This window comes from Eubalaena glacialis, chromosome 1 (assembly GCF_028564815.1).
Source record: "Eubalaena glacialis isolate mEubGla1 chromosome 1, mEubGla1.1.hap2.+ XY, whole genome shotgun sequence".
Classification (NCBI taxonomy): domain Eukaryota; kingdom Metazoa; phylum Chordata; class Mammalia; order Artiodactyla; family Balaenidae; genus Eubalaena; species Eubalaena glacialis.
The window spans coordinates 206,019,203-206,245,141 of NC_083716.1; the positions used below are offsets into that span (position 1 = coordinate 206,019,203).

General features: G+C 41.0%; 4 protein-coding genes across 26 annotated transcripts; 3 read left to right on the top strand and 1 right to left on the bottom strand.

Annotated features, from left to right (window-relative positions):
- The first annotated feature begins 18,281 nt into the window (after window positions 1–18,281).
- CFLAR (CASP8 and FADD like apoptosis regulator) lies at window positions 18,282–88,833 on the top strand. 9 transcript variants are annotated; one of them, XM_061186370.1, is made up of 11 exons: window positions 18,282–18,571; window positions 18,771–18,833; window positions 41,704–42,115; window positions 44,239–44,344; window positions 45,914–46,049; window positions 46,916–47,001; window positions 49,952–50,009; window positions 52,708–52,757; window positions 53,433–53,514; window positions 68,213–68,723; window positions 70,747–71,971. In XM_061186370.1, the coding sequence occupies exons 3-11, from the start codon at window positions 41,754–41,756 to the stop codon at window positions 70,883–70,885; spliced, it is 1,530 nt and encodes a 509-aa protein (XP_061042353.1). In that variant the 5' UTR covers window positions 18,282–18,571; window positions 18,771–18,833; window positions 41,704–41,753; the 3' UTR covers window positions 70,886–71,971. The 9 variants fall into 9 exon arrangements, with proteins under 9 accessions (XP_061042353.1, XP_061042361.1, XP_061042395.1 ...); XM_061186412.1 differs by lacking the exon at window positions 18,282–18,571 and adding an exon at window positions 88,709–88,833 and having other exon boundaries at window positions 18,586–18,833; window positions 70,747–70,827; XM_061186417.1 differs by lacking the exon at window positions 18,282–18,571 and adding an exon at window positions 76,636–81,062 and having other exon boundaries at window positions 18,586–18,833; window positions 70,747–70,827.
- CASP10 (caspase 10) lies at window positions 88,780–116,749 on the top strand. 10 transcript variants are annotated; one of them, XM_061186280.1, is made up of 10 exons: window positions 88,780–88,861; window positions 90,150–90,503; window positions 91,852–91,945; window positions 97,194–97,329; window positions 100,974–101,083; window positions 106,985–107,024; window positions 108,808–108,884; window positions 109,714–109,822; window positions 110,680–111,172; window positions 113,419–116,749. In XM_061186280.1, exons 2-10 carry the CDS (start codon window positions 90,157–90,159, stop codon window positions 113,570–113,572), a joined length of 1,560 nt encoding a protein of 519 aa, XP_061042263.1. In that variant the 5' UTR covers window positions 88,780–88,861; window positions 90,150–90,156; the 3' UTR covers window positions 113,573–116,749. The 10 variants fall into 10 exon arrangements, with proteins under 10 accessions (XP_061042263.1, XP_061042270.1, XP_061042288.1 ...); XM_061186287.1 differs by having other exon boundaries at window positions 106,988–107,024; XM_061186305.1 differs by lacking the exon at window positions 113,419–116,749 and having other exon boundaries at window positions 110,955–111,063.
- Window positions 116,750–153,660: 36,911 nt separating this feature from the next.
- Window positions 153,661–184,010, top strand: CASP8 (caspase 8). Of its 6 annotated transcripts, XM_061203898.1 has the most exons (10): window positions 153,661–153,789; window positions 156,033–156,096; window positions 164,243–164,580; window positions 167,804–167,909; window positions 168,772–168,910; window positions 169,023–169,067; window positions 177,662–177,747; window positions 179,361–179,502; window positions 181,597–182,098; window positions 183,242–184,010. In XM_061203898.1, exons 3-10 carry the CDS (start codon window positions 164,276–164,278, stop codon window positions 183,375–183,377), a joined length of 1,461 nt encoding a protein of 486 aa, XP_061059881.1. In that variant the 5' UTR covers window positions 153,661–153,789; window positions 156,033–156,096; window positions 164,243–164,275; the 3' UTR covers window positions 183,378–184,010. The 6 variants fall into 6 exon arrangements, with proteins under 6 accessions (XP_061059881.1, XP_061059905.1, XP_061059889.1 ...); XM_061203922.1 differs by lacking the exon at window positions 169,023–169,067; XM_061203906.1 differs by lacking the exon at window positions 156,033–156,096.
- A 1,831-nt stretch (window positions 184,011–185,841) lies between these two features.
- FLACC1 (flagellum associated containing coiled-coil domains 1) lies at window positions 185,842–209,283 on the bottom strand. Its single transcript, XM_061203954.1, has 14 exons — window positions 209,171–209,283; window positions 208,599–208,673; window positions 205,904–205,952; window positions 204,241–204,374; window positions 202,970–203,063; window positions 201,218–201,279; window positions 199,294–199,391; window positions 198,201–198,253; window positions 196,643–196,742; window positions 194,959–195,062; window positions 192,736–192,798; window positions 189,946–190,035; window positions 189,719–189,828; window positions 185,842–185,968 (listed from the first exon to the last, which is right to left on the bottom strand). The coding sequence occupies exons 1-14, from the start codon at window positions 209,281–209,283 to the stop codon at window positions 185,842–185,844; spliced, it is 1,272 nt and encodes a 423-aa protein (XP_061059937.1).
- Between the last annotated feature and the right edge of the window lie 16,656 nt (window positions 209,284–225,939).

Consider the following 225,939-nt stretch of genomic DNA (forward strand, 5'->3'; position numbering starts at 1 on the left):
GTATATGTATATATTACAAAATGATTGCCAGAATAAGTTTAGTTAACATCCATCATCTCACATAGTTACACTTTTTTTTCCTTGCGATGAGAACTTTTAAGACCTATTCCCTTAAAATTTCCTGGAAATTTTTCACAGGAAAACTGGTAGGAATGGTGGGTGGCCTATCTGGTATAGCTCCTGAGGACTGGGGTAGAGGGCATTGACCAAGTCAGGTCTGAAGAGAGTGCTGAAAGCCAGAGGCAGAAAATCCTGTCCAAATGGATTGTGCAATTACAAAGAATGTGTGCATAAATTAAAATTCAAGGGGATTGTCAAGCCAGGCAGGCAAAGAAAATAAATGGGACAATTCTGGACAGTAAATGACAGGCCATCTGAATGAAAGCTGGTGACAGCTGGTATTGCCTGAGGCTGGATCTCACATTTTAGGGCTGATCTGATTCATTTAAAGAGCCTGGGATGGAGCAGACACTAAACTTCATATTCTGGTGAAGTTCCAGCAATACTGTGTCTGTAGTTCAGTCAGTTCCAGTCCAAAGGAAAGTTATGGGACAGATTGATCGCTCAGTCATTTCATATCACTGGTTTAAAGCAAGTTATCATGTTATTTGGTATCATTTTATCCATCTTTCTTGTACTTGGGTTTCATTGAGTTTCTTTGATCTATGGGTTATAGTTTTTATCTAATTTGAAGTTTTCAGTCATTTTTTCTTCAAGTATTTTTTTCTGTCTCCCACACCCTTTTTTCAGAGACTCCAGTTACATGTATGTTAGGTTGCTTAAAGTTATATTACAGCTTCCCTGACACTGTTTTTTTTTTTATCTGTGTGTTTCATTTTGGATAGTTTCTGTTGTTATGCCTTCAGATTCACTAATCTTTTCTTCTTGAGTATTTCATCTGCTGCTAACTTCATGCAATATATTTTTCACCTCAGACATTGTAGTTTGCATCTAGGACTTTAATGTGGGTCTTTTAATCTTTCATATATTGACTTAACATGCTCAGTTTTTCCTCTGTCTTCTTGAACATATGGAATAGTATCTGTTTTAATATCCCTGTCTACTACTTCTATGATCTGTGGCATTTCTGAGTCTAATTCTAGTAATTGATTGTTGTCTTCATTATAGATTGTATTTTCCTGGTTCCTTGCATTTTTGTAATTTTCTGATTAAGTGCCAGACATTGTGAACTTTACCTTGTTGGGGCTGGATATTTTTGTATTCCTATAAATATTTTTGAGCTTTGTTCTAGAAATACAGTTAAATTATTTATAAACAATTAAATCTTTTTGAGGCTTGCTCTTCAGCTTTGTTATGTGGGACTAGAGTTGCCTTTAGTCTAGGGCTAATTTTCCTCCACTACTCAGAACCATGAATTATAAGATTTTCCATTCTGTCTGGTATGAACTTGAACTATTCTTGTCCTTGTATGAGCTTTGAGAATTGTTTCCTTTGCTCCTTTCAGGTAGTTATTCCCCAGACTTGGATGGTTTCCTTCCTTGTATGCACTGATTAGTATTCAGCTGAAAACTTGAGGGAGACTCTCTGAAATTCCCTAGAGCAGTCTCTCTGTGCAAGTCTCTCACCTCTGAGACTTTGCCCTGTGAACTCTAGCCACTGTGGCTCCCTGGACTCTGTCTCGTCAATTTAAAGAGACTACCAGGCTCTGCTTGAGTTCTCTCTCCCTGTGTCATGACCTGGAAACTCTTTCTAGGCAGCATGCTAGGGTAATCATAGGGCTCACCTCTCTGGAGGATCACTGTCCTGCACTGCTTGATGTCCAATGTCTGAAAATTATTGTTTTTTACATTTTGTCCATCTGTTTTTTTAGTTGTCTCAGGCAGGAGGGTACTCCAGGCCTTGTTACTACATTTTGCCAGATAACTTATAAAGTCAACAGAACCACCAGTGGTTGCGTGGACTGCATCTGAGCTCCTCCACATCCTGAGATTTACATGGCATTACATTTGCAAAGAATACAGCAGACCTAGAAACTTTATCCATTCATTCAGCAAATATTTAAACACTGATAGAGATGGCTAGCTGTCCACTACAGTCTGCCCCCTTTCTATATTACAGAATTGTCCTTGGGAAGTGGCTGCCAGGCCAAGGACTATGGTTTTCCAGACACCACCCCCCCCCCACCCCCCACACACACCTTGCTTTCTCAGTGGTCATATGTCTAGTTTTCACCAATGAAATGTGAGTGGAAATGAGGTGTGTCATTTTTAGGGCAAGGATTTTAAGAAGCAGATATGTTTCTTCACACTCTTTCCCCTTCTGCTGACTGAATGCTGAGGATAACAAGTACCCTTGGAATGGTGAGGCCAAAACATGAAAGGAGTCTCAGTCCCTGAAATCACTGCATGGAGGGAAGCTGCCTGCCGGAAACACCTGTATTGATCAGCTAGGTGATGACAAAATAAACTTCCATTGTGTTAAGCTACTGCTATTTTGGGGTTACTTTGTTAAAGCAGTGAGTGTTATCCTACTAATACAGGGACCTACTGTGCACCAAGCAGTGTGTTAAATGCTGGATGTTCAATGAGAAACAAAAATGTAATGATCCCTAGCTCATGGATCTTAAAGGTTAGTCAAGAAAGATAAACAAGGAAAGAAACATATATATAGTCACACCCTGCAAAGCACCTCCCTAGTTCATGTCTTCCTAGTAGAATACATCTTGCTTTTAATACCCAAACTTCAAAGAACATATTTTCCTTTTTACAGTGTTTTTGACTAACATTTGTATAGGAAATGTTTATACTTGTATCCTCCCCAAAGTCAGTACAACATTTTAAAACAAAATGATGTGTGTGAAAAATCTTGTATTGCATTTTGAATACAATTGGTAGGATATCAGAATCACAAATAGATATTTTTCCAATTTTTTATTTTCAAACATTTCAAATATGTAAATCAGAAAGGTTTAAAGAATACACATGTATCTTTCACCTAGAGTCACCAATTGATAACATTTAGCCACTTTGTTTCATTTTTCTTGAGACACACACACACACACACACACACACACACACACTGCTAAACCATTTGAAAGTAACTTGCAGTCACCGTGATACTTTACCTCTAAATATTTCAGTATTTATCTCCTGTGAACAAGGACATTCTCCTACATAATAAAATTACCACTATTACACCCAAGAAATTTAAAATAAATACACGGTATTATCTAATACACAGTCTATGCTAAAATCTCCCCTTTGCCTGTAGCTGATTTTAATTAACTTATTATCCTTTTATCTCCTACTCCTATAACTCCTACTCCCCAGTAGGTATAGGTCCTCTCTGGAACTAAACCAATCCCAACTTGATCTATAGATTCAGTGGATTCCCAACCAAAATACCAGAAAATTATTTTATGAATATCAGCAAACTGATTCTAAATTTCATGTGGAGAGGCAAAAGACCCAGAATACTCACCATAATATTGCAGAAGAACAAAGCTGGGGGACTGATGCTACCTGACTTCAAGACTTACTCTAAAGCTCCAGTAATGAAGACAGTGTGGTATTGGCAAAAGTGTAGACAAATAGATCAATGGGACGGAATAGAGATCCCAGAAATAGACCCCCATAAATATAGTCAACTAATCTTTGACAAAGGGACAAAGATAATACAATGGAGCAAAAAATAGTCTCTTTAGCAGGTGCTGCTGGAAGAATTGGACATACACATGCCAAAAATTAATACAGACACAGACCTTACACCTTTCTCAAAAATTAACTCAAAGGATCACAGACTTAAATATAAAATGTAAAACCATAAAACTCCTGGAAGATAACATCAGAGAAAACCTAAGTGACCTTGGATTTGGCAGTCACTTTTTAGATACAACACTAAAGGCACATCTATGAAAGAAATAATTGATAAGCTGGACTTCATTAACATTTAAAGACTTCTGCTCTATAAAAGACAATATTAAGAGAATAAGAAGAGAAGTCACAGACTGGGAGAAAATATTTGCAAAAGACACATATGATAAAGAACTATTATTCAAAATATAAAAAGAAATCTTAAAACCTAACAACAAGGAAACAATCTGATTTTAAAAAGGGCCAAAGATCTTTTTAAAAAAAATACTTTATTTATTTTGGCCACGCGGTTTGCAAGATATTAATTCCCCAGCCAGGGATTGGGCTTGGGCCACAGCAGTGAAAACGTGAAAGCACCAAGTCCTAACCACCAGACCGCCAGAGAATTCCCATAAAAAGGGCCAAAGATCTTAGCAGACATCTCACCAAAGAAAACATACAGATGGCAAATAAGCATATGAAAAGATGCTCCAATATATACAATGGAATAATAAAAAAGAATGAGATAATACAATTTGCAGCAACATGGATGGACCTAGAGATTACCATACTAAGTGAAGTAAGTCAGAAAGAGAATGACAAATATCATATGATATCACTAATATGTGGAATCTAAAATGTGATACAAATGAACTTATTTACAAAACAAAAACAGATTCACCGACATAGAAAACAAACTTATGGTTACCAAGCGGGGAAAGGGGTGGGGGAGGATAAATTAGGAGTTTGGGATTAGCAGATACAAACTACTGTATATAAAATAGATAAACAGGGACTTCCTTGGTGGCGCAGTGGTTAAGAATCCACCTGCCAATGCAGGGGACACGGGTTCCATCCCTGGTCCAGGAGGATCCCACATGCCGAGGAGCAACTAAGTCCGGGCACCACAACTACTGAGCCTGTGCTCCAGAGCCCGCGAGCCACAACTACTGAGCCCACGTGCCACAACTATGGAAGCCCGAGCGCCTAGAGCCAGTGCTCTGCAACAAGAGAAGCCACCGCAATGAGAAGCCCACACACCGCAACGAAGAGTAGCCCCTGCTCGCTGCACTAGAGAAAGCCCACGTGCAGCAATGAAGACCCAACACAGCCAAAAATAAAATAAATAAATAGATAAATTTATAAAAAAATAAAATAAAATAGATAAACAACAAGGTCCTACTATATAGCACAGGGAACTATATTCAATATCCTGTGATAAACCATAATGGAAAAGACTTTTTAAAAAAGGAAAAAAAAGAAAACCTGCTCCACATCATATGTTGGGGAAAATGCAAATTAAAACAATAATACGATACCACTACACACCTATTAGAATGGCCAAAATCTGGGACATTGACAACACCAAATGCTGGTAAGGATGTGGAGCAACAGGAATTCTCATACATTGCTGGTGAGAATGCAAAATGGTACTGATACTTTGAAAGACAGTTTAGGGGTTTCTTAAAAAATTCAACATACTCTTGCCATACCATCCAGCAATTGTGCCCCTTGGTAGTTACCCAAAGAAGTTGAAAACAATGTCCATGCAAAAACCTGCATATAGATGTTTATAGCAGCTTTCATAATTGCCAAAACTTGGAAGCAGCCAAGATGTCCTTCAGTAGGTGAATGGATAAACTGTGGTACAACCAGATAATGGAATATTATTCAGTGCTAAAAAGAAATGATCTATTAAGTCATGAAAAGACATGGAAGAACCTTAGATGTAAATTACTAAGTGAAAGAAGCCAATCTGAAAAGGCTACATACTATATGATTCTAACTGTGTGACATCCTAGAAAAGACAATGGAGACAATAAAAAGATCAGTGGTAGTGGTATCTCTGCATGAGGTGGGAGTAGGTGGTACTTGCATTCCCAACATGGCCATCTCTTTGGTTAAGAGCAGGCAATAGACCTCTCCTACAGCCTGGGCTCGAGAGTTAGACTCCCTGCTTGTGAACCCCAGCTCTGCCAATTATTACCTGTATGACTTTAAACTCTGGTTACCTAATTATTTAGCCTCTCTAAGCCTAAGTTTCCCCGTTAGTAAAGTGGACACAATGGTCCCTACCAGAGAATTACATGAGTTGATGTACATAAAAAGCATGTTAATAGGTCTAGGATAAAATAATAGCTACCACTTACTGCATGCCTACTTTCTTTTTTTTTTAAATAAATTTATTTATTTGTTTTTATTTTTGGCTGAGTTGGGTCTTCGTTGCTGTGCGCGGGCTTTCTCTAGTTGTGACGAGCAGGTGCTACTCTTCGTTGCGGTGCGCGGGCTTCTCATTGCAGTGGCTTCTCTTGTTGCAGAGCACGGGCTCTAGGTGTACGAGCTTCAGTAGTCGTGGCTCGCGGGCTCTAGAGCACAGGCTCAGTAGCTGTGGCGCCCAGGCTTAGTTGCTCCGTGGCACGTGGGATCCTCCCGGGACAGGGCTCGAACCCGTGTCGGCTGCATTGGCAGGCGGATTCTTAACCATTGCGCTACCAGGGAAGCCCCTGCATGCCTACTTTCAAACGATGGCTCTCCTTGTCAATGTCTCCTTGCAGGCCCCAGGAGAGCATATATGCGTGACAGATTCTCCTCTGGAGTCTGTGCCCTGAGCTACACTTCAGTTTAGGTATTGAAACAGTATGTATTCTTTGGTGTCTGACTTCTTGCACTTAGCCCAATGTTTTAACATTTTATTATAAAATGTTCAGTCATCAAGAAGGGAAAACCAGGGTGCCCGAGCATTTATTTTGTGTTGGGAAAGGGGTCCTTGCTGTGGAGCAACAGCATGGAAATAGCTCATCACAAGTAAGGAACAGCAGCAGGATGACACAGAAATGATACATCTGTACCGAGGCTTGGCCTCCATCTGTGTTAGCATCTTCCTCCAAGCCTGGGACATTGCTGAACCAGCTGGTGGCCTTTGGGCTCTGATGATTTTTCTCTCCTCTGACCTTGATTGTCTCTCTCTGTCACATTCTGTACTCAACACATTTCTTTAGTGCTTCACAAAGGCAGATGACAGATAGAACTCCAACAGACCATGGAGGAAATCAGATGTACATGGAAACTAGAAAAACACAGTAGAGGGATGCATGATCATTAAAACAAAAGATAATTAAATCCTGGTTGACAAAAAGAAGAGAGTCAAAGACAGAACCAATATTTAAGGGGCAAACAAAGGAAAGGAAGTCTGTAAAGAGACTGAGAAGGAAAGATCAGAGAAGTGGGAGATAAATCTGGAGAGAGTTGGATCCTAGAAGCAAAGGAAGTAAGGGTTTCAATAAGAGGGACATGTCAAGAGTATCCAACTAAGATGAAGTATGCCTATTGGATTACCTCATCAATCTTCTCTCACTCCACTCTAGAAGCTCTCGCAACCAGGCCTTACCTCTGCAGGCAGGAGATTAGATGAGTCATCTCTGCTAAATCTGACCAACTGAAAAGGAAAACTTTGAAAATACTGACAATGGGGGTTCCCCAAGGACATAGCTCAGCCATATCATCCACTGAGATGCTCAGAATGGATTAGACCCACTTAGGAGCTCAGTGCTTCCAATTCATTTTTGTCTGTTTTATTTATTTAACAACATTTGTCTTTTTTTAAAGATTTATTTATTATTTATTTATTTTTGGCTCTGTCGGGTCTTAGTTGTGGTGCATGGGCTTCTCTCTAGTTGTGGCTTATGGGTTTTCTCTTCTCTAGTTGTGGTGCGCAGGCTCCAGGGCGCATGGACTCTGTAGTCTGCGCATGCAGGCTCTCTAGTTGAGGCGGGTGGGCTTAGTTGCCCCACGGCATGTGGGATCTTAGTTCCCTGACCAGGGATCAAACCCGCATCCCCGGCATTCTAAGGCGGATTCTTTACCACTGGACCACCAGGGAAGTCCTTGTCTTTTTGTTTTAAAATCAACTTTATCAGGATTCCGTGGTGGTCCAGTGGTTAGGACTCTGTGCTTTCCCTGCTGAGGGCCCAGGTTTGCTCCTTGCTCGGGGAACTAAGATCCCCGCAAGCTGTACCATGCGGCAAAAAAAAAAAAAAATCAAATTTATCAATGTGTAATTTATATAAATAAATACATTTTAAGTGTACAGTTTTTTGACAAATATATATTTTCCATGTAACTATCGTACAATCAATCTACAGAATATTTCCATTACTCCAAAATTTCCTCATGACTTTGTACAATCAACACTTCTCCCAGGCAACCACTGATGAACTTTCTGTCACTATAGATTTGTTTTGTCTGTTCTAAAATTTTTTTTTACAAATAAACCATACAGTGTGTACTTTTTGTGTACCTGGATTCTTTCACTCACACAGTGTTTTCTTCACAAGCTTTTTGTTATAAATTGGTCAATCACAAAGCAAAGCTGTGAGAATTTTACAGTGACATATGTCTACAGTTACATATATATACCACTAGATTATACCATTACATTCTACAACACTTGCTTTAACACATCCATTTTTCCATTTGTCTGTCAATCCATCTTATTTTTGATGTATTTTAAAGACATCAGCACAATTCCCTTAAATACTTTAGCATGTATGTTGGGCATAATTATCCATGTTGTTGCATGGATCAGTTGTTTCTTCCTTTTTACTGCTGACTACTATTCCATTATATGAATATATTTAACATGGTTTATCCATTTGCCTGTTGTTTTTTAAAAATATTTATTTATTTATTTGGTTGCGCCCGGTCTTAGTTGTGCAGGCAGGCTCCTTAGTTGTGGCATGCAAACTCTTAGTTGCAGCATGCATGTGGGATCTAATACCCTGACCAGGGATTGAACCCAGGTTCCCTGCATTGGGAGTGAGGAGTCTTAATCACTGCGCCACCAGGGAAGTCCTTATCCATTTGCCTGTTGATGAATATTTAAGTTATTCCCAGTTTGGGGTTATTATTAGCAAAGCTGCTATAAACATTCATATGCAAGTCTTTGTATAGATATATGCTTTTATTTCTCTTGAGTAAGGACTTAAAAGTGCTTTTGCTTGGTTATATGCTAAGTGTACTTTATAGCAAATAGCCAAACTGGTTTCCAAGTTGTATTATGTTACATTTCTGCCAGCAATGTATTAAGAGTTGTTATTTCACGTTCTCACTGATTCTTTGTATTGTCAGCTGTTTCAATTTTAGCCATTCCTGTAGGCTTTTAATTTTTATTTCCCTGATAACTAATGATATTGAATAGCTTTTCATGTACTTATCTTTTGCCCATTTATTTTATTTTATTATTTTTAAATATTTATTTATTTATTTATTGGCTGCGCCAGGTCTTAGTTGCAGCACGCAGGATCTTCGTTCAGCATGTTTAGTTGTGGCATGTGGGCTTCTTAGTTGCGGCATGCATGTGGGGTCTAGTTCCCCGACCAGGGATTGAACCTGGGCCCCCTGCATTGGGAGCGTGGAGTCTTACCCACTGGACCACCAGAGAAGTCCCCTCTTTTGCCCATTTTAAAAATGGGTCATTTGTTTTATTATTCAGAGTAAGAATTCTTCATATATTCAAGCTTTATGTCCTTTGAGAGATATATATTGAAAATATATTCCCCTAGTCTATGGTTTGCCTTTTCATTTTCTTAATGAGGGTCTTTTTTTTTATGGACAGGAATTTTATTTTTTATTTTTAAATTTTTATTTCTTTTTATTTTTTGGCTGCACTGAGCAGCATGTGGGATCTTAGTTTCCCAACAAGGGATGGAACCCACAACCTCTGCAGTGGAAGCGCAGAGTCGTAAACACTGGACTACCAAGGACGTCCTATTTTTATCTTTTTAGTGAGGGTCTTTTGAAGAACAGAGTTTTGATGGATACCAATTTGTAAATGTTTTCTTTTATGATTTGTGCTTTTTTATGTCCTGTCTAACAAACCTCTGCCTACCCCAAAATTTCAAAGATTTTCTTCTAAGAATTTTGTAGTATACAGCAATGAAAATCAATTAACTATACAGACATACAACACAATAAATCTCAATGAACATAATATTGAGCATAAAAAGGAAGGCACAAAAGAATACAGTTTATTTTCATTCATATAGAGTGCAAAAATAACCAAAACTAAGCTATACTGTTTAGAGATGCATATGTAAGTGGTAAAACTTATAAAGTCAAGAAAATCATTATCTCCAAAGTTGGGATAGTGGTTACCTCTAGGGGGAGGAAGTGGGTTATGATCAGGCACGGACACACAGGGGACCTCTGAGATGTTTCTGTTTTGTGCCTTGGGTGGTGGTTACATGGATGTTTGATTTATAATTCTTTATTAATGTGTGTATTTATGTTTCATACACTTTTTTGAATTCTTTTACATTTCACAGTTTTTAAAAATTCAAGGAGCCCTAACTTCATTATAATTCTTAACTCTGGGATTAAAAAAAGAAAAGAAAACCTCAATAGAAGGGTTAGAAAATACAAGTGTCCCAAAAAGTAGAGGTAAAAGACAAAGAAAAAAGGAGAAAATAGAACAAAAAATACAGAGCAAGTTAAGGAGGGACAAAGAAAGAAAGAAAGAAGGAAGGAAGGAAGGAAGGAAGGAAAGAAAGAAAGAAAGAAAGAAAGAAAGAAAGAAAGAAAGAAAGAAAGAAAGAAAGAGGAAAAGAAACAGAGAAGAAAGAGGGAAAGGGAAAAGAAACAGAGAAAAATGGGTAGGACAAATCACCAGCTAAATGCTTAAAGTCTTCTAGAACTGAAGGATGTATTTCCAGATTGAAGACTCTGAGTGCCCAGCACAGTGAATGCAAATTGTGGATGTACAGCATATACTGTGAAATTTCAGAATACTAAGAACAGTGAGAAGATGCTACACACTTCTTATATTAGTCAGGGTTCTCCAGAGAAATAGAACCAATAGGGTATAAAGAAATTTAAAGAAAGAGGTTTATTATGAGGGATTGGCTCATTGGTTATGGAATCTTCGTCCCACGATCTGCAAGCTAGAGGCCCAGGAAAGCCGGTGGTGTAAGTCCCAGTCCGAGTCTGAAGGCCCAAGAACTGGGAACACCAATGTTTGAGGGCAGGAGAAGATGGACATCCCAGCTAAGGAAGAGATAGAATTCATGCTTCCTCTGCCTTTTTGTTCTATTCAGGTCCTCAAAAGATTGGATGGTGCCCACCACTCTTCTTTCCTGAATCTACCAATTCAAATGCTTATCTCTTTCAGAAACATTCTCACAGACACACCCAGAAATAATGTTTTGCCAGCTATCTGGGCTTCCCTTAGCCCAGTGAAATTGACACACAAATTAAGGATCACACTTCCAGAGAGGGGAGTGGGGGAAAAGTTCACATATAAAAATAGGAATGAAAATGTCTTTGGATGATTCAATAGCAAAACTGATAGAAGACAATGGGAGAAATGCTTTTCTCATTCTGAAAAAAACTTATTCCCAATCTAGAATGTCTATGCCCAGAATGAAGATAATAAAGACATTTACAGACTGTAAATTCTCACCCATTTTCAGGAAACTACGGTGGGATGCTGCTGAAGCATAATGAGGGAACAAACCAAGAAAGAGAAAGACATGGAGTCCATGATACAGAAGATACACATAAAAAGGAGATAAAAGGAATTTCCAGGCTGATGGTTAAGGGAGATCCCAGGATGACAGCTGGGTACTCTTTGTAGAGGAAAACCAGCACAGACTGGAGCATGTCCAACAGCTTTGGAAGTCACTTCTCCAGGAACCTGACATTAATTATATACCTTATGTGTCAATAAATTGAAGCAAGCTTTGGATAAGTGACAAAGAGTCTAGGTTTGAATTACTTAGAAAACCAAACAAAACAAGACAATTATTAACTCCAGGGAAAACTAAAAGTAATGCAGGGAAGGAAAAGTAATCATAGGTTCTCACATGACTTTGCTGTGACTATCATTTGTATGATTATAATAGCGTAAGTACTAAAATTGATCTAATCAAAATCAGAATATAACTGATTTTAGGAACATGGTGATATTAGAAAGGTTGGAGGGAACATCGAGTGGAGTTTATGGAAAAAGAGAGCTATAGTCTCATCTTGTATAATACGAAGTCAATAGGAAATACCCAAACCTAAAAAAATCGAGAAGTAACAATGTAAGCATGTTATTTAGAAACACAAATAAAATAATCATCTAAAAGAAGTGAAAGGTTGCCTCTGGAGAAGGGCTAACTAGATGCAGGAAAAGCACTTTATTAAATTCAGCATTCATTCATGGTTAAAAAAATAAATTATGTTCCTTCTTTCCTTCCCCTCTTCCTTCCTGATAATCCAGCTTTAAAGCCCCACTATGTGGGGCAGAGCAGAATAGTCATCCAAGCAGAGTGGCTGTCTGATGTGCAGTATTAGAGCCCAAACAAGCTGTGGGGGTATCTATGGGGGGATAGAGGGGAGGCAGGGGTGGTTATCTCAAATGTATTTTAGCCATTTATACTTCCTCTTCTGGGAATTGTCTATTTATATATCTTTTCCACAGCCTCCATAATAAGCATTTCTCTTTTTAATTGTAAGAGTTTATATAAACTATACACACACACACACACACACACACACACACACAATTAGCAGGATTTTTCAAGGTTCATCCATATTATGCCATGTATCAGTACTTTATTCTTTTTCATGACTGAATAATATTCCATTGTATGAATATAACACATTTTGTTTAAATATTCATTAGTTGATGGACATTTGGGTTGTTCTTGGCTATAATACTACTATAAGCATTTGTGTATAAGTATTTGCATGGACATATGTTCATTTCTTTTGAGTTTATACCTAGAAGTAGAATTGTTGGTGCATATAGTAACTCTATGTTTAATCATTTGTGGAACTGCCTGGCTGTTTTCCAAAGTGATTGCTCCATTTCACATTCCCACTAGCAATATATGAGGGTTCCAATTTCTCCACATCCTTACCAATACTTGTTATTATCTGACTTTTTGATTCTAGCCATCCTAGTGAGTATTAAATGGTATCTCATTGTGGGTTTGACTTGCATTTCCTTGATGACTAATGATGTTGAACATCTTTTCATGTGCTTATTGGCTATTTGTATATTTTCCTTGGAGAAATATCTATTCAGATCCTTTGCCCATTTAAAAATTCTTTTATTTCTCTCTTTATTATTGAGTTGTAAGAGTTCTTTATATATTCTGGATATAAGTCCCTTATTGATACAGAGTTTGCAGATATTTTCTCCCATTCTGTAGGTTGTATTTTCATTTCCTTGATTGTGTTATTTGAAGCACAAAAGGTTTTGATTTTGAGGAAGTCAAATTTATCTATTTTTTTCCTTGCTGCTGAGGCTTTGGGGGGTCATATTTAAGAATCCTTTGCCAAATCCAATATCATTAAGTTTTACTCCTATATTTTCTTCTAAGAATGTTATAGTTTTAGCTCTTACATTTAGGTCTTTGATTCATCTCAAATTGATTTTTATATATGGTATGAAGTAGTGGTCCAACTTTATCCTTTGGCATGTGGAAATCCATTTGTCCCAGCACCATTTGTTGAAAAGACTATTATCCCCATTGGATAATCTCAGTACTCTTGCCTAAAATCAGTTGACCATACATATATGGGTTTATTTCTGGGCTCTTAATTCTGTTTCATTGATCTATATATCTATGCTTGTGCCAGTACCACACTACTTTATACTTCTTATGTTAAACTTATTCCTAAGTTTAGATGCCCTTTCTAAAGTTGTGGAGTCCCCTTCTATCCCTAGTTTGTTGAGTGTTTTTATCATGAAACCATGCTGGAATTTGTCAGATGCTTTTTCTGTGTCTATTGCAATGGTCATGTGAATTCTATTTTTTATTCTATTGATATAATGTATTACATTAATTGATTTTCAGACGTTAAACCAATCTTGCAGTCCTGGGATAAATCCCACTTGGTTATGGTGGATAATTATTTTTACATGTTGCTGGATTCAGTTTGCTAGTATTTTGTTGAGGGCTTTTGCATCCACATGCACAAGATATTGGTCTGCACTTTCCTTTGCCTGCGAGGTCTTTGTCTGGTTTTGGTATCATAGTAATAATGGCCTCATGAGTTGGGGAGTGTTCCTTTCTTGTTATGGGCTGAATTGTGTCCTACCCCTCTACCCCTACCCCCAGTTCATATGTTAAAGTCCTAACTCCTAGTACCTCACAATGTTACTGTAGTCATAGATAAGGTCTTTAAAGAGGCAAAGTTAAAATGAGGCTATTAGGGTCGGCCCTAATCCAATATGACTGGTGTCCTTATAAGAAGAGAACACATAGAAGGACACTAAGGATGTGTGCATACAGAGGAAAGACCATGTGAGGACACAGCAAGAAGACTGCTATCTAAAGTCCAAGGTAGGGGCCTCAGAAGAAACCAAACTTACTGATGTCTTGACTTCGAACTTCTAGCCTCCAGAACAGTGAGAAATAAATTTCTGTTGTTTAAGTCACCTAGTCTGTGGTATTTTGTTATGGCAACCCTAGCAAACTAACACACTCCTCTTCTGTTTTTTGAGAGTTTGTGAAGAATATTCTTCCTTAAAAGTTTGGTAGAATTTACAAATGAAGCTGTCTGGGCCTGGGCTTTTCTTTGTGGGTAGATTTATAAATTTCTTCACTTTGTATATGTCTACTCAAATTGTCTATTTCTTCTTGAGTCAGTTTTGATAGTTCGTGTCTTTCTAGGGATTTGTCCATCTAGGTTATCTAATTTGTTGTAGTACAATTATTCATAGTGTTCCTTTATAGTCCTTTTTATTTCTGTAGGGTCAGTAGTAATGTACCCGCTTTCTTTTTCTTCTTTTTTGAAAAATATAATTTATCTTTTATTTTTTGAATTATATTTTATTTATTTATTTTTTTATACAGCAGGTTCTTATTAGTTATCTATTTTATACATATTAGTGTATATATGTCAGTCCCAATCTCCCAATTCATTCATTCTCTCTCTTTCATTTCTGATTCTAGTAATTTTGAGTCTTCTTTTTCTCTTGGTCAATGTAGCAAAAGGTTTGCAATTTTGTTCACCTTTTCAAAAAATCAGCTTTTGGTTTAATTGATTTTCTCTATTGTTTTTCTATTCTATATTTTATTAATTTCCACTTTAATCCTTTTTAAAAAATTTATTTATTTTATTTATTTATTTTTGACTGCATTGGGTCTTCGGTTGCTGTGAGCAGGCTTTCTCTAGTTGCAGTGAGTGGGGGCTACTCTTCGTGCCGTGTGCCGGCTTCTCATCCTGGTGGCTTCTCTCGTTGCAGAGCACGGGCTCCAGGTGCGGGGGCTCAGTATTTGTGGCTCGCGGGCTCTAGAGCGCAGGCTCAAGTTGTGGCGCACAGGCTTAGTTGCTCCGCGGCATGTGGGATCTTCCCGGACCAGGGCTCGAACCCATGTCCCCTGCATTGGCAGGCGGATTCTTAACCACTGCGCCACCAGGGAAGCCCCTTCCACTTTAATCTTTATTATTTTCTTCCTTCTGGCTGCTTTAGGTTTAGTTTGCTCTCCTTTACCAGTACACATATATTAATTTCTATATGTTATAGGCACAACAATCCATTATATTATTTTATACAATTGCTTTTAAAATCAGTTAAGAGTAGGAAAAATGTTCATTTATACTGTCTCATAATTATATAATTGCCTTTTCTTTTTTTTTTATTAATTTTTATTGGAGTATGGTTGCTTTACAATGTTGTGTTAGCCTACACTGCACAACAAAATGAATCAGCCATACACATACAAGATATCCCCTCCCTTTTGGACTTCGCTCCCATTTAGGTTACCATAGTGCATTAGGTACAGTTCCCTGTGCTATACAGTATGTTCCCATCAGTTGTCTATTTTATATATAGTACCAATAATGTATATGTGTCAATCCCAGTCTATAACTGCCTTTTCTGATGGTTTTTTTTTTTTTGGTATGAATTTGAATTACTGTCTGGGGTTATTTGCTTTCAACCTGAGGAACTTCCTTTAGTATTTCTTGTAAGGCAGGTCTGCTAGCACAAATTCACTCAGTTTTTGTTTATTTGGGAAAATTTCACCTTATTTCACCAACTTATTTTCATAAGATTGTTTCTTGGATGGAGCACTTTGAATATGTTATCTCATTGCCTTCTGGTTTCTCTTGTTTTTCCTGAGAAGTCAGTTATTAATCTTACTGGAATTTATTTGTAAGTAATGAGTCATTTTTCTTTTGCTGCTTTCAAGATTTCTTCCTTATCTTTGACTTTCAGCATTTTTGCTCTATTGTGTCTGTAGATCTCTTGGAATCCTATTTGGAATATTTGGAATTTGTTGAACTTCCTGGATATGTAAGTTATAGTTTTTCAATAAATTTGGAAAGTTTTTAGCCATTATTTCTTTGGATTTTTTTCTGCTCCTTCTTCACTTTCCTCTCCTTCTAGCGCTCCTATTATGCACATGTTCGTGTGCTTACTGATGTCCCACATTTCTCTGAGGCTTTTTACGTTTTTCTCTGTTCTTTGGCTTGCATAATCCCTATCCATCTACCTTCAAGACAGCTTATTCTTTCTTCTGCCAATTCAAGTCTCCTGTTAAGCCCCTAATGAAGTTATTTCAGTTATTGTACTTTTCAACTCCAGAGTTTCTATTTAGTTCATTTTTATGATTTCTGAGTCACATCCCTGTTCTAGGGGCTGAATATCTATTGATATTTTCTATTTGGTATGACATTGTCATCATACTCTAACCATGTTTTTCTTTAGTTCTGTGAACACGTTTATAATAGCTATAATACTTTGAATTTTTTTTTTCTGATAAATCCAACATCCTGTTGCTCTTAAAGCAGTTTCTGTTGCCTGCTATTTTTCCAATGTATGGGTCATACTTTCCTGTTTGCTTGCATGCCTCATAATTTTTTGTTGGAAACTGGACATTTTAGATAATGTATTGTAGCAACTCTGGGTACTTGTTTCCTCCCCGCTCCCCACCCTCTCCACCCTCCCCACCCTCCCCAACCTCCTTATTGTTATTTGCTTGTACATATATTGTTCTACAAATAAATCCAATCAAAATCTGGCCCCTTTGAAGCAAAAGTTTATGAGGTCAGTGTTTAATATTTGTCTTACCCCGGGAGGGCTTCTCTCAGCTGTCTTTGTCTTTGATTCTTTCCTGCAAACTAGCCAGTTTACAATTTAGCTCATATCTTGAATCTCCTCCCAATTGCCTATCACCACAACCTCCAGGTTTTTGAGAGCACCCCTTGGCTTGTATTTCTCCACATTCTGTTGCAAATGAAGTCAGTTTCTATGGGAAGAGATTAAGAGCTATCTGTTTTATGGACCCATCCATAAAACATCGGGGGGCACAATCACTAAGTCTGGGCTTTGGAGCAGGAGGTGGAACAATGGCAAGCCTCTCTCAGACTCACATCCCTGTTCTAGAGGCTGAATTCTAGGTGAGGATGCGGTAGCAGCCCGAGGTTCTCTTGGCTTTTTTCTTTTGGCTTGAACCACTACTACAGCAGCTGAGGTAAGGGTGATTAGGACCCCAGTATTCTCAGCGCTCCAGCCCAAGGTAGAGCCTCTGTTGCATGAGTGGGGCTGGATGGAAGAAAGAATCCTCCATCTCTCAACCACATTTATACAGGACTTAGGCTCAGTATCAGGTAGCCAGGGGTAGGCAGGGTGAGAATTGTTGATATCTGCCCCTCCCACTGGGAGCCTGGGAAGAGGAGGCCCAGTGCTCCCGGTTTAAAGACAGAGTGGGGACTCTGCCTTGCAGTTGGGAGGGCAAAGAGAGGAAGAGGGCTTGGTTAAAATACCACAGATTCTCGCCTTTCTTAACAATTTTTCCTAGATTTTCTTGAATAGATATTTATTTGCTCTTTTAGGAATATTTCCAAGGTTTTAAATGGTTGTTTTTGCTTGTCTTAAAACAATTTTCATCAGTTTCATTAGGGAGTGGGTCAGCAGAGCTCCTCATGCTGTCATGCGGTGGTGAATTTTTCTTGGTATTATTTTTGCAACTTTCCTGTAAGTTTAAATATATTTAAGAAAAGTTTAGAAACTTTAAAAAAATCACAAGAAAGTAGTTACGAGGAATACAGCATAAAGCGCTTTTACATATGCTCTTTGTTATTTTTCCAAGACATTAGTAACAAACGCTAGAAGTGCTGTTAAGGAGCAGGACCCCATGGGGGCCTTCCCGTGGAACAGGCCTCCCTCCCCATTTCCTCTGCTTTAGCTACTCTCTGAATTACCTCGATAATAGTATTTGACGCACATTTCCTGAGTTGTTTTGCAGATGTAAAACCCCCCCTCTTCAACAAACGTAAGATGTTAACTATTTGACGACCATGAGCACAGAGCCCCAGGCCTCCTGAAGCCTAAGGACTGATCATGTTCACCGCTGTGACACCACCGCCTACCTCACCATCAGCCAATCAGAGCATTGTGCACGAGCTGATCACGTATCCTGCGACACCTCCACCCTCTACTTGGCTTTTAAAAGTGCTTTGCCGAAACCCTTTGGGGAGCTCCAGGCTTTTTAGGGCACGGGCCACCTCCTCTTCTTGCATGGCCTTGCAAAACACCTTTCTCTGCTCCAAACTCCAAGGTTTCCGTTTGTTTGGCCTCACTGTGCTCTTGGACACAAGCACTTGTGTTCACAGTTTGTTCTGTCCATAGTGACAAGTAGTCAGCGTACTTAGGCAACCACCCAGAGTTCACAGCAAGCCCAGTCAGAACGGGTGTAAACAGGAAACAGCAGGCAGGCGGGTTGTTGAACTGCACGGCAGTGTTTCAACTCAAAGGGCTGGTGAGTGGGGGGGGGGGGGGGGTCTCTGGGTCTAACACAGTGAATGTCAGACCATCAACCTTTTAGAGGGTTAAAGCTTTTGTACGATGCGAGAGAAGTCCAGGGTGTGCAAGGCGAGCGCATGCGGGACGGGGCAGGAAAGCCACATCCGCTTTCAGGCTTTCGGTTTCTTTGCCTCCATCTTGCCTGCGATTTTCAGGTATCAGAGGAGTGAAGTCTTGACGGGTCGCAGCCAAAGGACAGCCTAGCCGCGGGCAGGACGGTACGTGCCCGCGCGGGACCCCGCAGCTCCCCACCCTCCCCAGCTCCCCGCCGGACGCCAGGCCCCGCATCTTCTCGCGTTCCCGGACTCGCGCTTCCTCGCACTCGGCCTGGGCGGGGGGTGCCTGGCAGGGGCCAGGGGAGGGGTGGGCCTTCTGGCAGGTGACTCAGTCCCGCCGATCTCTTATCTCCGATTTGCCCCGCGGGCACCAGGCGGGCCGGAGCGCCCCCGCCCCCGATTCTCTGGAGGGGCGCTTGAGTCTTCCGGGATTCCGGTGCGGTCGGAGCGGCGTATCGCCCAGTGACTCTCGCCCCAAACTGAAGCACCAGAAAACGGGCCGTGAGCTTTGTGGCAGGTCCCCGGTGTCCTGCCTAAGGACACCGGGGACCTGCCTAAGAACATCCTGAGGGTTGCTCAATTCTGGGGTTGACCTGCTCAAAAGATCTGGCAGTCTTCCTTTGGCAAAGTTAATGAGGACTAGGACTTTTTGTGCAGTAGTGTGTGTCTTGGCGGAAGCAACAGGAGAGGCAAGAATTTTTACTCTCTCTGGTGAAATAGGTCAGGGTTGCTATTTCTCTTAGCAGTGAGATGCGTATTTTGGCAAACTGGAGCAATAGCTTGCCTTGGGAAGGTTCGGAATGACTGATAAAAGAGTTTTTGGAAAGCCTTGAAATAAACTTGTCCCCCCCCCCCCGCCCCCCTTTTTCCCTTAAGGGTCTGGGGAATGTCTGGTCAGGGCATATTCTTTTTAAATATTAACAGTGGAATGCAATAGAACAAAGACCATTGAAATTCAGAACAAATTTTTGGTTCCAGTAACAGGAAGTAAGTTCAAGGACGCTAAAGCTCTCGAATATTTTCATTTGTTGACATTTGAAATTTATTTACGAAACGAGAGGTAGTGCCAATAGGGAATCTAAAAACTAACACCAGACCGGTCTCTGGCAGGCTTGACCTGCTTCAGATAAGAGATTTCAGATAAGAGAAACTGAATTTTTGGTAATTTCCCTCCGGTGGTTCCCCTAAATAATCTTTAAAAAGTTTCATGGGGAGAGTCTAAAAATTTGGGCCAACTCCAAAATTTAAAAAAAAAAAAAAGAGAGAGAGAGAGAGAGGCTCGGGTTTGGAAGGGACTTTTGAATGTGTCTGCCATACAGAAGTTGCATTTTTAATATTAATACTTATTTTACTTACAGCTTCTGGGTTGGACGTCCTGATTAAAATGGCTTTTCCTAACGACTTCTTGTTTTACATTTGTTTGTAACTGACATTTACACTTCATTTAACAGTATTACTACCTGGCACCCGCTCTCGAAGGTGAATCCACCTGCAGGCCCGCAGGGGCTGGGTGCCCCTTGCCCCCTGCCCGCTGGGAATCTTGAGCGACTGGAGTGTCGGGAGGGTAGTCGGCGGCAGTTTTTTTTGAGCGGTGGCCGAGGGCCGATTGGCAGCTGAAACGGAAGCAGGTTTGATCCCTGGGGGCAGGCGGGTCCCAGCCCGGCTCTCAGTGGGGTGGCGGAGCGCAGCGGCCACGCCCACTGGTTCTTGACCTGACTCAAGTAATTCCCCGCAATGCCAGGTGGGCTCTTTGACCACACAAGGGAGAGTTTACTTTCTAGAGGGACACCCATGTGTTCCTGTGGAGTTTTTAAGGCGTAGGGGCGGAGGGTTCTGGAGCAGGAAGTTTTGTTTGGGCTGTGCGTTCCTGGCGGGCTGCTGGGAGGAAGCGCACAGAGGCTTTATGCCTAACTTGGAAGCCACCTCTTGGCGCCTGAGATGCTCTCCTCCAGTTCCTGGTCCTGTCTGGAGTACAAGTAAGTCCCCTACATACAAACCGGAGCACGTTGGTAAGTCCAGCGTTAGCCTAGGTACCCAACTAACACAATTGGCTATATAGTACTGTACTGTAATAGGTTTATAATACTTTTCACATAAATAATACATACAAAACAAACACAAAAAATAAAACATTTTTAATCTTACAGTACAGTACCTCGAAAAGTTCAGTAGTACAGTACAACAGCTGGCACAGGGGCTTGCATCGAGTGAACTTCCTGGGCTTGAAATAAAGATACTGTACTACTGTACTCTATACAGTACTGTACCATAAAGTATACAAAAGTATAACCACTTATCGAAGTGCACGCATGTATGCCAGACACCTGAACTAACTTACGTGATTGGACACGCCAACGCACGTTCGCACCTTTGAAAGTTTGCAACTTGAAGGTTCGTATGTAGGGGACTTACTGGAAATATTTCCAACTTTGGTTTTCCGGAGCGTCAGGTCTGTCGTGTCCGGCAAGGGTGGGCGAGGTTCCCGGCGGAAGTCATCGGGAAGAGCAGGCGGCTGCCCGGGGGTGAATTGACGGAGAACCCTTTCTCCCGACCTGCGCCCCCTGCTGGCGTCGCCCTCAGCTCTGGGGGCGTCGGGGCACTGTCCCCTGATCCCGGCAAAAAAGGCTTGAGTCTCCCGCTTTCAGCCCTTCCTTGAGCCTCCTTGGGACTCACCCACAGCACTCCAAGTCGCCAGGAGTGTCTTTTGCTTTTTACAATCTCAGGAATGAATTCTTTTTGGTTATTTCTTCCTTACAGGACTCCAAAGGCTAATTAAACTCGTGTTTATGGACTGAAATGTCTCCTTTCCTTTAATTCAGTATAATTCAGTATAAATATATATTGTACTCTTCAAGGCCAGGCAGAGTTCTGGGTGCTGGGAACATAGAGATGGATCTGAACTTGTTTTCTTTTCCCCACAGAGAAAAAAATCACGGAGTGGTTGGGGAGACCCAGCAAGATTACCTCCAAAGTTAACTTGGATTCAAGGCAGCCTAGAAAAGGGTCTAGAATCAACAGTCTAGAATGGGAGGAGGCCGGTTGGGCCAGGTTGGGGAAGTGATAACAGGTTACAGAGTAAATCAGTTATGTAAGAAACACTATGATTGAAATGACCTATTTCTCCTTTATATTTGGCTACTGCCACCTCCTCGAGAAAGACTTCACAACCATCCATAGAGGAAGTAAGGATTCCCTTCCTCTGTACTTTCGTATACTCAGGGACTATCTTTGCACTTACCATAGGATTGCATTTAACACTCTGTATTGTAATATTTTTTCTCATAAAATTTTCAGTCAAATTGTATTATAATTATCTGGGTTAAAATACATGCAAAGTAAATAGAGAAAGTCTGCAGGGGTCCATTCCCTAAGATAACCAAAAGTTGCAGTTTATTGTCTTTTCCAGACATTTATGCACTTAAATACAGTCTAAGTATTTTTTTAAAATATGTAGTTTGCTCTCTTTTATTTTTCTTATTTTGTATGATGCTATCAGTAATCATGGGGATGTCAGAGGACTGTCCTACTTGAGGAAAAACTAGTTTAAATTTTAGGCACTTTTGAGTCCATACTACACACAGAGGACTGGTCTGGAGGTTTGGCAAAATGAAAACTCTCACCCATAAATCTTAGAGTTTTAGAACTTGTGATAAGTGCAAAGGATAAATTTTTAGCCACATGTACTGGGGAGATGTACCTTTTGCTAAAAGGCCAGGGGATGTCTGGTGAGCTTGGCTGGAGACATTGTATTCTGTCTGTTCACGATGAGGTCCTGTCTGCTCCCAGGAGCATGGTGACGCATGGTGCGTCACCCAGCTCTTAAACAACACCATTGTTACCCCCATAGAATTGCAAAAGCTTCCTTTCACGAGCCCTGTCTCCTGGATCTACCAACCAGTTTCCAAGTATGGTTCTTACTCCACCACCAGCTCCATATTCATTGTAGATTATGAAAGGATGAGTAGGCATTACACAAGTACAGGCCTGCTGGAGCTCTGTAATGATGACCAGTCTGTTCAAGGCCTAGGAGGGTGAGCTTGGTGATCGTGGTCAGCACCCACTACACGCCTAATGCAGATGAGTGGGAGCTTATCATATATGATAGTACTCAAGAAGAAAGTAAAAACAGTGCTATGAAGCAGGAGGAGATGACCTGATTTAGGAATCAAGACAACTTTAGGAAGAGATGCCTTGAAAGATGGGATAGAATTTCAATAGGCAGAGACTGAAAAGAGGGAAGGGGCTTTCCAACTGGAGGCAAGTGCTTGAGCAAAGATGTTGGGACAGAAAAGCACTGTCCAGGGAACACTGAGATAAGTGTCTTGAATTAGATTATGGGTTGGGCAGAGGAGGGGAGGTACTCTGAGGTGCTTGGGCTCTGTATGAGAAGTTTGCCCTAGTGAAAATAACTTTGATTCAGGAGGAGTGGGCCACTGCATGAAATGGATTTCTCTAGTGACTCTGCTCGTGTTTCTGTATCCAACTAGATGATTCATGATCTCCTTTCAATCTTGATCTTTTCCCTTTCTGGGGTTCTTCCTTCATTTTCTGCAGCCCGTATGCAGCTGTTACGAACCAGGGAAGTTATTTGAGGTAATGTTATGTTGAAATTTGTGGGAGTTTCCCTGAGAGTCATGGGGCTGAGCCTCATCAAAGAACTTTATAAAATATACCTTCTAATTTTATGCCATTTTATAATTGGGATCATCTATAGTTTGTGGGCAATTTGCTATAATTGAAATGCAGTGCTTGGGAAGCCAAATTTTTTTTTTTTTTTTTTCCCACACACACTGTATTTTATTTTTACAAGAGATAAATAGACTGACACCAAGCATTGTACATGGATGACCACAACAGAAGCAACAATGATTGCAATTACCAAACATGAAACACACTCATACTATGTCATAATATTGACATTCAGTCCAGTAATCCTCCACTGTAACAGCTCCTTTACTTTGCAGTGAAAATTGATTTGTATATTCTTTGCCTCTGAGTCCTTGTGGGATTTTTTCTTTTTTTTTAAATTCAAACAGAAAGTCACAAAAATTATACTCATCCTCATCAGTTCACTCAGTCCCACGTAATTAATTTTTTTTTTCATCTTGATCTTTTGTTAGCACTTTTATGAGCTCATCAGTTTTTCATTAGAGTTCTGAAAATGCTTATTCATTCAGTTCAGCAGTACAGTCAAGTACCAGAAACCTGTACTTGTCCGAGTCTTTTCCATGAATTTCCTGAAGATGAAACCCTTTTATAGGAACACATTTACAAAAGCATCAGAGTACACCCAGAACTGTCTGTAAATGACAAAAGACTTAAAAATGACCACGGTTAAAGATTTGATGAAAGTTCATAATAATGCAGTTGACAAGAAAATTAGTTATTTCTGAGATATACATTTTAAAGTAATAACTAGGATTATGACTTATAACATTATACCAGAACATATAAGATTTTTAGAAATTTCATGTGATGTCTGAAACATTTATATTAACATATTTCCATACAAATAACCCAATGAAAGTTTAGTATTAGTTGTTTTGTTTGTTTGTTTATACTGCAGGTTCTTATTAGTCATCAATTTTATACACATCAGTGTATACATGTCAATCCCAATCGCCCAATTCAGCACACCACCATCCCCACCCCACTGCTGTTTTTCCCCCTTGGTGTCCATATGTCTGTTCTCTACATCTGTGTCTCAACTTCTGCCCTGCAAACCGGCTCATCTGTACCATTTTTCTAGGTTCCACATACATGCGTTAATATACGATATTTGTTTTTCTCTTTCTGACTTACTTCACTCTGTATGACAGTCTCTAGATCCATCCACGTCTCAACAAATGACTCAATTTCGTTCCTTTTTATGGCTGAGTAATATTCCATTGTATATATGTACCACATCTTCTTTATCCATTCGTCTGTTGATGGGCATTTAGGTTGCTTCCATGACCTGGCTATTGTAAATAGTGCTGCAATGAACATTCGGGTGCATGTGTCTTTTTGAATTACGGTTTTCTCTGGGTATATGCCCAGTAGTGGGATTGCTGGGTCATATGGTAATTCTATTTTTAGTTTTTTAAGGAACCTCCATATTGTTCTCCATAGTGGCTGTATCAATTTACATTCCCAGCAACAGTGCAAGAGGGTTCCCTTTTCTCCACACCCTCTCCAGCATTTGTTGTTTGTAGATTTTCTGATGATGCCCATTCTAACTGGTGTGAGGTGATACCTCATTGTAGTTTTGATTTGCATTTCTCTAATAATTAGTGATGTTGAGCATCTTTTCATGTGCTTCGTGGCCATCTGTATGTCTTCTTTGGAGAAATGTCTATTTAGGTCTTCTGCCCATTTTTGGATTGGGGTGTTTGTTTCTTTAATATTGAGCTGAATGAGCTGTTTATATATTTTGGAGATTAATCCTTTGTCTGTTGATTCGTTTGCAAATATTTTCCCCCATTCTGAGGGTTGTCTTTTCATATTGTTTATGGTTTCCTTTGCTGTGCAAAAGCTTTGAAGTTTCATTAGGTCCCATTTGTTTATTTTTGTCTTTATTTCCATTACTCTAGGAGGTGGATCAAAAAAGATCTTGCTGTGATTTATGTCAAAGAGTGTTCTTCCTATGTTTTCCTCTAAGAGTTTTATAGTGTCCAGTCTTACATTTAGGTCTCTAATCCATTTTGAGTTTATTTTTGTGTATGGTGTTAGGGAGTGTTCTAATTTCATTCTTTTACATGTAGCTGTCCAGTTTTCCCAGCACCACTTATTGAAGAGACTGTCTTTTCTCCATTGTATATCTTTGCCTCCTTTGTCATAGATTAGTTGACCATAGGTGCGTGGGTTTATCTCTGGGCTTTCTATCCTGTTCCATTGATGTATATTTCTGTTTTTGTGCCAGTACCATATTGTCTTGATTACTGTAGCTTTGTAGTATAGTCTGAAGTCAGGGAGTCTGATTCCTCCAGCTCCGTTTTTTTCCCTCAAGACTGCTTTGGCTATTTGGGGTCTTTTGTGTCTCCATACAAATTTTAAGATGATTTGTTCTAGCTCTGTAAAAAATGCCATTGGTAATTTGATAGGGATTGCATTGAATCTGTAGATTGCTTTGGGTGGTATAGTCATTTTCACAATGTTGATTCTTCCAGTCCAAGAACATGGTATATCTCTCCATCTGTTGGTATCATCTTTAATTTCTTTCATCAGTGTCTTATAGTTTTCTGCATACAGGTCTTTTGTCTCCCTAGGTAGGTTTATTCCTAGGTATTTTATTCTTTTTGTTGCAATGGTAAATGGGAGTGTTTCCATAATTTCTCTTTCAGATTTTTCATCATTAGTGTATAGGAATGCAAGAGATTTCTGTGCATTAATTTTGTATCCTGCAACTTTACCATATTCATTAAGTAGCTCTAGCAGTTTTCTGGTGGCAGTTTTAGGATTCTCTATGTATAGTATCATGTCATCTGCAAACAGTGACAGCTTTACTTCTTCTTTTCCAATTTGTATTCCTTTTATTTCTTTTTCTTCTCTGATTGCCATGGCTAGGACTTCCAGAACTATGTTGAATAATAGTGGTGAGAGTGGACATCCTTGTCTCGTTCCTGATCTTAGAGGAAATGCTTTCAGTTTTTCACCGTTGAGAATGATGTTTGCTGTGGGTTTGTCATATATGGCCTTTATTATGTTGAGGTAGGTTCCCTCTATGCCCACTTTCTGGAGAGTTTTTATCATAAATGGGTGTTGAATTTTGTCAAAAGCTTTTTCTGCATCTATTGAGATGATCATATGGTTTTTATTCTTCAATTTGTTAATATGGTGTATCACATTGATTGATTTGCGTATATTGAAGAATCCTTGCATCCCTGGGATAAATCCCACTTGATCGTGGTGTATGATCCTTTTAATGTGTTGTTGGATTCTGTTTGCTAGTATTTTGTTGAGGATTTTTGCATCTATATTCATCAGTGATATTGGTCTGTAATTTTCTTTTTTTGTAGTGTCTTTGTCTGGTTTTGGTATCAGGGTGATGGTGGCCTCATAGAATGAGTTTGGGAGTGTTCCTTCCTCTGCAATTTTTTGGAAGAGTTTGAGAAGGATAGGTGTTAGCTCTTCTCTAAATGTTTGATAGAATTCACCTGTGAAGCCATCTGGTCCTGGACTTTTGTTTGTTGGAAGATTTTTAATCACAGTTTCAATTTCATTACTTGTGATTGGTCTGTTCATATTTTCTGCTTCTTCCTGGTTCAGTCTTGGAAGGTTATACCTTTCTAAGAATTTGTCCATTTCTTCCAGGTTGTCCATTTTATTGGCATAAAGTTGCTTGTAGTAGTCTCTTAGGATGCTTTGTATTTCTGCGGTGTCTGTTGTAACTTCTCCTTTTTCATTTCTGATTTTATTGATTTGAGTCCTCTCCCTCTTTTTCTTGATGAGTCTGGCTAATGGCTTATCAATTTTGTTTATCTTCTCAAAGAACCAGCTTTTAGTTTTATTGATCTTTGCTATTGTTTTCTTTGTTTCTATTTCATTTATTTCCGCTCTGATCTTTATGATTTCTTTCCTTCTGCTAACTTTGGGTTTTGTTTGTTCTTCTTTTTCTAGTTTCTTTAGGTGTAAGGTTAGATTGTTTACTTGAGATTTTTCTTGTTTCTTTAGGTAGGCTTGTATAGCTATAAACTTCCCTCTTAGAACTGCTTTTGCTGCATCCCATAGGTTTTGGGTTGTCGTGTTTTCATTGTCATTTGTCTCTAGGTATTTTTTGATTTCCTCTTTGATTTCTTCAGTGATCTCTTGGTTATTTAGTAACGTATTGTTTAGCCTCCATGTGTTTGTGTTTTTTACGTTTTTTCCCCTGTAATTCATTTCTAATCTCATAGCGTTGTGGTCAGAAAAGATGCTTGATATGATTTCAATTTTCTTAAATTTACTGAGGCTTGATTTGTGACCCAAGATGTGATCTATCCTGGAGAATGTTCCGTGTGCACTTGAGAAGAACGTGTAATCTGCTGTTTTTGGATGGAATGTCCTATAAATATCAATTAAATCTATCTGGTCTATTGTGTCATTTAAAGCTTCTGTTTCCTTATTTATTTTCATTTTGGATGATCTGTCCATTGGTGTAAGTGAGGTGTTAAAGTCCCCCACTATTATTGTGTTACTGTCAATTTCCTCTTTTATAGCTGTTAGCAGTTGCCTTATGTAATTAGGTGCTCCTATGTTGGGTGCATATATATTTATAATTGTTATATCTTCTTCTTGGATTGATCCCTTGATCATTATGTAGTGTCCTTCCTTGTCTCTTGTAACATTCTTTATTTTAAAGTCTATTTTATCTGATATGAGTATAGCTACTCCAGCTTTCTTTTGATTTCCATTTGCATGGAATATCTTTTTCCATCCCCTCACGTTCAGTCTGTATGTGTCCCTAGGTCTAAAGTGGGTCTCTTGTAGACAGCATATATATGGGTCTTGTTTTTGTATCCATTCAGCAAGCCTGTGTCTTTTGGCTGGAGCATTTAATCCATTCACGTTTAAGGTAATTATCGATATGTATGTTCCTATGACCATTTTCTTAATTGTTTTGGGTTTGTTTTTGTAGGTCCTTTTCTTCTCTTGTGTTTCCCACTTAGAGAAGTTCCTTTAACATTTGTTGTAGAGCTGGTTTGGTGGTACTGAATTCTCTTAGCTTTTGCTTGTCTGTAAAGCTTTTGATTTCGCCATCAAATCTAAAGGAGATCCTTGCCGGGTAGAGTAATCTTGGTTGTAGGTTCTTCCCTTTCATCACTTTAAGTATATCATGCCACTCCCTTCTGGCTTGTAGAGTTTCTGCTGAGAAATCAGCTGTTAACCTTATGGGAGTTCCCTTGTATGTTATTTGTCGTTTTTCCCTTTCTGCTTTCAATAATTTTTCTTTGTCTTTAATTTTTGCCACTTTGATTACTATGTATCTCGGCGTGTTTCTCCTTGGGTTTATCCTGTATGGGACTCTCTGCGCTTCCTGGACTTGGGTGGCTATTTCCTTTCCCATGTTAGGGAAGTTTTCAACTATAATCTCTTCAAATATTTTCTCTGGTCCTTTCTCTCTCTCTTCTCCTTCTGGGACCCCTATAATGCGAATGTTGTTGCGTTTAATGTTGTCCCAGAGGTCTCTTAGGCTGTCTTCATTTCTTTTCATTCTTTTTTCTTTAGTCTGTTCCGCAGCAGTGAATTCCACCATTCTGTCTTCCAGGTCACTTATCCGTTCTTCTGCCTCAGTTATTCTACTATTGATTCCTTCTAGTGTAGTTTTCATTTCAGTTATTGTATTGGTCATCTCTGTTTGTTTGTTCTTTAATTCTTCTAGGTCTTTGTTAATCATTTCTTGCATCTTCTCGAACTTTGCCTCCATTCTTATTCCGAGGTCCTGGATCATCCTCACTATCATTATCCTGAATTCTTTTTCTGGAAGGTTGCCTATCTCCACTTCATTTAGTTGTTTTTCTGGGGTTTTTTCTTGTTCCTTCATCTGGTATATAGCCCTCTGCCTTTTCATCTTGTCTATCTTTCTGTAAATGTGGTTTCTGTTCCACAGGCTGCAGGGCTGTAGTTTTTCTTGCTTCTGCTGTCTGCCCTCTGGTGGTTGAGGCTATCTAAGAGGCTTGATGGGAGGCTCTGGAGGTGGGTAGAGCTGACTGTTGCTGTGGCGGTCAGAGCTCCGTAAAACTTTAATCCACTTGACTGTTGATGGGTGGGGCTGGGTTCCCTCCCTGTTGGTTGTTTTGCCTGAGGCAACCCAACACTGGAGCCTACCTGGGCTCTTTGGTGGGGCTAATGGCAGACTCTGGGAGGGCTCACGCCAAGGAGTACTTCCCAGAACCTCCGCTGCCAGTGTCCTTGTCCCCACGGTGAAACAGAGCCAGCCCCCGCCTCTGCAGGAGACCCCCCAACACCAGCAGTTATGTCTGGTTCAGTCTCCCCCAGGGTCACTGCTCCTTCCCCTGGGTCCCGATGCACACACTATTTTGTGTACGCCCTCCAAGAGTGGGGTCTCTGTTTCCCCCAGTCCTGTCGAAGTCCTGCAATCAATTCCCACTAGGCTTCAAAGTCTGATTCTCTATGAATTCCTCCTCCCGTTGCCGGACCCCCAGGTTGGGAAGCCTGACGTGGGGCTCAGAACCTTCACTCCAGTGGGTGGACTTCTGTGGTATAAGTGCTCGCCTGTCTGTGAGTCACCCACCCAGCAGTTATGGGATTTGATTTTACTCTGATTGCGCCCCTCCTACCGTCTCACTGTGGCTTCTCCTCTGTCCTTGGACATGGGGTATCCTCCTTGGTGAAGTCCAGTGTCTTCCCGTCGATGATTGTCCAGCAGCCAGTTGTGATTCTGGTGCTCTCGCAAGAGGGAGTGAGATCACGTCCTTCTACTCCGCCATCTTGGTTAATCTATCCAGGGCAATCCTCTTCTACTGGAAGCTGCTGGCTGTGCGTCTGGGCTTCATCATCGCCTTCGAGGTAGGCTCAGCCATCTGTGCGTCGGACAGACCCGGGTCCAAGTTCACGCTGTGCGGCTGACTCCTAGAGTTGTTGTGAGGATTAACTGAATGAATACCCGGAAACCCCCCAATAATTTTTTAATGCACACTTTTAGCTGTTGATACATTATGTATCAGTAGCTAAAAGTGTGCATTAAAATTATTAAATATTAAATTTAAAAAACAGAAAAATATTAAATTTAAAACTACGCATTAAATAATCTCAAATTGGAATGTGTTTATGCTTCAGCCTCAGTCCATGGTCTTCTAGACTGTTTCTGCAGCATTGCAGAAATCAGAACCCACGTGATGATCTATAACTAAATACCTCATTTTAAATATTGGGGGAAAAGGGCACAAAGTGGCACTTTGTGCGCTATCTTAGGGTTAAAATGCCTACAGATGTAGTAAAGATGGGTTCACTATATTAGCTGCTCGAATTGCTACACACAGAGCCCACACCCAGAGGTTCCATGCACGGATGGAGGAGGAGGAAGGTGGGTCCTGTTATGTTCAGGGATGCACTGAACTCCTATGAGGTGGTCACATTCTTTTTGCCCAGGATCATGTAACCCCTTCTCATTTATCTTTTTAGAAACTTCTGGGTGACTCCCTCAGGGCCTTCAACTTCATATCTCAGTGGGGATTTCCGGACACCTGAACGTTCCAGGTTTGCATGCTGCTTTCTGCAGCTGGCAAGGCAGGCTTCTCCCCACTGTGGCTCAGTTTTGTAACGTCGCTGGGAAATTATATTTGCTTGCAGGCTGTGGCTCAGTGAACATGACCTTGCTTTCAGGCATGCCATGACCAGAGCAGTACAAAGAATGGAATATTAAGCATGTCTGTCCTTGGATAGGTTTAAGTATGATGGGAACCAGTCATGCTGGCAGCTATCTGCTGGGAACGTTATGTGCTTTCAATACCAGATGGTTGGAGGCAAAGTTGACATTCTGTGAGAAAGGCTGAAAAGCCTGATTTAACCACATTTTACTGTCACCTATTGGAGCTATGCTGGGTACCACGGAGCTAGGTACACAATATGGTGGTGGAACAAAGGAGCTACTAACCAAGTCTAGATGAGTTCTTCCCAGGAAAGCTTTACACTTAGGAGACACTTCAGCCGGCCCTGCAAACCGAGTAGGGTTTTGCCAGGCAGGTAAGTGGAAGCGAGTAATCCAGGCAAGTGTGCAGAGGCACGGGAAAGAACTCCTTGTTGAGGTTTGTTTGAATCCGAAAGTGCAAGGTGTGTGTTAATGAGAGATCAATGCAGATGCTAGACCAGGAGGGGCCTTGAATACAAAGAAAATCGGAACCTGCAATGGGAGATGAGGAATCATTGAAAGGTCTGAATTTAGGAAAGTGATTTGGTTCAAGCAAGAACTTCAGGAAGTTCATTCTGATAAGATCTGTTTGGAGAGGGTGAGGCCATAGACAGAGGGAACAGAAAGGCCAGGGTGAGAGATGGATGCTAGGGCACACCCTCATTTAAGAAGCAGGTGCAGGGGCTTCCCTGGTGGTGCAGTGGTTAAGAATCTGCCTGCCAATACAGGGGACATGGGTTTGAGCCCTGGTCCGGGAAGATCCCACATGCCGTGGAGCAACTAAGCCTGTGAGCCACAACTACTGAGCCTGCGCTCTAGAGCCCGCGAGCCACAACTACTGAGCCCGCGTGCCACAACTACTGAAGCCTGCACGCCTAGAGCCTGTGCTCTGCAACAAGAGAAGCCACAGCAATGAGAAGCCCGCACACTGCAACAAAGAGTAGCCCCCACTCGCCGCAACTAGGAAAGCCCGCGCACAGCATCAAAGACCCAACGCAGCCAAAAATAAATAAATACATAAATTTATTTTAAAAGAAGCAGGTGCAGAAAGGGTGCTGAGGAGTCAGGGAAGGTTAGAGGGGGACCGTGTAGAATATAGTGATGTGAGATCAGCTAAGGGAGAAGAGTTTCAAGGAACAGGTCGGAATGCTTGGGTAAAAGAAGACTTCCATGTGACCTTGGATGTGGCCACTAGGAGGTCACCAAGGCCTCTAGAAGAACAATGTCAGGTGAGGACACTAGGGTGAGAAGAGTGAGGCACTCACCTCAGGCACAACATTTAAGGGGGTGCGAAAATCAAGATAAATAATATTTTAATGCAAGATTTTGAAAAAATTGACATGAATGCAAAAGACCCATGATGAACAAAATATCAAAATTTTAAATAAAGACAGTATCCGCATTACTGATTCTTCCTATGCCTCATGTTCCAATATGGCACTGAGTGTCATTGTGTAAAGGATGTGGGGCAGGGAGGATGCAGGTGGAGCCATATTGAGGAGTGAACTGAGAAGTTGAAGGAGCTGAAGTACACATTACAGTCTGCCTTTCTGAAATCCTAGCTTCACATGAAAGAAAGAGAGTGAAAGGCTGGTTGGTCTAGGGGATCTCAGGCTGTAGGGGTTTTTTGTTTTCTTTATTTTTAAGATGGAAGAGACTGAACATGTTTACAAGCTGAGGGGAGGAGTCCCTGAAGGTGGAGAGAGGTTGACGAAAGGGTAAGCGCAGGGGCTTATGGAGACAGGAGGGCACAGGGGAAGTGGATGGCCCTGGAGGACGAGGGACAGCAGCGGAAGGTAGCGGGCTGCCGGAGCTCACTCTTGATGAGTGGCAAGGTCATCGATGAAAAGTGGCCCCAGTGCGTGGTGTTAGGATGGAAGAAAGCTGTGAGAGGGTGTTGAAAGGAGCTGACCGCAGTCCTGGAATAGCACGCCTGGAATAGCCTGCCTGGAATAGCATGGCGAGCAGCAGGAAGGGGCCAGCTGAGGTTGAAGACTACAGGCGTGTGGGGTGATCTTTCCCCTCCATTCAGCACGACTTCTCCTCTAGGTGTATGAGTGGTGGAGGCTCACCATCTGAGGATGAGATGTTGAGGTGATCATCCCAGTTTGCCCGGGACTGAGGAGTTTCCTGGAACATGGGACTTTCAGTGCTCAAACTGGAAAGTTCTGGCACACCAAGGTGTTGCAGAGCTGGCAGTCAGGCGGCAAAAGGGCAAAAAAGAATTGAGGTGCTGGCCAGAAGAGGGTTTGCAGCACATGCTCTAGGTCCCATCTGGGGAGCAAAGGAAGTGAGGCCGTTACCTGGTAGCGACTTAACAAAACTCCATTTATTCGTTCATTCAAATACTCATTGAGTGCTTACTAGGAGTCAGGCACTGGGGTCTGTGCAGAGGATCTAACCACAAAGAAGATAAAAATATTCTCATGGAATATCCTTCTCTGGTGGCTAAGGTCAGTTGGTGCCCAGGACCCACTCCCACCTCCATCTAGAGGGTAGAAAACTACAAACTGCCTTTCCCAGACTCCTTTACAACCAGGATGTGAATTAAGGTGCATTTGGGCAAGATTTGTAAACAAGTGGGGTAGAGGCCAATAGCTGGCTGCTTTTGTTTATTTCTCTGCTGGCAAGCGTGGTGGTGGTGACGTGGGGATTTGGGCAGCAGCATTATGAAGTCCAGTCACCAGCTTTGGAGGAGTGGAGGCAGATGGGGTGGCAGTTGGCCCTCTGATCTCGGGGTCACTGCCCGAGGTGTTCTTGAGCTCTGTGCTACCGGTGATGGCCTCCTGCTTCCTTGCTGCCTTGGCTGAGGCAAGGTCTTTCTGGGAGCCCTAGGAGTCTTTCTCAGAAGCTCACTCAAGGGCCCATTTCTCCAGCCCTTACAGCAGTTTTGTAAGCACCTATTTCAATGTATTTCTACTCAAAATAACAAGTGGTTTCTGCTTCTAGCACCTGACACCCTTTCCATTAGCCAGTGGAAATGAACCCTGGTGACTTACATCTGCTTTGTTTGGTGTTTTCAGTGATCACTGGCAACTACTAGAGAAATGAAACTGGAACTGCTCTGGCTCTGAAGGTGGGGGACAGTTTGTACCATTGTGGAAATTCTGTGTGGGTGTGGAAAAGGAGAGACAGTCATTAAATTACAATTTGCCAGTGAGAGGGTACAAGAACAGGGGAATTCCTTAAACGTTCTAAACACACATAGCTGCCAGTTTCCCCCAGTTAGGGAAGACAGTGGGAGTGAAAAGACACTAACAGAAATAGTGGTCAGTCTGGAGGACTGGGTGTTTGAAAGCAGGAAAGAGAAAGAATTGGGCTTGGACAGCTCCTTTGTCCCTGAGTGAGGTGAAGCCGTTGACTTCATAGGAGGTGTGTGGCGCTGAACTAGGAAGTTCAGGCAGAATGGGGCTGGTGAGTGGTGGGCACTATCCTTTCACCAGACTCTAAAGAACTTATTCTACCTGCCATCCCCCTCCCCACTCCTTCTACCCTATCTTTTGAACCATGTTAAATAAAATCTGACTTGTTCTTTTTGATGATAACTTTGGGATGCCTCTAGGCTTTCTTGTTCTAAGGATTGTCTATATATACAACAAAAAAACTCTAAAAGCATTTTGAATGCTGTGAGATAGTTTCTGTATGGCATACTCTGGTTGTTTTTTTATGTAGTGCTTGTTAACTGGACTGTAAATGCTGAGTGCAGAAGAGAGAGAGAGAAATGCCTTTTTCAGTTCAAAAACTTACAGGGTTTCCTTTTGGCTAATTATCGTTTTCTAATTTTATTGTACTGTGGTCAGAAAATGTGGTCAGAGATATATTTATTTTACTATCTATATACCTGTTGCCGAGTTTATGAAGTAAAATGTTACAGATTCAGTCATTTCCCCTCTGTATTTTTATCTAGTCACATTCTGTTAATCCCTTTTAATATTTTCCGTATACACACACACACACACACACACACACACACACACACACACACACATATCCCTAAACAATATATGGTGTTATTATTAACATTTAGGACCTTAATGTAAATTAATTATATGGTATGCATGCTTTAGCAACTTTTTGCCTTAGCAAAAATATTTGTTTTGTTGTTTTGTTTTTTGTTTGTTTGTGAGATTCGTTCATGGTTTTTCATTTTCAGGGCTGTATAGTATTTCATCAAAGGACTGTGATATTTTATTCAATCTCTTCTTGGTAGACTTTTAAGTGGTTTCCATTATTTTGCTATACCATTCACTGCTGCTTGGAACATTATGTACATGTCTTGGTATATCTGTCTAAGAGTTTTAAAAGGATATTCACTTAGGAATGAAATTTTCATGTCATGGAGTAATGAGTGCTTTCATCTTTACCAGGTATTGCCAAATTGTTCTTCAAAGTGGCTATATCAGTTTATAATTCCTCCAGCAATGTAAAAGGTTTCATATTTCACTGTATTTTCTCTGACATTTGGTAACAGATACTAGCATTTGGCCAATGTGAAATAATATCTCACTGTAGTTTAAATTTGCATTTCTCTGAATACTGTTTTGGTTTGAATATCTTTTCATATGGTTTATGGCTGTTTGGAGTTTTCTTTTTTTCTGGGAACTACCTATTGCCTATTCTTCCCTTGAGTTGCTTGTCTTACGCTTATTGATTTGCAGAAATGCTTTCTACATTGTGGATACTAGTTCTTTGTTAATTAAGTATGATGCGTTTGTCTTCTGAGTCTGCTCTTTATCTTTTTTTCATTTTGAAAAGGATGTATGCTTTTTATGTCTTACAAAATCATTTTTGTAATTGTAGGTTATAATAATATTCTTGGAGAATCTCTTCTAGAAATTTTATGTCCAGGACTTTAGTACATGTGGAACTGACTTGTAAATGGTGTGAGGAAAGGATCCCAGTTTATCCTCTCTATATGTATGGATAACCAGTTGTCTCAGCACTATTTCTGGACATTAACGTCCTTTCCCTGTTGATTTACAGGACCACCCTAGACATCTGTGTGTGGATTAATTTCTGAGCTCTCATCTGTGTATTGGTTGTTTTATTATCTATTCCTTGTCATATTACTATACATTTGTATTAAATCTTGATATCTGCTAAGGCAACTTCCTCCAACTGGTTGTTCTTAAAGCTTATACTGGTTATTCTTGGCCTTTCTCCTTCATATCAGTTCAAAATTAGCTTGCCACAGTCCATGGCAAAAGTTTTTGGATTTGGATATTTGATTGGGCTTAAATTTATAAATTCATTTGAGAATTGATATCTTGATGATACTGAGTCTTCTGTCCATGATTATTGTACATTTCTTCAATTATCTGTCTTAACTGAAGTCTTCGGTAAAGTTTTATAATTTATTATTTAATGTCTCGTGTATCTTTTGTCAGATTTATTCTGTATACCTTACAGGTTTTGTTGCTGTTGTAAATAGTATCTTTTTTTCTTTGAAATACACATTTTCTTCCTGTTTTTTGCTAATGTACAGAGATGTAATTGACTTTTATTTATTAATCATATATCTCAAAACCTTAACCTCTTATGAATTCTAACATTTTGTCTGTTGGTATACTTGGGTTTCCTATCCAAGTAGAAAATCTTATTGCATGTGAAGAATGATAGTTGTTTCTTTGGTTCCGATGCTTATACTCTAACTAACCTTTTTATCTTATTTTAGTGCTAAGCTCTGTCCTCTAGTACAATGTTGAATAGAAGGGATGATCATACATATACTTGTTTTGAGCCTCAGTTTTAAAGGAATGCTTCTAACATGTCACCATTAAGTATAATATTTGCAGTGGACTTTTCTCTTTTTCTCATAATTACTATTGAACTATTTATAAATTGCTGCCTCATAAGTCCCTTGCTTTTAATCCATAGAGCATCGTTTTTAGAGAACTCATGTCTTTATCATATTGAATCTCCCTATTCATGAGCAAGGTAAAGCTCTCCATTTATCTAGATCTTTATTAATGTCTTTCCAATAATATTTTATAGTTTTTTTTCCTGTTAATGTCTTGCATATCTTTTTGTTAGAATCATTCCTACATGTTTTCTGTTTTAATGCTATTGTATATGGCAAATCTTAAAGAACCAACACTGTGGTTTTGAGCTGTTTTTTCTTTTTGCCCTCCTACAAGTTTACTTACTTTCTTAAATGCTCAACTATATATTTGAGCAAATGCTTTTTATGTTTTATTTAGCATTTCCGTGTGTATTATAGCCATTTTTCTTTTTCAGATTATCTAGTGCAGGGTTTCTCAATTTTGGCACTATTGCCATTTAGGGTTGGATAATTCTTTGTTGAGGGGAATATGCATTGTGTAATGTTCAGCAGCATACCTAGCTTCTGTTCTCTAGATGCCAGTAGCACCACCTGGTTATGATGACCAAAAATATCTCAAATTTAACCAAAAATTGTCAAATGTCCCCTGAGGGGCAAAATTGCCCCTGATTAAGAACCATTGATTTGGCCTTTCACATTTCAGAAATTGCCCTTATCTTCTTGAAATTTTTTTTTTCTTTTTTTAAATAAGTTTATTTATTTTTGGCTGCATTGGGTCTTCATTGCTGCATGTGGGCTTTTCTCTAGTTGCGTCGAGGGGGGCTACTTTTTGTTGCGGTGCGCGGGCTTCTCATTGTGGTGGCTTCTCTTGTTGTGGAGCACAGGCTCTAGGTGTGTGGTCTTCAGTAATTGTGGCACGGGGCTCCCCTTTGCGGGCTCTAGAGCACAGGCTCAGTAGTTGTGACGCACAGGCCTAGTTGTTCCGCGGCATGTAGAATCTTCCCGGACCAGGGTTCGAACCCATGTCCCCGGCATTGGCGGGCGGATTCTTAACCACTGCGCCACCAGGGAAGTCCTGAAAATTTTTTTTTTTTTAATTTATTTTTTTTGGCTGCATTGGGTCTTTGTTGCTGTGCGTGGGCTTTCTCTAGCTGCGGCAAGCGGGGGCTACTCTTCGTTGTGGTGCACGGGCTTCTCATTGCGGTGATTTCTCTTGTTGGGAGCATGGGCTCTAGGTGCGTGGGCTTCAGTAGTTGTGGCACACGGGCTCAGTAGTTGTGGCTCGCAGGCTCTAGAGCGCAGTCTCAGTTGTTGTGGTGCATGGGCTCAGTTGCTCTGCAGCATGTGGGATCTTCCCGGACCAGGGATTGAACCCGCGTCCCCTGTATTGGCAGGCAGATTCTTAACCACTGTGCCACCAGGGAAGTCCCTTGAAACTTTTAAGATGTTTATTTTAAACTCTTTCAGATGTAGGTTCCTAGGATGTGAGTTTTGTTTTGTCTACTGTCGTGGTGATTTTTATGTTTATGCATGGTGATTTTTAATCATGAGCTCACCTCCAGCAGAATGGATGTTTCATATCCCCTGGGTTGGGAAGTTGACCTTATAGGGTGGTTTGGAGTTTGCCTCTCAAGACCTTACGGGCTTGACTTCTAGTAAAAATATTGCAAGGCTTTTATAAAGGATGTAACTTATATTACTGGAACCATAACAGATAATAAAATAAAGCTATAAACAAAATTATGAATAAAATGTATGTAACGAAGACATATACTTACATGATGGTTATATGTAAATTATATATTTTAAATCTTTTTGTATTGTTTTTGCAATATTTATTGTTTGCTATTTATGGTGTCTGAAATGTTAAAAAGCACCCCCCAAAAAATTTGTATTCCAAAAAAAAAAAAAAGACCCCTATGGGCTTCCTAGTCTGAGAATAATTTTTATGTTAATTTCTTGGTTTGGGCTTAAAAGAAACCCCAACAAAGTAGTCATTTTTTGGACTGTAACCCTACTTCTTCCTTTCATGCTCCCCTCTCTCAAGTGCCTATCACCTCTAGTCCCAATTAACTGTCTCCAACACCACCCCAACATATAAGCACTGGAATTTTGCTGCATCTGGTTGGCCTGGGTCAGCACAGGATCTGTAGTTTTCCTTTTGATATTTTCTTTGACTATGCCAGATGCTACCACCGAGTAATTTGGATTTTACTGCCAAACTATACCTCTGTTAGTACAGAGGGAAGACAGCATGCCTGTTCTCTTGCTGATTGATTGTGTGTGACTGGCAGAAAGCAGCCTTGGGTGTAATGGCTGGAGGAAATGAACTGAGCAGATAATATTTTTAAAATATTATCTAATTTTGTTAACTCTTGATGGCATGATTATATCACTGATAATTATGAATTACAAAAGTTTGTTACTGTTTTTAAAAAGAGGGAATTGAACATTTCATTTCTAGTAGCTCTGGTTCTTTTTCAGGTATGTTTGGTGAATGTAGATAACATCTCATTTCTTCCTGTGTTTACTTATTTTATACTTTCTAGTGTGTATAAATATTTTACAGGTTAATTTATAATAACAGCAACTAACGAAATTGTGACTTTTAGTGAATAGAAAAATAACTTGACCTTCTTTTATGGAAACTAGTGGTTAGGTTAAAGTCCTGTTAGCCTGTGAGTGGAGTACAGATTTAGGCTCTGCAGAACACATAAAATTAGTATTGAGCTTTCCGATTAAAAAAATAATAATAAAGTAGTCTGAGTACCAGTTCTTCTACTTTCAGTAAACAATCATTTATTAAATTTCATTTCTCCAGTTATTTAGAATGGCCGTGTTTAAGTGAGGCTTGGTTGAATGAGCATGGGATTGGCATAGACACGCCAATACTTTTTAACAAGTCTACATTAACTAAAATGTCTGTTTTTATTAAGAACTCACCCATTTAGACTACTGGGGGGAAGGCCAGTGTGAAAGGTATGAATGAATGGATTTATTTTAAAGTCAGATATTTTAAATTTTTAAAAACCAAAATTTAAAATAAATGTAATTTTGTTAACTTCAGACACTAAAGTACTCACTAATATTTTCATTGATGGGGAACTCTGGAACTCTAGGGAAATTATGCTTCCTCTAAGAATCTTTCAATTTTTCTTATATTTTTAAAAATTAATTAATTAATTTATTTATTTATTGGCTGCGTTGGGTCTTTGTTGCTGTGCACAGGCTTTCTCTAGCTGCGGCGAGCGGGGGCTACTCTTCGTTGCGGTGCGCGGGCTTCTCATTGCGGTGGGCTCTCTTGTTGCAGAGCGCGGGCTCTAGGCGTGCGGGCTTCAGCAGTTGTGGCTCTCTGGCTCTAGAGCACAGGCTCAGTAGTTGTGGCGCATGGTCTTAGTTGCTCCGCGGCATGTGGGATCTTCCCAGACCAGGGCTCGAACCCGTGTCTCCTGCATTGGCAGGCGGATTCTTAGCCACTGCACCACCAGGGAAGCCCAATTTTTCTTATTTTTGACAGCAAGAGCTGTTTAACATCCCCTATATCCCTTTCTGCTTTGACTGCCAGGAAGCTCGGGACAAATTCAAGGTCTACTAAAATCTGTTTAGGTCTTTCTGGCCTGCATATTTGCATTGTATTCTTTATCCCTCCACCTCATTTTGACTTTCTAACCTAATTTTTTTCCCCCTTGTTCTCATATAAAATTTTTTTCTACTTACATGTTTTTATTGTAAGATGCCTCATCTTTTGTGAACTGAAATTGTATATAAATAAATAAAATAGATCCAGTGTTCCTTTGAGTAAATCCTGCTAGATAAATACATAAATATGCTTGTACACAAATTTGTAGCAACAGTTAGCAACTTACAGTTAGGTTGTTTTCCAGTTATCTTTTGCTAAGATTAGCTTTTAAACTGAAATGCTGTCTGATAGAAACAGATAGGGTACTCTCCTAGAACATAAGAGCTTATTTAACATAAAATATAGCTATGAAACTTTAGAGTAGACAGTGACCCCCATTTGCAACTTAAATTTTGAAAGAAAATAGGTTGAGTTCCAATGCAAGAAGTTAAGAATACACCCATGGCATGAACTCCCCACCATTCCCACCCAATTCCCAGATCTTTCTGCAGATCTGCTCAACCTCCTTCCTTCCACTGATACCATCAGGAACTCTAGTGATAATTGCTGTCCAGCAGTGTGTTGTGAGTGCAGACTTCTGACTCTTCCAAGGGGCTCAAGGTCCAAAGAGGTGATCAAAACTTGACAAGGCCTAAGTTCAGCCATGGTGGCAGGTCCTATGAGCATTCATGATGATGCTGTGTAAAGGGCCTGGGCTTTGGGAGGATGGCAGCAGGTGTGAATGAAGGGTTTCAAAGTAGGAGAACAACTGGAAAAAAGGGATGGGGTAGGGGCACAAACCTGTTTTCTCCCATCATTTTTGACACCTTGCAGAGGGTCCCCTTTGCTAAGATTTGTATTTGTTCAAGCCTACCGGGAGGTCACCGAAAAGGAGTTAACCCCTGTGACCTCAGTTTCTCTTATTCAGAAAGCAGCTTAGTCATTGGGGTTTTCCTCTGCCCCCAACCAAGGTCAATCATTTGCCACTTCGTCATTAAATCCCTAGCAGTGATTTCCCCCTTACCACACTTTACATTCTGATAAGTTCTGATAAAGCACATGGGATTTTTTGGAAATAGTTTGTCTCTGGTCTCATTTCCTTTAAAATGTAGGTTATCTTCTTTGTCCGTCTTGAATTTTGGGTCAATCTCTTTGTCTACTGAGAGGATCGCTTTCTGTAGACTTAACAATATGAATTTAATCCGCTAGATTAGAGAGACCAGCAAGAAAGGAAGAGCCTATACCTAGAATTTTAGGCATAAGTTTGATAGGAGGATTTTAAAAAATTCCCTTTTGACCACAGAACTCCTCCATTGGAAAGGATTCTGAAAGAAATGAAGAAAACCATCAGAAATGCAATCGGTAGCTTCATGGCCTTCTGTTGACTGGACTAGACTTTTCTTACTGCTGTTCCTTGGAATGACACTGTACAGGATGTCTGCTGAGGTCATCCATCAGGTGGAAGAAGCACTTGATGAAGATGAGAAGGAGATGCTTCTTTTTCTGTGCCGAGACGTTGCTGCAGATGTGGTTCCACTTAATGTCAGGGACCTTCTGGATGTTTTAAGAGAGAGAGGAAAGCTGTCTTCTGTGAGCTTGGCTGAGCTGCTCTACAGAGTAAGGCGGTTTGACTTGCTCAAGAGGGTCTTGAAGATGGACAGACCGACAGCGGAGGCCCTCCTGCACAGGCACCCACATCTTATTTCGGACTATAGGTAATTCATCAGCCCCTCCTGAGGCTGGACTGGTGGGAGGGAGGGAGGAGGTCTAGACTTCAGAATCACAGAAATGAGGACAGTAAGAAAAGCAGCCTCATTACTTTCTCTACCCACTGATCCTCTTGCCCTATCGATGTTACTTCATTCCTCTGAACTCTGAATTCTTAGGACATGTCTGCTTAAAGTAATTGGGTAGAAGATCAGAATGAAAGTGGAAGGGATGGATGGTATGTGTTTGCCTGGTGGGTAGAATGAGAGAGAGACGAGTGACTAAGAGCTAGTACTCTTGCAGGCCTCTCTGATTGTGAGACCTGCTGTGTTCTTTGCAAGCCTGTGATGTCAGAGCCTGGTAATTTCCGGTTACTGAGAAAGGAAATAACAAGCCTGACAGCAATCTTCCTGACCTTTGTAGAGCTCTGTGATCCTTCCTGAACCCCCTCCGGTCTTTCCCCTGCTGAGGAAATTAGTGGGGTGGGCTTGCTTTCTGTGAGGTCCCTGCTCCCGAAGGCTCTGGGGAGCCCAGATTGAACGTTTCTTCAATTAACCATCTCTAGATCCCCTTCGGTACAGAGAGGAACGGCCACTGGAGTCCCCTCTAGTTCAGACAAGCTTTGAGTTGTTCCTTCCTCCTGTTCACATAATATTCTCTTGGAGGTTCAGAGGAGCACAGAAACCAGCGGAAAGGCTGTGTTTCTGGGGAAAGAAAGATAATTTGTAACCTTAAATCATTGATTCCTTTTTCTCCAGACCACCAGCCTTTAGTTATATCGATAATATATATTTGGAGGTGATGTACATGATTAAAAACTATATCAAAGAGAGTTGCAAGCAGTGTGGCCCTTGGAACGTATATGAGATTTGAGGTCTAAAGTCCTGTTTGAAGCCTCAGAACTGTCAGTTACAAGCCACGTAGGCTGAGCCAGCCACTGACATCAGTTGGGCCTTCGTTTTTCTACTTGTGAAGCTAAAAATAATAATATCTGATTTCACAAGTGTGTTTGTAAGGATCGATTGTGATAATTTAGAATGTGAAGTACTTTTTAAAAATTATTATTATTATTTTAAATTATGTGAAGTACTTTTTAAAACTGGGCAGCACTCTACAAATATAAGGGTTTATTATTATTGTTGCTGTTATTCTTGATCATCTTCCACCTCTCCAACCATCACGATGTCATAATCTTCTTAAAACTTTTCGGGAGGCACTGACTGGGTTTTTGTGAATAAGTCAGGGGACTCTCTCCCTCTCTTGTTTCCTTGCTGTGGTGAATGGAGGTGGGCCTCTCCTTTGGGCCTCTGAGTAGAGAGGCCCGGGAGTGCTAGATTCATTTATTCTTCTGTTGAGTGGGCTTTATTGTGGGTTGACTTATGCCAGGTGTTTGGTAAGCACTAAAGCAAAACGAATGAAGAATCTTCCATCCTCAAGAATATTAGAGTCTAATTGGGAAAACAGGCTTCTAAGTAATGATAACAATGTCAAGGTAGTAATGACAATCATGAGGTGTCCTTGGGAACCCTGATAAAGCATGATGGTAACTCCAGCTGGAACAGAGGTGGCTAAGTCAGGAGGGGCTTTCTAGACAGAGATATTTACAGTCACAATCCCCGGGATCTAGATGCCTTTTAACCTTTGAGTTCGGGTGCGGGCCAGGATAGCTCAGGTGTTACTTTGCTTCACAATCTTGTGACTCAAAGTACTGTCCCTGGATTAGCAGCGTCAGTATCACTGGGGGTTTGTTAAACAGAGAAGACAAGATCACTTTGAATTCTATTTACGTCTTTCGTCTTAGTCATTTAGGTTCTTCATTTATTTCATTATAACTTCTGGGGGAGCTAGGGGATTCTTTGGGGAAGTTTTTATTGTCTTGTTCTTTTCATAGCAGTTGTAAAAAGAGGTACCATCTCCTACTGAAAACTGGGGAAAGGATAAATTTGCTTTTTGACTTCCCTTAAGATCTCCTCCTGGGGTGATCTAAGCTTTCTGTTTTCTTGGGGGCGCATTCAAATGGGGGCAAGTATTAGTCTTTTAACCAATTATTGGCATAGAGGAGGCCTAGGCTCTTGGTGTTCTCACTAGGACTGGTCTCTGAATTTACTAAAGAAACTTGTCTGGTTTACAGGGTGCTGTTGATGGAGATCGGTGAGGGTTTGGATAAATCTGATGTGTCCTCATTAATATTCCTCATGAGAGATTATATGGGCCGAGGCAAGATAGCCAAGGATAAGGTGAGTTTTCTTTCTTTTTCTTGGTTCATGTTCCCAAGAGCCTATCGGAAGTTGGAGGGGTGCTCTCTATGGTGTGAAGAGAGGGAAACAGGCACTTAAGCAGGGAGGACCAAGTCGGGGGTGAAGGTGGGAAGGGAGAAGAGTATGGGTTTTATTTTTCATAGTAACATTGATGGGAAGAAAATTGGTTCATAAATTGAGAGGCAATAGAGTGATATCGGCTGGTGTGGCCCTGGGTGTTTCTTTCATCCTTGTATTTTATCCTTTATTTGTGTAAAATTCATAGGCCTGGCTTATACATCAGCTTCTCTCCCTGGTTTGACAGATCATCTGGGAGGGTTAGGGAGTCCCTTCTGCTCATGCTGAGTAGAAACAGGAGGAAGTGCCGGTCCACTCCCATCTTGCTCTCTGACTGTCATCTATTTCTCCTCAGCCAGCTCAGGATCAGTGTGGAGTCATTAGGCTGCAGGGGAGCTGGGCAGGGGAAGGTCCTTGAGACTGATGTATCCAGGGAATGGCAAAAGTACAGATTTGGGGTTGAAAATGAGGTAAGGGTGAAGATCTCAGGGATGCTGTGATTGCTGGAAAAGTATACAAATTCCAGCTGGCCTTATATGGTACTTCTGACCTATGGACAGGCCAGGAAAAGCTCGGGTCTCTAGTATGTGACAGTATGTCCACCAAGGACCTGCTTCTGAGGACTCTGGTAAATCATTGCTTAAGAATTTCCTCATGTTCCTTAATGATTGTTGTTTCATTTCTGAAATTTGCGAATATAGGGTGACTGTATGCCCCCACCATCAAATGCAAAATGGGAAGGAAAATGAAAAAATACAACTCCTTTTTTGGTGTCCCCTAATCAACTTATTTCCCAATCATTTATGTAGATTTAATTATCGTTATTAATTTAAAAATAAAGATAGCACATTAGTAACCAAATGTTAAACAGAAAGGAAATAACACCAAAAGCAGTGCCTATTTCTGAAATATAGTTCTTTCACAATCCCTATGGTCCAGGGTGAATGAGTAGCAAAATACCCTAACCCTGTAATTTTGCCACCTGATGTCTGCTGTGTCAGAATGAGTTGGAATTTCCAGCATTGATTAAAATATTTTAGGAACTTCAAAACTGTATCATTAGAATTTTTCTAGTAAAAACGTTTCCCCAGCTACCTTCTCACTTCCTTTTTTCAGTAAAGCCCTCAGAGTTTTTCAGTATAACACCAGCCTGGCTTTTGGGAAGAGAATGAACTTGGGAGGATTTTATTTTCAGGCCTGCTCTCTCAATCCTTCATGACACAAATGGCCCATGTATCTATCCCCAACCTAGGTACAGGTTGGCTCCCCAAAGACTTACCTCTTCTCTGAGTAAATTCCAGGAGTGTAATTTGCTCATGGCTTTGGAGGGACTATAAAACAGAGAGGTCTGGTTTAGGATCACTGAAGGTCACTGAAAGGGCTCCTCTGGTCACATTTGCTTGCTCTAATAAATTACACAGCCTGAGGTTTGCATATGAGGCCTAATAGTCAGCCCTACTGACATTTGTTTCTTGTTGGTGGTTCTCTTAGAGTTTCTTGGATCTTGTGATTGAACTGGAGAAGCTAAACCTGGTTGCTCCAGATCACTTGGATTTATTAGAAAAATGCTTAAGGAACATCCACAGAATAGACCTGAAGACAAAAATCCAGAAATACAAGCAGTCTGGTAAGCAGCATTTTGGCCTCTCTGTGGCCTAAGGAAGTATCTGTGCATAGTGGGTTTCATTGGTAGAGATCCGTGTGTTGGACGGGTGGATGGAACAGAACCCGAAGGTCCACAGCTCCCACCAGCCTGTGGCTAGAGATCAGAACCCTTTATATCCTCCATACCCCCCATCTGCTAACTTCATCACCCAGCACCCCTGACCACAGAGTCTTGGCCCTCTGCAAAATGCCGCCAAGCAGTTCTTAACATTCTGGTCTTCAGGAAAGAGTCTGCACCCCCATTTTCTGTACTGGCTGGTGGCGCTGTGGGCACTCAGGGCTTTTGAGTCTATGCTGAGCCCTGCTGCCTTGCTCCAGAGTTTGGCCTGACTTGGGATGATATCCTATCACTGGGGTCCTATAACTGCCCTGCATATGTCTCCAGTTGCACAAAACCTCCTCATGCAAAAGGACATCTTTTCTGCTGAGAACCCTTCCTCCCATAAAGGGGACCAGCTCACCCTGGCCTTCTCTCTCATGGCAACCCTACCTGTTGTCTTTTAGACTCACAGTCAGCGTGGGCTCTGCTAGCAGTCTCCTACCACCACAGGGCATGGCTGATACTCAGGGATCTACACACAGCCCTGCCCCCCGCCCCCCCCCCCCACAATGGCTGATTCAAGATCAAGAACAGGAGTAGCATTCTTAGTCTGTTCTTAATGACATTGATAGAAGAGTCATCTGATCTGATATTTTGAATTCAGTAAGGTGGCTGGAAAGTTTAGGGTATTTTGAAAGATCATGATTGACCCTGAACTGAGCCACTGTTGAAGATTCATTTGATGATAATTTGTAAATCTTAACTCAGAGCCTGTCTTCTGCTTGCAGCTCAAGGAGTGGAAACAAATTATGTAAATGCTCTCCAGGCATCTCTGCCAAACTTGAGTATTAAGGATCCTTCATATAACCTAAGGGTGAGTCTGGAGCAAATGTGTGGAATCCCAGCATGAAACAGTTTCAGAACTTTGATAAAAATGTACATATTCTCCCAACATGTACTTCGTTTAATATCTGAAAAAAATTGTGACAGAAATGTGCATTTTAAAAAAAATATGTATAAATTCTTATAATTTCAAAGCTAACATGTGTTCATTGAAATAATTTGGAAAATACAGAGAAATATATATAAAGGGAAGAAAATAAATCACCTCCATGTTAACAGTTATTCCCTTCTAGTCTTTTTGTTTTCCTGTGTGTGTATCTACATATACAAACATTTTTTTCATTGTTCACTTGTTCCTTTGAAAATTTAGCTTCTTAAGTAAAAATAGGTAGGACATGCCCATGGACAAAGAATTCAAAACGTGCTAAAAGAATTTTTAAAGTATATTTCCTCTTACCCCAGTTCCTTTCCCCAGAGGCAGCTATTGTTAACCATTTTCTTCTATCCAGAGATAGTCTTTGCACGTATCATATTTAATTTGTATTTTTTTCTTCTGTACAAATGGTAGCACACTATGCCCACTTCCTGATCTGAGAATTCTTGGAAATTGTTTCACATGAATCATACGGGACTGCCTTTATTTAATCATTGTTTTTAATGATTGAACATAGTTTAACTTTCTAGATGTATCAATATGTTTAGCCTTTTCTTGTATATGTGGACTTTTAGATTATTCCCAATCTTTTGTTATAAAACAATACTTCAAAATAAATATCCTTGTATTTACCTCTCTGTGCATTTGCTTTTCATTGAGCTTATTTTAATGATTTCAACAAAAGTGTTTTTGTTATTGAGTGATGTTACTGAGTGATTCATTTGTGACCGTAAATAATATGTAGTCACTTCTGGTTGTTGTGTTAGTCAGTGGTGCAAGGTTATCATCAGAATTGTGTTTTGGTTAATCTTTCATCTTGAGAAGTTAACCTTAGTGTAATCTCATCCTCATCCTCATTCCATATAAGGATATGTGGAATTTGTAGTCAGGACTTAGACCACAGTTTATAATCTGTGATTAAATCATAAGCACTTTCATAAAAGTATGTGATGAACATATTGACTATACCTGTAATAAAAATAGTTTTGTGGAGAATATAATCTGTAAGAGATACCACTAAGCAATAGAATTTCAGAGCTCAGATGGATGGTAAGCATTATACTGTCCAACACCCTCATTAAATAAATAAGGACATTTAGGCCTAAGGAACATTAAGTGACTGCCCACCTCTACCTACCGCCAGACCTGGGCCAGTCCATACTCCTTTCTGTACACCATGGTGTATTTAATAAACTATATGGTATCATGTCATAGCTTAGATATATCTGTCATTTTTTTCAAGAATTCAATATGCTTTTCTTGTCCTTCTGAATCTCTATGATACCAAATCATGAGAGAAAACTGATTTAGGATTCAGATCCAGATTTTCTGGGCTTTCTCTGCTATTGTCTATCTAACATAAATTATACTGTCATTCTTAGTTAAAAGCCTGCCATATTTTTGTTATTGTCTTTCTATTTTGTTAATGCAAGTAATTGTATTTACTGTCCGTATAGCCTATTAGGAACCCACATGCTCTGTGGGTAAATTTTTCTTTAAATTTGCTATATTAATCTGTGACCCTGATCATTCATTCATTTAGTTAGCAGGCACTGTGGCATATGGATTCAGTGAATTCCTCACAAGATTTGGGAACTGAATACCTGGATGTTAACTCATACAAGGCTGCAGAATAACACATGATACCAACATACTATAGAATAAAGAAGTTGTGGGAATTCCTTGGTGGTCCAGTGGTTAGGACTCCATGCTTCCACTGCAGAGGGCATGGGTTTGATCCCTGGTTGGGGAACTAAGATCCCTCAAGCCGTGCTGTGCAGCCAAAAAATAAAGTTGTGACTCTGTAATATAATGCTTTTTATATTTATCTGCAATAAATCTAGCTTTGATTTGATGTTATATCTCTTTAATAGTATGTAAAAGTGAATGCACACCTATGTGGGGTTCCAAATTCTATCTAATATCATTATCCTCTGGCTAAGTCATTGGTTATTAGTGATAAAAGCAACTTATATGTTTTTCTTTCATTTAGATGGACAGACTTAGCTACAGACACAGCTTAATAAATAGTGTACTTCTCTCTTTTGGCTAGGATAGCTTCAGAGGAGAACTGTCATTTGAAAGCTGAGCGTATCAGATGGTTGACAGTGTGTGCTATGTGTACCTTACACAGGACCTGTCATCTGAGAAGAGAAAGGGTCTGTTCAATCTTTCATTCTCTGATTCATCCCATTCTGGCCCTCAGAAAGGGTAGCTAATTTTCAAGAACCACTCCCACATGTGGCTTATGTGTAGCTAGGCATTATAGAAAAATAATAACTGGACATTTATTAAGCACTTCCGTGTGCTTGAAAGGCACTGTGCTGAGTGCTTTGTGTACATTTAATCTTCAAAAAAATTATAAGGTAAGTACTATTATTATCCTCATTTTGAAGATAAAGAAACAGACATATAGTTAAAGAACTTGCTCAAAGTTACATAGCTAGTAAGTGGCAGAATCCCTCTCCCACTCTTAACCATACTGTACCTTGCCTCTGTGTTAAAGATCAGGTTGAATGTCAATTGCATGTTCCAACAGCTTGTTCTAACTTGGAGCTATTGTAGCAACTCTCCTATACCATATTCTAAATGCTAGTTGAGCATATTTACACATTCATTGTAGTTTCACTTTGAATTGCTACTTTGGCCATAGAATATGGATTTATGGAGTTAATGGCTCTTGCTAGCCTTCTTTAGACAATTTAACAGTGAATGTGATATTTTTATTTTTTCCTGGGTAAGAATCCTATCGAGATATTTAAAGAGGTGTAATATAATGTCTCTGAAAAATGAACAGGGAGTGTGACCTTATTTTTTATATTTGAAGCTCCAGAATGGGAGGAGTAAAGAACACAGACTCATGATGGGACAACCTGACATTCAGAGTAAGACCAGCTTTTCTTTATATTCATTCTTTATAAATGATTGATAATTCAAGTACAGAATGTTGCATTTTTAGAGTTGCCTTTCTTTTATCTACATATTTTAATTAAGTTCTCAAAATAAAAAACAGTTAAACTCTTAAAATGTATTCATTGGCATCTCTAGTTATCCATCAAATTAGCTTATTTGAATTTAAACACCTCTTACTTCATCAGCTTCATCATCTTGACTATATTTTTTAAGAGATATAACATTTATACCTGAAATAGAACGATAACCAGGTCATGTTAAACATTAATCTAGCCATGGTAATGAGCCATGTTAAACCAAATATATAGCAGCAGGAAGAAGAAAGGTTACTAAGATCTTGTTCTATAGCCCATTTAATAAATCTAGATACTGTACAGATGACATTCCCCACCCCTACAAAGAAAGGAAGAAAAAAAAAACACCTAGTCATTTCAACCATAAGATTTAAGGGATTTAAGATCCCTCTCATCGCTCTTAAAACATCAGCACTTGATCCCAACATTTTCAAGAAGTGTATTTTTTGCTTGTCTTGAGTCCTCCTTGAAGTGAGGGCTGAGACTCAGTCTCTTAGTGTAGTACTTAAGAACTCCTGGAGGTGGGGCTGCATAGACAGGTAAGGAGGACCCAGTCTTCCCTGAGGAGCTTGGAATTTGTGTGCAGGGGCGATCCTGAATGTAGAGAGCAGGGCAGTGGCCTGATGGAAACCTCCTCTATATGGCAACACCTCATGACTCAGCCGACATGCTGCCTGTGTGCACCTGCAAGCCTTCTGGCCAGCTCAGCCAGGTGGAGCAGCTCATGCCCAGCGTTCCGTATGTAAAAGTCAGCTCTCAAGCAAAAGCTGTTGAGGAGCAAATTAATTTTTGAGGTGACAGTATGTTTCTTAAAACACTGGTGAGGTGGTGAGAATTAGCTGTTTAAAATGGGAGACCTGGTAGATTTGGATAGGAATTTAAAATAATCAGTGTTTTTTCCATTGGGCTCCCTGATGGCAGGTTTATCCTTGATGGTAATTAAACAGGTGAGGTAAGTGAGGCTCCCAACATCCCTGCAGATCCTTAGGAGAGCTAGTTGCCTGCTTTTGCCTGGATGTGGTTCATTTGCTAGTAAAAGAGAAAAGCATCCTGATAACTTGACCTTAATCTAATAGAAGTTTAAAATAATCAAACCAAGTATTCATATTATTTTGGACTTCCAAATAGATTTCAATTGGACGATGATGATAATAACTACAATTTATTAAGCACTTTTAGTAAGTGCTAAGTGCCCTGAACTGAGATGGACATATTACTATATTATTTTGTGTGTTTTTTAAATTCTGTTAAGCCATGATTGCTAAAATACAAAAAGATAAAGTGAAATTTCCTCTTAATTCTGAGTATCAGACATAACCACTATTAATGTTTGATCTGTGTACCTCTAGTAAGTATATGTAGGTGTACGCACACAAACACATGTAAAATTTTTAAGTACGTTGGCTCCATATTATAGTATTATTCAGTAATCTATTTTTCACTTAATACATCCTGCATATCTTTTCATGTCAAATACATAAAGATTTCTCGTATCCTTTTTAACATTGTGTAGTATTCCATTGTAGGTATCATAATTTATTTAACCAGTTTCATGTTGGTAGGCTTTTAGTTTCTTTCTAGCTTAGGGCCATTACAAACAGTCCTTCAGTACATCTCCTTGACATTTTTGCACACGTGCTCTATTATTTCCTTAGGATAAACTTCTAGAAGCAGAATGTTGGTTTAAAGGGTATTGCTAACTGTCCTTTAAAAAGACTGTTTCAACTTATACAGCATTACCATTTGAAAGTGCTCATTTCCCCCAAACCTTACCAAATATTGGCATTTTCTTTGCCTGTCTTTAGACATTATTTCTCATTTTTGCAGCAATCATAAATTAGATGCTCATCTCTGAGATTAAAAAACAAAACAAGACAAAATGAAACCCAACACACCCTGAGACTTCAGAAACTTGCCCAAGATCACAGGACTTGTTAGTGATGGTGCTAGGGTTTCAACCAGCCCTTTATGGCTTCAAAACTGGTGGTTTTTCCACCTCCCTGGGACTAGTAAAGTCATTTTTTATCTACAGAGGTTGCTCTAGGTTCATCTATATTTGCTAAGCCCACTGTCCCCTATCTTACCATTGACATTTTATTTTATGATCTCCCAATATCACTGGACTAAGAAAACATGGCCATCTGTTCTATAAGTGGCAAACCCACAAAAGCTTTCCCTTCTCTGTGTCTCTAAGGTTGTTCCCTTGAGGCATTGTGCACAATTTCAGCACATGCAGTAAAGCTATTGATATTGTTGGGTGGTTAATTTATTAAATTCTCCCTATCAGGTTAAAACCTCACCAGTCATTGGGTCCTTACCTGGAGAAGGGCAAGGGAGAGCCTTCTTATACTTCTATTTAAGCAGTTTTTCTACATAACCCCTGTTTAGCATGGGGACTTGTGTTTTCTTATCAGTTAGGTTTTTCAGTGTGAGGTTAGAAGCTTGGGGCTGAGTATAGCTGGGGAAAGAAAAGACAGTAGGCGGAAGAAAATAGGGAAAGAAAAATGGTGTGACATAAAGAAACGCAGCCTGCAGGAACTAGGATTAGGGCTAGTTCTCCTTCAGTTTTGTAAATGATTTCTCTCTCATCCCCCAGGAGAACCAGTGAAGACATCCATTCAGGAATCAGAAGCATTTTTACCTCAGGTACAGAATAAATGATCTGATTTGGTATTGTATTGCAAGCACAGTATCTGTGGAGAACACTGATGGCTTTAAAAATATCTGTCCATTAAGAATTCTTTGTAACAATAGGATGCTGAGGGTGTGCTATTCTGAGAACTCTTCTGTTCTAAAGGGGAGCCTTGGATGTAGCAAAGAGAAAGATGTTCAAGTGGATTGCATTAGTGAACTTTGGAATGCCAAAGTGGCATTTCTCTTCTCAGCTGAGTGATTGCTGAATATATAAGTAAGCAGTGACACTGAACCTTGACTTGTTCTGACTTTTTCTATGCTGATACCTCCTCTCCATAATAGAAAGGCCTCCTTTTGTATTGGTTTGGAAAGATATCACTTGTACAATCTCAGGTTACTGTGGAAACATATGACCCATCTTTTCTCTGTGTTTTAAATTATCTTTATCCCACAAAGCTACGACATGCGTAAAGAGACTGCAATTTTTATTAAAATTAAATAGAAACTGAAATAGCTTGTTGATATTGAAGGGAAATGTCAGCTGTGATGACTTCAGCCTGTGTCTATTGAGTGACTCACCTGCCAAAAGGAAATTTAAGGAAATCCAAAAGAAAAGATCATATGGGTGGAACCTTGAGGAAAAGAACAATGTTTAGGGTCTTTAACAATCCCTGCTTTCCTTTCCAGCACGTACTGGAAGAGAGATATAAGATGCAGAGCAAGCCCCTGGGCATCTGCCTGATAATTGATTGCATTGGCAATGACACAGGTAGGTGTGAATGTTCCAGATGAACTGATGCTCCCACAGTGAGATCACAGTGAGATCACGGCACACACAAGCTGTATTCATTGAGTGATCCACACTAGCTGCTGTAACAAACCTATGCCAAAATGTGGTTTCACACATGAAGGGTAGTTTCTCACTCAGGTTGCAGTCTGGGGCGGGTGGTGCTGTAGTGCTTTGTTCCACGTGCTTATCAGTGGCGTCATCATCGGAGGGCTTGGAGTTTTCCTCAGGATCCTCTATATCTGGCTGGTGGATGAAGGAAGCGAGTGGAGATCTCACAAGAGACTTTAGGGACAGGCCTGAAAGTGATATGCATCATTTCCACCCTCATTCCTTTGGTTGGAACTCATGTGCCCCATCCAACCACAGTAGACAAGTTGTGTGTCAGGAGGAAAATGAAAGGAGGTTGGGGGAACACATAGCGTTGTCTCTGGCACAAAGGCAAACTTTGTGAAAGTTGGTGAGCTTCAGTCTTGTCTTTCCATGCTGGCTGCTGTGGCAGGGAGGAGTCCTGGGATCCAAAGGGGGGTTTAAAATGGAAAGTGTTCTGGGCTTCAGTATTATCAGATACCCCATCATTTCACCTAGATAGACTCTGAAAGCTTTTCTGGGGAACATTAAAAATAGGATAAATTTGTGTTCCCTTAGAGGCAATGTGTCCCTTAGTTCTGTCACCCTGGACTTTGGTTATTGGCCTGAGTGTGTACTACCTGTGTGTCACCTCTGTTTGGATCTGAATCGATTCTTTTGCTCAGTTGTTGGATGTCTGACTCGAACTGAATTAGTCACTGATGGTACATCAAAAGAGAACGAGAAGAGCCTAGATAAGTACAATAACATTTGGTTTAATTATTTATCTCTTTCTTTTTTTAAAAAAATTAATTTATTTATTTTAAATAAATGTATTTATTTTTGGCTGCGTTGGGTCTTCGTTGCTGCACGCGGGCTTTCTCTAGTTGCGGCGAGCCGGGGCTACTCTTTGTTGCGGTGCGTGGGCTTCTCATTGCGGTGGCTTCTCGTTGCGGAGCAGGGGCTCTAGGAGCGCGGGCTTCAGTAGTTGTGGCATGGGGGCTCTAGAGCGCAGGCTCAGTAGCTGTGGCGCACGGGCCCAGTTGCTCTGCGGCATGTGGGATCCTCCCGGACCAGGGCTTGAACCCGTGTCCCCCGGCACTGGCAGGCGGATTCTCAACCGCGGCGCCACCAGGGAAATCCCTATCTCGTTCTTGAAAGGATTGCTCGTTCTATTTACACAGTTGTCCAGCTTCTCAACATTCTCTTAGAATGAGTCAGAACTGTCTTCTAGGCTCACTTAGAATGTTACCATGGTGAGTTTTATGGGAAGAGAATCCAAGAGAAGATCAAATTAGCAAATATTAGGCTGAATTTCCCAGGATTTCAGATATGATCTCACTTTCTTATGTCCTATATTTGGTTGGATGTGAGAAATGCTATCTCCTGAGCTATAGATGTGTCCTTTATTTATTTATTTATTTTATTTTTCTTAAATTGAGGTGTAGTTGAGGTACAAGATGTGTTCTTTCTGTTTTAGCCATTAGTATTCACATAAGAATGAGAAAATATTTTCTCAGTGAGTAACTTCCTGCTTTAAAAGAGATTGTGTAATTGTCCTCCTCTTTTGGTTGTAATCAGTTCTGCTTCATGCGTTAGCAGGAAGTTCCCAACTGGACTTGGTGCAGGATGTGTATCTGTTGTATGAGGGGAATCACAAAGATAAAGCCATGACTTGTGAATTTGTGGCTATAATCCACTGTCTGCTTCCCTTGCTGAGTTAGGGGCCTCTTTTAGGCAGGGACTGAGTGTATATTTGTATTTGTCTGTATTATAAGATTGTGATCAGAGTTGAGCCCTGGAATCCGACTGTGTGGGTTTGAATCATGTCTCTGCCATGGCCTAGCTTGTTACCTGTGGCAGTTTTTCTAGCCTGTCTGTAGCTCAGTTTTTCTTCTGTAAAATGAGTTAATAACAGGACCCACCTCATAGGGAGGTTGGGAGGAGTGAGTGAGTCCTACCTGTAAAGAACTTAGGGCAGTGCCTGACACACACACTGTAAGCACGTACTAAATGCCAGTTAATGTTATTTGTCCATTTTGTTTGTTTAATTTTAGTTGCAAACCACTGAGCTAGAACTTGCCGTGGCTTTGTGCTTGGTACATGGAGCCTGACCCAGACAAGTGAGGGACTAGAGAACTGGGGTCCTGAGGCCTGTTCTGGGCTCATGGGGGAGTGGGGCAGGTCCCCATAGCCTTGGGCTAACTGGAATAGAAGGGGTAACCCCAAGAGGGGGTAACTTCTGGGGACATACGCAGGTGGATAGCTGGGGAGACTATTCCTACTAGTCATGGTATGAGCGGGCATGACAGAGAAAGAGAATCTGAACACAAACGCCAGGGGGAGGGAGGGCAGAGAGTGGCAAGGCCTGATGGGAGAGAAAAATGGAAAGGAGCGTAGAATCAGAATCTCTAGGAGCTGGAGCAGGGGCATCTTTGATGAGGTAAGAACAGGTATTGGCCTGAGGTGCATTTGTACGTCTGCTTCCTTGACTCAAGCTCTCCCTGCCTCTGGGAACAATACAAATAACTGGGCTTGAGGCCACATCTACAATGCCCTTGGGCTCAGGTGGCTAACTGACAGGTAAAGAAACCAGATAGCACGCTCTTACTCCTGTTGTGTTGTGGCTTTTATCAGCTGACAGGTCCTGAATCCATTTATACACCCAGCTGAGACTCAGAACAGCAGGAGAGTATTAATTAATATGAAGTGGAAGACACAGTTTCTTCTCACACTCCCGCTCTAGGCCTCCAGCACTTCATTTTCCAATTCCCCTCCCAGCGATTTTTCTCTGAGGACTCCAGGCTGGGAATCCTGCTTGGATTGACAGTAGTCTTAATTATGTGCAACACTTTTCATTTCTTCATTTCCTAACAGCCCAGTTCGTCTGGATGATTCTGTGGGGTTTCCTTTGTCTCTTCCCTAGTTAACTTTCTCACTTGGTTAACGCTGAACATTTGGGAGGAGTGCAGGAGTCTGGCAATAAACATTATTACTAGAAACGAGGGCTCTTACTTCCTGTAATAAATCTATTATACATATCACTGTATTATCTTATTGGTTCTTTTCTCTGGAGAACCCTGACTAATACAAGTTTTTGTGTGGACATATATTTTCAATTGTCCTGAGTGGGATTGCTGGTAAATACCGCCCCCCTCACCACCTTTTTTTAAAACTGTCTCAAATTCTCTTCCTCTTCACAGCTTCTTGCCCAGGGCCACTTCAGCAGCCCACTAATTGTTCTCTCTTCCTAAGGATCTAACTCTCTCAAACCCATAAAAAAAAAAAAAAGAAAGAAAGAAAGAAACTAACAATAATATGATAAGACTAACTTGAGGGTGGTAGTGATCAGGGTGTAAATTTTTTTTTTTTTTTTTTGCTGTGTTGGGTCTTTGTTGCTGCGCGCGGGTTTTCTCTAGTTGTGGTGAGTGGGGGCTACTCTTCGTTGCGGTGTGTGGGCTTCTCATTGAGGTGGCTTCTCTTGTTGCGGAGCACAGGCTCTAGGGCACACCGTCTTCAGTAGTTGTGGTGCTCGGGCTCAGTAGTTGTAGCTCTCGGGCTCTAGAGCGCAGGCTCAGTAGTTGTGGCGCACGGGTTTAGTTGCTCCACAGCATGTGGGATCTTCCCGGACCAGGGATCGAACCCATGTCCCTTGCATTGGCAGGCAGATTCTTAACCATTGCGCCACCAGGGAAGTCCCAGGGTGTAAAATTTATTAAAAATATACTATGTGTCAGGTGCTTTGCTAATTCCTTTACAGGGATTCTCACTTAATTTTCATAAATACTACTGCAAGATAGGTACTATTATCCCCATTTTCAAGGTGAGCAAGCAGAGCACAATAAACTCCCTTTCTAACTTCTCTAGTTAAGTAATAGAGCTGGGATTTGAAAGCTTGACTGCAAAGCCTCTGCTTTTAGCTACTTTGCTGTAAGTTCCATGCAGGTGGGGAGCTTTCCCTATGTGTCTCCAGAACCTGGAACCGTGCCTGGTACGTGGGAGCTCAGTAAATATTTGTTGGGTGAATGAATGAAGGAGTAAGCTCTACTGGTCTTGGTGTGTTTCTAAAACCATTCCTTTGTACCTGTAGAATTTAGAAGACTCTCTTATACCTATCTTTTCCTGTCCTCAAAAAAAAAAATCAGACTTTTATCCAAAGAGTATGTAATTTCCCCAAACCTTTACAGATTTATTCTTCCTTTATCCCATAAATGTTTATTGCACCCCTACTATTGCAGAACACCATGCTTGGGACTTCCCTGGTTGCCCAGTGGTAAAGAATCTGCCTTCCAATGCAGGGGATGTGGGTTTGATCCGTGGTCGGGGAACTAAGAAAAACAAATACTGTATGCTAACACATATATATGGAATTTAAAAAAAAAATACATGGTTCTGAAGAACCTAGGGGCAGGACAGGAATAAAGACGCAGACATAGAGAATGGACTTGAGGACATAGGGAGGGGGAAGGGTAAGCTGGGACTAAGTGAGAGAGTAGCATTGACATATATACACTACCAAATGTAAAACAGATAGCTAGTGGGAAGCAGCTGCATAGCACAGGGAGATCAGCTTGGTGCTTTGAGACCACCTAGAGGGGTGGGATAGGGAGGGTAGGAGGGAGACGCAAGAGGGAGGGGATATGGGATATATGTATACGTATAGCTGATTCACTTTGTTATACAGCAGAAACTAACACAAAAATGTAAAGCAATTATACTCCAATAAAGATGTTAAAAAAAATAACTTAAATATAAAAAGCAGTGAATGGTATAGTTGATACACCAAATCATGTTATGCAGTAAAAGATAAGTTTGGTAGAGTACCGAAGCAAAAAGAAATAAGTTCATATTAAAGTTTGGACACATTAATTATTCAATTGAAAAACAAAAACAAAAACAAAAACAAAAAAACCCACCATGCTTGGCCCTTTGTGAAGCAGGTATGGAGGCCATGAAGTAGAGTCTGGCCTCAGAGCCACATTGTGAACAAAGATAAGGTTATGAGGTTATTGTTTGGTGGCTCATTCTTGAGAAGAATCCTTGGAGAAGTCAGTAACCCCTTCTTGGAGCAGACATGGAGACTTAAGGTTTTGAGGCTAATTAGTTCAGTGGCTTTGTGCTTGGTGTCCTCGGTGTTGCGTCACCTGTGTCAGAGACCTAGCAAAGCTAGACCTATGCAAGGCCCTGCTTCGAGGTGCCCTGACATAGCACTGGACTTTTGCTCTTGTTTGGAGCCGAGAAGCGAAAGCCTCACATCACAGACACTTGGACTCTGGACCTTGACCTAGGGCTCTGGCTGGTTTTTAGGCTGCTCAATGAAAGCTGGTGTTTGCAGATTTTAAGAGGACATGTTTATTCCTCTCTTTTCTCCCTGCTCTTTCTGAAAAGCTTGAAGATTTTTCTGTACTTTTAACCAGGCTAAGGCTTAGATTCTTCTAGCAGATGCTGCACATTTCCCTGGGAAATCTTGCGTAAGTAAACTTCCTCTTCTAACAGAGCAGCAGTAGTCCTGAAAGCCCGAAGTTGATCGGAAAGAGCTTTGCAGTGGTGTTGATTGGAGCTTGGCTGCTCCTTGGGGTTACCCAGCCTCCTTTCCTCATTTTCCCTTAATGGAATGGGCAACAACCCAAATCAGTAGCATTTTCCTGCACTGATAGATGTAAACAAATCTCAGCAAGGGGAATCGGAGCAGCCACTGTGGCCTCTGCTCCTGAGCTTTGAAGACACGTGGTAAGTGACACATGAGATGGTAGATGGAGGCTTTGTTCCCATGGAGCGGCTATGCTGCCTGCCAGCTTGAGTTCCAAGGAAGTGGAGTCTCCCCTCTTAACTCCTGTGGGAATAGCAGACTATTAATGATAGCTTCCCTGGGGGCAAAAGACCAGGAAGTCTGTGGTGGTACGCTTTTTTTTCTGGGCATTCTTATCCTCTGAGATTAAGCAGCCATTCAGTTGGAAACCTAGCATCACTAATGAAATTTCCCTTTAAATCAGTGCTACATAGCAAACCCTTTTTTCACAGACAGCATAAAGCCAGGGTATGAAGAATTAAAGGTCCACGATCCCTTATTGGAGACCCTTGCATTTCAAAATTTTAAAGTTTTAAGAGTTTAGAAAGATGGCATGGTCCATATACCGTAATTTATAGAACATTCCAGTGGGGTCTAGGGCAGTACCCCATAATCAAATATGTGACTATTTCTACAGCAAAAGGAATGGATATTTATACTAAGTGGAATAAAGACTATAAATAGCTTCTCATCAGTTCAGGAAAGGTTTTGCCACAAAATGAGTCAGGGAAAAGAACCTAAGTTTTTTAGAGCTTTTGGGGTCTTGGAATTGTGGATAAGGAGTGGTGGGTATGTGGAAAAGCAGAGGACTTTTAAGCCACCTGAGGGACCACAGAAACCTCTCTTGACATGTTTATTATTGATATTGTTTTCCTAAGAAAAGCTAGTCCAGAAGGCATTACTAGTGATCATTTGTGCTTAAAAAAAAAAAAAAGACATTTATAAAGTAGTTTATAATTTCGAGTGTATATGGATTGTTCAGTAACACCCCCGATTGTTGGTGTCCCTGAACAAATGGAAAGTCAGATTTATACAAGCACCACTCCCCCCAACCCCGCTTCCTCCCTCACTCTTTCTTCTCTCTTTATTCACCATCATCCTTCCACTTGGGGGCCTTTCCTTTGCCCTGTTTTTTTTTGGAGCCGCAGCTGAATTACACCTTTCCCATAATCTCCTCTCCAGGTGTCTCAGACCACACTGATCTTCCCTACTCTGATCTCCTATTTTGCCTAAAATCCTACTGTTTATGTGACACGTCAGTCATTGTTTTGTGTACATGTATACACTTTACTTCTCTAGCAAGATTATGGGCTCCTTGAAGAACAGGAACTACATTGTATACTTCATCTGTATCCCCTCATCAGTGTTTCTGTAACACAGGAAGAGGAACTTTGTAAAACATGAGTTTTGGGGTCAAGTGAGTTTAAGAAATTATTTGTTCCTCTTTAGGAGATTTGCAGTGAATGTTGGCCTTAAAGTTTCCGAGCAGTGTTCCTGTAACGAAACCTGGTTAAGTCTTGTCAACCTTGCATTTCTCATTCACATTTGACCTCAAAACTCCCCTTTCCACTAAGAATATCCTGCCCACTTGTGTTCCATTCATGTGCTTTATAGTAATTTGAGCTGGGCTTATTAAAGGTACTCAATAAGTGATCGTGAATAGACTGATGAAGCATCCCCTCTTTCTTATTTATTCTATACATTTATTTCATGAATCCCTTTTTTTAGATAGTGTCAAGATAAATGTGAGCTCATTTTCGGTCAAAACACATTCTAAATGAATGAGGTCATGACATTTTATTTAATTCTTTGGATTTCATCTCAGTAGTCCCCAAACGGGTGGATAATGCTGATCCTAGCCCTTCACTAACAGCCCTGTACTAACTTCAAGGCCAGAAGAAATCCCTCATCATTTCAGGAAGTTAATAAAGGAGCAGGTGAATTTTACAGAGATAGGGCTGGGTCAGGAGTGGGGTTTCCAGGGTGGGTAGAAGGAGAAGTGGGACTAATGCGGTTGGTTGAAGCTTTATTTTCCAAACTCAACACCCACGTTTTTCTTCCCCTATTTGCAAGTAAGGACAAGGAAGTTACTGTTGATACGTGGGACACAGAATCTGGCTGCTCTGAGTCCATTTTAGTTTAGACTGTAGAGACCTCCCTCTGGGTTCCAAGGAGGTGTATTCCATGCAAGAGAGGCATCGCAGGCAGGCTCCATGATTTGTGGTGCAGTGGCTGCCTTTATATTCTTTAAAACTAATATATTTGAATAAGCACTTAACAGTTTGCAAAGCATCTTGACAGGAATCTCAGTGGGTCCTCTCAGCCACCTTCTGGAGGACATGGTATAGGCATTGGTATTGATCCATTTTATATATGAATAAACTACAGATGTAATTTGTTCAAAGTCACACTGTCACAACCCCCTTGATCCTATAAATTAGACTGGGCTATATCTGTGTTCTTGCTGGCCCAAGAAAGAACAACAGCTAGCATCAGTCCTCACCAACTGATAGAGGAGAGATGTGCTGTTAATGGGAAATGCCAGCTGTGATGACTTCAGGCTGTGTCCATTGAGTGACTGTTGCCACAGGGATATTTAAGGGATGCTCCCTCTTGGTCTGAGGCCCATCCAGATTTGGTGTTCTGATTGGCCTTATACTTGGCCTTGGGGACCTGTATGGCTTTTGGGTTCACCTCCAGCTTTTAGCCCTTTTCCTTCTGTTCTATTAGGTAAGGACTTCCTGCCCTAGACCTCAGATTCCCATCTCCTTCTTAGCTCTTCTGCTAGTGTAAGTTAGTTTTTTTTCAGGACCAGTTAGTTTTTTTTCAGGACCAGGCAAGGTTCAGACCAGTGAGTGGGTGGAAGAGCCAGGACTGAAACTCAGATCTTGTGATTCCAAGACTGTTCCTCTTTCACCCGGATCACGCAGCTGCCTGCTGACTGCCTTGCGACAGCCCAGCGGCTGCTCCAGCCAGAACCTGCGGGGAGCCCAGATAAAGAAAAGAGATTAAGGCACAGGACAGCATGTGTTCTGTCCAGACCTCTGCATATCAGGATGGAAAGGGAGACTGTGGCTTTCTTTCAAGGACTTTGATAAGGGAGTAAATCTATCAGTGAAAAGAGGCTTTTGAGGGGAGCAAGCCAGTCTGAGATAACAAGTAAACAAAAGAGCTTTGCGTCTGGTGTTTCTCTGTTTGCTTCTGCCCCCTAGAGGAGAGAATGCTCCATGACTGGAGAGTGTGACTCCTGAAAGGGAGAGTTTGGACTAAAGCAGTGGGGATGGCACTGGGGTCCTAGTCCAGGTTCTCTCACATGGTACAGCACTTTGTTTCATCCTGAGCGCAGAACTGGGTACTGAAGCCTTGCCTACACCCTCAGAAGCCATGCCTAGTGGGCGGTGCTGCCACGCCTTTTCTACCACTCTGAGATCCTATGTGGACAAGTGAGGTATTTAATAGGTTTTCTGCAACTGTCATTTCCTGATAATACTTACTTATCACAGGGTTTTAAGGAGGTTGGCACCTTCTTTATATCTCTTCATTATGACGTGACATATATATATATATACACACAAATTCATTTTTTTCACCCTTACCTATGGCCCAGGCAGAAGGAGAAAAGTAAGTAGCCTAACTACATTCTTAGGGAATGGTTATTATCATTCCCTTTTGTTAACTTACCTGGTGAATTATTTATCTGATAATGTGTACAAATCACTCCAAAATTTAGTAGCTTAAAACAACAATATTAATTTATTTCTATCTCTCACAGTTTCTGTGGGTCTGGAATTTAGGAGTGGCGTAGCCAGGTTGTTCTGGCCCTGAGTCTCTTGGGAGGTTGTGGTCAGATGTCAGCTGGGGTCATCTGAAGGCTTGATTGGCTTTGGAGGGGCTTCTCGGGTACTCAGTCACGTGGCTGGTTGGTGCGAGGCCTAAGTTCTTCTCCATGGAGGCCTCTCCACGTGGCATTGGGGACCTGTATTGAGTGTTCTCAAGACATGGCAACTGGCTTCCCCCAGAGTGAGTTGTTCCACAGTGACCTGGCTTTGGAAGTCACGTTGTATCTCTTCGGCCACATTCCATTCATTAGAAACGAGTTACCAAGTTGGTCCACATTCAAGGGGAGGGGAATTATACTCTATCTTTTTAAGGGAGGAGTGTCAAAGAATCATGGACTTATTTAAAACCGCCATATCTGGCAGGATGTGGGTCTCCTGAGTGGAATGTTCTACAAGGCTCTATGTGATTGTGTCTAGATACTGCTCATAGGCTGGGTGAATTGAATTAAGAGCACACAAGCCAGCTCTTATTTGTCCAGTGGCTGCTTACATTCCAGATTTTTGTTAACCCAAGGCTGTGTTTCTTTTCCAACTTTTAATCTTTTTCCTGTTTCCTGCTGAGAAGCCAGAAGAGAAATTGTGATTGCTTACTTTTACTTTTATAGTTTATTAATGGTTGGTAAAGTTGGCAAGACAAGACAGTTGAAACTATTGGTTGCAGCTGTGAGTCTCTGAATTATTTGTCTATCCATACTTCATATTGTTCCCGTTTAGTGTCGAGAATTGAGAATTTGTAGTAAACTGTTATATGTACCTTCAGTTATTTATCTCCCCTTGACCCCTTTGGGTGATGCCTAAACTGGTATGAGATAGGACCCCTCTGTTCCTTGGTGGAAGTTATAGGTACTCTGATTACTACCATGTTGTTTGGTTTGGGGTGAAAAGAATTCACCCAATAGAATTCTGGAAGGTCATACCCCAGGGGAGGAAGAGAAGTGGGTACATAGTCATGAGACAGGGAAGCAAATCCAGAGAAGTGGCTAATAGTTTGGATGACAACCTGAATTAGGAGATTCTTGTTTAGCCTCTGGGCTTAGGACAGAATGGTTTTTCTGCTCTGAAAATGGACTAAGAACTGAAGGCATCCCTCAGACAAGGAATAGAAACTTAAAGGGTAGCTCAAAAGGATGTGGACTTTTTGAATGAGGAAGAGAAAGATGTCTCTCTTTGCTATTAGAAAGATGAAACAATTCGGTACCTCCTTCTCCAATGAAGGCAAACTGAGCAGATGGGAACAAAGTAGATGGGTAGGATTTCTAGGGTTCCGAGGCCATAGAAACTTCTAGAAGATGAACAAAAAGATTTTTAAAAAGAGAACAGGGAATATTTTTATTGAGCACCAGGAGCTTTATTTGTATTATCTCATTTAATCTTCACAGCATCCTCATAGGGTGGGTATCCACTTCCACTTAAAGCTAGGGAGACCCACTTCCTTAAAGCAATGCAGCCCATAGGTGTGGTGAGGTCAGTGTTAGAAGGCAGGCTTGTCTGCTTTTTCCACTGCCTTACACTGCTTCTTGAGGCAAAGTCAACCCAGGATTCCTGGAAACTAGGAGAAGAATCTCTGGGGGCCCTGTAGGGCAGGGGTCCCCAACCCTCCAACCACTGACTGGTACCGGTCTGGGGCCTCACAGCAGGAGGTGAGCGGCGGGCGAGCGAGTGAAGCGAGTGAGTGAAGCTTTATCTGTATTTACAGCTGCTCCCCATCGCTCACATTACTGCCTGAGCTCCGCCTCCTGTCAGATCAGTGGCGGCATTAGATTTTCATAGGAGCACGAACTCTACTGTGAACTCTGCATGCGAGGGATGTAGGTTGTGTGCTCCTTATGAGAATCTAATGCCTGATGATCTGAGGTGGAGCTGAGGCGGTGATGCTAGAGCTGGGGAGAGGCTGCAAATACAGATTATCATTAGCAGAGAGATTTGACTGCACAGAGACCATAATAAATCAATTGCTTGCAGACTCATATCAAAACCCTATCAGTGAGGGGAAAGTGACAGTTAAGCTGCATCTGGTGGCAGGCTTTATAGTGGCAGATGAGTTGATGTACTTCAGTTGTACAGCAGCTGCATCTGGTGGCAGGCTTTAAGTCAGAATCCAACACTTACTTTAGTCCATGCGTGGCCCACCCATTATTTTATTTACCATTTCCATCCACACCTCTTTCCCGCACTGCGCACTTGTCTCAGTCACAGTTTTGGTAAGCCTGCAAGCTAACCCTAGCCAAAATAGGTAAAAAACAAACAGTGCTGGAGAGCTTCTTTGAAAAGAGGGAAAGACCCAATGATGAGACAGCAGAAGACTCTAAGACTGCCAACAAAAGGAAAGCTTCATTTTAAAGGAAATACCAAGAGTCCTACTTAAATTATGGGTTCATTGCAACAGATGATTCACATTCTCCAAGCCTGCTTTGTATAATTTGTGGCAACCGGCTATCCAACGGAGCCATGAAACCTTCAAAACTGCTTCGCTACATGGAGACCAAGCACCTGCATTAAAAGACAAGCCTTTGGGGACTACCCTGGTGGTGCAGTGGTTAAGAATCCTCCTGCCAATGCAGGGGACACGGGTTCGAGCCCTGGCCTGGGAAGATCCCACATGCCGTGGAGCAACTAAGCCCGTGAGCCACAACTACTGAGCCCGCGCGCCTAGAGCCCCTGCTCTGCAACAAGAGAAGCCCGCACACCAAAATGAAGAGTAGCCGCCCCTCGCCGCAACTAGAGAAAGCCCGTGCGCAGCAACAAAGACCCAACGCAGCCAAAAATAAATAAATAAATAAATTTATAAAAAAAAAAAACGACAAGCCTTTGGAGTTTTTCAAAAGAAAAAAGCGTGAACACGAAGAACAGAAACAATCATTGAAGGCTACCACTTCATCAAATGTGTCTGCGCTGAGAGCATCATTCTTAGTGACTAACTGCATTGCTAAAGCTAAGAAGTCCTTTACTATTGGTGAAGAGTTGATCCTGCCTGCTGCTAAGGACATGTGTCGTGAACTTTTAGGAGAGGCTGCAGTTCAAAAGGTGGCACGTGTTCCTCTTTCGGCTAGCACCATAACTAGACAAATTGATGAAATAGCAGAGGATATTGAGGCACAGTTGTTAGAGAGGATTAATGAGTCACCGTGGTACTCAATCCAGGTTGACAAGTCTACCGATGTTGACAAGGCAACAATGCTTGTTTTTGTGCAATATATTTTTCAGGAGGATGTGCATGAGTATATGTTATGTGCACTTTTGTTGCCAACCAACACCACAGCTGCAGAACTATTCAAGTCTTTGAATGATTACATATCAGGAAAACTGAATTGGTCATTTTGTGTTGGTATATGCACAGACGGAGCGGCTGCCATGACTGGACGGCTTTCTGGTTTCACTACGGGTCAAAGAGGTCGCTTCTGAATGTGAGTCTACGCACTGTGTCATCCATAGCAAAATGCTGGCTAGCCGAAAAATGGCACCTGAACTTAACAATGTTTTGCAGGACATGGTTAAAATTATCAACGACATTAAAGTACATGCCCTTAACTCACATCTGTTCATGCCCCTCTGTGAGGAGATGGACACAGAGCACACGTCTTCTCTTATACACAGAAGTGAGATGGCTTTCTAAAGGTAGATCACTGGCCAGAGTTTTTGAGTTATGAGAGCCACTCCAGAGATTTCTTGTAGAAAAACAGTCACCACTGGCAGTACATTTCGGTGACACAGAATGGGTCGCAAAACTTGCTTACTTGTGTGACATATTCAACCTACTCACCGAACTCAGTCTGTCACTTCAGGGGAGAACGACAGCTGTGTTCAAGTTGGCAGATAAAGTGACTGCATTCAAAGCCAAACTGGAATTATGGGGGTGACGAGTGAACATTGGGATTTTCGACATGTCTCAAACATTAGCAGAGATTTTGAAAGAGACTGACCTAGGGCCTTCTTTCTCCCAGCTGATGCATGATCACCTATCTCAGCTTTCAAAAGAGTTTGAGCATTACTTCCCAACCACAAAAGACCCCCAAACTGGGAAGGAATGGATCTGCAACCCATTTGTGAATAAGCTGGGTGAATCGACTTTGTCCGTGCTAGAAGAGGATCAATTGCTTGAGATCGCAAATGATGGTGGCCTTAAAAGTATGTTTGAGACAACTTCAAATCTCCATACCTTCTGGATTAAAGTCAAGGCGGAATATCCTGAGATTGCCACAAAAGCACGGAAAAGCCTTTCATTTCCAACATCCTATCTTTGTGAAGCAGGGTTTTCTGCAGTGACAGGAACCAAAATGAGATTACGGAGGAGACTGGACATAAACAACACACTTTGGGTGTCCCTGTCTCCCATCACCCCCAGATGGGACCTTCTAGTTGCAGGAAAACAAGCTCAGGCCTCCCACTGATTCTGCATTATGGTGAGTTGTAGAATTATTTCATTACATATTACAGTGTAATAATAATAGAAATAAAGTGCACAATAAATGTAAAGCGCTTGAATCGTCCCGAAACTTCACCCCACCCCACCCCCAGTCTGTGGAAAAACTGTCTTCCACAAAACCGTTCCCTGGTGCCAAAAAGTTTGGGGACCGCTGCTGTAGGGCATCTTGGCCAAGGGCCCCCCCTTGCTCAGTCAAAGGCTACACTGGGAAGTAGGTCATGAGAGGAGCTGGGGAGTCTGGGAATGGTCCCAGCTTAGATCCAGAGGCCTCCGGATCAGCTCACAGCAGGTGGAGGTGAGGGAACTCATGACCTGGGTCACCGTTTCTGCGGCCATTGGATCTAGGTTTGGATCTGCATGCTGCAAATGCACCCATTCCTATGAACTTGTGAGTTATTGTAAGAAAGAGCCCTTTGAACAATCCCCAACTTTGTTTTGGTTGAAAGGAAAAAGTATTTTTCCTCTCTTGGTTCGTTTAGACTAGAGGTGGGCTCAGTCTGTGCCCGTGGCCAGATGCGGTGGTGGCCTCAGGCAGGGGAAGTGGTATAACAGGGGACAGACCATAACTGGGAGCCTGGGACATGAAAGTCACGTATTTCATGTTTTAGGCTGATTCTATCCCTCCTGTCCCATTCTCAGGTCCTTTAAATCCTCAAACTATGACACAAAAGCAGAAACAGACAAGTAATGGAGATTAGACCATGTTTAGGATTGCTACCCAGTGTCTCTTGAGCTTTTCTTACTCCTGTGTCGTTTTTCATGTTTGTTTGTTTTTTCCAGACATTCTTCAGGAAACCTTCACTTCCCTGGGCTATGAAGTCAAGCGTTTCTTACATCTCACTGTGGAAAATATAATGCACATTCTCGGCCAAGTTGCGCACATGCCCCAACACCAAGGCTACGACAGCTTCGTGTGTATCCTGGTGAGCCGAGGGGGCTCCCAGAGCGTGTTTGGCGTGGATCAAACTCACTCAGGGGTCCCTTTGGATCATATCAGAAGGATGTTCATGGCAGATGCATGCCCCTCTCTCTCAGGGAAGCCAAAGGTCTTTTTTATCCAGAACTATGTGACGTCAGAGGGCCAGCTAGAGGACAGCAGCTTCCTGGAGGTGGATAGGCCATCAGTGAAAAGTGCAGAATCCAAGGTCAGGCAGCCCGGGGCTTGCATGATTCACCGAGAAGCTGACTTCTTCTGGAGCCTGTGCAAAGCGGACGTGTCCCTGCTGGAGCGGTCCTCCCCTTCACCGTCATTGTACCTGAAGTGCCTCTCCCAGAAACTGGGGAAAGAAAGGTGAGCCACCCAAGCTGTGGCGGATCCTGGACCCAGTTGTTTATTTTCTGCTACCAGGATGGAAGTGCCACTGTGCCATATTTGATGCCCTTTTCTTCAGGGGGAGGGATTTTTCATTCCTTGTTGGGGTTGCCTTCGGAGTATGATATAGACTCTGCACAGTTTATGAATGCTTTGTACTTCAGAAGGTCATATAGTAGTCAGCTTGTGGTTTGGATATTTTTCTTCAAAATTAAGAAATGTTTTTGTTTTTTTTTTTCTTATTACAAACGCAATACATACTCCTTACTGAACATTAACCATGAGATATAGATGCTGAAAGCAGAACATAACAAGCAGTTATAATCCTACTTATTAGAACTAATCTGTTAACCAAATCTTGGTGTGTTGCCTTCCAGATCTTTTTTGGATACCGATACAATCATATATAAAGATGTTTTTTAAGCCAAAATGAAATCATAATCTACTGTTACTTTATAACCTGCTTTTAGTTTGTGCAACAGTATATTTTTACATGTCAGGAATCACATTTTTATGGCATCATTTTATTTTATTTATTTGTTTAAAAAATTATTTGATTATTTATTTATTTTTGGCTGAGTTGGGTCTTCGTTGCCACGTGCAGGCTTTTTCTCTAATTGCAGCGAGCGGGGGCTACTCATTGTGCAGGTTTCTCTTGTTGTGGAGTACCGGCTCTAGGCACGCAGGCTTCAGTAGTTGTGGCACGCGGGCTAAGTAGTTGTGGCTCGCGGGCTCTAGAGCGCAGGCGCAGTAGTTGTGGTGCACGGGCTTTGTTGCTCCATGGCATGTGGGATCGTCCCGGACTGGGGCTCGAACCCATGTGCCCTGCATTGGCAGGCAGATTCTTAACCACTGCGCCACCAGGCAAGTCCCTATAGTATCATTTTAATGTCTGCAGAGCAGTCCCTAATATGGCTATAGCACAATTTACTTGGCCAGTCTTTAGTTGTTGGGCAATGTTTTGCTTTCACGAAAAAGAAAGTGTTCAACATCTTTGTAGCTCAGTATTTGTGCTTATTCTTAATTGTTTTCTTGAAGGGAAAATTCCCAGAAGTGGAATTATGGTGTTGAATGACAAGCATTTTTAAAGCCTCTGATGCATCTCGTCAGATTGTCCTCTAGGACAGTTAGACCAGCTTTTTGTTTTTTGACCACACCACGCAGCTTGCAGGACTTTAGTTCCCGGACCAAGGATTGAGCCCGGGCCCCTGGGAGTGAGAGCGCCGAGTCCTAACCACTGGACCCCAGGGAATTCCCATAGATCAGCTTTTATGAGAGAGTCTGCATCCCTGAATTCTCACTGATACCGTGTGCTCGTTTATTTCCCCAAGTCTTGACAGGTTGATAGCTGAAAAATGGTACCTGGCTATACAGGTCTGCAAGTCTTTGTAACTTAGACATTTTTGATGTTTATTGGCAGGGATACTTTTCTAAGGGAAACGTTGGTGACCTGGTGTCCATTTAGGATGAGGGAAGCCTCACTGTACCTCAAATGTAAGATTAGCAGTCCCTTTTCTGTTGCCCCCTAATCACAATTTAGAATTTCTCTGAGTCACCTGTGAAAGGCATCTGTTGTAGCTTGGGGGACCCCAGGAATAAATCTCAGGGCCTGGGGCCCCTAGCCTCCTCAGGGATGGCACAGCAGTAAAGGGAGGGCTAGAGCAGGGGCAACTCAGCCTTCCAAGGTAGATACGCCACGGGCCAACAGTATTATTGGCCTTTTACATCCATCCTGCATTTGCATAGATGATCCAGATGGGTTATCATCTGGCTGGTGTGTACCCAGACTAAAACTCAGTTACCCCTGTGGGCGGGGACTGTGGTCATTGGGTCAGAGTGCTGTGAACCTGTTTGGATCACTTGCTAAGCAGCTTGCAGAATATTTAGAAAGGAACAATTTTAAAGCACTTTCATATCTGTTAGCTGATTTCACCCTAATGCTAATCTGTCTCCTCATTGATATTTGCGTGGGATTAATTTTTGCCTTTCTCATTCCCTCCAGAAAACACTCACTCCTGGAACTCCACATCGAACTCAACAGCAAGGTGTATGATTGGAACAGCAGAGTGTCTGCTAAGGAGAGGTACTGTGTCTGGCTGCAGCACACTCTGAGAAAGAAACTCATCCTCTCTTGTAAATGAAAAGCCAAAGGCCCCTCTTAGCTTTGCAGTCTTCTTCGCTAGCCAGAAAGACAAACATTTATTTCTCACAGTTCTAGAGACTGGGAAGTCCAAGATCAAGGTGCTTGTAGATCAGGTGTCTGGTGAGAACCCGCCTCCAGGTTGGCAGATGACCCTCTTGTTGTATCTTCACATGGCAAAGAGAACAGAGAGAAAGCAGGCTGTCTTGTGTCTCTTCTTATAAGGGCACTGATCTTATTCATAAGGGCTGCCCTGTCATGACCTAATCACCTCCCAAAGGCCCCACCATCTAATACTATCATATTGGGGGATAGGATTTCAACCTATGAATCTGGGGGTGGACACAAACATTCAATTTAAAACAGTGGCTTTCTGATCTGAGGTTGCTTCTCTGTCTAGGACTCACATGGCATTCTACAGTAATCAGTATACCTTTCCTCCTTGGATTTGAAAGCATGACCTAAAAGAATATTATTGTTTAAAATATTATTTAAAGGGACTTCCCTGGTGGGCCAGTGGTTAAGACTCCGTGCTTCCACTGCAGGGGGAATGAGTTCAATCCCTGATTGGGGAACTAAGATCCCACATGCTGAGGCATGGCCAAAAAAATCACTTGAAGTTAAAAAAAACTTATTTATATATTTTTAAGTTGGTTTTAAGTGGTATGTGTCTGTGTGGGTATGTTTATATGTGTTTTGACATGATCACTCAACAAAGGCTGAAAAGTGTGAAAGGAACAGTTTTCAGACACTTCATACACTTATTTCTACTTTAAAGGTAATTTTCTATCCTTGTATTAATGAATGTGGGACTCCTGAGGGTGTCTTTGAATTTCACATTGCTGGGGGCACCAGCAGGAACAATGTATGTGCTTGGACTCATGAACCAGAACCTTGTGTTAATTATTACAGAGGGAAACTGTTTGAGAGGGATCTTAATGACCTGGCAGCTTTTGCATCCTCCTCTGTCCCATCCTGACCGGGTGACAAACATTTTCCATATTCTTGTCCATATGAATACAGACAAGCATTTTCCATATTCATACATCCACAAGCATAGTATTTATTTATATTACTTTTTAGTTTTATATATTTTTATATATTATTAAGATAACTTATATTTGCATTAAATATAAAAATAAGAGGGACCTTGAAGTCATTATGCTAAGTGAAATAGAAGACAAATACCAAGCATTATATGCTCTCATTTATATGTGGAATCTACAAAACAAAAACATAAACAAAACAAGCCAAACTCACAGAAAAAGAGATCAGGCAGTGGTTACCGGAGGTGGGGGAAGGGAGTAATTGGAGGAAGGTGGTCAAAAGGCACAAACTTCCAAAAAAAAGAAAAAAAAAAAAGACTGCTCTAAGCACGGGTAAACACCTGCAGTGCATTGTCCAATGTTAGGCTGAAATATCAGATTCTTGATGTAGGCCCTGATTTCTCCCACACCTAAGCTATGTTTCACAAAAACTGAACATGATGAATATGAGATTTTTAGTTAGAGAGGGTTTAGGAGCAGCTACAGTCTGTAATCCCATGAGCTATAACTTATGAGATTGATAGAGAATATGGTAGAGGTAAACCAGAGATGGAAGAAAGGTTTTAAAAATGGAATGAGAGAGAACAAAAGACAGTCAGCTATGTGATATACAATAATAAGACCTACAAGATGGGTGTGATGGATGGAATGCAAGCAGGTTTAGTGTATAAGTGTGATTGACAGTGAAGAATTAAAGTTTAGGATATAGCATATTGTGACATTAGGTTTTCAATAAATAATATAATGACACCTGACAGCTATAATCTCTCAAAAATTCACATCAATGATGTTCATTCCAATAATTAAAAATAAATTAAAAATTTACAAAAAGAAAAGGGGACAAACTTCCAGTTGTAAGATAAATAAGTACTAGGGGTATAATGTACAACATGATGACTAGAGGAACACTGCCGTGTGATACATAGGGAATTTGTTAAGAGAGTAAGTCCTAAGGGTTCTCATTACAAGGAGAAAAATTTTTTTCCTTTTTTCTTTTCTTTTTAGTGTATACATATGAGACAGTGAATGTTAGCTGACCCTATTGTGGTAATCATTTCACAATATATGTAATCATCACCTTGTATACCTTAAACTCATACAGTGATGTATATCAATTATTTCTCAGTAAAATGGGGAAAAAAAGATTTGAAAAATGCAATCATATCATTCAAAATGTTTTAGATGCAAGTAACAGAGGACCTAACTTAAAAAGTTTTAAAAAAATTTGTTTACTCTTATTAAGCAACAGGTTCAGAGGTAGGGGGGTAGTTGCTAGCTTGGTTAATTCATTGGCTCAACAATCTCCTCAAGGGTTTGATGCTTTCCACCTTTCCTCTCTGTAATCTCAGGGTTTGGGCTTTTATTTTCAAATTTGTCATCTAAAAGTCACAAGAGGGCCACAGGTCCAAGTATCATACCCAAACACAGAAGAGAAAACATCTCTTCCTTGTGTGGCTTCTTAAGATCAAAGGAAAAATTTCCCAGAAGCTCTCCTCCCCAAGAGTTCCCTTCCCTCACTTCTCATTGGCTAGAATCACATGATATGTTCTTCCTTAAACCAACCGTTGGCAGAGGGAATGGGATTACCATGGTTGGTTTATACCAGCCCAGACTCAGTCCCCTGGGACTGGGGTTCAGTGGCTTCAGCTCCCTTGGGCACATGGTCTCCAAAAGCTGGGGTTCTTTTAGGGAAAAATGGGGCATGGAGCTTCCCTGGGGAGTAGATAACCATAATGTATGCCAAAAAGAATGAGAACATCCATTTTATGATTGAAGAAACTGAGGCACACAGCTTTTAAGTGAGCTGTTCCCAAATCTCAGAGAAAATCATTGGTAGTGCCGGGTCTAGAATGTTAACAACCAGCCTTACGATCTGGTGTCCTTCAGAAATTAGAACAAACTTTGGAAGATGGGTAGCATGCATTCCAGGGAAGGCATCATACTCCTCTCTTAGCTGTTTGTGAGAGTCATTACCCTACCTTTCCAGCCCCACCCTTTTCCCCCCGCAGAGAGGCAGCATGGCCACATAGCTTTCCGTATCCCATCTGATGGACACGGTGAAAATACAGAGCCTGTTAAATCACCATCTTTTCTTTCCTTCCCTTTTAAAAAGCAATTATTTATTGGGACTTCCCTGGCGGTCCAGTAGTTAAGACTCCGCGCTTCCACCACAGGGGGTTCAGGTTCAATCTCCGGTCCCTGGTCAGAGAACTAAGATCCCACATGCGGCCAAAAACAAAAACAAAAACAAAAACAAAACAAACACACAAAAACAAAAAATATATATTTATTAAATTATATTGTGCTGTCTGTTTACTTTTGTCACTCTTCTGTCTTTAGATTACATTATTTTTATTAATACCATTCATCAGTCAACCCGCAGGTGCCAAGGAAAAAGAGTGCTAAGGGTTTGCTTGTGTGTTTTGCTCACTGGCAAGGGGTATGGGGTGGAGTAAAGAGGGACTTTGATTCCAGGAGCAGGCCAACAAGATGGGAGGAATAAAGCCTTGCCTTCCCTTGCCTACTTCGCAGAATTGTTCTGAGGATGAAATGAGAGAGCCTTTATGATCATACCCAATGAGAGAGTTTTTATGACTGCATTGGTGATGCCATGCGAACATAGCTGTTATTATTATAGCACACTGTGGAGGAGTTATTTTGAAAAGGTTGAATCAAACCTTGAAAATTGGTAGGATTTTGGCAGGTTGAGGTGGAGAAGAGAATACATTGCAGGAGAAGAAACAAAGCAAACAAAGGGTCAGATAAGGGAGACGTAAGGCGTGTTTTAAAAACCATGAGTGTAACTTTTAGCTGGAGCAGAGATAACGTGAGCAATGGTGAGTGGTAAGCCAGGAGGTGCCTGTGGTTTGGCATGTGAAGAGCTGTAAAAACCCCCATCTCTGTCTTTTAGTCAGCTCTCATGTAAGTTATTTTGTGACTTATTTTTCTCACTTTAATAGTGGGGTCTACAACTACTTCTTTGACACTTTTGTGTATATGAGCAATTTGATTACTAAATGCCTTATTATTTTTCATTGAGTATAGTTTTTAAATGAAATATTTAAAGCATGCTAAAGGAGAATTATATTAGGTAACAATATAATGAATACATACCCACAACCCAGCTTAAATGAAATGTTCTAAAATCTATATGAAGACTCTGAAGATACTGCTTTAAGTAATAGCCCTAAATATAAAAGAGATAAATGTATTAAAATATTTAAAACTTTATAGTAGCCCCCAACTGAAAATTCGTCAAGTGTTTAGTAACAGGAGCATGGTTATGATAAAATGTCCACTGGTTGAAATTTTATGTAACCGCTAAACTTATATATACAAATAATAAAGGCTTACAAAAGCTGTTCTTAGCTCATTACATGAATTATCTCATTTAATCCTCAAAACAACTCTTTGAGGTAGGTATTATTGTCCTCATTATTATTTCTTCCCATTTTATAGATGAGGAAAGTGAGCAAAGGGATGCTAAGTAGCTTGTCGTTGGTCACCCCAGCCTAGGATATAAACTCAAACCATAAACAGAGCCTTTATTTTTATAGCTAAGTACGTTTAAAGCAAAACAGGACTTTCCCGGAGCTCCATTGGTTAAGACTGTGCGCTTACAATGCAGGGGACATGGGTTCGATCCCTGGTTGGGGAAGATCCCACATGCTGTGTGGTGTGGCCAAAAAAAAAAAAAAAAAAGCAAAAACTGACAAAAAATATGTCTCACAGGAAAACAAAAGGCTGGAAAGAAATATTCCAAAAGTGGTGTATGGATAACAGAACGATGGCTGGTATCTTTTCTTTCTGTTTTCCAAATCCTCTTTTCTGTCTCTGTATATTTAAGCATACTGGTTTCTAAAGTAAAATCTAGGTAATTCCTCCAACTTTTTAAAAAAACGTTTATTTATTTATTTATTTATGTATGTATTTGGCTGTGCCAGGTCTTAGTTGTGGCATGAGGGATTTTTAGTTGTGGCATGCATGCAGTATCTAGTTCCCTGACCAGGGATCAAACCCAGGTCCCCTGCATTGGGAGTGCGGAGTCTTAACCACGGGACCACCAGGGAAGTCCCTCTGTCAACTTTTGAGTAGCTGGTTCTTTGGTGCTAAAGAGACTACTCTTCCCTGTAGCTCTGCCTTCACTTCTCTGTCTCATCTCTAGCCCTTCTTTTCAGTAGCAGGACCCCTGGTCTCAGGGCTGCTTTTTTGGGCCACTGGTTAGGAGGACTGTCTCATCAACCCCAGTTCCATTTCAGTCCCCAACGCCTTCCATCCTCTTCCATGAATAGGCCATGGTAGGGGTCACTTGACAGCTTCTTCTGTGTGCAGTGTTTGAAATGGGAATCTCTTCTCCCATATTCTAGGATCAAGTTTTCAGGATTAAGCATGTTACTTACGCCACCCAGAGGTCACAATTTGAGGTCAGCCTTGTCAATTTGTCTGTGTGGCAGACCCTGCTCACTGTCCCAAATATCCATTCTCTTTTTCCCTAGTAATAGAAGTCTTAATTTGAAACTGGGCACAAAGTCTCACAGAATACAGGTCTAGTTGTCCAAGCCTCAACTTGTAGCAAGATGTGGTCATGTGTCTAGTCCTGGAAAATAATATGTAAGCAGTGGTATTGTTTGGCAGTTGCTGAGAATTTTTCTTAAAAGGCAGCTGTTTTTTGCCTTTCACCCCTTTGTCCCTTTCTCTGTCTTAGTGACTAGACTGCATATGTGATGGCTGGAGCTCTAGCTGCCATCTTGAATTGTGAGGACAAGAGCCACACTGTAGGGATGACCGAGTGGTGAACAGGAAGGAGCCTTGTTGGGTGAAGACATTAAGGAGCAGAGTCACCATACCAGCCCTAGATTACCTACCTCTGGACATTTATGTGAGAGAAAAAAATGTGGGGTTTATATTTCTTTTAACCTAACCTAGTCTGATTGGTACATTGTTATTTGATTAAAGTGTTTTTTTATGTTTATGCATGTTATAAGTTTAAAATAAATATTTGCCTAGGCAATCATTTTAATTTTTTAATTATTGTTTAAAAATGTATGTATGTATTGTTAAAAAATGTAATGTTAACACCTGAGCTGACCTAAGTTTTTAATATGTATGATGCTCTCATTTATTTCCTTTTATATTTTTGTGGTTTCTGTTGAAGAGATGGAGATGCTTTATTAAGACATTAGTAGGATTTGGACACTGTCCTCATAAGAGATGTAATCCACAAGGAAAAGTTCTGACTGAATCATCAGTATAGACCAGCTTTTGGACCTGGTTTACAGTGAATAAGAGCTTGAAAGATCCATACACAAAACTGAATATAAAGAAGAAACAGTAGGACTTCCCTGGTGGCGCAGTGGTTAAGAATCCACCTGCCAATGCAGGAGACATGGGTTCGAGCTCTGGTCCGGGAAGATCCCACATGCCGTGGAGCAACTGAGCCTGTGCGCCACAACTACTGAGCCTGCGCTCTAGAGCCTGCGAGCCACAACTACTGAGCCCACATGCCACAACTACTGAAGCCTGTGCACCTAGAGTCTGTGCTCCACAACAGGAGAAGCCACCGCAATGAGAAGCCCATGCACTGCAACTAGAGAAAGCCCGCACACCGCAACGAAGACCCAACACAGCCAAAAATAAATAAATATTTTAAAAAACCAACAACAACAAAAAAAGAAGAAACAGTAACTCTGCAGATGTGTTTAGGATCGCCACAGATAATGACTGCAAAGGACTCACTGCTTGTAAATCCACAATTTCTTGTTTCCCAGCCAGACCCTTCCTTGCCTACAGTAGCCCCAGAGATGGACATGTAGGACTCAGTCAAGGCCATTAAACGTAATGACTGATTTTTCAAGAACCTGCCCTCTCTATTCCAAGAAACACTTCCTCTGCTTCTCCTTCTTGTGCCATACCAAAGCTGCAAGACCCATGGGTCCAGGCTTTTCCACTTTGGCTCTATCACACACTTAATAAGCAAACATTCAAGAAATAGAAATTCTTTTCAATAAATCCCTCTGCAATATCGGCTGGTATACACTAAGTACCACAGATTAATCCAACTCCCCACGAGGGTCACCTAAAAGGTAGATTACAGGTGAACAAGTACTCGTATATACATGCTCATAGCCGTAGGCACAGCAGACAAAAAGTGGAAACAACTCAAATGTCCATCAGCAGATGAATGGATAAACCAAATGTAGTATATCTGTACAATGGAAAGTTATTTATCTATAAGAAGGAATTAAGTACTGATATAGGCTACAATGCAGATGAACCTCGAAAACGCTATGCTAAGTGAAAGAAGTCAGACACAAAAGGTCACATATTGTATGACGGTATTTATATGAAATATCCAGAATAGGTAAATCCATAGAGACAAATAGCAGATTGGTGGTTGCCAGGGACTGGGGTGAGAGGGGATTGGGGAGAGACTGCTTAAGGGGGACAAGGTCTCCTTTGAGGTTCTTGAAATGTTTTGGAACTAGATGGAGGTAATGGTTGCACAACATTGTAAATGTACTAAAAGCCACTGAATTGTACACTTTAAAAGAGTACATTTTATGTGAATTTCACCTCAGTTTTTTAAAAAAAAGGGAAAAAAGAGAAGATTAAGATCATTTATTAATTGTTCCACAAACATTTCTCCCCAACCTTTTTTCTTTTTAATAAACATTATTTTTAAGAGTAACTTTAGGTTTGCAGAAAATTTGTGCAGAAAGTACAGAGTTTCCATATACTCCCCCATGCCCCACAATTCTCCTCCTATTAACACCTTGCATTAGTGTGGTACATTTTTACAATTGATGAACAATATTGATACATTAGTATTAAACGAAAGTCTACTAGGGTTTACATTAGGGTTCATTCTGTGTTGTATAGTTCCTGGTTTTGACAACTGCATAATGTCATGTATGCACCGTTACTGTATCATACAGAATAGTTTCACTGCCCTAAAAATGCTTTGTGCTCCTCATATTCATCCTTCTCTCTCCCTAAGCCCCTGGCAACTGCAGATCTTTTTATTTTCTCTATAGTTTTGCCTTTTCCAGAATGCCATACAGTATATAGCCTTTTCAGACAGACTTTTTTCATTTAGTGATATGTGTTTAAAATTCCTCCATGTCGGGTTTCCCTGGTGGCACAGTGGTTAAGAATCCGCCTGCCAATGCAGGGGACACGGGTTCGAAAAGGGACACTGGTCCGGAAAGATCTCACATGCCGTGGAGCAACCAAGCCCGTGCGCCACAACTACTGAGCCTGCACTCTAGAGCCCGTGAGCCACAACTACTGAAGCCCGCGCACCTAGAGCCTGTGCTCTGCAGCAAGAGAAGCCACCGCAACGAAGAGTAGCCCCCGCTCACCGCAACTAGAGGACGTCTGTGGGCAGTAATGAAGACCCAATACAGCCAAAAATAAATAAATAAAATAAATTAATTAAAAAAAAATTCCTCCATGTCTTTTCATAGCTTGATAACTCATTTCTTTTTATTGCTGAATAATACTTCATTATATAGATATACCAGAGATTGTTCATTCACCTACTGAAGGACATCTTGGTGGTTTCCAAGTTTTGGCATTATGAATAAAGCTGTTATAAACACATTTGTGTGCTGATTTTTGTGTAGATATAAGTGTTCAACTCATTTGAGTGAATACCTAGGAGAGCAATTTCTATATTGTATGGTAAGCCTATGTTTAACTTTGGAAAAAACTGAAAGACTGTATTCCTAAGTGGCTGTACCATTTTGTAGAGTTCCTTTGCTCCACATCCTTGCCAACGTTTGGTGGTGTTAGTGGTTTGTATTTCAGCTATTTTAGTAGCTATGTAGTGATATATATTTTTTAAGTTGAAGTATAGTTGATTTACAATGTTGTGTTCATATTGTTGTTTTAATTTGCAATTATTTAATGACATGATGATGAGCAACTTTTATATCCTTATTTGCCATCCATACATCTTCTTCCGACCAGGGATTGAACCCGGGCCCTCGGCAGTGAAAGCACGGAGTCCTAACCACTGGACCACCAGGGAATTCCCCGTATATCTTCTTTGTTGAGATATATGTTCAAATCTGTTGCTCATTTTTTTTTTTAATTTTTATTTATCTATTTATTTATTTATGGCTGTGTTGGGTCTTCGTTTCTGTGCGAGGGCTTTCTCTAGTTGCGGCGAGCGGGGGCCGCTCTTCATCGCGGTGCGCGGGCCTCTCACTATCACGGCCTCTCTTGTTGCGGAGCACAGGCACCAGACGCGCAGGCTCAGTAGTTGTGGCTCACGGGCCCAGCTGCTCCGCGGCATGTGGGATCTTCCCAGACCAGGGCTCGAACCCGTGTGCCCTGCATTGGCAGGCGGATTCTCAACCACTGCGCCACCAGGGAAGCCCTGTTGCTCATTTTTAAATCGAGTCGTTTTCTTACTGTTGCGTTTTAAGAGTTCTTTGTATCTTTTGGATACAAGTCTTTTATCAGATGTATGTTTCACAAATATTTTCTCCCAGTCTGTGGTTTGTCTTCATTTTCTTAATAGTGTCTTTCACAGAGAGAAGTTTTAAATTTTATTGGAGTCCAGCTTACCAAATATTCTTTCATTGATTGTGCTTTTGGTGTTGTATATAAGAAATCACCAAACCTAAGGTCACCTCGGTTTTCTCCTATGTTACCTTCTAGAAGTTGTAGAGTTCTGCATTCTACATTTAAGTCTATGATCCAATTTGAGTTAATTTTTGTGAAAGGTGTAAGATCTGTATCTATATTAATTTTTTTGCATGTCCAGTTGTTCCAGTACCATTTGTTGAAAACACTTTTCGCCATTGAGTTACCTTTGTTCCTTTGTCAAAGATTGGTTGATTATATTTGTATGGGTCTGTTTCTGGGCTGTCTATTGTGTTCCATTGATCTATTTGTCTATTGTTTCACTAATATGACTACTGTAGCTCTATATGAAGTCTTGATGTGCCCAATGTTGGTGGAAAGTCAGGGATTTTTGTTTTTAACTTTTTATTTTATCTTGGAGTATAGCCGATTAACAATGCTGTGATAGTTTCAGGTGCACAGCAAAGCGACTTAGCCATATGGAAAGTCAGTGATTTTGAATAAACACATCTGTATTCTTTGTTTCATTTTATACAGAGCACATATTATTGTAACTTTAAAATATAAAATAAAATTTACTTATTGTTAAAAATGTTCATTCTCTTTTAATATATATAAACACCATATATTCATTTTAAACATAAATGGCATAATATTTTAACACTGTTCTCTCTCTTTTCATTTATGTGGTCATGCCTATACATATATGTCTCTGTATGATAGTTAAGTCATTCCCAGTTTTTCACTATTTGAATGATGATACAAGAAACATCTTTTCTTCCTTATTTGGTAAGGACTTCCTGCCCCAGACCTCCGATTCTTAGTCCCTCACCTCGGATTCTTAGTCCCTCTGTTGGCATAGGTCAGTCCTCTTCCAAGACTGAGCATTACTTCAAGTCTCTTGTATCTTTAATCTCTTCCTCTCTCTTTGATCCTTCAGTCTGAAAACAAGCTCTGCTTCCCCCTTCAAATAAAGTCCCTCTCTTTCAAGCCACTGTCTTATGTGAATTTTAGGCTAGTCTACACCCTCTCCATTTCACCTTTCCCATTTACTCCATACTTCCCTGCCATCTGGATTTCACCTTAATCATTTTACCAAATCTACAAGATCCACGGGTCACATTAACCATAGTTACCAAACCAGTGGTCCTTGGACCCTGGCGTCATTGTTTTCTTACTTCTCCAGGGTGTTCCACTATAGAAGTTCTATCAAGGACTTCCTGGCCAAGTCTTCTTGGTATCTTTCTCCTCCTGATCCTTAAATGTGGATATCCCCAAGGATCACTCTATTGTTTTCTCTCTTTATATACTTTTCTTCTGACAACTTGTAGCTTCAATTACTACTTCTATGCCAATAACAAGAGGGATATTCAAGCACAGACTCTTCAAGTTCAAATCTCACCCTGCAACCTCCTGGTATACTTTTCCACTTGATTTTCCCTCTGGTACCTCAAACTCAGTATACTGCAAACATAAAAAAACCTCCATTCCCAATCTGCTCTTTTACCTGCGTCTCCAGTTTTAGGTAACAGCATCACCCCCAACATCACTTTCATCCTGGTCTCCCCTCTCCTGTGTTTCTACATCTGGCTAAATCTAAATCAGGTTGGTTCTGCATCTACAATGTCTTTTCCATCTATCCCCATCATTACACTTCCTCTGCGTTCATTACTCCTCCACTGAACTATGACGACAGCTTTCTCACTGATATTGCCCCCAGCCTCTCAATCCTATGATCATGTCATACACAGCAACCCAAAGAATCTTTCTCAACATATCTTTATCATTTTCCTCCTTAGAAACCTTCAAGATTCTCCAATGCATACACAATAAGATTGTGGCTGGAGGTTGGGATGAGGGACAGGATGGGGGAGTGGGGTGTTGCTGGTGGAAGTCCTGGAGTCCAAAGGCCCAGAGAACCAGGAACTCCAAAGTCTGAGAGCAGAAGAGGATGTCCCAGCTCAAGAAGAGAGAGAGAGAAAATTCACCCTTTCTCCTCCTTTTTTGTTCTATTCAGACCCTAATGGCTGGGATGATGCCCACCCACTTTGGTGAGGGCAGATCTTCTTTACTTAGTCTACTGATTCAAATGCTAATCTCTTCTAAAAAACATCCTTACAGACACACCCCAAAATAAGGTTCACTTGATCTCTGGTCATCCTTTAGCCTAATCAAGTTGACACATGAAACTAACCATCAGAAAGTTGTTTGTGACATATCCTACATCTTCCTTTTTTTTCTTTTCCTATTGAGCTATAATTTACATTTCATAAAATTTCATCCTTTTAAAGTGTACAAGTCTTTGGTTTTTAATGTATGCACGGTTGTGCAGTCATCACCATGACCTAATTTCAGAACATTTTCATCTACCTACAAAAGAAATTCTAGGACTTCCCTGGTGGTCCATGGGTAAGACTCCGAGCTCCCAATGCAGGGAGCCCCGGTTCGAACCCTGGTCGGGGAACAAGATCCTGCATGCGTGCTGTGACTAAGAGATCACATGCCACAACTTAGAAGCCGGCATGCCGCAACTATGAGCCCACATGCCACAACTAAAAGATCCCGCGTGCCGCAATGAAGATCCCATGTGCCGCAACTAAGACCCAGTGCAGCCTAAATAAATAAATAATAATAAAAAAAGAAATCCCATACCTATTAGCCATCGTTCTTTATTCCTCCCTGCCTCCTAGCCCCTGGATTACCACTTTCTGTTTCTACACATTTTCCTATTCTGGATATTTCATATAAACAGATCATTCAATACATGGCCGTCTGACTTCTTCCATTTAGCATAATGTTTTCAAGGTTCATCTATGTTGTAGAATATGTAAGTACTTCATTTTGTTTTATGCCTGAATAATATTTCATTGTATGGATATACCACATTTTGTGTATCCATCAATTGATGGACATTTAGATGGTTTCCACTTTTTGTCTATTATGAACGATGCTGCTATGAGTATTCATGTATAAGTTTTTGTATGGATATATGTTTTCAATTCTCTTGGGTATAGACGTAAAAGTGGAGTTGTTGGGTCATAAAGTCAGAGTTGAATTGCTGGTAACTCTATGTTTACCTTTTTGAGGACTGCCAAACTGTTTTTTACAGTGGCTATACCACTTTACATTCCCACCAGCAGGGTATGAGGGTTCCAATTTCTCTACATCCTCTCCAACACTTGTTATTGTTTGTCTTTTTTATTATAAACATCCTAGTGGGCATGAATTAGTATCTCATTGTGGTTATGATTTGTATTTTCCTACTGACTAATGATATTGAGCAACTTTTCATGTGTGTATTGGCCATTTTTACATTGTTTTTGAAGAAACATCTATTCAGTACTTTCCCATTTAAAAATTGTCTTTTGGGACTTCCCTGGCAGTTCAGTGGTTAAGACTTCGCCTTCCAATGCAGGGGGTGTGGGTTTAATCCCTGGTCGGAGAGGTAAGATCCCACATGCCTCATAGACAAAAAAATAAACCAAAACATAAAACAGAAGCAATATTGTAACAAATTCAATAGATAATTTAAGAACAGTCCACATCAAAAAAAAAAAATCTTTAAAAATTGTCTTTCTATTGTTGAATTTTATGTTTATATATCCTGGATACTAGTCTCTTATCGGATAAAGATCTGCAAAATTTGTCACCTATTCTGTGGGTTGTCTTCATTTTTTGGATAGTATCCTTTCCAGCACAAACCTTTATATTTTGTTAAAGTCCAATTGATCTGTTTTCTTCTTTGTTGCTTATGCTTTTGGCATCATATGTAAGAAACCATTGCCTAATCCAAGGTTATGAAGAGTTACACCTATATTTTCTTATAAGATTTTATGATTTTAACTCTTACATTTCAGTCTTTGATCAATTTTGAGAAATTTTTTGTATATGGTATGAACTATGGGTTCAACCTCATTCTTTTGCTAGTGGATATCCAGCACCATTTGTTGAAAAGACTATTTTTCCCCCATTGAATTGTTTGTCATCCCTGTTGAAAATCAACTGACCGTGAATGTGAGGGTTTATTTCTGGACTCTCAATTCTATTCCACGGATCTGTCTATTCTTATGGCAGTACCATATTGTCTTGATTATTGTACTTTGTAGTAAGTTTTAAAATTGGGGAGTGTGAGTGTTCCAACTTTGCTGTTCTTTCTCAAGATTATTTTGGCTCTCCCAAGTCCCTTACATGTCCATGACTTTTAGGATCAGCTTGTCAATTTCTGTAACAAGGGTAGTGAGGGGACTTCCCTGATGGTCCAGTGGTTAAGACTCTGTGCTTCCACTGCAGTGGGCGAGGGTTCAATCGGTGGTCAGGGAACTAAGATCCCACATGCCGTGGGGCACAGCCAGAAAAATAAATAAATAAATTTTTTTTTTAAAAAAAGGGCAGTAAGGACTTTGATAGTGATTGCACTGAATATGACGATCAATTTGGGGAATACTGCCATCTTAACTGGACTCTTTTTGCACACATTGATATCAGGGACATTTTATGTCACTTGCCTCCTTGTAAATTTTTATAAACATGGCTGTCTTATGCTGCCTTTTCGAAAAATTATTGAATCAAAGGCCAAAGCAGCTTTCTCTCTATTTTTCTTCTTTCAAACGACAAACTCTCCTCTAAATGGAAGACCTTTCGGCCTCTTGATTCTTTCTTTTTTCTTTTTTGCAGCACTAAAACTATTTTACCCCTTTAGCCACATCTGCCTAGTTCCCTAGTCAATCTAATGCTAGTTTGTTGGACTCTTTTAGGAAATATCACCACCTTGTGGAACTTTGAGGTTTTATCACCCCTGAATTCCCTGGCTTCTTGCTTCAAACCCAACTGGATAAGAAAGTGGGATGGAAGGCATCTGGGGTTCACAGTGTGGGGAAGGGTGAATTTAAAGATTAGCTTGCTAATTCTACATTGGGTTTCATCCTAAGGAAATCATTATAAGTACGTTCAGAGATTTATTTGTAAGAATCTTCAATGCAGCACTGCTCACAGTAGTAAAAAATTGGAAATGAATTAAATGTCCAATAACTATAAATTAGTTAAATAAATATGGTATATCCAGGGAAGAGAATATCATCTAACCACTAAGCATCATGTTGTCAAAGACTATTTAATGATATGAAAAAAAAAGGTATATGTGTTGTTAAGTGAAAAAAGCAAACTGTACAGCTTATTTCAATTTTTGAAAAATAATTACACAGAGAAAAGTGAAAGGATATACACTAAAATTTTAAAAATTGAGATATAATTGACATATATACAACATTGTGTAAGTTTAAGGTGTACAACATATTGATTTGATAAAAATTTAACAGCAGTTATAGGTTATAAATGACTCTGTGTTTCCCTATTTTCCAGCCTTTCTACATTAAATATTGGAAGTTTTTCACCTCTTTTTTTTTTTTTTTACTGCTTTTTTATTAAGAAAAGAGACATGTTAAAATAGGTCAGTCTGGGGACTTCGCTGGTGGTCCAGTGGTTGAGACTCCACGCTTCCACTTCAGGGGGCATGGGTTTGATCCCTGGTCAGGGAACTAAATCCCACATGCCGCGCAGCAAGGCCAAAAAATGTCTTAAAATAGATCAGTCTGTAGTATAATGAATACAAAATGGGTCACATTTTACTCATCTAGCTACAGTCTCCTGCCAGTGCACCATTTGGAGACCTCTGCTGGGATCCTTACCGCAAAAAGCATTCTCCTTTAGAACTTAGCTTCATCATGCTCCCATATACCCAGAGTAATACTAGTTCTGAGAAGGTCTGAAGTGTGTGAATAAAAGTATGGGGTGAGGAAGGGAGGAAGTCCTAGAAGTTGGGGATGGGATAGCTAATCAAAAGAACCTGCTACCTTAGGACCAGGAGTTGGAATGAAAGTTTCAGGGCACCAAGGTTTTTTCCTGAGCTACTACATCTATCTTCCCCATCACTTGTGTCCATTCTTTAGTTCACGAGTTTTTACTTTGGCGGGGGGAAACTTGGACCAGACCCTGGATGTAAAGGAAAGCCAATTACTGACACCACCGACCCCTCCCAAGGAGGAACTAAATAGGAACCATCTGGAATTTCCCCTTTGTCACCAGGGCCGTGGTAGGTTTTGATTGGCTCTTCATATGGACCAAGTCGACTGCAACCAATCAGGAAAGAGGCTGTAAGAAATGTTTATTCTTTCCACTATCAACTCACCATCAGCATGCCCTCAGTAATTGTGTTCTGAACGGGAAGTATGAAATGCCAAATGCAAATAACATAGCACACAATCTCCCCCCTTTAACTTGATTCAAGTGTTTCCCTTGAGTACTGGGAGTCCTAGGATAAAGGTTTAAGTTTTACTTCAGGTGTCTCTATTCTACTTCTGCCTTTCAGGCTTAGTTCAAATACCTCCAAGGCAACACCATCTGGATTCCTGCCTTGCTCTGTGGGGCTCCTGTGGCACTTAGGTGAGCCCCACTGCAGCATCACCCTGCCCAATAGTTACAGAAATTACATTACCTCATATGGACTTAGTGGCAGTAGTAGCCTTGGGATCAAGAGCATAGGATTTGGAATTAGAGAGACCTAGGAGTCAGTCCTGAATTCCCAACTCTTCCTAGGGTTGGGATGATGGCAAGATACTTTTCCTCTCTGAACTTTGATTTCCTCATCTATTGAATATGGATAATAACACTGACCTTAGAGGGTTCATGCTTTACACATAGGAAGAGCTTGCTAAATATTTAATATTATTGAACAAAAGTTGAAAAAGTTAATGTATTTTATGAACAAGGTGAGAAGCGATAGTTTCATCAAATTGGCTTCCCAGATGGTCCAGGGAGTGAAATATGTATAATTGAAGAAATGAATAGAAGACCAACACTTAGAGCTTGTCTGTCTTATCGTTATCTTTTTTAAAAAAATTTCTGGTAAAATATACATAACATAAAATTTACTACCTTAACCATTTTCAAGTGTACAATTCAGTGGCATTAATATAGTCACATTGTTGTGCAACCATCACCACTCGGGCTTGTCTTTCTTAAACACAGAATTTCATGCTTAGGATATGGAAATGGCACTGTAATACATTTGTTAATAAGGCATCATAAATCTTTTTTTTTTTTTTAGAAATAACTTTTTCCATGACCAAATTTATGTATGTATGTATGTATGTATGTATGTATGTATTTGGTTGCGCCGGGTCTTAGCTGCGGCAGGCAGGCTCCTTAGCAACTCTTAGTTGCAGCATGCATGTGGGATCTAGTTCCCTGACCAGGGATCTAACCTGGGCCCCCTGCACTGGGAGCGTGAGTCACCAGGGAAGTCCCCCATAAATCTTTTTTTTCAGAGATAAAATATCTTTCTAAGAGTCTGTACTTCTTTCAGCGCTGTGCATTTGAATTAGCTGAATTATAGTGTAGTGACTTAAAGCCAAACTTATTGGTTTAAATCTTGGCTCTCCCACCAGCTCCCTGTGTGATCTTGGGCAAATTACTTAACCTTTTGTGTTTTAATTTTCACGCCTTAAAAGAGGGGTCATAGTAATAGTATTTTTTTAGAGAGTTGTTGGGATGATTAAATGAGTAAATAGTACCTGGCACATGGTACTTGGGATACAAGTGTTAGGTATTGTTTTTATTATGTGAAATAATGTCTTTGAAGTCTTTTTCCTGCTGGACTGAATGTGCTGGAAGGGCAGAGACTTCACCAGTTTTGCCTACCGTTAACTCAGTTCCTTGCAAATACTTCCAAATGGGCTTAGAGTCCAGCCCCCTCCTTTATTTTTTTTTTGCCTTACATTTTTTTGTTGTTTATTTGCACATGTACTTACTTGAGAAAGGGTTAAGATGGCTGACTACTATTTCATGAACATTTTGAGTTTTATTTTAAAGGTTAGTGTGTTTGGGGAAGGAGATGGTTAGGAAATAATCGACACTTCCCTTTTTAACTTCCGAGGGGAGTGACCCCAGGGAAACACTAGAGCGCTTAGTGCCTGCCAGGAATTCCTCTGTTAGGGGCCCTCGGCTTTACCTGGGAAAGTCCCGAGCTGTACAGTGGGAAGGCTGTGCATCTGCCTTTAGGAGGCGCTGTTTGTCAGCATTGTCCTAACCTCAGGAAAGGGGAGGAGGCAAGGCGAGTGAGTCAATGATGACATCAGTAATTAGCATAAGTTTCCCAAATCGGCTGACCGAGTTTTCACTTGTTCGGCCAGGCAAATTGAGTTCTTTTAACCGCGCAAACGGGAGCTTCCTTGGAACTTGGATTTGGAGCACGAAGAGGATTCTAATTTCTTTAAAGCTCTGTTTTCAGGAAATTTTTCTGAGAACTTTTTACCTCCAGAGGATCAGTGGAATTTGATCTGAAGGTATGTAATTAAGACCTTTTCTCTGCTGGGGTCTCAGGCGCCAGCCTTTTTTTCCCCTTGCTTTACTTCCTGGAAACTTGCAAAATCTCACATTGTCAGCAGTGGCACTGTTTCTGCCTGGATTTACTAGCCGTACCAGGGAAAAAGAAAGCTTAGAAAGCCCCAGGAAGGCTCCAACACAGCCCTTTCCTGGTAGAAATATGCTAGCCCATAAATGGAGACAAAGTCTGGCAGACTTGCCAGAGCTAGAGATCAGAATTTTCAGGAAACTGCAAGACAAATGTACGGTGTTAGAATAAGATGTCTCCAGGAATCCAGTCATACTGTTTCTAGTATCACAGAGCTACTAGAAGGGAAGACCCCATGGATGCTCACATTAAAAATGACATTTTTTTTTCTTTTTCTAACTATAAGAGTAATATATGTTCATTGCATAAAATTTGAGAAACTCAGACAGGAGCCCAGAATAAAATTTATAGTATCTGTAATTATACCACTTATATATAACCACTCTTTGTTATTTTTTTGTTGTGGTATGTTCGCCTTCCCTCAGAAAGTAGTTTCTTGTTTCTAAATAGTTAAGTGTTGCATAGTGAATATATACCTCAAGTCCTTAAAGAATGAATAATTACATTGAAAAAATTTTATCGATTCATTGCTCCTCTGATTAGAATGAAATTTAGTGTGGAAATACATTTAGTGTGGAAATACTGACTTCGGTAATTTGTCACTTCCTACATTGATTTGAGCAAATGTTGTCTGAAACCACTCTTTCTGGGGTCTGGGATTATGACTTTTCTTTCTGTAAGATAAAGAAAGGCCTGCCCTGGTATGGTTAGCAATGTTACCTTGTTGTCCTTGGGTTGGTAGATACTTCAGAAATGTACCCCCCCCCCATTACTTTACTTCTAAAATGTAAAAGTGTTACTTCTGCCATTTGGTGGGAATGACTTAAGAGCTCCAGGCGGGAGAAATTGTGCTGTGTCGTCCTCCCTCTTGACTAGCTCCCAATGGGGACATTTTGATTTGGGGGAACTCGGGGTCAGTTGAGTTTCAATAAAAGCTCTCTCCAGACCTCCTAAAAGGTTAACATGCCAGTGTTGGGGTCACGTTTTCTGGGCTATAGGTTTTTGAAGTGACCTCTCAGTGAATTTCATTTTTCAGCATTTCTAGAAAAGTCGAAGGCCTGGAACACAGGAGGCTGGAACTGGGGGAGGGCCTGGGAAGTTGGGGTGCCGTGTTGTCCTCACTCTCTAAGCTGCGGCCCCCAACTCCTTATCTCTTTCAGGCTGGCCATGACATCGCAAGGCCAAAGTTTGAATTCCACTTTAGATGATAACTGTCAAGTGAACTTCCGAGGGACGCTTCTGACTATTGATTCGTACCTGGGGGATCAAGATGTGGAGCGCCTGAAGTTTCTCTGCCGAGACTCCATCGCCTCCAAGAACCTGGAGAAGTGCGGCTCAGCCTTGGATATCTTTGATTACCTGATGGCAGAGGAGCGGCTGAGTGAGGAAGACCCCTTCTTCCTCGCGGAGCTCCTCTACATCATCAAGCAGAAGGTCCTGCTTCGGCACCTGCGCTACACCAAGGAACAGGTGGAGCACTGGCTGCCTGGCCGCCGGAAGGTCTCTCCGTTCAGGTGATCGACACGGCAGGGCCACTGGGCTTTGAAAAGAGGCTGGGATTAATGATGAATTAATTTTTAAGATTTTTTTTTTTTACCCCTCCCCCCCCATCTACCTCCTTGGATGGTATGGTGATTCTAAAGCAGGAGATTTCTTAACTTCGGGTGCTAATGAGAAGGGAGGCTGGGAGGTCAGCAAAGTTTCAAAACCCAGCCGCGTGCCTGGGGGTGGCTTCCCTTTGTTTTGCTTCTCGCTGAGGAAGGAGGCCCAGCTCCGTGTGCAGCAGGCCAGCGCCTTCCTCTTTGCCAGCCTCCACGCTCTCAGCCTCCTGCCTCCAGTGAGTCCCTGGTGTGTCAGCTTATACCTAGCCATTTGAGAAGAGAGAAATGAATACTTGGACCCAAATGAGCAAAATAAAAAAGGAGATGTGTCTTTGGGGTAGGGAGGGACATCATTTATGCCATGTCCAGTTTGTCCAGTTTTGGGGTGAAACCCAGACGGGTAAAATATAGGCATTTTGCCCAAAGAAGTAGAATAAAGGCATCAGACCTTAAGCAACGCTGTTTTAAACGGTCCACTAACATAGTATCTACATCGAACAGCCTCATGAGGTGGAGCCTTCGTAATACTGTTTTACGGCCTGGACGGTTAGAATCCTTCAGGCCTTAACACTTGAACTGGTTCCTACAACCTGAGCTGCCCTTGGGTCAGTGAGGGAATTCTGGAGATCATTTTTTCCACTCTGCTGGTTAGACAGCTGAGGAATGGTCTCAGGCATGCAGGGCTGTTAACCTGTGAATGAAGTATTCAGTTTTTCTTCTCTCTTTTTTTTTGGCTGTGCCGCACGGCATGTGGGATCTTAGTTCCCCAACCAGGGATCGAACCCGCGCCCAACCACTGGACCGCCAGGGAAGTCCCCATATTCAGTTATTCTAATTGTCGACTGTATGACTCTCCAGAGGTCGGGATAGTTTCCTTTCTTTTTCAACAGTGAACTTTATACTCACTGGCATTGGGTCCTCCCTGATGAGGGCCTATAAAGTAAGCCTGATTTCTAGAATGGAGTCCGGAGGAGGGCAGACATGCCAAAATGGTGTTCTACGCCTTCTTAGTGGAATTTGAAACAGCACTGGACTTGGAATCAGAAGGCCTGCTCTTACTGTGTACTGTGTTGCTGTCATTTAATAGGTCACTTGAAGCTCAAAGTTTCTGTTTTTAAATCTATAAAATGAGATTAATAATTGTTTACTCACAGGGTTGTGGTCGTTCAAATGAGAGATAACGTACGATAAAAGCATTCAATTTCCTGCCCATCCTCTGCAAGTGCGAGGCTTTAATTTGTCTCTTGGGTGTGTGTCTTAGAAACCTGCTCTATGAACTGTCAGAAGACATCAGCTCAGAGAACTTAAAGAGCATGATCTTCCTTCTGAGGGAGTCGATTCCAAAAGTCCAGATGGTGAGTGGGCCCTATAGGATGGGGTCTTTGTGAACATCGCCGTAATCAGTGTTTGGGAAGACGCTAGAAAGGGATTTCAGGAGGGCTCATTTGTTTTGCAGTAGACAGTATCAGACAAGGGTTAGTAACATTGCGTTTTGATGGGCCTGGAGTCTAGTCCTAGACTAACTCCTGGATGTGGGGCAAGTGATTGAATGTTTCTGAGCCTCTATGTTCTAATGTGTCATATTATAGACAATTATACTACTTCCTTCCAGGACTGTTAAGAGGATTAGATGAAATAATGTACATAAACTATTAGCTGGGGCCTGTATTTTGCACATACTAACCATGCAGTAAATGATTGCTATTGGCATCCACTGTGTTTTATGATATAGAAATGTGCAGGGCGACACAAAGAAATGAGGAGGTGGTAGCTAATGGCAGAGTGGGAATTAATTGTTCCTCACCTCCATTAGCTGAGGTTTCTGAGGGAGCCGTGTCCTTTTCAGTGGACGTTGCAGTGTCTCCCATGTAGGGTTTTGTGAAAATCAAATGAGACAGATGTTTGAGGATGTGCTTTCTAAAGTGCTATACAAGTGCTTGGAACTAACAGTAATGTTTTTAATATTAACATAATGCTGTCGGCTGATATTCTTGCTAGATTGGTCACAATAAAGGGCAGGAAAGTAGCTGCACATCTCTCTTCCAGGCCTCAAAACTTTATATTTTTTCTTTTGCTTCTCATAACAGCTTGTGACAAGCAAGTTAGTTAATTTGGGAAGGGGCCAATTTTCAAATTTTAACCTATAACGTTAATTTTGTTATTCGACTGCTATCTTTATTAGGTTTTAAGTTATATAATGTTTGATAACACCAAAAAAGGCATGTAACATGTATGGAAGTTATAAATGTAGAACTAAGTGAACAGCCATGGATCCCCCGTCCAACTTACAGATGAGCACATCACCAATGCAAAGAGCCTACATGTGTAGCCCTCCCGTATCACATTCTCCCCAGGCTAACTGATATTATTGACAAATAAATTCTTTTTGAAAGAAAAATCACTGAGGAGTAGGAAGCTGTTTTACATGTGGTAGGTCTTATGAGGACCATGTTTAATAATTCATTAAACATGTTTCCTGGTGTCAGACCTGTAGGTTAATTAACCTGCAGGTTAATTCTCTGTTTTGGTTGCAATCTTTGAGTCCTTTTTTTCTCCTTTTCAGAGCCCTCAGGGATTTTAGCCTCTTGCGTCTTTCCACTGGTTCTCTCTCCAGGCTCCTTTATCCTAAGGATTGGTTGTGGGATCCTTGGGAATGGGGACTGAGTCTTACTTATCATTATAGCTCCAAAACAATGCAGAATTACAAAATGGTGCTCTGAGTGAAAGCATGAATGAATGGGATGATGCAATCTCGAGTTTATGTTGGTGCAAAGTGGTTACGTACTCAAATGACAACATTTTGCTTTAAATGTAGAATTTCTCAACATCAGAAGAGATTCTTGTAGTTTGAAAAACCCTCTAGGATATTCGGATAAAATTATCTCCCAGCTTTGGGCATCCTCTCATAATTTTTCCAGTCTCTGGGTTTATAAATAAAAAAGAGACCACTTTCTATTGTTACACCTATTGTCATGCACAGAAGTCCTTACTCCCCACAATGAGGTGGAGGATGAGAAGGGCATTTGATATGCTCAACACCGAGCCATGATTTCCCACTAAGAAAAGCTGGGGAATGTATTTCTTCCTCTGGGCCTTTCCACAGGTCCTAGACCTCTGCTTAAAGGCATCTGTGGCTTCAGAAACATTTTCTTTGTTCAGGATCATTCCAAACGTTTCTCCCTCCTGCTAAATTAGCTTTTAAATCATCAAAGGCCCGTGCCCAAGTAGCCAAATGATTTTATGCTTTTCTCACTCCGTACAACGGTAAATTAGAAGTTACTGTGTTTAGCTGTGGCATAAAACTGTGGAATTTCCTGGACAAGTTCATGAAAACTGCACTTCCTTCTTGGATTCCAAATGATCTCACTGTATTCTGAAGGAGATCTAACTATTCACGCCAGAATTGTGGCTGAGTTACACACCTGATAATCCAGGTTGATCTCTACTGGGCTTTGTGATCAGGCCAGCCTTCTCAAGTGCGTAAAGGACAAACTCTAAGCAACCCAGATGTGTTTCCATACCAGGGCTTAATGGGACTGCATTATCTGCAATTGCAATTGCAAAAGACTTTATCACAGAAATAAATTCTTTACCAGCCAGTGGAGGAGGGCCTGAATACCTCTCAGCCAAAAAAGGAAGAATTGTGAATTCACGTGGTCTCTCTGGATGGACAGAAACGACCTTTGCGGGGTGTTCTAGGTTTCCTCTTTGATAGCTTTCACACAAACTTAGAGCAAACTTAGCTGCCTTCACACATCCTGAGTGACCCAAACAACTGTCAGGATATCCGTTCTCAGTGTAGCAATCAACATAGAACGTTAGATGTAAAGGAAACCACACCCAAACCTATCTTTTTAACAAAGATGCAGAGCAAGATAGTTTCAGAATTTCTGCTAATATTTGCCAGGGTGGTGTTCTTAAACTAATATGCAGACTCCATTTATATTGTGGGTGTTTCGTGTGTGTGTGTGTGTGTGTGTGTGTGTGTGTGTGTATGGAGGGTGTCATTTACTCAACATCTAATACACTTTGTACAAAGTATAATGGATTTCCATCATTGCTTCTGGAAACGTGTTTTAGCCCCTTTTCTTCCTCCTGGTAGGATGAAGTCAAGATAGGAGTTTCTGTTTTGAGCTTCAGTGGGAGCTCATTTGCACATAAACCGACTGTAGAACCTTGTTTGGGGATTCCCTCTGACCCCTTTGCCCAGCTGATCAGCTCTGGATGAATCTTCCTTTACCCCCTCCTTCCTCCTGCTTTATTTCCTGGGCAGGTTGGTGTGCTGGCGCTGCAGATGAGGACACACACATTTCTTTGCCTTTTTGGTTCTCCTTTGTGTCTCTGGAATGTCTTGAAAATTTATAATCTCTTTTTTGATCAGATTAGGACAGAACTCAGTTAAGACTTTGTAACTCTGGCCTTTCCCTTGGCTGTTGGCATTTTGAGTACCTTGTTTGAAAACACATTTCACACTCACACACACACACTCTTCCATTAACCCTTTTTCATCCTTCTGTTACTGCTCTATCTTCTTTCCCTTTACTGCCAGACTTCTTTTTTTTTAAATTTTATTTACTTGTCTTTATTTAATTTATTAATTAATTAATTTATTTATTTATGGCTGCGTTGGATCCTCATTGCTGCGCGGGCTTTCTCTGGTTGTGGTGAGCGGAGGCTAGCCTTCGTTGCGGTGCATGGGCTTCTCATTGCGGTGGCTTCTTTTGTTGCGGAGCACGGGCTCTAGGCGCGTGGGCTTCAGTAGTTATGGCATGTGGGCTCAGTAGTTGTGGCTCGCAGGCTCTAGAGCGCAAGCTCAGTAGTTGTGATGCACGGGCTTAGCTGCTCCGCGGCATGTGGGATCTTCCCGGACCAGGGCTCGAACCGGTGTCCCCTGCGTTGGCAGGCGGATTCTTAACCACTGCGCCACCAGGGAAGTCCTACTGCCAGACTTCTTGAAAGAATAGTCCACACACGCTCTCTCTCCACTGACGCGACTCTCAGTCACACTCCAACGCATTCCAAGATGGCTTCAGCCTCCTTCCCTCCCACGAAACTATTCTTGCCGAAACTACCACGAGCCTGCTCACAACCAGATTTTTAGTTTCTCTTTTTCCCTATCTGATTTTCTTTGCTTGGAAGGCCTTTTGCATTTCGGAAGTGAAGGCGTGGTGATCCTTCGAGATGCGATTCACGTATCACCTCCCACGTGCAGCTTGTGTGACGCCTGCTCTGTGGAGCAGGTGAGTCGTGCAGAAACGAGGGGCATCACCATTTGAGGTCGTCTTCGACTCTTCCTTCCTTTCTTCACCCACTCCAATTGACCTCCCAACTCACCAAATTATACCTCAGAAAAGTCGCTCAAATCCAGTGCCTCCTCTGCGTTTCCACCACTAGCTTTAGACCAGGCCGTGTTGATCTCTTCACCGGAGCATTTAATCTTCCTGCTGATATTTTCTCTCTAGCCCACTTCCTCCTCCAACCTATCCCCAAGACTTCTATTTAAAAACAAACCTGTTCATGTCACTGTTCTCCTTAAAAATTCCTGCTGGAACCCCTTCATCCATGGGATACTGGCCCAAACCCCTCGGTGTTCCTTCATGGCCTGATACCTGCCTGCTGTTCCAGCTGTGGCCTAGCTTTCACTTGGAGTTTGTACTCAGGCCTCCTCCTCAATTCCTGACCATATGGTCCCTTTTCAACTGGCCAGCATGTCTGGAGACTCCCCGGCCCCCTGTTCCCATCCTGCTGATGCTTATGTATGCAGTTAGCGAGTGTTTAGCTGTTCACTTTCTGATTAGTTATTTTATTTATTTATTTTTTGGCCACTCTGCGCAGCATGTGGGATCTTAGTTCCTCGACCAGGGATCGAACCCGTGCCCCCTGCAGTGGAAGCATGGGGGTCTTAACCACTGGACCTCCAGGGAAGTCCCTCTGATTAGTTATTCTTTTCTGTGGGCTCTAACACAATTTTATTCATATATATATTTTCATAACCAGATTAATACATTGGTTGAGAAGTCCTTATCACTGAAAAGATTATGGTGCCTTCCACCTCATATGTAATTCAATATTAAAATAATACTAGCCAATTTGCAATTTTTTCCAGGAGTGCTTAAGATATTTTTTTCTTTTAAAATACCAAATATAAAATTCTTTCAAAACATTTTCTTCTCTTTTCTTTGGTACCCCTGTTTTGCAGCTGCCCTAATCTATTATATCATTTACAGCTGAGAGTTAGAGGCAGTATTGCTCAATGGTTAATGAGACAGACTTTGGCATCAGGCTGCCAGGACTCAAATACCAGCTCTGCCACTTATTGGCTCTGTGACCTTGGACGACTTACTGAACCTCCCTGTGCCTCAGTTATTTCATCTTTAAAATGGGGATATAATAGCATCTGCTCATCGGATTGTTTCTGAGTAGTTAGTGAGTGATGTGTGTTTGGTATCTGGTATTAATATAGATTGTATAGAGATTTACAATCTCTATAATGCCTCTTCCCCCCTACTATTGAAGTCTTCCTGCATGGACTCTCCACCTAATTTATTACTGCAATGGGTAATCAGTAGGCAAGTAAATGTGACTCCATTGATTCTCTTGCAGACCTCTCTAAGTTTCCTGGCATATCTGGAGAAACAAGATAAAATAGCTGAAGATAATCTGACATTACTGGAGGATCTCTGCAAAAAAATTGTACCTAATCTTATGAGAAAGATAGACAAATATAAAAGAGAGAAAGGTAACTAGCTTATGCTTGCTTGCTTGCTCGAATCAGACCATGGGAATTCTTAAACCAATTGGCCATGTATGATGTTTACTTATCACTCTGATAATATTCTTTTGAAATCTCCCCATTTGTTCATTCAACACATGTTTATTGAATGCATACTTTGTACTAGGCACAGTTTTAGAAGTTGGAGCTACAGCAAGGTATAGGGCAAAGCTACCTTCTTGGAGCTTATATTCTAGTGAGGGAAAATGGTTTTAGACAAATGTCTTCTTCTGATTCTTACATGGAAGTGATTGTAAAAGAAATTGTTTTGAATGAAATAACATCAGAAAGAAGGAGGCAGGACGGCACAGGAATTAAGAGTGGGATCCATGGAGTCAGATTGCCAGCACTCCACTTATTAATGGTGCAGTGGCCCTTTCCTCAGCTGTTCTATGTCTCACTTTTCCCATCTTTAAAGTGGGGCTAATCGTAGTACCTACTTCATAATTTTTTTGAGGATTGAATGAGGTAATTCCTATAAAATGCATGTCTGGTATAGAGTAAGCATTCAATACACATTCCTATGAATACGTTTATTAGAGAGGAAAGTCCTGAAAACTTTCATATTCTCGTAAAGTACTATCAGAGAAGAATATTCTTTCTTTCTCTTTTGTTTTTAATCAGGCTCGTAAAGGTAGTATTGCCGTGGTATTACGTACAAGTAGCTGCATAGGGCAGAAATCAAATTTGGCTGCCTTACCATGTGTCAATATGCTGAATATTTGTGGTTTATTGAGTCCGTTTCTCCACTATTAAACAAAAGCTAAAAGTATTGTATTCATGAAGCTTGTATGCCACACCCATATTTTAGTTCAGAGACTCAACATAGTGTGCAAATTTATCTGGTTGAAAACAAAACTAGCCAAAAGGAAACTTCTCTCTAAGAATTCTATTAACACAAAATGAGTCAAGGAACAAAATGTACTGTTGTTAATTTGATAAAATCTCAAACAATAACCAAATCAATGGATAATTTAATGTATACTTTAAGTAAAAATTATGAAGAATAAAAACAGCTCTTCTAACCATCAAGTCATCAAGTGAGAAATAAAAACAGGGAGTTGATATTGAAAGTATATTTGAAATCCTCACTTGAACTCTGAATGCTGAGATTTTTTTTTTTTCTGATCACATCATCGTTTTCCTGTAATGCAGTACTCCACACAGAGTAAACATAGGGCAGGTGGCCAGATTATTTGACTATTTGGACTCTGGAGAAGGCTCTCCAGTTTCTATGCAGTAAATGTTTACATTTGCCTCAGTGAGTCTTGAGGACTGAGCTTTATTATCAGAAGAATTCTTTTTTTTTTGATTTACAATATTGTATTAGTTTCAGGTGTACAACAAAGTGATTCAGTTACACACACACGCACATTCTTTTCAGATTCTTTTCAATTATAGGTTATTACAAGATATTGAATATAGTTCCCTGTCAGAAGAATTCTAATTTTGATTTTTCTTTTCTATAATCTACATGCTGTATGATCGTTTTTCGGATGTTGAAAGAAAAAACTTGTTTTCCTTTACTAATACTCACAACAACATTCTGGAACACTTCTGACCCCAGGGGTGTGAGTTTTTCTACACCAAGCAATTCTCCAACTCTGCAGACACCAACTGGGTGTCCTGTGTTTTAATTCAGTTCTGACACTCATCAGTTATCGCAGATCCCACAGGTTATGGGTTCAGTACCCCAAGACTCCCCCCACCACTTCAGCCACCAATCTCAGGTAGTGGGTCCCCAGATTACCCACAGCTTCTGTTCAACTTGGTTACAAACCAGGGGTTCCCATGACCCCTTCCTCAGGTTTGATAATTTGCTAGAACTGTTCACAGAACTTAGGAAAATAGTTTACTTACTAGGTTACTGATTTATTACAAAAGTATACAACTCAGGAACAGCCAAGTGGAAGAGATGCATAGGGCAAGGCGTGGGGGAAGGAGCATGGAAGTTCCATGCCCCCTCCAGGTGGATCACCCTCCCAACACCTCCACCTGTTCCCCAACCCAGAAGCTCTCTGAACCCCCTCAGTTAGGGTTTTTTTTTTTTTTTGGCCACACTGCGTGGCAGCGGGATCCCAATTCCCTGACCAGGGATGGAACCCCTGCGCTCCCTGCAGTGGAAGCGCAGTCTTAACCACTGGACCGCCAGGGAAGTCCCTCAGTTAGGGTTTTTAATGGAGGCTTTGATTAAATCATTGGACATTGTAATTAATTCAACCTCTAGCCCCTGTCCCCTTTCCAGAGTTCTGGGAGTAAAGCTGAAAGTTCCAACCCTCTGATCATTTGATTGGGTCCCCTGGCAACCAGCCCCCATCCTGAGGCTATCAGGATGTCCCCAACCACCTGTCATGTCATTAGCATACAAAAAGACACTTAATCACTTAAGAGAGTGTAGGGTTTTAGGAACTGTGTGCCAGGAAAAGGGGCAGAGACCACATGGATACTTATTATTATATCATAGGTCTCAGTATTTTAATATTGACTTTCTACAGTCCTCTGAGAGTTTGGGCTTAATTCTGCCATTTAGGATGAAGGACTAAAGGACTGAAAAGATAGTAGGTATGCAGATTTTAGGCTTCTGTAAGTGAGGTGAGTGGAAAGACTAAGCCCACTGTATCTGATTAGGACACAAGCTCTGTTTAAGGAACACCTGGATATCTTTCTGAGTTTTCCTGAGCCTTGGTGTGTGTTTTAATATTTTAAATTCATTATTAAAAATAATGTATCATAATTATAATAAAATTAAATAGAAATTCAAATAATGACAACAATACAGAGTGTAGGAGGTAAAGTCTCTCTCTTCTTTTTCTTCCACAGCTAGTCCATTCCCCAGAGATAACCCCTGTTTGGAGTATATTTTTGTAGCTTTTCTTCTATATAGAGATAAGTGCATGTGTGTATGCATGTATGGATAGATACATGCCTATAATACATATTTAACTAAGATCATGCTAATCATATTCCGTAACTTGCTTTTTTCCCACCTAATATATCTGGCATTTTCCCATGTATATAACACAGATATAGCTTATTTTTATTAATGGTTCCATAGAAACATATTTTATGTATATAACATATGTATTTAATCAACACTTTTAAATGGTTTTTCTTTTCCTTTCCTTCTCTTCCTACCTTCTTTTGCTTCTTTCTTTCGTTTTCTTTTTGCTATTACAGTCTGAGTTCTGGTTTTATTTCTTGAGGTAATGCCTTTGTAATCTTTATTTGCTAGTATAGTCTGAGTTCTGGTTTTATTTCTTGAGGTAATGTTTTTGTAATCTTTATTTGGCAGTTACCTGACACATTGAGCACCATAAGTTCTGAAATGGTATTTAGTAAAGTATATAGTAATTTTAAGGAACTAATTAAATTACAAAAGTAATAGAAATAGTAAGGAACCAAATATCATAATACAAGGAATGAAAATATAATGATAAAAATAATTTATAAATTCACATTTTTTGTGGGTATATACATGTAGGCCTCTTTAAGCAAATGCCACTACAAATCTACTGGTCCCTGTAACATAATTTCTTATGATGATGGGTTATTTCGAATTGCCACTAGTCAGAAGATGATTTTTTTGTTTTTCTATCTGATTCTATTCCCAGCCTCCCAGGTAGTGGCATCTTCTGTAGCCAAGGAAACTGAGTCATTGCATCAAGGAGAGAAAGAACTATTTTCCCGCTCGGACATTAACCAATTGCTTGGAGCCTTGCCGGTAGGTTCATTGGTGTGTTGGTAAATGTGTAACCACCAGCTTCACTGCAAATGAGAGAGAGAGAGAGAGAGAGAGAAAGAGAGAGAATGATTTGTAGCATTTGGTGTAAATACTCCTACCATGGCTGATTTCAAGTTACCAACTTGATATTAACTGTATTGCAGAATTTCTGAAAATCTAATGATTGGCTCTCACTAGCTGGTTAGAGCTGACTCCAGTACACCACTGGGTTGCTTTGAAATGGTTCTGTTCTTATCTGTGGGATTCGATCACGGCCGGCTTCATGGGCATACAGCCTGTACAGTCGCACAGGGCCCATACTTTCTGAATGCTCAGCTGTCATTGTTTTGAAATTCTTGATAATGTGTGAACAAGGGGCCTCACAGTTTTACTTTGCACTGGGTCCCAGAGGGCAAGAACTGGGTTCCTGTAGTACCCAGCAAAGGTAGGGTAGGTAGAGGGGGGAACATTGGGAGAATTTGCAATCCATTCTTCACAACATCATCATGGTCCTTGGAAGACACATGACATTCTTCCCTGGGATTTATGTTTATTCCCATCTTGCTTGGCAGTTCTATTTTGCTGACATCTGTCAGCATCAATGAAGTTAGGTTGTCCCTGGAATTTTTTGTTTTTGGTTTTGTTTTCTAATTGTGGTAAAATACACATAACATAAAATTTACCATCTTAACCATACAAAAAATTTTAAGTTGTTGTAAAATACAAATAACATAAAATGTACCATGTTCGCCATTTTTAAGTGTACAGTTTAGTATTGTTAAGTACAGTCACATTGTTGTATAAACAATTTCCAGAGCTCATTTCATCTTGAAAACTGAAACTATATCCGTTAAACACTAACTCCCCATTCCCCCTCCCATCAGCCCCTGGCAAACACCATTCTACTTCCTGTCTCTATGAATTTGACTCTTCTGGGTACCTCATATAAGTGGAATCATACAGTATTTGTCTTTTTGTGACTGGCTTATTTCACTTAGCATAATGTCCTTAAGGTTCATCCATGTCAGAATTTTCTTCATTTTTAAGGCTCAGTAATATTCCATTCTGTGTATATACCACATCTTGTTTATCCATTCATCCATGGATGGACACTTGAATGACTTCTATCTTTTGGCTATTGTGAATAATACTGCTTATGAACATGGGTGTACAAATATCTCTTTGAGACTCTGCTTTCAATTCTTTTGGGGTATACCCAGAAGTGGAATTGCTGGATCATATATCATTCTATATTTCTTTTCTTTTTTCTTTTTTTTTTTTGGCAGTGCCTCGGAGCTTGAGGGATCTTAGTTCCCCGACCAGGGTTTGAACCTGGGCCTGAGCAGTGAAAGCGCCGAGTCCTAACCACTGGACTGCCAGGGAATTCCCTATATTTCATTTTTTGAGAAACCACCATACAGTTTTCCATAGCAGCTGCATCATTTTGCATTTTCACAAACAAGGCACAAGCGTTCTCCACACCCTTGCTAACACTTGTTATTTTCTTGGTTTTTGATAGTAGCCAACCTAATGGGTGTGAGGTGGTATTTCATTGTAGTTTTGACTTGCATTTCCCTAATGATTAGTGATGTTGATCTTTTCATGTGCTTGTTGGCTATTTGTATATCTTCTTTGGAGAAATGTTTATTCAAGTCCTTTGCCCATTTTTTAATTGGGTTGTTTTAGAAGTTTTTAATTTTTATTTATTTTTATTTTTTTAAACATCTTTATTGGAGTATAATTGCTTTACAATGTTGTGCTAGTTTCTGCTGTACAACAAAGTGAATCAGCTATATGTATACATATATCTCCATATACCCTCCTTCTTGCATCTCCCTCCCACCCTGGAAGTTTTATTTTTTAATTCTTAAAAAATTCTTTCATAGCTTCTTTACTATTTTCATGCTGTCATATTTTTACAGTTATAATTATTATTTTAAAATTTGGAAGTATGTTTAATCTTATAGAAAAGTTGAAAAAAATGTGAATAATACAAAATTTGTTTACCCAGATTCACCTGCCTGTTGTGACTTTTGTCCCATTTGCTTTATCATTTGTGTGCTGTCTCTTTATCTATTTGTATACGCACACACATAATTTTTTCTGAACTTTTTAAGAGTAACTTGCATACATCATGGCTTTTTACCCCTAAATACTTCAGTGTATATTTCATAATAATAAGGATATTGTTTTACAGATTATAGTACAGTTAAATTAAATTATACAATAGTTTCACCAAGTCAATTGTCCATATTGCAGTTTTATCTATTAACCCAATAATATCTTTTACAGGTTTTATAGCTTGTTTCCCTCCAGTACATAATTCAGTCTAGGATCATATATTGTATTTAGTTGTCATGTCTCTTTAGTCTCCTTAAATCTTTTCATTTCCACAACTTTCTTCCTCTTTTATGACATGGACACTTTTGAAGAATATAGTCACCACCACCACCACCTTTTATTAAAAAAATAGAATCTTCCTCTTTGTGTGTGTGCGTGCGTGTGTGTGTGTGTGTGTGTGTGTGTGGTGTTACCTCATGATTAGATTCAAGCTATATATTCTGGCCAGAATATTACATCAGTGATACCATATCTTCCTCAGGGCATCCCATCTGCAGGCATGTGGTGTTCATTGGCTCCCTATTCATGATTTAAATTTTGATTATTTGGTCCAGATGTTCTCTGATTTCTTCACTATATAGTTAGTTTTATGTAGTTACTATTTTATCCCTTGAAATGAATTAAAATGTCACCTTAGATTGAGCATCCATTGATGATTCTTGCATGATTGAAAAGCAATGATTTTCAAACTCCAGTATTCTCTCCACATTTATGTTACCCCTCAGCATTTTACTGTAAGCAGGAGCCCTCTTTTCTCCCTCAAAAGTTGTTTTGCCTACTCAGCTTAATTCCGTCCCTTGCCCACATTTTTACCTGGTTTTGTGCTCAGAGACTGATTTGCAAGTGGAAAACACACGTGGGCGCACACACACATGCACATGCACACACGTGCGCGCACACACGCACACGCACACACACACACACACAGGACTTTCCCCTTTGCCTCCTAGAACCTGAGTAGTTTCTAAGGCGTGTGTTTCAGCCTTAACCTCTGAAGTGCTGCTGTTTTGTTGCTGTTGGGTGATTCTGGTCATGGCCAGATGAAGTTGGAGAATAGCCGTGGTGGTGCTGGGAGTGCAGGAGGCTTTGGAGGGCAGCACCTCACGTTACACACATGCTCATAGACTCTCAGGGTTGGAAGGTGTCTTAAAAGTTATCTAGGCCACCAGTCTCTCTCCATGAAGTGACAGATAAACTAAAACTTGGTAAATTATCTCATGTTTCATATGTACCTGAAAGGCTTTCTTACATAAAAGAGTACTGCCAACAATTGCATTTAATGAGAAGAAACTATTGACAAAAAAAAAAAAATCAATAAACAGTCTATAACAGGAATAGAAAAGGGTTTTATTTGATCCAAACTGAGGACTATAGCCTGGAAGACAGTTTCTCAGATAACTCTGAGGAACTGTTCCAGAGAAGCATGGTTTTCAGCAGTTTTATGTCTTGTCAGAGCAAAGAACATCAAAAAAGTCAGGGAAACGTTCCTTCAAGATTTCAAAAAGAAAACCGAAAACAGATCAGCACGTACACAGCGAGTCGGTATGGCCTTGGCACCTAAGTCGGTACGGTCTTATCATCAAAGGAGGACCAGCATTGGTGCCCCAGGAAGGGAGGCATTTAATCTTTTTAACTATGGACATTTTTTACTTCTGGTCAGTGCACCCTTTTCTTTAATAATTAAAGCAGATGTACAGTGTATGCTTGATAGGCCACAAACAGGCTGTTTTAGTTAGCATAAAATTCGAGTTAACTCATGTATAAGCCAGGATGACTTCCCTGTTCCTTAATATGTGAAAATTTCTTTTATCAAAACTGTATTTCACTCCAATAAAGATGTTAAAAAAAAAAAAGATCCACCCTCTTAACAAGTGTTAAGTATACAATACACTATGTTAACTACAGTCACCATGTTGTACATTAGATCCCCAGAACTTATTCATCCCGTATAGCTAAGCTTTGTACACTTTGACCAATATCTCTCCACTTTTTCGCCTGCACCCCTCCACCCCACCAAACCTCTGACAACCCCATTCTACCCTGTGAGTTCAACTAGTTTAGATTCCACATGTAAGTGAGATCATACATTTTTTTCTTTCTGTGTCTGGATTATTTCACTTGGCCTAACATCCGCCAGGTTCATACACGTTTTTGCAAATGGCAGGATTTCCTTCTTTCTTGGGGCTGAATGATATTCCTTTGTACAAATATATACTCCATTTTTTTGTCCATTCATCTGTCGATGGACAGTTAGGTAGTAAAACAAAACAAAACAAAACAAAACTGTATTTCAAGCAGCATGCCGTAATTTGTTTAAAAACCAAATCAATATTTCTTAGTGTGTCCTAGCCTTTTCTTAAAGACATGCATGCCCTCTAACGAGGAGACATAACAACAGCTGCTTTTTAAGGCCTTACTGGACCCCTCTGGAAAACACTGGGAAGAAGACCAAGTGTGGCCAGGCAATGGGTCATTCATTCGTTCCTCTCTGACACAGCTACTTGGGAGGTATCAACATTCTCAGACAAAGAGAGCCAGACAGACCCTAAAGCTCATTCCTAGTCCTTTTTCTGGCTGATTTTATCAGGGAAGAGACAAACCAAAGAAACCTGGGGCCTGGAGATGCCTGGGCTGAGCCCACTGCTGTATCTGTGATGCCCTTAATCCCAGAAAATTCACTCAGCTGCTTTCAAAACCAACTGTGCAAACCCAGAAAACAGCCTGCCTGGCCCTTGGATGCTGTTGAGGAGGACTCTAGGGTGCAGAAGAAAGGGAAATGTGTCTTGCAAAAAGAAAGGCAGGAAGTCTTCTGGAAAGTGAAACTAAACTTCTTTGCCTTTGTTCCCTCAGAGCCGGCAACAGCCGCACTTCAGAGATTATGGCTGAGCCACACCCCTTAGAAACGACTTCCATTTCTCACAGGCAGCTAGGGAGTGAGGCAGTGCAGCTCCGGTCTGGCTCGAAGAGAAATCACCCTCCTGCAGCCAGAAGCCTGGTGGGCTCCACCAGGGAGGCAGCCCCAGTGACTTGGGGGTGACTTGCCTGTCACGTCAAACAGATGTCCTGGTACTTCCCACCACACAGCCAGTGGCAGAGTCAGTCCTTCCCCAAAACATCGTGGCCACGTCCCCTCTGGGGCTTTCAGCTGCAGGCTAAGGGCTGGGGGTGGTGGGAGTGGAGTGGATGCAGAAAACACAAAGGCCCTAAACTGTGCTTCAATTTTGTATTTAATTTTATAAAACTAAAAGGAAAAACTATTGAGTACACTCAGAGAAGTCTGCGTTGCATCCCTGCCCTGCTTCTCCTCCCCCCATAGATTACCATTTTTATTAGTTTTTTGATTTATCCTATTGAAAAAAACCCACTTGTATCTCTCCTTTATTATAAAAGAGGGAGCACACTAAATACCAATCTTCACATTACTTCTTTCATGTCACAGTATCTCCTGGGGAGATGGTCTTCCGCCTTCTACCACACTGTGTGACGAACCTGTCGTTCTTTCGACCACTCCCTGTTGGTCAACATTAGGGTTATTTCCAGTCTTCAGTTATTCCAAATAATGCTGCAGTGAATAAATATCTTTGTGTATGTGTCATATACTTTTGCCACTGTGTCTTTGTGAACCTTCCTGTTTGCTCTGCTCTTTTCTTGTTACCTGCTAGTGACTTTTTCTATGGCTGGGGATCAGGTATTTTTTCTTCTCTGAATCAAGCCTAGATTTTCAGCCCTTACCCTAACTGTGTGAATTTCCTGCAATTCATGAATTTCCTCTTGCCTCAGCAGGAGGTGTCCTGGCAAGATGAGCATGCACAGAGAAATGGTAGGTGTTTCTAATACACTTTTTTTTTTTTTTTTTGCCGCGCTGCGCGGCTTGCAGGATCTTAGTTCCCTGACCAGCGATTGAATCTGGGTTCCCCCGCAGTGAAAGTGCCGAGTCCTAACCACTGGACGGCCAGGGAATTCCCTCTAATACACTTTTTATAACTTGGATCAGTACGGCAGTAATAGATATATTTGATACATACCAAGTAATTTGGGGTGACTTGGGAGAAGGCTTACAAATTAGTGGAGGATTCAGTTCTTATTCTAATTCAGGGCAAGCCACTGAATGCATGGATTATACCAGGCTTTTCCATGGGGGCGGATGGCGAGGGCTGGGTGGTTTCTGCTTGGAAAGCCTAGCCTACCAGCATCTGGGGAATGCAGTGCTGGTCTCCCTCCACCCTTCAGAATGAGGTCACCCTCTGTGGGGAGGGACACAGCCCTTGGCGGGCAGAAGCCCTCTGCCAGCAGCATCATCAGGAACAGAATGTTGACTCTGTAGAATAGTATTGGCGCCAGATGCTGCTTGTATTTTTCAGAGGGAAAGAGGCGGTCAGAGGGAGGGACTTGGCAACAGTGTGTTTAATGCTCTGAATCCTTGCCCAGAAACCATGACCTTGAAAAACCACTGGGCTAAACTGCTTACAAACAATCAGGGTTCTGGTGTTCTCTCTGTGATGTGTCCATTCCTCATTTCTTTTTTTCCTGGAAATGTAAACTTCAGAGTCCAATACACTTTCCTAGGGACTTTTGTCTTTCTGCCTATCTGGGAGGCTGCATGATGTGATGTGGATGAGAATTATTGTTACTGAGCTCTTGTCATGTGCCAGCCACTGTTCTAAGAGCTTTCTAGGACTTATTTCCTTTAATAATCCAGTCACCCGGAGATAGGTACCACTGTTATTCCCACTTAATGATGAGGAAACTGAGACCCAAGAGGTCTGGTGCTTTGCTGAAGGTCACGCAGCTAGAATGGAGTGCAGCTGGGATTTGAAACTGGCGGTCTGACTCCAGAGCACACCCTCTGAGGACCTGGCTCTAACCCCTTGCAGCTACAAGAGCTCAGGCAATGGTTTCACTTCTCTGAAAAACAAGCACGCTTCCTTCAGTGCTGCAGTTCTGCCGTTTCAAAGTTGAGACCTGTCTTCGCTGGAGAGTTACCTTCTCCCACGTTGAGGGGGAATTTACAGGTGCGCAGGAGGACTGCAGCGGGGGTCCCATTTGGTAGGTTCTCTGGTCTGGAGGATCCTGGACTTGCCCAGCCTGAGCTGAGTGCCCAGGACTGACCCTTAACCGTGGTTAATAGCTAACTCAGGCCTCACAGACGAGGGCAGAGCTTCCGGATTCTACTGAAAACTTGCCAGGCGTGTGTGGGAGAAGAAAAGCTTCAAGTCACATTTTCCCTTTACTGTCATCTGACAACTCATCTTTGGCTTCCTCTCTCTACGAAGGATTCTTATCCGGAGGAACCAGGGAGTTTGCAGGTGCACTTCAAAGCAGTGCAGTCCGCAGCCAATGCCAAAGCCATGACTAAATTGATCCCAGGGCTGTGGTGATTTTTGCTCTGCCCAAATTGGGTCGCTGGGCCTTTTTTCCCCCCCGCCCCCTCTTTCTGTTTGGTGTCTGCCCAGCCTGTCTCTATCCAGTGACAGATAAACGTTGACTCAACCCAAGCAAACTTTTAACCAGAAACACTTGAGCTGATTCCAACCCATCCTCTGTAAGGAAATCTAAGTGTTTGGGGAAAGATATTTGAAGAGTCTGAGTACTTGTCTTTCTAGGTGACAGAGCAACCCCGGTCTCCGTGGAGATGTTGGGAGCATCTGTTGACACTCTAACTTCTGAAACCAGCACAAAGGTTTGCACTGTTTCCTCAGGTCTTCTCCAACTAGGGTCCAGCCCTTAATGACTCTGGGGGCTCAGATTTTTGTTTCTATCTTGGTTCTTCTTCCTGTCTCTGTGTGATTGTCTCTGTTCTTTCTGCCTTTTTCTGTAATAATCAGAAGTGTGTTGACCTTTGGCTATGGAGGTGATGTTATCGCCCTTTCAGTCATGCATATCCTTTGAAATATGCAGAGGGGGAATTTCTTTTTCATCGACTGAAGTCACTTCTTTTCTGCTTGGATCAAAGCTGTACCATGTTTTCAGGAGATCATTTTAGCCAGAGAGAGGCCCTGCTGAAGCCAACTCAGCTAATTTGTAATCAAATGCTATTTACAATAATCTTCAAAAACAATTGCACATATTTTAAAATTCACACTGTGATCTCTACAAAAGAGATTTCTCTGTTTTTGGAGGAATCAGATCACTCCAGAATCCTACCATTTTAAAAAACAAATTACCATTTGATATTTTTGTTGTCTTGTTAGATCCTTACCTATGCTTTCTTCACTTTGCTAATCCAACAAGAAAGATGCTTTTGCATAAACCCTGGGTTTGCCAAAGTTAAAAATACATGTTTTATTATTTAACACTGCGAATTCACATTCTGCAGTCAAGACAGGTGAAGTTTGAATTTTAATGAGGACCTGGCATTCTACCTTGGAATTAATCGTTAATTCCAGATCAGGACCAGGGTCTTGAGAACTCTGCCTTTGGTACTGATAAATGCAGTGGCTGGTTAGAAACATTAAACCCTTAAAATGAGGATTCCCTAATAAGTGGTTCCTGTCTCTTCTTCTTTCAAGGAGACAGCTGTGTACAGGATGGATCGGAAACACAGAGGGCTTTGTGTTGTTGTCAATAACCACAGTTTTACCTCACTGTCAAAAAGACCAGGGACCAATAAAGATGCTGGTAAGAGAGTCTGGAAGCGCATGAAATGCAAGTTAGAAATCTTAAAATCACTTTTTATTTTCACATTTTCTTTCTGTAGTTTTTATCTTCCATGTAAATATAAGGATGATATCAGAAATGTTTCTAAGCTTCCTGTACATTCCTGGTGTCTTAGTCCATCCGATGGCGTCTAATACCATTAGATGCCTTTTAAACAGCATTTATTTCTCACAGTTCTGGAGACTGGGAAGTCCGAGATCAAGGCTCTGGCATTTCGGTATCTGGTGAGAGCCCACTTCCCAGATGGCCGTCTTCTCTCTGTAACCTTACTCAGCGGCCAGGGCAAGATTGCTCTTTGGGGTCTTCTTAATGGGCTCCACCCTCATGACCTAAGCACCTCCCAAAGGCTCCACTTCCTAATACCTTCACCTTGGGGGTTGAGGGGGAACACAGACTTTCAGACCATAGCTCCTGGGGTCACCAACCTGCTTAAGGAGTGACCAGAGTCCCTGACCATTTACGACTCTGGTTGGGAGAGAGCACCTGGGTCAGATGAGACAACCTGGGTTAGAGTTGTGTCTCCACCACTAACCAGGTTTGTGATCATGTGGGAGATTCACGGGGCCTCAGCTTCCTCCTCTGTGAAATAGGATAAAATTCTGGCCTCTGCTGACTCACAGGATCATTGTGATAGCACTGTGGCTACTATAAAAAGGCAGGTTAATTGTAAAATTTTATTGTTATGAAAGTAGAAAAAACGTCCAAAGCTTCAGCCTATTGGCTATGCAAATTTTTATAACTACTAGCATTGTTTCACCCCTTCGTTTCGTTTTGTTTCCCTCCATTTCCCTATTTCCCCTTTCTCTCCTTTTTCACAGAGTGCCTGAGGCGCGTGTTTCAGTGGCTTGGGTTCAGCGTGCATATTTATGTTAATGTGACTAAAGACCGCCTAGAGGAGGTTCTGCAGCAATTTCAGACTCATCCAGGCCATGCTGATGCAGACTGCTTTGTGTTCTGTGTTCTGACCCATGGGAAATTTGGAGCTGTCTACTCTTCTGATGGGGACCTCATTCCCATCCGGCAGATCATGTCTCACTTCACAGCTCAGCAGTGTCCTGCTCTGGCTCACAAACCCAAACTCTTTTTCATCCAGGCCTGTCAAGGTGAAGAAATACAACCTTCCGTATCCATTGAAGCAGATGCAGTAAATCCCGAGCACGTGCCCCCTTCCCTTCAGGACAGTGTTCCTGTTGAGGCGGATTTCCTTCTTGGCCTGGCCACTGTCCCCGGCTACGTGTCCTTTCGGCACGTGGAGGAAGGTAGCTGGTATATCCAATCTCTGTATAATCATCTGAAGGACTTGGTCCCAAGGTGAGAGTTTTGAGTTGTTCCATTCACCTACCTGTTCATTCATTCATCTATCCACCTACCTGTTCATCCATCGATCCACCCACCCATGCATCCATCCATGCGTCCATTCATCCATCCATCCATCCATCCACCCATCCAACACACCTGTATTGAGCACTGGCACATAACTGGAAAGGAAGATACAGAATTGAAAAAAAGACACAGTCCCTGTCCTCAAGTTGCTCACAATCGGGAAAGACAGACAAGTATATGGGGAAGATCATTCCCTATGGTAAATATACATTGTAAAGCGTTATGGGAACATATAGAACTAGTACCTCACCCAGATTTGGAGGATCAAGGGAAGCTTCTAGAGATGCCAAATAGATGTTAGGTGAATAATCAGGGTGAAAGACATTCTGGGGAGAGGGAACAGCATCAGTATAGGCAGGGAGGCCTTTTATTTGTTCCTTCATTTATTTATTATCAATCACTTATATTTACTGAATGCCCATGTGCTGCCTTTGGCATTATAATACCCTTGGTTTCCTGCCACTGCTCTGACAACTTTCTTTCTGTCTCTGTCACATGCTGTTTACCTGGTACAATGGAAATGGGCCTTCACCAAGGTTCTGCCCCAGCCCCTCTTCCTTGCTCTCTCTCTATAGCCCCTTTTGGCAGCTTTAGCTATACCTGGAGGCCACTGGCAACTCCATGAAAACATCTCCCAAATTGCCATCTCTGAGTTTCTGAAAGGCAGAGATGTTTCATTTAACCTTATATCCTCAGCACCCGACACAGTACCTGATACATTGTTGAGGTTGATAAGTATTTGCTGGACCAGTGAATGCCGGGTTGAGTCAACTTCATTCTTTGGGTCAGTCCTATGCATTTCTCACAGCCTGCCAGACATCCCACCTCTCTGTTGCCTTTGGACCTCACATTCAGTATGCATAGTCCTGAATTCATCTTCTTAGCCCTCTCCAGGGGCTCCTACTCCTGAATCCCCATTTCTAGGAACGGTTCCAATTCTGGGAATTCAGGATTGGGAACCAGGATGGGAGCCTTGAGTCACCTTAGCTTTTCCTTCTTCTTTACGAACCTCTCCATCAAACACCAATTCCTATGGCATCAGGGAAAATGCACTATTTATCAAGGGCCTGCTATGTGCCTACTGTACTGGGTACTGAGCTGGGGGCTCGGGGTATCGTTGTGAACAAGAGAGACAAAATCTCTTCTCCATGGGACTTACCGCTCAGTGACAGGAAGACAGATAATAAAAATGTAAGTAAATGAATATTTGAATTAGTAAGATAATTTTGGGAAGTAATACCTGCTATGAAAAGCAAAACAGGATAATGATATAGAGTGTGGAGCAGGGAGCTACTTGAGAAGGCTTCCTGGTAGAGGCAATATTTCAAGACTGAATGATGAGTCAGCCACAGGTAGATCTGGGGACAGAGAGAACAGCTAGTGTGATGCAGGATGCAGGTGCTGAGAACCAGTCATGAAGGCATGATTCAAACTTGAGTTCTGTCTCCAGAGCCTATGCTTTGCTTCCAGTGATATGTATTGCCCACCCCCAGAACATTCTGGTAAATGTACATAAGCCCTGGATCAAATGCTGCCTCCTCTATGGAGTCTTCTCTTCTTCTCCCAGCCAGAGGCACTGTCTTCTCCTCAGAATTTGCAGGGGAACTTTGACCTACTTTTCATGCGGTGTTGATCACATTCTGCCTTGTATTATGGAGTTTGTCTCTGTGCTATCTTTGGTACATGTTTCATGTCTGTATTCTAAGTGTTTAAGTTCAGGAATTGTGTCATGTTTGCCCTTTATCCCTCCCAAAACCTAGAATAGAGAGGGTATTATTAATAGTAGGCTCTCTCTGTATATATATCTATCACCTCCTATTCTATCTATCTATCTACCTATCTACCTACCTACCTACCTACCTACCAGCTTGAAGGAAGAACACAGAAAAATAATTATATGCAAAATGTCTTTGTGGACTAAGTGCATTAAAATGCAAGGTGTGATTATTATTATGATGTTCTTAAATACTGACTGTAGAATTGAAAAATTTTATATAATTTAGCATTTCTTTTTTAATTTCAGAAAAAATGTTTCTTTATATTTGGCAAAATTCCAGTTAGAATCTTGGCATGCTAGACTGGGAAGAAGCCACATATTTTAGAATCTGTTTTCTAAGACCTGATGTGTGATTTCTATCTCCTGGTTGAAAATATATTTTCTTTTCTGCCTGCAGACAGGAAGATATCTTATCCATTCTCACCGCTGTCAACGATGATGTGAGTCGACAAGCGGACAAACGCGGAAAAAAAAAACAGATGCCGCAGCCTGCTTTCACACTACGTAAAAAAGTAGTATTCCCTGTGCCACAGGGAGAACTTTTACTATAGTAGAAAGTTTTGATCGACGCTTAAACTTGAAAGGACCCTTTGGGCATCACTTCCAACCTCCCACCCGTCATAGAAATCAGTGACAGGTAGTGAGCTGGCCTCCACCTGTCATTCTAGTAGAAGAACATGCCTTATTTTCTGACACAACAAAATCTGTTTTTTTTTTTGTTTGTTTTTTGTTTTGGATAAGTCTAAATGGTAGAAAACTTTCTTTATTGGAGCCTTGGACTGTAGTCTTGAATTTAGTTGGGCACCCCGAGAAAAAAGTGATTAGCCTCGGTTTGTGCATCTGTGAAGTAAAAGGTGGGACCGGGTATATTTTAAGGTTCCTTTTAGCTCAGAACCACTGTTCGTGGCCTTGACTGAGCTTAGATTTCCCTTCTATATATGCTCACCCCTTGTTATAATTCTGTATCCCCTCTGCATGGTCTTGTTTTGGACACTGGATGATGATGAGATCATGGTTCAATGACCCTCTCCCTGTTCTCCCCTAAAATTTGATCTCTGCCACACCCATTTCCTGCTTTAGTGTAAGGAAGGTGTTTCTGCAGGCAGTGTTTCTCCTGGGCCGGGAACAGGGTTGGCTCTCGGAAGATGACAGCTCAGCGTGAAGACAGACACATTCAGCTGCTCTGGGAGCACAGACTTTACAACCTTGTATTAAATTCCATGTTGGTCAGGACCTTTCAGACATCGCTGATAGAGCACCCACCTCACACCAACTAAAGCAAAAAAGAAAATGGGTTGCTTCCTTCACCTGAAAACACGTGAACGCGGAGACTGGCTTCAGGTGAGGCTTGAATCAGGACACAATCTGCACACAGCATCTGTCTTGGTCAGAGTCCTCAGGGTTGGCAGCTGACTGTAGTCAACAGCCCCTGCCTTTGCTCTAACACGCTCTGCTCCTCTGACCCAAAGTGATGAGGAGAGAGGCGGCCTCAGGGACTGAAGGTGTTCACAGGGCTTGTTGCTTTCTCTAGCCAGGCAGTGTCTGGCTATGCCTTCTGGAGGGGGTGGCTCTGTATGGAAGCCTTGATACTTTAAAAATTAAGGTTGTGAACACTCCTATGTACTGAACTTTTTTTTTGGTAAATTTCAAGAGGAATTTTTAATTCTTGGAAGGAATTAAATGTTAGTTCCTGGAAGGAGGGAGATTGAAAGTCCTGTGGTTAATGACTTCATTTATAGATGAAGAAACTGAAGCCCAAGGAGACAGAGTGATTTGCTACAGCATCCAGCCAGCTATTGTTTACAGGATTTTATTTCCCACTTAACTGAACTGGAATGTCATGGGTCATAACAGGACTTTATGAACATTTCTTGGATATGTAGGTGCTCATGAAAGATGTCAGGGAATGAAGAAAAAATAACTCTGATGCTTGATTTTATAATTATTTTTATGAAAGTCAAATTAATGTCTGGCAAATTTGCAATGAGAAATATTCATAAGAACCTTGTTATAATATAGCTAGTAATTACATAGATTTGAATGTAGGTTGACCAAGGAAACAAATCTCATATATATGTCAGGATGATCTTCCAAAATCATTGTTCATACAAGTCAAAGCTAACAGCTGGTGGGTACAGTCTTTGTCCAATTGGATATACACAGCTTTTGGCCCTCTAACTGTCCCTTGCTAGTTGAAGGATGATTTGGTACAAAGGAAAGAGCAAAGGGTCTGGAGAGAGAAGCCTTGGGTTTCTGTTGTATGCTGTGATTCCCTTCCTCTGAGACACTAAATCAAGCTAGTTTTTTGAGCCTTATCTATATAGCAGAGAAGTATTATCTGTTGGGAGGATTAAGGTTTAAATCTAATTGTGGCATGGTGCATATAAGGCCCATGTTAGCAGTATTCTGGTCGTAACCTTAATGGAAGTAGCAGGGTTTGAGTTCCTTTGCATCTAATTCCTGCTGACTTTTAGCTTCAAATCAACAGTAGCAACACCCGCTGATATTCTCTGACTGAGGAACAACGAGGCCAGCTCTTGGCTCTGAGTCCGGCTGGGCAACACAGGTGATGCATTCTCTTGCATCAGAAATATGTGGGGCTTGATGTTGAAGTCCTGGGCCTGTGGTCTATTTTATATTTCTGTTTCACTGGAACTTAGTGCATGTGCAGGGTTAAATTCTAGAATCAGGAAACTTTCCATGAACTTTCTTTACAGAGGCCTCCAGCAAGCACGTGAGGAATCACTAGACATTTATGCCTGTGAGTCATGGGTCTATACAGACAGCAGGAGTGCAATCGTTCTTGGCTCATTTTTCCTAAATGGAGCATATACACACTTGGCCCTTGTCTGTATTTGTGTGTGTGTGTGTGTGTGTGTGTGAATTTAGAGTCCAGAGACAAAAGGAAGTGATCGATCACGACCATTTGGCAGTGCCTACAGCCGTTGTCTTTCCAGACATTTATGATGAAAATGGCAGATGGAATAAGGTTTCTGTATATTTTGCCTAGTTTTGCTCAACCTACAAGAGCTGTAGTTAATTTTTTCTTTTTTTCTCTTTTATCACTCAAAAGTTTGGCTTCTACCAAACAAAATGAAAGACATGAAAACTTTTGATAGAGTATTATGCAAATGTTAGTTATTTAATAATGATACTACCGATGTTTAGCATCATTAGGACTATTAGTCACTACAGCATCCTACTGGCGTCTGCTTCAGGGACTCACCATGGTGGTGGGCAGGTTTGATATCGTGGCATTTCCCTTAGCAATATAATTATTCCCCCAATACTCAGGTAATTTAAACATATACGCAACTAGTACATTGTGGTTACTGACCAATCAGACCAGACACTGATCAGTTTAACACAACAGTGAATGAGGCTGAATAGCAGCCAAAGATCAGTGATCAAGTCTCCGCTGAGGTGAACCAAATTAGACATTTACCTCATTTTATAGACGACTTGTGTGCCATATCTGATTAACAGAATTTTCCAGGTTGGATACTTTCTGAGTGACCTAGTCAAGTTCTCAACCTGAAATTCTTGGGCCCTTAGGTTTTTGTGGATTTATCTTCAGGGTCTGAGAGTCCTCCACCTTCATTTTTAAATGTTGTCATTCCTTGTGGGGGTAATCTTTAAAAATTAATACAAGTGCCCTTCATTTTTAAATGTTGTCATTTTTAAATGTTGTCATTCCTTTTGGGGGTAATCTTTAAAAATTAATACAAGTGCCCTTCATTTTTAAATGTTGTCATTTTTAAATGTTGTCATTCCTTTTGGGGGTAATCTTTAAAAATTAATACAAGTGCCCTTCATTTTTAAATGTTGTCATTTTTAAATGTTGTCATTCCTTTTGGGGATAATCTTTAAAAATTAATACAAGTGCCCTTCTCTTCTGTATGACCACCTCGTATTTGAGTACCGCCACATAACTTCTGTGCTCACATCCGGGTGCCCACAGAAAGTGATGAACTTTGCATTGCACGTTTAAATGTAGCATAGATTAGGGTCCATGGCTGGGGATTCTCAGGTTTATTGTCAAGTGTCAGTGGTTAATCTGTTTGAAACCTGCTCCAATCCATCCTCTCAACCCTATAGACTCTACTTCACCATCCCTCCCCTTAACTCTTCCAGCAGAGGGAACTCACACCACACACAGAGTCATGGATTTGAGAGACCCTGTGGTCCAGCTTTCAGAGTGTTAAACTTACCGAAGTCTCACAGTTGTTAGTGGAGGATTTGCAATCCTGTGTATCTCTTGCTTTGCAATCCTGCCATCTGGTTTCACCTGCGGACAGCTTTAATTATCTTTTTCTCTGTTGGACTTGAACCTGCCCCCTTAGAACGTACTTAGAACCATGGGTTCTCATTCTAAACTCTGGAGACATACCAAGCAAGGGTAACTATGGTCTGGTGAAGTATATATTGTATGTGACAAGTTTTTTTTAACTTTTTTCTGGTGGGGTCTGAGTCTTGTCAAAAGTCTGCAGTTTGCTCTTAAAGATGTGGTAAAAATATAGTGACATATTTGTATCTTTAAACAGAAACTAAATTTCTGAAAGTAGAACCCTTTTAAAAAAGCAATAAGGGAATTTCCTGTTTAAAGAAAGACCCATTTGGCAATACAGACATTGTATTTAACATAACTTTTGCATGTATGAAAATTTAAAAGAGGGTTTTTCTATTAAAATTTTTAGATTATATTAAATTTTACTGTTTAAATTTATTTTTGAATAGGTGCTATCTTTACATTGTTCGAAGATAAGAAAATATGAAAGGGTGTTCAAGAAAAGTCTTGCCCCCATTTCTGTGCATTGCCTGCCCAGTCCTCTGTCCTCCTCATCCCATAGATAATTTCAGGGTTTCTTAGTGCAAATGCAAATACAACAAAGAAAAATATACGTGCATTTTAAAATAAGAATTTCTTGAAACAAAGTATATATTATACACTGTGAAACTCACATCTCTCATTTGGTCTTATTTAAAATGATGCTGTAAGATGCCCGGAAATACTGGTACAATTCTAGAATGGGAATAACTTTATGAGCTTTGTGGACTGAGTACTTGTAAATAGTAGTAATTGCCTTACCAATAAATAAAGACTTTTTTTCCTTTTTACCTCTGAGTAGTGTCTTTGGTTTTACTTAATGATTTTTTTCTGCTTATATAGTGATATATGTTCATTGTGGAATATTGGGGAAATACAAGAACACACAAAGAAGAAGAGTTCATTCGCTTATAATTCTAATTTGGCATACACTTTCTCATTATTTCACTCTGCATTTGTCCCTGATCTTCCCCACCCCCTTTAAGTGAGCCTAACCTCCATGTCCGCTCAGTCATGAATCCAGTACACTTTGTCATTACCAATATCTGTACTTCCACTCAAGTCTCAACTTCAAGTGTGCCCCTCTCTGACAACCACCTCCTACAATTCCATCTCACTTCCTCTAGGACCCTCCCTTCAGCTGTCTTCAGAGCCACGGGGGCCTCTAGTCAGTCCACTGACCCTATCTGCCATCTTTCCAATGTCAACATCACCCCTCACTCCCTTACTCCCTCTTTACCCAACTAGAGTCCGTGTGTCATCATTAAACTCACTCTCTTGCACCAACCCTCAACACCGTTGCCTTTCCTTCAGTCCTAGAATCCAAACTCGTTAATCGTATATGTCTGCTTACTCCACGTTTGTACTGGAATTCTTGGTTATGGCTGGTGTAAAACCACAATGTTGCAGACTGGTCTCACTTAAAGCCGATGACCACAAACCTCAAATAGGTGTTCAGTGTTTCCTGGAAGTCGTGTGACATTTCCCTAGTTCTGTCACCCTTTTGCTTTCTCAGACGATTTTAAACCTTCTTTTGTCTGCTCAGACCTCTATTATCCTCCACGGCCCTCACTTTCATTTGATGGTCTGTCTCACTCATTTCTCTAAGCAAAGTGATCAGAAGAGACTTCCACCTCCCATCACCAAGTCTCCCCGCCCACAGGCACCTTAACCCTCATTCGCTGGTTTCTCTCCCATCAACAATGGGTGAGCTGCCCGTGTTACTCCCAAGAGTCAGTGCCTTGTGCAGGAAACATGCCATCCTGCTTACTCAAAGGTGTCACCTGGGGCTTCCTTGGTGGCGTAGTGGTTGAGAATCTGCCTGCTAATGCAGGGGACACGGCTTCGAGCCCTGGTCTGCGAAGATCCCACATGCCGCGGAGCATCTGGGCCCGTGAGCCGCAACTTCTGAGTCTGCGCGTCGGGAGCTTGTGCTCCGCAACAAGAGAGGCCGCGACAGTGAGAGGCCCGCGCACCGCAATGAAGAGTGGCCCCCGCTCGCCGCAGCTAGAGAAAGCCCTCGCACAGAAACGAAGACCCAACACAGCCATAAATAAATAAATAAATAAAAGAGAGATTTAAAGACATACATTAAAAAAACAGGCTTGAACTTAATGGCTAGCCCAAAAAAAAAAAAAAGGTGTCACCTCCACAGCCCTCCCTCTATCTCCTTTCTGCTCTGCTATCCTTCCCCTCTCTCCCATGTCATCCCCCTCAGCATACAAAACATGCTGTAATTTCTCCTTCCTTCAAAACAGAAAACAAAACAAAACTGAAACCCTCCAAAGCCTATCTTCCATCAGATGCTCAGAAGCAAACTCTGAGAGGAGGTCCTTGTGCCAGTGATTTGTTCAGGAGTGCTCTGGGGAGAAGCCAGCAGGGACCGGGAAGCAGGACGGGGGAAGGCAGGAGACAGTCAAGGCTGAGGCCGTGCCAGTGCTATCTCAGCCTGGCCCGGTCAGAGCGCTCTACAGCAAAATCATCCATGGAGGGGCTTCCCTGGTGGTGCAGTGGTTAAGAATCCACCTGCCAATGCAGGGGACACAGGTTCGAGCCCTGGTCCGGGAAGATCCCACACACCGCAGAGCAACTAAGCCCGTGTGCCACAACTACTGAGCCTGTGCTCTAGAGCCCGTGAGCCACAACTACTGAGCCCGCGTGCCACAACTACTGAAGCCCGTGCACCTAGAGCCTGTACTCTGCAACAAGAGAAGCCACTGCAATGAGAAGCCTGCGCACCACAACGAGGAGTAGCCCCCGCTCGCCACAACTAGAGAAAAGCCTGTGCGCAGCAAAGAAGACAGAACGCAGACAAAAATAAATAAATAAATTTATTAAAAAAAAAAAAAAAGAAGCTCAGTACTACATCTGATCACCCTACATTGCTGCTTATTTCACCACTTGAAAGACTCTTCACCACCCCCACCCCGTCCCCACTCATGCCCTTCCCCACTCACACCCCAGCTCTGGCCACCATGCCAGGAGACAGTGAGTTGGTTTTGGCTAGAGGTTCCTTGTGCTGCCAAATTAGTAACTCCAGCCCTTGGGTCTAGCCACTTGCTGAGGCTGAAAATGACGACTCGGTGAGAGTGACAGAGAGGTGTTACTGTTCCCATTTTACAGATAAGAAAATCAAGGCTCAGAGATGCTAAGCAATGAACAAGGTCACACTGCTAGAAAGTGGGAAGGACCAGACTTGAACTCTATTTAGTTGAGCTCCAAGTCCACAATCCTGACCTTCCTGTCTTCACCACACTGCTCTTGCGAAAATATTCCCTGAGGGACGGAAGCCTACATAGGGTAATTTGCACCCCATCTCAGTTCCTGGAGATGGGAGTCTGACCTCTCCACTGCAGTTATCACCATGAAATGTCTAGGACAAGCCAATATAATCCAGTTTCAGGCCTGTGAGAAATGGACTTCGCCCAGGTTAAAGATAGAATGAAACGGGCAGTTCTATTACTTACAAGAAACATGATTCATTCTGCCAGTAATTGGAAGCACAGCTGTCTGGTAGAAGAGTTAGGCTGATTCAACTCCTCCTCAGGCTCCGGCACTGCCTCCTTAGGTCCAAGATTCCTGCGGGTAATAATAAATCCATTTCCCCCTTTTTGCTCTTTGTGTTCAGTAGGAACTTATAGTTTCTGGGAAAGACAATGAAAATAATTCAGCGGCTGGAAGAGAACACATGTGAGGGCACTGAACAGGCTCTCAGATCTCAACAACCTCCCCTCCCAGCTCCACCCTGGCTCTGACAGCAGACACTCTGCGCACAGGCAGGGCAGCATTTAATAGTCCTGTCCAGAGCCCACGGTACCTGAGAGCCACCGTGCCCTGTTCTATTTTGGAGCCATAGAGTTTAGAATTCTCAACGTATCACCCCTCTACACTCTATCTTATTGTTCCTACTTTTGTTACATGTGTATATGTGCTCATCTCTTTCCTTTCACCAGAAACATCTTTTAGAAATTCCTATTTTCTTTATTTGGAAAATATGATACAAACAAGTAGTAAACAATTTAAACACTACAGAAGGATACACAGGAAAAAGTAAACTTCACACTGACCCCTTTCCCCAAGCCCCCAGTTCCTTCCACAGAGGTAATTACTGTTTCCAATATTTTGAATATTCTTTCAGAGACGTTTTATTCTTATAGAAGCATGTGTCTGTGTCCTTCCCTCATTTCCTTGCCTCCCAAATGTTAGCAGACTCTTCTGCACCTTGGTTTTCTAATTGAACATATCTCAGAGGCTGTTCTATATCAGAACATATAGGTCGCGCTGATCTTTTTTTTCTTTGAAAGGGCAAACAAGACTTTTTTTAACTTTTTGTTTTATATTAGAGTATAGTTGATTAACAATGTGTTGGTTTCAGGTATACAGCAAAGTGATTCAGTTATACATATACATGTATCTATTCTTTTTCAAATTCTTTTCCCATTTAGGTTGTTACAGAATGTTGAGCAGAGTTCCCTGTGCTACACAGTAGGTCCTTGTTGGTTATCCATTTTAAATACAGCAGTCTTTACATGTCCATCCCAAACTCCCTAACTATCCCTCCCCCCACCCTTCCCCCCTGGTAACCATAAGTTCATTCTCTAAGTCTGTGAGTCTGTTTCTGCTTTGTAAATAAGTTTATTTGTGTCATTTCCTTTTGGATTCCGCATATAAGTGATATCATGCAATATTTCTCTTTCTCTGTCTGACTTACTTCACTCAGTATGACAATTTCTAAGTCTATCCATGTTGCTGCAAATGGCGTTATTGCATTCTTTTTAATGGCTGAGTAATATTCTTGTATATATGTACCACATCTTCTTTATCCATTCCTCTGTCAGTGGACATTTAAGTTGCTTCCATGTCTTGGCTATTGTAAACAGTGCTGCAATGAACATTGGGGTATATGTATCTTTTTTTTTTTACTGTGACTATTCCATCCTGTTTATCATTTAATTAGCCCCCTATAGGGATTGCAAATTTCATAAGGGCAGAAAACAGATCTTATTTATCCTTTGTTTCCTATACTCCAACCTAAGGCAGTGCTTTGCACAAAGGGATAAGCCAGAATTAACATAAACCACAAACACATCCATTCATGAAAATTGGGGAAACAGCTCTTATTTGTTCCTAGTTCTGAGTTCTGACACCTGATGCTTTGCCGTACTTAAAATGGGCTAGTTCTCATTCAGCTTCCCTATCAGCCACACCACCATCCAACATGTACTAAGCTCTGCCATGTATCAGGCAGTTAGAAGACCTATGGATGCAAGAAATGTCCCTGCCCTCTAGGAAATTATAATCTGACTGGGGAGACAAGAAAGGTGTATATATATATATATATATATATATATATACATATTTTTGGTGGTGGGTGGGGCAAAAGTGAAATAACAAAGTAATCAAAAAAGAATGGGTAAATTTAAAAAATGGCCTTAGGACAACTGGCTCTCCTCCTGCAAGGAAACAAAATTAAATGCCTACCTCAGACCATGCACACAAACACAAAAATTCCAAGGATATAAATGTTAAAAGTATAAAGGTATTAAAAGAAATATAGGAAATAAAAAATCAGAGAAAGTTTCACTAAGCAAGACATAAAAGCCAGAAATCATAAACGAAAAGATTGATACATTTGACTTCATAAAAATGTAAAACTTCTTATAATCAAAGACACGAAGACTGCATTACAAGATGGGCAATGGGAGGAGCTTCAAGATGGCGGAAGAGTAAGACGCGGAGATCACCTTCCTCCCCACAAATACATCAGAAATACATCTACGTGTGGAACAACTCCTACAGAACACCTACTGAACGCTGGCAGAAGACCTCAGACCTCCCAAAAGGAGGTGTGTCAATAAAAGATCCCCTCGCCAGTGTTCATTGCAGCACTGTTTACAATAGCCAGGTCATGGAAGCAACCCAAATGTCCATCGACAGATGAATGGATAAAGAAGATGTGGTACATATATACAATGGAATATTACTCAGCTATAAAAAGGAGTGAAATTGGGTCATTTGTAGAGATATGGATGGACCTAGAGTCTGTCATACAAAGTGAAGCAAGTCAGAAAGAGAAAAACAAATATCGTATATTAACACATGTATGTGGAATCTAGAAAAATAGTACAGACGAACCTATTTCCAGGGCAGGAATAGGGATGCAGATGTAGAGAACGGAAGTGTGGACACGGGGGAAAGGGGAGGGTGGGATGAATTGGGAGATTAGATTTGACATATATACACTACCATGTGTAAAACAGATAGCTAGTGGGAACATGCGGTATAGCACAGAGAGCTCAGCTCGGTGCTCTGTGATGATCTAGATGGGCAGGATGGGAGGGAGGTCCAAGAGGGAGGGGATATATGTATACATACAGCTGATTCACTTCCTTGTACAGCACAAACTAATACAACATTGTAAAGCAGCCATACTCCAATAAAAAAAAGTTTTGTCCAAAAAAAAAAAAAAAAAAAGATGGGCAATGATGTTTGGGAAGATGAAAAAGTTTGGAGACGGACAGTGCAAGGTTGCACAACAGTGTTAATGTACTTAATGCCACTGAACTGTACATTTAAAAATGGTTTAAATGGTAAATTTTATGTTACATATATTTTACCACAATAAAAAAAAGACATGCAATAAATGAGAAAATATTTGCTATGTAAGTAACTAAGCATGAAGGTCTCTAATAAAATTTGTAAAACTAAACATACTTTTAGGAATGAACTGAGGAGGAATTTCTATGAATCAGAAAGAAAGTGACAAAAAGTTCAACCGCATGTGATTAAAGGCTGGGATCCTGCCTTCTATGTGATTGTGATAAGAAAGATTTACCAAGCAGAAGTATACTTTTGTTAACATCTTTCTCCATGATCACAAGTTCTAAATTAGCTACAACAAAAATAATAGTTTTATGTTTAAGTTAAAATTCTATCTACAGGTTTGATTTATCAATGAGATATTTTGGCAGTATTTTCTTTTTCATTATTAAAAATGCACCTGTATCGTTATCATGAAAAAAAAAGTTCAACTGTAAAATGAATAAAGGATATGAACAAGTATTTCATAGAAGAAATAAAAATGGACAATAAAGTTATGAAAAGTTCAATCTTCCTAGTAATTGCACAAAACGAACTAAAACAATGAGATACTACCCCTCAGATTAATAAAAGTTAAAGAAAAAAAAAGATTGGAAAGGGTGTAAGGAAATGGGCACTTTTATGTGTTGGAAATATAAATTGGTGCAGCCTTTTAGGGAAAGCAATTTCACCATATCTTTCAAAAATTTAATTGTACAATTCTAGGACAGAGCAATTCATTCCTCTTCCACGAATTTTCCCAGAAACAGTCATGTTCACAAAAACACATGTTCAGTACAGCACCCTGTATAACAGCCCAAATTGGAAACTACCCACAAACTACCCAAACTGAAAACTATTCCTTACATTGAGGAATGGCTAAGTAAATTTTACAAGTATATGATGATATACTAGGCATGAGTTAAAAGAATGAATTAAGATTATATGTACAGACCTGGAATGATGCCAGTTATATCTTGATAAGTAAAAGGAAAGGAAGCTATAATATGTAGTATAACCCCTAACAGAATATATATACAATATATATATTATACATATATAATATATATATAATATATATATTATACATATATTATTTATATATATATATATATTAGAGTCCAGTCAGAGATGGAAACCACATCTGTAATTTAATTTGAAAGAGAAAATTTAATTGGAAGAATGATTAACCAGTTAAAGAAGGTTAACTGCTCAAGGTAAAATATCTCCAGAGCTGGGGCCGGGTACCCAAGGAAGGAAGAAATTTGGAAGACTTCTCCCCAAGACCCCAAGGTTGGGAATCAGAACTGGTAAAAGAAGGGACTTCCCTGGCAGTCCAGTGGTTAAGACTCCATGCTTCCACTGTAGGGGGCATGGGTTTGATCCCTGGTGGGGGGACTAAGATCCTGCATGCTGAGGGGCAAAAAAAAAAAAAAGAACTGGTTGAAGATGTGGCTGAGCCCACAGACGATAGAGAAGTTCCCAAGGGGGATCACGGGCCAGAGCTTGTCTGCAGTCCGCAAGCAGGGCTGGTGAGCAGGGGGCTGCCCACTGGGGCCTGATACAGTTCTCGGCAGCGGACCCCATGAGAAGCAGCCCCAACCAGGAAGAGAAACCTCTCCCTCCGCTCTCACTCACCCTGGTCCTCCAGTGCCCTCTGCCTACAAAGCCTAAGAGTGTGCCAGCTGGCAAAAGAGATATTTTACACGGTGTAGCTACAGTGTCACCACGCCTGACTAAGAAGAGTAGATTTGAGCTGAGAGGCTATGCATTGATTGACTCTGGCATGGTATACTGACCCTGCTTCTGTAAATGAAATGGTATATATGGCATATATAATGGTATAGCATCTATGGTATGTGCATAGATGTTATAATAATGTTTGTTCACACTTATTATGTATTTACTCAGCGTACCAGGAACTGTTCTAAATATTTTGCAAGTATTTGATTTTCATAATCACCCTCAAATGCAGGAGTTGTTAATATCTCTACTCTATGAATGAGGAAACTGAAGCACCGAGCTGTTAACTAATTTGCCCAAGGTCACACAGCTAGCAAGTAGCAGAGCAAGAGTCATGATGGCTTTACAAACATAGAAAAGAGACTGAAAGAATCAAGATGTTAACAGTGGTGACCTCTCAAGGTGGCATCGAAGAGGCCATAGGAGAGGTTTTCACTTTTTTTTTTGGCCACGTGCACGGCTTGTGGGATCTCAGTTCCCCCACCAGGGATTGAACCCGGCCCCTGCAGTGAAAGCACGGAGTCATAACCACGGGACCGCCAGGGAATTCCTGGTTTCCACGTTTTTATCGGTGCTTTAAATAAATAAATAAGTACAGTGATAAACTACTGCTTTTTATTTTGTTTTTGTATCTGTGGGAGGGCTTTTTCTTGGGGGGGGATGTATTTTTCAAAGGAGTAACTTTGAAAGTAAAGTTGATAAATCAATTATCAAGTAAATAATCGATAAATGACAACTCTCTGTGCCAGGCAGTAAGAAACAAGTGAACCAGCAGAACTGCAGGCAGCGTGGGAGGGAGGGGGTGGCAGTGGCCCAAGCGAAGGATGGGAAGAGGTTGAGTCACCGTGAGCGCTGGTTTCTGGTTCCCATTGTGTCTCGTGTGATCTGTGACTGGTTATCCGTGCTGAGCTTCCTGCTTGCCCTCCCGACCCCAAGAGCTTCAGAGTGTAGGTGACTGTGGCTGCCTGAGGGAATTAGTATTTATGGAGCTCTTGTAAGAGAACATCCGTAAGCACAACTCCCCAGGGCAACCTTATCAGGTAGTCATTTTTTAATCTTTATTTCCCACGTGAAAAGACCAAGACTCAGGAAAGCAAAGGAAGGTGTCCAGATCCTCGGCGACAGGCAGAGCTGAAGGCAGCTCTGCCTGATTCCAGAGTCCAAGGTCACCCAGCTGCTTTCTATATGCATAGTAAAAGACTAGGCGTCTTTCCCCAACTGCCTGCTTCTGGAAGGCTGACCCTGGTGGCTGACATAACAAGTTTAGATCCTTCCCCAGAGACTGAGGGCTGCAGGTCAAGTTGTCAGTAGAGGGAGAGCCAGGCCGGAGGTGCTGACATTGGCTTTCAATGCACCATCCCCCCCTCCTTCCTTCTAAGAGCAGCCCCTGGGCATGCCCATTATATCTTGATAAGTCCACGCTCAGGCTGTGTGGGGTTGGGCCTGGGCAGACCGCACGCAGCTGGCCACTTGAACTTTGGGAGCATTGACATGAGCCTGGAATTTCCAGAGGAAACTGTGGGGGATGAGAAGTGGGGGATGAGAAGTGGTGGACGCCGCTGCTGTGCTCAGTCCAGACATGGAGGCACTGACTAGAGTCGGTGCCGACTGGAACCCACCCACCCACTAGTAACTAGAGTGGTTATTAGTCCACTCTAGTTACCAGCCTGCTGTGTATGCATGGTGGAGGCTGGCGTTTAGCCAAGTTCTTGTAGGAACTGGTCCCCTGCAGCGTGGGACCCAACAACAGAAGAGGGACCACCAATGATACTGGGTGGTGCATAGTCATTATGCATTAAACACCAGTGGATTGCACAGTGAAAAGTTATCCTCTTTATAATTCTCTTACATCATCAGGAAAAAAATCCACTGTCACAGCCAATATATCTATTATGTCTCAAAATATGCTCCTTTCCCTTTTTGACCAAGGAGAGAGTAGGCAATAGTATCTAGCTAGAGCTTAGTAAACAGTGTTACATTTTCATTCTATTTATTTTTACAGCTCCTTTTCTGTAGCAAATGTAATGTTTTTCCATTTATGGTATTGACATAAAATTTCCTTTTTTTTTTTTTTTTTTAGATTTATTTATTTAGGCCACACCACTTGGCATGTGGGATCTTATTGCCCTGACCAGGGATCAAACCTGTGCCCCCTGCATTGGGAGTGTGGAGTCTCAACAACTGGACTGCCAGAGAAGTCCCCCAATTTCCTTTTTTAATAACATTTATTTGTCAATTTTTATTTAAGTAAAGAAAGGGAACCAGTTAAAAATCAGATAAATAAAAGAACGAGTAAATGAGGAATATGAAAAAAATTGTTGAAGTCATTCAGGAATGCTGAAGTGGGCAACTTGGTGCCTGCCATTCATGATGAAGCCAGGTTGCTCTGAGAGGAAGCACCTAAATGGCCCAGCTGATGATTCAGCTGTGGAAGCCCAGAATCTTTAGGGGAAAGTTCTGGAATGAGCCTTGGTTAGAGATCAGTGATTTTAGGATAATATCAAGGAGTTCTTATTTTATTATTTTTGGCCGCACTGCACAGCACGTGGGAATCTTAGTTCACCCCACCAGGGGTCAAACCCATGCCCCCTGCAGTGGAAGCACGGAGTCTTAACCACTGGACCGCCAGGGAAGTCCCAAGGAGTTCTTTTATATCTGAGTCTCACTGCACATGTTCTTTTTCAGTCTGGGAGACTGTGAAGTGTGGGAACTGAACAGACTGCCAACAATTGACAGGAAGTCTGGCTGATCTAGTTGAGTGCAAAGAAGTGGCTGGTAGCCAAGGAGGCATTTGTTTACCAGTGGGAGATCCCAAAGTCCCCACTTTGCTGTTTCTTTCCCCCGTGGTACCACTTGGGACATTTAAAGCTGTTTCTTCTGGTATAATTCTACATTTACATCTAGCATGCTTCTACTTCTATCTCTTAATTAATCAACTTTGTCACGTAGGTCAAGATCATTGTGTTATTTGAATCTCCTATAGCTCTACTGCTTTTCCTCTCTGTCTTGTCAGTTACTGAGAGAGGTGCATAAATATCACATACTATGACTGTGGATTGTCTACTTCTCATTTTAGTTCTGATCACTTTTGCTTTGTGTCTACTTGTTTGGTGTTAGTATAATACCATCGTGATATTTTCAATGTTCAGTGTCTTTACACTTGAACTGTCTGTTGTAAGCAGTGTATTGTCAGTTTTGTTTTTTTGTTTGTTTGTTTGTTTTTGTTTTGTTTTGTTTTACAAAATCCAGTCCCGTAAGTCTTTTCTTAAAATTAGAATTTTAGTCCATCTTTGTTTAATGTAATTATTTATATAATTATTTAAATAGTGTATATAATTTTTATAATTTATATATAGTTTTATAGTTTTACTTGTGTCTGATCCATAAACTTTTTTTGCTTATATCCATGTACAAGAGCTATAAGCGTAAAGCATTTATATGTAGCTTTATGTTTATATATACTTAAATAACATTATAATAAATGAAATAAAATTTGGAAAAAATACAGAAGCAATACAAAACAAAGAAGAAGAATGGTGTGACATGATTTTTTCAATGAAAGAATAAATTGAGCTGAAAAAGTGTCAGTTATTTCTACCCTCCACTTAAATCTTCATAGTCTTTGACTTTCTTCATCAGATTCCTAACCATTTGGAGTCTTTTCAATGTGTCTCAGTTTCTTTTCTCTGGTAGGATCGTTTTCTCTATCTTTATGAAAACATCCAGCAAGGTCTAGGAGGAAAAACAGAAAATCAGGAGACCAGAAATGTCATATTTTTTTAAATGAAAACTTTTAATTGAAATATTATACAAATACTGAGGAATGCACAAGAATTATAAATGTACAGCTTAGATCATTTTCGTTTTTAGACAGGTTTTTTTTTTACTTCCTTTTTTCTTTTCCAAACCACGGGTTTCACTACTTTTTTTAAAAAATAAGTTTCAGGCGTACAGCATTATAATTCGACAACTGTGTACACTACAAAGTGACCACCATCACAAGTCTAGTTGCCATCCATCCCCCTACAGTTGACCCCTTTCATCTATTTCCCCCACCCCCTGACCCCCCTCCCTTCTGGTAACCACTAATCAGTTCACTGTATCTATGAGTTTGTTTTTGTTTCATTTTGTTTGTTCATTTGTTTTGTTTTTGTTTTTTTGCTTGTTTTAGATTCCACCTATGAGTGAAATCACATGGTATTTGTCTTTCTCTGTATGACTTATTTCACTTAGCATAATACCTTCAAGGTCCATGCATTTTGTTGCAAAAGGCAGGATTTCATTTTTTTTTATATATGGCTGAGTAGTATTCCATTTTCTTTATTCATCCATTGATGATAGGTTGCTTCCATACCTTGGGTATTGTAAATAAAGCCACAATGAACATATGGGTGTATACATCTTTTTAAATTAGTGTTTTCTTGTTCTTCAGATAAATACCCAGAAGTGGAGTAGCTGGGTCATACGGTAGTTCTATTCTTAACATTTTGAGACATCTCCATACTCTTTTCCATGGTGGCTGCACCAAGCTACAGTCCCACCAATGGTGTACAAAGATTCCCTTTTCTCCACATCCTCTCCAACATTTGTTATTTCTTGTCTTTTTGATCAGAGGCATTCTGACAGTTGCGAAGAGCTATCTCATTGTGGTTTTGATTTGCATTTCTCTAATAATTAGTGACATTGAACAACTTTTCTTGTGTCTGTTTGCCATCTGTATGTCTTCGGAAAAATGTCTATCTAGAGCCTCTGCCCATTCTTCAATAGGGTTGTTTTACTGTTGTTGTTGAGTTGTATGAGTTCTTTATATAGTATTGATATTACCTCCTTATCAGACATAAGATTTGCAGATATCTTCTCCTATTCAGTAGGTTGCCTTTTCATTTTGATGATGGTTTCCTTTGCTGTGCAGAATTTTAATTTTGATTCTGGCCTTTTCTTTCTCTCTTCTCCTTCTGGGACCCATACAACATGAATGTTATTCTGCTTGATGTTGTTCCAACAGTCCTTAAAGGTTTTTTTTTTTTTTTGGCTGTGCTTTGTGGCTTGTGGGATCTCAGTTCCCCAACCAGGGATCGAACCCGAGCCCTTGGCATTGAAGGCACAGAGTCCTAACCACTGGACCGCCAGGGAATTTCCAAAGGTATCCTCACTTTATAAAATTCCTTTTTTGTTTTACTGCTCTGAGTGAGTTCCATTGCTTTGTCTTCCAGCTCACTGATTCATTCTCCTACCTCACCCAGCCTGCTGTTGAACCCTTCTAGTGTATTTTCCAGTTCAGTTATAACTTCCATTTAGTACTTTCTTACACATCCTATCTCTTTGTTGAAGTTCTCACTGTGTTCATCCGTTATCCTCCCAACTTTGGTGAACGTTTGGATGGCAGGTGCACCACATGCCAGCCAGGTAGAAGTTAGCCAGGAGGAGCCATCATGAACCAAGCCCCTGGGTGGTCCAAGAGGTCTTTATACCTGGGCCCCCATTGGGCTGGTGGAGGTGATGGCTCCTCCAGCAAGATGCCTGGTAGGCAGAGGGGCATTCCTGAGACCTTTTCAAGGAGTTGTGAGAGCCCAGCTGGGCAAGGTTTGTCCATTCCTGTATGTCTCCTGCCTGCCCACTCCTGTATCTCTATTTTACTATGGATGATCTTGAGTCACTCCCACCCAGGAACCTGAGGCCTCTGCTCAGCCCCACAACATGACTGGGATTTCTGGTCTCAAGATTACTTCACAGCCATGGATCATACACTTAGTATCCACCAATGCCCAATAACAGGCCAACAGTTGTCCCTCAAAGGGTGTGTACATTCCAGCTGACTCCAGGAGCTTATGTGTCCAAAAGCCCAACAGGCACCTATGACCTGTGGCACTGTCCTTCTGCCGTAGCCTCCAATTTGCAAACAGGGAGATTGCTGAGACTTGTAACTCAAATGGCAGATGTGATTCTGTGTGGCCCAGGGGAAGGACGGCCTGGGTGGCCCATTGGAGGGTTTCCAGGACATCCTGTTTGTCGGAAGTCTCACTCACACGTAGTGACCTTTCTGTTAAACTGATAGGTGGGTGCTGTCAAGATCCCACAGGGGAAATGTGAGCGAGTGAGTAGCTGAATAGTCCCACCAGTCACTGGGCCTTCTTTCTATTTGTTGGGGGCAGAGGGGACCAAAAGCTCGGCAATTGTCTCCTCTGAAATGAGAAGCCACGCCCCTTCCCAGATTATGGTCAGGGATTTCAGTTAAGTATTAGGACTCTGTGATGTGTCTGTGTTCATACCCTAGTTGTGTTGCTGCATGTGGGCCAACAGAGGGTCCAGCCCTTGCTGGGTTGTGCCCTGGTCTGAGCCCACCAGGAGGAGGCGTTAACAGCCTCCAGGAGCAGAGCTTTTCCACAGTAAGGATCCACCTGGTGGCAGATAGCTCAGGAACTTAGGTTGCCTTGTGGAAGGATGTTAAAGGTACGTTGTAACCCATTTCACATAGAAGAAAACCGATCCTGATGATCGAGTGAGAAGGATGCTGAAAAAGGCATTTGCAATGTGAACTGTCACATATCAAGTTCCCTCAGCTTGGGCAATAGCATCTGTGATAGTCACAGTGTCAGGTACCACCAGCACAAGGACAGCAGCACAGCGTTGAGCCCCCTGTAATCAAAGGTAAGTTTCCAGGCACCCGAAGTTTTGTGCACAAGGCAGACAGGACTGCTGAATAGAGTCTCACACAGCACTTTGGCTTCCTTGGGCTCAGCAGTGAAGGCAGTTATTTCCTTTTCTTCCCCAGGCAGCTGATACTGTTTTGGGGGTACAATAGCACTAAGCACTTGTAGTCAGGCGGGTTCAAGGTCTTCCACGTGCCCCAGTAAGATGACCCTAACTGCAGCAGTTCCCATCAGAGGTAGAGGGTGAAGGTGATTGGGGGTCCACATAGACAAATCATCAATACCATGAACACATTCAGTGGTGGGGGCCATAACAAGGGCGGTTTACAGGGACTTGAAGGGATCTATCCATAGTCAGGTTTGGGCAAAGGTCCTGGTAAGGGGGGTGGCCTCAGCCCCCCAAACCAGAGCACATTGTCTGTTCGGTGCTCATCTTGGTGCCAGGGGTTGGAAGACCACAGTCACTGGTGCATCAATATCTAGAAAGGCCCAAGAAGTGCAATACTTCCCCCACCATTGAAATCTAACCTCAGCATCTGGCCTCTAGTCCCCACTGGGGACAGAGAGACCTCAGCCTAACCCCCAGTCTTGTTTACTTTTGAAAGCTGAGAGGTCTGGGTAAAAGTGTCTGGGGCTCTCTGATTTATCTCTAGTTCATCAGGAGGGGTGAAAAGAATAGCACATGCATTAGCCAAAAATCAGTCACTGTGCAGACCCAGCGAGCCGCCGGTCAAACCCCCCATGGCCTCGTACCTGCATGAGTTCCTTGGTGGGGAGCCCATCAATTTCCTCTTCTGAGACCTACTCATTGAGTAACTGGACTCAGAGACCTCTTGGGGGAAGGTCCTTGTCCGATTGTCCAGGAGACCATTTTTGCCTCACACTTTCTGTTGATCTTTCTGTGATGCTCTTTGGTGGTAGCCACTTTTTTCTGTGCCTGGGGATTTGTTAGTTAAGAACTGGACCTCATGAGGAGTTTTACTTGCATTTAATAACTAGCAGGAGAAGCATCAACAAACCTAGAATTCTGAGTCTGGTTAACAATCTCATCGTCAACTGTTCACAGTTCCTCAGTATAGACCCAAGGGACCACCAGGATATCCTGCCACCGCTCTGGGTTTGGAGTGAGGCATGAGTCCCAGGCTGGTCCTGCTGACCCAGCAGCTGCCCCAAGTGTTGGGTGGGGGATTCATCGCTGACACCTCCCTGTACTCGAATCAAGGGCTGTTCCCCCGCTAGCTTTCTGCTTGGCCACTCTCTTCTCAGTCCTGCTAGAGAGAGAGCAGGCTTTTCTTTTCTTGTTGTTTTCTTTTATTTTGTTCTTTTTAATCTTTGCCTTTTGGCAGCTCTAGTTGTAGACCTCTCTAGTTCTCAGTCTGGCATATATGGGAGATGAAAAGAAAGCCAAGGGGACAAAACAGGGTGTCTTTCCTCAAATCTTCAGATCCCTCCCCAGTCTGCTTCTTCTTGGCACCCCTGAGAGCCCTTGTGTGATTGTGGAATTATTTTCAGGGTATTTAGTTGTACTTAGAGGGGAGGAATGGTAAAAAGTGAATCTGTGACATTGTGTCTCAGGACTAAAAGTTCTCCCCTCATTTAAAAAATTTCATTTTTATTTTTTAATTTTTATTTTATATTGGAGTATAGTTGATTTATAATGTTGTGTTAGTTTCAAGTGTGCAGCAAAGTGATTTAGTTATACATGTACATGTATCTATTCTTTTTCAAATTCTTTTCCCATTTAGGTTACTACAGAATATTGAGCAGAGTTCCCTGTGCTATACAGTAGGTCCTTGTTGGTTATCTGTTTTAAATATAGTAGTGTGTATATGTCAATCTCAAACTCCCAATTTATCTCTCCCCCCGACTTTTCCCTTTGGTAACCATGTTTGTTGTTTTTTTTAATTTTTATAAATTTATTTATTTTATTTATTTATTTTTGGCTGAGTTGGGTTTTCATTGCTGCGCATGGGCTTTCTCTAGTTGTGGCGAGCGTGGGCTACTCTCCTTCGTTGTGGTACATGGGCTTCTCATTGTGGTGCCTTCTCTTGTTGAGGAGCACGGGCTCTAGGTGCATGGGTTTCAGTAGTTGTGGCTCGCAGGCTGTAGAATGCAGGCTCAGTAGTTGTGGAGCATAGGCTTAGTTGCTCCGAGGCATGTGGGATCTTCCCCGACCAGGGCTTGAACCTGTGTCCCCTGCATTGGCAGGCGGATTCTTAACCACTGTGCCACCAGGGAAGCCCAACCATGTTTGTTTTCTAAGTCTGTGAGTCTGTTTCTGTTTTGTAAATAAGTTCATTTGTATCATTTTTTTTTTAGATTCCGCATATAAGTGATATCATATAATATTATTTGTCTTTCTCTCTCTGACTTACCTCACTTAGTATGATAATCTCCAGGTCCATCCATGTTGCTGCAAATGGCATTATTTCATTCTTTTAAATGGCTGAGTAATATTCCATTGAAAATATGTACCATATCTTTATTAATTCTTCTGTCAACAGACATTTAGGTTGCTTCCATGTCTTGGTTATTGTAAACAGTGCTGCAATGAACACTGGGGTGCATGTATCCTTTTGAACCATGTTTTTCTCCAGATATATGCCCAGGAGTGGGATTGCTGGATCATATGGTAGTTCTATTTTTAGTTTTTTAAGGAATCGCCATACTATTCTCCGTAGTGTCTGTACCAATTTACATTCCCACCAACAGTGTAGGAAGGTTCCTTTTTCTCCACACCCTCTTCAGCATTTATTGTTTGTAGATTTTTTGATGATGGTCATTCTGACTGGTGTGAGGTGGTACCTCGTTATGGTTTTGATTTGCATTTCTCTAATAATTAGTAACGTTGAGCATCTTTTCATGTGCCTGTTGCCCATCACCCCCCTCATTTTAATATAAGAAAAAATTCAAACTAAATCACATCATGAGGGCTAGAACTTTTTCTGTTTCTTTCGCTGCTTTATGCCAGAATAGTATCTGGCTCAAAATAGGGTCTCTCTCTCTCCCCCTGCCCCTGTGTGTGTGTGTGTATATAGACATATAGACATACATATAGACATATATATATATGCTCTCTCTCTATATATATTTAAATGAATGAATGCCTTAACTTACTAGAGTCCTAGAAGAAAAACAGTTGAGTCCCTGAATGAAAAAAAGAACATATTAAATGCACTCATTAAGTGTTTGAACTGAAAGTGTTCTTAGAGATTATCTAGCCTAACTCCCTCCTTTTGGAATGTAGAAATTGGACTGAGACCTAAATTGACCAGCCCAGACTCCAGTTTGGGTACCTCACTTCCCTGGCATGTTCTCTCTCCTCTCCTCTGCATGACCGGTCATGAAGCCAAGACATGGAAGAGGGCGTGTCTCATTTCCTGCTCACCTCCCCACCCTCTCACGCTGATTTGCTGAGTCTGTTCTGCCTGTGGAAATTCCAGCAGTTATGTTCACAGGAACGCTAGCAATATGTTCTTCATTTTACTTTCATTATATTTTTGAGGCGTTTCTTGGCAAGAACACATCCCAGAAAGAAGCACCTGTATTGGCTTTCTGGTAAGATTTATCTGGAATTTTAAGAAGGAACTGATTTGTTTCTGGAGCGGTCTAGGCTGGTGGCCCCAGGGACGCCCAGGTGATACTTTCTTTTAATTGAATATACATACATACATATATATGTGTATGTATTGCAACTTTCTTCTGAAATCAACTGAGAGCCCATTTGGGGTTGGTTGTACCTTTGGGGTTGGAGATCCTTTATCCTGGCTCTGTCTTTCCCCTCAGCTCTGCTTTGCCCCAGGGCTTGCAGGATTTCTTAGAATTCTCCTTGGCCCAACCAGTTAATGAATAACAGCCTCAATTTTTGAGGTCCAAACACCTTACTTCCTTAGTCATGGTGATTAATTCTCTCTCTTTTCCCACTGCTTAAATAATAAACAAGACAAAGAAAAATATCCAGAACAGTATAATAGGAAATGTAGGGCAAGAAAATCATGAGGAAGTTGCCGAGTTGTATGAAGGTCCTGCGTAAGGGACTCTGGTGTGTAACCAGCTTGTCCGCTGAATGAATATCCAACCAGATCTGGTGGGGACGCGGCTGACAGAAGTGGCCCGTGACGGACGATCCCAAGTGGCAAAATCATCAGTTTAGGTTTTCAGCCTGAGTGTGTCTTTCAGTTAATACTCATTTCAAAACAAGATGCAAATTTTCCATCAGAAAATCATTTGAAGGATTTCCATTTTGGAGGTGTTGATCCACAGTATCGAAGGGGCTGGGACGCAGAGGAGGCCCCATTATGATGTCTAGAGGTGGCCCTGTGTGCATCTGTTTATCATTCTAGTCATGCTGTTCTGCAATACCCCTTCTTACTAACCAGCACATCTTAGAGATTGCTCCGTATCATAACTTCTTCTCCTGTTCCCTGCCTGCCTTTTTACTCTCTTAATGGCATCCTCTTCTGAACAGAAACTCTTAATTCTGAAACAGTCCAGCTGACCCTTTTTTTCCCCTTATGGTTAGCACTTTTGGTGTCCTATTTAAGAGTCCATCATGAAGACATTCTCTTAGGGTTTGTTATAAAAGCATTGTTGCTTTGCTTTTCATATTTAGATTTATGATCCTCTAGATTTGAATTTTCTGTAGGTAGGAGATAAAGATTCATTTTTATATGGCTATCCAACTGATCTGTCATTATTTATATAAACACCATTCTTTCTTCACTTCATTGCAGTGGCTTCTTTATCTATTAATCCGTGATCTTATATGAGTGAGACTTTTTTTTAAGTAATAGACTTTATTTTTTAGAATAGCTTTAGAAAAACTGGAAAAACTGAGCAGAAAGTACAGAGTTCCCATATGCCTCCCCACCATCCTTCCTCTCTCCACACCTTTTCCTCTATTATTACATTTTTAATTTTTGAATTTTATTTTATTTATTTTTTTATACAGCAGGTTCTTATTAGTTATCCATTTTATACATATTAGTGTATACATGTCAATCCCAATCTCCCAGTTCATCCCACCATCACCACCCTCCCCCACCACTTTCCCCCCTTGGTGTCCATATGTTTGTTCTCTACATCTGTGTCTCAATTTCTGCCCTGCAAACCGGTTCATCTGTACCATTTTTCTAGGTGCCACATATATGAGTTAATATACGATATTTGTTTTTCTCTTTCTGACTTACTTCACTCTGTATGACAGTCTCTAGATCCATCCACGTCTCTACAATTGACCCAATTTCATTCCTTTTTTATGGCTGAGTAATATTCCATTGTATATATATACCCCATCTTCTTTATCCATTCGTCTATCGATGGGAATTTATGTTGCTTCCATGTCCTGGCTATTGTAAATAGTGCTGCAATGAACATTGGGGTGCATGTGTCTTTTTGAATTATGGTTTTCTCTGGGTGTGTGCCCAGTAGTCAGATTGCTGGGTCATATGGTAATTCTATTTTTAGTTTTTTAAGGAACCTCCATACTGTTCTCCATAGTGGCTGTATCAATTTACATTCCCACCAACAGTGCAAGAGGGTTCCCTTTTCTCCACACCCTCTCCAGCATTTGTTGTTTGTAGATTTTCTGATGATGCCCATTCTAACTAGTGTGAGGTGATACCTCATTGTAGTTTTGATTTGCATTTCTCTAATAATTAGTGATGTTGAGCAGCTTTTCATGTGCTTCTTGGCCATCTGTATGTTTTCTCTGGAGAAATGTCTGTTTAGGTCTTCTGCCCATTTTTGGATTGGGTTTTTTTTTTTTTTTTTAATATTGAGCTGCATGAGCTGTTTATGTATTTTGGAGATTAATCCTTTGTCTGTTGATTCATTTGCAAATATTTTCCCCCATTCTGAGGGTTGTCTTTTCGTCTTGTTTATGGTTTCCTTTGCTGTGCAAAAGCTTTGAAGTTTCATTAGGTCCCATTTGTTTATTTTTGGTTTTACTTCCATTACTCTAGGAGGTGGGTCAAAAAAGATCTTGCTGTGATTTATGTCAGAGAGTGTTCTTCCTATGCTTTCCTCTAAGAGTTTTATAGTGTCGGTCTTACATTTAGGTCTTTAATCCATTTTGAGTTTATTTTTGTGTATGGTGATAGGGAGTGTTCTAGTTTCATTCTTTTACATGTAGCTGTCCAGTTTTCCCAGCACCACTTATTGAAGAGACTTTCTTTTCTCCTTTGTATATCTTTGCCTCCTTTGTTATAGATTAGTTGACCATAGGTGCGTGGGTTTATCTCTGGGCTTTCTATCTTGTTCCATTGATCTATATTTCTCTTTTGGTGCCAGTACCGTATTGTCTTGATTACTGTAGCTTTGCAGTATAGTCTGAAGTCAGGGAGTCTGATTCCTCCAGCTCCGTTTTTTTCCCTTAAGACCGCTTTGGCTATTCAGGATCTTTTGTGTCTCCATACAAATTTTAAGATTTTTTTGTTCTAGTTCTGTAAAAAATGCCATTGGTAATTTGATAGGGATTGCCTTGAATCTGTAGATTGCTTTGGGTAGTATAGTCATTTTCACTATATTGATCCTTCCAATCCAAAAACATAGTATATCTCTCCATCTGTTTGTCTCATCTTTAATTTCTTTCATCAGTGTCTTATAGTTTTCTGCATACAGGTCTTTTGTCTCCCTAGGTAGGTTTATTCCTAGGTATTTTATTCTTTTTGTTGCAATGGTAAATGGGAGTGTTTCCTTAATTTCTCTTTCAGATTTTTCATCATTAGTGTATAGGAATGCAAGAGATTTCTGTGCATTAATTTTGTATCCTGCAACTTTACCAGATTCATTGATTAGCTCTAGTAGTTTTCTGGTGGCATCTTTAGGATTATCTGTGTATAGTATCATGTCATCTGCAGTGACAGTTTTACTTCTTCTTTTCCAATTTGTATTCCTTTTATTTCCTTTTCTTCTCTGATTGCCGTGGCTAGGACTTCCAAAACTATTTTGAATAATAGTGGTGAGAGTGGACATCCTTGTCTTGTTCCTGATCTTAGAGGAAATGCTTTCAGTTTTTCATCATTGAGAATGATGTTTGCTGTGGGTTTGTCATATGTGGCCTTTATTATGTTGAGGGAAGTTCCCTCTATGCCCACTTTCTGGAGAGTTTTTATCATAAATGGGTGTTAAATTTTGTCAAAAGCTTTTTCTGCATCTATTGAGATGATCATATGGTTTTTCTTCTTCAATTTGTTAATATGGTGTATCACATTGATTGATTTGCGTATACTGAAGAATCCTTGCATCCCTGTGATAAATCCCACTTGATCGTGGTGTATGATCCTTTAAATGTGTTGTTGGATTCTGTTTGCTAGTACTTTGTTGAGGATTTTTGCATCTGTATTCATCAGTGATATTGGTCTTTTTTTGTAGTATCTTTGATTTTGGCATCAGGGTGATGTGGCCTCATAGAATGAGTTTGGGAGTGTTCCTTCCTCCACAATTTTTTGGAAGAGTTTGAGAAGGATGGGTGTTAGCTCTTCTCTAAATATTTTATAGAATTCACCTGTGAAGCCATCTGGTCCTGGACTTTTGTTTGTTGGAAGACTTTTAATCACAGTTTCAATTTCATTACTGGTGATTGGTCTGTTCATATTTTCTATTTCTTCCTGGTTCAGTGTTGGAAGGTTATACCTTTCTAAGAATTTGTCCATTTCTTCCAGGTTGTCCATTTGATTGACATAGAGTTGCTTGTAGTAGTCTCTTAGGATGCTTTGTATTTCTGCGGTGTCCGTTTTACCTCCTCCTTTTTCATTTCTAATTTTATTGATGTGAGTTCTCTCCATCTTTTTCTTGATGAGTCTGGCTAATGGTTCATCAATTTTGTTTATCTTCTCAAAGAACCAGTTTTTAGTTTTATTGATCTTTGCTATTGTTTTCTTTGTTTCTATTTCATTTATTTCTGCTCTGATCTTTATGATTTCTTTCCTTCTGCTAACTTTGGGTTTTGTTTGTTCTTCTTTCTCCAGTTCCTTTAGGTGTAAGGTTAGATTGTTTATTTGAGATGTTTGTTGTTTCTTGAGGTATGATTGTATTGCTATAAACATCCCTCTTAGAACTGCTTTTGCTGCATCCCATAGGTTTTGGATCTTCGTGTTTTCATTGTCATTTTTCTCTAGGTATTTTTTGATTTCCTCTTTGATTTCTTCAGTGATCTCTTGGTTATTTAGTAACGTATTGTTTAGCCTCCATGTGTTTGTGTTTTTTACGGTTTTTTCCCTGTAATTGAGTTCTAATCTCATAGCGTTGTGGTCAGAAAAGATGCATGATATGATTTCAATTTTCTTAAATTTACTGAGGCTTGATTTGTGACCCAAGATGTGATCTATCCTGGAGAATGTTCCGTGCGCACTTGAGAAGAAAGTATAATCTGCTGTTTCTGGATGGAATGTCCTATAAATATCAATTAAATCTATCTGGTCTATCGTCTCATTTAAAGCTTGTGTTTCCTTATTAATTTTCTGTTGGATGATCTGTCCATTGTTGTAAGTGAGGTGTTAAAGTCCCCCACTATTATTGTATTACTGTCGATTTCCTCTTTTATAGCTATTAGCAGTTGCCTTATGTATTGAGGTGCTCCTATGTTGGGTGTATATATATTTATAATGGTTATATCTTCTTCCTGGATTGATCCATTGATCATTATGTAGTGTCCTTCCTTGTCTCTTATAACATTCTTTATTTTAAAGTCTATTTTATCTGATATGAGTACTGCTACTCCAGCTTTCTTTTGATTTCCATTTGCATGGAATATGTTTTTCCATCCCCTCACTTTCAGTGTTTATGCGTCCCTAGGTCTGAAGTGGGTCTCTTGTAGACAGCATATATATGGGTCTTGTTTTTGTATCCATTCAGTGAGCCTGTGTGTTTTGGTTGGAGCATTTAATCCATTCACGTTTAAGGTAATTATCGATATGTATGTTCCTATGACCATTTTCTTAATTGTTTTGGGTTTGATTTTGTAGGTCCTTTTCTTCTCTTGTGTTTCCCACTTAGAGAAGTTCCTTTAGCATTTGTTGTAGAGCTGGTTTGGTGGTACTGAATTCTCTTACCTTTTGTTTGTCTGTAAAGCTTTTGATTTCTCCATTGAATTTGAATGAGTTGCTTGCTGGATAGAGTAATCTTGGTTGTAAGTTCCTCCCTTTCATCACTTTAAATATGTCATGCCACTCCCTTCTAGCTTGTAGAGTTTCTGCCGAGGAATCAGCTGTTAACCTTATGGGAGTTCCCTTTTATGTTATTTGTCATTTTTCCCTTGTTGCTTTCAATAATTTTTCTTTGTCTTTAATTTTTGCCAGTTTGATTACTATGTGTCTCAGCGTGTTTCTCCTTGGGTTTATACTGTATGGGACTCTCTGCACTTCCTGGACTTGGGTGGCTATTTCCTTTCCCATGATAGGGAAGTTTTCGACTATAATCTCTTCAAATATTTTCTCTGGTCCTTTCTCTCTCTCTTCTCCTTCTGGGACCCCTATAATACGAATGTTGCTGCATTTTATGTTGTCCCAGAGGTCTCTTAGGCTGTCTTCATTTCTTTTCATTCTTTTTTCTTTAGTCTGTTCCACAGCAGTGAATTCCACCATTCTGTCTTCCAGGTCACTTATCCGTTCTTCTGCCTCAGTTATTCTGCTATTGATTCCTTCTAGTGTATTTTTCATTTCAGTTATTGTATTGTTCATCTCTGTTTGTTTGTTCTTGAATTCTTCTAGGTCTTTGTTAAACATTTCTTGCATCTTCTCGATCTTTGCCTCCATTCTTTTTCCGAGGTCCGGGATCATCTTCACTATCATTATTCTGAATTCTTCTTTTGGAAAGTTACCTATCTCCACTTCATTTAGTTGTTTTTCTGGGGTTTTATCTTGTTCCTTCATCTGGTATATAGCCCTCTGCGTTTTCATCTTGTCTATATTTCTGTGAAAGTGGTTTTTGTTCCACAGGCTGCAGGATTGTAGTTCTTCTTGCTTCTGCTGTCTACCCTCTTTTTCCTCTATTATTAGCATTTTGCATTAGTGTGGTACATTTGTTACAATTAATGAACCAATACTGGTACATTATTGTTACTAACTAAATCTATAGTTTACATTAGGGTTCACTCTTCGGGTTGTACATATTTTAGTGGTTTTGCCAAATGCAAAATGCCATGTATCCACCATTACATTGTCGTATAGAATCGTTTGACTGCTCTAAAAGTCCCCTGTGCTCCATCTATTCACCCTTCCCCTAACCTCTGGCAACCACTGATCTTTTTACTGTCTCTCTAGTTTTACCTTTTCCAGAATGTCGTATTGTTGGAATCATACAGTACATAGTCTTTTCAGACTGGGCTCTTTCACTTATGCACTTACGTTTCCTCCACGTCTTTTCATGGCTTGATAACTCATTCCTTTTTATTGCTGAATAATATTCCATGGTATGGATGTACCATAGTTTGTTTATTCATTCACCTACTGAAGGATATCTTGGTTGCTTCCAAGTTTTGGCAATTATGAATTATGAATAAATTTGCTATAAACATTCATATGCACTTTTTGTGTGTGTGTGGACATAAGTTTTCAACTCCTTTGGGCACATACCTATGAGAATAATTGCTGGCTTTATGGCAAGAATATGTTTAGTTTTAGGAAAAATTATCAAACTCTCTTCCAAAGTGTTTGTACCATTTTTCATTCCCACCAGCAATGAATGAGAGTTCCTGTTGCTACACACTCTTGCCAGTATCTGGTGTTGTCAGTGTTTTGTTTTATTGATTCTAGAAGGTACATATTGGTGTCTCATTGTTGTTTTAATTTGCAATTCCCTAATGACGTACAATGTTGAACATCTTTTCATATGCTTATTTGCCATCTGTATATCTTTTTTGGTGAGGTGTCTTTTCAAATCTTTTGCCCACCTTATAATTGGGTTGTTTATCCTCTAACTCTTCATTCTCTTTTGAAGAACAGAAGTTTTTAATTTTAATAAAGTCCAGCTTGTCAATTATTTCTTTCATTGATTATGCTTTTGTTGTTCTATCTAAAAATTCATCACCAAGCTCAAGGTCATCCAGGTTTTTTTCTATGTTACCTCCTAAAAGTTTTAGAAATTTGTGTTTTACATTTATATCTAAGATCCATTTTGAGTTATTTTTTGTGAAATGTGTAAGGTCAGAATCTAGTTTTTTTTTCTTTTTTTTTTAAATGTGGATGTCTTTTGTGCCAGTTTCCATTTGATGAAAAGACTATCCTTTTTCCATTTGATTGTCTTTGCTTCTCTGTCAATGATCAAGTTGTCTATATTTGTGTGGCTCTATTTCTGGGCCCTTTATTCTGTTCCATTGGTCAATTCTTTCACCAATAACACACTGTCTACTGTAGCTTTAGAGTAAGTCTTGAAGTTTATAGTAACTCTCAAAGCCTTCCAACTTTGTTCTTCTTCTTCAGTTTTGTGCTGACTATTCTAGGTCTTTTGCCTTTCTGTACAAACTTTAGAATCAGTTTGTAAAAATCCACAATGTATCTTGTTGGGATTTTGATTGGAATTTTGCATTGAATCCACAGATCAAGTTAGGAAGAACTGACATCTTAACAATATTGAGTCTTCCTATTCATGAACATGGGATACCTCTCCATTTATTTAGATCTTTGATTTCTCTCATCAGAGTCTTATTGTTTTCTCATATAATCTAGTGTGTGTGTACATATACATATATATATTTGTATATATGTATATATATATTTTTTTAGATTTATACCTATGTGTTTCATTTTTTGGTGCTAATGTGAATAGTGTATATATATATATGTTAACATCTTTATTGGAGTATAATTGCTTTACAATGGTGTGTTAGTTTCTGCTTTATAACAAAGTGAATCAGCTATACCTATACATATATCTCCGTATCTCCTCCCTCTTGCGTCTCCCTCGAATAGTGTATATTTTAAATTTCAAATTCCAATTATTCTTCGCAGGTGTATCAGAAAGTGGTGAATGTTTGTATAGTAACCTCTATCCTACAACCTTAGTATAATTGCTTACTAGTTCCAGGAGTATCTCTGAGGTTTTCTTCACAGACAATCATGTCATCTGTGAACAAAGACGGTTTTATTTTTTCCTTTCAAATCTGTGTACCTTTTATTATCTTATTGCATTAACTAGGACTGCCAGTATGATGTCAAAAAGGAGTTGTGAGAGGGAATATCCTTGCCTTGTTCCTATCTTAGGGGGAAATCATCTAGTTTCTCATTATTAAGTATGAGGTCAACTGTAGATTTTTTGTAGATGTTCTTTATCAGGCTGAGGAAGTTCCCCCTATTCTTAACATGCTAAAAATTTTGATCATAAATGGGTGGTGGATTTTGTCAAATGCTATTTCTGCACTTATTGATATAATCACACAATTTTAAAAAATCTTGTTGATATGATGGCTTACATTAATTGATTTTCAAATGTTGAACCAGCTTGCACACCTAGAATAAATCTCTGCTGGTCTTGGTGTAGAAATCTTTATAGAATGTTGGATTCAATTTGCTAATATTTTGTTCAAGATTTTTGCATTCTATGTTCATGAGAGATATCAGTCTATAGTTTTACTTTGCTGTAATGCTTTTGTCTGGTTTTGCTATTAGGGTAAGACTGACCTCATAAAATGAGTTAAGAAGTAGCCTCTTTGCTTCTACATCTGGAAGAGATCATGAGAATTTTTGTAATTGGTTTCTTCCTTAAATGTCTGGTAGAATTTGACAGTGAACCTGTCTGGGCTTGGTGCTTTCTTTTTTAGCAAATTATTAATTATTGATTCAATTTCTTTAAAGGAGACCAAGGTGGTAGATAAAATGGTGCTTAAAAAAAAAATAATAACACCAAAAACCCAAAATGAACTAGTATTTATTTTATTGTTTGGGCTGAACTCATTGGCCTACCAATAGAAAGTGCACTTATTTTTTTCCCTATCACTATTTTCAATGATGGTATGAGAAATCTTCTGTGATGGCCTGACTAGACATTGGGCAGATCCCACAGCTTGCAGCTCTTTTGGTTATAAGAAGGCTATAATATTATGACTCATTTCACCTGTTAAAAATTTAGTTCAGATATTTAAAAGTTTCCATCTCAACTAAAGTCAAAGGATCCCATTACCCTCAGCTCAGGAATGAGTCTTAGCTAGGGAAACATCAGTTGAGGAGGGGACTGTTTTTTCTTCTTTGTCATTTCTCTTTACCCACTCCATGTCTTCTGCTTCTCCCAGAGAGGCACAGGGTAGGAGGTAAAGAAGAAAAGATCATTCTGCTCAGCTGCAGATCTCCCTTGGCAGTTGGTGCCTACTGCCATGGCAGGCATCCAAGTCCTGACACATCCACCCAGACATGTGGGGAATTCCAACTTTCCCCAGCACAGTTACAGTGGAGTTTTTGAGAATTAGTATAGAATCCTGCCCATCACAATCGAGATCCTAGCCCCTGGGGTGAACACCACATTATCAAGGCCCTGGAAAGCAGATCTTCTGGGTAGGCGCCAATCAAGAGGTTTAGAGCCAGGCAACCTTCTCATTTATCCATTTTGTCCCATAAGAAAATCCTGACTCGTATCTTGTTTCCGTTCTGGCTTCTCTTTGCTGAGCAGTGGTGACATCAACAATTTTCTTACCTTCATGTTCCAAGTGTGATGCAGGCACAATTTCCATGTTCACATTGCCCCCAGTACCAGAGATTGCAAGTGAGGCTCTCCCAAGAACTTTCTCAAAGCATTCCGCTTCTATGGACTCACTATAATGGTCCTCTGAGCTTCTGCAGCTCATTGAGCCTCCAGCTAGGCAGTGAGATACAAGTCTCGTCTTCTTTCAAGCACTCCAATCTATTTAGGTATGTAATGAAGACTTGAACTTTGCTCAAAGAGAGGTCTGACCTTTGTCCGTGGCCTCTGGGAGGTAATCTCTATGACCTTGAAATGTTGTGCCTGATAAGAATGTCTTTGTTTACCTGGGGGCTTTGGACTATGCCAGAAAGTTTGTTTGTTTTTGAGCTGCACTGGGCAGCTTGTGGGATCTTAGTCCCCCAACCAGGGATTGAAAGCACCAGGCAGTGAAAACATCAAGTCCTAACCACTGGACCACCAGGGAATTCCCCAGGAAGTTTTAAAATGTGATTTATGTTGAGGGATTTCCGTCACAGGGTATCAGCTCAACCTCCACAGGGGCTAGAGACTGAGGTCAGCATGCAGGCAGGTGGCCACAGAACCCCAGTAAAGACTGGACACCAAGGCTCCGATGAGATTTCCTCAGTGGCAGTACTTAGTGTGTATCATCACACCTCATCGCTGGGAGGGGTTAATGCTTCCCATGACTCCATGCGGAGAGGACAACTGGAAGCTCAGCTATGGAATCCTCCTGGACTCAGCCCCACCTGTCTCTTCTCATGGCTCATTTTAATCTGTATCTTTTCCCTGTAATAAATCATAACTATGAGTGTAATAGCCTTCAATTATCACACCTCAGGGCGTTTTTGGGAACCTCTTGAACAAGCATTTGGTGTGAGAAGTGAGGGTGGTTTGTGGACTGTTCCCTAACTCTGCTGTGTGTTTTCTTCTCACACCACCAAGCAATTAACTCAGTTCTCTGAGGACACTGACCAGGAATTTAACTCAGTTCTGAAACTACCTACCTGGAGATAGCATCAGATCTCACAGATTAAGGGTTTAGTTCCACAAGACTCCCCCCCACCCCATAACTTTGCAATAGGTATATTTTCTCTTTTCCCTCCTCACTAGGACTCTGTAGACAAGCATAAGTCCATTCCTCTGCCACTGGATCCAGTCTCACCTAAATTTCAGTTCTCCTTCTGCCCTGATTCTCTCTCAAGGAACTCCATCTTCTGCTCCTGTAGACTATACAGGATGGGGTGGAAAGTGTCAAAAAAAACCAGGGTGGATATCAGTTGTAAGGGTACCTGGGATTTGCTTTAATCAGGTATGGTGAGATATGCAGACATGGAAATGACTGTCTTGAGGAAGTTTATACTCACAGATCCCAGGAGAAGGGGCACACCATGCAGGACCACATGGGAAAGCATCAGTTGGTCAGGAGGCAGATGATGTGAAGGGGAAATGTGGGCAAGAGCCTTCATTGTGGTTTCCGTGGGAAGGAATTGATGAGGCAGGGCAATCAGGCTTAGGTTGGGTTAGTCTGCATCATTTCAATGGGCTCTGGGATGTAGGGGGTGCCCCTAGTTTTCTGGTACATGTCTCTAGAGTGCAGGGGAATAGTGTCCCAGAGTGTAAAATCTTGATGAAGGAGGTGGTTGGGGGTAGGGACTCTGGATTGGTTGATCTGCATGTGAAAGCCTCGCTGGCCGGCCTGGTGTGTGGTCTTTCTGGGAATGAAACACCTGGGGAGGGGCAGTCTCTCTAGGATGAGCAAGGCCTCAAGATGTCAGAAGCATTGAAAGTACAAAATAAAAGACATGATTAATACACTGTCTTTTATTACTCCCACCAGAATGTGGCCAGCATTTTCTCTTTAGTATATAGGGATACAGTCGTCCTTAACTGTTGAGATTTAGCTGAAATTCTGAGCCACCAGGAAAATTTCATTCATCATCCTTGCACAAAAGAGAGTGAGAAACAAGAAGGAGACCATGCCTCTCTGCTCTGTCACTGGGATGACTCTTGGCTCTGTAGAGGAGGAAAACCTTTTTCTCTGTACCCTCCTGAGCTCTTTGCCTCAGACCCTGCAAATTATACTGACAAAAGCCAGATGAACAAGAGAAAAACAGACAGTTTATTATGCATGCAAAGCACATCAAGCGGGAGAAACCTCAGGGATTCGGAACTCAAAAGAGTGGTTAGAACTTGGGCTTATATAGCATCTTAGCAAAGAACAATAAATATGCAGAGAAGTGACAAGACAAAGGTAATAAAGGGTTTAGGCTTCCAAGAGTGATAAGCTTTGGGAAGGTAAATATATTGGGCAAACTACATTTGTTCATGCAGGTTCATCTTGGTGCAGACTTTCTTCTTCATGGCCATAAAACTTCCCTGGGAGAGGGATTCATGGCAGTCTTAATTTCTCAGAATCTGCTACTTTTAGTCAGATAAGGGATGCTACAAAAGGCTTCTTTCTGTATCTGCTGATTCTCATTTGCCTCCATCTCAAAATAATCTTTAGGCATATTCGGAGCCTCTACAATATGTTGTGTCAGATGAGGGATGACTCATTCTCTCAGAAACTGGAAGTTTGTATCATAATGTTGTAAAGCACAAAAAAGTTAACTTTATAACCTAGCTTTTGTGTCTACCCATGACCTTTTCTTTATTTTGTGAAACATAAACAATCACTGGGCACTTAATCAATGTTTGGTTAATCATGAATGAATATAGATTTTATCAACACCTCTAAGGTGTTCATTGGAATGACTATTATCTGGGCTCTTTAGCTTAATCTCCTTCTGAATACCTTTAGAGAGGAAAAAAAAAAAAAAAAAGAAAAAGAAAAAGAGAAAGTCTGATTTGGAGTATTTATAACCGGAGACCCAGTCCTAAAACCTGGCCTTTTTGCTCCCTGGCCAACTGCCCTTCCTGTGAGTGAATCAAACAGCATGGCTCCCAGGGTCAGCCTCAGGTACAACATGCCATTTTTTTCTCTTCAACTTGTTCTGAGGAACCCCAGTGGGTTTGCAGAGACACTGGCTAAAATGCACATTGTCCCAAGCAGTGTTAAACTCTAGCTTAGAAGCACTGAGCAGTAATAAAGAGGACAGAGGCCGTTCATAAGTACTAATGTAGAAAGAGATACAAGATAGAGTTAGATGAAAAAATGATAGAATACACACACATGCACACAATGTTTTACAAATATACAAATAATTAGTGCAAAAATTAAAGTCAATGCAAATATATGTTTGCTTTTCCTTTTGTGTAGACTATCACAAGAAAGATAAATAAGAAATTGCACTAACCCTCCTACTACATCATTTTGTTTCAGGGTCTGTTGAAAGCTGGAGTCGGTAGGAATCCAAGTGAGCCTGGGAGGACACTTCTGGGGGGAAGAAACAATGTCCTATCCAGGGAAGACACCAAATACACATTTTGCCACTTGGCCGTCTCACCTGGGCTTACCTGTATCTGCACGCTAGCTGTGCTACTACTGAGAACGGGTGTATTGTAATTATTTTTACTAATAGCTTTGAGGAAAAAAATCATTACCCAATTTTTAAAATGAAAGTGTTTAACTGTTACTACCATAGACATTCTTGAAATCCTTTTTGTACCGAGAAAAAATGAAATGAATTTCCCTTGCAGAAAATGAGGAGTGACTTCTTCTTTTTTTTTAAATAAATTTATTTATTTATTTATTTTTGGCTGCGTTGGGTCTTCGTTGCTGCACGTGGGCTTTCTCTAGTTGCGGTGAGCGGGGGCTACTCTGCGGTGCGCGGGCTTCTCATTGCGGTGGCTTCTCTTGTTGCGGAGCATGGGCTCTAGGTGCGTGGGCTTCAGTAGCTGTGGCACGTGGGCTCAGTAGTTGTGGCTCACGGGCTTAGCTGCTCTGCGGCATGTGGGATCTTCCTGGACCAGGGCTCGAACCCATGTCCCCTGTGTTGGCAGGCGGATTCTTAACCACCGTGCCACCAGGGAAGTCCCGAGGAGCGACTTCTTTTAAAAGGGAAAAAATATGTGTTTCAGGGACTAATCCTCCCATCTTTTGATTTTTTTTTAAAAGAAGGAGTCACTAGTGCTGCATGCAGATACAGTAGCTGGGTAGTCCCAGCTCAGTCACTTCACCTTTCTGGCCTTTGGTATTCTAAATGTCTTTGTAACACCTGCTCTGCCTGCTTTAGACTAAAAAATGTGCTCACCAATGAGATAAATGAGATAAAGTAGGGAGAACACTTTAAAACTGCATCGTGCTACAAACTACTGTATATAAAATAGATAAACAACAAGGTCCTACTGTATAGCACAGGGAACTATATTCAATATCCTGTGATAAACCATAATGGAAAAGAATATTAAAAAGTATATATATATATGAATCACTTTGCTGTACACCAGAAACTAACACACTATTGTAAACCAACTATATTTCAATTAAAAAAAAAGGTGGCTCTTGGATGATAGGGATGGTACCACAACAATGTGAATGTACTTAATGCCACTGAAATGTACACTTAAATATGGTTAGAATGGTAAATTTTATGTTATGTATATTTTACCATAATAATAAAAAAAAATTTAATGGCTCTTGACATTTGTCCTTAGGGTTTGAGGTACTGAGAAATTATTCCCAAGAAATGGTTCCTGGGGGTGGGCATAGAGTGTAGCTGGAACTTGGAGGACTTTCACCTTGACTGTGCTCAGACCTCCAAGAAAATATTTAAAAAGCGAAGTTGATGACATGAATATTGCATCACAGCCCAACAATTACCTCAATTTCTTCCTTTCTAGATCAGTGGGATGGGTTCTTGTTTGCAGTAGTATCTTTTGTGGAAGTAGAGGGGGCAGGTACTTGCACCCAGCAAATTGCAGAATATACACTTCGGGTCAGTGATGTAAACTCTTCTTCTACTTGCTCATGACAGTCTAGTCGTCTCAATACCAAAACAAAAATCAAGGACTTAAAAACCTAGCTGTTAAAAACTTTTAGAGAATTGGCTGAGTCTCTTCCCACGTGGCCGGGAGGAGATGAAATAGATGGATTGGAATGCAGTCTCCTTTTCTTTCCCTCACCATTCCCTTCAGGAGTGTAAGGCCAGAGCCAAGGCCAGCTTGAGGAAGGGGGAGGAGGGGCCCAATAGAATGCACATACCAGACCACCTGGCCTGTGGCCACCTGGCCTATGGGTCAGTTGTATACAACTTAATAGAGAAGTAACCAACAAAAGATCATGCTTGTTCAGGGGATTTTTGTTTCACTGTCAGTATTTGTCCTTGATTTGTCCTTAACTAATGTCCTGTGGTTCAAGTCCAGATCAATGGGACTGGTGTGCTCCAGCCAGCTGAAAGGAGGTTTAGTCATTCTTGGCTTTCTCAGGGAAATGTACAGATCCAAATCTGCTTTTAGCAGATTAGTAGACATGAGTCTCTGGAGTAGGCCGTCAGGTGGGAGCTGAGATTCAGGAGGGTGGAAACCTCTCGGCAGTTAAGTCAAACCAGGCTGTCCTCACCCTGCGCTGGGCAGGGACCAGCTCCCCCATGTCCTGCTGAACTGAAACACCTCCAGGTTTTCCAGCTTCCCCAGGACTAAAGACCAGGTACATTATTCATTTCGATGTAAATAAGCACGCAGACGTATAGCTCAAGATGGAGGCAAGAAACTGGTTAGAGCAAGTAAATTAATATTGATCCTAGAAGATCACAAAAGGAATTTAACCAACTTCAGGTTCACAATTCACTTGTTGATTATTCACCTTCCTTTTTAAAAAGATCTAAGACTGGGAGAGCCTAGGATCAATACCTTACAAATGACACATCAAAGCCCTGAGACTCCCCCATTCCTCTTCAGTATGGCCCCCTGGATGCCTGCGGTGGGTCATCCATTTCTGCCAGGCTGGGGGGTGGAGGATGGATGTAAACTCTCAAGTGAAGCAATCTTGGGATCCTGTGTTGGCCGTGCAGTTTGTCAGCTGACTGACACTGAACTTAGTTTCCTCATCTGTACAATGTGTCTAATAATTCGTAGCCATCTTACAGATATTGTGAGCTTATGTAACACAGCGGTAGTGAATATTTACTGAGAACTGTCAAAGGTCCAGGCACTCCTTTAAGTGCTCAGTCTGTTTTACTTTCTGTAATTCTGCGCAGGTAGGAATTCCAAAGCTGGGGCCTGAAGACTGGTATTTTTTTTAAACCTCCTCAGTTAACCCTCAGATCAGTCAAGTTGAGAACCATGGGTGTGTATTAATGTTCAGACACTGATTAACCTCTCAGGGTCTTAGAGAGGCACACAAAACTCATTCTGCCACTCACTAGCTGAAGGTACTTGTCCAAGTCTTTCGCCTCTCCAAACCTCAGTTTCGTCACTCAAATGGGAGCATCCACTTCTGAGAATTGTTCAGAAGGTGAAATGAGCCAGTTTGGGTGGCTGTGCCTTGCACACACAAAATGTTTATTAAATATGAGCTGGTGCCATTAGGCGGACTCCTTTTTCATAGGTGACCTTGTGACCTCTGTGCATAGGTCATTATCTTAGTTTAAATTTACTGCTCTTCCATCCACATGGTTCATTTCAAATCCTAAATGTTGGGGAAGGGGAGATAGTGTGTTACGGTGGAAAAATCCTTGTTTTTGGTCCAACAGGACTGAGTTCGAATTTGGGTATTCGTTTGAGCCTCTGTTTCCTCATCCATGACATGGGAGAAAAATCCTCTACTTTGCTGTGAGAATTAGAGATAATTGATGTAAAGGTACAACATATAGGTGTTGTATTATTTCTGGTGTTTTTGTTATAAAATGTACAAGGTGTAAAAACAAAAAGGCAGAAAACCTTTAAAAAAATTCAAACAGGAAACGGAGGCAGAGGGTGGGAAGGGGATGGAAGATGAAGAAAAGCTGGGGAGGTTTGGGGGCTCAGGGTCTTGGGGGACAGATCTCCGCATTACCACCACTCCAGGCTTGGCACTGGACAGGTACTGGTCACTAAGGCACGGCACTGGCCAGGGACTGTTACCCTTGCTTAGGGCTGGGCCAGACCCACATCCCTTTTTGTGCAGGATCTCCCCACATCTCAGCAAGAGATCTGCTTCGACCCAAGAAGAGCTCTTGCCAGATGATATGGGGGGCTGGTCCATGGCCTCAGCGCTGAGATTTGGGCCACAGAATAGGGGAATAATTCCTTTCCCCAGACCCCTTTCAAGGAAGAATGGCATTTTTACTTGCCACAGACAGTCTCAAATCTGTCTTTAAAAATTATAGGCCTTATATACACTAAATGTAGTGAGTATACAGCTTCCTGGTTTTTAGTTTGCATATTGATGAATCGTCTGTCATCTCCCACTTCTGAATGTTTGGAAATTGGGTATCGGTTCCTTTAAATAAGAAACATTTTCTGTTCGAGTGAGTCACCACTATTTTCCAGTTTTCAAAGTCAATTTTATTCTCTAGTTCTCTCTGTTCAGGAATTTTCTTTCTCTCTTACTGAAGACCAGATTTTGCCCTTCTGACGGAGGGCAATGATTTCACAGGTTCGCTTTCTTTTATCTCGCGATGTTTCAAAGCCCTGATGAATTCGCTAGTAAATTCTGAATGTGGAGAGGAGAGAAACAGGAAGTGAGTCTGCAGGGACAGGCAGAAAAGCCTGGTTGAGTGATCGAAAGTAAAAGAAAACTTCTTCCTGGAGGCCTTTCCAACCCCACCTCCTTCCTCCCCCTCCCCCTTGCCTCGTTTCCAGGGATTTTTCTCCGGTTGTAAGAACCCGCCTCGGTAATTGGAACGTGTGAAGTTAGGCAGTCTAGGGGTCTTGGCATCGGGAGCTTGGTGACTGTGATGTTGCCAGGGTGGAGCAGGTGAGTGTCTGGTGCAGAAGTGGCTTCTGGATACCACCTTGCCTACTCAAGGGGCAGATCAGACCTGTGGAGTGGAGTCACCTCTGGGTCCTGCTAGGGCCCCAGGTCTTGGACTGGGTTTCTCTCTGAACCACAACCACTGACTTTGCTACTTTGTAACTCTGAGGAATCTCCAGTTCCTCTGCTGCCTCAAATATAGACACACTGTCTCTCTCCTGCTGGATTACTTTGGAAATTCTACAAGACTTTATTTACCTACTTATGTTTATATTATTTTTCGTTTGGCCTGGGGCAGAGGGTTAAGCTAATCACCCTGTCAGATCCCTATTCCCTGTAGCCCTTGGTCTCTAAGGCCTACGGGCCCCTCTACCCTGCCCTGTTCTAGGTACTTTCTTTGATTTCCCCGCTCCCACCCTATCTCCTACCCTCCCAAAGACGACCCTCTAAATCTTTTAATACATATCCTTGAATTGTTCTGTATCTTTGCAAAATGTGTCCTTGTTTTGTGTGTGTACGCTACTTTTTAAACTGTGCGATCAGGAACAAGAAAGTAATTTCTCTGTTTCCTCATCATTAAATGGGTTTAACACTCCCTCATGAGGTGGTTGTGAAGATTTAAGTTGATAATAACAGCATGAGCCACTTAGAACAGTGACTGGCACTACTAAATACCCAGTAAGCGTTAGCAATTATTATTACGTATTAATATTATTTGTATTGTATTTTGCTTGTTCCGTTTCTGATTTTTTTGTTTTTCAAGTAAGCACTGTACTTTAAGTTGTATGTAATTTGCCAGGTCCCACTTTGTAACCACTACTTATTATTCCATGATGGACAATCTCCCAATCCTATATAAGGACTGTAGAAGAACTTGCCTACCAATCTTTAGCCTGATCCAGCTTGCAAACCTTTGCCCTTCTGATAGGTACAAAGTAGGGAACTCCTTGCTTTATTTTGGCACTTCCCAGCTTACTCATGAGTCTGAGCGTCATTCGTACACTTTGGCCATCTGAGTATCCCTGTCAAGGAACCCTGTGTCCATATCCATTGTCCTTCTCCAGGGTTTCTTTTCCTCGTTGATTTGCAGGAAACCTTTGTGTGTTCTAGATATTGCTACTCCTGTGGCACATCCTGCGAACGGGCATGAAATATTCGGTCTCTGCCTTTGTGAAGCTCACAGCCTCGGACAGAAACTAGCTATAAAACAGCGGGATGAAAGCTGAGTGTATGCTCAGGAGGCCGCAAGAAAGAGTCAGGGAGCACCTCCTGGGCTAGGATTTAGCCACTAACAGGATTTCATTCTGTTACTGTGCTCTCACTCAGAGTTCTCGGGGCAGAGTCAGGGTAGCAAAGGGCACGATAGGACCACGGCACCCTTCCCTAGCCCTCTGCAGGTGGAGGGGCACTTTCAGACATCTCATTAATCCTCTCAGCCGTGAGCTCTGCCCTCTGAAAGCTAATATTCCATTTGGGGAAAGAAAAAAGGCAGTTTCAAAGAAGAGAGGTGTATGATTTTTTTTTTTTTTCTCTCTCTCGAGTTTTATCAGCAGAAAACATTTCAACTGATTGAGAGCAAAAAGGCAGGGCTAATGTATACTTTGTTCTCTGTTCTATCTCCAGGGCCCAGTTCATGGTAAGGGCCCCAGGATTTATCTTTTTGGTGAGCTCAATTGGGCCTTCTGGGAGGAAGGACTATGATTCTAGAGTTTTCTGGGCTGCTGAGGGTGGGGTCTTGTGGCCTCGGGGTCATGGAGGTGATCGTGTATGTGAGTGTAGGTGGGGAAACCAAGAGAGTTTCTGTGAGGGTCAGTAGACCCTCTGAGAGCTGTGGTGAGGGGCCTGCAGTTTACAGATCTCAAGACCACTCAGGAGTGCTCAATGAATATTATTGAATGAAACCATTAAAGTCTTCATAATGAGCCCCTAAAAATCTGTAAATTCCTGCAATATGAAAAGAAAGGGTTCTTAGCTATCATCCAGTTCAAACTTTCTCCTGTTGGAATGTGGTAAGGAGGCCCCGAAGAGAAACTGACCTGTCCAAAGTCACACAGCCAGAGCCAAAGCTCAGGTGGCCAGGGTCCCCTCCCGGCACCTGCCTCCTCTTTCACAGGCTCCCTCTTAGAGATCTAGACGGGGGTGCTGCCTGGAGGCCAGCCTACCTCACTAGTGACTCAGGAGTTTCGAAAACAGGAAGTAAGTGAGCTGTGCTGTTGGTTCTTCATTTGACTTCATTCTTTTCTTAGATGTGCCAGGAGAGAGAGGCCTGTGAAGCGGCTGCTGCTGTGAGGGTTCTGGGACTTGCCTCTGGTAAGGTTGGATGGGCTTTTAGAGAGGAAGGTTTTTGATTCTAGAATTTTCTAGGCTACTGAGGGTGGGATCTGGTGGCCTCGGGGCTCATGGGGTGATCCTTGTATATGAGTGTAGATGCGGAAACCAGGAGAGTTAGCAGTGCTTCCCAGGGCCGTAGTGAGGGCCCACGGGTCCCAGATCTCCAGGCCCCTCCAGCTTCGGTTGATGCATCCCTGATTTTTAGGGGGAAATACTCCAAGTTCAGTTATCTGTACAGAGGCCTCATCCTTATGCCGAGTTGTCAAAGAATAGAAACCAAAACTCAACTCTCAACTGACTTTGCTGCTATAGCTTACCAATCTGCCGACACTCAGACCACCAGTATAAACACACACATACACATAAACAGACACGCACGTAAACAGAAACAGTGCTAAGAACTCAATTATTTATTTATTTTTGAGAAATTAAAAGGGTACAAGACAGTACAGGGAATAATATAATGGCAAGCATAGACTGATAATCAGTACTTGTGGGGTTAAGCATTTATAGGTGGAGTTATAAATTTCTTCAGTTTGGTTGGCTCTAAGTTTTGTCGCGATTTGAACACCTTTCCTGGGCTGTGTGATGGCCCTGGCTGGGACCCTGCAGCGGAGAGTGTTTGTGTGCAGAGTGGACATCTGGCAGGTTCTGGGAGAACCCCAATTTGGGGTGGTCATCCTGGCCTGGAGGGAGTAGTCACCCTATTGCTTAGGGGTTTGGGCCTGAGAGCGGCTTTCCAGTACTCTCAAGCTTTGAACGAGGTAACGGATTTTTGTCTCAGAAGAGTAATGCAAATTTTGGGTTTATTTTCTCCAGCTTTGAGGTAGTTTTCCATATCACCAAAAGAGCTAAGGTGTTGCTAGAATGTCGCTAGAAGGATTGTTTGTGATAGATGAGATTTATTTGCAATTTAATTGTGGCACAAAAGGCAGTGCTAATTTGGGACTCTGGGATGAGGTCTAAATCCAGGCTCCAGCATGTACCGGCTTGGTTTGTAAGGTTCTGACCCTCTCTTTGCTTTTGTAGATTTGTTAAGAATTCTTGTTTCTGTGTTTTGGGGGTTTCTTTAGTCTTTTAAAATTTTAAGTAATTCATAATGTTTAAAAATATTTTGATTATGTGTCTTTCTTCATTAAATTCCTTCACTGGCTTCCAACTGGAATCAGAATAAATTCTAAATCTTTGCAGGGTCTGTCATCGAGACCCTTGAGTGAGATGCTCAAACCTGGGCCTGACACCTCTCACTAGCTTATTTCTGAAGTGATTTTTCACAGTGGTAAAATGAGGATGATAATAGCAATTTCTTCAGAGGATTGCAGTAAATGAGACAAGAAAAATATTTTTATGTTTATATGGTTGTATGTTATAAACACACATCATAATATAAAAATTTATTTATATCAAAATACTTTGGGGCACACATTTATTATAAAAATATTAGATATACTTATATATCATATAATACAAATATATTTATATGGATTTATTATTATTATATAATTGAAAATAAAAGAAAAATTCTGGAGGCCTTTCCATTCCCACCCCTCTCTTCCACCTTGTATGCAATATAAATCAATATATTCAAATTTATATTCGAATTTATATATTTGGCATATGTATATGCACACACATTATATATGTATATATATATGAATATGTGAATAAAATGGGAAAAAACCCACCAAATTTGACCCCAAAATTACTTCTAAGTTTTTCTAAGTGATTTTTTTCTAAGTGATTTTTATTTTTCTTTTAAAAGTTCTCTCAGGAAAAAGTGTTACTTTTACTATTTTAGGATGAGAAAAATACAACAATGACTATTCTCCTTAAAATATTACTCTAACAAAGTTTCTAGCTCATGAGTGCATGCAGTAAACCCAGGGCCCATAGAAAATGAAGTGCCTCTTGGTCCCTGTTCCTATAGAGCCAGAACCTAGAGGTGGCCCGTTGTTAATGGTATAAAATCTAGAGCAGGTAATAGTGCTTCCCAGGCACTACGATCAAAGAGATGTGTGACCTAAACAAACAAAGACAATATTATACCACAATGTGTTCTGGAAAAAGCTGGGTCAGGAAAGAAGCCTTGCCAGCACTTTCCCTACTAAGTGTCCATCTTAATATGATGCAAAAATAATTTAGAAAGTATTGTCAGGCTATTGCAAAGATAATGAAACGAGTGAGGTGAACTGGCCATAGAGTACAGGAGCCCCTCATGTTATATCCAAACTCACGTCATCCTGGCCTTGGATTGGAATTTTTTTTGTACTGTCAGAAAATGCTGTTGAATATGTAACAAAAGCCTTAAAAAATCTTTATTCCTTTTGTCTCAGTAATCCTATTTCTAGGAAATTATTCTAATAAAATAATCAGAGTTATACATGGAGATTTGCATTTTAAGATCATCCTAAATGTAATCAGAGACTGGTTAGATAAATTCTTGCCCATTCATATGATTAGATGCCTTACAGATTTAAAAATCCATGCTGTAGAAGAAAAAATAAAGACATCAAGAGGTACTTATAATATTATCAGTGGAAAAGTCCACGTATACCTCAGAAATATGGTGTTTAAATATGAGGGAAAATATGTATGCGTAAAATATTCGGTAGGAAGGACAGTAAGATTATTAGGCATTTATCTTTGTTTTTTATTTTACTTTAATTTTTAAAAAATTGAAGTATAGTTGATTTACAATGTTGTGTTAATTTCTGCTGTACAGCAAAGTGATTCAGTAATACATATATATACATTCTTTTTTTAATATTCTTTTCCATTATGGTTTGTCATAGGATACTGAATATAGGTCTCCATGCTATACATAAATGCTTACATCTGTTAACCCAACCTCTGACTACATCCCTGCCCCAACCCCCTCCCCCTTGGCAACCACAGGTCTGTTTCTGTTTCATAGATAGGTTCATTTATGTCATATTTTAGATTCCACATATAAGTGATATCATATGGTATTTGTCCTCTTTCTGACTTACTTCACTTAGTATGATAATCTCTAGTTGCATCCATGTTGCTGCAAATGGCATTATTTCATTCTTTTTTACAGCTGAGTAATATTCCATTGTATATATGTACCACATCTTCTTTATCCATTTCTCTGTCAATGGATATTTAGGTTGCTTCCATGTCTTGGCTATTGTGAATAGTGCTGCCATGAACATAGGGGTGCATGTATCTCTTTGGGTTAGAGTTTTGTCTAGATATATGCCCAGGAGTGGGATTGCTGGATCATATGGTAATTCTATTTTTAGTTTTCTGAGGAACCTCCATACTATTTTCCATAGTGGCTTTACCAACTTACATTCCCACCAACAGTGTAGGAGGGTTCCCTTTTCTCCACACCCTTTTAGCATTTGTTATTCGTAGAGTCTTTAATGATCAGTGTGAGGTGATACCTCATTGTAGTTTTGATTTGCATCTCTCTAACAATTAGCAATGTTGAGCATCTTTTCATGTGACTATTGCCCATTTGTCTTTCTTCTTTGGAGAAATGTCTCTCTGGGTCTTCTGCCCATTTTTTGATTTGGTTGTTTGTTTTTTGTTGTTGATTTTATGAGCTGTTTATATATTTTGGAAATTAAGCCCTTGTCGGTTGCATCATTTGCAAACATTTTCTCCCATTCTGTAGGTTGTCTTTCCATTTTGTTTTTGGTTTCCTTTGCTGTGCAAAAGCTTGTAAGTTTGATTAGGTCCCATTTGTTAATTTTTGTTTTTATTTCTATTGCCTTGGGAGACTGACCTAAGAAAACATTGGTATGATTTACATCAGAGAATGTTTTGATTAGGCATTTAATCTTTGGATGATAGAATTATAGGTAATTTTTATTCTCCTTTTTATCTTTCCTGTATTTTCTAAAAGGAATACAATAAGCATTGTTATCATTAGAAAGAAAATAATTGCAGGGGGAAAAAAAGGAGATTCTGCTTTCATTTGATTCTTTGGTTGATTTTATTCTGTAAAATGATATTTTAGCAATGGTTAGAACTTATTAGAAGATTTAAGGACACTGGACCTAATGGTTTTAAACAGGGCTGGACCCAGTTCTGATCCTTTCCAGTTTCATATACTGGAATAAAAGTAGTTCTTTCAATAGAGATTTTAATTTAAGTACATGTACATTTAAGGTAATAAAATGGTAAAGATTTACGCTGTGCAAAGGGTATAGAATGTAAAGCAAGTCTCTTCCTGTCCACCCCCCAGGCCTCTAGTTCCTCTCCTCTCAGGCAACCACTGAAGCAGCTTCCTGTGTATTTTCTTCAAAGATCTGTGAATACAAAATCTAGGCACTTTATGAGTTTGGTATGTCTCTTTCCAGAATTTCCTTAGCTTTTATTTTCTGCTTTAATATATATGTCTGTAATCACTGAAAATCTAATTATGTTGTTTGAGTATTTCTAAAAAGTAGATGTATGATTTTTGGTTATATTGCAACTTGCTATTTTCACTGTCATAATAACATATCTTGAATATCTATCCATTTTAATTTCAGAAGTTGGAGTGCATTTTCTTAACTGCTGCATAATATTCTGTAGGATGACTATGCTTTAGTTAATTTAGCCATTCCTTTATTGGAGGACATTTGTGATGTTTCTAGTTGTTCAGGGTTATATATTGGGCTGTGGGGAGACTCCATGTACGAACCCTGTTGAGCACATGTGTGTTTCTGTGGAGTGTGATTTAAGGAATGAACTTGCTAGTTTGTTCCCTTGAACGTCCAGAGGTTTTGTTTGTTGAACTTTGAAGATATGCTTTTAGGTGCAGCCCAAATATTTAAGGTATCTTTCCTATATAAAAGTATTTTCATGATAATTGATTGCTTTTGCAGTGAATAATCTAGGCTCTGCAGGCTTTGTGAATCCAGTGTAAATCAAAATGTATCTTTCCAAGACACTGTCCCTTCAGTTTCCTAATCAAGAAAACTTGTCTAAACAATAATGTCAGCTCTAGATTAAAAGGGAGAAAAAAAGTTTTGCCCATAATTCCAATTCTAAGAAGGAAATAATCAGAGGTATGCACAGGATATATGAAAAAGCCTCTCAATGCAATATTATTTTTAATAGTAAAGAAACAGAAAATTGCTTAAAATAAATTTTGATATCTCCACATGCTGGAAATCAAGAAATATTAAAAATATGCCAAAGAAGAATATTTATGGTAAGGGTAAATGTTCATTCTAAATATTAAGTGGGTATGAAAAAAAATACAGATGTACACGCTTGGATGTGCAACCTGATTCTAATTTTTATATAAATGTGTATTTGTGTGTATGTGATGTATGATAATGATAACCATGACCATGTTATAATTTATCATATTTTCAATTTTTACCAAAAAAAACCCCAAAACACCCCAGTGTTCTGTAATCAGGATTGGGGGGAAGTAATCAGGATTGTTTTTTTTTTAAATACTGTTTTATTTTATTTTAATTAATTGATTAATTATTTTTATTTTTGGATTCATTGGGTCTTCGTTGCTGCGCATGGGCTTTCTCTAGTTGCAGCGAGCGAGGGCTACTCTTTGTTGCGGTGCGAGGGCTTCTCATTGTGGTGGCTTCTCTTGTTGCGGAGCATGGGCTGTAGGCGCATGGGCTTCAGTAGTTGTGGCACGAGGGCTCAGTAGTTGTGGCTCGTGGGCTCTAGAGTGCAGGCTCAGTAGTTGTGGTGCATGGGCTTAGTTGCTCCGCGGCATGTGAGATCTTCCCGGACCAGGGCTCGAACCCGTGTCCCCTGTGTTATCAGGCAGATTCTTAACTTCTGAGTCACCAGGGAAGTCCCAGAAAAGGTGTTTTTAAAAAGAAAAACTAAAAGCTTCAAAGTCTTTTGGGCCACTTTTAAAAAATATTAAAGTTTACCTTAATGTTTCCTTTTTTTTTAAAATTTTATTTATTTATTTATTTATTTATTTATGGCTGTGTTGGGTCTTTGTTTTCTGTGCGAGGGCTTTTCTCTAGTTGTGGCGAGCGGGGGCCGCTCTTCATCGCGGTGCGCGGGCCTCTCACTGTCGCAGCCTCTCCTGTTGCGGAGCACAGGCTCCAGATGCGCAGGCTCAGTAGTTGTGGCTCACGGGCCCAGTTGCTCCGCGGCATGTGGGATCTTCCCAGACCAGGGCTCGAACCCGTGTCCCCTGCATTGGCAGGCAGATTCTCAACCACTGCGCCACCAGGGAAGCCCTTAATGTTTCTATTTTAACATCAGAGGTACAAAATACACAGGTCCTGGTTCTCTCCATCACTCCTCAAGTGATAGTCAGGATTTGTGGTTTCATCCGAGAATGTCAGTGAATGCAGGGAGCTTAAAAATTTAGGAGCCTTGTTTCAGGGAGGAAAGAGGTCTAAACAGGTTAAGGTTACTTGAGGTTAAAGAAAGTGCCCAGGGGCACAGAGTCTGTGGGAGCAAGCAAATGATGGAGCTGGACAAGAAGTTAAAGGTTTTCTAGTTCAAGGTTCGCAGATGGTAGCCCTGAGGTAAGGGAGCATCTGAGTAAGCCTTCAAGGAAGAGTTCTTCAACATTGAAGAGGTGGAAAATCACTGCTTCCAAATGAATTTTCCAGTGAGGAAGTGGGAAAACCAGGAGGGTAAGAGAAGTGTTCAGGTCACATGCCCGGTGGTGTCCGGCCCCACAGCCAAGGTCTTTCCTTCTTTCAGGTGAACACGCCTTTGTTCGTTAGTTGCTGGTCGTTACTCTAAAAGCATGATAGGTGTTGTATACTCACAACACTTAAGGAGATATTGCTCTTCTGATCCCACCTTACCGAGGAGGAATCTCACCCTCATAGGCCGTGAGCTGCCCAGGCCTGGGCCAGTGCCCCAGCTGGGTTCTGGTCCAAGTTCTGTCGGACCCCGCAGCCCCAGACTCTGAACCACTGCACTGCCTGCCTCTCCGACAGTCAGCTGCAGGTGAGATTCCTGGCTTTGACAGTGGCCCTGTAGCCCGGCCCGGGGATCCAGGTCTCAGTCTTGTTCCTGTGATGTACCCGATACAAACCCTGCTCCAAGGGCTCCTGTACCATGAACATGGGCCTATCAGAGCAGGGGAGGTGAGGGAGAAATTGGCCAAGGTGACTCAAGGGACTCGAGTGGGGAGAAACCCCAGATCTGGGGCTGCTTGCGTGAAGGTTGTCTGGGGTTTCCTGAAACACTGAAAAAAAAAGCACGCTCTTTTTTTTACCTGCTCAAACATGTAAGTATGTGAAAATACCCCATAATCTGATTTAGAGACTGTTTGTGTTGAAAGGCTGACCGAGTTCTCTTGGTTCCGTTTCCAGTCTTGGGTTCTTGACCAGCTGTGGGTGCCCGTCCTGAGGCCCTTGGGGGAGAGCACTGCATCGTGTCCTCCTGCCACCATTTCCATTAGACCACATGACTTCTCCCACCTCCAACCCTTCTAATCTGTCCTCCACACTTTATTTTATTTTTTTAATTTAATTTTTATTGTATATTGGAGTATAGTTGATTTACAGTGTTATGTTAGTTTCTGGTGTGAAGCAAAGTGATTCAGTTACACATCTACATATGTCCCCCACACTTTAAATGTTAATCCCTAATTGGATGACGTCACGCTCATGTTTACAATCCTTTCTTGGTTTCCCATTATATCCAGGAGAGAGCCTGACCCCCTTGACCCATCGTAGGAGGCCCTTTATAACAGTTCCCAGCCACAGCTCCATCCCTTTGTCTCACCACTCCCTCTCCCAGACCCTTCGTGGTTACTTTATTGAGCTCCCTTTGCCTGCCTGAACTGACTTGAACGTTCTTGCCTCCAATTTTGCATAAATTATTTCCTTCAAAAATTGTGCTTCACCATCTCCTCCCCAAAGGTGACTTCCCTCCAGGAAGCCCTTCTCCCAGGCTGAGTTAAGGCTCTTTCCTCTGTATTTCTACTGTGCCCTGATAACAACTCTCTGACCACTGGCTAGTTTGTAAATCTACCTTCCAAAATAGTAAGCTACTTGAGAGTGGGAACCTGTTTGTTCGTTGTTTTTTTTTTTCTTGCCTGTATCCACAGCATAATGTCTGGCATATAGTAGATGTAATAGCATTTGATGAAGGAACAAATCAGTAAGTGGTAGTTTTCTTCCTCATCTGAACATAACATTGTATTTTAACCTAGGTAACAACTACATTCTGCTAACGCTTGATCAGCATGAATTTCAACAGATGTCTCTATAATATTGGGGAACAGCTGGGCAGTGAAGACCTGGCTGCCCTCAAGTTCCTGAGCCTGGACTACATTCCACATAGGAAGCAGGAACCCATCAAGGATGCCTTGGTGCTATTCCAGAGGCTCCAAGAAAAGAGAATGTTGGAGGAAAGCAACCTGTCCTTCTTGAAGGAGCTGCTTTTCCGAATGAATAGACTGGATCTGCTGCTCACCTACCTGGACACCAGTGAGGAGGAGATGGAGAGGGAGCTTCAGATGCCGGGCAGGGCCCAGATCTCTGCCTATAGGTGGGGAAAACCTCCACGGTGTGGAACTGGGACGTGTGGGTTGAATGGACACATCTTTATGGGAAGGGCTGATGCTGTTTGTAGGCTGTCTGTGTGGTGTGACTTTGGAGGCTTTGGGAAGATGTCCCACCATGGTCAGATTAAGAAATTTAGAGACTTTATGTAGAATTCAGAGAAAAATATGCTAAAACCATAAAATAATATTTTCTTTCCAAGGTGAAACATCACCTGTAGGTATGCCGAAATCCAAATAGACATTTTTTAAACGTTCTAACTCTCTCTCTCTGTTACATATCCGTTATCTTGATGCCTCTGCTTTGCTGATGCCCATACCATGCACTTCTTTGCCTATTATCGAATAAAGCATCGCTACTTCCCACCTGAGAACCGCTCCCACCTACTTCTGGATGACTATGAAATTCTCAGTAGGGTTTTAGGCTTTTATTCCATACCTTAAGGCTTGTGTTACCAAGTTCTTCAGTGAGCTGTGTGTCGCCAGTCATTCTGGATTGGCCAGGCCGGACCCCCGCAATGAGTGCTTTCTTTTTTTATGGTATAAGATAACCATTTTTAATCTATGCCTGGCCATCTGGAAACCCCCATTGTAATAACCGATCATTGTAAGGTTAAACAGCTTCCACAATTTTACTTCATAAGCCGTCCTGTAACGCCCAATGACTGCTTAATCCCTGTGACCCCAGATGCTGTCAGAACAGCAGTGGCTTGGGCTGTCTGTCCTGCCAAAGGCTTAACACAGTAGAGAAGTTAATTCCTTATAGTTCTGGAGGCTAGAAGCTGAAATTGAGGTGTCAACAGGATTGATTCCTTTTTAGAGGCTCTGAGGGAGAATCTGTTTCATGATCCTCTCCTAGCTTCAGGTAGTTGCAGGCAATCCTTGGTGTTCCTTGTCTTACAGATGCATCACTTCAACCTCTGCCTCTTTCTTCACCTTGCCTTCTCCACTGTGTATCTGTGTCTTAATTTCCCTCTTCTTTTAAAGACACCAACCATTGGATTAGGGCCACCCTAATCTAGTATGACCTTATCTTGGCAAGATTACATCCACAAAGACCCTTTTCCCAAGTAAAGTCACTTTTACACGTTCCAAGTGGACGTGAATTTGGAAGGAGAGTGGGGAAGGATACTATTCAATACTGGGTAACTTTGGTTCAATAGAATTGTGAAGTCCTTGTAATGAATTTTTTTTCATTAAGGCATCAATTAATCGTAAAAAACAACAGCTCCATAATTAGGAAAGCTAGAGGGTCTCATCTTGTGTCCCCTGTCTTGGTCTTTTGAAGGTTGCACTCATGCCATGTGAGCAAGGCCAAGGCAACTTCCAGTGCAGACAATGACATGGGCCTCTCTGTTGGAGGGTTACGAGTGTCTAACAAGGGCAGGATCTGTCTGTTAAAATCTCCAACATGTTAGCTTGGGAACAAAAGGGTCAGCACAAGTAAAATCTCCTGCTTGTTCATCATTGTTGAATATCAAGTAGAAAAAAAAAATGCTAGTGTGGCCACTTTCCATTTATAAGATATTTAAAATTTCAAATTATCATTGCTACCTATAAAATTAGTACCTTATAAACTATCCAGATTTATTTCTAGACAACGATGGTACAAGAAAGCCAGTAGGTTTCAGTAATGAGGAACGTAGAAAGGCAAAATACCTTGTGATAAAGTTAAAAGGGGAGGTAGCTTTTGATTGGACCCAATCTTGGTCAAACTGAGAAAGTTTTAAAGAAATACTTCTAGGGTAGAGATTCCATGAGAAGAAGGATGAAGCAGGTGATAATACTGAGTAACTTCTGTTTCTACACTACAGTTGATCATTGAACAACATGGGGGTTAGGGGTGTGGACCCTCTGCACAAAAACCCGCTTATAACTCACAGTCGATCCTCTGTATCTTACGTTCCACATTTGTGGGCTTGACCAACTGCAGACTGTGTACTACTGTATTATGTATTTATTGAAAAAAATCTTTACATAAGTGGACCCGCGCACTTCAAACCTGTGTTGCTCAAGGGTCAACCATGTTTTTATTTTTAGAATTTTAATTTTCTAATTTAATTTTGAAGGTAACATGTTTTTGTATTAAAGTTATTTTCCTTTGCACCATAATAGTAAAAGGTTTGCTGACTTATAAAACTTTCCTTTGTTCATTCAACAAGCATATCCCAGGAGCCTATCATAATTTAGGAAATAATAATGCCTGTCATGTTTGAACACTTAGTGTGTTGCCAAAGGTTGGTTTAAGTGCTTCAGGTAAACTTATTCAAGTAATCCTCAACACCTCACAGAGGGGTAAATAGAGTATTATCTACAGTCTACAGATGAGGGGGAAAAAATGTGTAACATGTCTAAAGCCACACAGCTCATAGATGGTGGATCCAAGGTTCCAACACCAGGAGTCTGGGTCCCCTGCACTTAAACACTGTATCTCATGATCCTCTAGGCTTATGGAAACCAAAAGGGCACTGATCCCATTCTCAGGGAACTTGGACAGCTTCATAAACAGCCAGCTATGTGTGTTACTCTTCTGGCGGTGCACAGGCAGGTACGGTGGGGTGAATACAGCCTTGAGGACAGTCAGGCAGTGCTTGAGCTGTTAGTGAATGAGTGGTTGTCTGCAGACGGACAAGGGGATAGGGGTGGGAGGAGGCCCAGCATAACAGGGTGAGGGGCAAGGCAGCTGGGTGTGTTCGGAGAGGAGATGGGAGGACAGCAGTAAGGAGCATCCAGAGATGAGGAGGCAGGCTGGGCTCAGTTCACAAAAGCCCGTACTCCAGAAGGAGGTGTTTGGCCTTCCTACTGAAGGTAGCGGCTGGGAGAACATTGACTAGTTTTAATTGAGGAATTCCATCTGATTTGCATTTTGAAAAGCATGATATCCAAAATCAAAGCTTTTTTTCTATTGCAACAAGATCTTGATTTTATAGCGAAGGACAAAGGAAAAACACAATTCATTTAACTGAAATTAACTGAAAGTCAAAGTTGGAAAACTTTAAATTCTGTTAAGAGTGGGATAGTTGGGCCTGAGCCATTTGTCTTCAGTGTCACTACACCAGCCTCTTTCCAAGGACTCAACTCATAAATCACGTCATTATCTGGCTTTGTTTTAAAGGGAGGCCATAGGAATCAAGTCCACCGTGACTCCATATATCGGATGGGAAATCATTTAAGAAAATATTTCTAAAGTGTTTCTGTTTCCCACTGCAGGGTCATGCTTTTTCAGATTTCAGAAGATGTGAACAAACTGGAATTGAAGGACTTCAAGTTTTTTTTGAGCCAGGAGATCGCCAAATGTAAGCTGGATGATGACATGGTAAGACCTGGTGTCTGACCGAGGTTTAGTCCTGAGGGTGAGTCGGCCAGTGGGGATTTCTGAGACTGAAGAGAGCACTTGTCAGTAAAAGCAACATGAGTTCTCACTTTTTAACTGGGGAGAAGAAGAATGCTGTCAGGCGTGAGTGCTGTAGATATGATGCCTCTGTATACTGTAAAGTGCTGCTCACGTTAATTACCAGGAACAAGGCAGAGTGGGGAGCAAGGGGAGAAGGCTGGTGTGGAGGCACAGGCAATGTGGAGACCTTGCAGAGCCAGGAGAGACGGTGGTGGGCCTGAGATCGTTTCCCCACTTCTGCAGTCTCTGAAACAACCTGGGACCTGGAACTCGTGTGTGTGTGTGTGTGTGTGTGTGTGTGTGTGTGTTGTGATGTAATGTTGTATGTGTGTGTGCTTGTCTGTGTGTGTGTGTGTTATGGGGACACTCAGCCTGGAGATGATCAGGTGGCAGAGGCCATGGAGGGTGCGAGGCAGTCCCCAGGGCTGTTGCCATAGGGACCAGGCTGTCGCATCTCAGCCATGCACTCGGGCTGCTTCACTGTCTTCACATAAAGGAGTCCACAGGCAGTTTCAGCACAGGGCCTGGGCCTGGGGACTAGGTGACATCTGATGTGACTTCTCCTGTGTCTTCTTATTTCTGTCTTTCTGGGCCAGAAATCATGAATTGCCTCCCTAATAATCTACTGATTGGCTTTATAAGACCAGGATGTCCTCTCAGGAGGGTTGGCTTGGGAAGCTAGGGTGGCTGCTTAGTTTGGAGAGAGTGGAAGTAAAAAAAAAAGTTAATCTAAAAGCCAATATGGCTCCATCTAGTCTTCCAACTTGATTTCTCCTCCCTCTAGACCTTGCTTGATATTTTCATAGAGATGGAGAAGAGGGTCATCCTAGGGGAAAGAAACTTGGACACCCTGAAAAGAATCTGTGAGCAAATTAACAGAAGCCTGCTGAAGAAAATCAACGATTATGAAGAACTAAGCAGAGGTATAAATAACCTGAGAGCTGTGGATCAGCAAAATGTAGTCTTAAATGGACAGACTCCTCTATGTCACAGCAGTTTCTAATCAAACATGTGTGTGTTTCTTTTTAAATTCAGAGCAAAGAATGAGCCTTGAAAGAGGTCCAGATGAATTTTCAAACGGTAATACTTGCAGATATGTTTTCGAGGTTTATTTAGTTAATTTACTTCCTGATAGCCTCATTGCCTCCTCTCCACAACCTTCTACCACATCTGCATTTTTTTTTTAATTGGGGTAGAGTTGTTTTACAATGTTGTGTTAGTTTCAGTGAATTGAAGTAGAGTTCCCCATGCTATACAGCAGGTTCTCATTAGTTATCTATTTCCTACCTATTAGTGTATATATGTCAATCCCAATCTCCCAATTCATTCCACCCCCCGTTTCCCCTCTTGGTGTCCATACGTTTGTTCTCTATGTCTGTGTCTCTACTTCTGCCTTGCAAACCAGTTCATCTGTACCATTTTTTCTAGATTCCACATATGTGTGTTAAATATATGATATTTGTTTTTCTCTTTCTGACTTACTTCACTCGGTATGACAGTCTCTAGGTCCATCCACGTCTCTGCAAATGACCCAATTTCATTCCTTTTTTAGGCTGAGTAATATTCCACTGTATATATGTACCACATCTTCTTTATCCCTTTGTCTGTTGATGGGCATTGATGTTGCTTCCATGACCTAGCTATCGTAAATAGTGCTGCAATGAATATCGGGGTGCATGTGTCTTTTTAAAAAATAAATTTATTTAATTAATTAATTTATTTATTTTTGGCTGTGTTGGGTCTTTGTTGCTGCACATGGGCTTTCTCTAGCTGTGGCGAGTGGGGGCTACTCTTCGTTGCTGCATGCGGGCTTCTCATTGCGGTGGCTTCTCTTGTTGCAGAGCATGGGCTCTAGGTGCGTGGGCTTCAGTAGTTGAGGCTTGTGGGCTCTAGAGTGCAGGCTCAGTAGTTGTGGCGCACAGGCTTAGTTGTTCTGCAGCATGTGGGATCATCCCGGACCAGGGCTCGAACCTGTGTCCCCTGCATTGTCAGGTGGATTCTTAACCACTGTGCCACCAGGGAAGTCTGCATGTACCTTTTTGAATTAAGGCTTTCTCTGGGTATGTGCCCAGTAGTGGGATTGCTGGGTCATATGGTAATTCTATTTTTAGTTTTTTAAGGAACCTCCGTACTGTTCTCCATAGTGACTGTATCAATTTACATTCCCACCAACAGTGCAAGAGGGTTCTCTTTTCTCCACACCCTCTCCAGCATTTATTGCTTGTAGATTTTTTGATGATGGCCACTCTGACAGGTGTGAGGTGATACCTCATTGTAGTTTTGATTTGCGTTTCTCTAATGATTAGTGATGTTGAGCATCCTTTCATGTGTTTGTTGGCAATCTGTATATCTTCTTTGGAGAAATGTTTATTTAGGTCTTCTGCTCATTTTCGGATTGGGTTGTTTGTTTTTTTGATATTGAGCTGCAGGAACTGCTTGCTTGTATATTTTGGAGATTAATCCTTTGTCAGTTGCTTCATTTGCAAATATTTTCTCCCGTTCTGAGGGTTGTCTTTTTGTCTTGTTTATGTTTTCCTTTGTTGTGCAAGAGCTTTTCAATTTCATTAGGTCCCGTTTGTTTATTTTTGTTTTTATTTCCATTTCTCTAGGAGGTGGGTCAAAAAGGATCTTGCTGTAATTTATGTCATAGAGTGTTCTGCCTATGTTTTCCTCTAAGAGTTTTATAGTGTCTGGCCTTACATTTAGGTCTTTAATCAATTTTGAGTTTATTTTTGTGTATGGTGTTAGGGAGTGTTCTAATTTCATTCTTTTACAAGTAGCTGTCCAGTTTTCCCAGCATCACTTATTGAAGAGACTGTCTTTTCTCCATTGTATATCCTTGCCTCCTTTGTCATAGAGTAGTTGACCATAGGTGTGTGGGTTTATCTCTGGGCTTTCTATCCTGTTCCAATGATCTATATTTCTGTTTTTGTGCCACTACCATGCTATCTTGATTACTGTAGCTTTGTAGTATAGTCTGAAGTCAGGGAGTCTGATTCCTCCAGCTCCATTTTTTTTTTTTTCCTCAAGATTGCTTTGGCTATTTGGGATCTTTTGTGTCTCCATACAAATTTTAAGATTTTTTGTTCTAGTTCTGTGAAAAATGCCACTGCAATTTGATAGGGATTGCATTGAATCTGTAGATTGCTTTGGGTAGTATAGTCATTTTCACAATATTGATTTTTCCAATCCAAGAACATGGTATATCTCTCCATCTGTTTGTGTCATCTTTGATTTCTTTCATCAGTATCCTGTAGTTTTCTGAGTACAGGTCTTTTTCCTCCTTAGGTAGGTTTATTCCTAGGTATTTTATTCTTTTTGTTGCAGTGGTAAATGGGATTGTTTCCTTAATTTCTCTTTCTGATCTTTCGTTGTTAGTGTATAGGAATGCAAGTGATTTCTGTGCATTAATTTTGTATCCTGCAACTTTACCAGATTCATTGATTAGCTCTAGTAGTTTTCTGGTGGCATCTTTAGGATTCTCTATGTATGGTATCATGTCATCTGCAAACAGTGACAGTTTTACTTCTTCTTTTCCAATTTGTATTCCTTTTATTTCCTTTTCTTCTCTGATTGCCGTGGCTAGGACTTCCAAAACTATGTTGAATAATAGTGGTGAGAGTGGACATCCTTGTCTTGTTCCTGATCTTAGAGGAAATACTTTAAGTTTTTCACCATTGAGAATGATGTTTGCTGTGCGTTTGTCATATATGGCCTTTATTATGCTGAGGTAGGTTCCCTCTCTGCCCACCTTCTAGAGAGTTCTTTTAATCATAAATGGGTGTTGAATTTTGTCAAAAGCTTTTTCTGCATCTATTGAGATGATCATATGGTTTTTCTTCTTCAATTTGTTAATATGGTGTATCACATTGATTGATTTGTGTATATTGAAGAATCCTTGCATCCCTGGGATCAGTCCCACTTGATCATGGTGTATGATCCTTTTAATGTGTTGTTGGATTCTGTTTGCTAGTATTTTGTTGAGGATTTTTGCATCTACATTCATCAGTGATATTGGTCTGTAATTTTCTTTTTTTGTGATATCTTTGTCTGGTTTTGGCATCAGGGTGATGGTGGCCTCGTAGAATGAGTTTTGGAATGTTCCTTCCTCTGCAATTTTTTGGAAGAGTTTGAGAAGGATGGGTGTTAGCTCTTCTCTAAATGTTTGATAGAATTCACCTGTGAAGCCATCTGGTCCTGGACTTTTGTTTGTTGGAAGATTTTTAATCACAGTTTCAATTTCATTACTTGTGATTGGTCTGTCCATATTTTCTGCTTCTTCCTGGTTCAGTCTTGGGAGGTTATACCTTTCTAAGAATTTGTCCATTTCTTCCAGGTTGTCCATTTTATTGGCATTTAGTTGCTTGTAGTAGTCTCTTATGATGCTTTGTATTTCTGCGGTGTCTGTTGTGACTTCTTTTTCATTTCTAATTTTATTGATTTGAGTTCTCTCCCTCGTTTTCTTGATGAGACTGGCTAAAGGTTTATCAATTTTGTATGTCTTCTCAAAGAACTAGCTTTTAGTTTTATTGATCTTTGCTATTGTTTTCTTTTGTTTCTATTTCATTTATTTCTGCTCTGATCTTTATAATTTCTTTCCTTCTACTAACTTTGGGGTTTTTTTTGTTGTTGTTGTTGTTCTTCTTCTTTCTCTAGTTTCTTTAGGTGTGAGATTAGATTGTTTATTTGAGATTTTTCTTGTTTCTTGATGTAGGATTGTATTGCTATAAACTTCCCTCTTAGAACTGCTTTTGCTGCATCTCATAGGTTTTGGGCCGTCGTGTTTTTTTGTCATTTATCTCTAGGTATTTTTTGATTTCCTCTTTGATTTCTTCAGTGATCTCTTGGTTATTTAGTAGCATATTGTTTAGCCTCCATGTGTTTGTGTTTTTTACAGTTTTTTTCCTCTAATTGATTTCTAATTTCATAGCATTGTGGTTGGAAAAGATGCTTGATACGATTTCAATTTTCTTAAATTTACCAAGGCTTGATTTGTGACCCAAGATATGATCTATCCTGGAGAATGTTCCATGTGCACTTGAGAAGAAAGTGTAATCTGCTGTTTTCGGATGGAATGTCCTATAAATATCATTGAAATCTATCTGGTCTATTTTGTCATTTAAAGCTTGTGTTTCCTTATTATTTTCTGTCTGGATGATCTGTCCATTGGTGTAAGTGAGGTGTTAAAGTCCCCCACCTTTATTGTGTTACTGTCGATTTCCCCCTTTTATAGCTGTTAGCATTTGCCTTATGTATTGAGGTGCTCCTATCTTGGGTGCATATATATTTATAATTGTTATATCTTCTTCCTGGATTGATCCCTTGATCACTGTGTAGTTTCCTTCTTTGTGTCTTGTAACATTCTTTATTTTAAAGTCTATTTTATCTGTTATGAGTATTGCTACTCCAGCTTTCTTTTGATTTCCATTTGCATGGAATATCTTTTTCCATCCCTTCACTTTCAGTCTGTATGTGTCCCTAAGTCTGAAGTGGGTCTCTTGTAGACAGCATATATACAGGTCTTGTTTTTGTATCCATTCAGCAAGCCTGTGTCTTTTGGTTGGAGCATTTAATCCATTCACATTTAAGGTAATTATCAATATGTACGTTCCTATTACCATTTTCTTAATTGTTTTGAGTTTGTTTTTGTAGGTCTTTTTCTTCTCTTGTGTTTCCCGCTTAGAGAAGTTCCTTTGGTATTTGTTGTAGAGCTGGTTTTGTGGTGCTAAATTCTCTTAGATTTTGCTTGTCTGTAAACCTTTTGATTTTTCCATCAAATCTGAATGAGATCCTTGCTGGGTAGAGTAATCTTGGCTGTAGCTTGTTCCCTTTCATCACTTTAAATATATTGGGCCCTCCCTTCTTGCCTGTGCTGTTTCTGCTGAAAAATCAGCTCATAACCTAATGGGGATTCCCTTGTATGTTATTTGTTGCCCTTCCCTTGCTGCTTTTAATATTTTTTTTTTAAGATTTATTATTTATTTATTTTTATTTTTATTTTTGGCTGTGTTGGCTCTTAGTTGTGGCACACAGGATCTTTGTTGAGGCATGCAGAATCTTTCATTGCAGTGTGCAGACTCTTCGTTGTGGTGTGCGGGCTTCTCTCTAGTTGTGGTGTGTGGGTTTTCTCTCTCTAGTTGTAGTGCACAGGCTCCAGGGTGCATGAGCTCTGTAGTTGTGGCATGCAGGTTCCAGAGCACATGGGCTCTGTAATTTGTGGCACACGGGCTCTAGTTGAGGCATGTGAGCTCCGTAGTTGTGGCACATGGGCTTAGTTGCCTTTCAGCATGTGGGATCTTAGTTCCATGACCAAGGATCGATGTCCCCTGCATTGTAAGGCAGATTCTTTACCACTGGACCACCAGGGAAGTCCCTAATATTTTTTCTTTGTATTTAATTTTTGATAGTTTGATTAATATGTGTCTTGGTGTGTTTCTCTTTCGGTTTATCCTGTATGGGACTCTCTGTGCTTCCTGGACTTGATTGACTATTTCCTTTCCCACATTAGGGAAGTTTTCAACTATAATCTCTTCAAATATTTTCTCAGGCCCTTTCTCTTTCTCTTCTTCTTCTGGGACCCCTATAATTCAAATGTTGGTGTGTTTAATGTTGTCCCAGAGGTCTCTGAGATTGTCCTCAATTCTTTTCATTCTTTTTTGTTTATTCTGCTCTGCAGCAGTTATTTCCACCATTCTATCTTCCAGCTCACTTCTCCATTCTTCTGCCTCAGTTATTCTGCTATTGATTCCTTCTAGAGTATTTTTAATTTCAGTTATTGTGTTGTTCGTCACTGTTCGTTTGTTCTTTAGTTCTTCTAGGTCCTTGTTAAACATTTCTTGTATTCTCTCCATTCTATTGCCGAGATTTTGGATCATCTTTACTATCATTACTCTGAATTCTTTTTCAGGTAGACTGCCTATTTCCTCTTCATTTGTTTGGTCTGGTGGGTTTTTACCTTGCTCCTTCATCTGCAGCATATTTCTCTGTGTTCTCATTTTGTTTAACTTACTGTGTTTGGGGTCTCCTTTCTGCAGGCTGCAGGGTCGTAGTTCCTCTTACTTCTGGTGTCTGCCCCCAGTGGATGGGGTTGGTCCAGTGCCTTGTGTAGGCTTCCTGGTGGGGGGACTGGTGCCTGCATTCTGGTGGGTGGAGCTGGATCTTGTCCCTCTGATGGGCAGGGCCGCATCCAGTGGTGTGTTTTGTGGTGTCTGTGAGCTTAGTATGACTTTAGTCAGCCTGTCTGACTAAAGGCTGGGGTTTAGACTAATGGGTGGGGTTGCGTTCCTGTCTTGCTAGTTGTTTGTTGTGAGGAATCCAGCACTGGAGCTTGCTGGTCCTTGGGTGGAGCTGGGTCTTACTCTTGCGATCTAGACCTCTGGCTGATTAATATTCCCTGGGGCCAGGAGTTCTCTGGTGGTCCAACATCCTGGACTCAGCTCTCCCACCTCAGAGGCTCAGGCCCAACCCCTGGCTGGAGCACCAAGACCCTGCAAGCCACATGGTGTGGAAGAAAAGGAAAAAAAAAAAAAAAAAAAAAAAAAAAGAACAGACTAACAAAACCCCAAGTCGAATGGTAAAAGCAAAACCAAACAGACAAAAACACACAAAGAAACACACACACACAAACACGCACTCACAAAAAGAAAAGAAAAAGAGAAAGCAAAAAAGAAGAGAGCAACCAAGCAAGTAAACTAACCCAAAAATGAAAACAGACACTAAAAACTAAACTATCAAAAAGAAAAAACAAAAAAACAATCAAAAGTAGAAAGCAATCTTAAAAAAAGGCAAAGAAAGCATAAAACAAACACACAAATGAGATTAAAAAAAGATAAAAACATAAGAAAGATGAAAACAAAAGGAAAAAATATAAAAGAACAAAATGTAAAGTAAAAATCGAAAAATATAAAATATAGTTAAAAAGAAGATAAAAACAAAGCAAAACAAAGGGAAAAACAAAAACAAGGAAAAAGCACAATATAATGACAAAGTAAAGTAGAAAGAGGAAAAAAATAAAGTAAAAAGTATATTACAAATAAAAGCATAAAAAAGAAAAGAAAAAGTAAATAAAAATTAAAAGAATAATAAAAAACAATAGAACAAAGTGAGAAAAATGATAGTAATGTTAATATTTTCCTGTGGCCTCACCTGTCAGTGTCCTTGCTCCCACAGTGAAGCGCAGCCAATCCCTGCCTGCCCGGGAAGTCCTCCAGTACTTCTAGGTAGGTCTCTGGACCTGCTGTGGGCACTGTGGGGTCAGCTCAGACTCTGACCTGGCCCAACTCCGGCTTGTACTTGCCCCCAAAGTCCACAGTTGCCCCCAAAGTCCACAGCCTCAATTGCAGGAACACTCATTGTCTATTCAGATATTCCACAGATGCAGGGTTTACCAAGCCGATTGCAGGGATTTAATCCTCTGCTCCTGTGGCTGCGCAGAGAGATTTCCCTTTCTCTTCTTTGGTACCACTTCCCCTTTAGTTCAGCTTTGGTTTTGGTCCCGTCTCTGCATGTGGGCCACCCTCAGGCGTCTGTTCCCCCCAACCCAGGCAAGAGGGGGCAAAAGCAGCGGCTGATTAGGGCACACTTGCTCACTCAGGCTGGGGAGAGGGAGGGCTACAGCAGTCACAACTGTGACCACATCTGCATCTTTTTTTTTCCATTTTGTTTTAATTAATTAATTATTTATTTATTTATTGGGGTATAGTTGTTTTACAATGTTGTGTTAGTTTCTACTGTACAGTGAAGTGGAGTTCCCTGTGCTATATAGCAGGTTCTCGTTAGTTATCTATTTTCTACATATTAGTGTATATATGTCAATCCTAATCTCCCAATTCATCACCCCCCCACTTTCCCCGCTTGGTGTCCATACTTTCGTTCTCTACATCTGTGTCTCTATTTCTGCCCTGCAAACTGGTTCATCTGTACCATTTTTCTAGATTCACATATATGCGTTAATATACAATATTTATTTTTCTCTTTCTGACTTACTTCACTCTGTATGCAAATGACATTTGCATGTTAATGGACCTGTTTTCCTAATAGCACTGGCTACTTTTCACCTTCTCTGCACATTGGAAGATATAAAAGGCATTGTCAAAAGACAAAGACCCTGCAGCCCCAGGCCAGCATGTTTGAAATAGGGGCAGAGTTAGTTAGTGATAAGATTTTCCCTTATTCTGTGAACTGCAAGGATATTATGTTCAAGGCGGTCTGTGAATTTTCTTTTTTTTTCTTTCTTTCTTTCCTTTTTTTTTTTTTTTTAACAAATCCTGACTTTATTTTTTTAAAATATATTCTATTTATTTTTAAATTTAAAAAAAATTTTGGCTGCATTGGGTCTTCGTTGCTGCTCATGGGCTTTCTCTAGCTGCAGCAAGTGGGGCTACTCTTCGTTGTGGTGTGTGGGCTTCTCACTGTGGTGGCTTCTCTTGTTGCAAAGCATGGGCTCTAGGCATGCGGGCTTCAGTAGTTGTGGCACACAGGCTTAGTTGCTCCACGGCATGCGGGATCTTCTCAGACCAGGGCTCGAACCCATGTCCCTTGCATTGGCAGGAGGATTCTTAACCACTCAGCCACCAGGGAAGTCCTGTGAATTTTCATTTTAAAAGGGACCTTATGTTGTCCTGGGTGCTACATCTTTCCTCACCAAAGCACCTTCCCTGCCTATGTCATTCCAGATGTGTCACAATTGCTTATAAGGGAGGGCTCCCTTGAAATGCTGGCCATGTCGGACTCTCCAGGAGAAAAAGACAGTGAGTCACAGGTACCGGGAAATTCCCATTCCTTTTCCCCTTTGTGCTGTGATTCTAGTTATTGTGTTCCTGAGCTTTTTTTAGCTTCCAGATAAACTAATAAGGGACAGAAACTTCTTGAAAATGTTGAGAACTGTAGAAAAAAATTCACAAAAACACACGTTTAAAATGTGACTTTGTAATTTTTGAAAAAATTTTGATCTCTTTGATTTCCCATGTGTTAAATTTCTATTTTAAAAGCAAAGATGTTGGAATAGTTGGAAGGCAGAGGGGTGGGGAGCCTCCAACCTGATCCTTTCAGCAGCTGCATCAGCCTAAATGGGAGAGGGCTTTGGGAGAAGAGTCAGCAGGATTAAAAAAAGCAAAGTCTTCTTTTAGCTTGGCATTTCAAAACAGTTTCTCCTTTGTGATTAGGTGTAAGCAGCACATGCTCACGATCTAGTTGTCTCTGTGATCTCATCCCAATGAGCTGGCCCCAAAATTGCCTTTCTAGATATCACTTCTGTTTCTGTAACTTTCAGCAATTTACCACATTGTGACTCAGCAGCCCATTCACTCTTCCTTGTGGTGGGAAGCAGAGGAAACCCTGTATGCCTAATGTCTAGTGGGAGACTTGAAATTAAGCTTAGCAGAGACCGTTTATTAGTGGACTCCTGAGCAAATTACCAGACCTCTCTCAGTCTGAACATCAAGGATTAACTGAAGTCATGTGGCACTTTGTAAACAGTGAAAGCACTCTGCAAATGTCATCCCCACCCATCAGCTAATGACACTGAGTGCAAGAGAGATTCGTTAACTTGTCCAAAGTCTTAAGGTTATTAAGTAGTAGAGCCAGGAATTTGGCCCCCTAGTCTGGGGCCCTTTTCTCTACCTTGAGGAACTGCATGGATTTCCCAATAAATGCTAAATATCTCAGCACTGAAACAACCCCAGGGAAGTCAGGAGGTCACAGGGTCACCTCTGATTGATACTGTCAAGTAGTAGAGTCTGGATACTGTAACCTGTAGCACAGCCAAGACCTGCCTGCCCAGCACATCTGTCTCCTCGAGTCACTGTGGTCCTGAGATCCAGATTAAGCCATCAGCTTGAAAAATCCTGGGACCATGCTATGCCGTGTGATGGGCAGGCCCTCACCTGTTAGCCCAGAAGCATGGATGAGTTGAGCAGAGAGCCGAGGGAATCACAAGGTCTCAAAGGGGCAGCCCAAAGATAGCACCAAGACAGTCATTCATCCAGCAACTCCTGATTGAGCTCTCACAAATTAATAATAATCCTAGTCCCTGGCACAGATGTTCCCTGCCTTGAGCAAAAATGAGAATAAATAATACCAATACTAAGTGGTGACAACACTATTAATATAAGTGCAAATGTTCAGGAGGCCCAGGTATTGGGACACTGACTTTCCACACTAACTGTGGGGAAGAAGTCTGCAATGCTTGTCGGGGAATGAGTGGAAACTAGTTCCTTAGGGGAGCAGTGCCAAGTTAGGGTGGGGCTATGGAAAGTGCACTTGCATCCCAGTTTGGCTTAGGTGATGCCTAACCTCTTACTAGGGAGTTGTTTGTTCACATCTCAAGTGTTTGACCCACAGAGTCAGCTCCTGGGTTGGATTTTTGTTTTCCAGACATCGAACACAGTTTACCGAATGAAAAGCAAACCTCGGGGATACTGTTTGATCTTTAACAATTATGATTTTAGCATAGCAAGGAAGGATGTGCCCAAACTTCACAGCATTAAGGATAGGAATGGAACAGACTTGGATGCAGGTACAGTAGAACCCAAAAGAGAAATGAAATATTTCTAATATCTATGTTTTTGTCAAAAGGGGAGAACAAAAGCTGTATCAACAGGGCCATGTGTTTCAAAAAGATGGATATAACCGTATTTCCCTGTGGAGGTGAACAACATTCTTACATACTTGCTAGTTTTCTGCTTTTGTTTTTTTTTAAATTAATTTTAAAAATCAAAGCAATGTATATATAAAGATAAAATATCAAATCTTACTAAAAGGCTTATAAAAAGCAACAATAAACTTTGTTTTTAATTCAGCTAAATGAATAGAGCCTCTATAGAGTGTATTAGGTGTTGGGTGAAAACATTGCTTTGGTATCAAGACCATTTACGAAGTTGTGTTTATAAAAGTTGGGCTATGAGTGCAGCAGAAATTGAGTCCTTAACAGAAATAGCATTTTCAAATGTTAAACTAAACAGAAAGTCTTTGGCTCAGCCTTTTTCGGCTAAGATTGAGAGCTTACAAGTTAAATGAAAAATAATTTGCATCATGTGAACATAGAAATGGCTACAACTAAAAGCAATAAAAGAAATAATTCAACCCAACCATTGTGATATTAAGAATTTTTACTTGATCAAAGAATTTTTGAAAATGGCGTTTATGAGTCATAACATCAGGTAATTACTTATTTTTTAAATAGAGCAGTTTAGAAAATAAGATAGGTTGATTTTAATCATCAGGACTCTGTGAATGGTTTCTGTTAACATTTGTTTATTCAAGCAAATCTATTCTAAGGTTTTAAAAAGCCACAGAACTTAAGTTCACTGACTACATCATTCATCATCGTATATCTTGGTATTGAAGAAAAGGTTTCAGGCCTTCGATTTTCATTTACTTAATATTTACCATTAAAACATTTTTTATTAAAATGGCATTGATTGTATTTCTGATCAAGGGTATAAAGTAGCAGCATGTAGGATGAATAAGTTTAGCAATCTACTGTACAGCATGATGGCCATAGTTGATAATGCTGTACTGAACATGAGAAATATGCAAAGAGACTATATTTCAGGTGTTCTCATCACACACACACACACACACACACACACACGCAAACAAAAGGTAACTGAGTGAGGAGATATATTATTAGCTTAACTGTAGTAATCATTTCACTATTCATATCATAATGTTGTACACCTTAAATATATGCTATTTTTATCTAAAATAATCAGACAGGCAGCCTGAAAAATGTTGAAAGACTTTGACTAGATCAATTAGAGCATTTGGGGAAAAATAATGTTAAGCATGTAGGAAACAAAGCAATGAAAAAATAATGCTATTGCTAATTCCAGGAAAGACAAAAAAGTTTAATAAGAAAGGAAGCATAATTAAAGAATATTATATTTACATAGTATTAGTAATACATATATTTCTATTGCTTCAACTAAAAGTTGTAAATGTGTAAGAACACCAAGCACTCATCACCCACAATAGGAACTCAATACAAAAGTCTAAAATTTATAAACGAATAAATAGAAATGAGCCCAAATTTATTACAAAATGGAGGCTAATACCAAAAGAATAATAATAGCTAAAAGTTGAAAGTGGTTGCCTTCATAGAAATGGCTGGACAGAACATGACTAGGTAAAAGGACGGAGTAGAGGGGGGTAGCTTTTTTGTAATAAGTCTTTTAGTTCTACTTGACTTTTAAAACATTCATATCTTGTATTTTGATGAACAATTTTGAGAGCGTTCAGGATAAAATAAGTATGGATCTTTTATTAAAAAATTTTTTTGCTTTATTTCTGATTATGTAAGTATTACAGTTACTTTTTAGATTGGTTAGGTAGTAAGCCTAAATAATAGCTTACCCATCTTGTAGACTAGTTGAGAAAAGACAACAGGCCCACAATAGCAGTCTCCCCTTTCTCTTTTGCCTCAGGGCTGGGAAATATTTGCAGCTAGTGGCAGTAAATATTAGAAGTCTATGGAATCCAGCCACTAATATAGAGGGTCTCGTTTTTAAGTTCGGTTCAGATTCTTATCTGATCAGTGTTCTCTCTAGTCCTGGGTTGTGGTCTGGGAATTCTTGCGGTATAATATGACTTTTCTTGTTTCACTTTTCAGAGGCTTTGAGAAAGACCTTTAGTGAGCTTCATTTTGAGATAGTGCATTACAAAGACTACACTGCAAAGAAAATCTGTGAGGTTCTGAAATCCTACCAAAGCATGGACCACAATAACAAGGACTGCTTCATCTGCTGCATCCTCTCCCATGGAGACAAGGGCATCATCTATGGCTCCGATGGGCAGGAAGCCCCCATCTATGAGCTGACCTCTTACTTCACTGGTTCAAAGTGCCCTTCCCTTCTTGGCAAACCCAAAATCTTTTTTATTCAGGCTTGTCAAGGGGATAACTACCAGAGAGGTATAGCAGTTGAGACTGATTCAGAACAGCAGGAAGCCTATTTAGAAATGGATTCATCACTTCAGAAGAGATATATCCCAGATGAGGCTGACTTTCTGCTGGGTATGGCCACCGTGAACAACTGTGTTTCCTACCGAAGCACCATGGAGGGGACCTGGTATATCCAGTCACTTTGCCAGAGCCTGAGAGAAAGATGTCCTAGGTAATTTTTGCTTGTTCAACACTTCATTCATCTTTAAATGTCTAGCTGTGGATCACATAACTGTAATTCTCAGGTCAGTTGCAGAGTGGGAAAGAGGGCAAGTTTACCGATGGAAAAAACTGAAATACTTACTGAGGAGTTTCTTTTATTTAGCACCTCAAAGGGCAATCAGCATATCGTAGAGTGGGAAAGATGGCAAAGTCATATAGTCCATCTCTGTCTTTAGGCAGAAACATGACTGAACCCACTCAACTAGTTTGGAATTTCCATGTTTAACATCCTCCAACCCTGTCAAAAGTTCTATAATAGCTAACCAACCTTGGACCCTCTTGTGGGAGATAAGTGCTAAAGATCAGAAACTTTTTCTATTCCCACAAATTTGGCCTGCTTTGAAGCCCACAAAATGTGGGAAAATAACTTTCCCTCATTTATTATCTTATGTTTCCTTTATTTAAATGATGGTTTTGTGCGGCACAGTTCACCAAATGCACATACAACCAGCAGATAAATAGCAAGGAATCCTCTGTAGGTTGCTTCTAGTTCTGTGTCTCATTATGCTTTAAGTGTATGAAGAGCAAGAATTTCCAATGGCAGATAAAGGACTGAACCATAACATCCACACTGCATTTTCATTTTGTAACTTAGACCACGAATCCTGCGAGGTTCCAAGGGGTTAGCTACAGAAGTGAATAAACAGGTTGCCCAACTAAACTGATAAGAGAAGCTGGTGAGAAAGCAGTGGGGTGGCTGCAGGTGGCTTCAATTTCCACTTGCCTAAAGTTTGATGCGGCCACAGATAAATCCACAGAAGCAATGCCAATTTGAGGCAGAGGATGTTAGGGGGCATTGAGGCGATTGGGGGTAAGTGACACAATACATGGAGCAGAGTGAGGTACAAATAGGTCAGGAGGCAAAGAAACCAAATCTGATGTTGACAGTGAAGTTTCTGATGGTCATAAGATATTAAGCTCTGAGACAACTTCTTTACCTAGAAAGCTGTGGTAGGTCTTGGTTTAACATCTTGTTATTTCAAATGCCTGTTGTTTTGAGGGAAATAACTATCACTAATCACAGAAGATGATAGCATTTACCAGTTGATTTTTCCCCCCATAGATGGTCACAAGGTTATGTTATGTTTTTCAGGGGTGAAGATATTCTCACCATCCTCACCAAGGTGAACTTTGAAGTAAGCAATAAGGATGACAAGAAAAATATGGGCAAACAGATGCCACAACCTACTTTCACACTGAGAAAAAAACTCTTCTTTCCCCTTAATTGATGCTATTGTTTAGTTGCATAACTAAACAATAGTTAAAATGCTGCTATTTTATTCTCTTTCTTTTTTTTTTTTTTTTTCTTGATAGCTGGAAGGGGAGAGAATGGGAGTCAGGACAATCTAATTTGCATGCAAATTCAAGCTAAATCTCTGGCTTTGCAATAGCTAGACAGTCATAGCTGTAGGCATGATTTTAATTGTGTTTTTAATTTGATGAAAAAGTTTAAAAATGAACTTATAGTAGATACAAAAAGTATAGTAAGTTTAAAAGAAATGTCAAAGATCACTGAGGGAAATATCTGTGATCTGACCTGGCTAAGAAAATCCCTCGTGTGTTGAGGTTGAGGGTATAATGCTCCCACATCCAGCCTGATTGCTGCTGGTGAGTGTGACAAGCTATCCCAGGAACATGTGAGCTTCCTCTCCTGTGCCATGAGCAGACTTTGCTTTTCAGTGGTGAAAGACACCACTGTTTGTTTAGACTTAGATTTCAAAAACCTAAGCATGATTTTCCTTGTTTTTATTACTCATAAGTACAGTATTCAGCTCACTTTTAAGAGGAATAATGTCAATTGGATATTAACTTGACTGTTTTGTACTTCCAGTCCCTCCTTTCCCAAGCCATCTTGTACACTAATTTACACAATTTTTTAAAATACAAAATTAAAAAAATTCTTGTTTTAAAAACTTTAAAAATTCTAAATGTTTTCAATTTCTTTAGAATCTGTTTCCAAACTCCCTTTTCAGCTTTTATCTTAATGCTCTTAATATACATGCCTCTGTGCTGTTGAAAATGATTTGCTTTTTTAATAGCCATTCTGTGTTCGTTTTATGAATTTGCTCTTTCTTTATGTGTTTGGTTCATTTTAAACCTTTAGTAATTACGTTATCTTTCAAAGCTAAGTTTAAAAAAAAAAAACGTAAAAAATATTTTTAATAGAATAAAATATAATTTTATCTTACTATTCCTTGGAGATTGTTTTTGTTTATTTGTTTTGTTTTGTTTTTGCCAATGGAATCTAATTTTACAGGTAGAAAATGTTTGGATCACAGATATGTTTTCCTTGAGCCTCCCAATGTTGGCTCACACAATTGTACTTTTTAAAATTTTCTTGTATGTATGTATGTATTTTTTTATTTATTGCCACTGCATGGCTTGCAGGATCTTAGTTCCCCGACCAGGGATCAAACCCGTGCCCTCGGCAGTGAAAGCACAGAGTTTAACCACTGGACAGCCAGGGAATTCCCTCTTGTCCATATTTAAAAATTGGGAGTTGTCACATAAAAACCAGAATACTTTCTTTCTTTTTTTTTTTTTTATAAATTTATTTATTTTATTTATTTATTTTTGGCTGCATTGGGTCTTCGTTGCTGTGCGCGGGCTTTCTCTAGTTGCAGTGAGTGGGGACTACTCTTCGTTGTGGTGTGTGGGCTTCTCATTGTGGTGGCTTCTCTTGTTGTGGAGCATGGGCTCTAGGCGTGCGGGCTTCAGTAGCTGTGGCATGCGGGCTCAGTAGTTGTGGCTCGTGGGCTCTAGAGCGCAGACTCAGTAGTTGTGGCGCACGGGCTTTGTTGCTCCGTGGCATGTGGGATCTTCCCAGACCAGGGCTCGAACCCGTGTCCCCTGTATTGGCAGGCGGATTCTTAACCACTGCGCCACCAGGGAAGCCCCAAAAAACCAGAATACTTTCTTTTGAAAGATTAGGATATCTGACCACATTTACACCATGCTCCTGTTTGGCAACAATGGAATGGTTTTACCCAATCCCCATAACTCTCGCCCCACCCCCCAATCCCCCACACCACCCTGCCCAATCCCCTCCACTGAGGCTGCTGCCAATTACCTCTTATCACCATGCTTGTGTGATTGTTTTTTTCTTATGTCCAGCCAATTTCTCTTATTTATGTTGCCTCCCTTTTGGGCATTTGAATTCTGGGGATGGTTTAGAGAAGGTGGCAAGAATCATCAGAAGTTCTTCCCAAATCATAGGTTAGGGGACATGATTGAGAGGTAGGGGAGTGGGGACACATATAAGAGAGAAAATGTTTGGGGGAATCAAATCAATAAATTATCTTTCTTGCTAGCAAAATGTCCCAGGGGGACAAAAGGTGCACCCCAAAATATCATCAACATTTAATAGAAAGAAGTTCTTCAGGTCAGTGTCTTCGTAATGAAACATGTAAAGGTGGAAGAGAAATTAGTACAAAGCCTAGAGAAAGCTCAGCTCTAGGTGTGAAAAAAATCACTTTTCAATGAAGAGTCATGAAAGTCTATGTAATTGAGATGAGAATTCAAACATTCCCAACCACTCAGAAGAAAACAAATTTTGAAAAGACACAAGTAGACTCAAGGCAACCCAAGAACTAAACTCACCATATGCATTTCTCGAGAAAACCTCACGGGAGTTCTTACGCCTACAAAGATGGTGTTCCTAATATCTTTGGAGATAGAGAACAATTCTTCTGCTCATGATTCTTGTGTTTCATTGCCACCATCTTCTAAAATGTCAGAATTATGCTCATAAATAGTAACAGAGTTTGATTTCCCAGATCGTTCATCAAAAATTTCTTCATTTTTGGCAATTATCTTCTGCCTATAAAGAGAAGATGTATCACTATAGACTCAAAGGGTAGAAAGGGGTATAGGATATTTGAGAGGCAGAGAAATGTGGTTTTATTCTTTCACTGGTTGAGGGGGTCTCATTCATTATTTGCAGTGGTTTTGAATTTAGTGAGACATGAAATTTGGATTACCAAGTTCCCATATGAGGAATTTTCTACACAATTAACACAATGAATAACATCCCTTTATTAAAGTATTGACCAAAAATTATTTCAATGATTTAAGATGCATCTTCAGGTAACAGAATAATTTCTGACCTGAAGTTGATTTTCATAGGAACCAAATGCAGGTGCATCTAAGGGTAAACCATTGACACCTAAATCCCTTGTAAAAAATTAATGAACAGAAACCTCAGTTAAATAGAGTAGGGAGACCAGAAGGGGGAGCTCTCATGCCCTGAGATGGTAGCAGAGCCCAACAGGAAGAAAGACTCTTATTCTTTCCTGGTAAGAACTCAGCCAATGAAAAGCAACGGACTCTTTGTTTACTATAGCCCTCCCCACTTACTTTTCCCCTCTATAAAAGCATTCTTCTTCCCTTGCTGTGTGGGGCCTTGCATATGGCTTGCCATGGTTGCAGACCCCAAACTGCAATTTTTTACTGATCCCCAATAGACCCATCTTTCCTGGAGAGATAACTGGCAGTCTGTTTGTTCTAGGTCAACATTTTTGGTGGTCCATATGGGTACCACAGAAGATCCTCAATGGCTCTGGGCTGGTGAGCAAACAAGTGTGGTACCCACAATCAAGCCCACTGAGTTCACTGTTTTCCTCAATGACCCTGGAGTTTGAAGGTACATCTTTCTCCTGGATCTGAGCTCATGCCCTCTTTGCCGTTTGAAGCTCTCCGGGCTTTATTCAGGATCTATTTTAAGGTTTTATCTTTCTTGTTAAGGCCTTGTTCTATGTGCAAGTACTTGTTTGGCACTTTGGCCTGATTTTGAGATTAAACTGTTTCTACTGAAGCTGGTTGAGAAGTTGTCAGCCCATTCCTTTGGGAACAGGAGCTGCTTCACTGAAACTGTGTCAGTTCAGCTGTTGGCCCATTCCTTTGGTACAGGGGCTGTTCTCTGGAAACTGGCTGAAAACCCTCTGGTCTGGCTCCTTTGGGATCAAGCTCTTTCCTTAGAACTGGCTGGTATTAGCTTGTAGGCTGTTTGAGTTGCAAGCTATTTGAAAATTATTCTTTTATTCCAGAGAAAAACCTCTGAGAAATGGGACCCCAGTTATCTAAATATTTTGATGTTGCCCCCCACCCTCACCTCAGGGACTCCAGCCAATTTTATGTTTAAAAACTGTGGTCCTTCCTCATGTGCATTTCTAGCTAAATGGACTGACCCAATCAAAGGAAAGTTAGGATCTCAACAGCCATCACAGGGAACTTTTGAAATCCCCAAACTTAATTTTCCTAAAACCAAATTGGACCACAATGGTTCAAAAATTTCTAGAACTGAGTGGAATGCTTATTTTGAGGCTGCCAAATATTATCAGGAGTCTAAAATTGCCTCTCTGCAAAATAAGATCTTAAGGTTAACTGAGGCAAACAAATAAGTAAAGAAAGATAAAATGGCTCCTGAAGCTTCAAGCTCTTGTTCTTTGGCTTCTTTGTCTCAGGCTCCATCTCTGACCCCATCTTGAGTCTCTCCCTTGGCTCCTCGTGACCAGGCTCTGCCTCTGGCACCATCTTCCTCCTTCCCTTCTATGCTGCCTATACTTCCTCTATATCCTTAGTTCCCCTATACTAATTCCTTTACTGAACTTCCCCTTCTTTCTGAAATTCTCCCCACTCCTTTTTCCTCTGAACTTGTCAGAACCTGTCCCTTTAAAATTAAGCTGTCTGAGGATCCAGAGCCTTAATTTCTCATACTCCTTGGACTAAAGCTGAACTGTGAACCATAGTCAAAGATTCACCCAAAGTAACCAAAGACCCTCACAGATTTGCTCAGGAATTTACTATAGTCATTCGAACTTACTGACCTGGTTTCTCTGACTTATATCAGATAGTTCATATGCTTGTTGGTGAAGGTCAGGCCCAGCATTTGATGAAAACTGCTAATTGAGGAAATCCTGACAGGTCTCTAAAATTACAACCAAGAAACCTGCTAACTTTTTACATGGCTTGAGCAACCACTAGGTGACTCCATCACGTGACTCCTAGGGCTTTTCCAAAGCCTGTTGATTGGAAGAAAATTCAGGCTTGCACACGAAAATCTGACAAACCTGTTCATGATGATTACAGTTGACTTCAGATTGTTTTTAAAGAAAATTCTGGTCTTCCTATAGAGGTTGATTCCACCCAGAAAGCTTTTAATTCTATATTTATTAATGGGTTGAACTGGGATCTTTCCCTTCTATAAAAAGGACCAGATGGAATGGGAAACTACATCCACTCTGGATTTAGTGAATCTGGCAAACCAGTGCTCTCACACTCTAGATGACTCACCTATAAGGAAGACGGCCAAAATTCTTAATCTTCAGCCCCAGAAAATGGAGTCTCCTAAATGAGACCAGAACCCTCCTAGTTTCTCCTGGTATTGCAAAGAGCCAGACTTTGGAAAAGAGATTTTACAAATTCAAGCACTTCAGGAACATTTAGCCCTCTAACCAGCCTTTCCAACATCCTCCCAATTCTCAATCATGGGGCTCCAAGGAACTACAGGGGCTCTTCCCAATCCTCCCTCTTAATTGGCTTAGAGAAACATTTCTCCAGGTTGGGGATGAATCTCCTCCAGTCCTAACAGACATCAGAGCCGCCCTCTCAGTGCTCAATCGCACTACTATATAGCAGCCCCTGCATCAGAACACTAAAGCAATTCACATAGTGGGGATCTCTAATGAGCCGCAAGAGATTCCTGTCTCTGAACCTATTTCCTTTCATTTAGGTCCTTTGAGACATACGCACCCTTTTCTCCTTAGTTCCCCTGTCCCTACCCATGTATTAAGCTGAGACTTCTTAGAGAAGTATCTTGCTGGAATTTCTTTCTCCCAGAAGGGGGAAATAATTCTAGAATTTGACCACAGTCATCAAAGAAGCCAACCAGGTGAATTAAATGACCCTGTGACATCTTTTATTTGCTCCATCTCTCACTGCCCTAGAACTGATTTTGGAAACACTGATTATTTGTCCCTATTGAATTAGGAGCTACCATCCTCCTTATGGGCAAAATCTCCAACTGATATTGGCAAAATTCACAGTGCACCTCCCATCAAGATTCAAATAGATCCCTCAATACCTCTTCCCAGAATTAATCAATACCCTATAAGTAAAAAAGCCCTTCAAAGCATAAAGCCTATAATAGAAGATCAAAGGCTCAAGGCCTTGGATTTAACAATAATTTTCAGTCATAAAACTGAATAAACCCAGAGACTCTCAGATAAACCTCCTGTGTTGTTTTGCATAAAAAACTAAGAGAGGAAAGGGAGAGGAGTCTCCCAGCATCACTTCAAATGAAATGAGCTCAGTAGATAACTTCTGTGGCCAGCATATCCCCCTCCTGACACTGCCTGTGCCTTGATTTCATGAGGGAATACCTAGATTCATTTTCACCTATTCCTCACCCAATGCCACACAGCTTTCGGGATCTTAGTTCCCCGACCAGGGATCGAACCCAGGGCCCCTGCAGAAGTGCAGAGTCCCAACCACTAAATTGCCAGGGAATTCCCATCCCTTCCACTTTCTAAAGATAACTCAGCCACGTCTTTTTGAGTAGCATCATTCATACCTTAGATGAATGTTTTCTTCTGTCAGGTGCTGTATGGTATATTTAAAATTTTCTTCAGCTTCAGCAAGCTTGGTCTGGAGTGTTTTCTCCAGATTTGCCACCATAGCTTTCTGAAAGACAGGTACATTTTAATAGCCATCTTTCCCAAATTAGAGTCACCCAGAGCAGAGCTATATGGCAGAGGCTTCCTCTCTCCAACTCCTATCCCCACTCCAGCCAGGACTCACCTCTTTCTGGAGTTCCATCTGGGTTTGGTAGAGGGTTGTGTTAAGTGATTCTAGGATAAGACCTTGAGCATGCAACTCTTCCTCTATGACCTGTGTAAGAAGAAATTGTTTTTGGACATCATGATGATGTCTACCCATTTATTCTCTTCTCCAGGACACCTGGATTCAAATATGAAAGCATCAACTTTAGCTACTCCTTCTCCTGCCCTGTTACTACGCCCTGTTCGTTCTACTTCCTCTGTGTCTCACTCATCTATACCCTTCTCTTCAGCCTCACTATCACCGCCCTAGAGCCAGCCCTCACCACAGCTCACATGGGTTGTCAAAATAGCTACCAATCATCCATTCATTAAACAAATATTTATTAAATAACTAGTATGAATTCCAACTACATGACTTTCTGGAAAATGCAAAACCATAGAGACAGTAAAAAGGCCAGTGGTTGCCAGGAGTTAGGAAGGGAAGCAAGGGACGAATAGGAGGACTGAGGACTTTTAGGGCAGAGAAACTATTCTGTACAATACTGCAAAGGAGGCTACATGGCATGATGCCTGCGACAAAACCTATAGGATGTACAACGCAAAGAGGAAACCCTAAGGTAAACTATAGACTTTAGTTAATAATAATGTATCGATATGGGTTCATCAACTGTAACAGATGTACCACACTAAGGCAAGATGTTAATAATAAAGGAAATTGTGTGTGTGTGTGTGTGTGTGTGTAGGGGGAAAAAATCTCTGCACTTTCTGCTTAATTTTTCAGTAACCCTAACACTGCTCTAAAAAAATAGTTTGTTAATTAGGGGAAAAACCCCTGCAAAACCTACTGCTGTATTAGGCATCAGGAATATTATGATGAACAAGACAGATAAAGTTCTTACTTTTATGGGGATACATTCTAGTGCAAGAGATGCAAAAAAATTAAAGTAAATAAAGTAAATACAATAAATAAATTGAAAACAAACCAAGGCTGTGGATAGAAGATACAGTGTAAGTGCAGGGAAGGGATAAGTGTGGAATCTACTTTAGATAGATGCTGGAGAGACTATAAAAATGAACCAGATGGGCCTCAGCTTTCAGGTGCAGCCCCATTTACCTCCTACATGTCATCAGGGCTCTTTGCATGAAAAGAGCATTCTCCCACGATGTATAAACTGGAGAGGTACCATCATTTACTGCAATGGCATTGGGCAAAGCACTGTACCAGGTAATTTTGCATTCTTTCATTTATTTATTCATTCAAAAATCACTTGCTATGTACTGAATGTCTGTGATATGCCAGACAGTATTCTAGAAACTGAGGAGCAGTGGCAAAGAAAATAGACAAAAATCCCTGACTTCATTGAGTTTATCAGGTTTGATGGTTATAAGTCTGTGTAGAAAAATGAAACAGGAGTAAGGACGTGCTGGGCGGGTTGTTGAGCCTTTAAGTAGAGTAACCCCTGAGAAGGTGGCATTTGAAGAAAGACCGGAAGGAGGTAAGGAAGTGAGCCGTGTGGATATCTGGGAAAGAGCTTTCCAAGAAGGGAAAACACCAAGTGCAAAGACCCCAAAGTGGGAGCAACCTGGCCTGTTAAAGAAACAGCAAGAAGTCCACTGGAACCACTGGAGCTGCATGATGGAGGGAAGGAATAGAATGAGATGAGGCTGGGGAAAAGAACCACCAGCAGGCAGAACCATCCCTGGACCAAAACAGGACTGGGAAAATTCATGCTTCCACCAGCCAGAGTATAAGACACAGAGCATTGCGTAGCTTACTCAGAGGGATACTGTCTCAGTAGTAGGGAAAAATTAGCCCTAGATTAAGACTGCTTTAATTTTGCCTAACAAAGCTTAAAACCAAGACTTGAAAAATCAAACTGTTTCCAAGTAACTGAATCCCAGAACAAAGCTCAACGATATTTAAAGGAATACAAAAATATTTAGCACCTAATAAGGTAAACATCACAATGGCTGGCATCCAATAAAAAAATTACCAGACATGCAAACAAGCAAGAAAATATGACCATACATGAGGAGCAAAATCAATTAATTGAAACAGACCCAGAAATGACACAAGTGATAGAATTAGTAGCCAAGCTCATTAAAGCCGTTATTATAACACACTGGGTCTACTTTACACCAAAGCCCATCCCTTTACCTTGTGGGACATTGTGGTCTGTTTGCCCATCAAGGGTGAAGCCCTGCCTGGGCTCTAAAATATCATGCCATGCTTTCATAATGGCTAATCTCTTCCCAAACATGTCCATTCTGGATCCAAATTAAATTCTCAGTGGAAGAGGAACTACAAGGCAGTTTGTGGGTTTAAACAGTTTCCCTTCTGGTGTCTCCCTCATGGAAGTGCTGTAATTTGTCCCAGAAGAAAAGTTCCTAGAGAGGCTGGCCGGGGGTGAGGGTCACTCAGAGTTGTAAGGAAAGGCCTGAAGGCAGCATTCCCAAGGGGCAGTATTGTACTTTTCAGAGTTCAAAAGGAAGAATCTGGCATTTTACCATTTAAGGCCTTTTTGTGGTTTGAGCCTTACGAGAAATGGGAGGCATTTAACATTGAAGATCACACAGTATATTGTTCATATACTTGTTCAGATCTGGCTCTAAAAAGACAACAATGGCTTTCTTTTTCAGATAGTTCTAAAATCCTTTTGACTTACTGAATCCAGCAAGCTCAGCTTCAGATCTTCTGTTTTTTAATGGTTTGGGGAAAATTATCATAGATTCCATTTTATTGAGAGTGTATCATTTTAGTGATATATTTGTAAGAGGCTAATTTCACAGGAAAAATGAAAAAGCTTACCTCTTTGGTCTTTCTCAGCTCCTCTAATTGCAAGGTGTCCCTTTCGTGTTGTTTTAAGAGCTCCTAAAAATAATTTTATTTGGAAAAGGTCAGTACTGGGGTTCTGGCACTTCTTTCAGAAAATTAAGAAAGCCGGAATAGGATTCAGGAATATAATATTCACCAAAGTTTAGATGTTGCTTTAATGAAGCACACATTATAAACTAATGACATGACATGTTGAAGTTAAATAATGAAAATCTTACTCATGTTCAACCTTAGTGCATCGAGAAATATTAAAATCATATTTTCATTAAAGCCTTTTCTTTTGTTTGGGTACAGATTTAATACTGTTAATATCCAGTTCTCCACAGATTGAAGTTTATATTCATTGTAATCCCACTCAAAATACCAACAGGCTTTCTTGACAAGATAATTATAAAATTTATATAGAAATACAAAGGATATAGAAGAGCCAAAATAATCTTGAAAAGCAAGAGCAAAGTTGGAAGATTTTTCTCCGTGATTTCAAGCTACAGTAATTAAGACACTGTGTTGTTGGCCTAAATATAGACAAATAGTTGAATGGAACAGAATGAAGAGTCTACCCCCTGCCCCCTCAAATACAACAAAGACACCAAGGTAACTCAATGGAGAAAGGGACATCTTTTCAACAAATCATTCTGGAACAATAAATATCTGTATGGAAAAAAAAGACCTATGGCCTTTACCTTGCTCCATACACAAAAAATATTCAAAATAGATCATAGAATCATAAAAGCTAAAATTATAAAGCTTTTTAGGAACTAGAATATCTTCAAGTTCTTGGAATAGGCAACAGTTTCACAGAAGACACAGAAAACTGTTACCATAAAAGGAAAAAATTGATAACCAACTTTCATCAAAACTAAAAACTTCTGTACATGGAAAGACAACGTGAGCAAAATGAGAACATGAGCAAAAGGCAAACCACAGGCTGGGAGATGGAATTCGCGACACGTATGTCTGACAAAGAACCTGTATCCATAGTATAAAAAGTACTCCTACATACCAATTATAAAAAGATAAGCAACCCAAGTTCTTTTTAAATGGCAAAAAACTTGAACCAAAGCTTCACAAAAGAAGACATATAAATGGTCCAATAAGCATATGAAATATTGCCTGACATAATCAATCATCAGGGAAACTAAAGTCACAATGAAATACAACTTCATACCCATTGGAATAGCCAAAATTAAAAGAATGGTAATACTAATTGTTGTTGATGATATGGAACAACTGGAATTCTCATGTAGTTAAGATGCAAGAATAAAATGGTACAACGACTGTGGAAAATATTTTGGTAATTTGTTATAAATTTAAACCTATCCCTACTCTAGAGTCCAGAAATAACACATCTAGGTATATACCCAAGAGACATGAAAGCATATGTCTACAAAAATAGCTATACAAGGGTATTTATAAAAGCTTTATTGGTAAACGCCAAAAAATGGAAACAACCAAAATCTCCAAAAACAGAAAAATGGTAAACACATTGTGTGATATTCCTACAAAGAAATACTACTGTGCAATAAAAGGAATAAATTGCTGATATGAACAATGAATGGATAAATTTCACAGAAATTATTGAGGTAAAAGAAGCTATACACAAAAGAGCATATACTGTATGATTCCATTTATATGAAGTTTAAAAACAAGTAAAACTAGTCTATAGTTGTAGGAATCAAAAAAGTGGTTGTCTTGGGCTGGTTTTGAGGGAGATAGGGTTTATCTGGAAGGAACACAGGCGTGCTCTCTGGGTTGATGAAATATTCTAGGTCTTGATTTGGGCGTTGGTTACATGGATGAACACATTTGTCAAATCTCATCAAACACGAGCTGTACATATCCAAATTTGCTTAGTCGAGTTTGCAACAGTGCCCTTTCTCTTCAGTTACAGTCAAGGATGAGAAGGCCATTCAGAGACTGGGATTTTGGTAAATAGGGAATTTCGGGTTCTGTATATGTTTAGCATTCTATTATTTCCTGTTAATTACAATTTTCAGTCCAATAACCCTGTGGTAAGACTGCCTAGATAAAGGACAGCAAGACTGAGAGTCTACTTGCATAAATTTCCAGGGAAGCTGGAAAAGGAGGACCATGCCCCAAAAGACAAAAAGTTTGCCCCATTACAGAGGTCCCCCTGGGAACCGGAGGTCCCACCCAGACTGCACTTTCAACCATTGATGTGCTTTGGGCTGTTACCTCCTTCTCCCGATTGAAGTTCTCAAAGATAGCACTGTAGGAGTCATGTATTTTCTTCTTCTCTTCTTCTGACTCTAACTCAAATTTTTTGGTTATCTTACGTTCTGTGGAGGTGAGGAAATCACATATATGGGTAAATGTAGGAAAAACAGACATGGAGAGAAAACCAGAGTATCTGAAGATAATAGAAATTCCAGACTGGGTCAAACTCAAGGTCCTTCCAGCCTGGTGTCTAACCTCTGACTCTCACCTGGAGATGCATGAGAGTGAGGTGAACATGGCAATGGTTTTCCATCACATCAGCCTTATGGGATTTACTGCTAATGCCTCTGGTTCTTTTTGTGTAGTTTATTTTGGATCTGTTGCTTATTATTTTGTGTGTTCCCTCTGCTGAAGTAACCACTATGTGTTTTTGATACCCTTATCTTAAAATACAGCTCTTGGCTCATGTGACTTTTCCAGCAATAAAATTTATTCTGTACTTAGCCCTGGGGCAGAGCTAGGCTTAAGTGGATTTGGGGGACAGGGGAACCTGCCAGCAGAGCCCCAGTACTAAACAGGGGGAAGGATGGGTGTAGGTCTTACACAAATTTCTTCTTCAGCATCGTGGTGCTAGGGGTGGATAGGGAGGCAACCCCCGGGCTCACAAGATAAGTCTGGACTGAGCTACACTATGAGCAGCTAAATTCTGGTCTTCCAAAACTGCTCGTAGCATCTTAGCATAGACTCTGGCAACATGGGATGAGTGTAGTACGAGTAGCTGGGAGTCTGGGTGATGACGTGGGCTATGCTACACCAAGATTCCAGGTAAAGACTCAAAGAGGAGCAGCTCCACACCCCATTCCCCAGCCTTGACTCCAGGGTCTTCATGCTACCTCCTGGGAGTCCAGGGTGGGAAGGGCCTTAAGGATGACCTTTCCCAGGGAGTATCTGCATTTATATGAGTGATTTGTGAATATCAACTAAATCTGATCTGAATTGTGTTGGGCTAGGATGTGGAATAGGTTTATAGAGCCCCCAATTCTACCTCAACTAGTCCTCTAGGTCAGGGAGCAGTTTCCAGAGATTTCTCTCTCTTTTTTCCATTTATGAAGAAGCTCAGTGGGGGTAGGAAAGTCTCCTATAGGGTACTATGTATGATCCAGGCTCTGTGCTAAGTGTTGGAAATATTAAAAAAATACACAGCAATATATGACTGTATCAAATCAACATGTTGTACACCTTATATCAATTAAAATGTATCTCAATTGAAAAATATATCAAACATGGCTTCCTTTAGGGGGGACGTGGGAGTATGGACTGTGTTGCCCCTCCCCCAACAAGTGAATATTTGAAACTAATTCAAGAGCTTTTTTTCTGGAACTTCGGGGTCACCTGTACCCAGAAAACAAGTCTGCAATCCTACAGATGTCCACAAGCTTGTTCCAGCCCATGATTGCCAAACTTGCAACCAGTGAGTTCTGGATGGTACAGTTTAGACCCTCAGGTGGCTAAACTACATAAAAGACTCTATCCTTGTTGCACTTTCTTGAAGACGCCAGGCACCTTCCATTCAGGAGTCCAGCCATGCAGCCCACCCGTCATCCTTCGTGACTTCAAGGCTGCCTTCCTCAAGTTGAGACCAAACTTAATGCCAGTTTGTTGGTGCATCTGTCATCAAAAAGACTAAAATTTCTGTACTCACTTTGCTGTAACAGGATCTTTTCCCACTCCAACTTCTCATCCTTCTCCCATTCTGCCTTCTTCTTTGACCACTTGTCCTCCATTTCATCATAAATGCTGTTCTGTGGAGGTACAAAGGTACCATGAAGAAAAGCATCCTGAAAGGCTGCACCCTGGCCTGAGGCTCAGCCCTGAGCCCTTTGCGGCTTCCCTCACCTGGGACCCTTGCTGCGGGCCCCATATGGTGACTGATGGGAGTCAATTCCAGCCCAGTCACCCAAGAGCCTGCAGAACCCTAAAGATCAAAGAAAACTCTGCACAGCGTTTGCCCTGTTGGAACTGGGCTTCCTTTGAAGACAGGCAGTTGAGCATGTTGCAGATGCTCGTGTCAGCTCTCTCTGAATCATGAATCACTCATCAATAGCACAGGGGGAAACAAGGGAAATGCCAAGTTGTTAATTTTTTTATCAACTGTCATTGTTTGCCTGGGACTGAGTTGTTTCCTGGGACTCCAGACTGTCAGTGCTAAAACCCAGAAAGTCCCTGGCAAACCAGGACCAGCTGGTCACCATAGGATGGGGGCTTGCTGGCCCAGCCCTTCCCCTGTCCACTTACCCCCTCCCACTCTTTCATCCCCCTAGGATGAAATCATGCCCTAATTCTGGTTTCCTGGGGCTCCATCAAATTAGCTGGCTAAGTGGATGGGCTATGTTCTGAGGTACCCCCTGCTCTGCTTGCTAGAGTTAGTGCAGAGCGACACAGTCCTTTTGGATGGCAATTTGGCCAAATGCATCAAAGGCCTTACAAGTGTTTATTCTTTTTGACCCAGTACTTCACTAAGATCAAAGATGTTACAAAGTACAAATATCAACAGTGGTTGTCTTGGGGTGGTGATAGTTCATTCTTTTTGTTGTTGCTGTTGTTGTTGTTGTTGTTTTAATTAATTAGTTTTATTTTTGGCTGCGTTGGGTCTTCGTTGCTGCGTGCGGGCTTTCTCTAGTTGTGGCGAGCGGGGTCTACTCTTCGTCGTAGTGCGCGGGCTTCTCATTGCGGTGGCTTCTCTTGTTGCGGAGCACGGGCTCTAGGTGCGCGGGCTTCAGTAACTGTGGCACACGGGCTCAGTAGTTGTGGCTCACGGGCTCTAGAGCACAGGCTCAGTAGTTGTGGTGCACGGGCTTAGTTGCTCCGCGACATGTGGGATCTTCCCGGACCAGGGATCGAACCCGTGTCCCCTGCACTGACAGGCAGATTCTTAACCACTGTGCCACCAGGGAAGTCCCTGTTGTTGGTTTTTGAATTTCCATTTTTTAAAAAACAATGAGCAGGTATTACTTTTGTAATGACAAACATATTTTTCAACGGGCTCCTTTAGGGTCTGGGTGACTGACATGTCCTGCATGGGTGCCATCACAGTCCGCAGGTTCCCTCTTCTCCTTGAGGGCCACTTAGGTTCAAGGAGGCTGGGAATTTCAGGAAATGATTTTCTGGGCAAGAGCTCTAGATTCATTTCAACGTCATCAACCAGGAATGAGCCTTGCTTCTCTTTCTCTCATAATCCACCAAGGAGCTCTGAATCTCACCTGATATATATGAAACATATTCTTCAAATACTTATATTCCTTTCCCATCTCCTCTGGACAAAAGGAAAACAACAGGGTCATCATTATTCCTCTGAAATACATGTTTTCAAATTCAAATGAGAGCTCTCCTGCACACTGTCCGTACCTCAAACTCATCCTGTCGGTGGTGAAACCATGGTGTCGCCTTAGCAATCACTCTGGAAGCTTACTAGAAATTTAGATGGCCGGACCCCACTCTAAACCTGCTGAGTTTCAGAGGCAAGGCTCAGTATCTGTCAATGATATGCTTCTCAGGTGATTCTGATGCACCCCAAGTGTGAGGACTAATCCCTGGGGGCAAACCTACAACTGAGGGAAAAACAGAAGCAAAACCTTCTGTCTTTTTAAAATAACATTCCTAGTGTACCTTGGTTTTGAAAACAATACATGTTCTCTTTAGAGAACTGGAAAACCAGCAAGGTACAAATATCATCTTTTAAAAATGTAAGATAAAAGAACGGAAGGAGATTATAGAAATTCTTCTCCCTGTGGCTATTAGTTTATAAACTCAGAATTCTGAAGGGTACACACTTTGTCCTTCCCAAAGGCAGCATAAATAATGGGATAAATGGCCCACACAACCCTTACAGGTTTTAAGGCCATACAAATCATAGTGTGCCCATTAGAATTTAATGAAACACCATCATTTTACAGGTGAGGAAACTTGTTGAATTGGAACAGTATTACGCTTGTAGACCTTTTAAATATACTTTAAACAGTGCTTTCACATTCTTATCACTCTGATAAAGGCAGGTATTCTTGTCCTTGATTCCCAGATGGGGAAACTAAGACTTAAGGAGATGAAGGGACTTGCTCAGACTCCAAAACTTGGCCACAGACCCTTCTAACTTCTGGGGGGTAGGGAGGACATTGCTTGACATGGTTTCCCTTTTTTCAGTTTCATTCTCAACCACTTGCTCTTCCTGGGCTTGAGAAGGAAACCTCGAAAGCCTAGCCGGAGTCCACCCATGGCCGTGGGTGTTCCTCTGCCCTAGATCTGCAGGGTCAGCCTCCGCCCCCTCATCAGGGTCATTCTCCCAGGTCCCAACCGTACCTAGTTTATCCTGGGCAGCCAACTTCTCTGCCTTCAAGGCTGCTTTGTAGTTTTTCTCCAGCTCACTGAGCTGTGCTGCGTGAGCCTCCTCGAGCTCCCTGTGGGACCCCAGGAGAAGGCCACAGTCATCCGTGAAAAGTTCACCTGATCCCACCTCCCCTCCCTCATGCAGGCAGCTGGTGGGCAGGCTGCGGGGCCCTCACTTCCTGACACATTCTCCTGACATCCATCCAGAAAAGGGTGAGGAGATCCCTGTTTTCACCATCCACTATTTTGCATGGAGACATCAGGGACCCATGGATGCCCCCCAACAGCACAGTCTTTGCTTACAATCCTTTTGGGAAACTGTGGGCTGATTAACACCCAGGATAATTTTAGAGCCCAAGGTCTCTCCAACCTCCATTCCAGGAGGCAGATGTTGGCAGTGTTCAAGAGGAGTGTTAAAATAAAAGGCCATATGGGACTTCCCTGGTGGTCCCGTGGTAAAGAATCCGCCTTCCAATGCAGGGGACGCAGGTTCAATCCCTGGTCGGGGAACTAAGATCCCACATGCCGCAGAGCAACTAAGCCCTCGTGGCTCAACTAGAGAGCCCGCGTGCCACAAACTACAGAGCCCACGTGCTCAAGAGCCCGCGTGCCACAACTAGAGAGAAGCCCGCGTGCCACAAGGAAGAGCCCGCATGCCTCAGTGAAGATCCCGCGTGCCGCAACTGAGACCCGACGCAGCCAAAAATAAAAAATAATAATAAGTAAATAAAATAAATAAATATTAAAAAAATAAAATAAAAGGCTGTATGAGCTGTCAAGCCAAGAAAAGACATGGAGGAACCTTAAATGCATATTGGTAAGTGCAAGAAGTCACTGTGAAAGGGCTACAGGCTGTATGATTCCAACTATGTGACATTTTGGAAAATGCACGGCTATGGAGGCAGTCAAAAGATCAGTGGTTGCCAGGGGTTAGTGGGGAGAGAGGGATGAATAGGCAGAGCTCAGAGGATTTTTAGGGCAACGAAATTATTCTGTATGATACTATAATGGCGGATACGTGTCACTAAATATTTGTCAAAACCCATAGCACGTACAGCATCAAGAGTGAATCCTAATGTAAACTGTGGACATTGGGGGATAACGCTGTGTGTCAGCATAGGCTTCATTGATTGTAACAAATGTCGCGTGGTGGTGTGGGATGTCAGTGATGACAAGAGGTTGTGCAGGTATGGGGCCTGGGGGTATGTGGGAATTCTCTCTACTTTATGCTCTTTTTTCCTGTGAACTTAAAATTGCTTTAAAAAATAAAGTCTATTAGTAAATAAGTCAATTAATTTAAAAATTTTTTAAAAAGCATGTTTGTGACACTTAGGAAGACTTCTCTCCAGCAGGACTACTGGGGCTGTTCTGGTGCCCAGCAGGAGGTGTGGAAGGGGACTTTGTGGGTTTTCTCACTCTCACAGACAACACACCTCCTTTTTCTTCCCCTTGGTTTGTCTCTGCAGCTCTGGCTCCTGCCCTTCCCATACCTTCTTCCCATTTTGCCCAGACCTTGACCTAGTAGCCAGGGACAGTAGAGGTGAGAGGAGGAAGAGGAGGGGCGTGGGGAGAGACCAGGCTGAGAACAACAGTAGTTTACCATGGAAACCTCCTAGAGAACCAAAAAACGGCTCTTCTCAGCAATCAACTGAAAGGGAGATTATAATTAAAATGAAATTTGGATGAGAAATTACAAAGCCAGGAATAACCTCGGGGCTGTATTTTAGTGACCTCAGATCAAACCATCCTGCTCTCCAAAGACATGTCTCTTATCTCCCCTACCCCTCGCCACCCAGTTCCACTTGGCGTTGTCTGAAATCCCAGTGAACTGAAATCCTGCAAGGATGCAGGAGCCTTAGGACCTTCAGTACACAAGAACTTGTGCCAGAAAGCATACCTCCTCTTGCTTTCAAAGTTCTTCTGCATCTCAGCACAGCGGAGATCCATTTCATTGGAGAGCTAGAAACGAGGCTGGCATTTACAAGACAGGATTGAGGACCCCACTCCCACTCCAACCTGCAACTTCTGAGAAGCCTTCCCATTCATGGGGTATGCCCCTCTCCCCAAGCCTCTCCCGTTGTGTTCGGCAGTGCCAGAGAGCACATCGTTACTGAGGGAACGGAACAATTCTTGCCTCACTCTATGTTGTCTGGTACGTAATCAGTTCACAAAGGGTGCATGGAAACCATCCCTTTCGCTATTTTGTGGGCAGGTCTGGTCTCTTTGGCTGGACTGTAATCTCTTTGTAAGATCATGGCCTTTGGATTTTTGGATATGTAATTCAATTGAGCAATCATTTATTGTGCAAAGGGCTTGACCTGGAGGAGCCAAAGAGGCCTGAGACTCAGACCCTGCTTTGATGAACTTTAAACCAGTGTTAATAAATCCTCATTGGCAGAATGGCTCTGTTTCCGTAAGCAGGAAGTGCTCAGTTCCAGGTGAACCTCCCTTCTAACACACACATCAGGTCCTCTGGCCAGTGCTTCAGGAGGAATGGACACTGCCAGCCGAGACAAGGGCTTGGGGCCAGCACATACCCCCTTCTGCACAGTCACACAACAATGTAGGGTGTTCACCGCTGGGAGAATTTTAAGAATCACAATCTGAGGTCCCTCGATGGAAATAATCTCTAAATATGTCTTCAGCAGGGCCGATGCTTCAGTGACTGAAAGTGTGCATTTTGCCCAGTAACCCACCACAGATGAGGTGAGTGATCTCATGCAAATTATTTAACTTCCTGAGCCTCAATTTCCTTTCTGTAGAAGGTGACCATGAATTTGGCAGGGTGTTCAGGAAGGTATAAGAATGAATCCTCAGAAGGGAAGGTCTCAGCCTGAGTCCTATGCTGGGTCACTACAGGATTCAGACACATCTGGTGTGTATCAGAGGGCGAGGGGCTGGCCTGCTGGGAAGCCACCCTTCACACGTGGGTTCGGTAACGGCAAGCGAGGCGGGGTGGGGCGGGGCGAGGCGGGGCGGGGCGGCGGGGGCTGGTGGCAGGAGGGGATGGGGAGATGGGGAGGAGAAAGGAGGAGAGAGGAGGAGAGGGGAGGACATCGAAGGATTGCTCTGATGTATCATTCCAGTCCAGGCCACCAGACGCCTCTGCTTAGGGCGGAGAAGAAAAGTCCGTGATAAAAAACGAATGGTGAATTTTAAAGGAAGTGTTACCAGAAGCCCCAGGGAACACGAAGAGTGCAAACTGAAATCAGCAGATTCTGGAGAGTGGGCTTTGGCAGTTTCACCAGCAACAGGAAGTGGTACTGGAGGCTTCTGGGCAGCTTTTGAGCAAAACTGAAGTCCTGGTCACGCTGATGCGGTTACCGAGAGCCACAGCAAGGTCTGAAATTTAACTCACCGCACAGGCCACAGCCAGCCCTGCTGGAAATGGCTGGCGCCCCCTAGTGTGGAGAGGACAGTGGCATTGAACATGCCAGAGGCTCCCCGAGAACTCCCGGAAATTGAGTTAGGCCTAGAGGAGGGACTTGAGTTCTTGCGATTCTGGATGAGGATGGAGTCAGGGCTGTTGCCTGGACAGCCTGGCTCCCATGAATAGGTGCTTGGCCTTGCCTGGAACATAGCAGGTGATCTGAAACTATTGGCCTTTCCCCTTCCCAAAGAGATGTCGGTTAACTCAAGGACCACTCACCAGTTTTTGGGCAGAACGATGGTCTCTGTTCATTTGCTCTATTATCGCTGTCAGCTCTGAGATCTGTTCTTCTAGGTCAGTAATGATAGCAGTCCTGCGGGACAAGTAATCCGTGATCCACGCAGCTTCCAGGCCATGCCAGTCAGGGCCCGCCCTGGGCATGGCTGGCTCTGGCCTGGTGAGAGCCAGGCCATGTCCTGCACCTGCTCCATCACCATGGGGGGTGGGGGGTAGGGGCAGAGGGTGGTTTGGAAGAAGGAATTTGGCAGCAGGGAGGCTGAGCCTCACACGCAACCCTTTTGGGTAATCTGGCCAGAAGTGAGCAGGGGTGGTTTGGTGACCCACTGACTAGAAGGGAAAGAGGAGGATGCCGGAAATCTATGAGGATTTGACCTTGACTCGGTAAAGATACTTGAAATGGAGGAGGGAGAAATTCAGAGGATTAGGAAATTAGGTGGAGGAATAGGATTGATGCTGACAGTGACTCATAGACAAGGAATGGGCCGGAAACAGGACAAAGAGGGGATTTAAGAGTGTGGATTTCAGAGTAGATTTATGGATTTTTGTGTTTCTGAGTCTGGGGACTCCATGAAATCTGTAAGTTTACTCAGCTCTGTTTGGCTGAGCTGGAGTGAACAGGGTGGCAGACAGTGCAGCAGAGATGAGGTCCTTGATTCCTGAGGGTGAGGAAAGGAGAGAGGATGTAGGAGGAGATGGGGAAGGAGGAGATATGAATGAGAGGTTTAGCAGGTAGCACGAAGAGGATGTGGGGACTGACTTTACATGGTCCCGGAGGATAGAGAGTGGGTGGGCCTTGAATGACAGAGGGGGTGGCAGCGTGCCCAGCCGGGATGGAGTCAGACCAGAACCTTCCATGCTGCACCTCTCAGAGGCGTAAACTGAGTGGTATCTTTCCACTTAATGGAAAAGAGATGCAGGCTCTGGCCTCCCAGAAACCCTGACCTTACTCTCAGCTCTCACCCTTCAAGTTCAGACTATTTTATGAACATTTCACCTACTCATTACCTCCAGAAACAGCTAGTCCCCTTCAGTGTGAGGGACACCCACCCAATCATTCTCCAGATCAGCTGCCTGACTCGTCTGTCTGCCTGACTCAAATGGGCTCAGAGCAGAGAGGTGGGTGCGGAGGGGACCCGGCGCCAGGCTGAGGAGTGAAGGGACGCCGTGAACTGGGCCCCAAGTAAGGGGTTCGTCCTTGAGGCCAGGCCGGGGTGGGGCTGAGGAGCTGGATGTGGGTCCAGGGGCATTACCTGGAAATTCTGACTTTGTCCATGTTCTCTGATTCTGAATGCTTTTTCCTATCAGACATCTCATCTCCCAAGGTGACGGAAATCTGCTCCCTATTCCGAACGAAGCGGTAGCCAGGTGACATGTTTATTACTTCCTGGGCATCAAGGTGGAAGATAAGGTATATTGCAGACCTGGAGTGCTGAGATTGCTCCAATCTTCTGCTAGTGCCCTACTCACATCTTAAAAACAGACACGTGAGGTGGGATTCCCCGTCCCAAGTTCCCCCCGTGCCCTCCCCCAGCTTACCTCTCTCCTCACACCCAACTGCAAGACTCGGCTGGCTCCTGAGCGTCCCCATAGGCCTCTCAAATTCAGCATGTGCACAACCCAACCGCTGACCCCTGCCACCGCTCTGCTGCCCAGCCCACATCCTCCTCTGCGTTCTCCTTCATGGCCAGAGGCCAGGAGGCGGCCAGGCATTGTGGAAACCGCTCAGGTTTTGGAATTAGATGGGCCCGAGTTTAAATCCTGGCTCTGCCACCAACCATAGTTATTCAACATCTCCGTGCTTCAGTTTCCTTATCAGAAAATGAGGATAATACCTCTTCTTCAAATGGCTTTTTTTGAGGAATAAACAAAATAACATAGGAGAAAATGCCTAGTTCAGTTACAAACAAAACAAAACAAAAAAACCCAGAAAACATTCTAGTGAGTTCCTCCGTACCCCACTAGACACCAAGTCATTCATCTGGGCAGGGCTACCAGCCAGCATAGTCCAGGATAAGATGCACCATCTTGAGTTGTGCAGGACACCCCTGCAGCCCCACAAGTCCTGTCACTGCTATCTCCTAACTGTATCTCGACCTCATCCTCTCTTTGCCACACCCCTGCCCCTGACATGGCTCAAGGCCACTGGCATCTTTCTCCTCGGCTCCAGTGATCCCTTCCCAATTGGCCTCTCCGCCTTCAGTCTGGCTCCCCTAAAGTTCATCATCCTCTCCACCTGGAGGGCTATTGCATATTTGTTTATTTTTTTTTCCTGACCATTAGGGGACTGCGTGATCCTTGCATTAAGAGAGCTGGGGCGGGGGGAGAAGGGCGAGGAAAATAGACAAAAGCAGAAAGCAGTCAAAAGCACCAATAATATCCCACCAGAGGGTCTTTTTTCTAAAATGTGAATCTGACCTGGTCCCGTGCCTGTGTCAGACCCCTAAAGGCTCCCAGACACAAAAAGGATTAGGCCCAAACTCCCAGGCAGGTGTCATGTCCTTCTGGGTTTGGTCCCCACCTCTTTCTCCAGCACCCTCCCATCCCTGCTCCTCTCAGGTGTCCTGACGGTCCCTCCCCCACCCTTTGTGGGTTCCCAAGTGCAGCAGAGGGTTTCCTGCATCTGGGCGTGAGCTCTGCCCTCGCCTGGACTGATTGTCACCGTCTGGTTTCCTTGAGACACTCTTCTCACCCTACACAAGGCAGCAGAAATAGGTAATTAAATGCCCTCTCTGGGGTCTGGCTGAGCTGAGTTCAAGTCTTGGTTCTGCCGCTTACCAGCTACACATTAAATGCAGTAATTACAGTTCCTCCTCAGAGGATCATTGCACAGATTCGATGAGGCAAACGTGTAAAAGATCCATGCCTGCACACAATAAATGTTAACCCCACTGCCCGCTTCCCGTTTTTACTCACACAAGGTAATTTATTGCTCTCCTCTTGTTTTCCTAAATGGATTTTCATTCTGCAAGAGAAAGGTGTGCTCAGAAAGCAACCGGAGAGCAAAGAAAAGTTCCAAGCTTAGGAGCTGCACCCTGAGCCTGCCACTCATCTGTAAAAAGTGACATTACCTGGAGGATCTCTGCAGTCCCTTTCATCTCTCAAAATAGTCTACTTCAGGAAATAGGGAATATTTAAGGGTCCAGGGATCGTTGGTACACAGATTGTGATGAAATGGTGGGTAGTAAAAAAGTGGGAAATCAATCCTTCACCAATCTAAGAGTAGAACTATTGCTAAAGCAAGGCCAAGAGACTTGGCATGAAGATCCCAAGTGCTCTCCTATGAGCACAGTGTCTAATCTTCGATGCACACATTTTTAAGTGACATCTGTGTTGTCTGCACAACTGCCTTCATGTTTACACTAGAAATTGGTGCTCTGGGATCCTGAAAGTGCCCCTTAAATGAATTCAGGACAAGCAAAGTGTTACTATTCTGAGATCTGGTGTTAACCCTGATTATAATTAATTTTTGTTTTCAGTTACAGAAACATGAGCATGATATCAGGTACTCAAATGTCACAAGAGTGTTTACAAGCGAGCTTACCCGGGACATTGAAAGAGCTGAATAAGAGTAACTAGCTTCTGATATGGTGACAAGAAATGCAAGGTGGATGGGGTCACCCTTCTCGGAATCCTCTGATGGCTTCCCATCTGTTACCGGCTAAAAGATCACCCCCCAACCCCACCCCGCCAACCTCCCAAATTCACTGGGCTGAAGCTCGAACACCTGCTGTCTCAGAATGTGACTATATTTGGATATATGACCTTTAAAGAGGTGACTAAGTTAAAATGAAGCCACTAGGGTGGGCACTAATCCCATTTTACTGATGTCCTTGCAAGAGAGATTAGGACACACAGAGAGACCCCTGGGTGTGCAGGCACAAAGGAAAGACCAGGTGAGGAGGCGGCAGGCAGGCAGCCATCTGCAAGCCGAGGAGAGAGCCCTCACCAGAAGCCAACTCTGCCAGCACCTTGACCTTGGACTTCCAGCTTCCAGCACTGTGAGACAATAAATTTCTGTTGCTTAAGCCACTCAGTCTGTGGGGTTTTTTTTTTTTTTTTTTTTGTGGGGTTTTTTGTTATGGCAGCCCTAGCAGCGAATACACCATCCCTTTCAGAGTAACAGCCAAAGTCCTGACAGCGGCCAGCACAGTTTACTGTATGAGTTTCCTACTGTTACTATAACAAATTACCATAAGTTTAGTGCCTTAAAACAACACCAGCTTGTTATAGTTCTGGAGGGCAGAGTCTGAAATGGGTCTCTCTGGGCTAAAATCAAGGTGTTGGCAGGGTCGTATTCCTTCCGGAGGCTCTAGAGGAGAATCTATTTCCTTGCCTTTTCCAGCTCCTAGAAGCTGCCCCTGTTCCTAGTGACCTTGTCTTCTATCTTCAAAGCCAACAACGGCATCACTCCAACCTCTGCTTCTATCGTCACGTCTCCTTCTCTGACACTCTGACTTCCTCTTTCATGTGTAAGGACCTTTACATTTACGTTAGGCCCACCTGGATAATCCAGGTTGATCTGTCCATCTTAAGGTCAGCTGATGAGCAACATAGTTCCATCTGCAATCTTAATTTTCCCTTGGCAAGTAACAGAACAAAGTGGTGGTTTCCAGGGATTAGGACATGGACTCCTTTGTGGGCGGGGCCGGGGGGGTGTCATTATTCTGCCGACTACATTCAGCATTTCTGCTGCTTCTCTGAGCTCATTTCCCAACACTGTCTCCTCACTTCCTCCACTCCCCCCACATGGGCCTCTTTGCTTTCCAGGAAAAATCAGACGTGCCAAGCAAATTCCCACCCAGGGCCTTTGTACCCGCTGTTCCCTTGGCCAAGAGTGCTTGCCCGAGGTGCCAAAGCGGCTCCTGCTGGCTTTTTACACAGGGATTGCCCTGACTTCTCTGTATAAAATAACAATCCCACCCTCACCATCCCCTCTTCTCTATGCCTGTGTTATTTTTCCTCGTAGCACTTGTAGACCTTGGATGGATTAACATGTTTATGGTCATCTCCCTGCCCCTCCCCACTAGAATGTGAGTCCCTGAGAGTGAAGACTTTGCCGTGTTCACTGCTGTCCCCCTGCACCTGACTCAATGTATAGCAAATAATAGGTGCTCAATAAAAATTTTCCAAATAAATAAATAAATAGAACACAAAGATTCATGCCAAGGCCTAAAGCTAAGTTACACATCTAAGCTTATAAATATGGATAAAAAACTTTAATTGATGAGTAAAAACAGAGGTGCAAGCTACAGAAAACCTTAGACATGGTAATCGGGAGAAGGGTGAGTCAGCACCATAAATCCACGGGAGGCTCTTTGCCAACGACGTGTATCGGGCATCGTGCCCTTTTAGGGCAGGGAATGGCTTTCTGGGGCACTTCCACTGAGAGCTTCCTTTGAAGTGACCTTGAAAGCTGTGGGGTCAGAGGACCACAGAACCCACTTGTAGGAGCTGAGGTCTGGGGGGAATCCCAGCGGGTTCTGGCATTTCTCTGACATACCTGGCAGCAATTAGCTCAAGTCAGGAAGGGCTGTGAAGGCCAAGAAGGGAGATTATTTTATTCCCATACCTTGAACCGTTCCTGTCCCATGGACATAAAAATACTTACTTTGGGGCGACAACAGATTTTGTTATCGGTTGGGCATAATTTTTGTTTTTTGAAGCTGGAGGAAGAGGAGTTAGCCTGGAAGTGAAAAAGGAAATAACGAGAAAGAGAAGATTGGAAATTCAGAAACCAGGTTTAGCACTCCCCGGTAAGGGAGATCCCCACTGTGAACCCAAAGTGGAATATATGGTCTGATAACGGGAATCTTTAAAATCAGGACGGTCTTGGGGAACCTCAGGCTGAAGGCCTTGGCACTTGTTCACTGACCAGGGGTTTCCGGGCCAGCAGCACAACTCATCCCCTAGTTCTAGAAGCTCTTCGTCCCCCATGGAGAGGCAGCTCCCATGGGCCCCTTCCCTGCTGCGCTAATTCTGAGACTTCCTCATTGAAAATGACACTCAGCCCCGGCAGCACTGGCAAGAGCGCTGTGCAGCCTACAGGCTGTGGAAAGCTGGGCTTTCTGGCCCTCTTGGGATTTTGCTGCCAAGTTGACTGTTTCGGAAATCTTGTGAGAGAAAGATGGCTGTAATGGAGCCCAAGCCCCCCGGCTCCACTCCATCCCAGGTAATCCTTACTTGGACTTCACTGGGGAGGTCTTTCTTGGTGGCTGAGGGGTCTCGATTAGTTTCCGTGGTCCCAAGTTCCAGGGATCCCAGCAGGTGCAGTAGACGAGAGGGTTGGGGTACATGGCAGGTCAGGGGCCGCCTTGGCTGCTAGGTCAGGAGGCCCTTGCTGAAATGGGAAAACAGCAGCAGAGTCACAGTGTTCAGAGTCAGAGCAGCAGTACTTAGAGACAAATTGGGAAGAACCCAGGGAAGGCCCAAAGCACAGATGACAGATTTTGGAAGTTGTCGATGTGGTACAGGGTCTTGACTATAGAATAACACCTCACCCCTTGCCACCTAGGAGACTTGACTTGAAAGCAGTGTCACATTTGATGTAGTTGAGTGCTTACTATGAGCCAGATCCACAATAAGTGATCAGTTACTGTTATGCCAACTTTACAGATGACGATAGTGAGGCTCAGAGAGGTCACGGAGGTAGCAAGTTGAAAAGCTGGGAACAAACACAAGTCTATCTGACTCCTAAGCACTTGCTCCTCCATCACATCACACTAGCTGTCTCTAAAGCGAAGAGAAATCCCTGCAGCAGGTCCTTCATAGCCCTTTCTGGAAAATCAGGTCTGTTAGTCAAATTATAGTGCAAGCAGATCTTTCGGTTTCTCTTTCCTGGTCACCTGCCTGAATTATACAGTCAAAACTCTTCTTTCTTGACTCCATAAAAAACAAAAACAAAAACAAAAACCCCTGTTAGGAAGGTTTGCGTGAAAGACAACTGTCAGATAAACATGGAGCCTTGATCACACTTGTTTATCTTCTTTCTTTTCCAGAACTCCACGAAAATGAGAGTAAAGATTAAAAGAGATTTAATTCCACAAAAACAAAGAGAATGAGAGAGGAGACAATATGGCACAAACGATGTCAGTACATGCTTGGCACCATAACTCCCTCACTTAGCTTCCATAGGAACCTGCAGCCTACGTGCCTGCAAAGGGCGTACAAACCAGCAGGAACCAATTTCCAGGTGAAAGCTCCCTAAGACTCAGGATTGGAACTGGTAGATTATCTGATGATCCTGATGGGTATTTGACAGATCCGTTGGAGCACATGGTAGGTCAAATAATGTCTCCCCAGCAAAAAAGTTTATGTTCTAATCCCTGGAACCTGTAAATATGTTACCTTACATGCCAAAAGGGGCTTTGCTGCTGTGATTAAGGATTTCCCCCCCCAACCATGCTTTTTTTCCCCTCTAGTTTATTTTTTATTGAAGTAGAGTTGACATACAATATTATATTAGTTTCCAGTATACAATATAGTGATTTGACATTTACATACATTACAAACTGATCATGATAAGTCTAGTAACCATGTCACCTTGTAAAGTTATTACGGTATTATTGACTATATTCCGTAGACTGTACATTACATCCTATGACATTTATTTTATAACTGGAAATTTGTACCTCATGATCCTTTTCATCTATTTTGCTCAACTCTTTACCCCTCTCCCCTCTGGCAACCAGTTTGTTCTCTGTATCTATGAGTCTGTTTCTGTTTTGTTTTGTTTGTTCATTTGTTTTGTTGTTTATTTTTTATTTTTATGTTTTAAAGTCATTATTAAAGTTTTTATTGAAAATAACTCACGTTCATACAGGTAAGGCCAGTAGAGTGTGTTATCAGAATAGAATAAATCAGAGTTGCTTGGCTGGTTAAGGAGTCATATGGAAAGACTGGCAGGAAACTGAGTTTAAAAACAATGCAGATAACTAAAATATTTTAAAATGCTATATTAGAATTAGAAATGTTATACTAAAAATATACTAGAATTTTTGCAAAAGTGAAAAAGGGTGTTTTGTTTTTTAGATTCCACATAGAAGTGAAATCATGCAGTGTTTGTCTTTCTCTGACTTATTTCACTGGGCATAATAGCCTCTAGGTCCATTCATGTTGTTGCAAATGACAAGATTTCATTCTTTTTTATGACTGAATAATATTCCATTGTATATATATGGCACATCTCCTTCATTCATTCATCTGTTGATGGGTACTTAGGTTGCACAGCAAAGGAAACCAACAAGACGACAAGGCGACCTACTGAATGGGAGAAGATATTTGTAAATGATATATCTGATAAGGAGTTAATATCCAAAATATAAAAGAACACATACAACTCAGTAGCAAAAAAACCAAACAATTCGATTAAAAAATGGGTAAAGGACCTGAATAGACAATTTTCCAAGGAAGATATACAGGTGGCCAACAGACGCATGAAAAAATGCTTAACATCACTAATCATCAGGGAAATGCTAATCAAAACCACAATGAGATATCGCCTCACAACTGTCAGAATAGCTATCATCAAAAAGACAACAAGTAGCAAGTGTTCACGAGGATGTGGAGAAAAGGGAATCCTTGTGTACTGTTGATGGGAATGTAAATTGGTGCGGCCCCTATGGAAAACAGTATGGAGGGTCCTCAAAAAGTTAAAAATAGAACTACCATACAATCTAGCAATTCCACTTCTGGGTATTTATATGGAGAAAACAAAAACACTAATTTGAAAAGATATATGCACTCCCCTATGTTCATTGCAGCATTATTCATAATAGCCAAGATACTGAAGTTAAGGATCTTGAGATGGGGAGATTATCTGGATTATCCGTGTGGGCCCAAGGTAATCATTAGTGTTCTTTTAACAGGAAGGTGGGAGGGTCAGAGTCAGAGAAGAAAATGGCTAAGTAGGCGTGATTGAGGAAGGGGCCATGAGCCAAGGAATGTGGGCAGCCTCTAGAAGTTGGAAAAGGCAAGGGAATGATTCTCCCCTGAACCTACAGAAGGAACGAAGTCTTGCCAACATCTTGATTTTAGCTCTGTGAGACCCATTTCAGATTTCTGACTTCAGAACTAAAAGATAAACTGGTGTTTTAAGCCACTAAATTTGTGGTAGTTTGTTACAGAGCACTTGTAACAGGAAACAGAAAATTTGGGGAAAAGTTAAAAATAGAAACATAGACTCCTAAGAAAATTAAAATTGCATAATTACTGCAGGCTAACAAATATTGCATAAGAAAGTAAATAAAATCATAGTAAGGAACACACTCATATATATTAATGTAAACGCTTAATATTGATTTAACCAAAAAATGATTTGTGACTGCACTGGAAGATTGGGGGTGGGTGTGGGATGGAGAATGTTGGCCCAACGACCAGGTGACAGGGCAACTATATCTAGCTGTCCGTGTTCCCCTTTGCTGGGGGCCTGGTCAGGAGGTCTCCAGAAGACAAGGGAAGGAGGTGGGGTGGAGCACCCCAGGTGAGAAGATGGTGACACAGGGGGCTAGAATTCAGTTTCCTCATCTGCAAAATGGGGACAAAAATTCATGCCTCCTCATTGTGCTGTCGTGCACATGAAATGAGACATGTCAGGAAAGCTCTTGGCACACTGCCTTGCATACATTACATTCTCAAAAACTGGTAACTGAGTTTAGGAATATTATGAACCCCAGTGGCATGTTGTTTACAGAAACTTTTATTTCTAAATTTGTGGGAGAATAGGTTTATTTTTGTGTTTCTGTTAAATTGAAATATGCTTATTGTAAAGAAAATCATAACACAGAAGAGTATAAGGAAGTAAAAATTCTCCAAAATACTAACATCTATAGATGACCACTGAAAATATTTTGATTAATGTCTTCTAGAATTCTCTCTAAAGAAACAGATTTATATAATTTTCCATAAATGAGAACAAACTCTACTTACATTCTAGATGTGCCTTTTTTAAACAATGTCATGAGCTTCTTTTAATGTCAGTAACTATATATATATAGATATATGTATATATATATAGTATAATCATATAATCATTTTTAATGCAGATGAGGAAACTGAGACTCAGAAATGTGAAAGTACATTTTTTGAGGTCCCACAGCTGATAAGTGGAGAAGCTTCCATGCAAATCAGACCCATCTGATTCCAAAACCCAATCATTTTTAAACTTAAGTTTACTATGGAGAGATTTTTTAAATGTACCAAAGTAGAGAAAAAGAGTACAGTGAACTCACACATCACTTAGCTTCAACAATTAGCAATTTGTGGCTACTCTCATTCATCTATACTCAGTCCACTTTTCTAACACTAGATTATTTTAAAAGCAAATCTATAATTTTAATTATACTTAAGACAAATCTTTAAAACAAGCCTGAGATTTGATTCTATATCATCATGACTTTGTAAATTTCTCTTCTATGAATGTACCTGTTTATATTTTTAGCCAGTTTTATATTGATGAACATTTGGTTGTTTCCTTTTTTCACCAATGCTTGGTGCATATTCTTTTGCTCTGAAAAAGTAAAGGCCTCTCCCTCCAAATACTTGTGGGGATGATACTCAAAACATTTAACAACCAGTAAGACAAGACTATGGAACAATCAGAATAGTCAAGGGTTATAGGGATGGAACAGGGTGGAGGACCCTCTCCCATCCCCATGCCAGGTATTAAACCCTTACCTGCTGAATCCTGAGGAGGTATGGGGGTGCCAGGGGAGGTGTTGGGGTAACCAAGGTGGCAGTCAGGGCATTCGAGGGGCTTGAACAATGTATATGCACAACCAGTGTGGTAGTATTTCAGTATATCAATAACTGCATACAAGCTAAACGTCAGCCCTCTACCTCTGTACTCTCCCAAGAGGGAATCACTGTTAACAGCTTTTTGGTTATCCTTCCAGAAATGTTCTGTAATCTTTAAAATTTTTTACACAAGTGAGAACCTACTTTACACACTACACCATTTCTGCTTTTTTAAAAAATATATAACAGGCTATCTAATAGATATTTCCATATCAGTATAGATAGGTCTACTGCATACAGAGTGGCTTGATGCACATTGTATGGCTCTAAACATAGGGGTGTGTGTGGTGGTGATGGGGTTAGGATTCTTTCTCCTCATTATTTTCCTTTCCTATATCTCTCCCTGATGATTTTACCTGAGGATCAGTGGACCGAATGTGCCAACAGGTGACTCTGTAGTCACCAGTGAGCCAGCTGAGCCTCCAGAAAAAAATGATATGAAACATCTTTCCAACGGGCTTACCTTGGACTGCCCAAAGATTTGTTTTTCCCATGTGGTTCCTCTCCAAGCCAAGGGTCTTAAAGACACCCCAAGGTTATAGAGAAACTGTTTCGCACCAACACAAAATCAGAATTCATTCTAGGTCAAATCCAGAGACTTCCAGAACTCTAGACTTCAGTGGTCATTCCAAGTGATTGAAATGCCAGAGCAGAAAATCCACAGTATGTGTGCTGCAGAGAGACAGGCTTCCAGTGAATCCAGTCAAAGTCTTTTACAAAGGCTGACCTGGCATGAGCATGAATTTCCCTTCTAAAGACAATCCAGTTTGAGTCTTTCAGTATTGCAATGAAAGTCAAACTAGAGCAGAAAGTCACCCCTTCATTCAGACTCTTGACGTGGGCTTTGCGTTGTGAGGTTTGTCCTTGGGAGATGGAAGGGAAGGTTAGTTTCTTTTATTGCTATGGAAACAGAACGGCAGCACCTCATTGGCTCAGGCACTCTGCTCTCTAAGAGAGAAGGCTGGAGAAGCAGCCATTGAGAAATTCTCCAAGATGTGAGACAAGATATGCTTAAGATATACTTTCAGAGGAAATAAAATTAAACAGCACTCCTAGGCTTAGTTGGCTGTGGCAGTAGTTTCCAGACAGGAAACGTGATGGGTTTGAAGTTCCTCTGTCATTTGCTCACAGAAACCTAAAACTCTAAAGTAAGCACTTTCTTCCTTGAATTTCAGGATTTGAAATCTATAAAAGTACAACTCCCCCAGGGCAGGAGTCTTTTTCAGTACCAAGAAACTCAGATTTTTTTTTCCCTAAATAAAGCTGTGTTTTCTCATATTGGATTTGCCAAAAAGTTCGTTTGGGTTTTTTATTAAGATGTTACCGAAAACCCTGAACGAACTTTTTGGCCAACCCAACAGAAAAAAAATGCTTGCTTAAAAAAAGACCAGTGGCTTTTATTTTTATTCTGCTGCACCTCACTATATTTTACACATTTTATAATAAAAAATTGCTTTAAATAATACCCTTATTACATACTATTCTCATCTATTTTTTAAAAATTTTTTTTAATTTTTTAAAATAAAATTTATTATTTATTTATTTTTAAAAATTTTTATTTTCTATTGGAGCATAGTTGATTAACAATGTTGTATTAGTTTCAGGTGTACAGCAAAGTGATCCAGTTATACATGTACATGTATCTATTCTTTTTCAAATTCTTTTCCCATTTAGGTTATTACAGAATTTTGAGCAGAGTTCCCTGTGCTATACAGTTGGTCCTTATTTGTTATCTATTTTAAATATAATAGTGTGTACATGTCAATCCCAAACTTCCAATCTATCCCTTTTTCTTCTATTTAAAATGAAAGCTGATTATAAATCCACCAGATTGATTTCATGATTCACTGATGAGTCACAACCCAAAGCTTTTAAAACTTTGTTATAAGTTCATCCATTCACTCTACTCCACACTTACTATCTACTGCGTGCCAGGCACTGTTGTGAGGTTGGGTGGATACCTCAGTTCCTGGGATCCAAAGAGCTTAGAGACTAGTGGGGAAACGGACAGTTAACAAATTCAAAAAAAGCACAATGAAGCTTATATTGAGGGCCTCACCACATGCAGTGGGAGTGGATAGCTGGGATTTCTCTCTAGTTTAATGAGTCAAATAGTTTTAATTAGAGAAAGAATCTAACTAGCTTTGCATATTAGAAAGATAATTTTGACTGCAGTGTAGAAAAAAACAATTGGAGGGACCAAGGTATGAGGGAGGAAAATCGGTTAGGAGTCTGTGGAAGTGGCCAATTGAGGGAGTAGCAGTGGAGATGGAGAGAAAGAGGACACAAGAGGTCTTGGTGATTGAGGGAAAAGGAGGAGGCCATGGTGATTCCTGGGTTTCTAGCTCAAGCAATTGAGTAGATGGTGGGGCCATTTATTGAGATGGGCAAGTCTGGGGGACAGACAGGCTCAGGGGAGCTGGCCATGATTTCTTGGACTTGTTGAGTCTGAGATACCAGGGAGACATCCAAGTGGTGAGGTCGGTTACAGAGTTTGTTACATGTTTTGGGAGTTCAGAAGAAGAGTCTGGGCTATAAACACTTTAGGAGTCTTCAGAGTAGATCCTATTTTAAGCCAAGGCAGTGGATGAGATCACACAGGGAAAGGGTTGTGTAAGAAGAGAAGAGGGTCTAGAACAGAGCCCTGAGGAACACCAATGTTTATGACAGTGTTTCTCAAAGTATGAACCATGTGTTAGTTAAAATATGTAAAACTACCACATGAATGAAAGTGGCTTAAAACAGAGGTTCATTAATTTCATGAAATACAAAGTCTGAGGTCAGGCTACCAGAGTTGATGTAGACTCAGAAATGTCACTGTAGAACTGGGTTCTTTCCATTTAATCTATGTTAGCTCTTCTCCCTCTCTTCCTTATCACTGTTACTATATTCCAGAATATTTATTTTCAATAAATCTTCCTTTATACACATAATGAATATTTAATTAGTCAGCAGAGAAAATAAATATGTCTACATTTAAGATAAATCTTTACTCTCACAGATATGTTCTCTAGCCTTGGTGACTTGACTGATTAACAAATTAGTCTCTAAGTAAAGAAGATTTGAATTTAAGTGTGGAGAAACATAACATATTCACTGAAACCAAATGGACCATTTTTCAAATGCTAGGACTGACTCTAATTATTTGCACTTAGTTGGATTATTGTGTATTTTACGATTTGCATTATCATCTTATTACCATACGACAACTGCTATGGAGGAAAAATGTATTTTATGTGATTCATAAGGAACAGTTGGAGAAAATTGCCCTTCATTTGCAAATCTCTGTTGATACCTTGCAATAGTTACCAAAGTAAAGCTGAAGCATCAAAGTATGTATAAAGATCATACAAACTATATACAAAAAAAGAACTGGGTTCTTTCCATCTTTCTGTCATGCCAGCCTCAGTGTGTTGCTGGAGGGGAGCCTCGTGATTGCACTGTGGCTGCCATGACTTCAAGTACCATGAGCAAACTAGGTAGAGATGACTTCAAAAGCTAAAAGGAGGACTTCCCTGGTGGTCCAATGGTTAACACTTCGCCTTCCAATGCAGGGGGTGTGGGTTTGGTCCCTGCGTGGGGAGCTAAGATCCCACATGACTCATGGCCAAAAAACCAAACCATAAAACAGAAGCAATATTGTAAAAAATTCATTGAAGACTTTAAAAATGGTCCACGTCAGAAAAAAAAAAAAGCTGAAAGGGAGGGAGAGAAGTTACCAAGGGAACAAGGGGATTGGATTTAGGAATTGGATATTTATTTTGAGTCTGTTTATTGCATGAAAATTTATATTTACCTGCTGTCTTACGATTAAAAAATAATAATCGTAGGATTATTAGGGTCTTGTGTGGAGAGTGGCTAAAAAGAAAGATACAAAGGAAGTGGGTGCTGAAGGAAAACCCCAGCCACTTGACTTGGCCGAGGCTTAGCACTAATAACATTGGGATTTTTCCCCCTCCTTTCCTCTTTTTAGTCATTAGGACAACTTTGTTATCTCTAAAACAGCAGAAGGGAAGGAAATGAAAGTTTTTCAGAGCTAAGTGTTCACTGCTCTTTCTGTGGTTGAATTCAGGGAAACTTTGGCATTGCATAAAAGGCTCTTTCCGAAGACCCCGTAAGGGGACTGATGCTACTAACATTCTCAGTAACTTTCCCCAAAGCAATGTGCCTTAGTATTTGGAATGGAGGTGGAGGCCAGAATACCAACAGTATAACCAAGTATAAGTTGAATAAATGAATGAGAGAAACTGTGACCTAACAATCCACATATGTCATCAAAATTAGTCTGCACATTGGCTGGGGAAATGGGCACCACCTTGTGTGATGCTGCAGCCCTCATGAAATGGCAAATGTGATCAGCTGGTGAGCATTTAGAGGCTTCCCATTCGTGTGGCTCTATTTGGTGGCTCTATGAGAATATTCCCAGTGTGGAAAAGACAGTGTTCTCTTAAGGAGCTTGTCATTATTTTCAGTTCTCTTTGATCATTTCTTGTCTTTTAAGATCTGAGTTAAGGGTGCTGTGCTAAATCCCACAGACTCATTCAGCAGTTTCCAAATGGCCCCTAGCCAGGGAGCCACAGGAATCATGCAGCAGCCTGCAGTGCCACCCTCACACCTAGAAGGAGAGGCCGTTGCCCTGAGCCCTGGGCTTTAGAGGGCTCTGCATATCACAGGTCTACACAAAAACCTAACTTTATTAAAGAACACATGGGCACACTTGATTTTGAGCTCAGTTCTGGAATAGCAGGACCTGTAACCCTAAACATGCTTCCTCATCATTAACATCATCAGGCCCCAGGGGAATGCTTCTCCCCATCGCTTGCCCTTTATCTTTAGAACAAAAGATGACTGTGTCCACATGCTATGAAAGTTTCTGGGTTGTCCTGCTGCTAAGGTCAGAGGCCCTGCTTTGGAATGCAGGTGGAACTGCGGCAGGAGCAGTGAGGTGGGAGGAAAGGGAACTTGTCAAAAACACTCAGCATGAATGCATAGATTTACGCATAAAGAGATAACTGTTTTCCAGTGGTGCTGAGCATCCATTTTTTGCTTCTCATGTTTTCATTTGTAATTCCACAGGTACTCATATATTGAGTGGTACTTGCAAGAACTACATATTATAGCTGAAGAGCATTTTTCAATATGGTTTCTGATTATCTTTAAATTGATATATATAGAGAGGTCTAGATGGAATGCGAATGAATCATGGCGTCAATTCTTCACATTATTGTACAGATCTAGTGATTGCTTTGAGAGATGGTGAAATAGCTTTATAAGTGGTAGTGAATTAAATGAAATTAAAATACTTTGTAAAATTTTCTGGCCCATTTGTTGTAATGTTTGAATGTGATGTGAAATTCTTGCTTTTAAACAACTTAGTGATTTTGCTGAGAAGGTAAGAAAAATAAATTTAATGGAATAAATTTTTTTTACTTATTTGACATTTATATATATTTCCTCTAACATCTCACCTCACCTTTGGTGCGCTTCACTCATACTTTCTTATGTTAAAGAATAAAGCACTTCCTGACTGTCATCCAACAGTTGTGTTTTGGCATCTTCGCCAAACCTGCACGACATTTGTTCACTTGAAAATTTTATGGCATTTTAGCCCTATTTCATAAAAACTAATGAAAAAAAGAAAAACCAATACTAGCATAACTCAAACATATAATAAAAACAGAGATGAAAGTCAACAGGATGCTGAAAGCCTCAAATCTTAACCCTCATCAGGTTTTTGAACTTAAAGCACATCCACTGATAATCATTTGTGAAAGAAAACACAAAGATGCTGGGAATATCACTAAATTATATATCAAAGAAGTAGAGACTCATACTTTACTCATTTCTCACAAAATGTTCATATTTCTTTTTTTTTAATTTTAATTTTATTTTTTATACAGCAGGTTCTTATTAGTTATCTATTTTATACATATTAGTGTATACATGTCAATCCCACTCTTCCAGTTCATCCCACCCGCCCCCCCCCCACCCCTCCACTTTCCCCGCTTGGTGTCCATACGTTTGTTCTCTACATCTGTGTCTCTATTTCTGCCTTGCAAACTGGTTCATCTGTACCATTTTTCTAGATTCCACATATATGTGTTAATATACGATATTTTTCTCTTTCTGACTTACTTCACTCTGTATGACAGTCTCTAGGTCCACCCGCATCTCTACAAATGACCCAATTTCATTCTTTTTTATGGCTGAGTAATATTCCATTGCATATATGTACCACATCTTCTTTATCCATTCATCTATCAATGGGCATTTAGGTTGCTTCCATGACCTGGCTATTGTAAATAGAGCTGCAGTGAACATTGGGGTGCATGTGCCTTTTTGAATTATGGTTTTCTCTGGGTATATGCCCAGTAGTGGGATTGCTGGATCATATGGTAATTCTATTTTTAGTTATTTAAGGAACCTCCATACTGTTTTCCATAGTGGCTGTATCAATCTACATTCCCACCAACAGTGCAGGAGGGTTCCCTTTTCTCCATACCCCCTCCAGCATTTGTTGTGTGTAGATTTTCTGATGATGTCCATTCTAACCGGTGTGAGGTGATACCTCACTGCAGTTTTGATTTGCATTTCTCTAATAATTAGTGATGTTGAGCAGCTTTTCATATGCCTGTTGGCCATCTGTATGTCTTCTTTGGAGAAATGCCTATTTAGGTCTTCTGCCCATTTTTGGATTGGGTTGTTTGTTTTTTTAATATTGAGCTGCTTGAGCTATTTATATATTTTGGAGATTAATCCTTTGTCTGTTGATTCGTTTGCAACAGAGAAGAAAAAGAAATGAAAGGAATACAAATTACAGAATTTGCAGAATTTCTCCCATTCTGAGGGTTGTCTTTTCATCTTGTTTATAGTTTCCTTTGCTGTGCAAAAGCTTTTAAGTTTCATTAGGTCCCATTTGTTTATTTTTGTTTTTATTTCTATTACTCTAGGAGGTGGGTCAGAAAAGTTCTTGCTGTGATTTATGTCAAAGAGTGTTCTTCCTATGTTTTCCTCTAAGAGTTTTATAGTGTCGGTCTTACATTTAGGTCTTTAATCCAGTTTGAGTTTATTTTTGTGTATGGTGATAGGGAGTGTTCTAATTTCATTCTTTTACATGTAGCTGTCCAGTTTTTCCAGCACCACTTATTGAAGAGGCTGTCTTTTCTCCATTGTATATCCTTGCCTCCTTTGTTATAGATTAGTTGACCATAGGTGCATGGGTTTATCTCTGGGCTTTCTATCCTGTTCCATTGATGTATATTTCTGTTTTTGTGCCAGTACCATATTGTCTTGATTACTGTAGCTTTGTAGTATAGTCTGAAGTCAGGGAGTCTGATTCCTCCAGCTTCATTTTTTTCCCTCAAGATTGCTTTGGCTATTCGGGGTCTTTCGTGTCTGCATACAAATTTTAAGATTTTTTGTTCTAGTTCTGTAAAAAATGTCATCGGCAATTTGATAGGGATTGCATTGAATCTGTAGATTGCTTTGGGTAGTATAGTCATTTTCACAATATTGATTCTTCCAATCCAAGAACATGGCATATCTCTCCATCTGTTTGTGTCATCTTTGATTTCTTTCATCAGTATCCTGTAGTTTTCTGAGTACAGGTCTTTTACCTCCTTAGGTAGGTTTATTCCTAGGTATTTTATTCTTTTCGTTGCAATGATGAATGGGATTGTTTCCTTATTTTCTCTTTCTGATCTTTCGTTGTTAGTGTATAGGAATGCAAGAGATTTCTGTGCATTAATTTTGTATCCTGCAACTTTACCAGATTCATTGATTAGCTCTAGTAGTTTTCTGGTGGCATCTTTAGGATTATCTATTTATAGTATCATGTCATCTGCAAACAGTGACAGTTTTACTTCTTCTTTTTCCAATTTGTATTCCTTTCATTTCTTTTTCTTCTCTGATTGCCATGGCTAGGACTCCCAAAACTATGTTGAATAATAGTGGTGACAGTGGACATCCTTGTCTTGTTCCTGATCTTAGAGGAAATGCTTTCATTTTTTCACCATTGAGAATGATGTTTGCTGTGGGTTTGTCATATATGGCCTTTATTATGTTGAGGTAGGTTCCCTCTCCGCCCACTTTCTGGAGAGTTTTTATCATAAATGGGTGTTGAATTCTGTCAAAAGCTTTTTCTGCATCTATTGAGATGATCATATGGTTTTTATTCTTCAATTTGTTAATATGGTGTATCACATTGATTGATTTGCGTATATTGAAGAATCTTTGCATCCCTGGGATAAATCCCACTTGATCATTGTGTATGATCCTTTTAATGTGTTGTTGGATTCTGTTTGCTAGTATTTTGTTGAGGATTTTTGCATCTACATTCATCAGTGATATTGGTCTGTAATTTTCTTTTTTTGTGATATCTATGTCTGGTTTTGGTATCAGGATGATGGTGGCCTCGTGGAATGAGTTTGGGAGTGTTCCTTCCTCTGCAATTTTTTGGAAGAGTTTGAGAAGGATGGGTGTTAGCTCTTCTCTAAATGTTTGATAGAATTCACCTGTGAAGCCATCTGGTCCTGGACTTTTGTTTGTTGGAAGATTTTTAATCACAGTTTCAATTTCATTACTTGTGATTGGTCTGTTCATATTTTCTATTTCTTCCTGGTTCAGTCTTGGAAGGTTATACCTTTCTAAGAATTTGTCCATTTCTTCCAGGTTGTCCATTTTATTGTCATAGAGTTGCTTGTAGTAGTCTCTTTGTATTTCTGCGGTGTCCGTTGTAACTTCTTTCATTTCTAATTTTATTGATTTGAGTCCTCTCCCTCTTTTTTGTGATGAGTCTGGCTAAAGGTTTATCAATTTTAATTGCGAATTTTGGTGTGTTTAATATTGTCCCAGAGGTCTCTTAGGCTGTCTTCATTTCTTTTCGTTCTTTTTTCTTTATTCTGTTCCACAGCAGTGAATTCCACCATTCTGTCTTCCAGGTCACTTATCCGTTCTTCTGCCTCAGTTATTCTGCTATTGATTCCGTCTAGTGTATTTTTCAGTTCAGTTATTGTATTGTTCATCTCTGTTTTTTTATTCTTTAATTCTTCTAGGTCTTTGCTAAACATTTCTTGCATCTTCTCGATCTTTGCCTCCATTCTTTTTCTGAGGTCCTGGATCATCTTCACTATCAATATTCTGAATTCTTTTTCTGGAAGCTTGCCTATTTCCACTTCATTTAATTGTTTTTCTGGGGTTTTATTCACCTGGTACATAGTCCTATGCCTTTTCATTTTGTCTATCTTTCTGTGAATGTGGTTTTTGTTTCACAGGCTGCAGGATTGTAGTTCTTCTTGTTTTTGCTGTCTGCCCTCTGGTGGATGAGGTTATCTAAGAGGCTTGTGCAAGCTTCCTGATGGGAGGGACTGGTGGTGGGTAGAGCTGGGTGTTGCTCTGGTGGGCAGAGCTCAGTAAAACTTTAATCCATTTGTCTGCTGATGTGTGGGGCTGAGTTCCCTCCCTGTTGGTTGTTTGGCCTGAGGCAACCCAGCGCTGGAGGCTACAGGCTCTTTGGTGGGGCTAATGGTGGACTCCGGGAGGGCTCATGCCAAGGAGTACTTCCTGGAACTTCTGCTGCCAGTGTCCTTGACCCCGTGGTGAGCCACAGCCACCCCCCACCTCTGCAGGAGACCCTCCAACACTAGCAGGTAGGTCTGGTTCAGTCTACTATGGGGTCACTGCTCTTTCTCCCTGGGTCCTCATGCACACACTACTTTGTGTGTGCCCTCCAAGAGTGGAATCTCTGTTTCCCCCAGTCCTGTCACTCCAGTGGGTGGACTTCTGTGGTATAATTGTTCTTCAGTTTGTGAGTCACCCACCCAGCGGTTATGGGATTTGATTTGTGATTGTGCCCTTCCTACTGTCTCATTGCAGCTTCTCCTTTGTCTTTGGATGTGGGGTATCTTTTTTGGTGAGTTGTGTCTTCCTGTCGATGATCATTCAGCAGTTAGTTGCAATTCTGGTGCTCTTGCAAGAGGGAGTGCATGTCCTTCTACTCCGCTATCTTGAACCAATCTCCATATTTCTAAATGGATATTAAATGAGTTTAAAAAAATACAGCAATTAAATTGTGAGAGAGAAAAGAGAACATCAAAGAACTTTTCTGTTAGAATCCAACAATTCTCAAATTTAATTTCTTGGAAACAGTTTCGAAATAGCTAAAAGTATCAATAGTAAATTGTGGGCTATAGGTAATGAATTGCTTCATGCTTCCTGAGTCTTTTCAAATTAAAGGTCTGCATTGACTTTAGATTTTATTTTTTTGTTGCTGATACTTTGCTGAGGAAACAATATGGCTATTCTATTTTTAAAAATCTAAGAAAATAGAATAAGATGTTTACTACTCATGACTATTGTTGGTTTGTTTTGTGTTGTTTTGACAAATAGAGTTGTTTTCTGTACCACAAACAACACAATGGAAAGGAAAGACTTAATGCAGGATTACCTGTGAAAAGAACTGGGACAAAAACACAGAAAGACAAATGAAAATTTAAGAAGATACTCATGTTTATTATCTGATTAACATTTGACAGAGCAAAGGTAGGTGCACAAAGAGCTCTTTGACAAAGTCAAGCCCCAGATATCAAACTACAGTATCTCTCTGGCAGCCCCAGAGGGCACCATGCCACTCCCAGGTAGCTGTGTTGGCTATACAACCACTCAGTGTAGATGCTGCTGTGTTGTACTTGGAGTACAGGCTTGCAGGCATCCGACATCAAAGGAGTGGGCTACTAAACACTGAGAGTTCTAGTTCCAGGTGTCAAAAGTCAATGTTATTACCAACAAGTACTAATTGTGTACCAGAATGGTCAGAAAAAATAACAGGCTTTCAATACTGTATAAAATACACCTTTTATAGAGAACAGGGTCTTGTTGTGAGCTGCCTTTAACTTATTTCCTCCCTTTGCCAAAGTCTGTTCATTCAGGTCAAATCAAGGACATATAGTACAAAATATTTTAAAAAACTACTTTAACAATAGTCATTAACTTTTTTCCAAGACCCATGCCTAAGGCTATTTACATAAGATTTGGGATCATCATAATTCAGGAGAAATTTTAATTCTGAGCTCACAGGGAAGGTATCCCTCCTAGTAGATAATAGGATACTCAGAAATACCTGAGGTATAATCACTGAGACCCTTCAGAAGGAAAAAAAAAAAAAAAGATCAGAGTTCCCTATACTGGCATTAAAGTACATACACAGTTGATAAAGAAAAACTAAAATGTGAACAGTGCTAAAACATAACAGATAAGTTAAGAAGGAACTTGCTACAAGGCTCCAGTTCTTACTATACTTTACACACAATTTCTTTTTATAATAGAGATTCTCATTCTCAACAAAAAATGATTTTAGGTGGAAATTTCAAAAACAACAAAACCCAGTTTCAAAACAGGATTCATTTCTAGAGACGAGCACGCACCAGTTTCCAATCATTGTGTTTCTGGTGGAACAGCAATATCAATTTAATTTTCAAAAACCAAAGTCTGGTTCTCTTTAATCAGGCTTATTTGGCTGTGAATACACCCTTGCCCTGCCTCCAAAGTGATCATTTTAGCCTCAGTCATTTTAAAAGTATACTAATTATACAGAACACTCCAAAATCTAGCTTAATTTATAGCTGTTTATATAATATACATAAAATCTGATAATTTAACACTTTGTACTACTCTCTGGCCCTATATTTTCCTACTTCCTGATGTCTCTTGGAAACTGGTAACAGGAAGATTACTTTCTTAGAGAATAAATAAAAAGCTTAAAGAATTGTCTAAAATAAGCACCCCAGAGTTACTTTATGAAGTAGAAACTCAAATATCATTTAAAATGTGAATTGGAATATTCTAGAAATTTAAACATCAGGAATTCTTCTGGTCCACATTCAGGGACATGTGCGTTCACTTACAGACCAGCTGGAATCCTTTCTGAACATCTCTGTGTATGGTCTGCTGATTTCAGAATGACTGAGCAAGGGGGAGAGAATGGGGAGAGGACACTTTTGTTTTTAAGAAATTTATTTAGAAAAGTTTTATTAAAAGATTGTAAAAATCATGGAAAACTCACACATTTTACTCTTGCATGTGTGTTTTGAGCACATAGCTCTTCCCGAAGGAGAGGCAGCTCAAGAGGAGAGAAGGACCCTCCTCTAGCCTGTAACAGGTGT

Excerpts from the sequence above, each read along its gene's own strand:
- CASP10 (XM_061186280.1), top strand. The coding sequence starts at position 90,157 with ATGACATCGCAAGGCCAAAGTTTGAATTCCACTTTAGATGATAACTGT. Across the intron at positions 108,885-109,713 it reads CTTCTGAAACCAGCACAAAG|GAGACAGCTGTGTACAGGAT; the intron begins GTTTGCACTGTT and ends TCTTCTTTCAAG. Across the intron at positions 111,173-113,418 it reads CTGAAGGACTTGGTCCCAAG|ACAGGAAGATATCTTATCCA; the intron begins GTGAGAGTTTTG and ends TTCTGCCTGCAG.
- CFLAR (XM_061186370.1), top strand. The coding sequence starts at position 41,754 with ATGCAATCGGTAGCTTCATGGCCTTCTGTTGACTGGACTAGACTTTTC. Across the intron at positions 47,002-49,951 it reads ATCCTTCATATAACCTAAGG|CTCCAGAATGGGAGGAGTAA; the intron begins GTGAGTCTGGAG and ends TTATATTTGAAG. Across the intron at positions 68,724-70,746 it reads CAGAAACTGGGGAAAGAAAG|AAAACACTCACTCCTGGAAC; the intron begins GTGAGCCACCCA and ends CATTCCCTCCAG.
- FLACC1 (XM_061203954.1), bottom strand. The coding sequence starts at position 209,283 with ATGTACCCCAACCCTCTCGTCTACTGCACCTGCTGGGATCCCTGGAAC. Across the intron at positions 204,375-205,903 it reads AGAGCAATAAATTACCTTGT|GAAGTAATAAACATGTCACC; the intron begins GTGAGTAAAAAC and ends CTTGATGCCCAG. Across the intron at positions 192,799-194,958 it reads ACTTCAATCGGGAGAAGGAG|GAGCTCTTAAAACAACACGA; the intron begins GTAACAGCCCAA and ends AATTATTTTTAG.
- CASP8 (XM_061203898.1), top strand. The coding sequence starts at position 164,276 with ATGAATTTCAACAGATGTCTCTATAATATTGGGGAACAGCTGGGCAGT. Across the intron at positions 169,068-177,661 it reads TCCAGATGAATTTTCAAACG|ATGTGTCACAATTGCTTATA; the intron begins GTAATACTTGCA and ends ATGTCATTCCAG. Across the intron at positions 177,748-179,360 it reads AAAAAGACAGTGAGTCACAG|ACATCGAACACAGTTTACCG; the intron begins GTACCGGGAAAT and ends TTTGTTTTCCAG.